Source organism: Seriola aureovittata, chromosome 15, assembly GCF_021018895.1.
Source record: "Seriola aureovittata isolate HTS-2021-v1 ecotype China chromosome 15, ASM2101889v1, whole genome shotgun sequence".
NCBI lineage: Eukaryota > Metazoa > Chordata > Actinopteri > Carangiformes > Carangidae > Seriola > Seriola aureovittata.
In genome coordinates, this window is record NC_079378.1 from 20,421,786 (window position 1) to 20,686,605 (window position 264,820).

At 40.4% G+C, this 264,820-nt stretch overlaps 9 protein-coding genes across 18 annotated transcripts; 8 read left to right on the forward strand and 1 right to left on the reverse strand.

Moving 5' to 3' along the window:
* Positions 1-14,867: 14,867 nt before the first annotated feature.
* jam3b (junctional adhesion molecule 3b) lies at positions 14,868-51,697 on the forward strand. The gene is made up of 10 exons (XM_056397981.1): positions 14,868-14,873; positions 15,824-15,974; positions 44,010-44,078; positions 44,176-44,289; positions 44,373-44,525; positions 45,147-45,349; positions 46,687-46,786; positions 46,919-47,048; positions 47,166-47,220; positions 48,613-51,697. The coding sequence occupies exons 1-10, from the start codon at positions 14,868-14,870 to the stop codon at positions 48,646-48,648; spliced, it is 1,017 nt and encodes a 338-aa protein (XP_056253956.1). The 3' UTR covers positions 48,649-51,697.
* A 3,553-nt stretch (positions 51,698-55,250) lies between these two features.
* Positions 55,251-64,367, forward strand: vps26bl (vacuolar protein sorting 26 homolog B, like). The gene is made up of 6 exons (XM_056397721.1): positions 55,251-55,943; positions 57,453-57,609; positions 58,592-58,756; positions 58,909-59,084; positions 59,183-59,325; positions 60,992-64,367. Exons 1-6 carry the CDS (start codon positions 55,721-55,723, stop codon positions 61,127-61,129), a joined length of 1,002 nt encoding a protein of 333 aa, XP_056253696.1. The 5' UTR covers positions 55,251-55,720; the 3' UTR covers positions 61,130-64,367.
* A 2,727-nt stretch (positions 64,368-67,094) lies between these two features.
* arhgap32b (Rho GTPase activating protein 32b) lies at positions 67,095-180,723 on the forward strand. 6 transcript variants are annotated; one of them, XM_056398146.1, is made up of 25 exons: positions 67,095-67,528; positions 100,500-100,833; positions 113,443-113,548; positions 117,424-117,518; positions 117,808-117,892; positions 142,939-143,025; positions 146,475-146,612; positions 147,619-147,711; positions 149,117-149,239; positions 149,615-149,692; positions 153,289-153,370; positions 155,482-155,532; positions 156,638-156,712; positions 167,137-167,286; positions 170,387-170,489; positions 171,328-171,472; positions 172,045-172,127; positions 172,478-172,585; positions 172,986-173,131; positions 173,241-173,442; positions 173,814-173,959; positions 174,066-174,140; positions 174,235-175,131; positions 175,473-176,143; positions 176,797-180,723. In XM_056398146.1, the coding sequence occupies exons 2-25, from the start codon at positions 100,739-100,741 to the stop codon at positions 179,104-179,106; spliced, it is 6,144 nt and encodes a 2,047-aa protein (XP_056254121.1). In that variant the 5' UTR covers positions 67,095-67,528; positions 100,500-100,738; the 3' UTR covers positions 179,107-180,723. The 6 variants fall into 6 exon arrangements, with proteins under 6 accessions (XP_056254121.1, XP_056254122.1, XP_056254123.1 ...); XM_056398147.1 differs by lacking the exon at positions 155,482-155,532; XM_056398148.1 differs by lacking the exons at positions 155,482-155,532; positions 156,638-156,712.
* Positions 180,724-183,714: 2,991 nt separating this feature from the next.
* Positions 183,715-187,723, forward strand: h3f3c (H3 histone, family 3C). Its single transcript, XM_056398154.1, has 4 exons — positions 183,715-183,862; positions 185,426-185,569; positions 185,955-186,108; positions 186,236-187,723. The coding sequence occupies exons 2-4, from the start codon at positions 185,442-185,444 to the stop codon at positions 186,362-186,364; spliced, it is 411 nt and encodes a 136-aa protein (XP_056254129.1). The 5' UTR covers positions 183,715-183,862; positions 185,426-185,441; the 3' UTR covers positions 186,365-187,723.
* Positions 187,724-191,338: 3,615 nt separating this feature from the next.
* crx (cone-rod homeobox) lies at positions 191,339-194,590 on the reverse strand. Its single transcript, XM_056397629.1, has 3 exons — positions 194,163-194,590; positions 192,908-193,059; positions 191,339-192,641 (listed from the first exon to the last, which is right to left on the reverse strand). The coding sequence occupies exons 1-3, from the start codon at positions 194,257-194,259 to the stop codon at positions 192,003-192,005; spliced, it is 888 nt and encodes a 295-aa protein (XP_056253604.1). The 5' UTR covers positions 194,260-194,590; the 3' UTR covers positions 191,339-192,002.
* A 9,036-nt stretch (positions 194,591-203,626) lies between these two features.
* On the forward strand, positions 203,627-215,050 carry kptn (kaptin (actin binding protein)). Its single transcript, XM_056398237.1, has 12 exons — positions 203,627-204,146; positions 206,026-206,108; positions 206,193-206,277; positions 206,366-206,420; positions 207,016-207,094; positions 207,993-208,066; positions 208,618-208,724; positions 211,321-211,425; positions 211,507-211,570; positions 211,665-211,800; positions 213,574-213,738; positions 214,622-215,050. The coding sequence occupies exons 1-12, from the start codon at positions 203,945-203,947 to the stop codon at positions 214,784-214,786; spliced, it is 1,320 nt and encodes a 439-aa protein (XP_056254212.1). The 5' UTR covers positions 203,627-203,944; the 3' UTR covers positions 214,787-215,050.
* A 1,427-nt stretch (positions 215,051-216,477) lies between these two features.
* Positions 216,478-236,287, forward strand: nova1 (NOVA alternative splicing regulator 1). Of its 2 annotated transcripts, none has more exons than XM_056398235.1 (4): positions 216,478-217,648; positions 224,944-225,087; positions 234,136-234,302; positions 234,667-236,287. In XM_056398235.1, the coding sequence occupies exons 1-4, from the start codon at positions 217,474-217,476 to the stop codon at positions 235,684-235,686; spliced, it is 1,506 nt and encodes a 501-aa protein (XP_056254210.1). In that variant the 5' UTR covers positions 216,478-217,473; the 3' UTR covers positions 235,687-236,287. The 2 variants fall into 2 exon arrangements, with proteins under 2 accessions (XP_056254210.1, XP_056254211.1); XM_056398236.1 differs by lacking the exon at positions 216,478-217,648 and adding an exon at positions 221,929-222,274.
* A 14,750-nt stretch (positions 236,288-251,037) lies between these two features.
* Positions 251,038-256,587, forward strand: capns1a (calpain, small subunit 1 a). The gene is made up of 11 exons (XM_056398244.1): positions 251,038-251,174; positions 252,135-252,189; positions 252,281-252,317; positions 252,423-252,515; positions 252,728-252,785; positions 252,964-253,028; positions 253,657-253,729; positions 254,195-254,269; positions 254,785-254,901; positions 255,025-255,083; positions 255,213-256,587. Exons 2-11 carry the CDS (start codon positions 252,143-252,145, stop codon positions 255,237-255,239), a joined length of 651 nt encoding a protein of 216 aa, XP_056254219.1. The 5' UTR covers positions 251,038-251,174; positions 252,135-252,142; the 3' UTR covers positions 255,240-256,587.
* Positions 256,588-257,522: 935 nt separating this feature from the next.
* zgc:153990 (uncharacterized protein LOC768125 homolog) lies at positions 257,523-261,878 on the forward strand. 4 transcript variants are annotated; one of them, XM_056398242.1, is made up of 6 exons: positions 257,676-257,875; positions 258,120-258,228; positions 258,324-258,526; positions 258,836-259,273; positions 259,596-259,649; positions 259,748-261,878. In XM_056398242.1, the coding sequence occupies exons 3-6, from the start codon at positions 258,400-258,402 to the stop codon at positions 260,188-260,190; spliced, it is 1,062 nt and encodes a 353-aa protein (XP_056254217.1). In that variant the 5' UTR covers positions 257,676-257,875; positions 258,120-258,228; positions 258,324-258,399; the 3' UTR covers positions 260,191-261,878. The 4 variants fall into 4 exon arrangements, with proteins under 4 accessions (XP_056254213.1, XP_056254217.1, XP_056254218.1 ...); XM_056398238.1 differs by lacking the exons at positions 257,676-257,875; positions 258,120-258,228 and adding an exon at positions 257,523-257,627; XM_056398243.1 differs by lacking the exon at positions 258,120-258,228.
* The last annotated feature ends 2,942 nt before the right edge of the window (positions 261,879-264,820 follow it).

Genomic DNA, 264,820 nt, shown 5'->3' on the forward strand with positions numbered 1-264,820 from the left:
TGGTCTGAGACAAGTAAAGGTCATGTAAAAGCAGATAGTTAGATCTTTCCACATCCTTGGAGAAGTGCTTCGAGTCATTTTTCTTAAAATAAAGAAGCCTAAAGTACTTTCACAAAGAACAAGCGTAATACAGCCAGCTTTAGCGAGATTTACAGCCTTGCCTTGAATACTGAAGGGTCTTTGGCTCTGAGAGTGATACACTGAGGGAGCGGAGAGGGATAGCAGATATCTAACTTTCATTTTCCCTGAGAACAAATGTGTAGCCCGTCTATGATGAGACCAAAAGACCAACATAATTTATCCGACACAAAAGGCATTCAATCGGGCCCTGAGAGGAGCTCAGTGTTTCACGGTTCACAGCAGCAGTGGCATGATTTTTGTGCTAATCTGAGATAATGCACATTAAAGCAGGACTAAGACACTGACGTACATCATCACTACCTCAGCAGGGCTGGATGAGTTTAAATGATGACTTTTAACAAAGTTGGAGTCAGTGTGTCGCACGAATGACATGTTTAGTTGCTGTTGCCGTCCTTGTTTGATGATGGCGTATGAGAAGCCCGCAGCTGATTTGGAGCCATGTAAAGCAGATTTCACAGGAGCACAGAGTTCCTAATGTTCTGTCAATTAATAACAAACCAAATTATTTGATATTCATAATCAATAACCTCTAAAAGTCACAACCACCAAGGCCAAAAGGTTACATTCAGCGATTCAAATGATCTGAGAAGACGCTGAGCAGCTAGCCAACTGTGATGGCACCCACGCCCTCAATTGTACAAAACATTAAGCTTTAATAAAATGTAAACAGGTGAATTATATTATAATTAACCCCTCTGTTCAGCTTTTTTACACCAGGCTGTAAACATGTTTATTTCTGCTGTAAAGTTGGTCATTTTAACATGGGAGTCTATGGGGATTGACTCGCTTTTGAAGCCAGACTCAAGTGGTCATTTGAGGAACTTCAGTTCTTTACTTTATTTTATATAAGTAGGTCTTAGCCAAAGAAAAAAAAAAAGTTGAGGAAAGTGAATGAGTCAAACTTCAGCTCAACTTGTGCAGGTTATTTTGAGATTCTCTCCACCTCTGGTTTGTGTCAGAGAAATCCATTTATCCAGAGCTGAGGTCTGAGTTTCCATTTTCTCACCCGTTATCACAGTAATGTGGACCGTTGAAGTCTGTGGACAGCAGTGGCTGTACATCATTACCTGATGCCTGGCTCAGTTACTGCGAGCTCTGTGTAAGATTTACGCAGCCTTGACTTTCCCTGTTTGTTGCAGGTGGCAGCACTTTGTTTGAAACACACATCTGATTAGAATGTGTGTGTGTGTGTGTGTGTGTGTGTGTGTGGTGTGTGTGTGTGTGTGTGTGTGTGTGTGTGTGTGTGAGTGTGTAGTGGATGCTCACAGCTTGATCACAACGTACACTGGAAAATTGGTCTGTCCATATTCTTTTTACATGTGTCATATACAATTTCCTGTACAGGTTACCATGGTAATATCGTGTTTTAAAAGTATGGTGAGTGGGGAAGGTATATGCAGATTGATAAGGAGTCATAGTTGATACTGTCTGCCTTTCCTCACTCACATGAACATTGTCCAGTCTCGTATGATGATCTCAGAAAATTAAACCTGATTAAAGACTTAACGATTTAAACACGGGGCATTTCCTGAAAAGGCAGCTGTGCTTCACTTTAGCACGCTCCTTGTTCTTCCTCTGTGGTAATGACTTGTCTTGTGCGAGAGGGTAAATGTGTGTGCACATGGATGAGCTCACGTAAGCTCACCGAGGGGGCTTCACCCGCTTCATCCTCGCTGACCACCTCCCACATTACCATCTGGCACCCTTTTTCAGATGTCGGAGGCCTACTCTCTGTCTGCTCGCTTGTTTATCTGAGTGTGTGTGAATGCGTGACTCTGCCTGTGTGTGCACTGAACCAAGCAGCAGTTCTATAGCAGTATTATATATGTAAACACTGCTACCCAGTGATTTATTGTTCGCACCTTTTATTTGACGGTGCGACCTGGACGCTACACCGATCCAGATTATACATTTTTCAAAACCCAGTATTTATTCTTTTGTTGATTTATTTTGACAGGTAAACAAATGTGGGAAAACCCTCCACCACGATGGAAGCAGCATTTCTATTTGTTTGTCATGTAAACAAATCATATACACACAGATGTGCGTTATTGAATATTTCATAGGGCTATAAATATTCACTGATGTTTATCTAGGATCACTCCTTAATGATAGATTTGAAAAATTCCCAACTATGTCTATTTTGCAGTAAATATTTCAAGCACTAACAACCCCTGATGTGCCTCGATTTGTGGGTGTAGTTTTAATCCAGCATGAAAATAACCTTTGCACAATACGGGCTACTTCACACTCAGAATGAAGGTCTAATTTTAGCCCTGACTTGCTTTTTTTCCCCTCGAGGATCAAGGTTTATGCCTTGGGGGTGATGGAGGTAAAAACAGCGCTAAAAATGATTAATCTTCTGTGTGATAACAACATGGCAGCATCAATCCTGACGTTTCCATGACTGCTTTCCTGAGCATTAGAAATGATTACTTGAGACATATTGTGCGCCCCCCCCCCCCCGAGAAAAACTGTCTTTGATCTGAACTTATTCTATACTTTCTATTTATTTTCTTGGCTTTTGATTCTCCTGGGCCTGAGTGGGAATTACTAAAACTATTATTAACCCAAAGCAATGCAAAAGTCCCCTCTATATGTCTCAGATTATTTTTTCAGTTTTTTACTCTGGGGGAAGGGGGCATGGGGCAAGATACTGCCATGGAGAATTTTGTGTGACAGAAGCTTTCAGTTTGCCTGTCTATCACTTTGTAAGATGTGAGACATGAGGGATATAAATACACTGCCTAGATACCCTTGTCTCCATCCTTCGCCAATCCTCTCTCACGTGGTCCCTCTGATTGCACACTGCTTGCCTCCCATGGCCCCTCATGGAGGCTGGATGTCCGTCTGAGTGCTGGGAGTGCTTCGCCCTCCATAACTCTGATAATGACCTCAAAATAGCAAAAGCATCCATCATTCTCAAATTGGCCAACCACTGCAAAGCAATGAGCAAAGCCACCGACAGGACAGATCCTGTGCTTTCATTGCATTAGTCTCGTCTTCTTTTCTGTCTTCATTTCTGCGTGGGGGACGTACTCCGAGACAACTGAGACGAATCTGTAAACCGACAGGCCGGCTGGCGCACCGGCAGATTAATTTGATTGATTATAGAAATTATACCTTTCAGGAGAGACGTGACCTTGCAGTACTGAGTTGTTCATCTCAGTCTCTGCATATATGTCTATGTTTGCTGGTCAAACAAATACCTTTATATGTGTAGACGGACGAGCTGAGCTGCACACGTATATGCAGTGACCCAGATCAAACACCTGGGGCCAGAGGGGAAAAGACTGCACAAACATTACCTCTTTTATCAAGAGTGGGGGTGCGGGGGGTGGGGGGGGTGTTAGTTATCATTTTGATTTTGAGAAACCAAAATTGACAAATGTGTTTTGAATCATACATGTTTTTGTAATAAGGCTCAATCCCACTCATTGTACAATCATCAGCTAATTCAGTTTTATTTGTGCCACTTGTTTAATGGCAAAATGAGCTGGATTTGAAACCAGAACAGTTCACTGTGGTGACATATAAAAATGCAAAGCTGATTGTAGGCGTATGCGTGTCATGAGGTGGGCTGTGTGACTGCAGTTCTCTCATACAGCTACTGGCAGCACATCCAGATAAATGCAGCAGAAATCAACACACATTGGACTGTTATTGGATCTGAAGCAGTAAAGTCTGTTTTCTCCATGTGATACAGACAGGTGAGTAAAGGGGAAACCCAGATGACTGAGACATATAAATGCTTTCAGACTGTGCGCCATCATTTGTGTGACCTACACAGTCACCTGATCACAGAAATGTCTCAACAACTACTGAAAGGATTGACATGAAATGTATTCATGATGCCCAGAGGGTAAATCCGAACAACACTGGTGATCCCCTGATGTTTCCTCAGCAGGCCAAAATTTTTAACTTATTAAATTAAATATTTCTTCAACTTCTACTCAATGTACTGGCACACAATCTTGTACCAACATCCATGGTCCCAGGACAATGAATCTCCACGCTTACTGGACGGACTACCGTGAGGAAATGTTGTTCAGGCATTCATGTTCCCCTCAGGAGGAATTGTAATAACTTTTCTTCTGGCATCATCATCGGGTCAAAAATGTAATTAGTCAAATACTATTAATACTAATTATTTCATTCTAATCAGAAAATGATAGCATGTTAACAAATTAAATGATGACCATGGTAAACATTATACCTACTAAACTTCAAAATGCTGGTATTGTCATCATGAGCATGTCAGGATGTTAGCATGCTACGTAAAACAGAATCTAAACTTGGCTCAACTTGCACATGATATCATCTGGCAGAGCTCTGTGTTGACCAGTCACCATAACTTTGTACAACCCTCCTGAAAATTACATTCATATACTTATAAACTGCTTTCCATATTATGTTGTTGTGGTAATCACTAATAAGGTTCAGATGCTTTTTTTTTTTTTCAATGAATGAGGCTCCCATCTGTGGTTCAAGCAACAAAAGCACTTTGGTTAAGGAAAGATGTTGGTTTCAGTTAAATGTAGATAAACATATTGTGTCTGAAGTCACAGAACTTTTCTGTATTAAACCAGACCAGGATCTTTCCCTTACCTGAATCTATCTATCTATCTATCTATCTATCTATCTATCTATCTATCTATCTATCTATCTATCTATCTATCTATACGACACATATTTGCTGTTGCAAATTAGTTGTATGATCATCTCTTGGAGACAGATTTCCTTTGTAGCATGAATGGTTTATTTCTATTGTGTAGGCATAAAATGGTTTTCCACAGTAATAAAATCCTGTATTTGCTCCTCGTTCCAACTGAAACTCCAGGATCGTATTTCATTGTCTAACTAAAAACACCTCCACCAACCCTGTGCCCTGCACTGTTTTTTATCACAGGACTGATTTTGGTCTGAATCCCTGTTTGGACTTGTTAAATTGTCACCAACTGTGATATAAATTATTAGAGCCTGGAAAGTTCTCCTCTGGTCTGAGCTGCAATTTTATAAGAAATGTGTACTGAAATCTGTGTCAAGTGTCTGGGGTGTTAGCAGGGTTCTTGGCTTAGTGTGTAATACTGGTTACACTGCATAGATTCAACACCTTTACACAATGCTTCATGCTTTTTGTTGGCATGTCATCCTGGTCTACAGGGCAGGTTAAGTAAAACCAAACCTGGTCACTGAAGCTTGTTTTATCCACAAAGTTAAATGTTTGCACTTGTCATGGTTCTCCCTCTGCTGTCTCAAGAGCTGTAAGCACTCAAGTGGCTCCCTTTGTCACATTATGCGCCTGTCTTTAGTCAAATTACTTTGAAACATCATGACACAACACAAGAAGGAAAAAGAGACACGTTATAATATGTAAAATTATCAATTTTTCAATACACCTTGCAACACGATCTCCAAAAAACCACAAGTGTAGCAATAAATGAAACTGAGATCTGGCAGACAAACGGCTGGAAGACTGACAACTTCACTCCCTCAGGCACAAACCTAGAGGAAAGGTTTCACTTTTCACTAAAATATGCTTGCTGAGTGCAAAAAAAGTCTTGAAGTATTAATGTGTGGTGAAAAAAATGAAGGTATGCTCTCAGAGTCACAGCAGTAAGCCAAATGTTTGGAAAATGAATCAGGCCAGCTCGCTCATTGACTGGCACATTCGGTGTAGGACTATGGAGTACATGCCTCATACACTATACCTCTGAGGACAGGAGACTGCACAGTGTGAAAGAGCATGTCATCCCGAGTTAACATATGACTGAATCACTCAGCTGCTGAGTCTTTATCAATCAGGGGCTCTCTGGCTGCATGAGGAGCTGGATCAGCAAAGTCCACAGGGCTTTGACAGCCGGCGCTGCTGTCTGCTCCTTTATTAGCACTGCAAAGGCTTCATAGTGGAGCCGATCAATAATAGCTAAACTTTAGATGCATGTATTATCCTCTGAGCCTGCTCCTCAGCTTCACTCATCTATGCAAGGTTGCTTATATCTATAGAAATACAATTATTAAATTCATTTATTTTGTGTTGCTTCTAGAGAGATGCTGGAGCTTAAACCATATAATCAGTTATTTTTATTTAAGTGCACATTCCAGAGAAATTAGTAGATGTGCCAAACTTTTCAACTTGTAGCTGTTGTGTTAGTAGATAATGTCCACATAAAATGAAAATAAAGATTACTTTAGATACTCCTGCTGGATTTCTTTGATATGAATGTGGGGAACTGTAAGTTATCAAAGTGAGTAAGACAAGTGCCAGATGTGTTTCAGATAAAAGTGAGCAGGGATTTACCGGCATGTACTGAACATCATAATGCCTGCACATGTCTGACCAGATGCTTAGTTACATACCTGCCATAGACTGTTGGTAAAAAAGAGACGCAAAAAGAAAACAAGAATCTACATCATTCGGAGGCTACATTTGAAGACCAATTGCTCCGGTTTCCCAACTTGTTTGATCGCCTGCCCAGTTTCACCTGTTCCCACTTACCCTCGCCTTCCTTGTGTATTTAGTCCATGTGTTTCCCTCACACTGTGTCAGTTTGTCTGTTTATTTTACTGAGTACCGTCCTGAGTGTCTTATTTTTTCATCTATATACATACCTGTATATGTGCTAAAGATATTCACAAGTTGTTTGTTCCTGTCATCTCAGCTGCCGGTTCATCTACACATCTCACTGTTTATTTTCATCATTAAAGTATCTTCTCTGCATCATCCTGCTTTCATGCATCTGTGTTTGTGTCCTCTCTGCCCGTGCAGTGACAATCAGATGGATCAGCACAAACTTTTATAGTTTCCTGATGATGTATCCTCATGACTTTGGTGATGATAACCTTTGTGGTTTTGAGAGGAATGTCTCAACAGCTATTGAGAATAGTCATATGATTCAGACGTCCATGTCCCCTCAGGATGAATTGGAATAATTTAAACTCTTTGCTTTATGAACAAATACCCGCAAAACTAATGACATTCCCATCAGTCATGCTAGCATGCTAACAAGGTAATGCTTGCTTAGATCATTAAAACAACACATTGATGGCTGTTTCCAGTGTTTGTTACTTATTATTAGGGTTACTGCTCATAAATAACTTTGAATGTAGGTTACTTTACGTGGAGTTAGCAAGTTAGCATTCATTGTATTAATTGACTGTAAAGGCCACATTTTCACAATTTCAGGCTGTAAATTTGTTTCTGAATGTAAGAATTCACTGGTTTTGAGGTACATAAAAGGCTATTTCATTGTGTAAGCTTAACAACTAAATGAAATATGTTCATGAGAGCACTCTCCACTGTGAACTAAGGATGTGTCTAAATTCCCTGTTGTTGTGGAAACGTACTGTAAATATTTGCTGTAGATACTAACGGTGCTGGAGAATGTTGACTCTCATTCAAGCCAAAAGCAGACGGGATATCTCCTTTTCTCCCTCCAGACGGACCAGCTCATACAGCTGGTGTTTGAAAAGCTGTACAACCAAATTATGGATCCAATCACAATATTGCAATGTGTTCGATGACTGTGGGAGCTTCCAAGTGGAGATGTGAGATGTAGGCTAGTATGAGGGGAGAAACAAATGGCTTGCCTGAGGTGAGAGAAAGCAGCAGAAGGGCTTTGCTTGTGAGCAGTCTGGTGGAACACGTGTCTGAGTTCGACTGTAATGAGGACAGAGTCACAGTTTGAAGTGTTTACAGAGGCTGGAGCACCTCAAGGTCGCTAAAGCAGACAACTGGAAGTTCCAGAGGTAAATATTTTTGTTTTTATCTGCTAACATTTACCCCGGTGAGGAAACAGTTGAATTTCTACATACAGTGATATAAACACCAAGTCATCAATTGTATAAGCAGCCTGTGCAGCATAATCACATTTTTTGATGCCAAACAAAATGGCCTGTTGATGTATGCTCCTCATCGACTTCCCATTTCAGGTGGTCATTTTCTCTGTTTCCCAGAGAACGGTTGTGTGTTGCTTTCAATTACAGGTAATAAAAATGGGCTGATAATCATAGATTATTGGCCAAGCAATCAATAGACTTGGTTGTTGATGTGACCATGGTCCATGCCCTTCAAGTATGAGTGTACAGCCATGTAGCAGATAGCAGCTCCGTGAGGCTGTACTTGGGCACAGTGTTGCTTTTGGAGGAATGCTACATTAGCATAATGCACCACTCACAATGACAATGCTAACATGCTAATATAAACAAGTGTAATGTTTTACTACGTTGTAACTTAATACAGCATGTTAACATGTTAGCATTTGTTTAATTAGCACTAAACACAAACAATAGCTGTGGCTGATGGGAATATCATTAGTTTTGCAGGTGTCAAATTTAAGATTTTGACCTGATGATGTTGCTAAATAAGCAAGTTTATACTGACAGGAACATGAATGTGACAAATTTCACAGAAATCCACCCGGCAGCTGTTGACATATTCCATTCATGGCGGTGCGAGAAGATGCATCATCTGGGAACTATGAATGTCTCTACTAAATTTTGTGCCAATCCATTTTGTAGATGTTGAGATATTTCTAAGTATGAATACATATTTGACCTGCTGATGCCACTCTATGAAAATACCATCCCTCTGGGACCATTAATGTCTTTCTCAAAAGAAAATTCAATTATCCAATAGTTTGTGGACAAAGTGGTGGACTAACCCACTGACATTGCTATCCATAAAACCATGCCAAAAACCAGACTCAAAGATGCCAAACATGTGTTTTAAAAGATAAATTCTTATGGTTTTTTGTTTTTGTACAAACTGTCCCTCAGTTAAGATATTTGCAATAACAACAGCAACACATCCAGAAACATTCTCTATCAAGAAACCTGAATATAAAAACTATAGATCTGGACACATACAGACTGGTGAATGTCATGTGAAATTAGTAAAATAGTATTATACTTGATATTTTACAACTTTCTCCCAGAATGCATTAAGGAAGCATAATATTACAGTATGATTGTTGAAAATATGCAGGTGATGATCATCAAATACCCTCACTATTGTTTTATTAATTTCTAGGTTGATGCGTCGCTTAACATGTCTTTCTTGCTCTGTCCATCCAATTCTCTGCGAGAGCGATAAAAGAGAAAGCTCAGATTGGTAAGAAGGGAAAAAATGATTTGTGAATACTATGAAGTCTCAACGCCAGCAGGTTGAGTTTTGACTGAATGGAGAAACAGGGAGATGTTGTTCTAAGTGCTGGAAGTAAATCTGAGAATTCAATAAGTCTCTGGCCACTTCTATTATTCAAAAGACACCAGACACACAATGAAAACAAAAGAAGCAATGTAGTGTGTGTGTGTGTGTGTGTGTGTGTGTGTGTGTGTGTGTGAGTGAGTGGAAATGTGTGTATGTTCCTTCCATCCACAACACTGGAAAACTTGATGCATTTGGTGCATAATTCAGTCATGTTGTATCTGTGTACACTCTCACTGTAAGGGGTAGCCTACATGTGCAGTTATGTTATTTACTGGCTACTTGTCTCATTATCCTCCTGTTCCTATGACTAGACTGTTAAAGTCCTCACTCAACTTTTGTCATACTTTATTTTTGCCATAAAATTAGCACAAAAGATCCTGGTTTAGAAATCATTTTCTGGTCACTGCAAAAAGATAAAAGTTATTTAAGATTGTTTGAATAATGATTTAGTTAATAGCGTTGTTTTGCAACAATATTTTAGTATTATTTATTTATTTAGTTTATTTAGTAGCAGCTACAATAACTTTGAAATTTACTTTTACTCGTCCAAAAATTAAATAAATGCAGCAGCGGATGTTGAATGTGTCTCTTCCTGGTGGGAGGGGCGTCTAACTGAGCTTGTGCAGAGTGTCATCACTCTAGCACGCTTCTGACTGGATGAAAAAGACTTGTTGTAACCGTCCCCAGTCTTCCCTGTTTGGTTTTTTACAGACATCCATGAATTATCTCAACATATATTTGATAGATTGATACAATATTTAGTGTGAATGCTGAGTCAGCACTCACACTATTGTTCGTTTGTTTTCTGCCATTTTTTGGCAACTAACTATTCCTTTGTGCTATAGAAACCATTTGAGTATCAAAATGTGCAGCTTTTTCAGGAGAAGTGTGCTTGTGTTCAACTTTTTGATATTATTTATAGTTTGTGAATTATTAACTTTTTGTGCAACTTTTTTTCCCAGTTCAAAAAAACAGGAAACATTCAGCAGTTCATTTCAGTTTGTAATTCTAACTGACTCTTCAAAAAAAGACAGACAGACTGATAATATGTCCCAGTTCTCAACTTTTGCAGCTAATGGACTTCACCTCCTATATCCTCTAGTTTAACATTTCGGCATCTACATTAATTTTTCAAAGCAGTGTACTTCAGTCAATATGAGCTGCTTTTTCAACCAATTTAGCATTGCTTAAGAGCTTCTAAGTTTTGCTTTTAAATTCTTCTTTAGTTATTTTTCAGCCATTCTAGGCCACTCAGCTTTCAATTTAAACATCGTGCTGTTTTGTACATTTTTCAACCATTTCATGCCATTCAACCTCCAGCTCACAAGTTCTGCTTTTAATCTTCAGCTATTGCTTCAGCTACTTCAGCATTCAGCTCTCAGCATTCACACAGGAAATGTATTTTCCAGTTTTTATAAATGCTCATAGGTCATAGATGATGTATCTCAATGGCCTTTGTTCCCCTGACCTTTACTGGAGCACCACCATGAGGTTAACATGTTTGGTTTTGAGTGATCAATAATGGATGGTCATGTTAATTTGTTGTACACATTCATGAACTGAACCTCCTGCATCACACCCACATCAGTACACATAGTTCACTTTACCTTGTGTGATGTTAGCATGCTTACACGCTAAGCTACAATGGTGAACATGGTAAACATTATACCTGTTAAACATTGGCTTGTCAGCTTTGTGAACATGTTACCATGCTCAAGCTACAATTTAAGTTTAAATTACCAATGTCCCTAAGGCTAATGTTTCCCATCCCCTTAACCATCCTCACCTTTTCCCTCCTTCCTCTGCTGTTTATATATACCAGCTTACTCCCCATTGTTCTCCACCAGATTGTCTTTGTATGTCTTCATGTCTACATTGCTTTGCTGCTTGTTCCTGTTTGCCCAAATGGTTTGCCACTTGGTTTCTGGATTTTTGCCTGCTTCAGTCTGCCTGCATCAGACTGCCTACCTGTGTAAGACTTTGAACTTTCTGAGTAAAGACTTTTTCCTCTGCCTCCTGTGTGGTTCTCTGCGCCTGAGTCCCAGTTATTCCCAGGGTTGTTACAATTAGATGGTAAGATGTAAATGTTCTCTCTCAGTTTCATACAGACAGTGAAGGGCAAATGCTGGAGAGTGTACTTCGCTACCATAACAGAATCAGTTCCAGGTGGGATTGTATGGCAGGCATATGACACATGAAATTTGTCACGCTGCTGCAGAATGTAACACACTACTACTACATTGCTGTTTTATTTTGCATGTACACTTTATTATCACCGTGTCCACCTCATTTTGTGAAACTTATGTTTTGATCAGTTTGCTACTTTTAGTCATTACTCATTGAAAGCAAAACATTCTTAGAGGGCTCAGTCAGCCCTGTGACTGTCTGACTTGATTGCAGTGTTTGTCAGTGTCAGTCTGCATCTGTCAGTGGTGATAGCAGCCACTCTGAATATCTGCACAAAGTCTCTTGACTCTTAGCCATATTTAATTTGCAGAACTACAACTTGGGGAAGATCAAACTGTTAGAAAATAGATGTTTTTTCCATATTCAGGGAACTCTGACTGACCTGCATGGCGCAATTTGAATGTATTTTTCATCAGTGCTTTAAAGACAAAACGTGCATGTAGTGTACATTGGTGCTGCCATGCCATGTTCATAATGCAGGATTAACTTAACATGACACAAATAAAAGACTAGGGCTGAAATTTCCGCTCCTTTGGGAAGCCATCAGATATTACCATCTGGCTGGTTGATCCATGGATGAGTGTGTAGAGAGATGCACCCACCATTGCAGGGGCTATGATTACCAAAGGAACTTATTACTGTTGAATGAAGAAATAAGAAGCAAAAATGGTCATCCTAAAAACACCCAAAGCAGGAAGTTTGATATATGACATTTCCTATTTGCTACTGCTACTACCATTAAATACGTCTAGATGGTAACACCTTCAGCCACTTTCTTATGACTGAAGCTTTCAGCCAGGAGAAGACGTCACCAGGTGGCATCCAACTTGTTTCAACCCTGAACCACAATGTCCTCAAGTCAGCGGGTCGGCAGTGATGGACAGTCACTCCCCATCTTCTCCTGGCTACCAGCTCAACTCCTCCCACCTGTTCTAGAGTCAACAAGAGGTTCTTTCCGCTGCCTCCCCCAACCTGCGAACAGCTGTCCTCCTCTCCCTTTCTGCTATTCCCAGAGCTGTGAGCATCTTCCGCACACATTGCGCCGGGAAATCCCTGCTACCAACCTGAACTGGAAATAGCCATTGCATTGTTGGACCAGGTCCTGGTACAGGACCCACGGGACTGTCAGTTCAAGCAGGATGACCTCTTCAGTATTTTATATTTTATCAAGTCATTTAATTTTGATTAAAAACTCTGCTCAGCCTTTTTGGCCAGACCACAACAGCAGGTCCAACCCTTATGCTTGAATGTAGCTAACTGATTGACTGACTGACTGAGTGATCAAGTTATACCATTGGTCAACTGAATGAGGTGTGGTTATTGGTTGGCTGGCTGAGTTTTGGAGAATCCCCGTAGGTTGTTGCTCTTTCAAAATGATTTAGTGCAAACAAGCAGTGTAGGCAACTTAGCGCCTTTGTTACTGGATTTACCAACTTTTCAGACATTTGAAAAAAAAAAAAAAGACCATAACAACTAAAATAGTTACTTTTTCGACAAACCTTTTTTTCATAGACAGTCACCAGTATTGCACCAACAGGGGCAAGGTTGGACTTTCCCTCAGAAGACACCTCTCTTAGCTGCCTACACAGCAGCTGACATGGTTGAGTTTCTAACTTTATCTGTGAGCAATCATTTTACAAGTGAATATAGCCAGAATGACTGGATTTTGGCAGCAGCAACATGAAAATGTCTTGGAAGTGACCTTTGGGTAACATGTAGTGTTAATCGGCCATATTTCAGTCACTATTTCATACTTGTTCCATTGTCTGACAACAGAAACAGAAATACATGTAAATGAGAACAGCTTTATTGGTAATTTTGCTGCATTAAGATACTGTATATGTGAGCACAGAGAGGAAGAGAGAAGCAAACACCAATTCTTGTTAACTTGACCAAGAAATAAGAATCATGACAGGCACCACACGCACTTAGCTTCATGTTGCTGAAGTAAGAATCTAAAATCATCTTCTTTATTTATTTTTTGTATTTGATAATAGTTTATAAAATGGCAGGTGCAGTTCATAACATTAATCTGTGCCTGCTAGCTCTACAAGGCCAGTGTCATTAGTTACATTTATGCTTCTCCTGCCATGACAAATTAAAATGTGTGCTATGATACAGAAGGATTATCATGCTTTACGGTCTGACACCTTATATAGAGGATGTATTTATACTCATAAATTCATCATACTAACCTAATATAAAATTACATTTCTATACAAGTGGATTATCAAAACTAGTGCAACTATCAGAATTGCAAATTAAAATTATTAAAAGCAAGGATGTGCAGGACTATGTTGCTATATGTTTAGATTGTTAAAATTTTATGTATTAGAGCTCGTTTTTGTTTTTTTAATGCTGTTACAAGTAACAGGATTAAGCTTTCAAAAAATAAATAAATAAAAAAAAGTTTAAAAAAAAACTGCACACTGTGGAACTGGAATAGCATAAGGTTAAACCCTGCTTTATCCTGCCAACTTCTAAAATGGCAGAGTAATTTGTGATTGATAGTGTTGCTCCATGAGACAAACTTTTTAAACCCATTTCATCCAAGGGTATACTTCAAGAACTGAGTGATCATTCTTTATCTGCTTTGGTATTCTTGCTTAGCTTTTATCAGGGTTACAAACATATAACATCTGCTTATACATATTGTGTGTCTATTGTTAAATGCATGAAGATAAGATATGTTGTTTAGTTTTATGTAACTGCAGTTGTGAGATGTTTTTAAAAAATGTACATCTTGAAGAATCACTGGATTCATATGTATTCATATGTAAATTCTAATTAATTATTTGTAATCATAGTGTTGTGAGGGTTTCTTGACATATCATCTCATGTTTCCTTCAGTAAATTTAATTTGCTTGTGGAAAATTGCCTGATTTCCGTTATTTTGAAAAACCTGGTTTTAAATTTTTTGGGGTTTTAATACTGTACCTATGGTTACCTTTAAATTATCCCCCTTTTTTCCAGGATCAAAGATACACTTTCATGATTTTAACACAACAGACTGCCACACACTGACTTCTAATACAAACCTGGAGAGCAGAGTCTCAAGGCAACACCGTACTTAAAATAACTACACCTGATTCACATTAGAATCTCTTGAATTACATTTACAAGTGTTATATAACACAATTCATACTCATGCTAGCATAATTAGACATACTTCTATATTTAGACATAATTACTGTATTAATCAAGTATGCAGTGAGTGCTGCAATCAAGTCGGATTAGACCTTTATAAACGCTTTAATGATGCAGTATTGATACACACTGTGTGATTGTGTCAAACAGTCACGGTATTAGGTTTTTCTGCATTACACAGATGCAGGTATATAACCATGTTTAGTCCGCTGTGGAACTGTTTGATACTGGTTGACCAGCATGTCACAGGCATGGTTTGAGTAACATTTATATTCTAGGCTGCGTTACTGTCATCACAGAGTTATAACAGGGCTCCAGAGGGAGAAAACTGCTTGATGTAAGCAATACATGTCACTGGAACTGGAGGCCTGCAGAGCAAACCATATCTGCCGTGACAAGGAAAGGACTCTACAAAATTACAGTTGTTCTATCATGTGAATAAGGTAAGAGAGCTCTGGGCTGACATGGTTGGAGCGCCTGTCACTGGGTTCCGACATATGAGCTGGCCTACAGTCCTCAACATGGCTATGATTTACAGCCAGTGAAAAATAGTAAGTGAATATTTTATTGAAAGCGTGCCATATGCTATTGGTCTCAGTACTGACAAGGTGCCAAGCTCAATTTATACCATATTACACATTCTATGGAAGTTCAAATGGCCTAACATGCATGACAAGAGCAGTAAGGGCTACGGCTTTTTTTATTTTGCTGTGCAAACCTATGCTGCAATTATTATTTAGGAGCTTACAATGTGTCATGAGTCGATTTATGGCTAAACTATTTCCTTAAAAGCTATCATCATATATGGTTTGCACTACAATACAGCTGAATGACTGTGATATTGCCTCTTGACAGTTTCCGTTCCCTCCATATTACTAAGGGAAACTGGAAATTTGGTCTGTTGAATAGGCTCTACTTTGTTGCTGACCTCACATCCCACAGCACACACAAGACTGGAGGCTGGTGGTTTCCTATCTCAGCTCCCAGCTGCTGCCCACCTATAGTATAAGGCCACAGTAGTAAAAAGCCTCCCACATCGTGTCAACTATAAATTCTTGTCTGTGTGAGTGATGCTTTCGGTAGCTATGGAAACCCAATATAATAGACACCCCCTCCCTCTCCCTCTCTCTCTCCCAGTCTCTGCCTACGTCTCTCTCCCTCTCTCCGTCGACACCAAAGCTCTTTAGGCTACTTTGCGCATGTACGGCCAGTCAAACCGAGCATTGCATCGACTCCAAGATGGCGAAAGCACGTCTGGCTTGCCTCCTGACTCTCCTCTCAACTCACTGTAAGTACAAAAATCATTCTAACTGGTTGCTTTTTTACCCGCTTTCTCCTCGAGGACCGTGGTCATCAAACATCATTTACTTCTGCATCTGTTTGGTCGAAATTTATCTAACGTTGGGTAAAACATTTACATAGTGCCTCGGAAGTAGCCCTATGTGGACGCAACTAACGTTAAACTCAAGACAGACTGACAGCAAGCACAGTCCTCCCGACGTAAAATAAATACGGTTAATAATTCTCTTTACAAAGTAAATAATACAGTCGCCATTTTTAATACAACTTACTGTCAACATGACTGGCAAATGTGCGGTCAAGCGATGGTTTTAAGCAGCTATTGTTAACCAAATTCATCGCTCCCTCGCTGATTTACCGGAATATTGCTGCTATATGTAAAATAAACTGTCGCATATTAGCAAAGCAAGACTCATTTTCGGCTCTTGCATCAGTTCAGTCAGCGGCAAATTTCAGAGTCTGGTGGGTAAGCCACCGCGTTTTTTCTGACCTCACTTTGGAAAAAAAGTTTCACCCTCGCAAGTTGAGAGAGGGAGAGACTTCGTGTGTGTGAATTAAATATGAATTAAGGCAGTTTTGAAGCCCGTACCGTTAACTATTTAACGTGGGCTTGGAGCCGCGGTCGTGGCAGAGATGTTGGAAGTAGTGATGCGAGATAACGGTTTTTTTTCTGCGGCGGAATAAAGCTGGCTGCCCGCGGGAGGAGCCAGCCAGGCCAGCGAGTGTCCTCTGCCCCCTCCTCCTCCTCCTCCTCCCGTTGTTGCTGGACCCTTTCAAACCGCTCCATAGCTGAGCTGGTAAACAGAAACAGCCGTCGGAAAATCAATTTGTTTCACTAGCCTCCCGAAAGACCCGATATCCTCAGTTTTTCAGTGCTATGGTTGGAAAAGATGAACGCACACCTGTAAGAGCCGAGCAGTCAACTTAGATATTCATCCACGACCCGGAAATCCCTTAGCATACCATTTATGTCAAGTCATTTTCATGTTTAGACTGAATTTGGTGGAAGAGCAAAGTTAAATCATTACTGTTATATGTGATTAAGAATTAAATATATATTGAATATATTCTCCAGGGGTTTTTAGATGGTAATTACATGTACGTGGTACCAGTTGTAGACTAGCAAAAAGCCACTGGTTGCTATTCCTTGCAGTGTTTTTTATTTTTGTTTTTGTTTTTTTGATAAATCTCGATTTTTTTTCACACAACTTTGGCTCTCAGCTGCTCCCAAAATATTACCACGTTTATTTAAAAATTCAGGACCATTTGAAGCTATAATTTACATTCTGTTAATTTTGATAGATTTGTTTGAGGCTTAAAAAGAAAGTGAGGTTTTTCATAAAATGAAGCAATAGCAGGGATTTAGCCTTCAATCCATTTCTAATACAGACGGTATCTTTTGCCTGGCCCTTGTGTAAGTTGCAATGGTCTGCTTTAATTCATTAAATCATTTTTAAAAATTGGTTTAGAAATTAAAGATAGTTTGATTTGTTTTAAGTGTAATAAATGTCTTTGAGAAACATTTTTAGTTTTTTTAAGTAGTTTTTTCTGTCCATGCATGACTAAGTGAGCTTTGGTTATAATGTCATCACAACAGCTTGGCATGAAATGTGGTGCGTGTTTTTCTCTCGTTTCCCCTTGGATGTATATTAAGAAAGGTGTGAGAGCATAGACGTACAGATCAAAGGGAGGTACACACATAAGAACCTCCTGTGATCTCTCAGGTGTGTGAATTGGGGTTTTTTTCTCTTTGCTTTAATTAGGAATAGCAGTGGAGCTTGTTTGAAATCTGTTGCTTTGCTCTCAACACCGTCTCTTGACATACCTCAAGGCTGTGTGCAGATTTTTTTTTTTTCCCAAGTGATACATTTCAAAGTCAGTACTCTTAATGATGTTCCCCTGAGTAAATTTGTGACAGGGAATGGTAGCAGCACAATTGACATTTTCAGGGGGGGGCAGTGAACTGGCGAAGATTTAAGAATTTCTTTTGTCTTGCCTGGACAGGGCTTAGCCATGTGGCCGACTGGCTCCCAGCCAGCACTGCCGCTGTCTTTAGAAACAGGACAAATCTGTCCTGACTGAAGCTCGCCACAAGCCGTGTTATGAATTACTAATTTGTGCTGATAGGCACTGATTACTAATAGGTACTGACTGTAATTTGAATATTTCTTGTATTTTGGAATAGCTCTGCTCCAATTCTCTTTCAAGTTTTGATGTTTCATAAAGCGAGTAAGAAATTCAATGAGGAATGAGTGTATCATTCGGCTTTGCTTTTTGTTCTGTAGGTCACACTCTGTTATTTCTGTGTCTGTGAGAGGTGCTTGTTATTTCCAATTCATGGCATTCTTTGGGTAGCTATCATCTTAATGGCCACGCGGCTCCAGCCATTCCAAGTGAAGGCTAAACCCAGCACAACTGAACTTAGCTGCAAATATAAGCCCAGTCATCTGTCAGTGCAGCGAAAGACGAGGGCCATTGTTATTTTAGGTACACATGCTTACAGCAGCCCTTCCAATCTGATCTAATGGAATGCATTGACATTTTCCATTGTTGGCTTCACCTGAGCCATTTCACATAAAATATTCCAGAGAAAGTGGTACGGATTTTAAGAGGACATCTGCCAGAACCCTCCTGCCAAAAGCACGGCGAAGATATGTGGGAGCTTGGAAGATGCTCAAAGTGGATTAGTACTGAGCAAATATAAACTTTGAGATCACCACTTTGACTCTTATGAGAAACACCTGCGGACATCTGCACATTTCAGACTTTATTGCTGCATTTTTTAAATTGTGTGGCTCAACAAGAGCAAATTTGACCATAGAGACATGTAATCGTAAAAACCTGATCTATCAAAATTACTGCCTCAAAAGGAGACTCATTTAATCAACTTTCACACTTGCTCAGGTGTTAAAACTGATTTCTCCTCCTCGACAACTGACATTTCTGTGACTTGACAGTGTCTTTGTTTTCACTCATGGCTGTCAGCCTAATCCAATTGCAGCCCTTGCTTTATCTGAATGGATAAGATAAGTGAGAAATCTGTCCACTGGCTTGTTGTTGAGCCTCCCCTGTGTTCTCTGCTGGTAAGTCATTTCATCACACAGAGTTTGAATATCCGCTAACTCACATAACTGCAGTGATCATTGGGTGATGTTACCCAGCCCATTCTTCAAACATTTGTTTAAATACAAGTCGAGCGCTGGCACTTTTCTCTTTGTTTGGCGTGTGTGGCACAGCCATGGTGGAATGGCAGGAGTCGGTGTGCCCCGAGATGACTGCTGATAGTGGCTCCCCTCGGAGGTGCATGTTGTCAGATGTTTCCCTACCCACCCAAAGCTTGTGAGCAAATGTTTGAAGCACTCTTTGAATGGCATGTACAACCCCCGTGGGCAAGTCATATGCAGTCTGACATTTTGCTGTGGAGACAGTAAATGGCAGAGTAAAACAGGGACAGACAAACAAAAAAGGAGTCTCTAGCTGCTCAGTGTTTGTTTGTTACAAGTCAGGACTTAGTCTCTGCAGACACCCCTGAGTGAGAGGTGTCAGTGGCATAACACATTTATCATAGCTGTCATTTTGGTCTCACCACAGATGTGACAGCAGGAAGGAATCCTGCAGTTACCATGGGCTGGCTCGTGCTTATTGCCTATCTGGGAGTTGTGTAATTTCACAAAATCACAATTTTGTAATCATTTCTAAATCACTGCAGTCATCCACGTGGATGTCTGTGCAACAACAGTCTCTCCATGGGATAAGTCAAAGTGGCACATGGCCCTCACTGTGGAATGATCCGAAACAGCTGAGCAGGAGTGGGTGGTGGTGTTTTGAGCAGCGTTGCAGGCGTAACCAGAAATATCTGCCGCGTCCCTCCCAAACCTGAGTGTGCACGTTAGCAAATGCAGCATTCCAAATAGAAAACACATGGAGGGAGAATCCTTCTCATCATATGCACTGACTAACAATCATAACCACCTGTTTTCCTGAGAGATAAAAGGGACCCCTGTTGATGAGTTGGCTGAAGTCAGAGGCGAAAGGGGGAGTTGTGAAGAAAGCTCAGCAGTGTTGCTAGTTGAAGGCGTTCAGAAAGCAAGCTGGGTGTGACGATACATCTCCTGAGACAGAAATCCATTTTAACTTGACACAGAGAAGGATTCAGCACCCGCTTTTATCATTTTTCACTCACAGGAACTCATGGCAGATGCTGAGGTTGAAAGGCAAACACTAACATGCTCACGTTCCAGAAATGGCAACGGCATGTGCATGCTTCAAATGTCAATAAGACTACCAAGTGCAAGAGTCATAAACTAGAACCAGCATGCAGGCAGTACACACTGGCCAGAAAATCCATATGAAAATATTATAATGTCCAGAAAAGGAATGCTTCCTGTAAGGCTGTGTCAATAAACTTTATCAGACTTGTAATCAGAGGTTCGGGCAAGAGAGTGATTCATGAGAAAAAGGAGTTAATTGTCATCCTGTTTAGTGTAATGAGCTTTTGGAAATAACGGCTCCTCACCAATAGTAGGCCAAAGTGGTTGTTTGTTTTGACAAGACATTATTATTCAGTGTTTAGACTACTCTAGATCAACAGGATAATCTCCAAGATACCTCTGTGGTGGCTGCCTGAGCTTAGGGCGGCGCAAGAGTGGCTTCCCGTTTGATGATCTTTATCTGTGGTCACATGGTCCCTTGAGGGAGGAAGCGCCACAGTGTTTTTTTTTTGCTCGTGTTCACTGGATACTGATGGAGTACATCAATAGGTCAAAAGAGACCGCCATCGATCAAACATCGGGATGCTGTCAGCTTAGCGAAATAATTAGGGGTTTCATTAATGACATGGCAGGGGCAATGAACTACATGTGGCTGAGCCGCTGTCGGTCAGAGAGGAAAAAGCTGGAGGCTGTTCTCCCACTGAGAGTCATAACCAGATAATCGCTCTGGATTCATCTTTTGTTTACCAGGCTGTAACAAAGGGGCAATTATCGTCTAAAAATAGCCACAAGGCAGAGGCATCTGACAACCTCAGGTGTTTGATCACAGTTCAGTCTAAACCATCGGCCCCACCATTAAAAACCTACCGTGATAATGATTGTGGACCAAACTTATATAGAGTAGCTCAACAGTATCTCAGGTTTTCTCTTTTCGGTTCGAGGAAACTTCTTTTTAATTTAGTAACAACAGCAATAGAAATAAAATAACATTACAGCTCAGCCTGATGATGTCAGGTCACATAGGGATTTCGAGGACTAATAATGGCAGGAACCAGACCCAGGTAAGCCCTAATATCAAACTAAAATATTAAAATCAACTCTAACTGTAGCCAGTGTCTGGATAAAAGCTTCCATTCCTCATTTTGAAAGCAGGCGGGCTTTTAAGTTTCTGTGGAGTTGACAGAGTTTCAGTAATGAAAAGAAATAAAGCAGGGAGACTAGAAGTTGTCAAAGGATAAAAAAAAACCAACAACATTAAAGATGATTCTAGGCAAGTGAAAATATGACTGCACAATCTTTCTGATCTGTTCATCAGAAATGAGATGTGGAGTTTTTTTTTTTTAAATCTCTGTCTTTAGTAAATCTCATTTTCTGGATTATATTGAAGAGCCAGTGAAGTGGAATTCAACTCATCTGATGACACACAGTCACGATAATAAGAAGATATTAGGGGGCGCTCCGGCGTGATCATAAACACAATTGTGTTTGTATGTGTGTTGCCTTGGAGACAATACGCCCGTTCTCACTACCTAGAGAAGTCGAACATTATGTCCTGCCTCTCAGAACAGGTTTAAGTAGCTGAAAAAAAATTACTTTTGGCCAGTGTGAGTGCAGATTTTTTGGCAGTTCCCTGGTCTGTATCATCCTCCTGGAACACGATGATAGGGGTTTATGAAAATATGGTGTTTGAAGATCTCATCTGAGCTGTGTGTGATAGACAAGAATACTGCAAATAAGCTATAGTTATGACCACGAGAATGGCCTCTGTTAATCAGAAGCAGTTGTGTTTGAAGATAATTTCATTTTCTTACATCTGGAGGCGTGTAATTATGAGGGAGGTTTCCACACCTCCATCTGCCCCCCTCCATGCTCATGCCAGGCCTCCATCATGCTAATGTGTGGAGGTAGTACGGATGTGTGGATGCAGCATGTAACATTTAGTTTGTTGAAAATTTTCAGGCAATGCTGTGATGTCCTTAACTAAAACAAAGCCGTTTGGCAGTTCATGCTGTTTGTGGTACATCCAGCCGTTTCTGAGGATGAGGACTAAATGTCAGATGGAGGACTTCATGTGAGTTAGTGCCATCCTCTGGGATGCAGTGTAAAATGGGTTCAAAACACAGCACAGCACAGAAATGATGGATGGGGCTCGATCAGGCAGCGAGACCTGGACCTTGAAAACTTAAAAATGAATAAAATTGGGAAATTATTTATTACATGCTGGTAAGCCGGGCATTTTTCAGACTCAACAAGAACTGAATGTAGCTTAGGGATGACTGCCAAGTTCTAACATATATCTATAACAGCCTTCTAATTGAAAAAAAAACAACAAATCATTTTCTTAGAGGTTAGAAATCCATGTCAAAGCATGATCGTAGTCTTCATTTCTTAAAAGAGGGACTCAGTAGCTCCATACTTGGCAGGACAGTATCTGGTTCTCTGCAGAGGGGATTTCAGAGAGCTTGGGGTAAGACATGACACAGAAATCTTGGTGCTCATCCAAATGAGTTATTAGTGATGATTAACTTTGTGTGTGTGTGTGTGTGTGTGTGTGTATAACAGTGGTGATGCAGCGGATTTCTCTGTAAAATGTTTCTTGTTGGTCACATTGGCTTTGCTGCTTTATCAGTTGAGTGTCACATTCACTATTGAGGTGCATTAAGGTGAAAGCTTCACATCAAATTATCTGCAGTCATTCTTCACGCCATCTCAAATTCATCTTAAAATAATATGGGAGGCTGACTGTGAAAATAAATCACAAATTAGATTCTGGTTCAAATTAGTTTGGGGACATTTGCTGCAACTGTCTTAGCTGGCTCTGGAGTTTGACCCTAATGGAAGTCCGACTACACTTAACAGCACAGGAAGCTTTCCCTATTGACCCAAAATATATATTGTTTTCAAATTAAAGCAATAGTTTGACATTTGATGAAATATGCTTCTTCACTTTCTGGCAAAACATTATAACTCTCACGTGTGTGTTAGCTTAGCTTAGCAAAAGACTGGAAACAAGCTAGGTAACAAAATCCACCAAAATAGCACCTCTAATTCAAGATCACTAATAGCGTGTTATAGCTAATTTCTTTAATCTTCACAAAAACCAAAGTGTTAAAACAACCATTTCCTTATTACTTTTAAAGGGGATGTTTCTTGTACTATTTTTGAATGGGAGCATTAACTTCCTGGAGTCTCTGCTGGATGCCTGGCAACCGCTCAAAGCCAAGAAATAGTTTGGCACACAACCTCCAGTAATATGGCATATTGTACATATTTAAGAAATGTGTTAATTAGTGAGCTTCAGAGGTGTTTTGATACCTTGTACAGTGACTTCCTGTCTTTATGCTAAGCTAAGCTGCCTCATATTTACCTACAGACAGTAAAGTGGTATTGTTCTTCTCATCTACTTCACCCAAAAGATAATTAAAACTAGTAAACAGGAGCAGACAGACATACAAGTAACATTTGTTTGTTGTATCTATGAGCTCTACTGCTGTAGAAAACCCACCAGTAGCATCAGACGTACAGTGTGCATTCAGCTGACTGGGCAGATAGAGTTGGCAGATTGTAACCAGACTATCTGGCCATATGGTGTGAGGGCTATCCCTCCTGGGCTACTTAGTGGTAAATATGTTGAGATTGAATTGGAATTGATAACACTTTTGGTAGAAAGTCATCCAAATGGTATTGATCTGAATGGTATTGATCTCTTACACCAGTGGCTTTTAGGCCTAAAAATAGGAAAAAATCCACAAAAGATGATCACGAAGACCTAACCGAGAGCTCTTCCTCTTCCTCACCAGCTGTGTGAGGTACTACCCTCATTCGAAGTGTTGTTTTAATGGAGCAGGAATAAATACTTAAAGAGAGTTGAAATGGTTGATATCCAGGAGCATTAATGGAATTTCCTGATTCTGTCAGAAAAGATCAGGAGTACCCGGATTGTCCATGCTTTTTAGGCTTTGCTGTGAATCAGGCCAGAGCAGAAGCTCAACATACACAGCACTGTTGCCACATGTGTGTGAGGGCATACTTTGGGTAAGTGAGTGCCTCAGATATTTGTCAGGATGCCACGCATAGGCGACGAGTTTGTAACATGGTGGCTGGCCCCTGTCTGAGCTCCAATTGGGTGCTGTACATGTGGGTCTGCTTGGTTTATGTGTCATAGAAAGCAACAGAGGGGAAAGAGGAGGAAGCAATTTGGGCGGATTTCACCGTGACTCAGTGGTTTGTCAGGCATTTGCCATAATTTTAACAGGTCACTCAAAATGGCCAGGCAGCAGCCTCAAAGCTGATCACAGACTTAAGAATTAAGTTGAGACTGTCCTATAATTTTAGCTACAGACCCTTAACGGAGGCTTAGTTGAATGGTTGACATTAACAAGCCTGTCCACCATACAGTATTTTAGATATATATATACAAATACTGTCCTCTGGACTGACCTGAACTAAATAGATAGATAGATAGATAGATAGATAGATAGATAGATAGATAGATAGATAGATAGATACTTTACTTATCCCCTAAGGGAAATTCATGTGTCCATTAGTTCATTGTTGATAATAATAATAATTATAACAGTAATAATAAAAACAGTTGATATAAATACACAATAATAATTAGATTAGTCCACTTCCTTTGGTTGAGGTGTTGTATAGCCTGATGGCAGTGCGAACAAAGGATCTCCTGAACCCCTGTTCTGTGAGATGAGACGTTTGCTGCACCTGTAGCTGCTTCTCTGTCCTGCCAGAATGTTGTGGAGAGGGTGGTTGGTATTGTCTAAGATGGCTTCCAACTTACATTGCACGCGTCTCTCCACAACAGTCTTGAGTGAGTCCAGACTCCTGGCAAGCACAGACCCAGCCTTTTTGACCAGCTTGTGCAGTCTCCTTGTGTTCATGTTTGACATGCTGCCGCCCCAGCAGACTGCAGCATAAAAGAATACACTGGCCACCACTGACTGATGAAACGTGCAGCATTTCACTGCGGACGTCAAAGGACCTGAGCTTCCTGAGGAAAAAGAGCTGGTTCTGCCCCTTCTGGTAGATGGAATCAGTGTTCAGGGACCAGTCCAGTTTCCTTTCCAGGTGCACACCTAGGTATTTATAAGTGTGCACCACCTCAATATCCTTCCCTCTAAATTTGACCGGCTGAAGGTTGGGCCTAGACCTCCAAAAGTCCATGACCATCTCCTTGGTCTTGGAGGTGTTCAGGAGAAGGCAGTTGTTGTCGCTCCATTCACTGAAGGCCATCATCAGATCCCTGTACTCCTCTTCCTGCCTGTTCCGGATACGCGCCACAATAGCTGTGTCATCCGAGTATTTCTGGATGTTGTATTTAAAGTCCGCCGTATACAGGGTGAACAGGAATGGAGCCAGAACAGTCCCCTGTGGAGCCCCAGTGCTGCTCATCACTGTCCCTGACACAGTTACCCAGCCTGACGTACTGTGATCGTCTTGTCAGGTAATCCACAATCCATGACGTGATCCACCCCCATCCCTTCCAGTTTGTCTTTAAGAATGGGGGGTTGGATGGTGTTAAATGCACTTGAGAAATCAAAGAACATAATCGTCATGTAACTACCTGGCTCATCCAAGTAAGAATTGGCCCAGTGGAGCATGTAAAGGACGGCATCATCCACTCCAATATGTTCTTTGTAGGTGAACTGTAGGGGGTCTAGTGCATGTTCAACCTGTGGTGGAAAAGCAGCCGCTCCAGGCGCATCATGATGTGTGATGTGAGGGCCACCGGTCTGTAGTCATTTCTCTCAGCCGGTCGCCCTACTTTAGGTACTGGAACAAGACATGATGTTTTCCACAGGATGATGGAAAACAAGAAGAGGGGAGTAAAATGAGTCAAAACAGGATGAGCCAGTGAGTATTCCACAGCCCATCTATGTTCAGGGATTTCCTGACTTTTTTCCGTTAAGGTTTTAATTAAACTAAATTGTCAGTTTCTCAAAATTAAACCTCAGAAAAAAAGAGAGAAAGAGAGCAGAGTCATCGCTAAAATGACCATGTTATCTACTCTGCCATTTCCTTTTACAAGACTGCTCCCAGTCCAAAATCAGATTAACATATTTATACAATGGTCATTAACGGACCATAAAAGGTAACCTTGTGAGGATTGTGAGGACGCCACATACAACCACAATTACCACATAGCATTATAAGGGATTTTCCAAGAAAAAAATCTGTCCTTGTTAAAATGAAAAAAACTCAAGCCATGAATACAGTTAGAGACATTTTAATGAACAGGGTTTACAACTGTATTTCTTGTAGCTTGAACATTAGCAAATATATACATGTTATATATATATATATAAGTTCACTGTATCACTGTGTGGCCACTTTTCTTGCATTTTTGTCTTTTGTGAAGGACAAAAAAGGAAAATAAAAAATCAATGAATTAAACAGTCCTTTTTTAACTCACTCTCATGTGCCACAAAGTTCATACCTGATCTTTTTTAAATGTTTAAAAACTACTGCACCAATTTATCATTGCACTCCTATAACATAATCAGACTTGTAATGGAAAAAAAAAAGATTCTCCATTTTCAAAATGCATATAAGTACAGATGAGGTAGTTGCACCTACAGCTGGACAAATTGTAGCTGTATGTAATCTTGGTTGAAACTTGAAAACGAATGAATGAACTTGGCAGCGATGTCTTGCCATGGACCACCAACAGGATGGCTGTAACACTTTGAAAATGGACATTGCTAAGATTGCTTGTTCTTCAGGTGTTTGACTAGTTTCTTTATTAGCTTCTGTCTGCTTCTCATGTGACTCAAATCTAAAAACAAAGTCGCATCTCAGAGTTATTCTCTTGAACTCAAGAATACACAGAGCGCAGATGTGCAGTTCCTAAAATATTCAACATACAAAAGCAAAGAGTCAACAAATAATTTATAGAGAAAATAAAAAAACAACAGCAGAAAACACGAGAACAAAAGCCTTTTAGTCAGCAGGGGTAAAGTTTATGGTGCACACACAAGGCCTGAGAATATGTGTATGCTTTTTGGGAGAGGTGAACGAGAGGAAAAACATACAAGAGGCCACCAACCTCTACACCCACCCCACCCCACCCCAAAGTTGAACCTGCAGCTCCCTCACAACCATTAATTCTGGCCTAATCTGGTCTGAGCTAGAACAATGATCTTATGGTTTTATGAGCTTTCCACCACACTTTCAGAGGGATTCTGTATCTTCGTGCTGATGAGTGTCTCTGAACAGCCTCCGTCCAGCCAGAGCTCGGTGTAATGAATCCCCCGCTCACCCACCCCCACCCCTCCTTCCTGCCCTTCCCTTGCTGAGAGTCACTCATGCAGAACTGAGCGACTGTACAGTTTTATCTGAGATCATCAACACTCAAGATCATCAGTGTTCACATCTGTGGGCGGCTTCCTTTGGGGCAATTGTGAGCGTGGTAACGTTGCTCAGTGAGAAGCTCAGTTCTGCAGTCAGGGATGAGCTCTGCTGTGATGTGCTGGTATTCAACTTAAAGGTCCCAGTCAGAGCTGAGTATAACAATCATTATGAATGCGATATAACCACTTGTGCCTGCTCCATTATACCGTTTTTCTTTCAGTGTTGAGACAGATGTATTTAAGCTGATTGAGCCTAATCGGTGGTAGTCACGGATTGTCAGGGCTGGGCCTGCTGAGCACACTTACAAGCAGTGGAGTACTTCTGAGTCTTACTTCTTGTCCACTATTTAGTTTTTTTAGTTCTGGATGTTCCTGGGAAAAATACTGACAAGTGAAGCTATTCTATAATTTATATAATACCCAGTGACATCAGTGTATGTGAATGAACGACACTAACGTCGAACAGACGCTAAATTTTGGAAATGAAAATTGGATGTCAAAAGCCAACAATGGCTAATTGTGACGTTTAGCAGATGATGTTTTTTTGCTTATGACCAGAATGTATTGTATGTAGATGGCATGAGAAGATGCTTGATTTTGTTTACTTAACAACATAACTTAAAACCAACAAACTATCAGCGTCAACTGTCAGTCTTCTATGCCAAATTAACATTGATATTAGTCGTTCTCCTGACATTGAATTTTGATCACCTGACGTCACAACTTACATTCAACCAAATATCAACATCTAACGACGTTGGTCGCCAGCTGAGTGCCTGCAGGGTCTATTCTGCTCACTGTGACTAATGTCCGCTTGTACTGAGCTAACAAGTTATTTTTTCCTATACGCAGCTGAATCATTGTATTTTTATGTCGCATGTGAAGTCTGCATCATTTGGGCAGTCAAAAGTAAGAAATTATGAACTCATAATTGCAGGTTTTAGTTTTTGTATAAACACCAGAGTGCTTCATATTCTTAAAATAAACATTCCTAGATTCTTAGCTGTTTGGAAAACATTCTATTGAAAATGATTCTTTCTCATTATTTTCGTGGCATTAAATTTTGTTTTCGATTGTTACAAAGGACAACGTTTTGTAGGTAATGAACTTAATATTGAACAGAGGAGCACATGTATGCCATAGCACACAGAACGCAGAGCAGTTATGTTTGACGCAAGCAGAGACAGCAGGTGACTGAGGTCGCCAGCTGTCTTCTATTCTTACCATGAAAGCTCTTTGGAACTTAGCCATTGTTTCCCGGACTAGTAGGTTTCACTGTAACTGGGCGGAGCGCACCTTTACTTCCTGTGTGACTGTACACATGATGGCACAGGTCACGTAACAGCCTGGAAACAAAATGGGTGGCGTGAAACGGCTGGTCGTTTGGCTGTCTGATGCCTTTGTCTGGTATTTCCCACGGAAACCCATCAAGGATTTTTCCCTGAGCAGGTGATGGCAGTGTGGCTTCAGCGGGGGGGGGGTCAGCAGCAGGAGTCTCAGATGGTTTCCTTCCTCAGCTGTTGTTGAAGTAACATTCCTGGTTCCACAGCTCAGCCAGCCTGTGCAAACTATTTGAGTCTAGAGTATGTCTTTATGCACATTTGTTGTCTGAGGGGGGTGCTTGTTGGCAAATTCCTGTTTGAAAACTGCACACTTTGATGTCTCAATATTTATTTTTCTTTATTTTTCTTTATTTTTTTGACATGCTAGGCTCAACATGTTCATAAAAAACTATCTCTATGAAATGAGTAACAGTCATGATTTATTTCCAGTCTCTGACAAAATGGAATTTGGAAGTCTGGTTTGGTTTATGAAACAAGCATCTCCACCCTTTTAATTAGGTTACTGTATTTCAGAGATTGAAATGAGCACGTATCAAAACAAAAACTTCTGAACCTCATCTTGGTTTAAATTCTCCAGACTAAAAGTAATTGCTTGTTTTCTAATGTATGTGTTCCACCAAGTTTGTACATCAACCAGAAAGAGCTCTCCAGTGGAGCTTCTAAACAAACACACAAGAGAAAGTTGTGTCTCTGATCATGCCCTTTACTTTCTCCATTTAAAGTCTTGTGTTGAAAACATGGGGGCATCAAGTGACCCCCAGTCCCCTCCACCCTGGCTGCCTGTCAAAGCTCAGGTCACCTGTGACCAGTCATCCCCACATACTCAAACGCTTTTGGCGACCTCACATTCTGCAATCCTCCTCGTGTACTTCACATTAGTGCTTACTAAGGAACAATGAAACAGCCAGAATTGCTTCCCACAGCATTATACAACATGCAGGCCAGTTGCCATAGTTTGTGAGGGGCTCGTTTAAAGGAAATCTTTGTCAAAGAGTAAATCTTTGCAGCAGCTTCGTGATTGACCTTTGACTCTTTGCCTGACCACACTGATTGACTTCTGCTTTTTTTCTCACAAAGTCAGCAGGCACACCCTTCAGTCTGTTACTGAAGATATTAAGTGCAAGCAACAATCAGATGAACTCTCCTTTACTGTATATTGTATTTTCTTAAACAGCATCTTTTTAGTTTGTGAGGGATTTAGAAGACTCACTGTGTAGTTATACTGTACATCAGCTTCCAGTGCTGCAGACTCTTACTGATCACTGTGCAGCCTACAGTTTGTGGAAAACAGTTAACTGGAATGGCATGTGGGCGGCTCTCACAACATAACAAGTCAGTTATGATTAATCTGTTGAAAAAACAAAAATTGTGTGAAGTGTTGTGAAATTTGGAGCCACTTTCTGAAGTCTTCAGTAATCAGATACACATCATGTCAATCCAACCGCCATGCTTTTCCAGTATTCAGGCCTCCGCTTACACAAGATGGTTTTTGTTCTAGAGTGAAAACAAAGGCCAATTAATAGGCCAGGCTGTGGGAAGCCACTGTTTTAAGAGTAGACTTTAGAGATACTGGGATTTGTCCTGTGCCTGCTGTTTAGATAGCATCTTGATGACTTCTGGGAAGCTCTATCATGAAGACTTCATAAACTTCCTGCTGCCATCTCACACATTATGCTCCTGAGTGCCACAAATGTGAAGCTACACAGTCCAAGACATGAGTGCATTTGGCTACACCCTTGTTGTGTGTGTTTAATGCACTGTTACATTTGTCTGTTGGCATTCATGCATAGTTGGTTAGTGTCATTTCATTACAATGAGCGTAGAGGAGACAACTCTTCATGGCAGAGGCATCAAAACACACTGAACTCCTGCCCATGCTGTAGACGCGTGCAGGGCAAAGTACAAAACTCATGAAAACAGCTAAAAATAAAAGTTAGCAGAGTTGTGTATAAAGATGGTGTGTCCCTAAAGGCTGCGTCGCAAAAAACACCCTTTCAGTTCAGCTCTTTTCACCCCACAGCGGGCATCCTTGGAGCATGCAGGAAGTGGGGCAGATTAAACCTTTTGGACCTGTTAAGTCAACATGTCTCTGCTGTGTGGTGTTGTGTTATTGTTCAGTTGTCAGTTGAGCCTTAGCTCATCGTGGTCAGCTACGCTCACCGTCCACGACCTCAACAATGAGCGCTTATCTCTGCAGGCTGTGGCTGAGTGGCTCAGCTGCCCCCCCATATCTCTCTGTCAGTGTGCCGGCCAAATGGGGCATTATTAGGTAAAGAAACTGCTGGCTGGTCAAAAAAATACCCACGTTAATATCCCAGCAGCCAGATTAGCCTGATATCTTCAGATGTGAGTATATATCTTTATATGTTGTAGAGGAATTATTGGTTAATCCTTTGTGGCATGCTAATGGGAAGAGTGAATATTTCTATTGAGAATCGAATGTGTGTGCATGTGCGTGTGTGGGTGTGCGTGTTGGTGTAAGTGCATTGGGTGGGGGAGGTTTCGGTGTGTGTGGTAGAGGGGACAGGCAGCAGAATGTTATCCAGGGATTTACCACCATGCATTATTATCTGACCAGTTCATTGTTGACCCACAGGGAGGATATAGGTTAGTGCACAGTAGCAATAGTCCTTTATAAATCCCTGCTCCAGTGATCAGTTTAAAATGGCGTCACAATCAGTGGACTCTCAGAATCATGAAATAATACTGCCCACAAGCCAGAGCTGAGGCCATGCAAATGTTTATTTTCATCATGTTTCAAAAAGGTCTGCGTGGAAATTGCATTCCTAATTAGGATTAAGGAAGGGGTCAGGCAGTCTGGACTAGAATGTGAAGCATTTGCAATGAGTGCCGCTGATGCCATCTGTGCAGAGTGTGGTGAGGAGCTAATTCTGGCACTGACTGTGGTGCGATTTAACACAGATTTTTGTGGTAGCAGCTCCAATTCAAGTATGGGATTTTACTCTTACTACATCCCAAAAAACTGTTGCTGTGAGTTGAATTAGCCCACCCCAACCTCATCCCCGCCTTCCTGTTAGATCTCCTTTAAGCTGACGCCATGGCGCTCCCCAATTCATCTGGACATCCAACATGTGTGGCATGTCAGATTGTTCGCATAACAGAGATGCTGCGCCAGGGGAGGCCAGCTCAGCCTCTTGGCCTTATGTTTCGATCTGTTTTGACAAGGCGTTCTCACTGTCTCCCTCAAGAGGCTGACCTGGGCTAGAAAAATGAGCAGCCAATTATTTCATCATGAAGTATGGTCAAGGATTCCCTGGCTGTCTGTGAAAGGCGAGGGAGAGCTACCGCTGCTTACACTTCTTACCTGGGAGGGATCCCAATTAGCAGACAGCGGGGGCTGTGGCTGGTGCTGACAGCCACTATAAATAGAGGCTGGACATTTGAATGCTAGCCTGTTCGCAGGATATTACCTGTGATGGTCCTTATCATCGCTGAAGTGCAGCTGAAATTTTAAGACTGGCACAGAAATCTGTCTTATATCACCACTTGTAGGTTTATTATCTCGCTCCCTGTGCTTGTTATTAATGTTGCCACTGACACAGTGAGTATTGCTTTTAATATTTAAAAGATAATAATTATGCAGCAAGTGTGTTTACAAAAGAGTTGTGAAGGCACCACTGGACACCACTGCACAGTTGACAGACATCGTCATGTTGCTAATAATTCACGTTCGGAGAGCGGCAAGGGAGGGGGCACAGTCTTTCAGCACAGAGTGCAATACTGGAATTACACTGCATCTCAAATATAACTCTGTGCTGTATCAAGTTTTCCATGAGGGTCTTGTGACTGGGTTTTTTTGGTCAATAGGCTTAGGTCTGCGTTTCCACATTGTGTGTGTTTGATGGTTATTGTGTCCTCAGTCACAATACCCATGGACTATTGGTCTGTTTAATTAAGCATTCATTCACTCCTACAGCCTGAAACTGTGTCACAAAACAAAGGTCTCCATTGGCATGCACGGCTGCTGGGACCATGTGAAGAGGCAGTGTGATACCAAACAACAGCACTATTTTTATACAGCAGCCAGGATCTGATTATCTGAGGGCTGAGATGCTTCACATGACTTGATGAATGAGTAATATTATCGTTGTAGATCATTCAGTGGATATCAGGTCTTTCTAAATGCCTTATTGTGGAGAACAACTTTGACAGCATGTGAGGAAGAACAAGAGCCCTGTGTTTAGAAGGTGTTTGCACACCAATTGTCCATTTGACACTTTTGGTATAGTATAAAATTTATGTGTAATGTGTCTGCATCAGTTATGGTGCAGCATGTGATATAATAATAAGTGGATTAAAGGAATTATGATTATATAACATCGTATAATATACAAAGATTATTTTATGCTGTGTTGTCCATCATGGTGAGGAAGATACTCTGCAATAATTTGGAGTCTATTGTATAGCCTGACACATATGACCCATCTGCTTTATGACTGATATAAATGAACATGCCTGTGGGGTTTGTATAGAAAGAAACATAATGCATTATTAATGCTGTATATATGTTTTTTATACATATATATATATATATATATTTGCCTGCAACAAATATCGCAAAATTAAAAGAAAATAAATGTATCATGTAATGATTTGTGATGATGCGCAAGGAAATGACAGGAAAATAATATAATTTACATTTTGACCTCCCTGTACTGTACAACTTAATAAGTCTTAAAGATGTTGTTTGTGCCAACAGCAATTTCTTGTTGTAGCAAGGTCTACAATACAACAAAAATAAAAGGTCTAAATGAGAAATATTTAAATATTTTTAAATGTGCATGTTTCCTAAACAGCCATTCAGTGAGTGTGGAGTCCACTGATGTGAAGTGATGGCTCAACACAGTGACTGGCATCGCGGCAAGTGGAGCTGCGTGTAAGGTGGAAGATTAAAAGTTGCTTTTCCTCCTCTGTGGTCCAGTCCTGTGAGCTAGTCGTACTTAGCTTGAGGTCAGAGTGAGAGCAGGCCAGATGTAGACGCTAACACTGACACAAAGTGACAGGTTCCCAGGCATTCAGTGACACCATCGGCTCCTCCGCTACCCTCCATCCTCCCATTGGCTCAGGCCGAGTCTTTGACCCTGCCTAGATCAGAGGGCTCACCAGCAGTAAGGCACATGGGTGGCCCTGGCCTTACCGGGCTCACAGATCAGGGCCTACAGCAGCCTCATATGTAAATGCAGAATAAATGAATACACAAGGAGGCCTTGTGGGGAAAGCTGAGTACACCTGGAAAAGATAGGACACATTTGAATTAACTCCTGAAACCAGGATACAACTTTGAGTCAGACAAAATTAGTTTATCATGAGTAGAATGGTTGTTGGGAAAATGCTTGTCTGGGACATCACCCTGAGTTCAGGATAAACGTGAATAGGATGACGTAATTCAACTGAAAATCTTCATAGTGTAATTTCATTTATATGCAGCCTTTAAAATCAATAAATTAGCTTTTTGTATTTAGACTTGTATTTTGTATGTTTTCATCCATTCTCAGGTGCTCTTACTGTGACATGCAGTATGTGTACACTGTGTGTGTGTGTGCAGATATATATACAGTATGTATCCTTTACCTCCCCCTCCTGCTGCTCATCTTCATCTCTTTACTCTTCTCCCGTGCTTGTTAAGGCTTATTGTATAATGACCACTTTGCATTCTGAGCACAACCTTAGCCTGACCACTTTCATCTCTGAAAATTATACTTCTGCCAGGTTAATGTTACATGGCCACAGGAAGAGTGACAGAGTTAATCCATCCTACATGCTGGAAGCAACAAAGTTAAAGGAGTTCAAGGAATAGTTCGACATTTCGGGATATATACACATTCGCTTTCTTGCTGAGAGATAGATGAATAGATTGATACCACTCTACTAAACAAGGCAGATATAATTTGTGAATTAGTTAGGTGCTGGTAGGCAGAGTCAGGCTTTCCTTCTGTTTCTTAAGTCTCAAGTCTAAGCTAAGCTAACCAGCTGCTGACCTTATATTTAGCATACAGACATGAGAGTGGTATCAATCTTCTCATCTAACTCTCCACCAGAAAGTGAATATGTGCATTTCTCAAAATGTTGAACTATTCCTTTATATTATTATTTAATAATCCTATTATATGACCAGTAGTTTTTAAAGTGATGTATGTTTACCATTCAACTCAGACAAAAATAGGAAGAAATAGGAAGCCCAGGGAGCTGTTAGCTCTCCTGCTCTTACAGGAAACAGATCAAACTATGACCCACATACCAACATAATGTATGTAGCAATCCATGAATTTAGTGAACAACTCCAGCCCTGATCAGCATGTGATACATTTATACGTAGGTTTAATATAGCTGCATATTTAACATAGACTTGCAGTTTGCTGCTCCTTCAGTGACATGCTCCAGGTCCAGCCATTGAGCTCAAATGTGGTGACATTTGCTCAGCAGCTGAGGAGCGTCTGATGCAGTATGCCTTATCTTTGTTTCAACCTGTCCACATGTACATTTTCCCAAAATTCATCCTTTTGAGTGTTCTCACCATGTTTGCCACTCAGACTGACAGCTCTCCCACAGGCTCTTTTAGTCATGTAACAAGTAAAGTGAATATAGACTGCTAACATGACCGCAGCAGAAGAAGAAGGGAAAAAATGCCTTATGTTTGTGGCTTAGATAAATTTGCAGTTCAGCTCAAGCTCAGAGCAACACAAAGTCTGTTGTTGAAAGCTTCAGTGTGTAATGAAAAATTGTTTTTCTCCTGCCAGTAGAAGGTGATTTCCCCAGTCAATCAAACAAAAAGATTACTCATCCACAAATCGAAACATGTTTGATGTTATGAGATCTCATGAGTAGTTCTTCTGTGGTAATCTCAAATCAAGGTCTGGAGAACGCTCATAACACACTGACAGCATGAAGGTAAAAGTAGGTGTGAGTGGGAAGAAGAAAGTTGAATATACACGTGGGGCTGGGGAGAGTCTGACACTGTTGGACGACCACAGCTGTGACAATACAACCTGGGGTCATTCTCCTGCCCGCTCAGCCCTAAAACCTCCCCCTCATTGTCATCATGTCAAGAGGTTACTATTTTCGTGGAAGAAGACTTCTGAGGTCTGCTCAGTCACTTTCTCCCACATCTAACAAAACAGGTGGGATCCTGTCTCGCTCTGGTCACCAGTGGGGGTGGAGGGGAAATAGCAAATAAGTCAGAAAAGAGAATCCAGTTACTATGGAAATATCACCAATATTGCTATGGGAACTGGAGCACCAGCATGCTTTGTCTAGGATCTAGCTGTAATCGTCTCTCAGAAAGAAGCTTATGGTAATATGTGATGCTCTTATGAATTAATTTGTCAGGCTTTGTGTCCCAGCTGACATCATAGACTTTTATCAAATGGAAATTAGCATCTCCTCGGGGTAAAGCATGCAAGACATGAGAGCGCTTCAGCAATACGCTGTTGAACTTTTCATTTGCCTCCAGTCAGTGCCCCAGTGTTACAGCACATGATTTAAAGATCTAAAATTAAAGGCCCATACCTCTAGAGATTTACTATCGTATTATTCTGTTTGTAACTTGGCTTGAAGTGATATTTAACTTTTACATAGGGGCTAGTAGACACCAGATTGTAATATATTTGTTTTACGCTGAATAATCATTTTATTGTCTCTGTGTAAAACAACAATCACCATTGACTATCAGCAGTAGTTATTTACGTTTTTTTTACTTTTATTTCCGTTGTCCTCACGACGACATCACTGTGACACAACTCTCTAAATCTCAAAGCACATTTTGTTTCTCCCGACACTTCCCTTAAAACACTTTGGAAAGCACCCTCTCTCTCTCTCTCTCTCTCTCTCTCTCTCTCTCTCTCTCTCTCTCTCTCTCTCTCCTGGCTCGGTCGGATTCTGCTCAGGGCTCACGTTGAACTTTTGTGCAACTTAGCTGTTGTGTGTGTAACTGCCAAAAACAGTAACCTAGTTTGTATGAGAACATAAACATTTACACCCTTTAAAAGCGCCTCTGTTTGCTTTCAGGAGAAAACGCAAGCGGAGACTCCATAAGGGGATGCACAAGTGACACCCCACAGGAGACCTGGCAACCTCTTCACACAGCATGAGTTGTGAAGGGCAGGTCTTTATCCAGCTATCAGGGCTGAGTCACATAGTCATTCATAGGGCTTTATTTGCAGGACTGATCTAATGATCTAAGGTCATTAAATGAGTGTGTCAGTTCCAGCCTTCTGCCAAAAGAAATTGTGCATAATTATCCAATTATTCCTTATTATTTTTGCCCTTGTTAATTGTCCTTAAATAGTTTAAAATGTATCTGAAAACATATTAAAGAAGAGCTGAAACAAAAGGCGTGGACACACATTACGACTGTTGAGTCAATTATAAACATGATTTGGAGGTTGGACCGGGTCTGTTCCACTCTGGTTCAGCTCTTGTTGACAGTCTTCAGATAAAATCATACAGTGTGATATGTAAAGTTCCTAATCTAAAGTCTTCAGATCCAGTCACTGACAGTGATTTTTTTCTGAACATATTTGATATTTGCAACTGACATCTGAGACTGATGATGTGACACTGGTAGATAAGCAGCTTCACCTAACCCAAAGTCGTTTTACACTCAGCTCCATTTCCCTCGGGAGGGCCTCCACACCTCTCCATCCAGAATCTCACCCAAACGCTGAGCTTTTTTCTTCCTTTTTTGGCCTTTTCAGCACAAGTGTCGCTGCATATCAACAGCATAAGCTGCTGGCTGCCGTCCATGTTTGTTTTGGTTCAAGAGCACGCGATAGTTGGTGCTCTCACAGAATTTGCAGGGTCATCTACCTTCAGAGCTCCAGAGGTTACTGAACAGTGTTTTAGTCTGTTGTCTAGTGTATTTAGTCAGTTGCGAGGTTTATGCTCCTTCCCAACCTTAAAAAGACTTTTTTTTAAATCAGTGCAAGTTGGTTGAAATAGTCTTTATACCTGGTTTGTCCCAGGCTTAATCAATTAGTCTATCCACAAACAGAAAACAAAACATTTATTTCAAAGCAAAATACCAAACACTGATTTCAGTTTGGAGAGGTTTGTAAATCCTCTGGATTTGGAATTAACTTGTACATGTCACCTTGGACACAATTTTCACTATATTCTGACATTTTTTTGGACTCAGGTCATAAATGTATTAATTGCCAAAACAATCTGATTGGGTATGAAATGATAAAAATAATTGTAAGTTTCAGTCCTATATCAAACTGAAGATAATGCACTCTCGTATTTGTAAAGAAGAAATGCATTCTGTCCTGTTGTAGCCCAACATGTATGTGTGAAATAAACTGTGAAAACTGGCTGTTTATCTAACCATAGCACATTTACAGTAATATTATTAAATGTCAGTAAATAGAAACAATCAGATTATGTTATCAAAAAGAACTAAAAAGTAATAACGTGTATTTGTAAAGATGTGCACGCTGACTCTTTGACACTGGTCTGGACCTTGTTGTGGACTTGTGAATAGTCCTCATTAGATTAGTGTGAGTCTCACAGATTTACATTGCTAATTACCTGTTTATTTGCTTGCTGGATGTTTTCCTGTTGACTTTTCTCAGCTTTTGATGTGATGATGAACATATTTGTTGTTTTTTTCTTACTCAAGTCGCTTTATTCAGAGGCGGTGGAGAGAACAAGCAGCACAGGGTGACGTGTTTATGTACTTGTGGGATAATTGGAGAATGATGAACCGGTGGGCCCAGTTGAGTCTCCCTTAGCACAGTGACAGAACCTGCCCTCGCTCCTCACCAGTCTCGTCATTGTTTGCTTCCTTGGTTTGCTTGTTTGCCGATGTTTAAATTGGAAACACTGTGCTGAATGCATATCAGGGGGTATCTAGGCCATGTTATTCATGTAACATTAGCTGCGTGTACTGTATGTTCTCATATTCATGCGCCTGACTCTACACGTGTGTTTGGATGCACATGTTCATTCTACATTGCCTGTGGAAAGGTGTTAAAGCTACTGCTGCTATTTGATGTCCTTAATGTAGCACAGGAAGCACGTGACACAAACAATGCGTTCCTGTCATTTTTATAGAAGAAATATATGGAAGATGGAGATGTCTGGGAGCAGATGTCAGATTTCTGCTAGACAAGGGAAGAAAATTAGTTTCCTACTCTGCACTTCATGAATCTAGCAGATCAAAATTAATAAGGTAATTCATTTTATAAAATATATAATAAAATAATATTAGCAGCCTAATGGTCATCCACATCAACATCTTGTTTATTTACAGACTCGGCTCAGAGGTTCTGTGCATCTCAAGCAGCACTTGGATATGTGAAGAGTTTCCAAACAGCAACTGTTTGATAGTTAGTGAAACTGGGTGTGTGTACTTTGATGTCTGAGCTTCCAAAGGGCGTGGGAATATTCTCCACAGGCACGAGGCAGAGATGATCCACAGGGAATATCACCGGTTGCTTAATTGAACCTTTCTATTTATGATACCAGCCTCACCTCTCTGGATTCACCGAGCAGCGGTAGAGGAAACAAGTGCGGCGTCCCAGGGGAAACAACAGAAAAAAAAGGAGGGATTCATTACACAGTGCAGGCATCAAGAAATACCCAGCTCCTCTGTGCTTATTGTATTATTCAGCGATGTAAAACCTGGGGGGTTTATGAGGGCATTACACTAAGATTACAGAGAAAACCCTGCTCCCATCATGGGGGCAGTAAGGAAGATTAAAAAAAAAAACTTTGATGCAGATTTGCAGATTGCCAGATCTCACACAGCTGTGTCCAACCAAGAAGGAAAAAAGAAACAGAGAAAAGAAAATGATGGAATATGTAGGTCACTGAGCACCTGCATGGTGCTAAGATTCTACATCACACATTTTACACACAGACCCGCTCGCGCTCTGCTTTGCTCTAGCGTGTGAGACACACTAATAAAAGTAATCACATGTAGTTATCACCGACTCCGTTGGTGCAGGAGATAAGGGCGAGACCTCTAAGGCTATTCAAGGAGACGGGAACGCAGACGGGATGAGTAGGACATGATCAGGGAAGGATGTGTCAGACGGACTGGAGGAGAGATGGGAAACACCGCTCTCATAACACACAGTCAGCACTTCCCGAGCTTTCACCAAGCTCAGATACTTGACACTGGACGGTCCAGCTGTTTCTTGTTGTTTCACAGACGCAACCTGTGCTGAAAGGAAACCCAGGAGGAAGCAGTTGTTAAATGGATTGCTGAAATATTTAGGAAGCCATTGGTTTTATCATGAACGCCCAAAGTTGTATCTTCTTTGTTTGGTTGTTGCTAAGTTCACACAAATTTAATTGAATGTAAGACTTCTTGAAAGACTGCAAATTACTTGGTCTGCAACTAACAATTGTTTTCATTAATTGATTGATCTGGCAGTTATTTTCTTAGTTAATCAGTTGATTGTTTTGTTTTTAAAGTGTCACAAAATCATGAAAAGTGCTTATCTCAATCTCATTCCTTGTTTTGTCCAGACAACAGATAATTAAACCATAAGAGGCAGCAAATATTCACATTTCAGAAGCTGGAACAAGCACATGTTATTTATTATATTTAAGCTTGAAAAAATTCTCAAACAATTAATTGATTATAAGAACACTTGTCCATTAATTTCCTTTGGTTTGCCTAATCAATAAATCGTATACTTGTAACAATAATAATAATAATCATAATAATAATGATAATATTAGCAATTTTATTAACAAAGTTACAAAGTATTTAGGAGAAAGCAAAAATGCGATTAAAACAACAATTAAAACAAAAGAAAAACAAATCATCATAAAACAGAGGAGAATAGAATGAAGTAACACAAACATAAATTGTTTGTATAGTTGGAAAATTAGTTCCACAAATGACTGAAGGCGTGTGTTAAACAGTGTAAAAAGACAATGAATGGTTCTTGAAAATGGACATTTTCAAAAATATTCACTTCATATGTGAGACAGGGTCAGTTAAACCGTACAGGTGTCTCCTGTAACACTGGAGTGCAGAGTTTGTGTGAAGTATATACAGTCTATTGTAATACTGTGCAGCATTCAATGTTTCTCTCTAAAATACTGAGTAGTTTTTCTGTAACATCACTGATGAACATTATTTTATTTCAGAAGTCATCACTGCTCTGTTCTTCCTGTTTATTAGCTTGAGGTAAAGTATAAAAGAACCTCACTGGCCAGTCCTTTTGAGTGGGGGTTTCATGTCTTTCCTGGACAGCTGTTTCCACGGAAGACCTCTCAAGCTTTTTATCTCTACGTCAAGCTCACTTAGGCACCTAATCTGCACTAATACTCTCGGAGTTAAGAAGGAGCACAGGGACGGCGGGTAAACTCTGTTTGCTCCGTCAGACCAAAGATGAAACTGAGGGCTTCATTTAATGGAAAGTTTTGGAACTAAATTAATCATGTGGAATAATTTATTATCAGTTTTAGATTCTATTTCAGCACAACATATTCTGATATTTTGGACTCTTGGCATACGTGGCCTAGTTAGATTTGGTATTAAGTTACACAGTACATGCAGTGCAATTGAAACTTAAACCCACAAGTAAGCAGTGAAATGCCTCACATACACAAACTTTTGTCAGAAACAGTAAAAATAGCATATTTGTACATGTGTGAATTAAGTGAACTTACAGGATTTTCACTGAAGATCAGGTAAACATGGATTCAGTCATATTCCTACATTTCACTGTAAAGATTGTCATTCAGCCTCTTTTCATCAGTAGACAGCTCACATTTGTACAAAACTGTCGCTACAATACGAGAAGCAAAAAGCATTTCTCCTCTACACAGCTTTTAAATCTGCCAGAACGACTGGCGAATGACTTTCAGCATGTAGTGCCGTGGAGAGGAAGCTAAAGAGGTGGCAGACAGTGCAGACTCTCCTCCCAGCTCCTCTGCAATTCTTTGTTAAAGTTCTCACTTAAAAAACACTATATTTCTAATTTTTTTTTTCTTTTTTTTTTACTTTTTTGTTTAGTGCTGTAAAACTAAACTTTATCCAAAAACGTGTCTCTGCTGCTGTAGCTCAGTGCAGAATAAATTTCTCCTTGAGATGCAAAGCTAAAATTGTTTAACATTTCACTGTCGTCCTCAGCTGTTGTGCTGCTGAGCTCTAAGTAGCTTCAAATATGGTGCTACAATACTCTTGATCCCTATAGGGAAAATATCTGTTGACTTATTTATTTATGTATTTATTTAGCCCCCCGCGAGGTCAGGGTCAGCCACAGAGCAGCACCCTGGAACTGTTCTGGATCCAGAGTCTTGCTCGCAGACTTTTCGGCAGGGAAGATGTCTGCATAGACGGCTGCTTGAAACAATGATTTTCTTCTATCTTTGTCAGTTTTATTTGTCAGCATTGGGAGTGGCGTCTGGTAAAACTTCATCTCTGGTTTAGTTTAAAATTGAACATGATGAGCATATGATGGAGGCCTGGCTCTGCAGATTTACTTAGTATTTCCACTGTACCACTAACAGTAGATCTCTTATTGTCAGATGTAATTATGACCTACTTTTGACCATGCATCGTTGTTACTCTCAGCAGCAGCAGCTAAAAACAAGCTGTCGTCTTGTCATGATCTCCAGAAAGACTGTGGGCTAATCAGCTTACCCTGTCTACTTTAGCAGGTGACCCTAGACACTGCTGTGGGTCCAGATGACAGTTGGTGGAGGTCAGGTTATCCCTGTTTCTTTGAATGAGAGCCGCCAACACCACCTCCACCACTTAATTAGTGAGCAGACCACGCCCACATACTGTACGCACCATTCAGGGGCTATTCAGAAACTTTTGAATAGGGGAACCAAATGGGGGCAGAATTTTTTTGTATGTCTTTGTTTTCAGTTTGTTTGTCTTTTTGGTAATTTATTGTCTCTTTGTGGTTGTTAATTGTTTCTGTTGTCATTTGATTGACTTTCCAACAAGAAGCGTTAGCATTTAGGATCTCTTTGTGCAGAGGATCTGCTCCGGGGGCCCTGGGCCTGCTACTTGTAGGCTCTTTCAGTAATCCATCTATGTTACTAATAAGCCAATATGTCACCATCTGATTGTGGTGACACCACAAAACTACTGCAAATATGGGAAAATACACTTTATCGTAGTCCAGGTAACCTTGATGTTAAAACAGCTTTCTAATGGACCACTGAGATGTATCATGACTTGTGAAATGTGAAAATAAACGTGTGTATAGTCAGTAAAAAAGAATACAGGACAACAGTTATAACTCATATGTTCATTTCCTGCTACTCCTTTTATTTTGAAGGTTCAGTTAGCAGCAGCAGAGGTTGTAGAAATGGAGATTAAGCCCTCCACAGATTTTCAGTCAGTGATCCTGAAACTGAAAGCCAGACCATCGCTTTATGTCTGTGGAAGTGTTCATCAGCCTGTTCCCTCGTTAACATTCATGTGGAAGTGACTTTGTGTGGATGTGTTTGTGGACCATAGGCTGTCAGGATGATTCAGCAGTGCCCCCTCCCAAGGCCCTATCCCTCCACCACATACCAACACAGATCTTTCCAGGGTGCTTTTGCACCATTAGTCCCACATGGGCAACAGCATCAGGCCCAGAGAAAGGGAGGGAGGGACAGAGAGAGAGAGAGAGAGAGAGAGGGAGAGAGAGAGAGAGAGAGAGAAGGGCTCGGCAGGCGGTTGAACTACTGGCATGGTGAGCTTGCCCTGAAAAGGGCACATGCCTCCCTGCGCAATTATCCACTGTGCATAGAAACAGCACCCCTACCCTCATCTCACACACACACACACACACACACACACACACACACACACACACACACACACACACACACAATGGTTTGACCAACACAACTAAAAATGGACACTAAGAGAACAAGGCTGGGATGCTAAGACCATCACACTGATGTGGGATTGACATTTGTGTTCACTTAAATTGTGTTTGTGAAATTAAAGACGAGTGAATGGGGTACAAACACCCCCAAGGAGGGTATTAAAACAAGCATAGCACATCAGAGGCTGTCAGTTGGTATTGTGCATTTAGCATGAGATCATCAGTGTATCATGGAAATGTATGCTCTGGAGAGTCTAATGTTGTACCGCCTCCTCTCTCTTGTTTTGCAGGCTACTTAAGTGTGTTGGCAGTGGTGCTGAAAACGAACAACAACTCACCGTGGACCGATGAGTTTGACAGTAAGAGCTGATGAACAAATACCCCACACTTTGTCTGTGTCACATCAGTCTTGAACAAATTTCTCGTCACCGCTCTGATCTTTTCTCCACCCTGCAGAAATCGAGTTATCGTGTATGATTGAGTCCATTACTACAACCAATCCCAGAATCGAATGGAAGAAGATAACTAACGACGGACCAAGTTATGTATACTTTGACAAGAAGATCTCAGGTAATGTTGAAGCTGCACACACATGTTACATGTCAATCTCTTCCACATGTATTACTGACCTTGTTGAACATGTGTTTCTTCAGGTGACCTCGAGAACAGAGCGGTGATCAGAGAACCTGCCACGTTACTGATTACCAATGCCACAAGATCGGACACAGCAAAATATCGTTGTGAGGTCACTGCTGCTGATGACCACAAGTCATTTGATGAGATTGTGATTGACCTTGTTGTAAGAGGTACTCTGACTTATTTACATCATCAGTTAATCTGTGTGTGTGTGTGTGTGTGTGTGTGTGTGTGTGTGTGTGTGTGTGTGTGTGCCTATGTTTCATGCAGAGTCAAATGGAGGATATCAAAATATGATAAAGGTCCATCTAAATGTGGAAAACAGGCTGTTATTGTGCCCTTAAAAGAGAGACCTTGCTTAGTGATTCACACTTTAGATGCTGTAAGATGAAACCGTGCTGTAGGTCGCACCAACCCTTTGGCATACATACGAGGATGCGTTATGACCAGACCTGCCCAGCTGCAAAGGCGTGTTCTGGGCTATAAGAGGAAACCTCTGAAACTGCATCTGCTCTGAATTGCAGTTCTAAAGAAAGCAGGCGCGTGTTTTGGTGGCGTTTTTTGGCACAGGTCAAAAATCGTGTACCCATTGGGTCCTGTCAATGCAGGCAGTCCAGTGAACCATACAGGGTCAGGGTGACATTGTTTTTTAAAGCATCAGAGTCAATGATAGGCCGAGCAGTATGGTGTCAGTTTGCTATCTCAGTGATGCTCGGCGAATATCAAAACTGTAAAGCTCTCCATGAAGACTCAGTACAGTGACTGTGATCATATGTTTTGTGTCAACCCAGTGAAGCCAGTGGTGCCAAAATGCAGCGTCCCGAAATCGGTGCCTTTTGGGAAGTCAGCTGAGCTGAGCTGCGTGGAAGAGGAGGGCTTCCCCAAGTCTGAGTACCAGTGGTTCAAGAACAGGGAGGAGGTTCCCGACGACCCCAAGACCAGCCTCAAGTTCTTCAACTCCTCGTACACGCTTGACGCAGAAACAGGGACGCTGGTTAGTATGTGTGCGCATGTCTTTCGACAAGGACACGCATGAGCGGCAAGGGTGGGGCAGGAGGGATGGTGGCCCAACGCCCAGGGGTGGGGGCGGATATTTTGGGGAGACAGTTGATGGTGCGAGAGGGCTTGAGCCACGAGGGGAATCTGCTGTCCTCGTTTGCACATTCCTCAATTCTCGCCTGCTTTCCAGCACGGCGCGATCTGCTCCGCCTGCAACACTCTGCTGTAAGCCTTCACGCTGCCCTCTAAGATGTTACAGCAAACTACAGTGTTGGTGTTTGTCTTACAAAGTTAGTTACAATGAGGTTTAGAGGATGTTTTTTTTCTCCTGTACTTTCTGGTTTCGGCTGTTAGGCCTATTTTTAGACTTATCACAGATAACTCAGTGATCACTCTGCTCTGAACAAAAATGACCAACAGCTGATGTAGACAGTGGAATTTGTAAAATGTATTATTATTTTGTATTAGATTAGTTTGCATTATTTTGGAAATTATGCAAAAGAATTTCTTGTTTATCAAGTTTTTTCTTGTTATTGTTTTATAAATCTTTCTTTCTTCCAAGATATGAAGAAGATAGAATTTGCAGGTTTAAAGGAGAAAAAAAATAAAAGAAATATATTTTAGCTTGAACATAAAAAAGCTACACTTTCTTATACATTACTGTATATACACATAAAAAATGAGGGAAAAGAAAAAGAAAATAACAACAAAAATAACAATTTCATTCATTAAAATATGACTTATTCAGTTAATGACTTATTACTATTTATTTTATGAATATTTCTGAAAGCCCACAAGAGTGAGTGCAGCAAGTTTGAATGCCATTGCACAGAGAAACAGAGTACCCACTGTTTTATGTAGTTTTTAAAAGGTTAGTGTAATATAGCACCACAAGCTGCTCTGGTATGTTGCCTCAAAGACTCACAGCACTACAACAGGGTTCATTTTTACATCCTGCGTCAAGTTAAGCTGTAGACAGTATGTACGTCCCGTCTTCCTTTAGCTCGTTTGTTCTCTATTTTATCAGGAACAGACAGCACTGATTTAATTCTTTTCAGTTCTTTATATTTAAATCCACTGACATTTTGTCTCTTATCACAATGAGTGTAAATCTGGTATGAATGTCACTCTGTCTCTACTCACAGTAACAGGACTCTAGTTTCCTTCCACGATGACACTCCAGTATTTAGCCTCTTTATACTGATTTAATATAATGTAGAATATAATTCATACAAATTGTAATAGATATAGATATCATAGATATAAACAACTGTTGATTAAACACAAACTGATGGTATAAGATTTAATTGGTTTGTGATTCCTCTCATGCAGAAGTTCAACGCAGTCAGAAAAGAAGATGCAGGGGACTATTTCTGTCGAGCGAAGAACGATGCAGGATACTCTGAGTGTGCACCCCAGAAGATGGAAGTGTGTAAGTGTGTAACAGATACAATGTTTGGATGAATATGTGATGATGAACTAGATAATCAGAGCTGAGTCAGTTTTGTGTCACAAAAAAAAAATGTCAGTGTTTAATTTCTACACTCTCACTTGGACTCCACAGATGATATTGATGTGGTGGGGATCATACTGGGAGTGCTGGTGGTGGTCGTGGTGCTCCTGTGTATAACAGTGGGCATCTGCTGTGCGTACAAGCGAGGCTACTTCTCCAGCCAAAAACAGACGGGGAACAAGTAAGACACCAAATCCCCCATTCTGTTCAAATAATCAACACATACATGTATCCTCATCTAACCTGCACCATTTCAACCTGTCATCCATAAAACCATGATGTGTTTTGTGTCCTTCAGTTACAAAGTTCCAGCTAAAGGAGACGGGGTGGACTACGTCAGGACGGAAGATGAGGTTTGTAGACGGATGCCTATAGTATTTATAAATGATACTATAAAAAGGTTTTAAAGCTTATTTTGAAACTGAAGGTGTTCAAGTCTCTCTGCTGGGAAATCAGCCTAAAAATATACATATGGTCAGAAGTAATACAAAGTATATATATTACAGTAAACAGGCCTTAAAGAAAACCACCTTTGATGAGCCTCACACGGTCCACATATACTGATGATTCACCCTTTTTTGTGAGTTTAAAATCTGTCTCTGATGTTGAAAACATGGGAGATTGAGTACATGACTAGTAGACAATAGACTGGAACTAAGTTTGATGAAATCGAAACATTAAATTATTCATGTTACCTGCAGTGGGGTCATGAAAGTCCAAACCACAATCTGGACTTTTATCATATTTTTCGCAATATATCTGCTAACTCTGTGGTTAGTCTTTAACACCCATGGACCTATTTTTAATAGAAAAAATGTTTCTTAATGTTAGTTCAAGTGCTCATGTAAATGACAATGAATTTCATGGTGTTTCTAAGCAGCTACAGATCTGCTCCCAGACTGTTCAAAATAAGATGGTGCAAATACATTTTTTATAAAAGTAAAATGACCAATTTTAGTTTCTAACAGGGTTCAGTATTTAGCAGCAGGTCATATGTATAAATTCCTGAATGGGCGAGATTCAGACTATTTACAGGCGTGTGTATATATACTACACACAGTCAAAGTTAGGGAGAGAGAGAGGGGATGACATGCAGCAAAGAGCCAGGGGTCAGACTCGAACCCATGGCCGCTGTGGTTAGGACTAAGCCCATGTGGTACGCACTCTACCAGGTGTCTCTAAAGACAGGTTCATAACTATATATCATACTATATATACTGTACATATGTACCGTTTGTAAAGTTAGTAATTACTACAACAATGAAATCTGTAACTTTCACTCAAGACTGTTAAACACTACTGTTATCAGGCCCTCCAGCACTTTTTACATGCTGTTTACAGTGTGTTTTATATTGTTTGTCTTTGCTTGTCCAGGTGCCATGTTGGATTGAATCTGTGTCTTTTAAGCAAAAGACACAGATTCAATGCTCTTCTTCTTCTGTTTAAATATTTGAACAAATGCTTTATCTGTGTGTTGTTTATGATGAAGTCAAATCAATCTTAGCCTACAGTGGAACTAAGACGATCTTTGCCTTAAGATGCTTTTGGGAAACAAAGTTCTACTCTGCATCTAAGTGTTGGCTCATCACTTACTTTAGTGCTTCAATTTTTCTATTCCTGGTTCCCAGATTAAAGTTTCTGCTAGAAAATGGAGTAAAACACTGTAACCGTGTCAATGTTGAACCACCTCTGTGAAATGATGAAGTCTCACATTTTGCTCCTGTCTGGATGCATGTCCTCTGCAGGGGGATTTCCGACACAAGTCGTCATTTGTGATCTGACAAGGGAGAGGAAGGCGAGGGGCGTCGTGCTGAGCGAACGACATGACGTGTGGGACTGCGCTCCATGCTGTCTGACCACGGAGCTGCCACAGTTCATGCTCTTGCTTCTCAGCACGACCGAAATCCAACTACTCAAAGTTTGCCAAAGGTGACAAGATTTCACAGGACAACAATATGTCAAACGATTACACACGTAGGGACGGAGGTGAACAGGTCAACTTTTATCTCCACCAGCTGAATTCTTTTGCTAAATTGCGGAGTTGTTACTTTACAGTTCTTGCACGATTTTAAACACTAATGGAGGTGGAGAGCAGGAAAGAGAAGGAGGAATCTCTCTCTCCTCCACAGTCAGTCAATCATGATACATTTCTACTGTAAACTGTCAGCTTCAAACCTTTTGTCATATGTATAACATTTCTTTTCTACTGTTGAAATTTGTCAGACTATTTTTGATGGAATATATTTTAAAATGCCTATAGATAAAGGTTTACTTTTTTAAATATTTGTAAAATACTAACATGTTTTTTTTATTATTATTATTTGGTTGTGGATGAAAAATATGTAATACTTTAACCACTTTGCATCAAGCTGTAAGCATTTACACCTCTGCAATCAGAAAAACAACAGATGATAATGACTTGTATTAGCATATCAAGATGTGGTTCTTGATCGGCGGTCTTACATATTTAATTTCTCCGCTGGGAAAGCCCAGTTTGTGTTGCGAGAGACTTCCATGTTGATGTTTGTAGATAGTCTTAGTAAGAGGCTTTGAAGAGTGCCAGTCAAATGCTGTGAAACACTGTCCACAATCAGTGCTGCGTTTTCTTGATTTTAAGTGTCCTTCTATGCTTGCTGTTGATCTTGTATATATTGAATTTACTGTCCAGGATAGAGTTTTGCTGTCATACATATGTTCAGTATTACACTATAGTAATAATAATAATAATAACAATAATAATAATAATAATAATAATAATAATAATAATAATGATAATGATTATGCAGGGTTTGCAGGTTAACCTTCCAGACCCAAACGAAGACAAAGTTGAACAGACGGTACCAACAAATCCCACAGTGTAAAAGCCTCAATTTGAATTCTAAATTGGACGATGTGACACACAGAACACGGACCTCTTTGTTCCTGTGAGTGACATTTACAGCCTGTTATCAAGACCAGGTTATTTTAACTACTGAGTCGCCTATGTTTAAGCTGTAATTACTCAAGGTACCACCAGCGTCAGTGCAAATGTTCCAGCTCCACAGCAGATACACAGTCAGGTGATATTTGCTGATGTCCAATTTGTTTACAAACTGTTTTTCTAATAATTAGTCTTGATCTCGTCTAACATTTCTAACATTTTTAGTTGTGACTAAAGGTTTTAGTTAGAAAGAAAAACGATTTTAGCTTTGACTGAAGCTCCATTTCTCTCAGAGAAGCTGAAGCAAACAGAACCGACCCTACACTGCAGTGTGACCGTAACATACAGCTGGGGTCTGGAGGGTTAACACTTGTACTGATTGTATATAGATTTTTCTCTCTCTCTTTCTCTCTCAAGATAATGTAAAGTGGTGGAAAATGTAAAAAAAAAAAAAAAAAAAAATCCTATTTGAGGCGATATGAAACTCTTTCCATTTGTAAGGCTGAGAAAAGGGAACATTTTATCATATCATTCATAACATGTAAAGATGAGCTTCTGAACAGCAGCATAGAAAAAAACGACTCGACCCTTTTGAAAAGTGATACAGAACAAACACCTTCAATATTCTGTTGTTTCTGGCTTCTTCTCGTCATCTTTTGGAGCTCCAACCTCATAAAACAGTCACAATATGCATGGGTGCTCATGGAAGTCCAATGCAGCTCATATGAATCTCTCGCTCCACTGTTATGAATGTTTTATACTGGAGCGTGGTAAAATGTTAACTGACTATCAGTCATGGTAGAGACGATCTGCCCAACATTTGCACATAGGAAGACACTGCTCAGTCTTTTTTCCAAGTTAACATGTTGCTCTAAGGAACCAAGAGAAACAATGTACTATTGTACCAGTAAACCCAGTGAAGTTGAAGAATGAATCCTGTTCCAGGTACATTACAGTCTATAGTGAGATACAAGTCACAGGTGCATAAGTTCCTCCTCATTTCTACAAATCTCATTCCTCTTAAGTGCCTTCTGAATTTACAGTAGTCCGTTTTCTCCCCGCTCTCTCTCCCTCTTGTTTGTGTCTACAGTACAGTCACGCTTCACGTTTCGCTTTCATTTAACTATGGCGTTTGAGAGGAATGATGTCACCGTGAATTTCCACCTCCCGTCTTTACATATCTGCAAATTTGTAAATAGCTTTTTTTTTCATAGATTTGAAGGTGTAGACATGTTGAAGTAGACATAGAAATATATTAGTGCCTAAATATAGTGGGAATTATTTTTGGTAAAGACACACGGCACTACTAGGCAAAAGAAAAATATGGACACCCAAAGCAGGGGCGTTTATATGGGCTCTGGTTTAGAACAGGTTTTAATTGGGGTATGTTTTTCATTTATAACACCAATACTGTGTGGAATTTTATTTTGAAACCCACTGCTGTGCCACTGCTTTTAGAAATGAACACAAAGTATTCATAGAAGTGTCATGCAGCTGTAATACAGCTGTAATGATTCAGGCATCATGAGTGTTTTATAATCCAGAGTTCATGCAAAGTGTCGACCGCATACAACAAACAGGAAGTCAAGTGCAGCAGCGACATTGACCCCCAGACAATCTGGATCTGGTTGGGTGTTGTGATAGAGATTATATTTGCATCGCACTGAGAGATGGTTTCCAAATTGTTGTGTGCAAGTTAACAGCTCTGTTAAACTATTATTGACTGAGGACTGGTACATGTATGAACATGATTTTCTGAACCAAACTCACACACAGTAGAATGTCCATTCAGGGCCTGCTGGGTTTGTTTTGTTTTTTTCTTTCTTTCTTTCTTTGTTTTTTTGTTTTTTTTTTGTTTTGTTTTTTTAGAACCACTCAATTTGTGATTAATAAACTCACTTCTAATATTACCGGAGACGCTTGTGTTTGCTTTTTCTGTGTGAAGCGAGGATTGCCGCCGCCAGTCGTGTCATTTCATAACTTCTCTGTGCCTCCTCCAATCCTCCTCAGCCTCTTCCACAGTCTCCCGCTGTTCACAGAAATCCTGTTCAGTGTGAAAGTCCATCAAATATCCCGCTGACAGCATCTTTGTTGATCTAAAGCCGTAATCTATTAGTGGGAGTTAAGCCATTTCCATTTCCTACACTGAAAACAACTTTCTTGTTCCTTTTTGGTAACTGTGCCAACTGGCAGCAAGCTCCTGGATAAAGAGCATTATAATCAATGAGCTCAGCAGGGATGATATATTGTAGTTTGCAGCAGAGCCAATGGACACTTCTATTTAAGTCACAGAAAAATCAAGTAAAGCTTGTGTCACCTATTTGGCTCACCACAGAATGAAAGAACACCTTTTTTTTTTTTAAAGGATTTTAGGAACCTGATGACTCACCTCAGCTTCTCATTAACTGAAGGACATTTACAAACATTTAGTCAGTTTTTTTTTTAGCGGTTAAACGGTTAAAGCTGCACTTCCTCTGGACCTTATCAAGTTTAAAGTATGTGTCCTGTGTTACATTTGCTTTTGAGTTAATGAGATCAAACAGATCTGTGGTCAGTTGTGTTGCTATGTACTGCCAGTAATTCACTATCTCCTCTGCATTATCTTATTGGCAGACAACAGACTGAATATGTTCAGTTAATTTCAGAAACGTTTCTGTAATGATGAATTAATTTCCTTTTCATACTTGTACTCTATTCGCAGCATTTAAGTGTTTGAAGCACTTCTCTACACATCAGCATATTTGTTTCAGTGAAGCGGCAAAAACATGACAGTAAATCAAAAGGGAGAACATATTTCACTGAGGTAGAATGCTACTGTACTGTGTCTGAAACATATGTAAACACATGAGAGCCTTAATGATGAGAATCTTATCAGCACCACTGAATTTATAGCATTGATAAAAGTTCATGTGATATTCTTCCTTTCGTAAATTTCCAGGTTATTTCAAGCAAAACAGTTTCAAAAAGTTTGTTTTTTTGGGAGTTCATAAGTTTAGAAAATTCAAATGTCCAGTATGTAAAAAAAATGTCAGGTCAGAGTAGATCAAAAGCTCAAGTTATTAAAATTGGAGCTGTGAAATTAAAAAGTCTAAATTCAAAATGAAAAATTCAAACCTGTTCCTCTGGTGTTTTTTAGTCAGACTACAAGTTAAAATCATGTGACTGGACAGCAGTCTGATCAATACCAGTCAAGCTTGATTGATTATCCTCAGTAGCCTGGATGTTTCAAATTTAGATTTTTCGGGTTAAGTTATTTAAAAAGTCGTGTCAGAGCTGAAGTATATTTAAATGTTAACATTATACTGAGTGACAACAAGATTAGAAATATTGCTTTTATTTGTTCCCATAGAGGAAACAGATCATCACAAGTTACCACATCACACTTGTGTAATCTAATCACTGGCCCACGGCTGGTTTACCTGATGTCATCAATCCTATTTACACGTGTTAAACTGAGATTTAAGGTTTGCTCAGAGAAACTTTTCCCCATCCTGCGGCAGATGAATGTGAAAAAATATTTTAGTGTCAGACTCTGAACATACATCAGTCTGCACACAGATGGTCAAACATCAATGTAAGGAGTAAAAAGCAAAACACTTTTTTGAGTGGTAGATGTTAATATCTCGGGTCTGGTTGATATTTTGATGTTACCTATTGTTATGTCTGTAAAATATTGATGGATTGGGTTTGATCAGTTCTGACACTTTGACACCAAAATGATGGTTTGTTATTCTGAAGGTGCTGATTTGCAGGACTCGTTGGACAGTTTCCTCCTCATGATGTTGAAGATGGATACAGAGCCGCTTATATTTTGTGGTGTTCTTGTTTGAAAAGCCAACAAAAGAGCAGTCACATTACATCACATCTGTAAAACTGCACATTTTGATGTTGGCTAATATCATTTTTAGAGCAAGTGCGTTGATCTTTTGAGTCTGCAACACTGGAACATCAGCTGATTTATCACTCTAATCCTAGTATCAATAGACACTAGATAGATTCCAGTCTTTTGGGCTGCGATGGACAAACACAAACAGTAGAGCGTTACAAACAGAGTGTGGGCCGAGCACAGATGGGAGAAAATCGTACTTGACAGAAGGATGTAGCCTGTTTAGAAAATATCACAGTGTGATGTGATGAACTGACATGTTGAGAAGACATTTGTCTGAGCTACAGCTGCACCTACTGCTGTCAGCCCTACACACTGTAAATAATTGGTTTCAGCCACGTCAGGACAGATAGAAGAGCTCTGCTGAGAAAGAGTCATGGAGTGTCACCATGTGACACTCAGACGTCCCAGCATGCTGTTGTGGGACAGTCTCTATAGTGAGTCAGTGTTATGAAAGAACATTGTTACAGTTTGATTCATGCAAACTAAAAGCCTGAGGGGAGTCATTTAACTGTTGCCAAATCTGATCATAAAACTACTCACAAAGGAGGATAAGTATCTTTTTTTTTCTCAAGTCACAAGAACTAATTACACAGTTAAAATAATCAGTTCCCAGAGGAACCTCATAATGAGCACACACACACACGCACACACATTTTGAGGTAACTGTTCCTTCCTCTATAAACATAATATCTATCATATCATCATATAATATATGAATTATATTTGCTTTTCATTAAAATATAATTTTGACCAGTCAGTTTTGTATAAAACATAAATCCTGCATTGGTTCTAAGTGAAAACCGTTTTAAATTTTCAGAAGCTTTCTGTCATATCAATAATATCGAAAATTAAAATCTGGCATAAAAAGAAAAAGGATGAGGTTTTATTCTGATATGGAAATTTAAAATACTGAATAAAGACTCAAACACCTTCTGAAGCGAAGGTTTGATCCATCTCCTGTTGTGATTCAATTCTGCCCTCTAGTGGAGCAGCGATGCCATCACAGCAGTGTCAACAGTCTTCACTCATTGTGTGAGTGAGTGAAAGCTTGAATATTAATATCGATACACAGATACATTTATTGTTACTGTGACAGTTCCAGACACCAAAATTAGTTGAACTGAGTTAGTATGATGCATTAAAATTGCACATTTGACATCTTGTGCTTAAAACTATTACATCATACCAAGACTGTTCTCATGGAGTACTGTAGACTATTTATGAGAAAGCCCTATAGGCAGACTACATTTGTTTTCTTTTGGACACAGGGGCTTTCATACTCAGAAACATTTGTGTCTCAGCTTGCATATACAAACTCAGAAACAGGAGACGTCTATACACCAAGAATAATTTTGTTGTATTTTATAGATCAAGAAGTATAGTACTCTCAAAAGGCAGAGGGATTAAAAGCGCAGTGGTTCCCAGCCTATTGGGGTCAGACTCCCCCATGAGGTCCCAAAATGAATTAGAGGCGTCTCAAGATAATAAAGGTAAATATTAATAATAATGTTAACTAAAACTTATTTTCACTTTTTACATGTCTCAGATTTTTTAATGTGAGATAGTAAATATAATTTAAGGACACGCGCCAAAAAGGGTGGGAAGCACATGACAATCTGAGCACCTGACAGTCTGCGTTCCGGGTAGCAAAGTCACAAAGGCTCAATGTTTCTGGTTTCTTCCGCCTGTTGATACTGCGTTAAGAAAGTGCAGACTATCGTACCGGGAAAAGCTACCATTATTTCAAATAGTCACATTCAACCACATATATTTGTGTTAGTTTAGGAGCGATGGTAAGTTTATATGAAAAATAAAAAAAGAAAAGAAAAAGAAAAATTCGTCAGATAAATACAGCTTTGCTTCACATGACTGTCGACGCATGCGCAGTCAGCCGGTTGTAACTCGAACTCCTGAGTAATCTGGGAAGCTGTTTGCACCGTACATCTCTCGGCAACACGACAGTACTCTACCGAGTGCTGTTCTACACAACAGGAGGCGTCTTTTCCAGCAGGATTCAGTGACTGAGCCTCACTGACCAGCAGCCATGAGCTTCTTCGGGTTTGGTCAAAGTGCGGACATCGACATAGTTCTGAATGACGCCGAAACGAGAAAGAAAGCTGAGCACAAAAGCGAAGATGGTAGGAAGGACAAATATTTTCTCTTCTACGACGGAGAAACGGTGTCGGGAAAAGTCAACGTTACGCTCAAATACCCCGGAAAGAGGCTGGAGCACAACGGCATCAAGATTGAGTTTATCGGCCAGATAGGTGAGCGGCTGGCGGGCCTGCGTTTCACAGCGAGCCCGCTGACAGAAGTAGCCAAAGTCTGACAGGAGGTGTTAGGTAGCTAGCTACAGGCACTGACCACACGACCAAACACTCACTCTGTGTAGTGTATTATATTTGTCTTAATAAGTCAAGAGTGAAGCACTTTAACTTCAATGTGATGTACTGTCATAACAACTGTCAGTGTGAACCGTCGGGTCTCGTGACAGACACAGATGTAAGCTAACGTCAGCTGACACAGCGGCCATTGGCTGGCTGTCTCATTGACCTTTGACCCTTGTTGTTTGAAATGTGGGTCGTTTAGGTCAGATTAGAGCTGTAACTTTATTATTAAGAAAGAGTTTCCATTTAAAGGTCCAGATTGCACATAATACACCTAGTTACAGGTTGAGAACGAATGTTGCTGTTGTGATTATAAAACTGAATCTGAACATTACAAAAAGTCATTAAATACCCACTACATTTTCTATGCAAAACATATTATGAGCATATTATACTATTTACTAAACTTTTAATGTTGATTGTATTTGTTGTTAGTTTACTTTCTCCCTTTTGTCTTTTATGTTACTTTACATTATTGTTATAAGTACTGACACTTAACAACATGACTCTGAGTTCAAGCCTGAAATGACTCTCAGCAGTTTGTTTTGTGTTTTTCACAGGGTCCCGTAACATCAACTAGCAGCATAGTCAAAATAACACTAGATCAGCAGGAGGCTGATATTTTCAGTCTGTCTTAAAAACCAATAAGAAGAAGAGATTGATGGTTTTCAGCTATTAAAGTGCAGTATATCACATGTTATGGATCTGAATGCTTGTACAGGTTGCACCATGTCAACTAATCCCTGATTTTTAAGTGACTGGATTCTAAAACAAAGTGAGGAAGTAAACATTTAATTTAAATCTGTAATTAATTACACAGCACACACTCCTCATTCAGTCCAGCTACATTTCTTTTGCATCCTTACCCATAAATACTCTTCTAGTTTACAGTCTTTCATAATTTATTAAAATGCAGTCCGTCATAGTTGAGCTTAGTTTGGGTTAAATGCACATTTTGCAGCAATGCTAAGAAGTTCCTCTTACGTGATACTTGCTAGACACATTTTACCATGAATGCATCTTGAATGCTTCCTTGGCTGCTGCACCCCTCCCGTTCCCCTTTTACTTCTCACCAACATCTGCCTCCAAATGGATGGATTTCTTACAGCATACATAATTTTCTGTCTCAAGTGAAATTGTAAAGTACTGCAGTGAGTGTAGTATGAATGCCCAGTTATCAAATAACTGATCACTATCTGAATGGTTTTTCAGTCTAGAACAGCTGAGAGACATTGAACATTAATAGTCAAGACAAAGCTTTTACAGTCATCAGATCAAATCTCGGCTGTTTGCAGCTGTCAGCTTGAAAAGAAAAGCACAAACTCTTAATCAGAACATGTAAAGCCACTCCATTGTAGCTGCCTGATGCTATTTGTGTGTCTTTTCCAGAGCTCTACTATGACAGAGGAAACCACCATGAGTTCGTGTCTCTGGTAAAAGACTTGGCTCGGCCCGGGGAGCTCACACAGTCACAGACGTTTGACTTCGAGTTCACACATGTGGAGAAACCCTACGAGTCTTACACTGGTCAAAATGTCAAATTACGGTGAGCTCGGCTGTGTGCTCTGTGTAGTGTGCATGAGTTATCTGCAATGTATATTTGAATATACCCGTTTTTTAATTTTTTATTTGCTCCATACATAGTAGTTCATAGCGACGTTAATGTTGACAGGCAAAGGATTTCTTACTTTAGTCAAACTCAAATGAGTCTTGAATTATACGTTTCAAAGAATTCCTCCGGCATGTTCCATGTGACTGAAACAATGTCATTTCTTTATTTTCTACTTTGCCAACATTTTAGATCATGACTCCACACATTAAACAGCAGTGACTGAAAGCTTATCATCATTGTATCTCTACACATATTAACGTCGTTATGCTACTGTTAGCATGTTAAAATGCCTGTGGTGAAGTTAGCATTTAACATGCTAAAATGCTAACGTTAACATGGTAAAGAAATATTTTGACATTTTGGGAAATACACCTTATTTGTTTTCTTGTGTAGAGGTAGATGAGACCAACACCACTCTCACATTTGTCTGTTATGTGGACCACCACCCATTAAACGTCAACTTCCTGTTTTAGTAATGATTAAAATTAGATGCCATTGGACAGAGCCAGGCTAGCTGTTTCCCACTGCTTCATGATAAGCGTTTTTTAGCTTCATATTTAGACAGATATGAGAGAGGATTCAATATTCTCTGTTAACACTCAGCAAGACAGCAAATAAGTGTCTGTCCCAAAATGTTAAAGTATTCCTCTAACATGATTTGGTAACACTCAACACTAATCCTAAATATAAACTGATGAAATCCAGCCAGCCTTTCTGGCAAAATGTGACAATTGTTTCCCCACTAGTGCAAAGAATCTCACAATATGAAGTTTGTTTTTCCATTCCAGATCAGCTATTTATTTTTTCTGGTGAATTTTGAGTAGTAAAACGTCACATATTGCGCACTGGCTTCAGTGTTATAGCCTTGTTTCATAGTCATATAAGGGCTTGTCAGCTAATTTGCATTTGCTTCCAGCTACTTTCTGAGGGCGACCGTGAGCCGGAGACTGAACGACATCAGCAAAGAGCTGGACATTGTGGTTCACACACTCAGCACCTACCCTGAGCTCAACTCCTCCATCAAGATGGAAGTGGGGATCGAGGACTGTCTACACATAGAGTTTGAGTACAATAAATCAAAGTATGAGTTGTTTATACAGTAAACCACAAAAATAACTCCTCTCAGATCAGAATTGTACCTGTTCATTTTAATTGTACCTGTTTCCTTCCTAAAGGCAAGAGAGAGTAGGGAAGGAGTGTTTGGTTTTGACAGATTGTGCCATTTGCTTGCAGGTATCACCTAAAAGATGTGATTGTCGGGAAGATTTACTTTCTGCTGGTGAGGATCAAGATCAGACATATGGAGATTGATATCATCAAGCGGGAGACTACTGGCACAGGACCCAACGTCTACCATGAGAACGACACCATAGCCAAGTACGAAATCATGGATGGTGCCCCAGTCAGAGGTAATGATGAGGGTTTTTACTGTCTGTAGTGTTTCTGTTGTGTATGAGTTCATTTGTTTCATGCTTCAAATTCTGTTCTCTGACCTCTTGTGCTGCAGGAGAGTCCATCCCCATCAGGCTGTTTCTGGCAGGATATGAGATGACACCCACCATGAGGGACATTAACAAGAAGTTCTCTGTGCGGTACTACCTCAACCTGGTCCTCATCGATGAGGAGGAAAGACGCTATTTCAAACAGCAGGTACACATACTGCACTACAGCCTCACTCACACTGTGACCATTCCACCTGTTGGTGGTTCATTTAGATTTCTTGATGCTCAGATATTAAGGCTTTAATTCTATGCTTAGTTATATAATATTATAATATATGTTCTTTGTTGATTTGTTCTTGCTAATTTGAAAACTTTAAAGATATGATACACACGTTTGAATATTAAAGGGGCATTCCACAAGGTTTACTCACAAAATCCAATTGACTTGTAACGAGGAGAGAGAAATAGTTGTGTAATGTCCTCTGTGCCTCTGGAAGGAGCTTTTTGGCCTCTGTTGACCTATCTGTTTAATATACTGTTTTCTATTAAAACTATTTTTTAAATTTGTTTAAATGCTATTTTTCATCAGTTCTGTTGTGATTTATAAATTCCTTAAAAGTTGGTATATTATCAGCCCTCTCTGCATATTATACAGTTCCAACTAGAGCTGCAACAATTAATTTAATTGATTAATCGATTAACCAATTCAATGATTTAATCAATTAAATGATTAACCAAAAGAAAATAAATTTTTCAACTATTTAATCAGTTAACAATTAGTGCCAAATATTCACTGGTTCCAGCTTCTCCAGTTATATCATTGTAAATTAAAAGTTTGACATTTCAAGAAATAAATGAATCTCCTGCACGCTGAGCGTTAGATGAGAACTCAATGCCACTCTTGTGTTTGTCAATTAAATATGACGCTACTTCCAGCATCTGGTTAGCTTAGCTTTGCACAAAGACTGGAAACAGATGGAAACATGTAGCCAGGTAACAAACTCTTCCTATCATCATCTCTAAACTTCACTAATTAACATGTTATAGCTCATTTGTTCAATATGTACAAAAATCAGAGTGTTAAATTGACTCCTGGAGGTTACTGGTCCCAAGCTAAGCTAACCGGATGCTGGTGGCAGTGCCCTGAGATAACTCCTGTTGTGGTTTTGTGCTATATAAATAAAAATTTACTTCACTTGACTAATTCTCCCTGTTTTCAGTCACTGCTGCTAACCCAGCTGCTGGTTGAATCTTCATATTTAATGTACAGACAACAGGGTGTGTTGATCTCTTCATCTAATTCCCAATATGTTAAACTTTTCCTTTTTAAAATATCAGTTTTGGAACTTTGTTTGGGCAAAGTAAAAGATTTGAAGACATCACCGGAGACTCTGAAACTTTGACAGCTTTTGGACATTTTATATACTAAACTAATATATAAGAGATGATGAAATTAATATTCATTAGTTGCTAGGTGAGCAAGCAGATACATAGGATATAGGGTGCCTTATTAACCATGCATACTGTTGACCAGTAAAGTAAAACATTTATTTAAGTACAGATGAACTTGGTTGGATCAGAAATGGGCTGAACAATCTAATTACGTTGACAGTAAGAGGATTTTCTATAAATTATAACAAATACGTCTTTACTGAAAAAAAATCACAAAAATAACGGATTGTTTAAATTTGACAGCTCTAGTGGGTTTAATTTTGTTAAAGAATTTCTCTTATTCAGAAATTGAATATTTGTTAATTTATAAATCCACATTTTCACCTTCACTAACTCCTACCAAGGTAGACGTGAGAGGCCACCACTGGTACGTTCCTTTACACCATCTTGTATATCATCAGTGTTTTACTGTGATGTTGCAGGAGATCACTCTGTGGAGGAAAGGCGACATAGTGAGGAAGAGTATGTCCCACCAAGCAGTCATCGCCGCCCAGCGCTTTGAAGGCTCCTGCAATCCGGAGAAGACCCAGTCCCAGAGCAACGAGGAGGACGACAGCTAAAGCACAGCATGCACTTCACCCCTGGGCAGTGAGTGCTTGAGTGAACACGCTGCAGAAATTGTCGGAAGTGTCTGAATTCACTGCAGTGTTTTTCAGAACGTGTGTGTCAGTGTGTGTGAGTGAGTGAGAGGCTTTGAAATATGACAGTGTGTTTTACAAGGGAACAAACAGACCAGGCGAAGACAGTAGTTGCAGGCAATTCTCAGTGTATGTTTTAACCACCTTGAAGTACCAGCCGGGTGGAGTTTACCACATTAAGACTGATTAGAACTTCTCTGTCATTAAAAATTGCACAAAATTAAATTGACTTTTAAGTGCTTAACTTAATTATTTTTACATTTATTATACAGTTTTTAGAGAGGGGCAAGCTTCACCTGTTAGCTGCACTTAAATATAATTTGCAAACACTGTTTTGGCCTTTACCTTGAATTCACGTGTGTATGAATGTAGAGTCAGTGGCAGAGAGCCACCTCGGGTGTTTTTCTAACACAAGCTTTCCTTCAAACTGCTTACTCGGCTGGACAATTGCACTGTGCAGAAACTGTAGTCGCACTCTTAAGTTCATAAAAGGTTGGTAAAACTAGATCTTACTGTACATTTCTGTTTGTCTCCTCACAAGAATGTGACATTAATTCATTTGAGATTATTTTGCTGCCCTGCCCCATGCTGAGAAATGGCTCCTCTTCTTTTATTTTAATTTAAAAGTTTTCAGTTTTCATTTAAAAAAAAAAAAAAAAAATTAAGCAGTGACTCTCTAAGATTTAAAAAAAATGCTCCAAATGAAACACATTTACAGATTTGTAAAGGACAATGCTTAGAATATTTTCATACATTCCAGGGCTCTCATCCGAAATAGACATGACTACAGAGCATTTATTTTTCAACAAATTTCCATTTTTAACCAGCATTTAATGTGTTTGATGCAACAGTTGGTTGTGCGTCGGTGACAAGTAATGCCACTGCTGCTGATAACAAACGTGGCGCTTGTGACTGGTGTGGGAGTTTTCTTCCATCGTCCTTACAGTCTCTGATCGTTTGAAGCTCTGCTTTCTTATTTGCACTATAATATCATCATGGCTTTTTCTGCTCTGAGTGCTGTTTATGACCTCACTGGACTCATGACAGGGTTCAACAGTCAGACTCCACTGTCCCCGGGCATCTCTTCAAATATCATATAGACAGTATTACACCTGTATCCAGTGACAAAGCTGACATAGATGCTTGTGATTGATGTCTGTCAGTAGTCTGTCGGCTGCTGGGACGAGCTGCCTGTTGGTTAGTGAGCTTTGTGCCTAAGGGTTTATTGCCAAAACATTTCAGTGCAATACAAGAGAAGAATTGTCGATGTGTACTGCTGTGCCCTTTCGTCCCACCATCAGTTCATTCACTACAGTCACTTTTAAAGTTTATTGTAAAGATGGTTTCAAATGATCTTAATGTAGAAAAAGTGAATGTATCAGTCAGGCTACTCACTCATATTGAGAACTTCATTAAAATTCAATAACTGAAGAATCCCACACTCACAATATTTTCCAAACAAGCATAATCAGGTTTTTTCTTGCTTCTGGTCAGGCAGAGTAGATCATGGAGTTTCTCTGCCATCACTTCCTTCCTTTTATTTAGATTTTTTTTCAGTACTGAAAAAAAGAGCACGAGCACGAGCAAGAGCACACTAGTGAGTACAAAGTGTACAGCACTGAAACTGAACCCCAGCACTTAGCTTGCTGTCCTGTTGCCCTAACCCCGCAGCCTTTCGCTTGACAAGCTTATGCTGTGCGACTTTGCAAAATATATCACTGAAGATTCAGATGTTTTTATATTTCATAGTTTTCTTGGCGAAGAGGTCAGATTTTTGGTTTGTTGTCGTTGTGCTAAAGCAACATGATTGCTGTTCAGGTAACTGTTAAATATGGGCAACACCAGCCAAAGGTGTGTTGATCTGAGCCAACAGGATGTTTTCATTTAGATTCATGTAGCTGACGGAAGAGGTGACGCATGGTTCTTTCTTCTGAGGTTTTTTTTTTTTTTGACATGTTATTGATGGTGGTAGAAATCACTGCCTTGTACATCACTCTACGGCCTGTAGTTAAACTTTATTTGTATTAAGGGACTTTATGAAAATTATTGGGGTGGGCAGTGAGTTTGACTAAAAATATTAATAACCTTTTTCAATTGCGACACCCTCCTCCCTAATCTGTCAATCTTAATGTGATACTGGTACAATCAGTTTACTAATACTGCTGCTCTCTGTTTTGACCCAAGAGTTTCTAATAAAAAGTTATTATCAATGCCACTGAATTAGGGACCAGGAAGCAGCAGCTCTGTGGCTGCTGAAGGGCCTCAGCATTGTGATATTTTCCCCTCACCCACTGGGCTGGCAGGTTAGGTTGTGCTAAATATGCATTATATTACAGGTGAACTCTACATGATACTGTGCATTTAACTTCACTGTAGATCTGTTAAAGTTCAGAGTAAAGTGACAGCGACCTTTGACTGTGTGTTTAGACAATTTGAGGCAGCAGAATTATATACAGATTAAATGGAAGGACACATTTGGATGCAGATTTGTCCAAACAGGCACAAACTGACTAACTCTCCTTCATAAAAGGAGAGACTGGAGGGAAATGAGAGGAAGAGCTGAGGTCACTGATTGTTTTCCTCTGCATGTGGCAAAATGCACATCCAATTATGATCCATGGTGCACACAAACTACTTCTCAGTCTATTGAAATAAAAATCTAATCTATAAAACTCTCCCAAAAATGTAAGACCACCTCTCTCTGACCCCACCTCTCAGCCTACTAATTTTCATAAAGTCTCTAACTTGTACAGAATCTATTCTCCATTACTTCCCTGCCTATATCAGTGTACTTTATTTTGGCGGTTATCTCCAATGATACAACACTTTATCTGTTGAAGAAAAACAAGCACCATTCAAGAAAATCAAAGCAGCTTTGGAATTATATACAATATCTTTTTTGTTTCATGTGGCTGTTATTTGACTTTTTGCTGGTACTGGTACAGTCATGCAGTAGCTAAACTAACCCAGTTTGTAATTGAGAGTAAACTAAGATTAAAATAGAAAAGAATGATGAAATGTACAGTATACTATAAATGCACAATGTAAATGCAAACTCCTCTTATGTTTATGTTCTTGTCATATTTGGTCTATAAATGTTGATTTTAATCATTTTATATTCCTGTTTTACTTTGCATTAAAAGGGAGTAACTGAACAACACATTTTCTCTCTGTGTGTTAACTGCCTGACGTTGATTTGTAATCCAGCGTTTGTATGGGTAGACACTATTTTGATGATTTTTTTATGCATATTTTTACTATGTATCTCAATGATAAGTATGGCTCAGTCTTACATTTTTTACTAGAATGAGTCAGATGTGTGCTGTAAAGGAGCTGTGGCTTCATGGGGAGCTAATGTATTTGATCACTGCGTGTTTGGTCCTCCTGGCAGTGACGTGGACCATCTTAAATTCTGTTTTTCAATTTTGTTGAAATTGTTGTTTTGGATATGGCTTTGGAATTTAAATGCATCATAATTGTCCTCAGTAAATACCCAGTATAATATTCACTGCATGGAGCACATGATGACACTAGGGGGCGTCTTTGGATCAAATTTCTATATGAACCAGATTTTCAGGCCAAATCACAAACTAATTTGTTTAAGTTCAGGTCTTAGTTAAATTACACTACTCAAAGGGTGGCAGATTATGAGTCAGGAGGGGTTGTCTACACATTTGTACCCAGTGATAACCTGCAGTTGATACATCTGCCACACCGCAGCTGTAATTTAAGTCTTAAAGAAAATCCGAGTGAGGAACAGCCCTGCAGAGATTGCAAGCAAAGCTTTTTTGCCTCGGAAATAAATAAACTTGTCACTCCCAAGGCAAATCTTTTGCTTCTTTTTTGCAGAGCACAGACAGCTATAAATGTTCCCAATGTAGCCCTTGCAGTTGAGTACAATCAGTAGGAATGATACTGTGGCATGTTATTAGGTGATGAATCTCGATATCCAGGAAAAATGTCTGTATGTGAAAGAAAACCTTGGTGTTAAAGAAAAAGATGTTCCTTGAATGAATACAGAGTGAAGGTCCTATTGTGTGGTGGCACATCTGTCACAGTAAGCTTCATTTGAAATTCCTTACGCTCAACAGACAGGACAATTGTATAGTGGTACGAGAAAAGACAGACATCAGCAGAGATGTTCAACCATGTTCACGACACAGACGCATCAACTGCCACTTCAGCCGTGTGGAAAGCGGCTGAAAAAGAATCTTTCCCATGTAACTTTTCATCCTCACATGGCTCATTGCAGTAATTACACACAACTGTCCAAAACTGAGTGCATATCTTCCAGAGTGCAGCATTTTCAGCACAAAATGATCTCCGTTAGTCTCTGTCCTTCTACTGCAGCTCAACAGAGAAATTTGCACTGAGACGACTGTAACTTTGGAAGATATCCATTTGATATGATTAACGCAGACTACAGCTTATTCAAATGAAAAGCATGATTCATGCCATCATGATGTGACTGACTTTATATATGTGTATGAACTGAAAAAAGTGCATATTGTAAGTGCAATACTGTGCTGTATTGTCCTGTCAGCTGATGTCTATGCGGCTAAGTAGCTGCTGTAGATGTATGTAACTGAAAGGTAACTTGTAACTCTTGTGACTGCAGTCAAGCATACAGATGCAGAGAAACCTTTGCTGGCTAATATTCGACTGGTGGCCTCAAGTCATAAAAGTTCTTCACTGACATCCCCAGGCTGAGGCTATCTGTCACTGAAGCCTGCGAGGTGGAAAGTGAATTATAACAGGCCTGGGATCGTCTGTCTGAGAAGAGCAGGAGCAAGGAGATGAGATTGGGTGACCAGGCCACTTGAACTGCCTTATCTGCCAAACACACTGCAGATTCACTTGACTAGCTGCATACTGCATTTCACAGCCAGTAAGTAGTCCCACAATTAGGTTATAATGCCTAAAAATGACAAATAACATATCTGTAAGTGATGACAAGACCTGCACAAAGATGTGTTTTGGACCAGGCCTGTGTGCATCACTGTTTCATATCATTGATAATCAGAAACATCTTGCATGACATGGTCTTGAAATGATTTTCTGTGTACGATACAGCCTCTGTTCAGTTTCTAGTGAGAGATATTTTAGAGAAAGACACCTTGTTCCAAACAGCACCGGTGCTGGCTAAAAGTAAGACACAAGGGCAGCTGTGTGCTGAACTCTGAGTCCTTCTCTGAAGTGAAGCACATTGCTCTCAGAGGTTATATGCCTTTTTGCAGCATCTGTGTGTGCATGTGACTGAAACAGCTCAAAATCCTCTCACTTCCCTCAAAAGATTTCATAACAAACTGACAGTGTTGACTCTGATGTCTCTAGGGTTAACTGACATTTTGTTTTGTGAGTTTTTAGTGTCAAAATGAATTGTTAAATACGTCGTCATGCAACAACAACACATTGTTCATATCTGTGCTGCATTTGGCTGGTTATTGACCATCATTGACCACCACATCTCATATGTTTATGCTCATACAACACTGCTTTTGATTTAGATTAAAAATAATTTTAAAGGTCCATTTGTTGGCCACACCGAAATCAATGGCTTGCCATTCACCATTGAATTTTTAAAAAGCCATTTGTTTATCTTGGTTTTAGTTAGCAATGTCAAAACACACCCTCATTAACAAAAAGTAATAATGTTGCGCTGAGAAAATGATCGTAAGATCTTTTATGTTGCAGCAGCACCATGAATGGAAGAAAATTGCTCTTCAGCTGAGTCATTGTGCGATTTTAAAAGTCTCAAATATCATAATTCATTGTTTTCTCAGTGTTTGACTCGGCCGTTTACGACATTTCCGACAGCACTTGAAGGCGGCACAGAGATAGCGCTGCTCCTCCGCTGTAGTCGTTATCCAGTCCGAGGTGTGCTCTCCATTGAGTCGCACACGGAGGAGCCTCTTTACAAGTTTAAACCTGGAAATCTCGCCCTGTGGCTCCAGAGAAAGACGACTTTAGTCAGACTTTTGTTTCGACAGAGAAGGAATCTTGTGTGAAGATGGTAGTTTTTATTTTTCCCACAGCAACTGACTGAACGCTGCCCGCGAGCGTTGTTGTCCCGGGGGAGCCTTTTTTGTTTGGGGTTAACCTAACTGTGAACACGACCACCGGCGCACTTTCCCTCCGTTTTGGACAGTAATTGAAAAATATCCTGAAATACTTTGAGCCTGACGTGTTTGAGTTCGCGGGGAGAAGCTGTGATGAGGAGGGAATGTAACAGCAGTGAAGCGCCAGACGGAGACAGCGAAAGCTAAGCTCATCTCGCGACCAACGGTGGTCAACAACCGCAGCCTCGACCACAAAACACAGGTACTTTAACTTTAACTTAGCGCGTTAATGCTCGTGGTTTGTGCTTTGTCTTCTTTCCTATTACTTTGCTTGATAACGATATGTGGAGCTCTTCTTGGTGTTTAGTGGCCAGACAGTGTGAATTGTCTAACGTTAGACGGCGCGCATGTGTGTATTGTGTGTGTGTGAAGGGGGTATTGACCAAAGCGAGAGTGGTGTCTCCCCAGCTAGTCTTGGCTTGCATGGAGTTGGCTAATCCCCCCATAGTGAGAAAGTGATATGCAGAACTCCATTCAAAAATGGGCCAATTTAACTCTGCTTTGATTTTAGCGACCCTCTTACAAAATACATATAGGCTAACAATAGTATTTCAATAATATCGAGTATTTTGTAATCGCCAAACATGAAAACTATCCTGCTGAATTATTCTGTCTGGTATTGAAAGTTTAATAAAAAAAAAAAGATTTTCTATTCATAATCCGCTTGATTAATCAGTTTAAATAAAAAAACAAAACAAAACATGAAACTGCTATATTTTTTTAACAGAGTCTGGTTTATGCTGTTCTTCACACATGACAAATGCATATGTGAGGGTACCCGGTTTTGTTTCAGATCTGGCTGCAAACGGTTATCTACTGAATGCCGTATTACTTAAAAAAAAAAAAAAAAAAAATCTCCAACATTAGCAGCTTCACTGACACTGGGCTCCACTGCCTCTGAGATAAGAAGTGGTCTAGTTTTTCCATTTGGCATTCTCTTTTTAAAATGATTATAATTGAACTGTTGAATCCTAAATTAGCTGCTCTGCATGAGGGAGTGTCTGAAAGCTGCCCACTCCCTCACATGTTATTTGATCTGCATCTCCAGTGCTCTTCTGATGCTTCATTCCCTGTATTAGATTACGATTTAATCAGATATGCATGGAGGCCTTTAATCCTTCTTTAACAAGGCAAACCAGCTGCACACAGGGAGGAATCAGCGTTACACTCATAATTCATATTCAAGCTACTACACTGCTACACAATTGAGCATCTCCAGTGAAACATTTGGGTGGTGTGCACCTTGCTCAGGGCCACTCTGAGCAGAGCACATTTTATTTTTGTCCCATGTGTGACATTTCTTGGTCAGCATGACTAATTGTACAGTAACACGCCTCTAAAACCGATTACACTGCAACATCACTTGGGTGGAACAGTTTACAAGTCATGGTTTGTTATGTAGTCTGCTGTCAGGGTCACAGTTCAGTGCAGCGGGAGAAAATATACCTGCACCAGGTGGCTTCTTTTTTTTTTTTAGGGTTAGTGTAGAGTGTGTGTGTATTTGTTAAAACAAACACTAACGTCTGCATTTGTACAACTGTACTAACATTCCTAGCATTTTGGTGGTTGATGTTACTCCTCTAGTTTGTTGTAGTTTCTTATATGAAGAAATTACACTCTACCGGCTTTCAATTTAACCAACTTAATCTCACCCGGGTGTTTACAAGATCTGTCATTTTGGACCAAAATATTTAAAAAGTAGTTATATTGAATTGATTTTTCACACATTTCACACAAAGAAACAGACAAGAACAGCAATAAGAATCAAACAAAAACAAAAAAAAAACATGCAAGCCTCAGTGCAAAGTGGTGCTGTGAATTTCCTTTTTTCTAAGAGTAATTTACTAATTAAGCCACATGGAGCAGTGGACTAACCTGTTCTTTAGCAGCAGCTGATTCTTTTAAATGAAATCGGATATTACAGTGTGGAGACCTTTTACCAAGTGGGACATCAATCATTATGAATCAGCACCAGTCTGTGTTGACCATATAAATTTCAGGCTGTGTGTCTTTGGGTTGCACAGTTATCATAACAACCAGTTTTGATGTAAATTATCCATAATTTCTTTTGCGTCAGTCTTGCATTTACACCTTCCAATGAGCACTTCTTTTGTTGCCGTTTGAGAATAATGGCCTTTATTTGGAGATTTAGACCACGATTCACCTACAATGATGCTGTAATTGCAATTCTAAGTATTGTGCTCTTAGCTGACACAGCATCAAAGCCAGATGATTCATTTTCTTTGTTCTTAGATATTTTTTTTTTATAGCTGAGGAGCGCAATAGATAAAATAGAGAAGTATGAGTTGCTCATCAAATGACACATTTTGGATTATTTTATCGAACTAAACAACTCCCCCTTTTCACCTGATATTTAAACGGTAGCATTTATATTTAAACCACTTAAAAAAAGAACTTTGAAGCTGCCTTGTCTTCAGGCTCATAGAGGCCAGTGAACCAGGTGATTAGTGCCAACAAAACAGCTCTTTACATCTCTGTGTATAGAAAATAACACTGGCCTATTTTTAAGGGCCAGTTCAGATCTGAACATAGAAGCAATATGAAGGAGCTGACCTCGTCTCAACAGCTCATTTACCTATAGTCTCTGACTGTATCAGCCATCTTTGTGAACACAGACATGAGTATAAATGCAAGTTTATTTGGCATTAAAATACTCGTTCATGTTCTTATAATGTGATGAATTTGCTCATCACAAATTCATCACATTATAAGAACATGAGTTTGTTGTTTGTTGATCAGTTCGACCAGGTCAACAAATCAGGTCTGTACAGGATGAGGAGGGGGCGCATTGGTACTTCATAAAATAGTGAAATACCAGAATATTTAAAAAGTAGTTATATTGAATTGATTTTCCACACATTTCACACAAAGAAACAGACAAGAACAGCAATAAGAATCAAACAAAAACAAAAAAAAACATGCAGCAATCATGACCAAAGGAAGAGAAACACAGCATTTAACAAAGAACCAGAACAAAAACACATTAGACAAAGAAATGAAAAAAATAAAACCACTCCGCAGCACACAGCAATAATGACGCACACAGCAACAGTGACTGTCCATCCTGATGTCCAAGAAAGATTCCTACACTTTTCCAGATTTGCCTGCCCTTCCTCATTGTTTGTGGCCACAGTTAGAACGAGAGATTTTCCTAACAAGACTGTAAATGTGACCAAGGTAAGGTACTAGATGGAAGCAAATGAGCAAAGCTATAATTCTGCTGTTACAAGTTCTGACAGCCAGCTGCAGCTGAGAAAACAACACGCTCTGTGGTGCAATAGATAAGACTCAAACCATTTCAGATTTACTGCGATGGAAACTTCAGGATTAGCCGTATCTTAACAGGCAGAGGCTACAACAAGTATTTGTGGTTGCTCGTGGCTGATGCAGATCTTGGAGACTGCAGCACATTTGTCAGTTTAGTTAAGCTTTTGTATTGGAGTCTGAGCTAAGGTTTTGTGTTAGTGGACAAGTTAATACACGATAAAGGAAGAGGCAGGAAAAGTAAAACAATTCAGGCTCTAGTAGTGAAAAAGATAAGCAGAGAAGCAGTCTGCATAAAGTGGTCTGGGTCACATCCACTTTGGCTATGTGTTTCAGTACGAAGTCAGTAGGGTAGTGAAAACCTATTGTATATATTAAAATTCTCCCACAGTAATTTTTTTGCCATGTTTTTTGAATTGGCTATACTGGTTGACAGACAGTCATGTTCCCCAGAGAATTTATATTTATGACTTTGGTGATCCCCTGATTTTTTTTTTTTCTTTTTTTCTAACTGGCAGATTAACATTTAATAACTTAAATAGTTATTATCTTGACTAATTATTTGGTCATTAAACGACAAAGAAATCCTCCATCCATCTGGAGTGGTATTTTGATTCATTGATTATCAAAATAGTTGAATCTTATCAAATTGTTTCAGCTCCGCTGTGGTTTACAGTAATAATAATAATAATAATAATGATGATGATGATAATATATAACACTTTTCCACTTTTTAAAAAAAATATAACGCATTGTGGGAAAGTAAAACACAACCACAAATTAAACATTTATAAAAAGCTTTTGGATAAAAGAATGTTTTAAGAAGAGTTTTGACAGACACTAATGATGCTCCCTGTCTGATCGCAGACTTCCACAGTTCTAACAGAAAAGGCCGATCACCCTCAGTCACCAACCAAGACCTAGGAATAACCAGCGGAGCTCCAACCACTGATCTAAGTGAATGCCCAGGCACATATGGGGTTAATAAGTTCTTGATATGATTATTAAATTGTGACCAAATACCTGCAAAACTAATGACAGTAACATGACATCTATAGTTTATGCTTAGTGCTCATTAGCAAATTGTTGCCTGCTAACATGCTAAGCTAAGATGGTGAACATGGTAAACATTATATCTGCTAAACATCAGCATGTTATGTTTGTCATTGTGAGTATGTTGAATGTCAGCATGCTTGTGTTAGTATTTAGTTCAAGGCACCACTGTGCCGTCAGGTGCGGTTATGCTAGAAAAGACCTTGTTTGTATAATGTGTTGTCTGACTGCATCAAGAGTAGTCTGAGAGGGTTGAAGAAGCTGTTCATGGCTAGCATGTGGTCTCACTCCAGTGATCTTGACCTTTTTTTTTTTTTAAACAATAGTCATCTGTCCTGGATGAAGCCTATTGCTTTACCTCTGGCAGAGATCAATAATTAGTGTCTTTTTGTTTGTGTTGTTGTATCTGGACACATTTATGAAGAAAAACTGATGCTGGATGCCAGTTTTTTTGTGTTGATGTGCTGTTTTGTGGTTGTTGCGTCAGGTGTGGGGCGAGTTCCTACTGGTAAATACTCTGTTGTCATTTTACTTTTGCAACCCGGATCCTACCTGAGCATCATATAATGATTAGTCATACTGTTGATACAGGTTACAGGTAACTTATGAAGGGCCTCAAATCACCCTATAATAAAGCTCAGTCTTGGTTTGTTTTCACATCAGTAGCTTTTTATATACAGTTATTTACATTAGAAAGGCAATAATAAAGGCACATCAGGTTTGTCCAAAATAAATGGTAAAACAAATCCTAAAAGAATGACCTCTTACAGACAGGACTGTCTATTTTGAGACTATAATTAATTCAGAAGCGTTCATTTAAATCAAATAAAATTCAGAACGGTGTGCAGACTGTCTGTCCTCTTTCTCCTGTTACGCAACCAACTGCTTTCCTTTGTTGTCTTCTTGTGTACATGAAACCTCCTGCGCTCTCAAAGGTCTCCTTGTTTGTCTCCATCCTCAGCGGCCACGCACAAAGCCAGACTTGACCTCTGACCCCAGACTTAGATACTGACGCATTGTACGGGCGCCAAGCATCCATTGTGATCCCTTTCCTCATGTTCATTAATTATGTATAATGCATACGCTCCGCTCCTCAGGCCTTGTCCCACGCATACACTGAGCCGCACACTTTCCGTTCTGGTGTGAAAAAGCATCTCGCTCCGAGCTTGGTGCGGAGTTGTAGCCCTCTGAGGATGCCGTGACATTCCCAAAGGAGATTCCATTCCCCCGTAAACAATCCTGGCATTGACATAGCCGCTGATTAGCGAGTTGCCAGGGTATTCCCACAATGGCCCAGCGGAGGATAATGAGATCAGATCGACAAAATGGAGCTCCCATTCAGGACGTTGTTGGCAGCAAGTTGTGTGAAACTATTTGGAAGGATTTAGAAGAGCCATGTAGCTGAGAGTTTAGCTTGCTGTCTTACTAAAAGTGTGGAAATTCACAGATTGTTGTGACAAGGTGCTGAAAGCATCCAGTAAGCACTGGGAGCTGCCAGAGCGACTTGTACCTGAGCTCAGAGATTTGTCTCCTATGTTTTCTGTCAGCATTTTTCTGGCTTTTTTTCTGGAGCTGTTGGGAGCAAGCTGATGCTGAAAATGTGGCGCCGCAGATGTGTTTAGCCTCAGTTTCCAGTCTTTGGCTGTGTTCATTCTCACAGAAATTCTGCTCTGCGTTAAAACTGTGAAATATGAGCCACAAAGTTCAGTTGGAGAAACAGATTTATGTCATCATCATGGCGTCAGCTGTATTGTCTCTCATCGTGACGACCTCGGGGTAAACCGCAGAAATACAGTGTTCACGTTACAGAGTAATCCACCAGGAATGTGTGACTGGCTAAAGCAACGCCTCGCTGGGTGACGTCATGTTGCATTGCAGAAAAAGTTGAACCAGAGTCAATGTTTTTGCTGCATCGTTTTGGACAATCCCCCCCTATGATGCCGCTCCTACTGCATCAGCACACTTTTCCCATTCTTCTGTCTGAGACTGGCTTTGTTATTTCACGCAGAGTGAAAGTCTGTTTGAACACCGCCAAGCTCTATTTTTCTGATGAACAGGATACATAAACAGAAATTGGATTGATCCTCAAGTGGAAATTGGGTCATTGCAGAGCAGAACGAAGCCAAAGGAAAAAAAAAAAAGAGTAAGAGACATAAATAAAATAGAATGAAGTGAAAGATGAAGAGATACAACAGAAAGAATAATAAATAAAACACACTTGGAAATCCTCAATTAAAAATTAAGTCTGTACGGTAATTTCTGGTCATTTTGATCAACATTTAAGCATGTCATGGCCCCTAATTTCACATAATGACAAATCAGGACGTAGCTCTTCTTTGTGGTCAAACTTATTATGAAGAATTATACTATTATCTTTCTAGTTTTTTAAGTACACATTCACAAATGTTTCTAATTGACTGTCTAAATCCTCATCCCAAAACAGCTTAGCAGCTGTAATGAGACCCAGCAGACCTGTCGAGCTTTGGATTTCCCTGCAGGTTGAAGCGATGCACATGGAGCTGTATAAACACACTCTCTTTATTAAGACTTTTTGAAATCGCTTTTTCAAAACAAAAGTGCAAAAAAACAAACATGTAAACAGTGGATGAAGCAGTGTGTTTATGAGCTCTAATGTCAACTGCAAACATTAGCATATCTGGCTAACTAGCTTAGTACACACAGTATTAACCTAACCCAGCATCACTGCCAAGAAGCATAAGCATCAGCCAACAACATTATTACATTACTACACTATTATTTGGGGCTGCAAGTAACACTTAACTTTATGCCCCCCTATTTAGCATTTATAGTTAATATATAAACATGTAGTCAACAAGAAACTACAATTTAGTTGGAAACAGATATGTGTTTTTGTTATTAATATATTTGTAAACAACTCTAACGCATCTTGTGGACACCCATTGGTGGAGGGTGCTGGAGGGTGAATGACGATAATAATATGAAATATGTGTTAATGAGAGATATTTGACAAATATTCTGCATTAATTAACAACATAAAATGTCCTTATATCTACTTATAACTACATTTTAGTATGTTACAAACCATTTATTCAAATGTTTTTAAAATGCTAAATAGGGGCAATAAAAGGAAAGTTTTACTGGTGTATGGGTTACATTACGAAAAGCTTTTATACAGTAAAAATATGAAACAAAGAACCTGTTGTTTCAAAAATGAATAATAATTTTGATGGTAAATCTGCCACCATCATCATTGTGTTGTATCTGGTGCAGTGTTTATGTCAGAGTCTCTGCTTATGAGTTCATGTGGTGATGCCACGGCTGTTAATTATTGTTACACTTGTTAAAATGTGTGTCTTAGCGGCCATGATGTCCTGGGTTCATGGCCAGCCAGTGATCTTTGTCACATTTGATCCATCCCCTCTCTCTTCAGTGTCTTTCTCTACCTACAGCTCTCTGAAGGAAGGCTATAATATAATATATATAGTCTAAAATGCATTTTTAAAGTCATGCCAGGATTTAAATGACATGACATATTTCTCATATATTTGTATGTAGATGCATTGTTTATAGTTTGTAATATATTATTTATGCCTGTAGCCTAATCCATGAATCTTTGCCAAACTGCTATAATCTATACACAGTGAAAAACAGGCATTCAGCTGTCACTGTGAGAAGTGGCATATTCATGCTGCCCCATTGTTCAATAATTAGTTGTCTATGTTGTGTTCTCCTGGATAAATCTCACACAAGTACATAACTTTATTTTTTATACACAGTCCCCACAGTAGACTATAGCCCATTTTCTTTCCCTCCTTTTACATTATCTGAGAGCATGACTTGACTTTTTAAGTCAGCACACCTATTCTGCAAATTTTCACAGTGGCCAAGATAAAGGTCAGAGAAATGGCTCCTGAGTTAAACTTTAAACCCTTTGTGTTTGGTCTGTGCAGTATCTTTTAGTGCTATAAAAATTGGCCAAAAATGAGCTTTGAAAAAAAAACACACAGGTTTGAACCATTCGAATATCTATTTATGTGAATTATAATGATTATGAAGAGGTCAAACCAGTACAATAAGAGACATAACTACTTGTACAGGCGCTCATATTTTTGTGATGTGTTGCCAGTGCTGGAATACTAGGCTAGGCTAACTGTAGCTGTTGTATTCATAGCTTGAATACAACTTTATCTTGAGGTTCCACAAATTTGTCATTTACTGATTTAAAAATGTGAGGTATTTCCAAACATGGGCTTTTTAGTTAGGTTGTGAACTCTCTACTGTCATTACTCCATGGTTGTTGCTGAATTATTTGCTTGTTTCAGCTTGACCTACATTTCATTTTTAATCGGTGGAAGTGACGTTGAGTGATTCCTGTCCATCATGCAGTGCATGCAATCGAATTTAGAGAATTTGTTGAAAGCGCTAGTACCTTTTATCCTGAATTTGAGTGTGTTGACAAGCTATTCTTCATTTTTTTTGTCTTATTTTGGCAATCAAATCCAAAGTTCATTTATTTAGTATTTTGGAAGAATGAGATATAGACCACGTTCGTTAAGAAGATTTAGTAGACAGTTTCACTCTTATCATGTGTCCTTGTCATGTCCTCTCTCCATGTGCTCTTCTTGTTTTGTTCATGCTGTAGCCTGATTTAATATTTTCCAGGACAAGCTCCTGTGCTCCAGGATGCTCTAAACCCCCGGGCCGTCACACACCAAAGGCCTAGTGGGGCAAAACATCCCCTAAAGCAGAGTTGTCTAGTGGGTCACAATTGTATGTTCACTGAGAGCGTTAGTTGGACACCCGCTTTCATCCTTTCTCATTCCACTAATTAGGTTGATGGGTGTCATGTTGTCTATGTGTATTAAGGTCAGATTCACCTATTGCATTGTAACAAGACGCTGGTCAATATCTTATTTGTAAATCCATGGTGTTTCCAAAGTCAATGAATAATCGTGTTAAATAATCGTGATCTCAATATTGATCAAAATAATGGTGATTATGATTTTTGCCATAATCGAGCAGCCCTAGATGAAGGGAAATTTAAGATGTCTGAATAGATACTTAGTTGTTGTGCTCTATTTAATACATTTGAAAAGTATTAACGGAAAAAATGTGTCTGTGAATATGTCCTGTTTATTTTTCTGTCAGAGCAGATTCAGATTCAATTTTGTCTTCGTAGAATGTCACAATGTGCTTGTCCTTGATATTGTATGTGCTGAGCTGCTAAATGAAAAGCTCTGTTCCTCCTCTTTGACACCTGGAAGGCTTTAAAAAATGTGTATTTGTTAAGAAGTTTGAGATTTATTCAGTGCAATTTAAGGAAAAGAGGCTCAGAAAGTTATGATGGATATATACAGGTTTTTTCTGACCATTATAAAACTCCAGCGCAGCTGAAGGAATGAAAAAAACCATGCTGAGTATTCTTCACTCTTTTCACTGTGCATATAAAGATTAAAGCATTAGTCTGACTATAAAATGGTATTTTTTGTGGAAATGAGATTTGAAAAGTGGGGATCATCTTATATTTAAGGACTAGAAAATTACATGTTCATTGCATCAGATATTATTTGCAAATGGAGTAGGACCCCCCCCCCCCCCCAGCAAAGATTTTCCTGGTCGATTGGTAACCGTTAGTTCAAATCATTACTCAGTATTGCCACAGCATCACAGCTTTTGTGGGATTATTCTCCTTTATCTCTGAGGAGAAAACTTTTTTTGCTGGTGCCTCACCCTCCTTTTTGAAGGTTGGCTTACTGCTTGTAAATGTCGCCACATCGCTTTTAATAAGCCTATTAGGTAGAAGCAGACTGGTGGCAAGTGAAGTTACCCGCATTCCGTGAAGACCCACCCCTACTCTGCCTCTGTTTGACTCTGATTGGTTAGATAGGTTCAGTTAGAAAATGTCAGGCTCAGACACAGGCAATTGGCAGAAGCAGAGTGTCTGTAAATCGAAATGTGGTAGACGCTCTCAAGATAGTGTTTAGAAAATCTACCCACATTTGGCGCTTGGCAGGTGTTAATTTCAGACCCTGGCGATCAGTCACGAATATGTGACTTCAGTTACTTCATCAGTGAGCATGGTTGTTTCACTCTCGCTAATGTCTGAGTGTTCTGTGAAAAACAAGCTGTTCTTTTGTTTTTTTATAAACAGGGAAATGATAATGGTTCAGTATGATTTGAACCTTTGATCATTTCAATAATTTTTCCAGAAACCCAGAGAAAACCCAGAGAAAACCCAGACATCTTTGAATGAGAGTGGGATAAATTGTATTCACATTATTGTGTTATTATAGTAAGGACAATAGAAATGGCAGGGTGAACTAAAGGTGTGTTGTTGGGGGGTAACTCTATACTGATCTTCTGATTTTAGTACTCAACACAAACAAGTGCTTCATCATGGCTTTGTAAGCTTCTTTGTTGTAACATGCACATTCAACCCTAGAATAGTTTTTTAGATTGCAGATGAACTCTTAACGATTATGAGTAGTTACAGCCATAACAGATGATCTGTTTTGTGATAAGAATACAGAAACACAGACCGTATGATTTGAAGGCCTTGTTATTGCCCCCCCCCATCATTTCATGTTACAGAATGAAATGAAACTGGCTGAAAGCCGCATAGAGCGGCAGACTGTGGTGTTGGTTCTCAGCTGGATCAGCTGTACTACCAATCCTTTCATATTGCTGTCTCTTCAAAATTGATATCAAGGTTTCATTGTTAGTAAAGAAATTGCTTTAGGGCATTTTAATGACTGAATGACACACAGAAACCCCAGCTTAGGTTTCACACTCAGACTCTGAGCTATAGAGCTGTTAAGTTGTGTATAAAGTGTGAGGTGGCCAGCTCTGATACTCAACACCATCCCTTGGCAGACAGACTTTGTATTCATCTTACAAAGGTGAATTGCATTAACAAGGTCACTCTCCTGACATCCAGTCTCCAGAGGCTGGAGGCAGGAGACTTTAGAGAAGGCATCAGATGACGAGCATAAGGAGGCGGATAAAAACGCAGTGTTGAGAAAGAATGGTAACGGCTGCGTCACACATTGATTTTTGCCTTGAATTTGTCCGGGGACAGCTAACTGCCGCCTGGCTGACTCCACTGGGGTGGGTCGGGGCGGACATGTGGTCATCAATATGGGATCCAGCCCTAATGACCACATCTGGATTGCCTTTCGGCAATTATTTGGGACTATGTTTCACTTACCAGATGTATAATAGCTAAGAAATTATTTGAGGGAATAATTAGACAAGCTCTGATTGTAGTTAATGTCTAATGTTGGCTACAGTTAACGTTTCCTTTGCATTTACCATAATGCAAAATGTGGCGCTTGTCTTCAGTTGCAGCTATAAGGGAGCAACAAAAGGTGCTAATGTCACTCATGGATGCTGAGCAGACTGCCTGGTCATGGCCTAATTCCTCTAAAGCTCCAAATTACCTCATGAATATGCACCACTAAAGGAATTAGGGTCATTGCCTGTCAGTACAGTCAATGTCATGCTGGTTTGGTTGTTATATTAGCATAGCAGCAGTTGGAAACCTTCAGAACAGCACTGCAGGGTTCTTCTGTATTTTAGGTGGCTTATCTAGAATGTGTAACCATGTGTACATTGACTAAGTAGGCTAACCTCCAGTTCTTACATCACCATAAGCACCAGTAATAAGATGTGTCAGTAAGTAATACTCCTATGATCATTAAATGATGAAAGGTAATTAATCTGACACTGGAAGTTCAGCTTTACTTGTCACAAGAAGGTACAACTCACCTGTAAACACAGGTGTATAAGGTGTTCTGTGACTCTACGGGGAACTGTCTATTATGTAACAGATAGCTCCCTCCTCTCCCATGTGGCCCTAAGCCCATTATAAAGTAATACAAAACGCCTCATAGAATAGATTGACAGACATTTCTCCAGCTGTTTGAAGTTACAGTTTCTCAACAGGAGATCTTTCAGGGTTGTCATTTAACATTGGGCTGTGCAACATATAATGCTTTATTTGCAAATACTGAAAGAGGCTCTCCCCGGGGGATCCCATACTCATCATTGTTTCATCATTTGTTCAAATATTATTAGAAAATAAGTCCTTCAATCTGCCAATGCCATGATTACCCCATTGTCTAATACCCAGGCTGGAAATCTGGGTTGTTCACTATAGGGCTCAAAACAGATGCATTTATTTTTTATATTTATTTTTATTAATATGATGCATTTCATTTTTTTACACTGTCGCGTTAATATCACAATTGATTATGCGTAAAAGTGAAGTCTGGTAAAGTCTGCAGAAAGTACACCTAGAGGACCCTTGTGCACTTGATGGATTGTGGATTCGGATCAGGCCTCTGCATTCACGGACATTTGGATTCAGACTTTTGAAAGTGGCTATTTCAGAGGCAGGAAGGATCTGATTTAAGACACTATCTTGGTCTGTGTTGCTTTGCTCTGTTCTTTTTTTTTTTTGATCTGTCTCTTGTGAATTCTCCAGTTCAGTGGAACTGACATACTAAATTGCTGGAGTAGCCTTTTAAATTTAAAGTGCTTGCATCATCAACGCATCACAGAACTACTTTTACTCTACAGTTTCCTGTAGGGGTGTGGCAGTTCTTCAGATCCACATTTCGGTTCCTTCGCTGGATTTCTGCAGCACGGTTTGGTTCTAGAGATGGGAGGAATCCATCCATTAAATTAGCATAACTTTTACCGCAGGTGCTATCGCTCGATCAACATCGCGACATGCAATTGTGGATGTTTGCATCACGTGTTTCGGGCTTGGTTTCAGATTTGTTACACCCCTCGATCCCTGACCAGCACCAAACTGCAGACAGACACAGTTAGCAACAAGCTGGTGAAGTTTTTAGCAGTTAAAGAGCCATAAATTTCCTGCAGGAGTTTGAAGAGACCAAAGGTGGACACCATCATGACTCCAGATGACTGAAAATGTTGCTCTGTGACCGCTGGATGTGTAAATAGACAACTGTTTGCCAACACATGCTGCCATATTAACTTAAACGTTAAGAATGTCAGTTATTTGGTATTGGCACACTCACTTCACTAGGGCACTATAATGACTGTTTCTACACATTAAATCCTGCATCACTTTGATTTAATTAGGCTAATTTTATAGTCTGTCTCTCTGCCAGCATATTTCACACTGCTCCCTCATTTGAAATTGCTGCTTGTCTAGAACTGGAAGTCACAACTCCTGTAGTCTCACTCTAGTGTTGCGGTCTTTTGAATAAGATGTGATCTTTATTTTGCTATTCAAAGTCTTTGCTTTTCACATTAATGTGTGTGTCTGCACAGTAAGATCTCAATATCTTTATGAGAGAACTTTCTTTTTCTTTCTGACATGGTCTGAGCTTTGGGTGGCCACGCTCAGTACTTGGATAAATTATTCAACTAGAAAAAACATACAGGGACTGTTAATGGAGCTCGTCCTTCACGCCTGTCAGACACAGCATTTATTAGAAGGAAGTTTTACTTATGCACTGAATCTGACAGACCCCCCGGTAATTATTTTGGAAACAGCTCAAAATCATTTGTTATTAAACGTCACTGTGTTTTCAAGTTTCATGTTTTAATTTGTCCAACTGAGAGATGCCATTGGAAGACCAATTATGCCAAAGGTAGTAGGTTTAGAAAATAAATTCATAATGGAAAACTATTTGGTCTATTGTCTCATGAAGGAACACTGAAGAAAGTATACCGTTTTTGACTTGGGTAGTTTCTTTTACTTCTATTATCCGTTGTTTAATTCACTCTGCCAGGTATCACTAATGAGATTAAAAACTCTTGCCTGATGCTGTTGTTGATTAGAAACATCTTTTCAGCTCTTTCCCCTGTTATAAGCCGGAAGCTGTAAAGTTAAGATGAGCTGCTTATTTTATCTGCTAGTTAGGAAAGGAAGTTCTTAACTGGCTGGTCATTAAAGTGCAGGTTGTCCTAATGTATCTCAAAAACACGAGTTGTTGTGTTCAAATAAATGGATATACTTTGCTTAATAAGCCCCTCTTGTAGCTCTGTTTCCGAGAACCTATCATGTCTGACCTGTTACATGCAAAAGCATTTCAGCAACTCACATCTGTCTCACACAGTCAACACATCCAGTACTTTAAATTAAATGTTGATATTCTCCTTTTAACTCCTAGTTTCATGGCGGAAAATGGACTTCCTTCTTTATTTTACTTCCACTTTAACTCGTTAAGTGTTGTGAAGAATGTCCAGCATCTCAAAGTAAACTGCAAATGACTGCAGTGGAGACAAGGTTTTGGTTAAACATGGAACAGTCTTTGTGCAGCATTCTGTTTCACAACGAATTTCATCCCCCCGAGAATGTTGCATTAGTGGCACTAGATAGAGGAAGACTTTCACTGCGCTGTCCTAAACTGCTTTGCAAGTGAGAGCAGCATGTACCACCTGCCAGGTTTATAGCCACAGTTCAACTTTGACCTGAAAGAAGGCCTGACCTCTATTGGGCGTGTCCAGTGTTAATCCACGCCAGTTGACAGCTAACGCTTGTTAAACTGTTATTGTTGTAACTAAACTGACAAAGTTCACAAGTTCTTCTGGTGGTGGTGCTTCAGGTGCACTACCACCACCCTCTGGACTAGAGTGATCTGGCAGACATGGATGCATATACAGTAGAATGTACAGTAGATGGACTGGCCATCGGGCTACTGGTCACAGTCAGAAAAGTTTTTACCGTGTGTGTCTCTTCACAATCCCTCTCCGTGTACCTGTCACACCCCTCACACTGAGCTAACATTAGCTTGAATAAATCTCACCTCAGCACAGGACAAGTTGTTGACATGTTGTCAAACCTGCACAGATTGGGGAATCATACTTTCCACACAGGTTTACCTTGCAATCTTTTATGTAACTGGTAGGTTGTTTTCTACTGTTACTGTTAGACTGACATTGACAGTTTCACACCCAGTCTGTCCAGTTAGAGACAGGGAAGATGTAGTGTTGGCAGGAGTAGAGGACAAGCCACAAGAGGCCGAGGAATGTGAGGGAGAGGGAGAGCAGCTGGAGCAGCAGCATTGATAGCTGAGCTGAGGAAAGAGTGGAGGAATGTCGCGGAGAGAGGACGGCTGCAACACAGGTTTATAACCTTCTCACAGTTACTACTTCTTCATCCTCATATGTTGGACTGAGGGCAGACTGGATGCTACAGTGACTCACTATCACCTCAAAGTGGTGCTGCGAGACAGGATGGTCTGAGGCTAACTGGTTAGCATGCTAACTTCAGTATATATCTATGCAACACAATACATAGACATCTTTGACATAACGGGAAAAACATAGACCGTATATAAAGATGGATGTAGCCTCCGTGACATCACTCATAGGTTTCTGAAGAGCGGTTTTGAAACTCAGAGTTGGCTGACTCCCAGCTAATCTAAAAATAGGCAAAGAGGAGGGGCGGGTGTGGAGGTGAGACTTCGATGCATGCCAGTTTGTGGCAAGCTATACGCTCACCCACCTGTCACTCAAAGTGATCATGCCAATTATACATAAATTTAATTAATTTAGTAAAATTTAAACAGATGACTTTTATAAAAATAAACCCCATGTACAGTTGTCATGAAGAAGGAAATTAGCTATAGAGACCAAAATAGATTTTTGTACCAGGCTGAAAACAATTTATTTCTGCTCTAAAGTAAGACATTTTAACATGAGAGTCTATTGGGATCGACTCACTTTTGGAGCCAGCCTCGAGTGGCCGTTTGAGGAACTGCAGTTTTTGCTACTTATGTGTTGGCTTCATTTTTGAGCCCTGGAGATGCTGCTTAGTGAAAACTTATTTCTAAACATTATGTTTATAATGTTAGTTAATTTTTGAAGGTTTTAAATTAAAATACTCACATTCGGCCCCTTTTAAATCTCATCTGGATGTGAGTAATTTCAAATGCAGCCTGTAGTTGATTGACTGAGCTGCTTTCTATGACGTTTATTGTTCATGTCATAGGTAAATCTGAAATGAACTGTATGTGATTAATGGACCAAAAAACTACACCTGGTACACGATGGATTTTATCGTTTCTGATGTGAAGGCTTGGTCAGTGATTCACTTTTACTGATGGAGAGTAGCACCATCAAGCCATCCTAGCCTCATTAATCAGAGTAGGAGGGGAGGTAATGAAGACAAGACATGCAGAGAAGCATTCAGTCAGTGAGCCGTGGGTTTGTGCTGGGCATGTCTTCCTGTTGTTGCAAAAGCCATCAAAGATAATTGACAGGGGAGATGCCACACTCGGTCAGAGGATTAGTTTCAGCTGAACCTGCCAGTGTTTTCGCTACAGATTTGCGAGAGATTTAGGTCGACGGATCTCTGATAAATCACTTATTTATTAGTGTTTGTCACAGTGAGTCAGCAAGCCATTGTGGGGGCAGGGTAACAACCTGCCCTCTCGTCCCTCTCCTCTACACGGTAATGGTGACAGACCTCAGCAGAAGCACTTCTTACCGAGGCAGTATTATTATTCCATGGCAGGCCATTGCACAGATGCACTGCAGAGGCCATTAAAAAAGCAAATATGAGGCTCCTGTCTCAGTGAAGTTTGTGCTCTTCTCTTTTTATCTGTTTTGTGCCAGGAGATTTGAATGTACAGCTGCTTCTAAGTCAACATTGCAATTAAAATAATAGTTTCCAGTTTCCAGTGGAGTGGATTTAGGACGATAAGTCTGCCTGAATATTAAAACTGCAAATAGAAAAGCAGCTCTGGTATTTTTACTATTCTACTTGATTAGGCTTACAACCTTGAAGTAGCATGCCTAAAAGCTGAATGATTTGTTAGCAGTGAGTTATAATATGTAGACATTTCATTCAATAGTTTGCTTTGCAAGATTCATAGAGCTGCTTTTGTTATTTTGTATGTTCTTAATCCATGTTTACAGTTTGGACAGATGTTTTAAGTTGTTGTGACTTTATGCTGTTTGCTCTGAGCTGTGTTGACTGCTGAGATCTAACTAACTTCCTCGTCTTGCCCCGAATAAGGCTGCACTACTACCACTGGGAGTTGAGGCTGATAAGACCCCATCAGGGTGTGACCGTGGGTGTCTACGTCTTCGTTTCCAAAGGTCTCTAGACTCCAATCTACAACGCAACCCCAGACTTCAAACTATAATGGGTCCAGCAGCATTTCCAAAAGTCTCTGTTTTGGGCTCTCGAACACTCCATAGTAGCGTGGACATCAGTTGTAAACGTAGCGCAAGTGATGCATTTTTATGCCTCCACGCTGGCCACAGCCAGAGCTGGAGGCATAATGTTTTCGGGTTGTCCGTCTGTCTGTTTTGGTGGTCAAAGGTCAAGGTCACTGTGACCTCATAAAATGTGGTTTTGGTCTTGTGGACACAATATCTCCGTAAAACCTTGAGGGAATTTCTTCAAATTTGGTACAAATGTCCGTGTAGACTCAAGGATAAACTGATTAGATTTTGGTGGTCAAAGGTCAAAGTCACAGTGACCTCACAAAACACTTTTTTAACCAATACTCAAGAGCTCAATTAGTAATTATTACAAGATTTCACACAAATGGTTAATATTTTCTATGACTCCGGATAAACATAGATGTAACCTAAAACTAGTCTGAGTGGAGGAGGCATACAATTCTAGTTTCAAATCATACAACTTGGAGGAGATGCTTATACAATCATACAAAGTGATAACCAAAGAGAAACCAAAACGTAGTAGTGTGGATCTAGCCTAAGGGGTCATGTGTGTTCACATATCCGGGTATTTCCCATTAAGCTTATTTGACTGGAGACCTGATGGTGGAGCAGGGACTGGGGACACATATTGGCTCGGCTCAGGGACCACATGTTAGATGTGTTTACTGTGCATATGTTTGTGTGGAAAATGCATTTACATTTTAAAAAATCTCTCAAGAGGATTGGCCAGAATGGCCCAAAAGTGGAACAGCACCAAGGAAATCCTCTTAGCTGTGCTGATGGACACTCTGCCTGTTTCAGTGACATTCACCATGTGGCAGCATCACAAGTACTGCAACAGTGTGGATTTTGCATATTAGTGTTGAGCTACAATGAAAATGAACAAAATGTAAGATTAGTAATTCTCAAATTTAATATTGAGGAACATTCTGCTCGAGTCTAAACCCTTTAGAACTAATTTTCATTTTATTTTCCCACACATCAAGAGGTTGTGTTTTCTACTACAAGAGCAGTTTACAGTAAACAGGATCCTCACTTAGTCAGCTGATAAACATAGACTGTCAGCAGATTTTGCTTGAAGCGTTGCTCTTTCGTTTGTCATACCTGAGATAGCCAGACTGTTCTCATGTGAAAGATGTGTGACATCAGTGCTTCATTGTAATCACTATCACAAAGTTTTAAGTTGTCTTGCACACACACACACACACACACACACACACACACACACACACACACACACACACACACACACACACACACACGCACGCGCGCCTGTGAATCCAGAAGTCAGTGAAATGGCTCAGTTAAAGTATTTCCATAGTTTGCAGTAACCTTGCATCCTGAGTAACCACAGTTGTTTATCTGCTCAAGTTAAGCTGTGGACGAATATGTGATAGTCTGCAGAATAACAGCTTTGTTGACCTTGTGTTTTTTGCTGATAGATTCACAGTCCGAGCTCATTTATGTCCTTTTACTTGTGGTATTTGTTTTAACACGAAGGAGGTTTTTTGCTGTTGCCTTGAAAACATGTTTCATTTTTCCACTGCCATTTGCCAAGCTGCTTTTCTTTCAGGCACACCACTTTGTATCCGCTTCATTGTGCGACTGTGTCCATGAGAAGAGCTGAAACAGAGAGAGCAGTGTACGTGGCAACAGTAATTTTAAAAGGCTGACGAGTAATCCAGTTGTGGTAAATTGAGTTGTGCTTAGTCTGATTAGATGAAGATGTTTGGATGAAAATTGAAGTAACCAAACTATTGCCTCACTATGGTTATAGGAGTGTATGTAAAAGTCATTTCTGTCTCTCCAACTAGCTCATTTTTAACTTGGTAATTTCACATCTCACCTTCAATTGTATTATCCTCTCTTCTAATTCACTAATCGTGTTTGCCCCGTGGTCTGCTGTTGTGAGTGGGTACCTTATCAGATTTTTTTTTGCCTGCTAATTATCAAGACAAGTTTAAGTCCCCAGCTCTACTAAGAGCTTCTAAATCGACTCCAAGGTCATTCATCTCCTGTCTATACTTTGCCTGTTTAGTGCATTAGATTGTCTTCACTTGGATGCATTTTCTAAAAGGCCAAGTGACTCATATCTTAATTTTCTTTGGGTTGTCTCTCTTGCCAGAGTCTCGTACTCACCCAGGCCAAGATAATCATTTAAAGCTAGCAGAAGGGATAGGGTCTGTTTTCAGGCTCCCATGCATACTTTTTTATGGGTTGTTGAGTAAGCACACAAAATTGTATTTTAATGAACTCATCTCCGGCCATGATTAAGCCACTAAGGTCAAAGTATGTCTCACAGGAATCTGACTACTGTTCAGATGAGGTCAGCTGCATTGGAGACAGAACTTAACCTTAATGATGTCATTTGATGTCACTGAAGGTTTCACCTCAGGTAACAAAAATAGATTTGGCTTCATTTATGTCAACCAATTATTCACAGGTTGATTAAATACCCCCAGTGACTCCTGTTGGTATTTTGATCACCCATGATGTGCTTCTCAGTAGATGATGACTGCCAGAGTGATGAGTGTGAATATTTGCCTCTGTTTGGATAAATACAGTATATTCCACACAAGCCTTTTCCTGCATTACTGCATCTCTTTCCCTTTCAATAATGTAAAATGTTATAATAGTCAAAGCCAAATGAATTCAGCCTCCGTCCTGTATAGCAGCACTGAGTGTTCTTCTGCTGGCGGCCTCACATGTTCTGACGCCTGTGAGATTAGCTTTCCTGATGCTAACACAAATGTAGTCTAGTTCATCAAATCCTCTGCTCCATCTCCTGGGACCCAACCACATGCCAGAGCATTAAACAGGCTTCTGTGACTAACAGGGCTTTCTAACCAAGCACACACAGGAGCATAGCATCACACAGGAAGGCGACTATTTTTAAAGCATTTCTAAACATCTGCGCGAGTTCATAGGTAGTTAAATTCAACATTACCTAACACAATCTGCTTTCTTGTTTCTGGTGTGAAAGTTTGGGGAGAGCGAAGTAATGAATGGTAGAGGGACAACATATAAAGGATCAGATTTCAGCTACCGATCTTTTCTTGGCTTCAAATCTGAGGTCAAATAAACGTGGAAACTTGTTTAGAGTGAAGTGCTGATGTAAGGAAACTGTGGTCAAACATTTGTCAGGCTTAAATCTCCTAAATCAGTTTTTAACTAATTCTTTGACACTCTTTTCTCAGATAATTTGAGAATAACGGTGGTTTTGCCTCAACATCAGCTTCTAAACTGATATGTAATGCTCCTGACTATTGAGAAAAAAAAAGGATGACTGGTAATGGGTGGGACATCCTGATATGGAAGCTGATCATTTGTATTGCTGTTTCCTAAATGTAGTTGATTCGGATCAGTTTTTTTTCCTTTTTTTTTTTGTTGCATCATTGTAATGCAGTGCAGAATGACAGCAAAGCTGTCTATGAGCCTTAACAGAGTCTTGTCTCAAAATGACTGAACTGTAAAGCTGTGGCTGAAATGGAGAAGTGTGATGGAGACAGAGGGCAGAGCAGCGAGACTCGACTGACACTCCTGCTAGGGAGCTGAATGATTGCGAAGTCAGCTAAACTATTTGTGACTCGGGCGCTGGGTCAGCCTCCTCTACTGGCGTCCAGTGTGACTGACTCGATGACAGCAAATCAGGAGAGACCCTTTTGAAATATGAAGTTTTTAAATTACAGATGAACAGGTAAAACATGAGACAACTCACAGTTGACAGATGATTCAGAACTGTTTGTAAATGGGTTGCAACTCATTATCAAAAGAATGTATTTATTATTTTTTGATACATTCTGATTTTGAGTTATTACTCTTATTTGTTGTTTCCTCTATGAAATGCACAAAAATAATTAACATAGCTGACATTGCTTACTCGGTCCCAGCCACCTACAGACAAAAGCAGCAGGTATATTGACAGGTGAGCAGCTGGATTTGGACAATGTTGGACATTTTTTTGTTTCTGTAGAAAGTTGCTAAGTTGTCAGTACTGCCCCGCAGTACTGTTAACATCCAGCAGCGACCTCCGAGGCTGAAAAATGAAGCCAACACGGATGTACCAAAAACTGCACTTCTTCAAATGGCTGCTTGAGGCCAAAAGTGAGTCAATCCCTATAGACTTCCATGTTAAAATGTCCAACTTTACAGCAGAAATAAACATGCCTACAGCCTAGTTCAAAAAACAGTTTTGGTCTCTATAGCTATTTTCCCCCTTCGTGACAACTGTTGTGTGTGTGTGTGGGGGGGGTCTTATATAACTCACCTGTTCACATTTTAAAGTTCTGCACAAATGAGGGTATGCTGCTTTGAGTGACAGGTGGGTGAGATTTGCACTGACACTTGCATATGACATTACACCTTTTTAAAGGTAGGACCTAACGTAATGAATGAAAACATTTTTTCTACATACTGTGGCCTGTACATTATTGCCGGAATCAGAAGAAGAGTTCAAGGTTTCAGAGAATTGGTTTTGATGCAATTAGAGGAACAGGAACACAGAGTGTCAAGTGAAAATGTCAAGGTCTGACAGAGACGATGCAAAGTTACAATGAAGAGTGAGAGAGTGCAGGTGATCTCAGAATAGGCACTGACGACGATTCCACACTGCTTAAAAAGGTATTTCAATCCAAAACTGTGTTTCTTAAAATGATTTCTGAAACAAAATGTGCAGGAAGGAGCTTGACATGACTCCTACAAATATGTAGCTTATGAGAGGTGCTGTGTCCTGGTTACTCCAGTGTGCTGCACACTACCACAGGAAGGATTTTCTCATGTTATTACAATGAAATGTTAATGTCAGTCAAGCTAATTTTCTGTCTGAATCATTGGTAGAGAGAGGAGTGTGTAGGAGAACATTTTAATTTTAAAATGTTCAAATAACTGCAGATATTTAAAACTATTTTACTGGCCACCTTTTGATGTGAAGAATGCAGCTTTGGGTTTGAGTGGTAACATAAAAAAAAACTACTAACTTAAATGTCTAAACAGTTTAACTTATTTTTACTTAATTTATTCCATGTGATGTAATTCCTGAAATGTTTTTTCACCATTTCAGATCTTTCTTTCAGTGGTTTCATCAATGTTGTCATACATGAAAACATCATTCTCCTTGATAACAAAACAATCCAATGTGTTTATGTTCTGGCCGTCGCTTTTAATTATTCCAACATCTCAGAGTATTAGGTTTTCTCTCCGTTGCCGCGGAGAAGTCAGAGGACGAATCATAGCAGCAGTGAATTCAAAAAGCTTCATCGTTGAATTTGTGAACAGAACATGGTGCCATAGTTGTGGAATTCATCCCAAATTGTCCCAGAATCCAAAATTATATTAATTTTTAAACAAGTTTGAGCTGCAGATTGCAGCATCAGTTTTGCCAGCAGTGTAATCTTTAACCTCTACCTGAAATTACAGGCTCACAAAACAGGATTTTAAGCTAGGTGACTGGATGTATCTTGTCCACAGACTTGTACTATTTTATCAAACAGACATATGGATTGTAGAGGAGCTGCAGCTGTGAGTCACCTAACAATGTCTATGGGAAAAATGAACGGGACTTTTACTTCTGGAAGCACAAGCAGCAGAAATAGCTCCTTCCTCTTTCCAACATCATTATTAAATACTCAGAGAAGATACTATTGAGGATTAAACGCTGATGAATGTGTCTCAATGTACTTACAATAATAATTTCAGTTATTTTAATCCTATTTTATCCATCATCATCCACTGATTGAGTCTTTCTTCACTGTGAAGTTCAGTCAGCCTTTTGCACAGTAACACTCACTCACTGCAGTGAGACCAACCGGCCCTCACTTCCTGATTATCTGCTTTAAACTTAATTTGAAATGCTGTAAAATGTTGCTTTAATTAGACAACTTTAAGTCCACTGATTACTGAAGAGTTTAGTATCAGATTGTCAGGCGTCAGTATGACATGTTGACCTGGAAAAAAGCTCACATCAGCAGATCTCAGCATTTCAAGGTATTACATGTAAGAATAAACATTAGTGCAATCAAGCATTCCTCAGAAAAGCAGGAAAGGCACAGTTAATGTTGTGATGATGAGACATGTAGGAATTTGCAGGTGTTCCAGTTTAGTCACACACATTAAAAATAGTTTTCAGCTGAGGCAGAGAAAGCATATTTTTTTCACTCCATCAGATGTCATATGAAAACACAGTCAATAAAGAAGCTTTTGCATTACGCTGCTATTTACATATACTGTATGTGCTACTGTGTTGTGAGTTTTAATCAGCTGACAATGAGAAGGTGATGGAGAGGGAGGGAGCTATGAAGAAGAAACCTCCTATCACAGCTACATTTCAGAGTCTTGCCACAGATGGAGTCTCAGGTTGACGTCCTCTCAGGAGGTAAATTAAGTTCGTAGTGGAGAGGCTCCTCGGTGATTTAATGCCCTCTTGATATTTTTGCAGAGCAAGCTTTACAACCTGCCTCTGTGCCGTCACTGCTGACATTCAGCTCGACACTCATACACACTTTGAGAACAGTGTCGCAAACTTCAGGGGAAGCTGACTGGTGATGCTGGGTGCTCCAACAACTGTCCCAGAAGGGTCTAGGTGACGCCATCGGCTAATTTGCACATCAATACGTTTGAATGGTCGGTGCTTTCAAAGCGGGGAGCAGGGGCTGCGGTCAACAGAAATTCTTTGCACGTTAGAGGTGGAGGGGGTCAGTGGTGTCACAACAGGAGTGACTGTGTTGGGTGCGATGTGTTGAGCATGTAAATTGCAAGCTCTGTACTGACTGTACATTTGTTTTCTGATGTATCCATCACCGCAACACAGACCAACAGTGTGTACAGAGCTGGGAAGCCAGAGATGCAACGGCCAGCTTTTGTTTGAAGTTCTTTACATAGTGTTGTGGGGTAGTAAACAACACGATTGGCTCTTGCTGGCCGTCACTCACTGCGTCAGAGGATATTTACATATTCAAGTTGAGCAGAGAGCCTATCTCAACTTTCCCCCTGTGGTTTAGCTGTTGAGTTCAGCAAGAGAAGTGGCGCTAGAGAGCCGGGTCTCACTCATAATGAATACCAGCTGTCGCTCTCCCTGTTTTTTTAATCTGTTTGTATGACTACACTGTTACAGTGTGGTCACATGTGGATTTAGATTCACGTTCAAAAAGCTGGGAAAGCTTGGTGTATGTGTTAGCACACCCCTAGACCTACAGTTTCATGAGAGGCCAGATGCTGCCAACCACTTTTGTATCTGTACGAGTGAAGGCCTAAATTCTGAGGGAAGATATTGCTGCGTGTCTCCCTTAAAGTTCATTTTTGTACATAAGATGCAGCACAAGTCCTTCTTGTTGTTTTGAGTTGCAGAAACAGCATTGTTCATGCTTTGTTTTAAACCACATGTATCAAAAAGAACAGTAGAAACTGCTTATATGGATCAAAAAGCTTGGGACAAAAACATTCCTATACAAATTAGGGTTGCACGGTATACCGGTACCAGTATAGTACCGCGATACTAGAGTTTTGAAAACGGTACTATACCAGCATTTAAAAACAAACGGTACTTTTATTTCATTTTATTGAATGCAAATGAATTGGTAAATTGGAGCCTGTCTCTTTAAGCACAGCGAGGCCAGCGAGTGTGACGTATGACTCGCATGTTTAGACTGAGGAGAAGAGAGAAACGACAAGTCGCGTCTTAGACAGATGGAGCGGGTTGAAGAAAATACAGTAGATAGAGATGGCAGCTGCAGAAAATCCCGTACTTGTGGTCAAAATGGGGACCCGAAGTTCGGTGTGGAAATATTTCAGGTTCAACCCGAACGATAAAGGCGAGCCACTGAACCCAGAAGCACCGCAGTGCAAGCGGTGCTACAAAGTGTGTCTCGCATAAGCAGGCAACACTTCAAACCTGTCGAAACATTTAAAGGACAAACCATGCGGACTTGTTCCGAGACTTCAGTCAAGAACGACAGGTGATAATGTTGTTCACCTGTTCACTGCACTGTAATGTCAATGAAAGAAGTACAAAGCCCCTCCCAGCCCAGTAGTAAACATACAGTAGCCTGCATACAGAGAGCTAAAACATGTCCATGGTTAATAAATACATTAAAAAATATATTTTTAAAAATTAAATGACATTCTTTAAATATTTAAATAACCCATTAAGGCAATACATAATATAATGAAATATTTTTTACAAAAAGTATCGAAAAGTATCGAAATACATATTGGTATCGGTATCGAAACAGAAATTTGGTATCGTGACAACCCTAATACAAATACTCTTTAAATAATTTGCCTATAGTCTGTGTACAGTGCGTTCAGTTTGGGTCTTTTCATACATGATAATGTATGGGGAAAAACTTCTAACTGTCTTAGCCTCCCACTGCAGCTGTCATATTCTGACACTCTCTTAGGACTTATTTGTATGAGGTTTTTGTAGTCACAGTGTGTAACAATTGGTAACAACCGTCCCTGCTTTCCAACATAAGTTCATTGTGCGTGTATGTGTGTATGTGAGTTTGCTGTGCACACTCACACGCCATGTGTTATCTTTGCCGTGGCTCAGTGAGTTATTTTTCTCGTGTGTTGGGACTTTTAATGGTGTGTTATTATCGTCCCTTCTCTCTCACAGCAGCAGGTGTATTACCTGGGTGGAGTGTAATGTTTTCACCCTGACCATTCAGACCAGGCTCTGAGCAGCAGAGGACCACAGCACAGTTTATGTAGTTTTTATCATTAAATTTATATTATGTCTTTTAATCAGTAAAGCGGAAAGCTGTATGTTTTATTACTTTATATTCATGTCATAAATATACAAATTTTAATTAGTAATCTGTATGAGAATTAAAGAAAAAGAAAAGTTTATAATAATCATCCACTTACAGTGATCAATTCAACCTGGACACATGTGATAACAATAAGTGATTTCCAATGTATTTTAAATATCAAAATCTGTGTCTGGAACATTTATTAGAGCCATAATAGCGTTTTGAGTACTTTGGCAGGCTTTTAGATTTAGTCTATTTGTCTATCACATTCATGTAAGACATAGTCGCTAAACAGGTCTTGACTGGGGTTGAGTTCAAAGATGTGTGTGGTTCAAGGGCGTAGGTTTGGTCTCAGCATTGGTAGGGACCAAACACCCCCCCCCCCCCCCAACAAAAAAGATTTTCTAATACTGTCAACAGAATGGTTTATTAACATATGATCTGTATTTACATTAACGTCCTTATTTACCTGTATCTACATTTAAATAAAAACTATACTCTGTAACAAATCAAGGATTAAAAGAAAGTAAACTTTAAAGAGAGAACAACTATTTTTGCATCCAACATCAACATTTTTATGTTCATTAGGTCTACCAGTGTTGCAGTTACCCCCTCCCCCCTTTATTTCACATTTATAACCACAGTAAAATGCTGCTAAGCTAGTGATGCTTCAGTATGTGCTAGTTAGTTATATACCTAATCCTGATGGTCTGGATGGTAAAAAAGCTCCTGATTTATTTTTTTTGGTGGCATGACATTTACAAATTACAAAACACGTTGGCATGGACAGAATGTTCACAATGTAGGAAAGGAAGTCATCTGAATTACAAAATTTTTGCTAATGCTTGAGTTCTGGACTGACACTGATAACTGACACACTGATCCGCTCTCACCCCATCTGTGTCTGGCAGTAAGTTCCATATTTGTATATGACGTGAACTTCCAGATAGTCCACGCCCTTTCAGACAATCCAATGCTAGCATCATGTCATTTGTTAATTCTAGCTGACCACGCTCTATTGGTCTGTCACTGCTGTGACATAAACCACATGTATTATGAATCATTGAGGAAGTGTTTATCAGTAGCTTCAACTTATTGCAGCAGATGAAGCTGAAAAAGACAAGAAACTGAATGACTGTTGCAGTATAGTGATAAATGGTACAGCATGAAGCACAGAGGACTGCTGGGCTGGCAGGCTGCCACAGCTGAATGAGTGCAGTAGACACGCTGCTTGATAAGCTAGTAGTACAAACTGCTAATAGCTGTATAGTTCAGGCAACCCATAAACTTATTGGATGGTTGATTGTTTTGCTATTGAGGTTTTTTAATGTGATGGTAAAAAATGACAGTAAACGCAGTAGAGCTGCAATGATTAGTTGATTAATCAATTAATCAATTGCCAGAAAGTTACCATTAATCATTTTAGACCCAAACATTCCAAGCATTCACTGGTTAAATGATTTGTGGCTTTTCTTTTTCATATCCGATCTGATCTTAACAGAGTATTTTTGAGTTTTTGGCTGTTGGTTGGTTGAATTAAGAAATCTGAATACATCAACTTGGGCTTTTGAAAATGATAGCACTCACTATTTCCCTATTTACTGACAAGTTATGGGCAAAATGGTTAATTGATGAACCGGGAAAGTAATTGGCAGATTAATCAATAATGAAAAAAAACATCAATTTACATTTTCTTCTGCGGGACCCTGCACTGCCACGTTGAATTAAATAAGTAAATGAATGTATGATGAATTATTAAATAGTAACTTGGGAGCCTTTTCGTTCTACCGCCTGATTACTTGATAATTTGGCCGGTATCAATAAAAGGCCAAACACTCATTGAGACTGATGGTGACGGTGGTGGGAGATAAGTCATTTACTGTTGAGACACACGCGCTGTTGTTTGGGTCGAGTGACATGTCTCAATCTCAAATTGCTTTTCCTTCAGTTATCAGGGAATTAAAACAAGCTGCAGGAGTAACTACTGCACGTAATCACAGCTGCAGTGTCTTCAACTGGAAGAGGTCATGGTGGTGAACTTTGCCCCCCTAGTACTGATTTCATGCTGATGAACCTGTGTGTGTTTACATGGCTTGCTGCAGTGCTTCAGGGCAGCTCTGTTAACTGAGAGAGTTCAGCATCAGACTGAATCTGCTTGAAGATAAAATGAGTTGATGGAATGTGAAGGAATATACACTTATTTTATGTTGGTATCTTATTTTATACAGTATCAGTTTTAGTCTTTTGATAAAAATGAATATTAAATTGGATCTTTGTGTTTTTTTTTTTAATCTAATGGTAGTTTAGTTTCTTGAAATTTTAGTCTCATTTTCATCATGTATTTTTAATTTTTATGTCTGCTGAGCATTATGGGCCGTGAGTGTCACCATCTTTGATGTGTACAGTTACCATGGTGACAGGTGTTGTTCTTGCCTATTGTAAGGTTAGCAGGAAAGGGACTGTTTACTTGATAGCAGTCTGTGAGGTTCACATAATAAATAAAGTTAAAGTAACATTAGCTTATCTCTTTCTGAATGTCAGTGTGTTGCCTGCATGTATTTTTAATTTATCTCAGCTGTTTTGTTGCTGCTTCACAACAGCCAGCTGTGTTAGCTATCATGTCTGAGTAAGAAATAGCATTAATGAAACACTAGGGCACCCAGTGTCGGTAGTTTTATGGACCGACCAAGTTGGTTTGATACTATCGAGGATCAAAAAATGCCTCGTCATTCGATATCTAAGGAGTAAATGAGTAAATCTCATCAATGTCAGTGAGCCAATAAGCTGGCAGCATGTTTGGACCAAGATTTAATAATGCTGGTGATTGGCTGTTTATCTACACAAAAATGTTTGAGTGTGTAAAGAGACCAAGCTTAAAAATAAAACTAAAATTTGTACCAAAATATATAGTGTCATTTCTTTTTAGTTAAAATGGATTTGATAAAATTAGTAAAAGTATTGGTAAGAATCTGTATCAAAGTCAAGGTATCAGTATCAATACCGATATTGAAAATTTTTGAACGATACTCAGCCCTATGAAATTGGAGAGACTGGTATCAGTTTCACTAAACAGGAGCTGTTGGCTGCAGTATGTGATTGCACAGATCCATGCAGGTCTTTGATTACAACTTCACTTCACAAGAATGATTAATTGATTTGTCCATTGATCTGTCTTTCACTTCATCTTTTCATTTTTAATCGCTGACAATAAATGTAGCACATTACATCATAGTTCGTGTTTTCAAAGGCTACTTTTTTGAAGTTTTAACACTTAACACTTCTTTATAGTAAAATCAAACCATTAACTGTGTGTGTGTGTGTGCGTGTGTGCGTGTGTGTGTGTGTGTGTGTTGTGTGTGTGTGTGTGTGTGTGTGCGCGCACTCTTTAGTTTTGCTAACTGGACATGTTGACGTTTGACTGGTTATCTCTTGTGGATAGTAAACACTGGCACATAAAATTGCATAATTTCCACGGATGCACACTGACATGACTCTTACAGGACAGACGAAAAAGCCAAACACGTCATTATATAAAACTAATTTAGATAGAAGTTTTTTTTCAAGCTTTAATTATGTCTAATATTTCCTGACTCAAACTTGTGGCCAACCACAGGTCTGGTTTTGGTTACGCTGCCACTCTGATGAGAACAGAAGACTTTTACTGTGCAGAGACTCTTAACTCTTGATTTTGAATCTCCTCTGAGCTGAAGGTCTGTCTTCTCTCAAGGTCGGCCATTTCATTGGTTTTCTGCTGCATCAGGTATTTGTGGGAAGCTCAGCCTGCTTTGCCCTGTCTGCCTGCCTGGCATACACAAACTCACTTCCTCTTTTACCTAATGCACACACTTCATTCCCTCTACACACAATAACCAATGAGATGTGTATTTCCATTCCCACAGCAAATACCCGCAGGCACTGATACACAAAAACACACTTGATGTCAGATGGGTTGAGCTCATGTCCTTCCTCTGTGTGTGTGTGTGTGTGTGTGTGTGTGTGTGTGTGTGTGTGTGTGTGTGTGTGTGTGTGTGTGTGTGTGTGTGTGTGTGTGTGTGTGTGTGTGTGTGTGTGTGTGTGTGTGTGTGTGTGTGTGTGTGTGCGCGATTTAAGAGCAGGAGTTTACAGTAGCCCAGGACATGAGATGAATTTCAACATGTAGCCTGTGCCTGTGTCCACGACTCTCCCTGCCTTGGCGCTCCTGTCACACCACTCACTTGTTCATAGCAGTCGATACCTCCACGTGCTGTCGCTGTCTGGTCGATATTGTGTTGGTTTAAATCGATCAACTCTAGCGCCGAACTCATATGGAGCCACAGAAGTTGATAATCTTTCCGTCCAGACTCTGGATGTTCTTGTGCCACGGACAATCTCAGGTCAGGAGAAGGTGACGCATTAGTTTCGGATTGGTCCACAGCGAAGCTTAATCACTCATGATTCATACTGTTGCCTTGTTATTTTGGGAACAAAGATCCCTGAATCACTTTGAATGCATTTTTTCTTAAAGATGTAGCATTACTTTAGCATTTCAGAGAAATTCCTGTTAAAAAAAAAATCGGAATAGATGCTATATCTGTTGTCTCCTTGTCTCTATGTCTATCATTATACATGATATGTGTGTTACGTGTGATGTTTTCTTGACTAAATTGCACACCACAGAGAGCCCTGGGGATTACGTTTTCCCACTAAGTCTGCCTCAGAGGCAAAAGCAGCTGCCTCAGTGTGGCCTGTGAGGATCCTCTCCTCCCACACTTTCCTCTCCTGTACCCCTCCTCCCCTCCCACCTTCCCTCCATCTCTCTTTAGGCGTCATCCTCATGGGATTACAGAGCATAGCCATTGACTGCCACAGAAAACTGGCTACATGGACTTTTCTCTCCTCTCCCTGTTTTATTGGGTTGTTCCTGCTGTGTCCCCGTCATCAATTTCCGTCTGCTCACAACGTGACATTTTGGATTTCATTGGGAGGTCGTCATGTGGGTCGTATTATAGCAATAATACCCGAGAGGGTGTTCTCTGCTGTGATTATGGGCACAGTGATGATTCAGTGGGTAGGAGATGATCACTGTTGTTAGTCCCAAAGTAACCTTAATCACAGTAAATGTGAGTTTTGAACAGCAGACAGAAAATTATGACAGATGAGAACTTGACATGCTAACTGAATTACCCCACAGTGTGGGAGAGCAACCCATGAAAGTAGTTAAACATGCACCTCGGGGCTAAAACGATTAGTTGATTGTATAGATTAACACAGAAATGACTGACTGCACTTTGGTATTTTATTGTCTTCTGTCATAGTGAATAGAAAATCGTCAAGTTTTTGATGGTCGATCAGACAAAACAAGCGATTTAAAAATGTCACTTTAGGCTTCAGGAAGTTGTTTATGGGCCTTTTTCACCATTTTGTGACATTTTACAGGCTAATTAACCAAGCAATCAAGAAAATAATCAGCAGATCAATCAGTAATGAAAGTAACCATTATCTTCAGCCCTAATGCACCTCAGGACACGCTGATGAAAATCAACAGTGTTCTACTGCTTGAGTTTTTGCATGATAAACTAAACACTCATAGTTAGATTTCTGAGAATGATGATGTAAAAGAGAAGAAACACAAAGTAATAAAGGTTTAGTAGGTTTTGTGCTGGTGTACTATATAATGGTGTAAAGTGATTTATATTATCAATGTATTTTCAGTAAATAATGTTATGGTAGAAGGCATTCAAACTTGAAATTGCCCTGGGTGTGTCACTGCAGCTGCTGCTGAGACAATGTTATACGATCCAGGAAGTCCAGTCTGAGTGGCAGGTGCCAAACAACACTTCAGAGTAATCCACCAGGAATGAGAACCCGTGCATATTTAATTGGCCAGCACAGTGTTCTGCAAGATGATGTCAGGTTGCATTGCGGCAAATGTTAAGCCAGGTTAAGCCACCTTTTTTTTTTTTCTTTTTCTTTTTTGCCAAAGCTCTGTGCTGGAACCCCCACTGGGTCAATGGACTAGCTCCATTCAAATGAATGAGGTTTTGTTTCTCACAGTCAGTCTGAACACAAATTTCAAACGTTCACATTATGTTTTGATCTTTTGCTTTTTGAAGGATGATGAATTACTGAAGAAGAGAAAAGTTATTGTTGAGCACAGAGATAACAATGATACTCTCAAAGGGTAAAAATAATTAATCTAATTGTTTGAGTTGGAATAAACACTCCTCCAGCTATGATGTACTTTTCTGTATTAAAGCATGTAACAACACAGAACTGTAATAGAATAAGCACAGTCTTCTCATGATGCATTCTTTCCAAAAGAGATGTGGTGATTTCATGGGTGTTTATATCAAATCTTACTGAGGTTTGTTGTGTGGATGAAGGAAAAAAATAAACTTGATTGCCAAGCATCAGAAATGAGTTCACAAACTCACTGCTAGTATAGTTTAAATACTTGGGTGTGGAATATCTAGAGAAATTGGATTGGACAGTCTATGTGCTTGAAATCGGCATTGAGCTCCTCCTTTTGAAAATGGGAGCTGCCAGTAAGTCAGTGAATGTCTGGACACAGTGCTGCTGTGGATGAGATAGAAAAAGTGGCATTTTAGTGGATCGGCTGGAAAAATTGATTTGACCATTGAATTTCTGGGTTGAGGATAGAGACCTCACAGAACACAGCCAGCGCAGGGTAGCAGGGCAGCCAATGTTGGTGTTTGACTGTTGATTCACACTGGTGTGTGTGTGCCAGAATCTCCATGTGTTAACACCGAAGTGACATCCTGCTTCGCAAAGCTCCATCAGCATGACTTATTTGATCTACAGACTAAACACACAATTAATGATTTTTTCTCTCTCTCTCTCTCTCTCCCCCCCCCCCCTTTTTTTTTCCTCTTATCCTGGTCCCATGCCAATCTCTCTGCTCATTTTCCTTTTCCACCACACATCTTTTCACAGTCTTGTCAGATCACTCATTATTCCCCACATTCCTTTCTCTCCCTCCCTCTCTCTCTCTCTCTGTGCTTTTTTCCCTCGTCATCCTTTTCTTCTCCTACATGTGATTTCTTTTAACTCATTCGTCTTTCTCCCTCTTGATCTACCTCTCCACATCCTCCCCCTCCCTCCCTCCCTCCCTCTCCCCCCGCACCCCCCTCTCCGCTTCTCTGGCAGGCTGCTCATTGCAGTGAGTCAGTATCATGGAGGCAGGCAGCGGGGCTGCCGCAGCGGTGGGGAGTGCAGCACTAGGACTGCTGGGAGCCACAACCACGTCCAGCCATGACATCTTAGACAGGTAAGCCCGGCGCACACCCTCAGGAGCGAACTGCCCCAAATGTTTTCCATCAGAGTGGAGAGGTGAGGAATAGTGTGTCCGTGTGGAAAGAGGGACCACACCTTAGGTAGTGGTTTGGTAAGCATGCTAGTTTGTTTATAGTTAGAGTAGTGGGCATGGAGAGTGTGTGAGTGAATGTTTGTGTGTGCGTGCACAGAAAGCCTGTCTTCTTATGCTCTCTTTGCATGCGTGTGTGTCCTCCTCTGCTTCACTACACTTACTGTATGTGAAGCTGATGCCGAGGTTTGACAGTTTGAAAATCTGGTTTGTGCTTGAAGCAGTGCCAGTGTAGAGAGAGAGAGAGAGGGTGTGTGTGTGTGTGTGTGTGTGCGTGTGTGTGCGTGTGTGTGCATGCATGCAAGTGCTGGAGTGTGTGTTGATGATAGAAGGGGGGGTGTTACTTGGCTTCCTCTATGCCTCAAGGAGAAATGACACCAGGGTATGCGCATGCAGAGAAGGAGAGGGAGGCATCAGCAGACGTGCATGAGCTATAGCTGAGCCGATAGGATGAGTTTGCAGAGTCACCACCCCACCCCCTATGTAACCCCCACCCACAGCCCCTCGTCCCATAGCAACTAGGTGACTGCCATCACTAACCATCACCGCTGGAAACCCCTCATTCAGATTTCCTTTTCTTACGGAGCCAGTCGACTCCTAGCTCCAGTGACCACTACCTTCACAGTTGGGCCAAGTGTATCAGCTTTCAACCAGTTACGTCATTGGTACAGTTGTACACCCACACCCACATGCCCGTGCACTGTCATCACACACACACACACACACACACACACACACCCACACCCATAAGCATGTGCATTCACAAAAACACATATGTGTATCCAGTACACATGCATGCTTCATGGGGATGTTTTTAGGGCAAACGGCGCTGTCGCACGTGCAGGTGGTGAACACACACATAACAAACACTCATTAATCTATGTTGGTGGGGGGGGGGCTTCTCGACACGTTTCCCCGTGCACGGCAAGCTCTCTCTCCAGCTAGCAGGTGCTGTTGGGATGTCACTAATCTCCTCTACATTACAGTTGTTGCACTCTCTGCCAATGAGGTATAACTAATCTCCAGCACGTTATGGGGATCTCCTTTGACACATAGTCATCTCCTTACTGTTTCTGTTAGTCACCACTCACATCATCTGCACATACAACCATGCTGTTCAACCAGGTAGCCATCGGCTTCTCTCCCCTACATTACTGCTATGACAGCATGGTGTGGGTTTTCCCTGCTGCTGGATTAGTGATGTGTGTGTGTGTGTGTGGCTGCATACTTGTGTACATCGGTCTGTGTTTTTGCAAATGTGTCCTGCTGAACGTTATCTTTTTTGGATGGTTGGTGGGGTGGGGTGGGGGATTACAGTTAAGGCTGCTCAGCCCCTCCACCTGCCCCCTCACACACCGCCCTTCCAGTCCTGAACTGGGTCGAAATCCTGCACCAGGGTTACCATGGCAGCAGCAGCTTAGCATACATTAGACAGCGGTCCAACATTACTATTGAGAGTGAGTGAGTGAAAAGAAGAGAGAGGAGGAAAAAAGATGATAAAGAAGAGAAGGGTAGAATGGAAAAAGGGAAAGAAAGAGATGTTTCTCTTCTGCTAAATTGCTTCTAGATGATGTCATGTACAGTATGTACAGGAGGGTGTGTGTGTGTGTGTGTGCTCAGGCTATGGCCCAATGCAGCAGATTATTTCTTTTATCAGAGAGGACACGGAGGGCGTTTGGCCAGGGCTGGTGCTTTATAAAAGTTGTCCGGTGAATCCTGGTGGACAGGGGTGGATCAGAGGATCAGCAGCCGGTATCGAGGAGGGCGGAGACGTTAGGCCCCCAGGAGGCGACACAGAAAGAGAATAAAAACGCTGTAAAGGTGTATATACTGTTTGCGATTCCCTAATCCAGTAAGACAGATGAGCACCCAACAGAACGGTACACTCTGCAGGAGGAGGCCCACGCCAGCAGACAAGCTCCCATCAATCTGTAACTACACAGATCACATAGCTGATGATTTAATGTATGCACAGTATGGTAGAGGTGTAGCATTTCATTAACTTATACAGGCAGATGATTTATTGTTGGTGATGTGTTGTTTTAGTATCTAAACTAGCACAATGCTAAACAAGCTGTCATATTTCGTTTTAATTTATGTTAGTGTTTTAGGACTACGAGCTGAGTTACATTGATATTTTTAATATTTTTTTTAGATAGATGTTGTTTTTGAGCTCGACCCATACTAGGAATGATAACTCGCCCTGTGCTGCTCCCCTACTTTATGAAAGTGCAGTTCCAAATCACTGGAGTGCTGCTTTATGCAGAATCTCCTTGCTGATAGAATAAAAGTCAACACCAAGGTCTGCACAGAGAGGAATTTAATTTGATGTGGGATAATGACATTTGTTGCCATCTTATTTGACTATGGAGGTGTAAAATCCTCTCTTTAGTGCTCCGTGGATTTTGTTGTTCATTGTTGCTCTGAGCTCTACAGCTTTTGCTAAAGCATAGTTGATATTTTAGAGGTTTTAATGTCACCACTTTGAATTTCAAACCCTCTGAAATAAGTCAATATATAATAGTTTTTTATCGTATCTTTGGTACACAAAGATTTATACAGTATTTTTCACTCCACAGAGTCATGGGTCACACATTTTATTCTCAATATCTTGTACCGTGTTGATAATTGAATGTGGGAGCAGGTTGTTTGAAGTCATTGTTTCTTCAGAGGCGTAGTTTGCAATTGGTAGTTTATGAAACTTGTTGAAGCAAGAATCACAAATTATTCATTCACTAATTCAACCTAATCACATGGATTTTTATATAAACTGTAGGGCTGGGTCATTGTGGCCAAAAATATTATAAATATAATATAAGTATAAATATATCATTTTCTTTCATATTGATCGATATAGATAATTATCAATATATAAATTTAATACCTTCAATGAGGAAGGAAACGCATTCAACGTGTTTGTTAAACCTCAAGGATACACACAATGTGTTACTGAATAAAACTGTATGTAAACATTGTTTACAGGAAAGCTCCACAAGGCACCTTTAATCTGAATTCAGTTTAGGATTGAATCTTATATAAATTCACAAGGTTTGTTATGGTTTGAAATAATCATGGTGTAACATTCATGCTTATTAATTTTATATAAGTCTCTGCTGTGTGGCTAGACAACATATCACTACGCGTGGCATATTGTGTAAAAATGCTCTTCCACTTTTCCTCTGCATGAAGCTGAGACAGCACTGTTTTTGAAAAATGCTTCCATCCAGGGATATATCATATCATCTCTTTCACTATAAAATATGAAATTACACTTCCTGTTTCTTTGCTTCTTTTCAAACTCCTATGGGGTAACGACTGAAAAGGCAGACAACGACTGCTGCTGGGGTTTAAACGTTGCCACAAGAGGCTTGTTTGTGCTGCAGTGTGTACTGGGAGGGTGCTATGGTAATGTTACTTGTTCAAATGGTGTTGTGTTTCCCATCGTTGTGGGCACAGGTTGTGTGCATGTTTTGCAACAGATATCACTGATGTTGTGTGACCTTCTTTGCTGCAAGTGCAGCCATTTGACTCTCCATTGGTGTTTCCTGTTAATTGTAAATGGATAAAATTGACATTTTTTCCCCATTAATCTACAACAACAGCAAAGGTTCTGAATACTTTTGTAAATGAGCAAGGGATCATTTTATCCCCTCAGCTCTAATATCCATATGTTCCCCAGATACATCATATACTGCAGTTGTGCAAGGGAGAGCAATTAGGTTGCTTTTATACAGCTCCTCTATGTTTTGGTTGCCTTGTAATTGATGCTATACGACAGCCATGCTGCTATTCAGAGAATGGTTTTTAACACAGCTATCCATCAGATCCATGCCTGAGCTGAGTGAAAATATCTATTATACACAGTGACCAGTTTCCCCCAACTCATTAGGTTACTGCTGTAAATATCTGAATGACAGAACTGAAGAGGAAAACCAGACAGACAGTGGACTCCTTGTCTTGTCTGCTGAGCCATATGTAGGACAGGGAAACAGCCTCGGTGGGATAGGAGCAAAACTGCTGGCCGAGTGGAGAGACTTGGAGCCAGTGGACGACATCCAGAACATGCATAAGGTTGAGATCCCGTGCATTGCCTACTAATAGCTTCCTCCATGTTTTTTCCTTCTCTTGCTCTCTCTCCTTATTGCTGCTTGTTACTTTCCAGAGCTTTTTTCTTTTGCGGTGGAAATGAACCGTGTTCAGGTTGCACAATAGATTTGATTTTTGATCATATATTCAGGGCGGGTTACAATCTCCTGTGATGAGTCATATCTTATTCACACTGCCTCAACATGTTTACTCTTAGGTTTAATGTAGGGCTGAATGATTTGACAAAATTACTTTTCTTTTTGTTTTAACTAGTCAGTCAGGGAAAAGTCAACTTCTAAATGAATTTGCCAAAGAATTACAAATTTAACTGACATTTATAAAGATATCACATTATTGGCAAACTGGACATTGCTCAGTAATATTCAAACATAATCACAAGATTCAAAAGTAGCATTAAATTTATAGTAGTTGCATGTGAGGTTAATAAACATTGTTAAATCCTATTTTTTTCAAACATCAAAACATCCCTCTATCCACAAAACTGTCTTTGACCAATTAGTAGACACCAGCAATCAGTCAGAGTCGAATTTGATAACTTCTTTTATGCTTGATCTTTGTTTGATCTCTGTCAGACTCCTCAACTGTACTTTGGCCAAACAGGTGCAGTGTAGACACCAACAGAGGTGTTGCTGTTTACAGAATAACAAGTTTCTGTCCTTCCTTTCTACTATCCCTCCCTCTTGGTCATAAAGCAGCAAAGAGAGACTATAAGACTTCAGACAGTTAAAGTCCTGAAGAGTCTCTACTCTGTACTTCAGGCTATTTGCAGATCCTGAATAGTCTTCAGAAGCACTGTATGTATTTTCCACAACAGTATTAATATACTTTTTATAACATTACTGCAGATGTCAGGCATTAGAAATATTTTTTGTCTGTTTCTGGGCGGAGACAGGAGACAATATACAACTATAAACTATAAGTGAGAGTTGTTGTGAGAGTGGATTGTGCAGCAGTCAGCACCATCACATTTGTAGCAAGCACTGTCACCACTGTGAGCTGCAGTAGCTAGGAAGATCAGCAGATCAGAATGGGTGGTGTTGATTTTAATAAAAACCTACATGAACTTAAATTAATTAATCATTTTTTAACTGGTTGATCCCTCGAAGCATTTTAATAATATAATTGATGTATGAGATAATTGACTATATGAGGAATTATTGTTATATACAGGTGGGAAGTACTGAAAAACATGATCTAGTAAAAAAAAAAAGGCAAGTTCAGTATCAACTTCATTCCTTCACTCTTCCGAGGTGGAAAGTAATGTCAATGTTAACTCTTTTCTTAACGTCTTATCTTCCACTGAAGTTAGCATGCTAACCAGCTATCCCATTTCTTCACTTTCTGATAGCGACTCACAGTAGCCTCCAGTCTGCCTTGTCTTGCCTGACTTGTTTTCTGTAGGAAAGCACAACCGTTCCCTGTCATTGATTCGATGTCTTCAGCAACCTCAAAACCAAGCTTGAATTTCACCCTCATAAATTCTGTCATAGTTTCACCCAGAGGCAGCAAGTAGACACTGGGTCGTATTACAGCAACATCCAACCTTAAATACAATTTACTGGTCATTCTTGTGAAATTGGATAGTTTGGCCTAGATTTGCTACTATTCAAGAAAAAAATGACTAACACTGTTATTAAGTGGTACTCTTTGGAACTGCTTTAATAAAGGTGAAACATAGATTGTTAATGGTTGTTGCTGGTTGCTTAGTACTTTTTTTCTGTGCTTTTTAAAGTACAAAACAGTCTGAAGTCAGAATTGTCAATAAATGTGAGTAGAGTGAAATCCTACAGAGTTTTGAAGATTGTCTTAACAATAATTTTTAAAGTTACAAGGTCGACGCAGGCAATCGCTGTTTCTCAAAGATAGAAAACACCATTGCTTCACTTGTCAAAAAGAGTGAAACTGTCAAAACTAAGACTGATTTGCACCATGTTGCTCCTCATACTTTGAAATCACAAGAAGAAAGAGAGTAAACTTTTGTAACACGCATGTGAGAAACAATTATCACTGTACAATATAATACACTTTTGATTTATTACAGATGAGAATTGCACTTGAAAATGTTGATAGCTTAATTCCTCAGATGGCCAGTTCAAAGAGAGAGAGAGCAATACACTAGTTTATTCCTTGAGAATAAATCATTGACTACAACAAACATTTTCTACTTGACCAAAATACTGTTTAATTCTTGTGCAGCCAAACATGAGGCACTTCACTTCCTCAGCCTTCAGCCTCCACTCACTGGATATCTCTTTCATCAGACCAGTGCCATGATATTCTCTGGTGGGTATTATTGGCAGGTCTATAAGTGGCATGTATCCATGTGTGTTCATTCCAGTACAGAAAACATGCTATGCTCTTAAGAGCTGCTCCTGTAAACATTGCTCACAGCCAATCAGACTGACGGTACTTGTTGCCTTTTTTTTGGCTGGTTTTATTCATGTCTTCTCTCCTAAATGGATTTGTGCTGTTTGTTAGATTTAAACTCAATAATTGAGAGCTGCAGATTGAAGCAGGAGATATTTCTGTCATTCACATATGATAATTTTAAGGGGAACAAAATAACATTTTCATTTAGCAGCCATTCTGGGCTCATTGCTTGTCTGCGGTTGTCAGATCAATGATCTTTCACCAGAAACACAAACAAGTTATAGATCAAGAGCACCCTTCCTAGTGCTGGAAAGGACCAGCGAACCAACCCTGAAGGTATATAGAATTGGTCATTATATTGAAATTAGATTTTCCTCATTAATTCTTTTTTTTTTTTCACTCAGTTGGCAGTTTATTAGGAACACCTAGCTAAAACTAATTCAGCCTAATACAACAGTCCCGCAGTAGCTCATCTTTCTTGATGGTTATGATGTCAAATTTTTTGTTGCATTTATTTTAGAGAAATGTTGTATCAACTGCTTGTTCATTTTGGAGGCAACAGAAAACTGACTTTAAATGCCAAACATTACCGAGTTCCAGCTTCAGTTTTTAGCATCAGCTGTTCTTCTTTGGCTACAGCCACACTACTACGTTTAACATTTTAAAACACATCACTTTTGCTATGTTTTCTCCAGCCATCAACATTACTGTGGAGTTTTCGAGCGCCTAAAACAGTGACATCTGGAAACGCTGTTTGTACAACATCTTTAGTTTGTGAACTCCGGAGTTGCATTGTAGCTTGGATGGGTAGAAACAGAGGACTTTGGAAACAATGACGCTGACACCCACGGTGTCTTTCTGAATGGGATCAGCCTCGACCACCAGTGGTGAAAGCAACATCAATAAGGAATTACAAGCGTCACCAACCTTGTTGTCTTTGCTAGCAGCTTTTGTGTAGTTAATTCTGCATTGTAACGCTACAACTGCCTTTGCTCCTCGTTAGTTGTATTTTTGTACAACTAATCTACTGCAGAGAAGACAGTCTGCATCCTGTTTGCCCAGTGTACGTGAATGGTCATGTGATGTGCGTTTTCAGGTGTGTTAGTCTGGACAGAGATTATTTCTAATATGGAGCCAGTACTTGCCCCTCAATGTATTGAAATTAGATTTTCAGTAGACTAGGGCTGAGCAGTTCACAGGAAAAGTATCAAAACCGACATTTAAGACTTCTCTCCGACTTCATCTTGCTCATGCCAGTTAATTCAGTTAATACTTTCCCTAATATGTGCGTTCATGAACTGTCCACTTAAAAAAATACTACCTCGCGTTTAGTCACATGTGTCCACCCTGTCCAGCTAACAATAGTCCATCCATTCAAAGTGAAGCTGGTGATACGGATGACACCGAGCGCAAACGCTGAGCCTCGAGCAATGAAGCTTCAGTGCAGACAACCCCACACAAAAAGAAGTCAAATTTAAACACTGCAGAAAAAACAATTTCACTGACAAAATATAACACCACCACTAAATCAACTATAACGTGACCTTTTTCACAAGATGTTTTCATTCCAAGTGATGTATGCTTTGATTTCAACTGTTCAAAACATTCAATGGTCAACAAATAGCCATAAATAGTTCATTTGTGTGTGTTTCCGTAAATTATTTTAAAATCACTCCTTCATAAGAAAAAATATCCAAGCTTTAATAGTTCAGCATATTTACAGTACAGACCTTGTTAGAGCACATAGTTAAAGATAAGTAATCGTTCTTGAATCGTAATTGAGGCAGAAGTTTGAAATAATCGTGATATTGATTTGAAGCCCTATTTAAGATGACACTTGTGACTCAGTGAAACTGTGATGAGCAATTTCACTAAATTTATGACATTTTTTGGACTAAACATTTAATCAGTTAAAGAAAATTATCAGTAGATTAAGTGATCATGAGAATAATCGTTGCACTCTCACGCAGCCCTATACTGTACATAAGTCTTTATCTGCACAACCTGGCTGTTACATGATTAGTCTGAAAAATTGTCAAAATCTTAAACTACTTCAACAACAGCTCACTGTGTTAATATAAAAAGTCATGTTTGATGGTTATTAACACTGGAAGTGACATTTTCAGTAGCTGGCAATCGTTCCACAGTGATAAACCCAGTCCACAGGCAGCACAAACTGAAGTGACTTAATGAAAGTAAGTGAAATTATTTATACGCAGGACTTGTGTTTAAATCACTGAAGTTCAGTATTAATATTATATCTTCTGCCAAATAAGCAGTTGTGTGAAAGCTGTGGTGTAGCTTTTTCTTTGAGTGTGTGAGCTGCCACTGTTGACCTTGTGACAGCAGTGTATGACCTCCACCCTCAGACCTGTTGGTCTGTGTGAGGGAAATATTCTGGTCTGGCATTGAGCATATGTTGAGTCAGACATTCAGTGGCGAGAAAGCTTAGACAAGAGAGTGACAACCAAGGCAAACGCAGTGAGACATTGATCACTTTCATTTTCAGAGCAAAATGGAGCTGCTTTTGCTTTTATGCACCAAAATTGAGAAGGTGTTGGAAAATAGTACAGATTGAAAAATTCACATCATTTTAAATTGAAAGATATGTTTCTTCCACAGTTCCCTCTTATCTGGTTTTGCAGAAGGGGGAGAGGGTGGATGGGCAGGGAGGCTGGGGAGAGAACTGCACAACACCATTTTCAGGCAGTTTTTCTTGCTGCGGTGCGTTTGGAGCAGGTGCTGGAAGGAGCAGCTCCCTTCTCCTCACATGCTTCCTCACCAAGGAATGCTGGGAATGCCGGAGTGCACTTCTAAACAGAGTAGGGTAACACTTGGCAAGTGAAATGCACTGTTGAAGCTTGATCTTTACACCCAGTGTCTGAAAGTGCTTTGCACTGACAGTGGCTCTCAAGTCTTCCCTGGTGATCGGTGCTTAAAGCATGCCATTCGGGTGATTGTGGCGAAGGATGGTCAGTGGCCTTGATTTCGCATCATGACGGACAATTTACATTTTTTGAAGATGGCTGCGATATCCTGTTATGGGATAAACAAGACGGCTATGAAATTTTTTAACATAAATTATATTTTGTAGAGAAACTATCATAAAGAATAATTAATTTGAACAAATAAAAATCTGTTTTTGTGTGTAAATATATTTGCATCCACATAAGCGCACACTAAAAAACTCAGTTTTACACATTTGCACTTGAACACATACTTCCTTCCACATACTCACTCAACTCAGTGTTTTCTGTTCAATTATAGAGCAAATCTTTAACTGAATTTGCAAAAACATTTGCAGGAGAAAATGCAAATTAAAAGCTGTTTCCATCCCCTACTTCTTCCGCTAACGCAAATGTTAGCTATAGCTAAGCTAGGTGGCTAACTAGATAACTGCCTGTTACACATCCAATTTTATACTAATCATTCATTTTTCCATTAGAAAAAACTGAAATCATCGAGTTAAACAATCATTAACCATTCTCTCAGCCCAATCCTGCTTCCCTAGTAACCAGTGACCCCCACCAGCAATCGGATTGAAGACAAAACAGCCAATCAGAAACCGTCTCATTTAATTTTCCAGTTGAACAGAAGGGATTTTTGTTTGCTCAAATTAGATTGTTGTTTTTTCTTTTTTTCTTTTTCTTTTTTTTTGTGCGGGTGTGTGTGTGATGATAATTTCTACACACCTTTTTTTGTGCTGAAAATGGGTTCAGAGACTGAGGCTGAAATATAATTGAATAAACAACATCTGTTGTAGTGAATCCTTGGTGATTAAAATAACAAAGAACTGAAAAATAGATGCTCACCAACATACTGTATCTATTGTCCTTTGGTTATGGTAGAATGGAAGAATTAATCCTACAGATAACAGACCTATTCAGTAACAAATAAGCACTTAATGAAGCAGTAATATATCAGCATCATGTTATATCTTTAAGTCTTGTTCTTTGAAACTCTGGTTGTACAGGTTTGCATGAAAATTGTTGAGTAAAAAAGACATAATTAGACCGACTGTTGAAGCGAGTTCAGTGAGAATTTGTGTAAGAGGGTTTGAGGGAGCAGGGAGTACAGAGAATCACTCATGACTAAACTTTATTTCCCTGCATTTTTTCGAGTTCCCGGCCCTTAAGTCCAATTATCTTAACGCAGGCGTTGTCTCTGTGTTTGCTGGAAGTCATCATCATGCAGCTGCTACAGACTGTTCCATCTTCTCTCTGCTGTCTGCTGGAGTTTATTAGACTCATGTCTCTGATGCATCACTGCTGCATTCAGACTGATGGTTAAAAATCATCCTCGTATTGTTCTCTGTGTGTGTGTGTGTGTGTGTGTGTGGTGTGTGGTGTGTGGCTGGAAGTATGTTGTATGTGCGCTCTGTGTGCGTCACTAGTCACTTTGTGAAATGCTGCTGTGCAAATCTATTTCATTTCCGACCCCGTTCTGTTTTTCTCTTGGACTCTCTGGAATAAAGAGCAGTCTTTGAAGTAGACAAGACAACTGTGTAGATAGACGTCTCATCTACAAGTTTTTTTGGAAGGCAGCGCTAACTCAAATGTATCTTCACAAAATTATCCAATGTCTGTGCCCTATTTCATTTCCTTTCTTGTTGTCTGAATGCTGAACACATTTAAAATGTCCTGAACTGGGTGCTGCAGCTACTAGACACAGACAACTTTTTCCTTTCAGGATTTTTATCATCTCTTCACCTGGACTACAACTCTAATGTTAAACTGGAAAGGTGTTGTGCTTTTCTTATGGATTAAGAACAGATATCAGCAAAATGCATGAATGTCTGTCTTGGTTAGATGTAAAAAGGACGGTTGTTTTACTTTACCAAAATCTAAAACCCACATCAATTCACGGTACAGTAACATACGGGGCAATGCAGGAATGGAATTCACTCCCAAATCATATTGTACAACAAAATAATATATGTGGTTTTTAAAAAAAACACTAAAAGAGCATTACCTAAGAACAAATTTTCATAATTAATGAGTATAATTTTGTGTATAGATTCCTGGGCATGCAATTTTGTAAGATGATAATTATCTGTTAAATAATGATAGATTCAGTCGCAGCTTGTTTATTTTTTTGTGTTTGTTGAATCACTTATTATTATGTGTCATATTGTGTTACGCGTATTATTGTGTTGTGATGAGTACTGTGAATATGTATAGTTGTACTGTTAACATCAAACCCGTATAGACCCCAGGAAGAATAGCTGCTGCAATGCAAAAGCTAATGTGGATCTAAATAATCAAACAAACAAACCTTCCCTCCCTGACCAGTCACACTGGCTGGATCAACTCAGATCATTTTTCATAGCAGGGCTGCAACTAAAGTTTATTGTCATTATCAATTAATCTGATTTATTGTTTTTTATTTTATTTTCCATTAATAGTGCGGTGTATAAAATGCAGCCCCAGGTGATGTCGACAAATAGCTTGTTTTGTCTGACCAGAGATACTCGGTTTACAATGAAATATGAGAGATTTAAACAATTATAGTGAGATAGTTGCAAATTAATTGCCTGTTGATGAACTTATCATTGCATCTCTATTTAAGAGGCTAAAATAATATCCATTAATGATTTGTAGAAAAATACCCAGTGCTCCTCATCGTCTTCGATTTTTTATAAATCAATAAAATATGAAAAATGGCTCGTGTGTTTAGTTTGTAAATACTCTATGCTTATTTACATTGCTGTTAATAGAGGATATGTTTGAGTTTCAAGCGCTGACATTGAATTTTTAACTTGTTAGAGTTGAACCAAAGATCAATTAGTCGATTGAAAGAAAATTAATTGGCAGGTATTTTGGTAATTGGTTAATTGTTTGAACATTTGATGGTTCCAGCTTCTCAAATGAGATTTTTCTGCTTTTCTGAGGTTGTGTATGACAGTTAATAAAGTTTGTATAAGTATCTGGGTTATGGTTTGGGTTGGTCGGACTGAAGTGAAGTTAAATATCACCCACGTGAAATTGTAATAAATTCAGTTCTAAGTTTGTGTATTTATGTGTGTGTTTGTTGTAGGGGTCTGAGGCCTGGGCGTCACCTGGAGGAGGACGATATTGTGCCTGAACTGGCTCACATCCATCCCCGAGAGAGACCTGACTGGGAGGAGACCATCAGTGCCATGGTGAGAGAAACACACACACACACACACACACACACACACACACACACATGCAGTGGTATGAGATGGTTACTGTTATTAAATACAAATGGTACATTAACTGTCCTGGGACAACTGCAGCTCATACTGAGTGTCGCTGGTTACACTTCAGATTCACTGATAACGCCACACCAATCAGCTTGTTTGCTGCGTGTCACACTCTTATCTGTGTCTGGTTTTAACCTGGTGGATTGATTAGTTGTGTCTTTCTTTCCTGTTGAAACCGTGTCTCCTCTGCTCCTGAAACACTACCACACATTCATGATTAATGCAGATGACTGTTGGTGTCCTGAAGCTACTCTACTCCAGATCCTTTTGCATAGATAGTCATCTACTTGCCATCTGCGTACTCCTGTGTCATCTACTCATCTCAGCCCACCTCCTCACCCTGGATTTCCATTCACCAGACACAATCATTCATTATTTCCTTTCCCTCCTATCTTCGGTGCGGGTGTTGCTTATTGCATCAACTGCACGCTGAAAATGAGGCCGTCTCCATGGTAACATGCCGAGCCACCCATGGTCGGCGCGTGGTTGGAGCCCCATCACGAGCGCTTACTTCGACCGAGCAACAGAAGAGAAAGAGAAACAACAACCTCACAAGGCTAATGAATATTGATATCAGAGGCGGGGCCTTTAATACTGCATGTTTGCTATTCTTTGTTCAATATTTGATACGAGAGGGACTCTATACTGGAGTAGCATGCATTATGTATGTCTCTGGTGGTTTGAGGAGGTGATGAGAAAGCGCTAAGCAACTTAGTGTAAGCTGTCACACCGACGCCCTGTTGCACTGTGTAGGATAGATTATATTCTGTGTCGACTGCAGAGCGAGGCATAATGGAACAAAACATTCCCAAATCCCTGCAATGTCGTGATAAAATGAACAGGAACGTCTTTGTCAATAATTATCAGTCACACTGTCAAAGAACACAGGAACAATCCAAATGCTGGTTTTGTTTTTCTGACTAACCTTTTTGACAAATGCATTCCTTAGCACCTAAATATAACCTTAACTGTCACATCTAAATAGCCACCCAACCATCATCCTGAGCCTCATCTAAAGCAAATTCTTACTTGAACAAGCTTTACCCTCTAAACAGTCCTTTGAAGACATAAGGTCTGGTCAAAATGTCCTCACAATGCAGAAATGCGACTACTATGGTTTAAAACTGAGATTGGTTCTCACAAAAGTACACACACACACACACACACACACACACACACACACACACACACACACACACACACACACACACACACACACACACACACACACATATATCAGCTTCTAAAACTCTATACATCAGTGCTGCAACTAACAATCATTTCATCATCAATTAATCTGCTGATTATTTTTTGATCAGTTAGTCGTTTGGTCTAAAACATGTCAGAAATAGGTGAAAAATGTGTCCAAGGTCCAGAACCCAAAGATTTAGTTTATGGTAATTTAAAAAAGAGTGAAGCAGCAAATCCTCACAAATGAGAAATTGAGAGCAGAGATTGTTGGTAGGAATCTCAGAGCCTCCTGTCTTCTGATTGGCTCACTGACCTGTTGTTGCTAGAGCTCCAGAGAGAAGCCTAAGAGAGGAGATGTAAAACTACATTTAGATGGTTTTAAGTTCTTAAAACCACAAATGTATCTACTTATGGATCAACATTTCAAGTAAAACACTGGACAAGTGTAAAATATGGGACTTTATTGATTAACAAGATAGTTGCCGATTTGTTTTTGTGCCGATCGGCACTTGATGAATCAGCTAATCATCGCAGCTCTAATACATATGAACAATTAAAATGACTTCCATGTCCAAACAGCATGGCTCAGTTAACACCTTGGATAGAGGTGGACTAGACTGTCTGAACTCATCTGCATACCACCTTAACTGCCACTGACCGTCTGGCTGCTGAATTCACAGAACCACACAGATACAGCTTAACTTGATGTTATTCTCTCACATGACCAGTGGCTCTTTGCTGCAGATTTTGTTTCCTTTTTGCTTCATAGGATTTTTCAATTGCCCTCCGATAGATGTGTTTTCCATCACTTCACATCACTTCCATCACAATCTTTTTTTTTTTTTTTTTTTCTTGCCTTCATTTTAATATAATTTTGTCTCTCAGGTGGCTTCCAATAACCTGCTGTCAGATTACTGAAATAAAAACCCCACAATAAACACGTCCGCTGATAAAAATCTGTTTGCACCAGAATAGATTCCCCAGGCTCTGTTAATGTTTTGTTGACCACAGCTGCATTTGATTTTCAGTCTAATTTAGGTCAAATGAAGCAAGTGAGTGGGTTTGTTAAGGAACACTCTATTGGTTTAATAGTGTGGCATGGAAAGACCATGAAATAGAGATGCACTGATACAATCAGCTGGCTCAGGCGTAAACGATTCACATTCACTGATCCGATCTACATCACAGCGTCCGCCTTGTCAGCGTTATTATTAAATCCATGGTTTCCGCTTCCTGTTTAGGCAGGCTGCCAACTCAGTTTTTAGAACCATGGCAATTCTGGTAAATTACATATTCACATTTACTCATCAAGTTCCACACAGTGAGGTGTGCAGATGTGAAGTTTGGGTAAAAGAGAGGACTGGTATCGGATCAGGAATCTGTCTCAGCAAATACCCTGGGAGCTGCTTTCATGTGAGAAAAGGTTGGATCACTGCATCTGTAGTTAACTTAAACTTAAATTTTGTGGTTAAGAAAAAGACAGTGTAGCTTCATTTATACTTGTGCGCTATGCTGTTGGATACTCTGTACCTAATGTGAGCCTCCTCAAAAGATGCTAAAATATTATGTCGGAACTGTGATTGGCCAACTTGTTACTGCTCCTACAAGTTTCTGACACTGGTGGAGGTTGTTGAGAATAAAGACAACATGAAGCAGGTTGACAAGAGCCTTTGTTTCAGATGTAGCAAAGCCATTACACTGCAAACCTGCGATTCACCACAGTCTCCGCTCATATCACAGAGAATGAAACAATGGTCTCATACTCAGCATTGAAACAAGTTGGACTTTCCCACCGTAACTTAGATTGAACAAAGCAATGTAAACACACCTGCTGTGAGGAATATAATAACATATATATGGCCCGATCAGGTTTCTGATCCACTAGTGTTACTGTAGCAATATCAAAAAGCGAAATCTGATGCTGAGCTGTAAATCCGAACCTACCTTACATGTATCTGTGGAGGTTATAGTCTCTGCCTGTGTGATACGTGCACCATGACTTCAGCCAGTCAGACACTGATCTGATTCGCCTTAGAAGTGAAAATAAGAAGAGCAATGTAGATGTAATGTGATGGAAAGAAAAAGAAAACATGGCCACTGACACTCAATATGCTATACTGAGAAAGGCAAAGCACATAAAGTATTAACTAGTTCAACTCACAAGCTTATGTGATCAAAATGAACGTGGCTATTAATGTTTCTTCCATGAAGCATCTTTAATTGAATGAAACAATGAATGAATGAATGAAACAACAGCTGATCTACATTTGTGCTGTCATTGCTATGTCATTAATTTAAATGCTGCACATGTTGTTTATGAAATTAATTTGTTCACTTGCTGGTCTGCCTGATGAAGTCAGTTCTGAATGAGGCTGCTTTACCATCAACATCTCATGTGCTGACATTCTGTAGGTCCTTCAACTTAAACACCAAAAAGACCAAGACAGGATTTTATAATACAATAATCAGTGCCTGTTGGTTTTCTTGAATGGTGCCTTGAAGCAAAACCTGAATGGAAAATTATCAAACAGTGTAACAGAGATTTATTTCTATATGCCACCTGCGTCGCTGATGTTTGTGTGTATGCTTGTGCGTTTTAGGCGAGGAGTGCAGAGATCCCCGAGCTGCGGACAGAGCCCCTCATGCGCTCATGCAGCAGCAGCACGGCCAGCATGAAAGTCAAGAATGTCAAGAAGTGAGTAGACACCCACACACACACACACACCTGCCTCTGCCTGTCTGCTCCCCCTCTCACATCTCTCCTTCCCTCCGTTCATCTCTATTTATCGCTTTTAACCGGCTCTGTTTCGCCTCTGTTTCCTGCATCCCTTCACCGAGTCTATTTCTGTGTCTTCCTCCTCCTTTCACTCCCCCTATTTGCACTGCACCCTCCGTCTTATACTAGTCATACACACTCCAAGGTGTTGTCATGAGCAGAGGATGAAGTGCTAACCGAACTGAGTGTACATGTATCATGTTTTCAGACTTTGCTTCACCAAGGGCCACTTCCCGAAACTGGCAGAGTGTGCTCACTTCCACTATGAAAACGTGGACTTCGGTACAATTCAGGTAAAGACATTTCTCCCTGATTCCTTTACAAGTTTAATGTCAAGTCAAATCACATATATCCCAAGTGATGAGGAATTCAACCTGGGGCTGGGCTGACGGCTCTCAGAGCAGGATGTGTCACAGAAGGTTTTATAATTTTGGTGAAACTGGCCACGGATGTCAAACGTGGTGTAGGCAAAGGCTTTGTACTTTACTGTTATTTATTTTTTCAAAAACAAATCCTCTCTCTCTCACCCCGGTGGTGCTGGGGAAGAAACTGAAAGATGATTTTCATACAGACACAACTATGACTCATGTATCCTCCAGTTGACATCAAGCAGAATTCCTTTGCTGTTGATACCAAGGAGATGGTTGATGATTTGCATTTGTGTGATATGTCATCATGGATGCCCCCCGTCGGCTACAACCATAGACTGTATATAAAGATGGATGTAGCTACCTCTGTGACATCACCAATAGGTTTCTGAAGAGCGGTTTTGAAGCTCGGTGTGAGCTGCCCTGCCGTCGCCATCTTGGCCCTCCATCTAACCGCCGGCTATTCAAAAAAATGGGCAAAGAGGTGGGGCGTGTGTGGAGCTGAGACTTTGGTGCAGGCCAGTTTGTGGCAAGCATACCCTCACCCACCTGTCACTCAAACGGGCCTCAGTTATGCAGAACTTTAAGCCTCAATAAAATCTAAACATTTGATTTATAAAAATATATGATATATAAAAATGAGGAGGAAATTATCTATAGAGACCAAAAACCATTTTAGTACCAGGTTGTAAACATGTTTATTTAAAGTTGACATTTTAACATAGGAGTCGATGGGGATTGACTCACTTTTCAAGCCAGACTCAAGTGGTCATTCCAAGAACTGCAGTTTGTTGCACTTCCTCTTGGCTCTTGGCTACAACACAACCTTATTCATTCCAGCTTCAGACAACTGGCCTGAGTAGGTGCTGGAGCCTGGCTGTTACAGACCGCCTGAATACAGGGAACACTCTCAGCTTTTCCTGCACTTGATCTTATTCACACCTCACTTCAGCCAGCAGCTCTTTTTGGAGCAGGTTTTATACAGATCCTTTTTGCATTACAGAGTATGTGTATCTCTTAATGTATCTTTTTTTTTTTCCTTACCATCAAAACGCATTTGTCTGGAAAGTTACAATAATCCAAATTTAATGCCTCAGTCATGGTGAGGAAAAGAAAAGCAAAAGAGAGGAAACTGATCTATGACTAATATTTCACTTGAGTCAAGTATTACTTAATCAGCACAGCTCTGCTGGTCCCATCTATTGGCACACACTTGACATCGGTTTGAGTGATTAATATTTCCCCTGTGCAGTTATTCTCCAGGTTTGTGCTATAAAAATAAAGATTTTCCGAGGAGGATGCTAGTGCTCATCACCACAACAGTCTGGGACTGAGGATCTTATCAACTCCAACACTAGCTAGGATGTGTGTTAGCATATAGATCACTGAAAACACTGGGGTATTATATTACAGTTTGTCTGCTCTCTGAGGTAATTAGAGTAATTAACTGTAGGACATTTTTGGAGAGAAAAAAAATCAAATCAGTTAAATGTGAAAGCTGTAACTCAAATCAGTACCAATTAGCATTTAAAAGGACCACGACCCTTATTATGTTGTTAAAGTTGTCTTGGCATGAGCTGATATTTATCAGGAACTCTCCTTTACAGACTGAAGGTGTGGGATTTGAAAGAAGTGAGTTTTTAAGGCCATCATAGCAATTGTAGGATCCAGTGCTTTTGGAGCGTGACCCTAACTAGGGTCTAAAATTTCAGTTTTGACCATTTAAAAAAAAAAAAAAAAAACTGTCACTAGTGAGTTTTCCCTCTGTCAGTAAGTGTAATACTAAACCACTGTGCTTTATCTGCTTAAAGACGAAATGGTATAGTTAGCGTTTGTTATGTAGCTTTCACTAAATGCATTCCTGTGTGGAAGTGAACAGGAATAACCAGGTATAGAGAATGAGAAATGGTCCTTTTGAAATTGCCAAAATCAAAAGTCAGAAAATGTGTATATGAGTGTGAATGAGGATTTTCTAGCTGTTTCATCGTTATAAAGACTTCACAGGAGATCCTTGCCTCTCCCACATATATGTCATTATGTTATGGGACCAGTAGAGGTCAGCAGTCAACTAACTTATTGCATGTTGCTGTTGAGAGAGCAGAATGAGAGAGTGTGTGCTGAAAAGCTTCCATCTACTTCACCTGCAGGTGATTTGTTGATATAACTCAGGTTACACCACAGACTCTTATCTGTCCATTCACTGCATGCATAAAGGAAACTCTTTCAGCTAATTTGAATTGTCTGTAGTCAGTAGGTTCTTTTGTTATCCCAGCTGTGTGTGCTGGCTGCTCGTGCTGGCACAGAGCAGCGTGACTGTCTCACCCTCTGTGGTTTTCATATTGCTTTCAAGTAGTCCTGCCTCTCTGTTTTGCTTGGGTGTTTGCTGCTGTTTAGTTTTGGTATTCAGCTTCGGCTCCTGCCTCTTCTCTTGAGCGAACAGAGCCCCAACGGTAACTCACATCTTCTTTGTTTGTTAAAGGATTCATTATTCTGTATTTGTTCCCTGTGTCAGTCAATATATTTTATGTATAATCTTGACTCAGCCAAACATGTTCTCCTTGTTTAATGACTTGGTCACAAGTGTATTCTGTTTATTTGGTCCAAATGATTCCGACATGATATAAATACTTGATGAGATGATGAATGAAAACGAGTTAAGCATTAAGCAGAGAGTGTTTCCTCGAATTAAAGTTTTATGTTCATCATGGTGGTTATTTGACAAAAGTGTCTGTCAAGTTGCAAAACTATGGTATCAGTTTTTGTTTTATTTTTTTTTATGTTACTGTAGTAGAGCCCTTTGCCATCTCTTGTAGCTGCACCGGTAAGGTTTAGGAATATTTCTATATTTAAAACCCACCTGAAGTTATTCCTCTGAGCTCTGCACTCCGCATCAAGCCTCACAGACTATGTGCAGTGTACTGAACTGAGACGGGGTCAGGACATGGGCTCAGATTGGCATTCGGCCTTCTGCTGGAAGACATATTCTTTCATTTCCATAATAAAAAACCTTGCCAAAGCAGAATTTAAGTCAGGCAAGGTTTTGTTGTGGAAACATCAGGATCTCATCGTCACAGAAGGCCAAGCAGTTGTGTGAATTCAGAGCAGTGGTTGCGTGGCAGTTGTTGTCCCATGACTCTGGTATGTTAGATAACATTAGACTTTTAACCAGCAAGTCCTTTTGTTTTTGTTCTGTCTTTCAGTCACTGACATTGACATGAACTGGATTCATTTACATAATTTCATTTTGTGTTATTATTATTATTTATTATCAAGTTTTGCCCATTCTCTGAATTGCTGGTGACCAAGCTGTTGATTCATTGGAATTTAATGTTTTGCTTGTGCAAACAACCAAAATTTGTTGTTGACGAGCAACTGTTGTTAATGTAATTTGATAAACTGGCTGTACTGATACTTTGAGACGGGTCTCTGAGCTCAGTGTGGACATTTTGACAGATTGTGTTTTTGACAGTCCAATTAAATTTGTTGTTGATGTGAAGAGTTAATTGGCAGCACTGAGGCTAATTGGAGTTTTTTTTTTTTTTCAGTCTCACTGAAACAGTGTCTTTAAACATTTACAGTATAATATGCAGGTGTACCTGTAGCAATAACACAAATAACACGCTGTGATCCTGTTATCTCAGTGGAGCATGCTGCTAAACCTGGCAGCAGTTCAGCTCCCTGTGAGCCCAGCAAACTAAATGCAGACATGTAATTTTATGGTGATTTGAGGTAAAGTGTCTGTAGATCACATATATTACATGACATTCACACACTCACTAGGAATGAGTCAGCACTGCCACATGCTTTTTTGTAAGTGTATGAGTATAATGGAGGGTCACTTTAGGGGAATACAGAGAGGCAAATTGGGATGTGACTGAGCTGGATGTCTAAATACATGGCTTTGGTCCACACTACAATATCTCATCAACCATCAGATGGATTTCCATGATATTTATTGGAGATATTCATGGTACCCAGAAAATGAATTGCGATAACTTTGGTAAATTTATGATATGAAATATCTCAACATCTACAAGATGGATTTGCCACCAGCAGCTTTTTTTTGTGAAATATCGAATGGATAGCAGTAAATTATTTTTCCCCTCAGGATGAATTGATGAATGATACCCTCTAACCATATACACGTTAGCGATGTTATTTTAAGCGTGTTGGCATTCTGATGTTATCCTTTAGCTCAAAGCACAATTGTGCCTAAGGACAGCCTTTATCTCAAGTTTTGGACTCTGCATTTCAACTAAGCTACCAGTGGGTTATTAATGGCTGCTATGTTTAATGCAATCAATTCCAAAGATAACATCATAGACCTTAGTGCAGTGGAAGTCTGAATGAATGAGCTCAGAGTCATTCAGGCCTCTTGTTACACTGAACCTCACAGCACCTTCCCAGAGCTCTGTTGATGTGTCGGTGAGAGCAGCCTGGAGAGGATCAGGGGAACCAACAGTTTCACAGAGGCTGCAGCTTCACAGCATTTGGTGATTCTATGAAAAGCAGGAATTTAACTTGAATAAACTTCCGGTATTTGCTTTGACATTAGAGACACGCTCTGCCTCGTATTTAAACAACTGTGTTTCCATATCAGGTTCATAATCGGTGAAGAGGATTTTGGGCCTCCTGCATGAAAATTATAAAAATGACAACAGCTGATGGTCCAGTGATTTCTGTTCTTTGTTTGCACCAATTGGTTAGAGCTTCTTGAAAGAATAACATAATTTATTGATAAAGCTGTGCCATCAGACACAATTGTAGAGTCAGGCTGTCAGCATAGTGTAAGAACAGTTAAGCTCATCTTTGTGCGTGTTGGAGACAACAAGCTACTTGTTATTCTGAATTCTGCAAGTCTCTGCAAGTTTCACCTGTTCTGCATCTACTGTATATGCCACGTGCATCATCATCATCAACCTTTATTTATTTTCTCAGGGATACATTGATGGGTGACCATCATTTTTAATGATGCCCAGATTACATATGCAGAAATAAAACGAACCAAACAATCAGAAATACAAAAATCAATTCCTAATAAAAGCAGTTACATTTAAAAACGCTAAAGACCCCCTCTGATGAAAATCAAGTGTTTGACCATGATATATATATATATATATATATATATATAATATATATATATATATATAAAATACAAGACTTATCAAGAGTGAAATAAGCTGTCAACGCCATGTCTGAGTGAGTATTTTAATCTTGGAACTGCAGTGAACCAATGATAGTCTCATAAAAATAAATTCAGGGTTTCATATGTCACAAACCTAAGGAACCAATCCTGATAACTTGTGGGGACAGGGGGCTGCAAAATAAACCCAAAACCTTGTCAGTACAGAGAGCGAGAGTTTGCTTTGGCACAACCACTAACACTTTGTCAGCCACTGCCGGTTACAAGCTAACAAACAACACAAACAAATAAAAGATGCTAGCTATGCTAACCGTTCTGATACGTCTGCCAGTCGCCGGCAGACTCCTCTTCCGAGTCTGGGTCTGACAGAGGCTCAAACATGTGGCTGAGTCTCTCTGATGTTTCCTCCATCTTGATATTCTCTGTTCTTTCACCTGTCAACCTGGAGCAAGCAGCGGTGGTGGGCAGGGCACAAGGCCTGATCCAGATTTCTTAATGAGGAAGTAATCGTAGATGTGCTTCCAGACCCACAAATTTTATTTTTCACTTTTTATTTGGGGAAAACCATGTTAAACAAAATATCAATCATAGCAGAGTATTTTTTACACAGTTTAAAAGATGGAACTTTAAAATATAAAAGTATATTTCTAAACTGTCCCAGTGTTACCAGGGAATCGATATCTAAAGTGCGTTGTAGGTTATTCCATGAGCCTGGAGCACAAAATCTAAAAGCAGCATGTACATGATCATTTACATGCGGGCAATGCCCCCAGAGTGCAATATATGGTGATCCTTTTGAAAGTCAAAAACATCAGAGACGATGAAGCCAAGATGCTGCAGCGCCCTGAGAACAGGCATGTGCCAAAGCTTCCCAGCAACAAAACCTAGGGACACAAGTCTCATGCGTTCTTCCAGCATTACTGGTCTGAACCTGGTTGTATTTTATTTGTGGTCAATGTTTCAACATCTGTCACATTTCATTTCATTTGTTGTAATACAATTAGTTATTACGAGCAAATGCAGAGCGGGAGTGACACGATGTGCACAAGTGCTCTCCCCACTGTGCAGGTAGTGGATATGCTACTCATACGTATACTGTGTAATGTTAACATTACTCTTTATTGACATTTTCATAGCTGGTAGTACATCACTACAACGCTCATTAAAACTCTGCCAACCCAAACTGTTTTATTGACACCTCCAGATGTGACTCGATCACTTTGATTTCTACAACTTATTTATCTCTTTACATGATGGTAAAGATAGCTGAATCAATTCAGATGAGTGTTCCTGAAACCTAAAAGTATTTTATTAATATAGATTGATGTCATTAACAGATCCTCTGGATGTGGAGCCACAGGTGCTAAATAAAGCAAAGAGACGAGATGAAATAATATTTATATTTTATTCATATCATTTTTCTCTGAAAGAAAAGATTCTCTAGTTTTCTTTACAAACCTGCACAGCTGCAGGAAAACAGCTGGCCAACTATTAATTATGCTTACATGGTGGACAGTAGAGGTAAGGTTGTTAGTGTTGTTAATTTAATGAGAGTGATGGCTCAAATGAGTATTGGCTCTTGTTTGTTTGTGTGCAGCGCTCGTCGTAGTGAGCTCGCCTGCTTTTCTTGCTGTTTTTTCTGTATCTTCTTCTATATCAAACTGAACAGGCTGCCCATCCAAAGCCAGAGGTCATTCTCTCATCAGTAACACACTGAAGACTGAACAATTACTAGAAAAATAGATCGCAACACAATATATACACTGCTTTTGAAACAGTTTTGTGTAGGTTTCAGGACCGCTCTGGAAGCCTCTTGATTTTAACACTGCTTTCTTAGAATCGATTGAATTAAAAAACTTTCTTTCTTTTCACATATTTCTACCATGCTTTTGAAAAGGTAGCCGGTTCATGAAGGGACAAGGATAATATAATAACTTTCTTAGAGCGCCATTCAAAACACAGTTACAAAGAGCTTTACGGTAAAGACAGAGATTAAAGATAAGATGGTCAGATGGTTATCAACAAAACCTAGGTACACTGTGGCATTGAGCAGCAATAAATGCACCAAAAGAAAGAAAAAAAAAAAAAAAACCCACACTGCTAGGCCACCACCAATCTGATCAGCCAGTCACACTGTACTGATACTTTTTCTACTTCTTTATCATCCATTTTTGATGATCACATGCACACTATAGACCTAAATCCTGAGAGTAGTGGAATCCAGTAGTGTTCACCTTAACCTTCTCTAAATTGTGCATTTACAAATACCTTTCTGCACATTACTGCTGTGCCAGGCTTTTATTAGCAGGACTCCTTTCCAACTTTGTCCTCTGACCTTGCATATTGACGAGACTCATAGAGCTGCACATTTTATTAATGTGTCTGTTTTTTGGTTTACTGGATGGTTCTCTCTACTGCATAGAAATTGCCAGAGGGCAGATATTTACAATGATAATATAAAGTCACTGAAGTTGTGAATTGTAGTGTGTACTGGAACAGTAACTGAACTTGTTGACCCTGTCCCACATGCTGTTTAGATTGAGCTGCAGTTTGTTGTTGAAATGAGATGCTGTTTGCTTTAACAAGCATGTGCATCTAATAAAGGAGCCACTTTCTTAGAACCTCGCTTATTCTTCCTGTTAACAGGAATATTTTGCTGTTTATCCTAGAGACAAGTTGAAGGCTCACTGTCCACCGCTTGTGTCCTCCTTGATGTCTCTTTTGAACGGCCTCCAGCTTCCCTCTTTTCCGCTCTGTTCCCCTCAGCCCTCTCCCAGCCCTGCAGGCCTGTGACTACATGATACAGTATGCAGCCAGACACCAGGAAAACAACTTTATTGACCTCAGCACTACTCTCCCACTGTGCCCGTCGGCCCTTCTCTTCCATATGGTTTATCTACAACCTGCCATTTTGTCCCATCTTGTCGCATATAGACCTCTCTGTGGTTCACACTCTTAGACATTTTACTATTAATGGAGAGTTCAAAACCACTCAAAATGGTCCTGTCCAAAATCTACGTCACCATTCTCTTTGGTGTATGATGAAAAAACGTGTTTTTGTTATTTTTACTTGGATGTATGCACATGCATCATCACAACCAGTTTGGAGCCAATCATGGTCCAGTATACAACTTAAACAAGTGTGATGATGAAACTTGAAGCCTATGGTGCACATACAGAGAGACATATAATCTCAGTGGTGTGCTCAGGGTTATTCTGGGGCCTCCTATCAGTTGAATGTGCCTCCAAAGGACAGCGCCCATTGTGCATCTGGTTAGATGCACAAACCACCTGAGCCGGCTCCTTTCGATGCGAAGGAGCAGCGGCTCTACTCCAAACTCACCCCCTGATGTCAGAGCTCCTTATGCAATGTCTAAGGCTGAGCCCAACCACCCTGTGGAGGAAACACTTTTCAACCGCTTGTATCCACAATCTCATTCTTTCGGTCACTACCCAGAGCTCATGACCATAGTTGGGAAATGAAGAACAACTGGTAAATCGAGAGCTTTTGCCTTCCAGCTCAGCTCCCTCTTCAAGAGGGAAGAAGGAACAGTATTTCCATATTTTATATATATACTGTATGTTCTGGATTATTCAGTAAGGGAGAAGGAGTCGTTGTAATCTTACGAATTTTGAAATGTATTAGACAAATTGTTATTCAGAGCATAGTATTTTTATATTTCTCAAAACATGTCTAAAAGGATTCTTCAAAGATGCAATACATTAGCCACATTATTTCCACCTCTGGAATTCATCATTGAGCCATTTATTAAAGGGGAACTTCACTGATTTTACAAAGTCCTTTTTAGGCGTGATACTGCATTTTGTATAAACTCTTTAGTATCTCCATAGAAAGCTGTGTAAAGTCTGATAAATGTCCTAAGCTGATGTCACTTGACTCAGCATTGGTTGGGTCTGAAGACTACAAGTTTGAAGAGTAAAAAAGTTTTGGAGGTGTGGAGTTAGACAGAAGCGATCTTAGCAGACCTCTATAGCCCAGCCCTCATCTCTGCTTAAGGCTAGAGGTGCCAGGCCACATTAACCGCTAATACCATAACACACTGTCCACAGTTCGTCAGAGAACTGTTAACGTGTTGCATTGTTGGAAATGTATGCACCGGGTGTTGACAAGGAAGTGGAATGTTTAGAACAGAAGATATCTCTGGATCTGCTGCATCGATTCGATCCTTTTGGTAAAACTTCCCATTGTGAGTCTGATACTTTTATAAAATTGTAACGCTACATTGGTAGACTACTCTTAATACTTGTGCAGATTGCAGATTGCTGTTCCTTGTTTATAACAAGCTGAAATGTTTCAGTCTCAACCATGACAGCTTTCTTAGTGTATGATCGACCTTATATCCACCATCTTTCTCACCATCTGTTTGTTTTCAGGGCTTGGTGAATTGGCTTTAGTTCTGTAAGGTCACAGGCAGATAGACAGCCTGTCAACACAAAAGCTTTCTCGCTCTCCTCACACACACAGCCAGAGGTCAGACATTTTGTGTCTGTGTAAGCAGGAAATGCAATGCACCAAAGAAACCGATATGTATAAACAATTTGAGGCAAGAAATTCACGTTATGCAAATAAGGTTTGGATGTTCTGGGACATAGATTAAGGACCGGTGTGCAGGATTTTGTGACATCAAGTGGTGATGTTGCCAATTTCAGCCCCTCACCCCTCTCTTCCTAAGCGTGAAGGAGATCCTAAGGTTGCCTTCAGGTCACATTAAAACGCAAAAGCTCCCCCCTAGAGCCAGTGTTTGGTTTGTCCATTCTGTGCTACTGTAGAAACATGGCGGAGCAACACGGCGATGAAGAGGACCCACTCCCTAAGTAGAATGAATGGCTCATTCTAAGCTATTGAGAACATAACATTTCTTAGTATCAGGTGATTATACACTCATGAAAACATAATTATGAGTATTATATTCAATTTCTGCCAAAAGATCCCTCTAAATCTTACACACACTGGTCCTTTAATAATAAACCTGGGGTGTGAGTTGTAAGTTGCCTGAGACTGTGTGTGTGTGTGTGTGTGTGTGAGAGAGAGAGAGAGAGAGAAAGACAAAGACAGAGAAGGGTGGTGTATCCAGCCTCCGACAGTAATTACAGCAATCAATCTGCGTTTAAGAGCCCCCCCCCCCTTCTCATTTCAACAACAGTGCATGCACTTAAAGAGGGTGTGATTTCTGTGTATGGGTGAATGGGAGCAGTAGGCTGCATGTATACGTGCGGCCATGCGTATGATATAGACTGACGCCCCTCTCAGCCATTCTTTGGGCCAGCTCGCTGCGTGTTGCTGTACGGCTGATGTGCCTCAGCTGTTTCTTCCTTCAGACACTGACGTGACAGAAACAGTCTGGAGGGGGGAGGGGTTGCACTTGTCATTTTGACTCTGCTCTCACTCATGCATCCATCCACCCTTCTATCCATCCCTCCATCACTCGCCTGCCTGCTTCCACCCTGCTAGCTGAGCATCGTGACACAATATGCTCCCACTGCCCACTCAACCCCCTCACTCACAAAGGACCAACAGAAATGCATAGAGATGAATTCCCTCCCCCAGTGGGACCCAATCCATCAACTGCAGCACTAAACTGAAGACAGCACCGGGCAGCACACAGCCAGCCAGGGGGTCCTTTTAAAGGCACAGCATTGACTAACAGCAGGATCCAGAGTATATTCATGACCCAATAATCAGCCAATGTTAGATTGGTTTTAACTCCATAATTGTTCACACTCTAATGTTACTGTGGACAAAGCAAACTGAGAGCCATGCCCTGCAAAGAGATGATGTCAAACCCTGCATCACATGTTCATTCACAGGACCTCTCTGCTCCTTGTAAGCAGAGGATGATGTAACGGTTAGACTCATTCTGCCCTTGTTAGAGCAAACAAAAGACCAGCCAGAGCGTGCACACGCGCACACACACACACACACACACACACACACACACACAAACACACACACAAACACACACAAAACCTCGCACTCTTTCTCTGTGTCTCTCATGGTCGTTGGAGGACAGCGCTGTTAAAGGGTTGGGTTAGAAATGCGGTTATTCGTAATATCAGTGGTAGACAGTCTGACGGCCACACATTATTAGTCCGTGATGATGCTGTTGAATTTGGATACAGACTTTGCTAAATGAAATCAACCGAGCATTAGGATGTGAGACCTTCAACATGATATCCAGTCATTTAGAAGATACTGTAAGTTTCATGTCATGTAAAGCTGTACACCTGAAAACCTTGCACCTTTTCCAGCCAGCTTGAACATGTTTGTGATCCTCTAAAACAAAGCAATGACTGGACAGGATATATGCAGGTATTGAAAAGTTTTTTGTTTTTAAAGTTTCCTCAAAAAAGCTTTAGAATGTATTACAGTGTGTTTAAAATTAATTGATAAAGCTCATGAATATTTTCTGTAGCTCACTGTAGAGAGCAACATTATAACTTTTTCATGACCATGTGGGCTGTTAGAAGACATCACATACCTCTACAGTGGTAAAAGTGAAAGTGTGACTGTTGTGTCAGTGGATTTTACTGCAGGATGCTTGTCTATCCTTTTTTGTGGAGTTTCAGTGAGCACCATCAGCTAGCTCGCTGCAATAGCTAGTGTCAAAAATGTCAATAAATCCATGTATTTAATAGATAATTGTAGGCCCTGTATTCTCTTACGGTTTTCTGACATTGTTTGGGTGGTGCCTAGGTATTAAAAACAGATAAAAGCCCCTTAAAACTTGGGTATTTCTTCCAAACAATACATATTCAAAACTAAGTAATCAACAATTTAGTTAGCTAGTATTCATTACACATCAGGACTGTGTGGGTGTGATTCGATCATATTTGATTGACAGTAGCTTAAATAAGCTATCCGTAAGTTTTGCTAAATGCTAATGTTAGCATTAATCCTTTACTCACTAGTCTAGAAGAAATGTTGTGACCTCAGCATCAAACTTCATTCATTTTGTCACCAAGAGCTATCCCTAGCAGTGACAGTCTTGACTCTTCTTTTTTTGTCATTACTTTTCTTCTACTGAAGTTAACATGTTAACCAGCTAGCTCCAATCCAGCCGGACCGTCAAGTCTCTTTCTGATAGTGAATATCCAGTCTGCCCTGAAGAAATAGCACTTTTCAGAGGGTGTATTATAACCTCTTGTAAACACAGTGGTGGCTGAAGCTCTTGGTGAGCGACCATCACTACCCCATTGACTTCAAACCAGTGAGGAAAAGCAAAGACTAAAACACCAGCACAGAACCCTCTCATGTCAAACAACCAAACTGTTCAGGCATAGAATAATTAGCAAATTTGTGTAACAGAAATATGTTTTCTTTTCCCCTGTCAGTCATTTTGCAACCTCTTAATCACTTAGTTGTGATGCTTTTGCACCTCCAGGAGATTACATATTGATTAATCAATGAGTTTAATACTGTAACTTTATATTTTAGAGATTTTCTGTTGAATTTTCTCTGTCCGATGGTGGTTCTTCTTTACACCTCCAACTGATGTGGAAATGTAAGTGCATTGCATCCTGTGCACTAAAGGCTTTTTCAGAGAATGCTCTGCCTAGCACCAACTATTTAGGTCAGCAAATGTGAAAACTGTCTGTGCAGCCGTGTACCAAACATGCATTTGTCTCAAGGCAAATGCATTAAGGTTGTGTACAGATGTACATTCACATTCCCACAGAGATATTCATGTTCCCCTTCACTGTTTGGGATTTATCCACTGAGCTGACATCCAGCCAGTCAGCAAAAAAAAACACTATGGACCCAAACTCTGTTCCATATAGTCTCTCTTATGTTATGGCACTTGCAGCTTGACTACACTGATTTATTTCCCTTTCCTCCTTCACACTTGACAAACTGTCCTCTCCTCTCCTACCTGACCTGTGTGTGTGTGTGTGTGGGGGGGGGGGGGGGGGGTAGCTGGGACATGGGAACATTTTAACTGCTGCACCGGCTGCTGGAGTAACTGCTTCACTCCAGAAGCACCGAAAGCATGTTTGGAACGTCTTACCCCTTCTCTGGCCTCATTAAAATGAAGTTGGAATAGAGAATACAAAATCGCAATATCCTGCCGACGAGGGGATGTTTCTGGTGTTTTCTGCATTCCACTCATTCTGTAAAACTGGATGGTTGAGATGCTTTGAAAGGATACAGTCCATGTAGCTCGTGCATCATGACCAGTGTTTGTGAATAGTGCCCTCTCTGCATTATCTAATCACCCTCACATTGCCATGTGATTGTAACAGGCCGGCAGCTAACAGAGAGGTGAGATAACAGAGTGGCCTGAATTAGTAGGATCCATGTATTGACATTATACTCTCTACACTAAGGTGCAAATCCATTTTTAGCCCCACTCAGTTCCCATTCATCTGTTAGGTCTCTGCTTGAATTCATATTTGGGTGTATATACAGTTGTGTGTGTGTGTGAATGCATGTACACTACAGCACATAAATCTTCCTCATAATGGGATTTGTTTTGTGAACCTCCTCCAAGCCATGATCTCATCCCCTTACAGCGATCTCTCTCTCTCTCTCTCTCTCTCTCTCTCTCTCTCTCTCTGTCTCTCTCTCTCTCTCTCTCTCTCTCTCTCTCTCTCTCTCTCTCTCTCTCTCTCTGTCTCTCTCTCTGTTTAAATCCCATTGCAGTCCTCAATCCCTCAGTAGATCCATTTTTATAGCTTTAGTAATGATTTTAGATGGAGCCCCTTCACACTTCTTCCCTCAGCCCCGAAACACAAAGCCCCACAGGCAGCCCTGCACTTGAAACCCCTCTAGTTCTGCAGTCTGATAAAAATACCACAGTGTGAAAATAATATCATGGGGGACCAGCCATTATTTTAATCGCATTACTCCCCTATTTTCGGCAAATTTACATCCCCACATTTTTGAAAATAACACATTAATGAGCGGCTTCGACCCATGTAGTGTTTGTTTATAAATAGTGTTGTATCACCATGAACAAGTGAGTCAAAGTCCTCAAGTTGGAGTCTGACTCACAAACTGAGTAGAAAGGCAAATGCAGATGTATATCACAGTTGGTTAAACATAGTAGTTTGACTGCCAGAGCTTGTTGTTGTTTTGTGTTACCAGGTTTCTCGTGAGACCAGAGTCTCTCTGTGCAGCAACTGCAGAAGTCTGGATTTTCTGTTGTCAAACACTGAGTCAGGAGGCTCTCTAGTGCTCCACCAATAACATACGGTTAGAAAAGTGGATATCGTAATACAGCTCTTGGTCTTTGGTGTAGAACTTAGTGGGTCTGACCAGCTCAGTTAGCAGTGAATGGGTAGACTCATGGGAAATGTATTAAAAGCACAGAGAAGCACTATGGGCCAACAAGCAGTGTTGCTGTTTTTAGAGTGTCTAAAATAATGTTGGTATTTTATTTAAAGGATGATACATTATTATTGAAAATATCAGAAATTCATTATGTTTACTATCATTTACTGACAAATCCTCTGTGATCTCAGCCTATAGATAATCATTGAGGATTATTTGAAAAATCCCAGGCTCATTAGCCACTGGTAGCTCCTGTAGCACTGTACTGTAGTTCACTGGGTTTATTTTTATCAGCCATTTTATTAGCCGGTAATATTGGTCCGTTGGTCAATCCACCACTTTGGTCCAGACTGAAATATCTCAATACCTGTTTGATGGTTTACTGCAAACTTTTCTACAGACGTTGATGTTTCGTAGACGGTGAATTCTACTGACTTTGATGATCCCCTAGTACCACCGTGACATTGATGATTTTGAAAAAAGCACTGTTGTCCCTTCGTGCAGATTTTTGTTTTTTTGCGTCAGTTTCTTGGACTTTGGCTGTGGTTATGTTTCCTGGACAACATCTGACCTCTCCACACGTAGCTGTGCAGTGAGCTGAATGAACTGGGTCATCATTGGATTATCATTTGATATCCATAAGCAGACTTGTAGTAGAAAGTGATTTGGTGCTCTGGTTCTAACCAGACATCCCAGCTTAGTAAGGGTAACGGCTCACAGCTCATCTTGAACTTGAAATCATGGAAAATTCAGCCCCAGTGACGACTGTTATTTGACTCTTAATGAATATTTGGCAGGTTTGGTGAGAAAAACCTTTTTATTCTTCTCAGTTTAGTTTTAGTTTTTATAACTGAGTCGGTTATGGAATAAAGGTTGCGGCAATGAAAGTAAGTAAATTAGTTTGCACTATTTAAAGCTGGAGTGGTGCATGTTTTTATATGGTTTGATTTTTTTTAATAGAGAAACACACAAACACACACACACACACGTATGCATGTTTTAAAGCAGCACCCAGAGGGTGAGCGCTGCAGTTCCCATGCAGTTCTGTGTCCTTGCAGCCTTTCTTGGCTGCCACATGTCCTCCAAAGTGAGGCTGGCTGTTTGCATGGATTTCCATTCTCTGCTGTAGCAGTAGGTCGTTTTAATCCATCTCATGTGTGGATGGCACATTTGAAGTCATCACAGATGATGCAACCTACACTTTTATTTCCTCGTTTTCTTTTTCCTTTTGTTTGAGATATTTGGCTGCAACCCGAGAGCGTGCTGTTTAGCAGAGGGGAGGTTAAAGTTGTATTTTGGGTGACTCTATTTCTACTTTGCAAGTGTGGTGGACTGTGAGCTACCACACCACATGGTTATTTATTGTGGAGTGAATTTTTAAATGCAGGGTTCAGTTGCTTAGAGCAGAAGTAGCTTTGCATTATTTGCTGCAAAATGTGAGTTATTGACATACTTCACCTCGATGTCCTTCTGCACTTTAATTGTCTACTTACTATTTATTGTCGACAAGAACTGCACATGTTCTCCATTGAAGGCTTTTAGTAGACTACCACTGTGCAGGAAGACTGCAGAGAGAGGACTGCACATGTGGAAGGAAAGAAAATTGCTTTCCTGCAAGTGCACCCCCTCCCCTTTTTTTCCTCTGTTGCCTCTTGCCCTCTCCTCTGCTTCTTTTTTTTTTGCTCTCTCTCTCTCTCTCTCTCTCTCTGTCCCTACCTCCCTCCATCCCCTTCTCTTTGTCCCAGGAACGTACCAACCAGAGAGAGAGAGAGGAGGAGGAGAGAAGGGGGAGGGGTGAGCCAGCATGTCAGACAGGGGAGAAGAGGAGAAAAGGGAGAGAATAGCATGTGGCTGAGGGACAGAGTAATCAGACAGTGAGGTCTGCAGAGGAACAAGACTGAAAGGAAACACTTTTGTTTGCTTTGTTTTTTAATCTGGTGATTCCTTCCCATTATTTCCTGTTGCTAATCAGATTGGGTGTTAAAGTTGTGTTGGGTGGCAGCCATCAGAGAAAGGAATCTAACAACAGAAAGAACGCAAGAAAATCAGGATGGGGCATCACAACGGTGGGATGGGAGAGAGGGCAAAATGGAGGAGATGAAAAGCTATCCCATTGAGGAATCCACCACCACCACCACCACCACCTCTCTTGCTCCAACACTACTCCTACTGCTGCTGGCGCTAATATTGTTGCCTCCCCCCCGTTGTCTCTGAGTCCCACACTAGGAGAGCTCACTCTGTCTGTGAAAGAAAGTGAGGAGCTGACATTTACGTCCCGCCGAGGGGAATTGTGTTCCGGACACGAAACAGGACTCTGCAAGACGGGATGTACATTCTCACGCTCTAGAAACACACACGCGCACTGAGAAATAGAGACTGGAGACAGGTGTTGGAGCGCTAAGGAGGGGGAAACTCTTGAGCATGAAGCTCCACGGCACGAAGGGAAGGAAAGTGTAGGAGCTAAAACAAGGGACGAGGGAAAAACCAGTGTAAAATTGCTGTGAGTAGTGTCTTTCTGTCTTTTCTGTCTTTTTGACTGTGCAATTTTGTTCTTTCATTTTTTTTTTCTGCTGCTGCTCAGCAGTTAACAGAGCAGTGCTTCACCCTCGTCTTTGTGTTCCTGCAGGACTCATCAAAAATGCTTGTGTCCAAGATATGGCTATTAGATTATGCTTTGTTCTTCCGCAGAAACCTTTGTTAGGACAGTGCAACTTCACCTCTGACATGCTCTCTTTGGAAAATGACCACCATGGATCATATTTCTCTTGCTGTTAGTTTTATGAGCCTGCTGTCACAATTATGTAAACAAGAGGAAAGCGCAGACCACCCATAGATTTGTGTGTTGTGTGTATCTGTTTCCAGCTTACAGCTTGAAGTTGTGATTTTATAATTCTGTCACAGTGGTCTGATCTTTTCATTGTTACCCTAATGTAGAGTAATAACTTGCACCCAGTACATTCAGAATAACTAATAACATTTAGTATTATATTCTGTGATAGACAACCTGTTCAAATTATTATTCTGGTGCTTATGGTAAAAAAAAATTTTTTTTTTAAATCGGGTTTGCTCAGGACTGGCAAGATCGCAGTCACCTTTGCTGTTGAGCTTTGCTGTGGCTACAGGGACAACGTGTGCTAGTGCAGTGCAGGTTGGATTGAAATCAAGTTATAATGTGGTGTGTTGCATGCATCACAGAAAACAGGCCAGGAATGGTAGACAAACCTGTGTAGCGTGCCGCTCAGTTGGGTGCAGAGGATCTGGCCCGGGCTCTGGATCTGGACTCTCTTGTCATAAGTTGTAATTTGGCTAAAAACAGACGAACGCTTGCTGAGATGGTGAAACCGTTGTGTTGAGCAGGAACTAGTCCTTGTATTTAGATGTTTTCTGCAAATACTGACTTTAAAGTAGTTTTAGAAATGTCTCTGTCATTATTCAGCTGGGAGCCATCCTGCAGCACACAGGCTTGTTTATTCAGTAAAAGCCATCTTGCATCTCTGAAAGCTCTGTCAGCAGATGCACACGTATGTCCAAACATATTGTTATGCTCACAACATGACAAGTGTCCTCCTGCAAAAGAGATGTACATGTTGGCAGTCTGTTCATACACTGTGTGAACTTGTGGTGGTTGTATTGAAGGATTATTCTGTGTATAGAATCGCAGAGAGAAGGGACTATACAGTACGCAGTGTTTACCTTAGAAATTCAACTCTTTTACAGTGTGTGTTCATATCCGTAAATATGTAGTTGGAAAGGAAGGAAGCTGTTTCCTGAGAAAGTAAAGCCTCTGGTTTAAATATCAGTCTGTGTTGACTGATATCTGATATACTTGATATGCTCCCAAAGTGCTGCTTTACCCACAAATCTCAAGGCCTGTAGTCTAGTTTATAATAGTTTTTTACTCATGTTTGCAGAACCTCTTTACCATAGCCGACATTATTTTGTTTATTTTGGTCTCTATAAGGGGAGTTTTAGCAATTTTATACATCAAAGTCTGTTTACAGGAGTTCGACTGCATTATGTGGAAAAAAAGTTGTATAAAGCCTGTTGTTGCTCCAGAGGGATCTGTGTGAAGTCTGATAAATGTCCTCAGCTGATCAGTGTCAGTTGACTACAGACCTAGCTACAGGCTACATCACCTGCACCTGTCAGCCTTTGGACAGCACAGGTGTCGGGTTGTCGAGAAAGAAGAATGTGTGGATGAGGGAAAGATGGAAAAAAAAAGATATATTAGTTTCTGCTGCATCGATTTGATGCATAGATATTCCTTATTGTCCCATTCTCTGCACATTGTCATCAAATGCACGTCAAATATAGTAAACATATGTACATATATACACATACTCATTCATTGCCTTTCCTGTCTCCATATATACTTTTTCATTTGATCTTTTTTTAACTGTCATTGCGGTTCTAAATCTGCAATAGTCTTTTTAAGTCCCTGTCATGTTATAAATCTTTGCAATTGCTGTGTTTTATTTCCAAGAGGCATTAGTGGTTTCTCCAATCATATTATTAGCTACTGTCTATTTTCAACATACCGGCCGTGGTGATCCAGCATGCTGAAGGGAAGCCAGATGTTATGCTCAAGGTGCCTGATTGATGTAGCTGCTTGTTAGTGTCATCCGTGAGGCTCTGAGGTGTTTTGTAGAACTGAACTTCAACACGGTTTATCAGTCCAACATGGCCAGAGAATCACAGAAAGAACGGTTTCAATCCCGGACTCTCTTGTTACTGTTTGCTGGAAAGTCCACATGAAAGTGTATTACAGAAACACTGCTGGGCCTTCTGTGTGCTGGACCCTGGAGTCCTGCCGCTTGCACACACAATGCAAGACTCAGTAATAGCACAAATATTGTTAAATTAGCTGTGCACAGTATTGACTTAATGCTGTTTTTGACACATGACCTCAACATGAAACAGTTCCAGAAGACTTCAGCTGTGTGTGTGAAGGCACCTTTGACATTTCCATCTAATGGAACAGTCGCACCGGCGCACATCAGAACTTATAAACACACATACACACCACCTGCCTATGAGCAGAGCAGAGTAAAGCCTTTATGCTTGGCTTACAGTAATAATAAATACAGCAGTGTGAATTAAAAACAACAATAAATAAAAGGAAGTACACAGGTGAACTCCAGTGTCACTGTCATGCCACAAAAACCATGGAGGGAAAGCTGAGAAAAGAAGAAACCAGCCAAATCACATTCTGTTTAAAAGCCAGTAGCTGCTGGAATAAAAGACCTCATATCTTTTTTTATTGTTGAGAAACAACATTACAGAACAGACAATAAGTCTCATAACTCTCACTAAAACAAAGGAATAGCTTGTGTTATAGAACTAGAAAAGATGAGGAATGACCTTAAAGATCTGTTAGTGCCACTTCTAGGGAGAGAAAACCTCCATCCTGCTGGAAGTGAATTAAACCCTCAGAATGAACGGTCCCTGGAGTCCAATAAGTAAACCTGAGCTTTCAATCACATCAGTGACTTTACAGTGCACATTCATCCTTTCTCCCAAATGGATTTTGGTTCTTCAGACTGAGAAACCAACAGATCATCACTTTCAACAAAGCCTTCATCAACACTGAAACCTCACAGCTTCCTTAAGAAATACATCCTTTGGTTTGTTTTTTAGCCATGCAAGTGACATAGCTCTAGTGGTGGCAGTGTCTGTCTGTTGGTTGGTCCAGACTGAAATATATAAATAAGTATTAAATCACTTAATTACTTACTTGACTTATTAAATGACGCATGAATCTAACTTTACCTCTAGCAGCACTATGAGGTTGAGGTCAATCCATCCATCCATCCATCTTAGCCGAGTTCCAGACATCTGGAGTAGTAGTCCAGACATCTCACTCCCCAGCAACGTTTTCCAGTTCCTACTGGGGGACCCCGAGGTGTTCCCAGGCCAGATGAGATATATAATCTACTCTGAGGCCTCCTACCAGTTGGAAGACCTCCAATTAGAAGGCACCCAGGAGACATCCTAACCAGATGTCCGAACCACCTCAACTGGCTGCTTTTGATGCGAAGGAGCAGTGGCTCCACTCTGAGCTCCCTCTGGTCGACTTTTGTGTTTTTGTGAAATTTCTCAGCAGCTATTGCGTGGATTGGCAGGAAATTCGGTTCAGCCATTCATGTTCCAGTCAGCATGAACTCATAACTTTGGTGATCCTCGGACATCAGGTCAGAATTTGAATGAGTCCAGCACTTTGCTTTAAACAAACACCTGTGAAACTAAAGACATTCCCATCAGCATCAGCTGGACTTGGTGTCCAAACATGAGGAAAATATTAAACACTATATCTGCTAAACATGAGGATGTTAACATTGTCAGTGTGATTATGTTAACATGCTGATGTTAGCATTCAGCCTAAAGCACCATTGTGCCTAAGTACAGATTTAAAAAATAGTGGACCTCCTGCAAAAGTCAATAAATACCTTTTTGGTCTATGTGTCATTGTGCAAAAGGCTGACTTTCACTGAGTCATCTGCAAGAACAGACCTATGTTTATTATTACTCTGACTTTCAAAGATGTGGGGACAGAACAAATCCCTCAAATAAATCAAAAAAATTAACCAACAAACAGTACCAACAAATTTGACTGCAGCTTATGTGCAAGGTCGTGCGGCTGAATGCAATTATAAGATGAAGAGGTAAAATGTTCCACTGCAAAAACATTACAGAGAATGAACATGAATCTGTTTCGCAGTCAGAGTTTGGACATTTGCTGCATCGTCTATTAGAACAACAATGTTTTGTTGATCCCAGTCGCTAAAAACAATCGCTGTTGGTCATTGGGCAGCTGAATACTGTAGGTCCAAACCCATAAACCAAAGCCTTTTTGCACTCCTGCTTGTAAAGTTTGTTTTTGTAGCTTTTGCTGGCTGCTCTGTCGAGAGCTTGTGCATCAAATGCAAAACAGTTCTGGGGTTCTCAGTGCTGATTCTGAACAACAGAGAGATAATTAGGTCATTTGATGTCATGCTAGTTTGTGTCTCTGCAAAGAGACAGTCACAGAAAAGATCCGTGTTGTTCTGTGAAGGCTCCAATCTACTGCTGCTCCTCCATTAACAACTGTGCTTAAATCAAGCTCGCTTTAATGGGAACAAAAACACTTCCATGTGCTTTACTCCACTCACTGGCACCGTGACATTGTTTCGACAATATCTGTTTAGTGGACCTTCAGAGCTCATAAATACCTTCAGTCCTTCTTTTTATGCTTGTTACAAAAGCAGATAATGTCTTCAGTCTGAACAAACAGATGCAGATTCAACCAAAGAAGAAGCAGCAGATAGAAAAGAAAATGAAAACGTTATTCCTCCAGATGTGGATGGGAGATGACTCGGATATAACGAACATGTAGAAGCAGGAGGAGCAGTGAAAAACGTGGAGAGAGAGAGAGAGAGAGACGCGTTCAGAGACGGACTCTGAGAAAACAGATCCTTTACAGCAGTTTCAGCCAGGCTGAGTTTCAGTGGCACTGAACAATATACTCACTTGTTTCTGATGGAATCACCCTCCAACCTGAAACCAACTGCATTCATGCAAAGACCTCAGCCCACCTGGCTGGGTGATGTGCCACATCATATCTTCATATCTTCCTCTTCCTCTGTCATTATGAATATGAGAGAGGCGTGTAACTCATAGGACTCATACCTAGAAGATAGATGGATAGATAGATAGATAGATAGATAGATAGATAGATAGATAGATAGATAGATAGATAATTTATTCTCTCCATAGGGGAAATTCAGGTGTCCAGCAGCTCAATAGTAATAATAATAGTTAATAATAAACAATAATAGTTAAGGTCCCATATGTTACACTTACCACAGTTTTATTTAAAATGTATGTATAAGATAAATTTTTGGTTTTAAGAACCAAAAACCATCTCAGTGTAGTTTTACATCTCAACTCTCAGGCTTCTCTCTGGAGCTCTAGTAACAACAGGTCAGTGAGCCAATCAGAAGAGAGGAGGCTCTGAGCCTCTCTTCTGATTGTGGTGGAATAGAAATATGGCAGATTTCAGGTAAACACTCAGGTTGGATGGTGGGTCAAGGTGGGCGGAGCTTGGGGTATGGCTCTGGGCAGTGACATTAGTTGTGACATCATAAAGTTACAGAAGTCCTGACAGCTTGTTTTAAAGCTGAGTTTCTGAATACAGGCTGTGTGCATTTCTCTGTGGACTGAGCGCTTTGATACTTTCACTGTATTAATATAGAACCTAGACCTGCTTTATAATCAAACAAGACACGGAAATCTCACATTATACAATATGGGACTTTGAAGGACCCTTGGTCTTGGTTCTAGGTTCCTACTGGCTTTTCCACCGTGTATTACAAGTTATAATGTTTTAGATATCTGCCATTGAAATGGCCGCGATGCTTTGCAGGACAAACATCTTCATTGTCATGCGCTGTATGGCACGCGAGTGTTGTTCAGCTGTGGGACAGACACAACAGAAAAAGTGATTGTCTTTCACATTTGCACGTGACCTCTTTTAAATGTCAGTACAAGTAAATTAATGAAAGGCCCCCACCTGCAGAATCGAGATTGACAGAATGGAGCAAAGAGAAACCAGAGGATAACTTCACTGACAAATGTAATTAAAGTAATATCATACTTGCCAACACTGTCCAAACAATTTACAGTTTTCATGCATAAATGCAACAAAACGCGCTGGATATTTAGTATCACCTCCTGAGCCGAGCTCAGTGGGCAGAGCAATGAGTGATATCTGCACACAAATGCGGCATATTAATGGTGGAAATGAAGAAACACCTGGGGCTCAATGACATTTGGAGACTGAGAAGTATTTTCTGCACCTGATACGACAGCATTAAAATGTTCCAAAATGCTGTGTGATTCAAGAAACTAAGGTTAATGTTGCTACTTTGGATGAAGATAGAGCTAAAGAAACAGAGGCATATATTATCATCAGTAATGGTCGTATATGAGAGAGGGCAGGGGGAAATAGGTGTTATGTAAGGTCATTTTGGGAGTTTACACCTGTATCATTAAAAACAGTGGAGATACGTGAGTATAGTGGGTGCTGGTGGTGGTCATGCTTTGTGGAAATGCTTGGTGACAAAAACGTTTTTGGCAAAAATATACAGAATTACATGGATCTGTATCCCAGAGTTCCCTGTGTTCAGTTTTAGTCATTTCTTTATTGCACCTGTGTTGAGTTAAAAACAGGCAAATATACTATTGTGCATATGGGATGTGATGTGGTTTAAAAACTGGTTAAATTTGTCAATTAGAATAATTGACACCAAGGAAAATCCGAATTAAAAAGGAATAATTAATTTATGTTGCATCTGCAGAAAACAAATAATTTAATCAGGTTTTATATTGTTGTGTTGGTCTCTGGATTGTGTGCATAAAATGATACATTAAAATAAAGAGTAATCATACCAAACCATACCATACCATAATGGAAATTACTGCTTTGTTATATTTTAGTTATTTTCCATGAAGGAGTTTAGCGTTTCCGCCAGACGACGGCACTTCATACTGAGATCTGTTTCTGTTTCAATATTTTAGGTTGTAAAGATAGAGCTTTTAAAGAGGACACCTGCCTTTACACAGCTGTTCATATTGTTTTCAAGCCTCTCTACTGAACACATGCCAGCTGTGTCAGCCCTCCCAGCTTCTTGCTTCATCTATATTTAATCAAAATGTGGGCGGTCAGCTCTGTGCACTTGAACATCATGAGTATAATCATCGTCTTATACGACATCCACGTATGTTCAAAAGCTTCCTGTCAGTGGGTCGAGTTTGAACGTGCACCCCTTTTCTTTCTTTGTGTTGTCCCGTCATGTAGAACAGATGAGTTGTGTGAATAAAAGCTGCCTCGCTTTAACTCTGAGGTCATCAATCAATCAATCAATCAATCAATCAATCAATCAATCAATCAATCAATCAGTCAATCAATCAGTCAGTCAGTCAGTCACTTTATTTGTCCCTAGTGGGGCAATTGCGTATGTATGTTAATAGACAGAAACAACAACATCTACCTTTTCCTCCTAGAATTTAGGAGGAAAATGACGGAGGTTGAAAAGGTCAAAAGAGTGTTTGAATCTGTTTGTTTTCTCTGAAGAGGGATCCAGATGGCAGACGCTGAAACTGTTGATGTAAAGGGTGGGAACAATCTGATGTGATGGATTCAGATTCCTTAAGTACCTGTAAAGATCCTGCAGATTTTCCTGTATGGAACCAGTCATTCTACTACAAACATTTACCACCTTATTTAGTATATAAATAGAATCTTTTTTTTCTTTTTTCCTAGTTTGCTTCGTTTTATGCCCATTTCCCTGCCTGACATGGTTTGGACAACATGAGATCATGAATGCGATTTTAAGTTTCATGCAGACTGTAGTATTGTCCAGCCATGAATTTGAAATAATGAAACCTGTTGAAGATATGGAGTTGTCCCTGCTGCACTACATTAGAGATTGTTGAAATGAACTGATTTCTTGGAAGATGCTTGTTTAACATTCTGACCCTTTTCTTTGTGTCTTTCAGTTGTCCCTCGGGGATGAACAGTGTGAAGTGACGCGGAACGGCTATGAGTCTAAGGAGCTGGTGTATTTAGTTCATATTTACTGCCAGGTAAGACTCCACTGAATTTGACGATGCAGTCACACAGAAATACAGATACATACCTAACCACCCACAAGCATCTATATACTTAAATGTAATTATATACAAACTCCCACACAGGCGCCACTTCATTTGAAAACACACACACACCCACGCATTTGTACAAATGTATTCATGCTTTCAACTTCTCTCTAAAAACTTGTCAGAAGTGATTTCCAACCCACAAATGATGGTTGAGTACAACCTGTCCAGATATCCAGCTCTGGCTCAAACTCAGACGTTTCTCAAACACCTAACTTATTGTTTCAAAAATCCAAGTTATGTGGGAATTTGGAGCTGAGCTGAAAAGAGCTCTGGAGGTGTGCCAGGATGGGTGAACGATCCTGAAGAATGATGGATAGACAAGGGGCTTCAGAATATGACTTTTTCAAACCATGAGTACTCTACATGTTTATGACGATTTAAGGATGTTGCCTTGACTGAATTTTTAGGATTTATTTGTTTTATGTTGATCTCTTTATATGTTTCTGTGTCATTATTGGACCATTTAGTTATTCATTGCGCCAGGCCTTATGGAGTGTTCCCTTTATTTGGCATCTCTGTCTCCATGTCCGTCTTCTTCTTACAGCTTGATGTGTGTTCCTTGTTTAGTTTTATTGCAGAGGTCTCGTCAAAGCAGAAAAATTTGGCTTAGTCATCTTCAAAATTCCTTTTAAAGGAGGGATGTCAGTGTAAAGTAGCAGCCAAATTATTTATGATTACATCATATAGATAGTTTTGCAAGAAATTTAATTAACCCAAACTTGGTGAAAGCCTTTAAGTAGAACACACACATGTCCACCAGCTGCTCTGAAGCTCTGCCCCGGCTTCCTCCAGTGACATTTTTGATTCTGGTTTCATGCATATCCCTCCACAGATCATATTGCATTTGCACAACCTTGGCAAAGCCACACAAGTATGCGGCTGCGTACTTGGAAATTCCAACTTCTCACAGCCATCGGAAAACTGCTAAATCTACACCAGTTCTATTTGAAAAGGGACAAAAAACTGGCCGAGAGTCTGCTTTGAGATCTGCACCCAGAACTTTAAACAGAGAAAGTAGCACAGTGCAGGTTCAGTTCCACCAACCCAGAAAGGAGGTAACCAGAAGCACCGTCTGAAAGTGGGACAGGAAAGGCATAAAGAGTTCCCCGAGCCCACAGAGCCCTCCCAGCGGCGTCTCCCCCAGCCAGCACTTTTCAAACAGCACTAGAATCAGTGGGCTGAGTGGTGCACTGCAGTCCCAGTCGCACAAGCCCTGGCCTCGGTACACACAGATCTTTCTAGGCCAAATCAAAGCAGACTTTTTCCACCGCTAGTTTCTCTCAGTGGGGTTTTGAGGTTTGGAGCCCGGTCTTACTGGATGAAAAAGAAACAACAAATCCATGGAATCACTCATAGATTTTTGTTTTTTAAATAGCTAAGTTACATTTAATGTGGTGGATCGAGGGCAAAATTCTCTTGGTTTGCACTTGCACTGTTGGCATTTCATCACTGTATTTTACTATGAAGGGCCCAGGAAGCCGTCAATGTTCTTTGTTTACGAAGACATTTCCAATATCAAAGTACACAAGGCCATGGGAGACTTGATTCTCTATTTCATTTTTCATTTCTTGAGATGGAGCCATTGCATAAAAAGAAGAGCGTCTGCGGGGACAAAAATAGAGACAGTACCAGAGAACAGTGACTGGTGATAAAGGTTTTGGTGTGACTGTCGTTGTAATAGAGAGGTTTGTGACCTTTTTTGTGGTGTTAAAGATCAAATCAAATCAATTTAATATGGAATCATTATCAAAGTTTTATCACTTTTTATTCAAAGTGTCCAGTGCAGGTATTCAGAAATAATATATGCGAATTAAGGGTCTTACAGTGAGATGGATCGGCTGTTAAGCAGCTCGATAGCCTGTGGGAGGAAGCTGTTTAACAGCCTTGTGGTTGCAGCTCTGATACTGCAGAACCTGCCTGATGTGGGAGGGGTCACTGACAATGTGGAGGCATTAGCTCTGGCGAAGCTGCAGAATAGAGGGTAGGGACACTTCTTAGCTCCCCTGACTACCCTCTTAGAGGGCTTCAGTGTCACGGTTATTGCAGCTCGAGCGGTGATGCAATATGTCAGTTTCCTAAGAAAGTGCAATCTCCGCTGGAGCCGTTTGGCAGTCCTGGTGGTGTTCATGGACCAGGTGAGAGTGTCCAAAATCTGCACTCTGAGGAACCTTATGCTCTCCACTCTCTCCACTGTGGAGCCACTTAGTCTCCCCTTAGTCTTGTCGACATTGAGAACCAGACTATTGTCCATACACCAGCCCTCTAGTACGCTGATTCATCATTTGTGCTGATGAGACCCACCACTGTGGTGTCATCCAAAAATATGAGGAACTTCTTTCCCCTGAATCTGGCGGTACAGTCGTGTCCAGAATCCAGAGAAAGGTGGAGGTATTGAGGCCGAGCAGAGAAAGTTTCCCCACTAGTCTCTGTGGGATAATAGTATTCATTGCTGAACATATGTGTGCAGCATTCTAGCACAGGTGCCTTTATTATCCAGGTGAGTCAGTGCTGTGTGCAGTGTGGAGGACATTGCATCCTCTGGAGATTGGTTGGGGCAGTGAGCAAACTGGAGTGGATCCCGTGATGTGGAGATGCCGGCTGTGATGTGTTCAAAGATTCAGAAACACCTTGCTGCTGAGATTATTGTGGTAGTTTGGAAGCATCTTGGGACAACGGCTTGACTCAGAGAGCTGTTAAAGATGTCTGTTAGAACATCTGCTAACAGTCATCCCTAACATCTCTCTGGTAACAAAATCTTTTGGTGACAGTGTTTGACCTTGAGCTTAGGATGAAATCAGAATGAATTTGTATTGCACTTGTTTTTTAAGTTACAAAGTGATTTCCAAGGAAAAGGAAAAAAGAATAATAATAGAACTAAATAAAATAAAACTGTATTAAAAGTACATGAAACCATAAAAAAGCTGTAGTAGAGAGGAAACAGATCACATATTCACAAAGACTTTCTAATGAAATTGTGGAATATTTTTCTGTGGAGCTCTGAACAGCTGCAGTTGCATGATCAGGTTTTTCTTCATTCTGATTGAAAATTTGGGTTGTGAGATAATCTCGTGTTTACATGCGCCAATGCATTAAATCAGAACAGCTGTTTGACCTGCACAAACATGATGAATCTGTTGTATTCTTTGGCTTTTTGGTTGTTGGATTCAAGATATGTTTTTTTATCAACTACTCCTTTTTTTGATTGTTGCCTCTGACCCAGTTTTATTTTCATTAAGAGTAGTTCAGGCTATGTGTGGCAATTCAAACTTTCTTTTGTGTGATTTCATATTTCTAGGCACCGGGGTGTGCATTAGACGGCATTTCAACATTGTTTCCTTGCTGGTTGCACTCAAATTTTTGTTGTGGTTGTGAAGGGTCGCAGCTGGATTGTGAAGCGCAGCTATGAGGATTTCCGTGTCCTGGACAAACACCTGCACCTCTGCATCTACGACCGACGCTTCTCACAGCTACCTGAGCTGCCTCGATTGGACAGTCTGACCGATCAGTCAGAGGTGAACACTCAAAACACACATCTGCACACACACATTTAAGGCCTGAAAGCAAAATGATCCAAAAGATTTAGATTGAATTATCTTCACATTTTAACTTGAAATGAATTAACTTTTAGCCTTCACCTGACCACAGGCAAAATTCATCTTTATTTTTAGGTTTGGGGAACCTCTCACACACTCTGTTTATGCTTCCACTGAACCCCCCAGTGTATACTCAGTCCCTGAATTAAATGAAAAATAACATTTGCTGCCTACACACCTTAAAATACAAGATAACAAGGTATCAGTTTTCTAGATAAAAGCTCCTCTAGTCGCTGCGCTTTGATATCCAATATGATCTACACGGCTTATTTCTTGGGAATGCACCATTTGATATTTTGCCAGTCATTTCCTCCTCAGTCTGCGAAAGGTTTTCTTAGCCAGTGAAAACGTTATGGTCAGATTGAGGCTCTAAAAAGAAAGCAGAGGCATCAAACCAAATTGGTAATTGTCTGTGGACACTTTCAGAGTAGTAGCTTTACAAAGCTGCATTTAGAGGATTCATTGTTGGGACCTGAGGTTTGGATTTTATTTACCTGCAGGTTTAGATGTCAGCCACAGGAGCTGAAGTTTACATCCCACCCCTTTTTCTCAGTAGAGTTTTAATGTCAGCGTCAGCTCAACTGAGATGTGTGGCACCAAAAACTATAAAAGTAAACTTCCCTTGTAATATGAAGTCATAGCCGCAAATGTCATTTCAAGTGGTTTACTGTAGCTGCCCAATTATCTGCCTCTGTCCCTCAACAAACACATAAAAAAAGGAGCCAGAGACTTTTATCTGTGATTACCAACACAGTTCACGTTCATCTTTAACTGAAGTTACTTGTTTTTAACAGCTAAGTTTACTATTCAGTGCATTAGTAATGATCATAGTACTAAATGCATAATAATGATATAATAATTGATATTAAATCTGAGGCCAGTATAATGAGTCTAACTGGCCTGTCTGTGTTTTGTTCCATGTTAGTCAGTTTCCCAGATGTTGTTAGCTTACCTCTCCCGGCTCTCAGCCATCGCTGACAACAAGATCAACTGTGGGCCCGCCCTCACATGGATGGAGGTAAGGCTGACATGTTCTCTGGCTTCAAGGTGTACACTGACACGTGCATATATTTCAGTTGTGAAGACGAAGCTTTAATGAGGGGATCTGCCAGCTTTTGTTTGCAAAAATTGCACAGTATCACTTTAAAGTTGTCAGGCTTCTGCCTTAGAAAGGTTTCATCTACAGATGAATTAAAGAAAAGACATATTCATTAATGCTCCTGCACAGTGTGTGAAAGGAAAAACAGTGAGGTCTGCTTTTCTAGTTAAAGAACTGCCGGAGCTGTGTTGTGAAACCCTGCCGAGTCACACAGAAAAGAGAAACGTCTATAAAATCCTGATGACATGTTGGAAACAGCAGAACTGGATCAACAAATAAGTTAACTTAGACAAACAATGACCGAAACAAAAAGACATACAGTGTTCTGCTTTGCTGTTAAAGATTAATAAGGGTTTCTATTTCTGCAGGATACCTAGAAATACAGTGCAATAATACCAAGTATTACTGTAGGATTAGCAGAACCCTGTAGTAGATATTGGTGGCAACTCCCAGCCATCCTATTAATTAATTCTTCTCCACTGCAGGAATACTTGAATAAGTAGGTAGAAAAAGAGTTGTGCTGAATTTTCTTTTCATGAAATGCTTAAAGAAATCCTGCAAGTGCTGCTTCTTCTGTGTAAACACTGCAGCAACCCATTCACAGCACATGGGTTTATATTATTCAGTAGTTTAACACTGATGTTTGTGCAGATGCAGACTAACTAGTTCTCATCCAGGTGTTTCTATCTGTGACCTGTGTCTTGTTTGAAAGACAGAGACAGACATGGGTCGACTTTTGTGTTTATTAGCTCGTGTCACTCAAACGTTTCTTTAACAGCACTTAAAACGACCTCAGGAATAAATGTCAGGTTTATTCAACATCTGACAACCTCAGTAAAAACAGAATATTATGCACTTTGACTTTTTTGTCAGCTTGTTTTGTTCTTTTGTTTTGCTCTTGTCGTCTGTTTTTTAAGACTGTACATCACAACCAATGGATTTCAGTACAGTAATTTATAGTGTATTTTAATTTTAATGATAATGAAAACTGACTATTTTAATTACACTGTACATGTAAAGCCCAACTAGAGACAGAAATTAACAATAGCTATAAACTCTGGCTCTGTATTGGAACCATGTTAAATTGCATTGTCTCAAACACTTCACCAAGATAGCTTTTTTCATTGCAGGATGATTTCACTCATTCATCCTCATGTCATTGTTCTGTATTTTGTCCAGCTCCCATAATAATTTGTGATCTGCCACTGATGAAATGACATGTAAGTCTTGTCTGTGTGTGTGTGTGTGTGTGTGTGTGTGTGTGTGTGTGTGTGTGTGTGTGTGTGTGTGTGTGTGTGTGTGTGTGTGTGTGTGTGTGTATCAGGTTGACAATAAGGGGAATCATCTGTTGGTCCATGAAGAATCGTCCATCAATGTGCCAGCTATTGCTGCCGCCCACGTCATCAAGCGCTACATCGCTCAGGCGTCTGACGAGCTGTCCTTCGAGGTGACAACAACAACATCAACACTCTCTCTGTGTCTCCAGCTGTTCTGGGAATCCATTAAGATTCCTCACAGATATTTCCTCATCTGTTGTTACTTGCTGCATAAAGATTTCATAACATTGAACTTGACAAACAATAAGACACGAAAGGAGACGAAGAACTGAAGGAGTAATAAAGCTGTCTTTTTCAATGCAAATATTCACCGTGAGTAAACGGGTAGCTGAATGCATTTTTAGACATCACAGTCCAAACAGATCAGCTCGCTCAGAACGATCCCTGCTGAATTTATGCTGTTGCGATTAGAAATCAAAGCCTTGCTGGCCATTCAGACACGTCTTTAATCTACTATCTTTCCCTCCATTTGTTGCTCTCTGCAGGTTGGAGATATTGTGTCAGTGATTGACATGCCCCCTAAAGAAGACACCACATGGTGGAGGGGCAAGCACGGCTTTCAGGTACACAGCTCACAAAAAAAAAAAGACACTTGCAGCCCCAGGGCAAAAACACACAGACACACACACACGTATGCACACACGTTTTCTCTCCCTCTGTTTTTTCCCCTGACTGTAAACTTTTGATCGAGCTGAACTTGAGGTATTTCAAGGACAAGGACAGAGCGCTGCTTTGTAGAGCAGTTTTCAAACACTCTCGAGTTTGCTGAAAGACAAAGCAAGTTACAAATCCTGTTTTATGTGAAGCCTTTGAGCAGATTACAGGGTGTGTGTGCCTCTCCCTGTGATGCTGAACTGATTTATATTCCTACAGGGTCTTCAGTGCCGTCCTGTAACACACTGAAACATGTGGCGTTCAGGACTTTAGGTTCTCCCAGTTTCAGCTCTCAGAATCATGTATTTGTTCACTTGTAACTGAAATAAATTATGAAAGTATTAATTCAATTAATTAGATGCCACAAGAAAGCTGTCAAAGTGAGCTGTAAAATTAATAGTCTGTCCATTGGAATAATAATGGATGAAAACATTATGTCCACTTTATGTTTCTGTGCGAAGGCTACACCCAAACAAATATGTTCAAAATACCAGGACCAGATTTACTGAGCGGGCACTCCGCATTAAAACAACACAGGGGGCTGCACCGGTGGAGCGTGTTGTTAAAGGTACCCGTGAGACAGTGAAATACAACCCAGAGAGTCCAGTTGGAGAAACAGATTAATGCTTTTAAAGGCTTATCAGACGCCAGCGTGGTGCACAGAGGTTTATAAGACTCACAGAAAGGATTTTACAGCCCTGGAAAGTTACCACAGCTGCAGCAATTTCTATCCTTCATCACAATGATCTCGGGGTAAATCTTTTATAGTGACGTTGTAGTGTTATTTAAGTCATATATAGTTTTTTTTCCACTGCATGAGCATGTGTTTTTTTGGGGGCTTTTTTGTTTTGTTTTGCTGGAGCCCTCCAGCCCCTTTGTTGGCACCCCCACTGCACCACCACCCTGGCTCCATAAAATGCTAGAGAGGACCATGTGTTTTTCACAGAGCTGAAGTTGGTCTGACCCTGACCTTCGGCTTTTGGTCCAGGTTTTCAGGCGCAGATTTGATGCACTCTGCCACACACACATGCAGTGCATTTAACACAAATCACAATTTGTGAGTGTTTGCAAGGTGCGCCTCTCTCCTCATTCCAAATGCATTTAAGAGACAACAAATGACAGGAGGACACCAAGCGTAAATACAGCGCAGATGGAAGTGACTGTACACAAGCCAGAAGCCTGTAGTAATGAAAAGAAACATAAATTCAAATTTGGCCTATATTCTGTATATAGTTAAAAACTGGAGCAATTATTAACGAACACAATATCTGATTACTGTAACAGCAACGGTGGACCCGGTCTTATGGTTTGTGTGCATTCAGTGACAGATTAGCAGTTTATCAAGTCTGTCTTAAAGCAGTACTCACATGCCCACAGTGGACAATGAAACAGTTTTTTCTTGTTGTAATCGGTCATCCTGTCACACTGACCATGAAGAAATCCCTTCTTGACGTGCCTCAAAGGTCCCATATTGTATAAAGGAAGATGTCCAATGTGAGATTTTTTGATTATAAAGCAGGTCTAGGTTTTATATTAATACTTTGAGAGTATCAAAGTGCTCACTGAGCTTTAAAATGAGCCGTCAGGACTTCTGTAACTTTGTGATGTCACAGAATATAGGCTCAGAGCTTCCTCTCTTCTAATTGGCTCACTGACCTGTTGTTACCAGAGCTCCAAACAGCAGCCTGAGAGAGGAGAAGTAAAACTATATTGAGATGGTTTTTGGTTCTTAAAACCAGAAATATATCTTCTTATGGATATCAAAACCTCATTTTGTGAAAGAAAATGATTCTTTAGTTTATCTGAAGGTTACTTGAGGTTACAGTAGTCTGAGTTGTGTGTATCTACCAAAATTATAGTGTCTTTAGTTTCATATACAAAGTCATCATGTGTTATTATCTGTCCACTTCAGCTCAAACATTGTCTGGGAGGACTGTACTGAAAAGACAAACTGTAGACGATTAACAATCCAATCCATCCTGTCAGGGCTCTCTCTATTGTTTCCTGTGAATCCTAATGAGTTAATAATTAGACGTAAAGATTATGATATTGCTCTTTTAGGAGTAATATTTTGTGAAATAGTGACAGTGAACACTATCATTTCTTTCCGGAGCTTGATGATGTCAGACAGATCCCAGCAGTCCCAGGAGCTGACAGCGTAATGAGCTGCTCCCTCACTAAATCAGGAGGTAAATACATGTAGATTAGGGCCACAAATGGAATGGAAACTGCAGCACACATTTGTGTTGCATCATTTTCTTAGTAAATCTGGCCCTGTGTGTACTGAGGCATAAAGCATGAGGGCGAATATTTACAGCTATGTAAATGCATGACTGTCTCAACTGTCATTAAACAAACAACAAACACAAAAACAACAGCAAAACCTAAACTTCACTGTAGAGGTTCCACAGTCAGAATCGTTTGCAGTGCCACAACAAATCCAGGTTTTTTAGCTGATGTCTGGCTGAATCTCCTCTGACCGGCTCCCCCTCTCCTCCTGTGTGTTTTGGCTCTGTTCCTCCAAGAAGCTGTCCTGCCATCCAGACTCACTGGCAGCATGGCAGCCGGCGGGCACTCACTGGTCAGATCAGTTGTAGCTCAGACACGTTCTCAGTGGCTGGAGACCACTGCCCTCCTCTGGATTTACAGAGCTTCTCCTGCTCATCACACAGAGACTCGGAGAGCCTGTTTTTCATGTCGACTGTGGGCCCATTGGTCGCCTGCAGCTTGGACACATGGCTGTTATTTATATCAGATCCGCACTTTTAAGATCGCACTAAATGCAGACTGAAGCTCAAACAGGGCATGTGCTTGGGAACAACAAATGAGCAGTGACACAAATACACCTGCAGTACCGCCTCTCTCCACTAGGAGGTGGTCAATCAGTGATGTCAAAGGTGGTGTGTGTTTGTGCCACTGGCCTGTACTCTACAATTTAAGTCTTTAAAGAAAAACCACAGCGGCACCAGAGTTTTTTTTTCACAAGAGGAGCAGGTACACAGATACTTATATTACACATATGCAGAGAAAACAAAGCATTGGTGTAGGAGTATCTGTAAACTTACTATAAAACTTTATTAAGCCAGAGCAAAGAAATTTAATTAATCTGAATTGGTGGCAAGGAAATATATGTAAAATAATAAAATGCTTAATAAAATAAAATTCTGAAAAATGTCAACAGATTCAGGCAGTTTGACATTTCCCAACTCCTCCACAGTCTAGCACAGCTGAACAGGCCCTGTCTGTGCTCTCTTTTAGCAGAGGATCCGAACACATACTCACATGACAGTGATGTGGTCATTTCCATAACGCCCGATCAGTAAATGTCCGAACCAAGTCCCAAAATGTCATCTTTGTCACAGTGCTTCTGATCCCAATATCACATGACTGATGTGACCTCCACAGATACCGTGTTGTCTGTTTTCTCAGTCTTCATTTTATTATCTGAATCTGATTGTACGTCCTCCAAACTCACCTGCCTGTCTCACTGCTGCTCTCTGTCCAGGTCGGCTTCTTTCCCAGCGAGTGCGTGGAGCTCATAAACGATAAAGTGCCGCAGTCCATGACCAACTCTGTGCCAAAACCAGGTACTCCTCCTCCTCCTCCTCCTCCTCCTCCTCTTCAAACCATTCACAGGAAATGTGTTGGAAGGAAGTTATCATTGATGGCAGCTAATCTCTCACTGATATGGCCGCCTTTTCAGATAGTGGTTAGGTCTGTGATGATGGTTTTGTGTGTGTGTGTGTGTGCGAGTGCGTGTGTAACTGGATCTTCTGTATAGTAGATTTCCAGTATAATATCCCTACACCATTTTTGCATTATGTCCAAAACTCTTGGTTCAACACACAAAGCCCTGTTAGAGGTCTGTACCTGTTTTATAATATATACACATCAGTACACAGATACAACTTCAACATATGAGCATGTTACAGTGAAATAAAACACATAATTCTAACACATCATCCCCTGAAATAGCCCACTAATCGTGTTATATTGACTCAGCACTATGCAAATCCACTGCAAATAACTGTGCTAATCTATAGCCGTCTAGAGCAAACAGATAAGCTCTTTAGCACGCTCCCAAGAGCGTCAAAGGCAAACGAATAACCTAAACTCCCTTTGAACCAAAAAATAGAGCATTTAACAACGTTCAGCAGCTGCGGTGTAGAACTTGAGGCTAAACTTAAACATCTCCCGCACCTTCACACACACTGAATCACACACTGCAGCTCACATCATGTTGCTCCGAGCAAATTCTTTTGATCAAACCTCGCAGTGCCGTATGAATCCATGTCACATCCTCCAATCCAAACACCGACTGCGAACCAGTGTGACTTACTGTCGCCGCTGTCCGACTGGACACCAGGGTTCCCGACCATTGAAAAGCCTCCGAGGCTCCAGGATCTGGATGAAGTGATGACACAGCGAAAAAGAAAAACAAAACACCAACCCCACAAGATCCACAATTATGGGCGAGGGGGGTGTCATTATATGTGCAGGGTTTCGGGTGCTGTTTGCACACCCATTTTATCTGACACGCCAGTCAAGTTTTTGAGCCTCTCAGACTGTGTGACTGATCAGAAATGCATCTTGCGGTATAGAGTTAACTCTTGCAGTGCACACACACACTCCACTGCCCAAGGCTTGACTTAATCTGCCTGTCCACTCCCCTGCTCCTCAGCAATGTTTTAATGCTTGTTGCTGTTTTTGTTTGTTTTTTTTGCATGTCTTCTTTTTTTTTTTTCTTTTTTTTTTTTGTCCCAGAGTATCCACAGGTCAGGTATGTTATCTAAACATCCTGAGTACAGCTAAAAGATATTGTCTTTCTCTTGAGCAGCCCATTTTTAGTCTTATATTCTACAAAGTAATAACCAAAGTCTAATATTTGGTTTTCAGATCCTGCAGATTCTCTGTTATCAGTAATATTAACATGTAACTCTGTGAATGAGCAGATCCTGGTTTTAGTTACGAACAAATAACTAGGGCCCTGTTTAGACCTGGTGTTAACATGCGTCGCATCACGTGTGAACGCACACAAGACGCATCGAGGACGCATTTGAGATCCGATCACTCAGACCACATTGGGAGGTGGTCTGGGACACAGTGAAGGACCGCCCACTCTACTGACGTCCTCCGCCACAGTCTGATTAGTCCCAACACAGTTTCATCATGAACCGGAAATATTTCACAATTTCAAATGAATAAAACCGTATTGAGCAATGATTCGCTCATCCCTTCCATGCCTTGCTCTCTCTCTCTCTGTCTCTCTCTCACTCTTACTCTCTCTCTCACACACAGACACACACACACACAAAAACACATTGACAACAGACCCATCTGTCGGATTGCTAAAAACAACAACACATACCTGTTGTTTTTTTATTTGTATATTTGTATATAAACTGAGGTTCAATCACAAGTGGTCTCTGGAGACGCATTTTAAAACCAGGTGTGAACTGACGTACTTAGAGCTGACCACTTGCGATTGGATCACTGAAGACGCATGTTAATTCCAGGTCTCAACAGGGTCTGAGGTGTAATGCTGTTACTGCCTGTTTCTGTGTCAGAACTGCGCTGCTCGTTCTCCACTGCCTGAGTGTATCTTTTAACACTGTTGTTGTCTAAATGCACAGGGATGTACAGTTGTGTTAGCATGTGTCTTGATTTGTTGCATTTGACTGTGACTCCTCTGCCTCAGCCTCCCCCTGCTCTGGCCTGCAGCCTGCTTCTTGGAGTCTCTTCCCCCCCTGTGCGTGTTGGTATACACACTTCATCCACCCCATCCACTCACCCCAGCTTCACCCAGTCACACACACACACACACACACACACACTTATCACATTTTGTACATCAGAGTTTTGGTGATTGTAGCTGAAATTATAATCCTTACAGATTTTAGTCCTGGTTGATTTGGCGACACTAGTGGCTGCTGCTAGTAACAGCAAGTGTGGTTTAATACTACAGCAAACACTCCTCGCATAACTTTTCCATCATGACATGAGGAACTACCGTCTGTTTTCATGCTGCACATAGTGCAAGTAGTTTTCCACACATCAGCAGAATACAGGAGTCTGTTATCATGCTGAGACGTTGGAGGTGTGCGGCCTGTCTCCTGCAGCACTTCATCTAATATAACAGCTCACTGTGGCTGCTCCTTCTTACCCCATTACTCCTTGATATAATTAAAACTGGCCAAAAAAGACCATCCTCCTGTTTTGTAGATGTTTTTTTGATGAGCAGTCACGGTCAGCGCTCACCACCCTGTGTTTGCCATTGGAAAGCCTTTAATGTGAACTAGCAGCAGTAGGAAATGTTGGCTTAGCATGGCTGGTGTTGGGAGAGTGAACAGTAAACAGTGAGGCTGATATCAGTGGGTGAAAATTAGAATCAGTAACACTGGATTAAAGGCTGTGTCATTTCCTGTCAGTCCCCCATGCTTACACAGGCAGTTTGACTTTCACAAGGGAACAACATAGTCAGCCACTAACAATAAAAACTGCTACATAGACTGTAAATGTCAGAACGTACCCATAAATAGTAAGAAAAATAGGGTTTTAAAATCTTAAGGATTATAACGTAAAGGTTAAATTAAGTTCTCACATTTAAAAAGACTTGTTTTACTGATGAATACAGTGTTTCTATTATTGGGTCCGCTTCATTTGCATATATTTTATCTGTACACTGTCTCACATACCAGTTTATATGCAAAGCTTCTGACCTCACGGTCCCAAAGTTCACAGTTGCTCTGTTCTCTAACTTGAAGTGCTTCTCTCCCTCTGCTGATTCTCTCATGTCTCCATCATCCATCCGCTCATCTGTCTCTTGGTCCATCTGTCCATCGGGCCGCATGCAGACTTGGAGATGGAGAGTGTAATACAGGACAATGCATGGGTGGCCGACCCGCTAAACCACTACAGCCTAAGTTCAGGTAGACAAAAGCCCCTCGGTGTGTTGCACTGCCACCCCCCCCCCCCCCTTTTAACCAAAAACTAACTCCACACCCCCGAGTGATGTAGTTGCACTGTGTGACTCTAACATGACTAGTCTGTAGCTTTAAATTGGGAATATAGCTTGGGATGTAGCTTCACTCTTTTCACACATTTCTGTTGTTGCATTAGAGAAGCTTTCACAAACTGAATAAACTGTCCTGTCTGTGACCTTTAACACACTAATCCACATTATCTCTACACTGGTGGTTCACCAGTGAGACTTTAGACACTGGTTGTGCAGTAATAGTAGAGCATGTGTGTCCAGTGTGTGTGTGTTTGTGTGTTAACTTTATATTACTTGAATTCCTATTAATTCCTATAAGAAAATGTCTGTGTTATGTTTCCTATTCCTTTTAAATTTGTCACTTATACGTTTTTTTTTTTCATTATATAATTCTTCTTATCAAACTGCTGTGTTGTGGACGTGTTTCAGATTTGTCAGAATGGATGTCCCTGAGTCCATTGTACATGGCATCTGTCTGTAAAAGAAAAAAAATACAGTATTCAAAAGTTTTGGGCGTGGTGAGGAAACAATGCTTTTCAAAGCTCCTTTTCAAAGTAGAACAATCACATCCCCTCAGCCGCCTGTTCTGCTTTTTGTCGTGGCCCCTTCAAGGTGTATGCAAATGACTTCAGGGGTGAGCCAGGTTACTACAGCATTTCTCAAAGCGGCAGAATGTACCCTGTGTCTAGATGAAGGCCAGTTGTGTTTGTGTGTGTCTGTTTGGTCAGAGCTGAAAGGCCACGGCAGGGGTGCCGTGGTGCTAGGTCTCGACCGGCCTTGATTTATTTAATCCTTTTACAATGAGGGGGCCTGTAAACCCATCCATTGAGCGCTAAGCTTTGTCCTGCAACAGTAAGAATCTCTGTCTCCCTCTCCATGGTTACTGAAAGAGCACATTCCTGCAGGGAGCCGCACAGCAGTGGAAAAATATTCCTGTTCTGCTCAGATCCACTCTGCTCACCACTAACCTTTGCTGCTTCCCAGTAAAACCATGGAAATTGTTACATGCTGCACTGCTCCTGTTAAAAAAGAAGGCCAGAGAAACTAGAAGTTATCAGTCCTTCGATCCCTGTTCTTGTGCTGTCTGGTAGTTGAAGCTGGGAAGAGAATCTGCTCTCTTCGCAGTAAAAATGCTCTTTTGTCAACATCAATATGAAAACAAAGAGCTGTGAGCTTTGAATAAAAAGTGTCAGTCAGTCTTCTTTCCTCCCCAGACGACCCAGTAGACCTACCAGTTACTAAGCCAGATGTAGAGCCCCCCTCCTCCTCCACCCTTCCATGCAGGCCTTCGTCATGTCTGGGGACCAGAGATTGGGGCAGCTGTAAGCACATATGAGCCAAGACAGCTGGTTATGTGAGGGAGAGGGGAAGGGAAATGGGGAGAGAATGTGTGAGACAGAGTAAGATTTGTCCTCCTGTTCCTCAGGATCTCCAGTCATTTCCTGGTGCTGTGAAACTATACGAGGTCCCTTGTGTAGCGTGTTGCTCTGGAGCTTCAATAAGAGGCTGTTATTGTAGACCACACCTTTGTTAGTGGGAGGCTGCATTTGATTGAGTGCGTAAAGCACAAAGATAATTTTTTAGACCTTTGCTCCCTGCAGCGGGCTCTCAACAGCTGCATTACACCTTTGCATCTTTATCGTGAGCCATGGCTTTAGTGTGTCATTACCTAAACAAGTTATCGCATCAAATGTTTTGTTGTAAAGTGTACAGGCCACGTTCATGCTTGAGACAGCACCGTGTTCTGCACTTATTACTACATTGAATTTAGCACGCAGCTGCAAAATACACCTTCTCATTATCTCCATATCGCAGCAGTGAAATAGATTATTCACATCCATGCAAACCAACAGCTGTATGATAAGTTAATCTAACATAAAGCTGTTCTCTGTTATGTTGTATGACATCAGGGCCGGAGCTCACTGTTTCCTGTATATCTGTGACTGGCGCTTTCCTTCTCCCAAAGGCAACCTCCACCTGCTGCTTCACTGTCTCTGCTGTGTCAGTGACAACCAGAACACATCCCACTGATCTTCTGCCACTAATGTTGAATTCATATGATTTCATTTACATATTACAGTGTACTTAAAATATAATATATAAATAGATAAATTAATTTGAAGTGAGAAAATACTCATAGTATCTTGTTTACCCAGTCCCATGTCATCTATTACAGATCCAACTCGTGGGATTAAATGGTTATACTGTAGGTTTCACTCTGTGCTTTCAGATGTTACCATTTCACCCTGTTTAATACTCCCAAGTGTCTCTGGTCTGTTGGTGATAGTGTAGGAGACATAATGTATGAGACATAGTTTAGGAGACATACGGTCTATGCTGAACAGAATAATCACAGTGGAGTTGAATTTAGTTTGATTTTCTTTGTAAATTTCCTCAGTGAACACATTTGGTGCAGATACTGTGGGGAAAAATAAGGCATTTTATTGAGCAAGGTATTACATACATGTGGGAGAAGTATTCAGGTCCTTTGCTTAAGTAAAAGCACCAATTAATGATGTAAAAATTCTCCTTTACAAGTTAAATTCCTGCATTTAAAGTCTTTTCTTAAGTAAAAGTACAAAAGTATTATCAGCAAAACTTAAAGTGTCATAAGTATAAAAAAAAATCAATCTGCAGAAAACATGTGTGGCATTATTGGATTGATACCACTGATGAATCAATGTGTAAGTACCATTTTACTGTTGTAGCTGCTTAAGCTGGACCTGATTGTAACTACTTCATAAACAGTTAGGTAGTTGGTTCCCAACCTACGGGCCTCCGAACATTTATCTGTGAGAGGTCAGGAGATGATTAATGTTAGAGGAACAAATTTCTGTTTATTATTTGGACTTTGATGACTCAAAGTTTGCACAAATTATGCCTCGGCCAGAGAATTTCTTCAGATTTGACAGAAACATTCACTTGGATGAACTGATTATAATTTGGTGATAAAAGGTCAAAGTCACTGTGACCTCATAAAACCCATTTTGGCCATAACCCAAGAATTCATATGCTACTTATGACAACATTTCACATAAATCTGTAATAGGATAAAGTGATGAAGTGATTACATGTTATATCCTAATGGTCACTGTAATGTCATGTTATGCAAAAACACTTTTCTGGCCATCACTCAGCGCTGTAACTCAAGAACAGAAGGGGTGGTTGTGACCGCTTTGAACCTGTGGTGCTGGGTTGAAGATGTGTGTGTGAAGCCTCCATGTTTTAGAATTGAAAAGAAGCAGCCTCCGTCTTTGAAGCAATGTCTAATATCATGGCTACAACTTTGTTCTCTATCAGAATCAGGTTTATTGCCTAAGGACACATACAAGGGAAATTGACTGTTTTTTGTTTCTCTCAATATAACCTCCAGTTACACATAATACCTTTTTATTAAATTCCTTCAACGTCTCAACTGACATGGATGTAAACTGCAAATTGACTGGTTGATGGAGGCAAACAACATCTTTGGACCTCGAAGTTGTCATCAACATCTGGGAAGTTTAAAGGGGAAATCACTCTTTGGATGAACTGCTAACAACTCATAGACATCTGAAACACAATAGTCTTTCTTCTGAGTGGTCAAATAGTAAAAACAATACAATATTTCCCTCTGAATTGTAGGAGTATAAAGTAGCATAAAATGGAAATATACACTACCATACAAGTACCTCAAAATTGTACTCAAGCACAGTAGTTAATGTACTGCAGGCCAAAGAAATGTCTTAAACGCTTGTCAGGTTGAACAGATTGGATGCAGTGGAAGAGTCTTACTGCAGTCTTGTGATTCTCGATCAACAGCAAATTAGTTTGACTTTATTTTGACTCAACATGTCTGCTTAGGGACAAATCTAGTTAAAGAAATAATAAGGTAATGTCTTCAGGGGGCCATAGGGCCCTTTAGAGGGGAGAGCTGAGTCACAGTCAACGCTAGGCCATCCATGCTATATGTCATATGCTGCTTGTTAGATGCCTGTGTGTGCACAATCTAAAAGAGCATTTTCCACTGTTAAACCACCAGGTCCCATCTTGGCTGCTTAATTCCTGTGCCTCCTTAAAATGCAGTTGGAAATGTTGAAATGTTATACATGGACAAGTCAGTAAATAGGAGGCAGGGGTGCACTGTGCTAAATTGAAGAGAACTTGAAAGCACATTAAAAACACTGAATCATTGGCATGTAATACTGCAGCACAAAGTAGCAGTGAAGTGTTTCATCTTTTGTTATTTCTGGTCAGAAGCACAACAATTTAACAAGGCTTTGCAGCACTTAACCTCACATCATGGACATGGGAGTTTATTGGAGCTAAACGTGAAAGTAAAATGAGTTTGTATTTATACTTTTTGTTTTTCAGAAATCAGATAGACAGGGCAGGCATTGCATCAAGTAATTTTTTTGTAATAGAAAACCACCCACTCCCTCATTTTGACTAAATGAAAAGAATTGCTGTAATAGCACCCACAGCTTTGTTAGAATCAGGTTGACAGCGCGTAATTATCATATTTCCGGAAGCACGTGAAGGCAGCACGCTGCTGGTTGTAAACCTATCCGTGGGAGCGGAGGTCTGTGTGGAGACTGGCTGACAGAGCAGAGAGGGAAGTCCGCCGCTGCTGTGCTGCGTCTGTCTAAACTTTACACTTTAGTCATCTTCGGTTAAACAGACTTCGTCGCTTTCAAATGAAGTTTCACCGCGGGTTTGTCTCTGTAAGTGTCCGTTCAGCCGAAGACATAACACAAGTGAACAGTTGTACTTTGGACTTTTTTTGAATTCCTGTCATAAAGCCTCCGGGCAGGTCCAGCGTTATGAAGCGAAGGTAAGAAAACACGTTTATTTATTGATTTTTGAATCAGTATCCCCTCATGAATTGCCTGTCTGTTTTTAATTACTCTGGACATATTTAAGAGTTAACCTTCAGTTACACGGATCGTGTTTCATGAGGCACAAACTGTGTGAAGAGGATCCTACGTAGCTCTTAAAGAAGTGGAAAATATTGCTCCTTCCCCATGTGACTCCAGATTTTTTTTCTCTTTACATAACTTTGTAATATATTTATGATATATTTATATGTCCCTGTATTACAGTATCATAGGCTGTTAAACAAAGCATAGATAGTTGAAAAGCCTCGAAATGCATTTAATAACTTGTCTATTTAACATGAAATATATTGTAAGATGATTTAAAGGTGTGAACCATCTGTATAAACATTTATAAGTAGCTCCTCACATTAAGAGTCCACAGTTAAGTTGCTCAGAAAATGAAGCCAAACCTTGCCTGACAGTCCCCTCTCTGTCCCCTCTTCCCTCTGCTGAAATTGTGTTCAGTGGTGCATTGACAGTTGGAACAATAAGGCATTTTGCTCGTACTATCTTTGCACACATAAGCTCTTATTTCCAAGCAGAGGTCACTGTCACTCATGGCTGCCTTTAAGGCAGAAGCTGCTTGTTGTTTACTCAGTGAACTTCCATCCAGAAACACCAACAGGAGATGTGTTTAATGGGCGTAAACACAGCGTCTCCCACGCAGTGTTATTGTTCTGTTAGTTTGATAAATGGAAACATTATCTCTGTGGTATCTGCCTCTCAATGGACAAATATTCTTTTTTCATTGGTAGCGATCTGGAAGTGATACCAATAACATGATGCTTGTTGAGTCCCTTAAGTGGATATAAAAGATCAGCTACTCAGAGAAACTCACTAAGATTTGTTAAGATTAATTGTGGTTAAAGCCATATTGAAAATATTGAAAGGATTTTGTACCTAGTCACTTGTCTTTTAAATGCAAAGTGAATGCAATAGTATTGATAAGTTGGCAGACAGCAAATTTGGAAAAACTGCAGACATTTTCAGACACAGTATTGGCAAAGAAAAACTCAACTTTAATTTGCAGGATCCACCCCAGCTAAAACACATTTAATCTGTTTAGAAAAAAACAAAAATCACATCCCAGACAAAACTCCTGTTCTCTCATCATGTGGATCTCTGAGACTGACGCTGAAATCATATCCAACCCGTCCATGTAGTGTTTTCCTGAAACTACAACAGCAAACAGGAGGGGGAGTTTGAATTTCCCGCTTTGTGTGTGTGTGTGTGTGTGTGTGTGTGTGTGTGTGTGTGTGTGTGGGAGGGGGGGGGGTCTAGCTGGAGAGAAAAGGCTGAGTCGAGCTGGGATGAGACCATTGTGAAGCCCTGAGGAGCCGCGGTCACGCCTAGATGTGCATGTGTATTCAGGGAACACTGACACACAGAGCAGTTGTATCAAATATCTCAGGATAAACTCTGCTGATTGGCTCTGTGGTGTCACCGCTCTTAATTTAGGACGTTGTTGTGTTGCTATGAAGTAATTTTCCTCCAATCTGTGTTAACTGAATTTAATGAGGTTTGGGGTTGGAGCGGGGAAAGAGAGCATGATGTTTGCCATTACATCTGTAATTGTTCCTGCTGTAATGCTTGGCCTCTTTTCTCCTCGCCCCCCGCAGCCTCTCACTGGGCTCTCTGAAGGAAAAGCCTCGTCATAGAAACATAGTGAAGGGCTGGAACTGAAACCTGTCAGTGTTCATCAGGCAGTAACCATCCTCTGTATTTAACTTTGCCCTGTCTGGATTTTATCGAGGCACTAACTACTGGCTCTTGTTCCCCAAGCTGTAAATATCTCAGCCCCCACCACCTTTTAGAGTGCCACATGCCAAAGATATGACATCAGATTTGACAATTTTTGGAAATATCCAATAATATTCTACACAACCATTGTCAGCTGTTTGTGTTAAAGGGGCACTCCACAGAAAATCAGTTTACTTGTCCTGGTTAGTCCTGCTCAGCCTGTGAAAACAGCTGTATAAAGTGTTTTGTGTGTCTGGAGCAAGTGTGAAATAATAACCCTGATGATGTCATAGTGATGTCATCAGGCTTATGGTTCTTGATACTAGAAAATGATAATAGAAAGCCTGTGTTACAGACTGTTGGTGTGGAGTTTGAAAGCTGTGGGCGTTTACCAGGCAGAGAGGGTCTAATGATTCACAGTATCCAGTTGCATCGTGGGAAATGTAGGATCCATTATTTTTGGAGTTTAAAGGTCAGGATATCTTGGCGAATGCTGCTTCAAATTTAACCATTTCTTTTCAAATGCATCGCGTGTAAGATTTCCAACTTTGTCAAAGTACAAAACTAAATCACTGCGCTCCAGAGCAATAAATCTTTTAATTATTGTCACAAGAAGCAGCCTCGATGTTCAGTTAAATGCCTTTTACCAGTGACTTTTTCAGTGCTTGAAGAGCTGCTAGCCCACAGGCTGTCATCTGCCTTATAGTAAGCAGATGGGAGAGACTGTCCATGCTCTGGAGAGTCATGCTTGTCACTGCGCTCCTCTTCCTCACGTCTTATTACAGCCAGTCTGGGTTCTTCAATGGAAGTGACGTGTCGGTGTAAGCCAACACAGTTGCACAGTCAGCTCCGCTCCGCTCCGCCCCCTCCCCTACATGATACTGATGGCCCTTTTTTTTTTTTTTTGATGCCTCAACAGTGAGTAAACAAAGCTGCCTCAGCGGTTTTGTCTCTGGATACAGCAGTGCAGGAGGAATTTCTCCCAGAGGGGTGAACTCTGGCTCCACATTTCCCTGACATGAAACGCTGGGTCCTGTTTACAGATGCTGGCTCAGAGCACGCCTGTTGATCCAGAGTTGATTGTGCTTCTTCATTAAAACGGCACACCATAGAGACTCTGGATTTAAAACTGTGTTTCAGACTTTATTTATTTACTTTGAGTAGTGAGGTGGTTATAAATCTATCTGAGTTCATTTACACTAGTGTGTGAGTTTTGAACAGACGCCAAGAGAATTTTACTGATGGATTAGATCTGTTGAACACACGGTGTGAGTAAAGGATCTCGCAGACTGGTTAGTGGGAAGATAGACATGCAAAGAATGGAAACAAGTGTGAACCATCTTACCCTGACACTTTGTTGCAGTTCAGTTTCTGCTGCTCCTTGGCTTGTGTTTGATTCAAAGGAGCAACTGAATGAAAAGTAATGAGCGCCACCGCCTCAGTTTTTCTGAAACATGTTCTCATGCACTCTCATTGTGTGCACATATTTTTATTAGTTAGTATTCTGCCAATACAATGAGCAGCTTAATTCAACTACAAAGTAACTTTCCATTCCCGTCAGCTTATTAGTTTTACAGCAGTCTTGATGTTTTTATCCAATATGTACTCGAACAGACTGTCAATTAAGTCTGCTGCACACACTTTACCTTCACAGTGTAAATGCAGCATGCAAAACAGGCAGCTTCTCATTAATTTTTACCTAATGGTCTTTGGGAGAGGGGGGCCGGGTCTCGCACAGCGTCTGTTCTTGGAATAATTCTTACTTAAATTCATCACTTCAGACAAATCATCACGCTCGACACTTTTTTATTCTTCTCAAACACACCGTGCAGCCGTATCTTTCTTTAACGCAGCTTTTTTTTGTTTCTGGAGAGCGGGGTTTGGTAAGCAGTGGCCTACTTTTAGAGCTCAGCTTGGCAGCAGACAGCATAGAGTAACCGTATCTCTCCAAAGACGAGTTATTTATTTGATTGAATGGTAAATGCTTTCTTCTTTTAAACTGCAGCCTCTTGTGTTTATTTTGGTCTGAAGGCCGGAGCAGGTAAAAATATATAGTCAAAGTCTGTGAAGCACATGAGAGAAGTGGAAGGGGAAGGGGAGGGACGGGCTGTGATCGTGACTGTATTTAAAATCAGTTAAAGCAATGTGCCCTGGAATATAAATAAAAACTGATGCGACGCAGCAGTTTTTCCACTTTAGCCCTGAGCACCTCAGACAGAAGATGTTGGTGCGAGCTCTCTGGTTTTAGAGATTTAGTGAAGTTCCAGATGTGTTGTGGCTGAAAGAGCACACTGATCTGAAGATAGGATAGGTAATGGACATTTTCAATAGTGTCCTCATTAATAAACCTTAAGCAAAGCAAAAACCTTTTGTCCAGAGTGGGACCATCTGCACATCTGTAATTTCCTACATTCCTGGATTCAGGAGCCGCGTGGCTGCTGAGAGCTCCACGTTCAGAAAGGGTAGTTGTGCTGTGGAAGACTGCAGAGTGACTGAATAGTAGGAAGAGTTGTTGGTCAAAGTCGGTGTGAAGGGCAGAACGATGTAAAGTGTCCACAGAGGATCAAAGGGAGACAGGTAGAAAAAAACAAAAGGTGAGATCCAAGACGAGACGAGTCTTCAGCGAAGCAGTGACAGAAGCTGAGGGCGGACCACTGATACACTGGTGAGAGAACAGAGACGGAGAGGACGAGAGAGGATTGTCGGAGGCGTTGATTCATTATTTGTGATGTCTTAGGTCCACATCAAAGGCTTTACGGTGGATTTCAGGTTTGAAGAACAGAGAGAACGGCAGATGACGATGCTTCAAGAGTTGATCTGGAGAAGATCCTGTAAATGTGGTGATTAGTAGCAACCTCAGCTTCACAGAGAGGGTTTTATTTAAAGATACTTAAATACTCAACTCAGTAAATGTAGGATTAAGACGGTGAAATAATTGGTTTTCAACCTTGTGATGAACCTGTTTTGTTCACTCATCTTCAGAGAGCAGCAGTGTTTCTACGTAACATCTAACCTGACATTAGATACATGACAATGCTTCTGCTTTTTCAGATCAGAAAATATTGGTCTGTTAACCAGAACTGATTTTAACTGTTCAGTTAAAGGAAAATTTAAGCTTTCATCATCACATTCACATCATCTGCAGAGCCCAGTCAAGTTAAAGGACTGAGTGGAAAAACACTGCTACTGTCATCTCACCAGTGGCTGACTGTGTGATTTTCAGGGAGGTTTCCTTTTTTTTTTTTTTCAAACAATTGTCTGGAGTGAAGGCTCCGACTCCATTGTTCCTCCCTCCAAAAAATGCATATTGTTTGATTCACTTCCACATCTCTCTAAAGCAGAGAAAATAACTGGTGTGTAGTTTAAGAAGCTTACGACCCTTTCCCAGGCAGAGTGTCTGATTAATGTGGGTCGAGTTTTTTAAGTAGGTCTACTCCTTTTTTTTGTCTTGTTTTGAAGAGGGACAGAGGATACTGGTGTTGGATGTGGAGAATTCCTTTGTAGTTGCCTGGGAGGTGGTATTTAAGAACGAAGCTTTCGCTTCAAGGAAACTAGACATGCATAAAGGAAGGGTTTGCATCAGAATGAAGCTGAAATGCACAATGGGACAACGTTGAGCACCTTGTATGGGGTTTCACTCTAGTGCATGGGTAAAGCTTGTGTGAAAGCTGAGCCAGTGTCAAACCCACACTTACTGTAGTGTAGTAAACATCTGTGTAAGGGTTCCTAAGATCTGTCCTTCCTTCCTTCCATGGTTCCTCAGTGTCTAAGAAGCACGGGAAGCTGATCACCTTCTTGCGCTCCTTCATGAAGTCCAGACCCACCAAGCAGAAGCTGAAGCAGAGGGGCATCCTCCGGGAGAGGGTGTTCGGCTGCGACCTGGGAGAACATCTCCTCAACTCAGGACACGATGGTGAGAAACACTCACATACACACGCCTGAGAGTAGTTACTTCCTGGATCAATTTATGCGTCTTACAGTCTTACATTATAGACAGGCTTTGATTCCTAATTCCCCCTGTTCCTTGCTTAATGCAAACTCAAAACTTCCTCCGTGTCTATCTTGATAAATTCATCATTATGGTAATTCCATAGCACCGGTTCCAGACATTGCCCTCTTTCTTCTTTAAAGATTTTTCACATTAAAAGTCTTTCTGGGTGCTTAGCAATTTGACATTTTGGGAAGTATAATAATTTTTCTCACTTGGAGAGAGTTGGATGTCCAGATTGATACCAATATGCCTGTCAATTAGCTTAGCTTAGCATAAAGACTGGAAACAGGGAAACAGCTAGCTTGGCTCTGTCCAAAGGTAGAAAAGTCTGCTTAGCAACACCTCTGAAGCTCACCGAATTAACATGTGATGTTTGTTAAATCCGTACATACGTGGTTTTATAGATGTGTTATATATAGTGACTTCCTGGAGTCTCCATTGTTTGCACAACAACACTCAAGGACATGGCTGTGTGCAGACAAGTAATAGTCCCCCTGACTATTAGCTGATGCGGTCTTTCTGTGAATACCAGCTGTTTAATGAAAGTTTACTGTATTATAATAAAATGCTGCAGTTTTTCAGGTTCAGTTAATCTTGATCTTTATCCTTCAGGCTCAAATTCAAATTATGAATTAAGAATGTTTAACATATTTCATTGGGAAACTTTTCCTCAAACACGCCTGCCTCCCTTCTTTATAACTCTAACGAGCTAATAATAATTTTCAGATGAAATTCATTATGGACCTTAAAACAAATATTCACCACATACTGTATATAAATAGAAGCACTTCCTGGTTGTAATTAAGTTCCAGGGGTGAAGTCTCCATTTATCTGCTGCAGACAATCTGATTTCCGGCTCTCTCAGCAGCTCGTCTGGCAGGTAAGCTGATGTGATGGTCTCAGTGACAGAGTGGGAGGATAATGGTGTCTCGATTACACTGTAGCATCAGCTACCAGCCAGTGTAATGATGTTACTCTGCTGTTAAGCTTTGATCAGTAACTTCATTTCACTTCATGTTGGCACTTACTTGAAAACCCATTTATTTATGTGGATGGATGTGAGTGGTTCTTATCTTAGCAGCACATTAGAGAGCAGGGATCAGACTGAATCCTGTCCATTTTGTGTCGGCCATCCTGCATCGCAGTCACGCCTTCAAGAGCCTCGACCTCTGTAAACCCTGCCTCACCTTTACAGGCAGAGATAAGCCACTCTTTCACACTGCGGGGTCAAACAGTCAAGGTTCTGACTCTTGCAGTATCTTATGAGAAATAAAAGATAACTGTAGAGTAAAAGAAACATGGTTAATAATTATGATTTATAGTTTATGAGCTAACCACAGAAACTCTGCTGCTGCATAGATGAATGAGGGTTGTAGGCGGACATGCTGTGACAATTCACTACAAAACTTGCATTTATCACTGTAAAGGATTTTCATTCATCCTGTAAAATTAGCTATAAGTTAAATCTCCAAAAACAGGCAGCCAGACTTTTTCTTGTGCTGTTATCAGATGCTTCAACAACAAACTGAGACTTTGGGGAGAAAACAGAAAGTAGAAGCCACAAACATCTGCTCCATGAAATAAATTGTACTTTAACAAATCTCCATTAAAACCTCATGTTTCAGTCGTGCTGATGAGGAAGCGCTAAAGATCAAGTGATCTGCCTACATGGGGCTGATGGTGAGCTGCCAACCCTTGCTGGCTGGAATTCCACCTTAACAATTTCATACGTTTCAGATTTTTATTAAATGATGCATTTCCTCTGAGTTTTGATTAATTTGATGCTTTAAATCATAAGTGGGCAATTCATGCTGTGTTTAATTAATGTAATTCCTCCGCACAGCTCTTTCACATGCAAACTCTGGAGGTCAGAAGCGCTTTGTAAACTCTTTTATTTCTCCTGAAAGCCTCTGTCATAACCAATTTCAGACTGCTGCCTTGAGACTGAATTACTTCCACGTCCTACCGTCATCTGTCAGAGGAGGCGACAGCCAACCATCAGTAACCTACACATCTCTGCTTTTGTTGTCAGTCTGCCAAAAGATTTTTATTTCCCTCTGCACTGAAGTCAGTCTGAACTTTTAAAAGGACATTTTAAGGTATTCAGATCATCACTGAAAGCAGCTGTTTGAATACTGTTGTTTTGACTAGAGTGTAAGAGGATGATTTTTTTATGTGTTGGAGACGTATTCCACACTCAGTATGTTGTGTATCTTTGTGGTGAGAGAATCTCATAACAAAAACTTGCTACGTGAAGAACTTGGAGAGGATTTATCCATCCTGAATGTCCTCGCCTCAGCTGGAGAATGCCAACTCGTTTCCTCAGATCTGACCTCCTTTTCTCTTTGGCTATGTGAGGAATTCATCTGAACAGCTGCTTCGGCGAGTGTCCCACTCTCTGTCATCATCTGAATGATGTGTGAGCTGTGGGAGGCCTGGGAACCTCCTTAGACACACCGTCTTTATCTCCCACACACACACACACAGACACACACACACACACACACACACACACACACACACAGATAAATAACATGCCTCTTATGATTCATGGTTGGTGAAGGAGAATGAAGCAGCTCTGTGTTGTGAGTTTTTTTTTTTTATTTGGTCTAAACACACAATCACTGGCATTGTGCTTTGAAGGCGATCGTACATGATTGGCTGCCTCACTCACAAACAGCATGGTATCTCACTGTTTACTTCAGCCAGTAAAGAAATGTAATATTTTTTGAAAGTCTTCAGGATTCATTTCTTTCCACTTTACACGGTTCAAATGTTTCCACCCTCAGAAAAGTGTTTTTCCTTCCAGAAGCACAGAAAGGTTTTGTGATTCACAGTCAATATTCTTCCTGAGTCTGCAGCCTCGTGTCCAAAAAGCCCCTGAACTGTAGCCTGACCGCACTGCGCACACACTTCAGAGAGGAAAGCCACCCTGTTCTTGACCCCGGGCGCTCAGTGAAGACTGGACCAATATTGACTGAGAGAGATGTGTTATGTGATGACACGCTGTTTGTGTTCACAGTGCCCCAGGTCCTCAAGAGCTGCACCGAGTTCATCGAGAAACACGGTGTGGTGGACGGCATCTACCGCCTCTCTGGAATCGCCTCAAATATCCAGAAATTGCGGTAGGAGACACAAACACACACACACACACACACACACACACACACACACACTGCCCAGAAAATACAGCTCAGCACACAACTTGATTCAAGTGTTTATCAGGAAATGTCATTTGCTACAGGAGGAGCTCACAAATATTATCCCACTGTAGCCTTCATCCAATGGTTGATAACATGAGCTCCATGTGAGATTACTGCATCTGTAAAAAAAGAAAAAGAAAAAAAAAACAGTTGTTCCTCATCATCAGTGTTTTTTGTTTAATGTTGTCATACCAGCATAAGTGCTTAGGTAACTGGAGCTTTTACAGCCGTTGTGCCTTGTAAAATGCAGCATGTGCTGGGTACATGTGAGGAGCTGTTGTTTTTCTTCTGTGCTGTGAAGATTATAAAGGTAATTTAGTGTTTATGTGTAAATGTGGGATGGGGAGGGTTTTTATGTGGAGATGACCACATGCGTCGGGTGTTTCGATTTCACTGATCCTCACTAAAATCTCTCTAAATGGTGTCTCCTGATTGTCCAGCTGTGAGAATAGTTCATAGAGATGTTGAAAAGTCACCTACAATTAATAGAGTAAGCTCACACCAATGGGCTCTACAAGAGTCTAATTACAGTCTCAGTTCAATGAAAGTAAATGTCATTTTCAGGACATGTGGAGATGTTTTTGAAAGAACGTCTCTTTATATATCAATATTTTTTTCTTCTACAAAACCAGTGAAATGCAGCTTGACCCTTCTCCTGTCTTGTATCCCTCCATCAAATCACACCGGCCCTTACAATGATGTTTTTCTTCAGAGATGGTTAAAGTTTGTTGCCTCTGCCTTCGCCTTCTTTCTTTCTCAGGCACGAGTTTGACTCTGAGCAGATCCCCGACCTGACCAAAGATGTTTACATCCAGGACATCCACTGTGTTGGCTCGCTGTGTAAGCTCTACTTCAGAGAGCTGCCCAACCCCCTGCTCACCTACCAGCTCTACGAGAAATTCTCTGTAAGCAAAGCAGCAAGCACTTCTCACACACTTCTCACACTCCAATTTAATGTGTTGAAACACGTCTGTTGACTATTGCGACACATGACTCTTTCGGTTTTGCATACAGATGCCCCAAAGGAGACTGATTGGGCGTGACTGATTATTGATTTGCAAAATTGTGCTCTGTAGGAAAGAAAGTAAATTCCTCCAATTTATCTTGTAGGAATTCTTTTAGTTTATCTCAGCTGTGAGTCAGTGACACCCCTAAAATAATAGCATTGTACCCGACACACCCTGTCATTACAAATGCAGCAAACCACCCTCTGTGTGACTTGGAATAAAAACTTTCTCCAAACAGAGCTGTCTCTGAGGATGAAGTAAATGTTTGCTGGTTGTTATGGCAGCTGGGGAGGGGAGAGGAGAGGAGGGGTGGGTGGGTGGGGGGACTGGTGTCCCCCGCCATGTTCCATGTAGCAGTATGAACCTGGGATGACAAGTGAAGTAGCTTATGTTGATGCAGTGATACATCCCATTATTTACCCCCCCTTCCCTATCTCATCCCCATCCTCTGCTGTGTTTTGACTCTGAAGGAGGCCGTATCAGCGGCGACGGATGAAGAACGACTCATCAAAATCCATGATGTCATCCAGCAGCTTCCTCCGCCGCATTACAGGTCAGTGTGGAGGCGCACTGCCCCCATTGGCAGGCCTGCTAACTGACAGATTACAGATGTATTGTGCATTCAACTCAGTTAAGATCAAGGGGTTTTAAAGAGCCACACTGCAGAGAAGAGAATAATTTAACAGGTCCCAGGTGACTTTTAAATTGGTGATGATGAACCAGTTTTTTTTCTCATCCTATGTTAAAGCACATAAATGCAAATTTCTAAGTGACAGTCAATGTGGATTTGAGCACAGAGTGAAATATTGATGCTCTGAAGAAGCAGCTCCGGTCATTACTCACACACTGCACATCACTAGTGGGAACCAATTAAATCTGAATAAATTAATTTTTGATTCCTAGGACCCTGGAGTTCCTCATGAGACACCTTTCCCGCCTGGCAACGTTCAGCTACATCACCAACATGCACAGCAAGAACCTGGCCATCGTCTGGGCCCCCAACCTGTTGAGGTGAGACACCGTCCTGCTGTGTATACACTTGTTCTGTGTATGCTTGTTTTTCAGTTTGTAAATCGTCATCTCAAAGTCAGCTGTCATTTTTTGTAGTAACTTTTTTTTATAAAAGAGTAATTCAGATGATTTTCTCAGTGTGACATATAGTTAAGTTTCTTTGGTTTCTTCTATACTACTCACATTAGCTGCTTTAAATGAGTCATTCTGTCTGAGTGGAAGGATTAAAGCACAACACAACACACATCTAATGCTGGAAACGCATCGTAAAGTGATTTATATAAATGTTGTAACTTTAAATCTAACCACTTAAACATAATCCGGTGGACAGGATTTGATTCAGTGCTTTTTAAGCTAATTCCATTATTAAGTCAAACTTGTCTTTCCGTGGTTGTCTCAGGTCAAAACAGATCGAATCTGCGTGCTTCAGCGGCACAGCAGCTTTCATGGAAGTCAGAATCCAGTCCGTGGTGGTGGAGTTCATCCTCAACCACGTGGACGTTCTCTTTAGTGCTAAACTCAGCTCACTAATACGAGAGGGAGCAGGTACGTATGGGTATTAAATACATGAATAGATAAGTGGCCATTCCGCTCCCCACAGCTGTGTCTACTTTACCATTTATTGCTGTACTCCTGCCTGATTCCACATCACCAGGTCACAACTCGTTGTCACGGCCCAAGTCCCTGCTGGTTTCGTCACCCTCCACAAAACTTCTGAGTCTGGAGGAGGCCCAGGCCAGGACCCAGGCTCAGATCAACTCTCCGGTCACCGAAGACAGCAAGTACATCGAGGTGGGCGAAGGTCCAGCCGCCCTGCAGGGCAAGTTCCACACCGTCATCGAGTTTCCCACCGAGAGGTTCGTTAAGACCTTTTACCGATGACAGAACATTTTCATAAGACCAATAAATATGAAATGTAAATTAGACACATAGATGGAGACAGACATTTATATGCATAATAACATTTGTTGGAAAGCGTAATGCTGGAATGGGTCTCCCTCTGCTGGTTGCTTGTAAGACTGCAGGCAGACTCACTCTGCTCCTGCACTAGGTTGCCAGTACAGGCTGGACCCTGACTGTCTCTGGTCTAGTATATTTTAGAAATGAAAATGATCTGATTTTTCACATGAAGAGTTTTTAAAAGCAGGTAAAACACATTAATGTAGCTGATTATTATGTTTGTAAGACAGTGAAATTAATTGTTCCCTGTCTGCTTGTCACCCACCAGGAAGAGGCCTCCTATTAAATCCAAGAAGTCTCCTGTGGGGAGTTGGCGTTCTTTCTTCAACCTGGGCAAGTCTTCCTCCATGTCCAAGCGAAAGCTGCACCGCAATCCCAGTGAGCCTAACGAGCTAAAGGCTATGGCTCTCGCTGGTGAGTTGAAAATGAAGATTTTTCTTAAACAACTTATAACTGTGCACTGAGATGAGCTAAATTGACTAAACAGGAATACTGATACCTGTTAACCTTCATGTTTCAGGAGGCAGAGGAGACACAGCAACATTAAGATCAGCCAAAAGTGAAGAGTCACTGAGTTCCCTGCACAATGTTGAAGGTAATCATTTGAGTCTTCAAGTTACAGACAACTTACTGTCACAGCCTTTTAAAGGGAATTTTTCCTGATAATACTTTTTTTTTTCCTTCCACAGGAGAGTCCAAGGTGTACCGTCCCCGGCGGCCACGCTCCAGCAGCGATGCCCTGTCCGCCTCCTTTAACGGTGAGCTGCTGGACAGCCGGCAACACTGCAACTCCTACGACAACCTGAACGCCACAGAGGACAGTGACGGAGATGATGGTCCCATCTGCGTGCCTGCTCTCATCTCACCTCCCCGCTCAGCAGGTGAAGATGTGGACCTCAGCCCGCCGGACATCGGCATGGCCTCCTTGGACTTTGACCCTATGTCTTTCCAGTGCAGCCTCCCCGACACCTCCTACGCCTTCCCCCTAGATGACTCACTGGCCGGGGCCGGGGCCGGGGCCGGGGCCGGGGCCGGGGCCGGAGCCGGGGCCGGAGCCGGGGCTGGAGCCGGGGCCGAGGCCTCCACGTTAAAGAGGAGCCCCGGCAGCATCTGTGGCAAAACCAACGGTTCTGACATTTCTGCCTCCTTCCTGGGCAGCTTGACCACTCCCTTGTTGTCCACAGACTTCAGTCCAGCTGCTGGAGAAAACATGGAAAGCAAGAAATTGACCACTTCCTATTCTTACACTGATAAACCCACACAGGCTGTGACACCTATTAAATTTGGAAAGGCCACTAGTATGTTACCTTTTGCCACTTCAGAGTTTTTCTCTACAGAGTTGCCTGACAAAAATACAACTGGACAGGCTGTCCCTCCACAGCCATTATCTCCTCTCGTAATACCCAAGGACTCTCCTCCCCTGATGGGCAGTGTGCTGCTGAGGGCAGCCGAGCCGTCGCTGACTGAAGCTTTCCAAATGGAGCTGCACTCGAAGCTGGCAGCGTTTGACAGCGCGGACAGTCGAGAGCTGAGGGGAGAGGACAGCGAACAGCAGGCACCAGCTGCCAGCAGCCACGAGCTCCAAGGTGAGGGGCAGAGAATGACCTGTCTTTTTTTGCAGTGCAGTTTTTGCCATGAATCTGACTTGTAACTGTTTATTTACACAATGTTGCTTAAAAAGAATGTGATAAGTGATACAATCAGTTATATAATGCATTTTTTCTCAGTTTAGTTTTTCAGGTTTTCATGGATTTCATCTTTGAATAAATGTTTTTATGATTGCTGAGGTCCACACTTAACGTGCCCCCTCTTTCCCACTGTTCAAGCACCTTAAAACCTGCCTGCCTGTTGTCATGTCTTCACTTCACCTATACTCTCTTATTCATTCTTCAACTATAGATCCCTTGTGTTTTTGTGTCCCTGATAGGAGTTGTAGCTCTGGACTCTTCAAAGGACCTCACCCTTCATTCCCTCAGCTCGACAGCTCCCACTTCTGCCCCTCCTCCTCTTCCCCCTCCTAAAAATGCTGCCCGCATGTTGGCCCTGGCCCTCGCTGAGTCTGCCCAGCAGGTCTCCATGCAGTCTCAGTCACGTTCCTCTGAGCCCCCGACACCGGTGTCCTCTCTGCAGTCACAGGAGGCCTCTAACTTCCAGGACTTGCCGCATCCGCTTCTCCCACATTTCCAGACTTCCTCCGAAGACAAGGCCAAACGAGGAAGTTCCCCGCCACCAAACAGCACTGCTCCGACTGTCGTCACAGCCCCTACTTGTCCCTCAACTTTCAGTCCTTCAGTCAAAATGCAGCCGCTGGAGTTAACCAGCACAGTTACCAAGTCCCCAGACAGTCCCAGGTCCTCTAGAAGTCCACCTGGAGCACAGCCACATGCAGACTCCACCCCTCCAGATACTCCGCTTTACAAGTGCGCCCCACTTTCTAGTTCAGTCAGCCTGACTTCTCCAACAAGGAAAAGTCCAGAGAGGCAGCAGCCTGTTGCAAGACAGGTCTCAGTCAATACCAGCTCGTCCAGTTCCACTCCAGCCACCACCCCCAGTGGCAGCTGTAAAGACACTGGATTCTTACCGCAGCCTGTTCCTGAGGTAAGTGTCATATCCTACATGACTTAACAGTCATTATATGTTGACATTGTTCTGCAATAAGCATGAATTGACTGATAATTAACATATGTAGCATAAAGTCAGTGATGATCTTTAAAGGAAGTAATTAACAGTTTGGAAAATGATTGATGCTTATTCACTCTCTTGCTGAGAGTCACATGACAGGATTGATACCACTCTCACATCTGCAGCCAGGAGCTTAGCTTATCTTAGCATATAGACTGGAAACACCAAGTGTATCCATGCATTTACCACAGAGTTAAAGGTGTAGGTTACTTGTTTTGATTTTTTTCTGTATGTTTTACACCCTCCATAGGTAATAGAATTTTGTGCTATCGGTTAGTGTCACTAATGTGTTGAGTTGCAGGTTTTAGTTCTCTTAACTATTTTTAATGGTCAATGCTTGTTGTATTTTAAATCCAACAAAAGTCAAATATGCCTTGAACAAAAGGAGCATAAAAAACTAAAACATGTTAAACAACATAAATTAAGTATAATACCACGCTGAAACATCCCAGCAACCAGACTGGTGGCACTGCCCAGCACCTAACTGAGGTGTGCTGCAGCAACGCTCAACTTTTTATAGTAGTTTTTCCTCAGTAAATAAGAATCTGTTTTGTTGTTCTTTTACTCAGGTCAAATCGGAGGACACTGCAACTCCCCCGATCCTTCTAAAACCATCAGAACCGCCGCCACCGATAGTTCAGAAGCCCAAAAAGCAGGCGGTCTCACTTCCCCAGCATCAAACACAAGTTCAGATACAGCCTCATCCTCCAGCACAGCCTCAACCTCAGTCACAGCCTCATCTGCAGCCCCAGCCTCATCTGCAGCCCCATCCACAGCCACATCCACAGCCACAGCCACATCCCCAGCCACAGCCCCATACACAGTCTCAGACACAAGTCCAATCCCAACCTCAGACACTCTCAAAGGCCAGCGCAAGAGTGGCCCCCACCTCTGCTGAGCCTCTTGAGAAGCCTTGGGAGGCCATTAAGCCAGTACAGCCCTGTACAGAGTCTACAAAGTACCACGACCCCTACGGACCCAAACCTCCAGCCCCTCCTGTACGCACCATTGAGAGCAAACTGGCCACTGCAGCGCTCAGCCAAAGTGAAACCTCTTATCACCTCCTGGATGAGGGCCCTGTGCCTGGCCATCAGGAGGATGCTCTGCCTCACCATCCTGTCTCTCCTCGTAAATCTTCCATGCACCAGCCTGCCTACCTGTACCACGCTAAAGGAGAACCAGTTTTAATTGAACCTCCAGGAGCTGCATACTACCACCAGAGGCCTGTTGCTCTGGGCCCACAGTCCTTGCCACACCACTACCGGCCAGACAGTGTCCCCACACACCTCTCCTATGTGTCCAAGTCTGAGCCTCAGATACCTTACAGTGCCAGAGTGGACAACAGATACAGCACTTTAGGCCCGAGGTCTTACCACCACTCCATAAAGTCCAGAGGAAACCCCCGCAATGTGTTCATGGCTCCGGGGCCAGGGCATCCGGGTTATAGCCATGATAGAACCCACGGCTATCCCACCATCCGCAGAGTACACTCACTCCATGTTCCTTCCACTGTCCGCTCAGTGCCCATCCAGAGGACTGAGGTTCCTCCAGATGATGACATGTTCTTCTACCACCGGCCCATCTATCAGTGCAAAGCCTACCAGCAGCCCCCGCAGCAGTCCTCACAGACCGACTACCACGTCACTCAGCTGCAGCCTTACTTTGAGAACGGGCGGGTCCAGTATCGCTATAGCCCCTACTCCGGTTCAAGCCCTTTGGAGGCACCTTACTATGACATCGACCCTTACGGCACCATCCGAATCCGGCACTTCCACTCCCACGGCAACCGAGATCCGGGGGCTGCTGCCGGTCGACAGGGTGGAAAAGCGACTGGGTACCACTTCCTTGCTCGCCATGTTATCCCACCTGGGAAGGAGCACAGCTTTGTGAGCAGGGACATGCCCCCTAGCCACGGGACCAAGGAAGCTGCTGCTTACCTCTCATGGGACCCCGAGGAGTCAGAAAGGCTCCGCGTGCACTCCATCCGCAGAGAGAGCAGGGCCAGACAGAGGATTAAAGGCCCTGTCCTCTCTCAGTACGACAACGTCGGCTTGTTCACACCAGCAGATATATCAGGCTATGAGACCCTGCACCTGCGCAGTAAATCTGACCCAGGTAAAGGCGTGCTGATTGCAGCCGAGAGCAAAGATGGCCGCTACCTCCCCAGACACATGGTGTCAGACCCTGACGTCCTTATGTACATGGAGACTGACAAGCATGTCCAGGGCAGTGTAGTGGGTGACAAGTCTGATGGACTTGCCAAGCAAAGCAGTTCAAAAAAATGCCAATCCTCTCACTCCCTTCCTGCTACTCTGAGCCACAGTCTCTCCCATCAGCAGGAGAGCGGCCGACACGAGGCCAAGTACGAGACTGGAGACGATAAGCTGGGTGGAGACGGCAGCAGGTCCAAACACTGGCAGCAGGAGTATCTCAACAAGAGGAACTTCCAACCATGGTACGAGTGCTCTGATTCTGACCACCACCAGAGTAAAGTGAAAACAGCAAGCAGCTACCACAGTACAGACGACCAGCCATCAGCTCCCAGGGAACAACTCACCCGCTCCAAACCAGAGCGATCACACAGCGTCCGAGAGCAGCAGCACTACAACCAGGGCAAACCTGAGCTGGACAGAGACTACTCGTATCAGAAACACAGCAGTAAAACGGTGCAGTCCCACTATGATAACTTGGACGATTACCACCCAGTACCTCAACCTCAGGCCCCTGTTCAAAAACGTGGAGGCTCCGGCTCCTATCCCGCCCCAGGATTCTCAGTGAGCCACAGCAACAGAGCGTACTCCACAGCACTGGGCCAGGGAGCCTTTATCCAGACTGACCTGGCCCTGCAGAGGCCAGAGACAGAAATACGTACTGAGTGAAGTGTTTAAGGGGAGAAACGTGTGAAATTATCTTTAGCTGTGTTGAAGAAAGACTCTAGTGAGCTCTAGTGAGCAGCCTCTGCAGGACAGTGGACTGTCGTATCACCAATATTTTTGCTCCTCTGTATTTTTAATGAATTGTAAAGAAAATTGTAAGACTTTTTACAGAAAGTCCTGAATGTACCTGAATTTACTGTCCAAGAGGTCATATTATTGTGATTGATTGAGACGGTAGTCATAAATGTATATGATATGAAAGACGTAAGGTACTTTCAGCAGGCACCACAAAAATGTAAAATATATATATACAATATATATATATATATATATATATAAGAATAGAATCTGTAGTGAAAAGGGATTTTTAGTTGTATTTTGTTGTTTTGTTTTTTTTAGGTGTGGCGCTGGGTATAAGCATCAACTTGGATTAAGGTTTGCATTTTAGAAATGCATGCGGTCTTTATCTCTTGCAGAACAGTTCTGTGTAGTTCACTATCCATTGCGTTCTTTCTGGATGTAACAGCACAAGCTTTTGAAGGAGTAAACATGTAGGTCATCACGCCCTCCCTCAACCAATATGTACACAAGTAGGCGGCACAGTGTGTCCATGTTTGTCTTGAAGAATCCAACAGAGCGTGAGGTTTGACAAGGAGCTGCAATGGGTTACTTTCAGTTAATATAGTGGTTGTCAATGTCTTATTTTGTCTGTGACTGTGCCATTTTTACGTAACTTTGCTATAAACAGATTTCAATGACTTCTAATGGAATGTTTTGGTACTTGTCTGTTCTTCAGTGGAAGAGGGACCAAATGACTTGGCGCAGTTGTTGCACATAATGGGATAAAGAGGGTGAGGTGGATGTATGCGTGCTGTAGCTTTAGATGTGTAAGAGGTTATTTTTCTTTTTTCTTTTTTTTTTCATCACATTCAAGGTACTTTCATGAACTGGACTAACTGAACAAAGCTGAAAACAAATGTCCTCTCAAACGACGGGGTGAGGAACATGTTGCCGCTGCTTTGTGACAAAAACAACAACAACAACAACTTAGTGACGAGCCTTAAATTCTGTTCCTACAGACCTTATTTTGTTTACTGTCATTGTCATACAAGCCTGTTTTCATACTGCACAAACATTGTGATAGTTACATTTAATATCACTTTTGATGATTCTTGACAGTTCAGGGGTGGCAGGTGACCTGCTGGGGTTATTAAGTTTTGTATCGCCTCACTGGTTCTGAATTCAAAACAATGAGGGATGGGAATGTTTTTTTGTTTTTGTTTTTGTTTTTTTTTTAAAGATATCCGGGGCATTTTTTTTTTCAGGCTGGAAATCAATGTGTAGTAAATTCATCTGGCATTATACTACACGCCCTTTTTTGTTCACCATAATTTAAGGATTACAATATGTTTCAAATATGTCTAAATCCAGGTTGTACTCTGTAACTGTTTGACTTCTATATCGCTTGCAGGTTTTGCTCCTCTTGCCTTATCTAAAGCCTCTACCTTTTCAGATGGGGTGTTGAAGTAAGGCACTGTGTACTTGAATGTGAAAACACTCTTGTCTCAAACTAGAGGTATCTAAAGTTAGATATGAAACAAATAAAACTGTTCAGGAATAGCTATAATCCACGTCTTTTAATATGTGTATGATGTTTCTAATACATCTCTGTTTGGTTCTGTCTGACAGTTTCTTGAAGGATAGAATTAAGAATTGACAACAAAATTTACTTCAGTAGACACAAATGAGTAATTGTCATTAAGCCTAACTTCAGGAGGTTAAAAAGTAATTTCTTTAAAATATCTTTGATTCAGAGGAAAGAGTTTATCCTCAATAATTTTTGGTTACAGTAGCGTGACATGATCCCTGAGTGCTGCTTTGAGAAAATTAAGTGCTCTGTGAACTGTCATTCCTTCCTCTTCCCAGACTGTCTATTTTTCAATATCAGTGGAAAGCTATGCTGACACATTTTTCTGTGCATTAACAAGAATTATTGATAACCGGGATCACGGGACCAGACGACCTATATGAACCATTCCAAACTGGATTCTGCCCCAAAACACAGTACTGAAGCAGTCCTCATTGAAGTCAATAATGACCACCATCTCTCCGGTTTTGCAAGACTCTACTGGCTCCCAGTCAAATTCTGGGTAAAACATATAATGCTCCTTAGTGCCTACAATGCCCTCGATAGCTTTACTCCTCCCTACCTTGCTAATCTCATCCAAAACTCACCTGTTTCAACTTGCTTTCCCTGCCTAACTTCCACCTTATTCATTCTGGTGGAAGGAAGAAAACCATTTGCAAGCATAGACGTTATTATGGTGAAGATAGAGTATTTACGCCAAGAGATGAGCGTAGCCATATTTCAGCTGAACAGCTCTAAACCTCCCTGCGACCAGTGAGAATAAACTGAAAACATTTTACCAGCACAATTTTTTTTTTTTTCTTTTACTAAATTACTAACAAAATGAATTGGTTCCGACACCTCGTTACACATGGCATCCTGCAGGTTGAATCATACGTGTACCTGTGCTGTTAGGTGATGATGTGAGTCCACATGACTAAACAGAATTCCACATGTATTTTCAAAAAGAGAGTAGGAGGAGATAGGATTTAAAAAAAAAAAAAAAAAAAGAGGCCGATCCGGGGCTTTATGACTGTTCAAAGGGTCAAACATTCATCAAACTATGAAGGTTGGTTATGAATCAGAGCAGCTTGTCAACATCGGTGTGGAGCTTGCGGCATAACCTTCACGTCAGAATGACTGATTACAGCATGTAGCTCCTCTACATGAACTGGAATATGTAGAAATGATGATGCCATCACAAGAACATTACCTTTGATCGTGGTTTTGACCTGAGCTCATGCTGAGCTCATGCATTGCAGCTAAATGTTCTTACCTTCCTTGCTGTTTCATATCATGGTGATCAGAAAATCGTATTTCATTTCATTTATTTATCATTCTCGTGATACATCTATGACTCCTGTAATAATGTAGATACAGAAATTCAAATGTTTGTTTTCATCTCTACACACTTACAGGCTTAAGTAAAACCTCCAATTTTGTTAACAATTTTCCACACTAATTGTTTGTTCTTTTCTTTTGTCACTTAATCCATCCGTTATTCTGACATAGCTGGCATGACAATGGACACTGAGTAGTGACTACAATCAAAAAATGGATCCATATAATAACTGTTTTTAGCACATTAATGTGTCCTGATGTAAAGGGTTTTAAGAAAAAAAAAAAACTTTTAAAACTTTTTTTATTTAAATCAAATCAAATTCTGTAAATAAGGCAAGTGACAATATTTTTAGTAATTCAGTTCAAACCAACAATACTAAAAACAAAGGCATGTGCTCTAGTTCTATTAATTCAAACAACACAATACAGAAAAACAAGGCATGTAACAAAGAGGAAGCAATCAATTAAAAATAGTTGCTCCAAAGGTAGAGGAGACCCAATGTAATATTTTATATATATATATATATATATATATATATATATATATATATACACACATACACACATACACACACACATACAGTGATTCCTGTTTTGCATCAAAAATATAAATTTGAGATGGATCTTTGTGTTTCCCGTTCTTCTTTGTTGGAAAATTGTACTTTGTTCTTTATTTTCTTTCTTTCCTCTATTTACACATTTTGACATAATCTGTTTAAAAAAAATTAGCTGGTAACCCAGTTGCAGGATCTTGTTAACTTGATCACGTTTATAATTTACTATTACATTCTACTATTTTGTATTTATTAATATTGAACAGTAAACTAAAAAAGTGCTCAGGTCTTCTACTTAACTAAAGGTAGCAATACCACAGTAAAAACGTCCTATGTTATAATTATTGATGCATTAATGTAGACATCACTTAAATGTGGAGCTAATACCCACTCTATACATACTGCCGGGTAGTTTAATTTATAATAATACATCATAATATATTTGTTGAAAATAATATGCATTAATAATATTCGTCTGCTACGTAACTAATAACTATAACTTTAAAATGAATATAGTTCAAACGGGAAGGAAACGACTGTGAGTGTGCAAGAACATTTTTGAAATTGCGACCAAAATGTAGCAGAGTAAAAGCAGCATATTTGCCTCTAAACAGTAAATAAAATAAAAATGCTCAAGTAAAGTGCAAGTGCCTCCAACTACTCCAACTGTACTCAAGTACAATAGTGCTTACCACCATTGGTCAAAATATATTGTATTTTCATTGTATGTCGTATGTATAAGTAATTTGGCTAATCACTTTATTTTTAATTTGCTCCCGTTCATTTTCTTTTATTGTTTCTACAGCATATCGTATGCCAATATATTGCGCCTGCGTTTCTTAATATTAAGTTTTGTGCTTGTTCGTGTAATTTGTATTTTGTATAGATGGTGAAAGAAATTAACGCGGTCGTCAAAAAGAGCCAACAGATATGGCTAACATCAAATAATGACATAATAGTAATAATAATATTATACTTTTTTGCATTAGGACAATAATATCATACTGTATTGAAAAGCATCAACGTCTTCTACTAAAAAGTTCCAGCTGAAGAAATGAAGTTTCAATGTTTACAAATGTTGGCAGTTGCATTATGGGAGACAGATGATTGACACGGCCGCCATTTTGCTCCTGCTCTCGCTGCTTCCATTGTGTGAGAGATAGTAAATAACTGACACTGCCAGACAAGCACAACACACTTGTATCCTTGCGAAGAAAAGGCGTTAAATTCACCCCCGGTAAGTTAAATTTTTCTCACACTTTTTGAACCACGGTATATTATTCATTGTTTAGAGAAGAAAATCACCCAGATGAAGTTGTTTTTGTGCTGAAATCGCGTGTTATTTCGACGCTGTGTTGAGGGACAAAAAGCAGCTGCCCCGATACTCAGGCAGAGAGAAGAACGGCTCAGTACTTCCACCGCTCAAATATCTGCTCCACTTTCAGTGACGGTTTCTATGTCGCCTCTTCGCTTTAATACAACATCGCTTCATACGCCTGTGACGGTTTTTTGATAACTACACTCGTCTACTACATTTTATTGGTAGTCTTGTGTTCACACGTTTTGAGTTTTTGTGGGAAAATGTCAAAGTTTACGTCCCAGTCAATGCCAGTATGTTTGTAGCTCCATTCGGGTCTGCGGCCATAATCTTGCGGTATGGGGCGGAGCTAAGGTTACTGGTCCCGCCCCAAGATCCTGCAGAATAAAATCCCATTGGTTCTTAGATACGACAGGGTTGCAGCGGATTGGTGTATTTCCGAGTGATGACCTGTTCAGCGGTGTGATTGGTGTGGTTGCGAGTACCCGGTGTCTGGATTGGCTCGGTGCGCTTGTTTGTGCAGCTGCCAAAGCGGAGGAAAAGTTTTCCCTGGCAGCTCTGTCTGACTAATATTACAGACTTTCAGCTGGAGGGGGGGAAACAAAACACTCAACCTGCTGAGTAAAGGAAGACAGAAAATTGACAAGAGACCGAACCTCATGTCGATATTTGGGTCATTGGCAGGAAGAAATAATGATAACAAGCAGCAGACAAAGTTCTTTAAACCCTGCGTTTAATATCATAACATCATAATATTACCAAAATCCCCAAACCCGCTAATGGCAATAAAATGTGACCAGATGAGTCAAAAATGCAACCATAATGTATCATTAAAATGGATTGTAAAAGAAATATAAACCTTTACTCTGGGCTGGGCCAGTCAGACATACTTTATGAGGAAAAGTGTTGCTTGGCAGAAATTAGGGAATAAAGCATTAAATGTGTGCTCTGGCCAAAAAAAGACCACTTATTAATTGGAAAATACAATGAGGTGGTCAAAGATAAATAGAAGAGTCTAATTTTGGAAGCTGTCATTTTTGTTTATCAACTATTTGGAAGAAAAGGTAAAAGTATAAACTTGATATTTGTTTTTACACTTCATTTTTTTATTTATCAGTATTAGTAATTGAAGTATTAATTTATATTTTTGACTTGTCTAAAAACTTTTTAATGCTTTTCGCTAGTTTCTGGGTTGTAAACAAGTGTTCACATTTAGCTATACAAGGGTTATTTTTAAAGGGAGGTCAGTTGACTGTTAGCTTAGAAGGAACATTTGACAACAGTTATAGTGCCTATGATAACATCATTGTGCCCATGATAATAGCATGGAAATGTATGAATAACTGAACAGTTCTTAAAGCATGTAATGGCATAATCAGAGCGTAATCATAACTGCAGCTCTAAGGCCAGGGAAAAAAAAAAAAAAAAACTATAGTATGAACATGGTGATGTATGTTTTTCTTCTTTCAATGTTCTCTTCAGGTGATACCTTGTTGTAATGGCTCGTACCAAGCAGACTGCTCGTAAGTCCACTGGAGGAAAAGCTCCTCGTAAGCAGCTGGCCACCAAGGCTGCACGAAAGAGCGCCCCCTCCACCGGTGGTGTGAAGAAGCCCCATCGTTACAGGTACGTAACATTTATCTCACTTATTTTTAGTCGAGGTAGTGATTTGAAAATCTACAACAAAATTAAACACTTAATTGGCAGCATTAAACTTGTCTACATTCACATCTCTACTGTGCAATTATGAGGTTCTATGTTGGGTTATATGAACAGATTTTTAGTCAAACGTCAAATGGAAGCAATATTTATTTCGGAGGATGATTTCTGACCCGTTCAGCTTATTTCCAGCAGTTTAAATTCATCTTGTGCAAATTGTTTTTTTTTGTTGTCATTTATCAGACACATGATTAAATTAGTTATCATTAGTTATCATCTTCTTGTAAAGTTAGAGTTATTTAACTATCAAAAGTGGTGTATTGAACTAAAGCTTGGTTGTGTTGTGTTTTAGGCCCGGTACCGTGGCTTTGAGAGAGATCCGTCGGTACCAGAAGTCCACTGAGCTGCTGATCCGTAAGCTGCCGTTCCAGCGTCTGGTGAGGGAGATAGCTCAGGACTTCAAGACTGACCTGCGTTTCCAGAGTGCCGCCATTGGAGCCCTGCAGGTGTGTGTGTGTGTGTGTGTGTGTGTGTGTGTGTGTGTGTGTGTGTGTGTATGCTTGCGTGTGCACAATATATTAATAAATACACAATAGTGTCACTGACACAATTCTCTTGCAATTGTCCCTGCAGGAGGCCAGTGAGGCGTACCTGGTGGGTCTCTTCGAGGACACTAACCTGTGTGCCATCCATGCCAAGCGTGTCACCATCATGCCCAAAGACATCCAGCTGGCACGCCGCATCCGCGGAGAGCGCGCTTAAACAGCCTCCCTAATGTTTCACCTCTGTCCTGTTTTTCTTTACCTGTCCCTGCCCTCCTCCCTTGATTCTACCCCCCCACCCACCTCCACCCATCCCAGTCACACTCTCTCCCCAGCCTGCCCAGCTTCTCAGTAGACTTTAGAGTAATCCTGATTATGAAGCGATAGAAATATGTTGAAGTCTGGTCTCTCATAGGTTTTTTGTCTTCACCAAATGTTTTAGGGTACCTTTTTCGTGCATGTAAAAGGTTTAGTAGATCAGACACACATGTGCACACATGCTCAAACAGGCATCACTTGGTTTGGGTGGCACTTCAAAACACGAAGCCCATCCTTGAGCTCACCTGGATTTTTCTAGTGTGGGAGGTCGGCAGGTGCAGTTTGTGTGGCAAACAGAGCCAAAGCAGACGGATGTGGCCGAGGGGCTAGTCTGCTTAAGGGGAGCTGCAACTTCCACAGCAGGGTGCTATTAAAACTAGTCCTGAGGCCTCGGCCCATTTGAACACCCTCCTCCCTTCCCACCCAGTCCGTCCCTCTACACCGCAGCCACCCTCTCACTCTGCAGCTGCAGCGTGACGGCTCGCTGTACCATTTTGGTTCACCTCCTTCACCCCTTAGATCTGCACTGGGAGGGGACGCTGATCTGTTGGTCCGTTTGTGTGGATGTGTGAGCTCTGATCTTCCAAACCACTTGTACTCAACAAACAAGAATCTCTTGGTTGCTTAAGAATATTGATTATCGTTGTGGATATGGTGTCTATTTTTTTTACGCATATGAGTCATGGATGAGCATCTCTTCCTTTACCACTTCCAAAATTATCAAAACAAGAGAAAAAAACAATTGAAATTGTCAACATGGTTGTCAGGTTGTTTTTTTACAGTGATCTGATTTGTTATAGAAAATCAGGAAGGGCTTCTTTGTTTTCCAAGGCAACTTCTGTTCTAATGGCAGCCACACCGGTGCGATGGTGTACCATCTCCTCGTCTCTTCAATTTAATTGTTCACTGTAGATCAGTCATCAAATATTATACTTCTGTCTCTCTCTCTATCCCTCTCTCTCTCTCTCTCGCTCTCGCTCTCTCACCACAGATAGGCATTAGACTTGTCACAACAGTATGAATGACATTATAGTGAAAGTTACACTCTGCATGTTATGGGTCTGTGTCTCCTGTACTCTCTGTAGATCTGAGCATATAATCTGTTCCCTTCCTCAAAATTTGTGATACACAATATAACCTCATATTTGTTTTCTTTTATATTTTTCTTATTCCTCAAGATTTTCAGACGTATAAATAAGCTGATCTTTGTATTTTCCAAATTTCTCATATTATGGTGGTAATAAATAGGTGTTAAAACAAAGTAATGCGAGTTGGTGGGATTTATTTACAAAGTTTCTTTGAGGCGTTAATGCCACAGTGGCTTTCCAAAAGAAAGGCTGGATGTGAGTGACTGCAATGTGCTGCAGTTTTTATCAATGTATGAGAACTAAACAGCCACATGGGGGAAACCTTGAACAAGGTCTTAAACCACAGCCGCTGCACATACTCCAGCTGTCTGTCTTCTATGTAATAAATCACTGGAATCTAATGTGGAAAATAACAATAGCTTGGCACATTTGCAAATAGGATTTATAGTGTATTTGTTTCATTGTGTCAGTGCTGACTGAAAGATAATCTAAACCTACCCTATTGTGTAGACCACATGCTCTCCCAACACATTTCCTTTATCAGTACACTGTATCTATAGCTGGGTATGTCAGAGTATTGTAACACAAATTAACACACTGAAAGACAGTTTTCTATGAGAATAATTCAGTTTCACACAGTTTAACTAAAGTATTAAAGACATCATGTTAACATCATTGATCATTTGGCTCACATCAGAGGCCAACTTGAGTCAGAATAGCTGGAGCTGGGAAATATTTACAAATCGATAAATAAATGAAATAAAGCTTATAATATGTCCTTGTGGTCTCCAGCATATCTTTTAAGACTATCTTGTTATTGTTAGAATGTGTACTAGCAGAGCACAACAACAGGATGGATCTGATTTTTGGTGAAATGTCTCAAAGGCAATGCTGTAGATTCTATCTTAAAATCTCTCATTTTTAAAAGTATAACTGAAATGTATTTCTGCATTGATAAGTGGCAACTTCTAGGAGCAAAGGAATATAAAGTAAAACACCGTCAGTGTCTTCTTTACTTACACTGACGCTGAAATTCCTTCAGAGGAAACTCAGACGGGGAGAGGATAGTCACTGCCCTCTGGTGGACACATTTCTGCCAGAGCAGACTCTACACACACCCGGGCAGAAAAATGATTACACACTCACATTGCTTTGTTTTCTCTGAATAGGAAAAAATGAACTGTTTCCACTATTACTTATTATACTATTATTTATCTTTTGTCAATGACAGCAACCACTGGTGAAAAGTAAAGACATTTGCTCAGGCACTGGACTTCAGTACAGTTTACTTCTATACAACTTTATACTTCTACTCCACCACATTTCAGAGGGAATTATTGTACTTTCTATTCCAGCAGCAGCTGTAGTATAAAATAAATAATAATTTGCATCTCCAGGTTGGGAATAATATATAAAATATATATAATGAACATTTTTAAAAGTTGTACTGCATTGTTACAGTAAATTAAACCACCTAATAATGTATAAAATGAAATGAGCAATTATTAATAAAAATCCAATAGTATTATATATAATAACATAAGACTGACAGAGAGTTGTGAGTACTTTTACTTTTATAGTTTTGCCGATTATACCCCTGTACTGTTCCTGCAGAAAATACTTGAGTGCAAGACTTTTATTAGTAAGGAGGTGTTGTTACATTTTGGTGCTGGTACTTCTGTTTAAATAAAGCATCCAAATATTTCTTGCACAGCTGAGTGCAACAATCATTAAATCAGTCATTGAAAAATGCTAAAAGCTGTCAGGAAAACATGAAGAGAGAAAGAGCAGGTTGTCAGGCAGGTATTATAAAGCCTTTGGATAATAATTAGTATACTGTTTATTGTAATTTCTTCAGAGAAGTTTGTTTGAACAACAGCATCAACAATAAAATGTTCACAATTTTAATACATTTAGCACTTTGTTGCTAATGACAGCTAATAGTTTAGAGACTAAAGCTGCTTCATGGGTCAGTCCTGTAGTAGTAAGGGAACTTTCGAGTGTGTTAAATATTTTTTCATCACTTCCCGTACACGTGGAGGAGTCGGTGTACCTGGTGAATGAAAATGTAAAACATCTGTTGCTCTTCTCTGTTACAGCTGCTGGGTTTCTACAGCTTTGAAATAAAATCAAGCTGTTGCTGTTACTGACCTGTAGCTTACTTTTACCCAATGTTTGGGTTTTTTGAAGACATTTCTCTTTTTTCATTTTCAATGATTGTTAGTTCAAGGAAACCAGGAGCGGAATCTTTTTCCTTCTCAGATTGTGCTGTGTTTTTGTTTTTGCTGCGTTCACCTTCCTCAAGGTCTGCTCAGCGCTGTCCATCCCCCATCACATCTGCTCCTCCCCGGGATTACAGCGCAAATGTCTGTCTGAAACTCTCAGTGCTGAGGGAGAAGATTACAAGTGCACTGCACCCTCCAAGAGAGGTTAACCAACCAGGGCACACGGATGCAAGGATTAACCAATCACACCACAGAGAGGGAGGGCAGAGGGATTAAAGCGGGCACAGAGTGGGATTAGGTCAGTGTTGAGTGCAGAAAAATGCTTTGAAATGTCTCTCGGTTCCCGTTTACTCCTTTCAGTGCAGCAGATCTGAAGTTACAATAAAAAACGTTTGGACACGGTGAGATATGATTTACATAGCAACAAAAACAAAACTATTTTTTCTTTTTATATATATCACAATTACATCAGGAATTTCTCAGGAGTAATTCTTCTTCTTCTTCAAGTCTTTCATATTAATTTAGCTGTTAAGAAGTATTTATATCACTTGTAAAAATGTAATCTGATCAAGACAATCAACACTTTAGGTTAGATTTATTGATGATTTTATGATAACTGAGCTAAAATTACAAATTTACAATTCAACTTATCTTTAAAAACAAAATATGTTGTGGATTCATGAGAGGGCTGTGAAATATATTTGTTGTGTTGGCAGCATTTGTTTGGTAACTGAGAATCAATCCTATCTGACCGTCCTTCCACACAAACTCCCACAACAAACAAAACGAACACACGTCAGCAAAATATTTTCACATATTTGATGTCATAGTTAAGTTTGCGTGGCAGTAATTAGGTCATGTGAGGATTACCAAGTAGTCAGAGGAGTTGGGGAGATTGGTGGAGTGGTGGGGGCGGCTGGGGTGGAAAAATGGGAACCACTGAGCTGATAACATATCTGAGAAACTGAACAATTAATGAAAACAACTGTAGTAAAAAGGCTTTAATGAACTTCATTGTTGTCAGTGATTCAGATGTTATGGATGTTATTCTGGGCCGACGGCCTCACATCCTGAGGAGGTAGAGAGAAGAGATACTGCAGAGTTGGAGAGATGGAGTGAGGAAAGATGGATGGACAAAGATAGAAAAGATGGAGGAGAAGAGCGAGGAGAGAGCCAGGAAAGGTAGGGGAGGAAGAGGCCGAGGTGGGTGAGATGGGTGAGACACAGAGGGAGACAGAGGGGGATAGGGCAATAATCCTAACTAATTCACTTAGGGCATTGCTGAAGGGAGGCTAAGAGGATTGGGACACTCCCAGAATCAGATAAGCTAAAATAACCAAGATGGGCCAGTGAGGGCCATGCAGGCCGTATGACGAACATGACGGCTCGGGTCCAGACATGACCACAACATGGCCACTTTACATCCATTGTGTCCAGTCTTCACACTGACCTCTCCACTGTGGGTCAGTCTGTAACTGCTATGAACCAGCTATCAACTCGCAAACACAAACTAGAATTCATTTCAAAGCACAGAATCTCAATGATTATCACTACACAACAGTGTAAAGAATAAATCACTTTAATAAATCACACAACTAAAACAGAAGATCTAATTTTTTCCATGAACAGATCAGAATGATAACACTAAGGGCTAACACTGTAATACGCAACACAAACGCTCAAAAAGATCTAAACGCAACCAAATTACATATTTAAGTGTAGAATAAAATAATAATAAATAGCTTACAATAAATCAACCCTGAAAGAAGGAGTGACCTACAGGACTTGAAAGCCCCTTCAAATTAAAGCAGTTCTCCTTTCACTATATGGTAATGCAGGTTTAAAACAAAATGAACAAGTGTTGTGTTCATGTGGCTGATGTCAGAAGGAGAGATGGCTCAGTGTGTTTCCAGACGTAGGACTCCAGTCTTCTCCTACAAGCTCTTTAAAGGCGTTTGTTCTCTTAGATAACGTAGCATGAAGAGGACAACAGACATGATGTGCAGTCAGGCAGCACTGTCACTCACAGTCCTCACATCCCCAAAGTCTTTCAAATAAAATGCGTTGCTACAGAGGTCACCTTTAGAAAATAAAACAAAATCTTACAAACATGAAACTGAGAATCAAAGACGACAAGTCCTCCGGCAGAACTGCCTCACACTACCTCACATGGGACTCACTGACACACGACATGTTGACACACATCAACGCCACAATTTCTCACTTTCTAGAGCACCTGGAACTTCCAGGAGTTTTGGTCTTTGTGGTCCAGGCAGTCCATTGTGGTGAAGCCCAGTTTCCAGGCCTGCTGGTCCTTGTAGTCCAGGCAGTCAACAGAGGTGAAGCCCAGGGAGGAGGCTGTGCTGTAGCCCTGTGAGGACAGTGAGGCCGGAGACTGACTTAAGGAGCCCCCCATTGAGGGCACAGTGATCGGGCTGAGAGCGCCCCCGGTGCCTGACAGCTGCGAGTGCATGGGGGACAGGTAGGCACTGCAGTCCAAGCCGGTGAAGTAGGAGGTGGTGCTGGCGTAGCCTTGGGTGTAAGCTGATGGCTGGCCGTAGCTCATGGGGTAAGGTGAGGGCCGCTGCATGCAAGGGGCCGAGGAGGAGGCCAGGGGGTCGGGCAGGGGCGAGATGGCTGGGCTCCAGATGGACACGGCAGTGTTTCCAGCGCTGGAGCTTGGCGCCAGGCTGGGGCCTGACTGGGCAGAGGATGGGCTGTAGGAGCTAGATGGGTTAGGAACAGGATCAGGGGCGCTGGGCTCCTGCACTGGAGAGGCCTTCTTTTTGGGAGGGCGGGGCTTGGACTGGCCACTGCTCTGCTGCTGTTGCTGACGGCACTTGGCGCGACGGTTTTTAAACCAAACCTGAAGATGCAAAGAAAAACATGAAACATGTTAGCATGTTATGTGTCAGGAGATGCAAATAAAAGGACAATTGTGACTTATGTAACTGAAGTGATACTTGACATATGATAGGATAGAATGGAAGAAATACACTGCTGTACTTCCTCTGCTGAATAAGTTTGTTCCCTTGTTGAAGAAGATCTTATCATGTCTAGTTTTACAGTATGTAACCTACAAACACTGAACAATACGGCCTCCATCATGACTGTAGCCTACTTCGCCAGTACCTGCACACGTGACTCAGGCAGGTTGATCTTGAGGGCCACCTCCTCCCTCATGAAGATGTCTGGGTAGCGGGTCTTGGAGAACAGCGCCTCCAGGATGTCCAGCTGTGTCCGCGTGAAGGTTGTGCGTTCCCTACGCTGCTTCCGGGGTGTGGCTGCAAACCCAAAAAGACACAGCGAGGGGATTATTTCACTGGCAGCAACAGGGAGATGACATGATCTATGAGCACAGCTCACAGTGAATGTGGATGATATGTCTCTTATTTTAATAGGGAGTTATTGAAGAGAACATGTTGTTGTTTTCCAGCCGTATGTATGTGAGGATGACCACAAACAAAAATATTGATGAAAACCTCACATTACTTTATAATACAGTGTTATCCCGCCAGCTGCTTCTCACCAAGATGGAGACAAAAATCACTTTCTCATAAAATGATCATAATAGTCACTACATTTTATTCGCCTATAGTTTGTACACACAGAGGCATGATTCTACCTTCTGCCTTCCATGGCACACAGCCCAGTCAAACACCAAGTTGTATTTGTGCAGAACAAGTATAGTGACAAAATGGATGGATTTTGTCACGAGAATTTAGCATTTAGCCAGTCAGTGACTCCATCTACAGTCATATTTATCTGGGTGTCATCATTGTGACAACATTTCAGATCCCTTGAGGGAAAAATTGAAAAACATAAAAAGAAAAAAGAACATGTCAAAGCTCATTCCTGACACTGAAGCGAGGAGGGAGCTCAGATAATCTGCGCTTTAACATCAATGTAGGTTGAATGTATCTGCGTATTAACAAACGTGTCTGTACTAAAAACATCTTCGACAGCAGAGTAATGTGTAAATAAAGAGATACAATTTTCATCACATCATCTCCTATAACGAAACTTACCCTGAAATAGTTTTTTTTGGCTCAAATCAATGTAACAGTCACAATTATATAATAGGTTATATTTTTCCATCTCATCATTATTAACCAACCTTTTTGTTAATCATTACACGGGCTCTCACTAAACAAAGTGATCCTATTCTAACTTATTTTTCGTTTGGTTACAGCATTACGCGTCTGTCTGCGCGTTTTTACGCATCATATAGGATGGATTTTATTCTTTAAAGAACATGGAGACAAATGCGTAAAAGTATAAATCACAAACTAAAAGAAGAACAAACAAATAGGCTATGCATATATACATACATTATATCTGTACAATACAAATGTATATATATATATATGTACCAGTTTGTACTTACATGGATAAGCGACGGTTGTATGAAGCACATCCATTCCGGGGCCAGGCAAATTTAACCCGTTCATGGTGTAATGGGGTTGCTTTATGTAGGACATCATCCTTACAGCAGGCTTTTAAGTCCTGTCGCTGACTTGTAGGTCGGACACGCAACACAACAGCCGAGGGCCCCTCACAGCTGAGCTGGGGCAACAAGTCGGTGCGTCGGATACACCACCACCCCGCTGCAGAGAGAAGCGGGACTTCACCAGAGAAACCTGAAGTGTTTTTTTCTTTCTTTCTTTTTTTTTAAACTGCACTTTCAGCTCGTTCTCTCTGTCAGCGTAGCAGCAGAGCACAATGCAGCGCGCTGAGCATCCAAACTGCTTCTCCAAGTCGGATATCACACAGTCAAGTCATCACAAAGGTGAAGTGGCCCCCGAGTGCCTTTGCGCCTTGGTGAAGTCGCTCTACTGAGTTTCTTTACCGGCACACGCTGCTAATTAGAGGGAGCAAGTGGCTCCAGCAAAGCCCCTCCCACCCCACACACACACACATACACACACGTACTCGCACACACACGCACACACACACACACACACACACACACACCCACACACACGCACACACAAATATCCAAAGCAACAGGCTATATAATGATACAACCCCTATTCACACAAAGTTTCTTATTATATTGTCTGACGTCCCAGATATAAATAATTCCATGTTTTCATGAACAACAAAAATATAATTTACATTATGTGTCTAAAAAATAGTTTTTTGGATGTTGATTTTTTATCCGCCTTATTTTAAGTATTGTAAACCTTCCACAAAACATTTTCGAAATTTCTCAAATAGCTGTTTGAGTAGAGACAACAAAGGCAATAACAAGAATTTCTATTTCACACAAGTGATAAGATTTTTGAAAACAATAATTTCTATTCAGTTCTTATTACGTCCTCAAATCTCTCTCTCCCTTTTTCCTTCCGATGATCAGTTCACCTGCTGCACATCTGCCGTACTTCATACATTCACATGTAATTGACAGATTACATTTATCTCCAAAACAGCTGCATACACACATGCTGCGATCACACACACGTTCACACACATGTTCACACACACACACACACACACATGCACACAAACACCCAGATGCACAAAACCGACAAAGCTCATTTGATTTATCATAATATGCTTTATCTGAAAAGTAAGTATCTTATCTCCAGATAAAGGGAGGAAAGACAGAGCAATCCTTTCAGTGGTGGAGCAGGAAAGGAGGCTGGAGAGACACACGAAATGGAAATGGATGAGTCTGTCTGTGGACAGGGAAAAAAGAAAGACAAGAAAAAATCAGAAGGTAGAAAATGTGGTGACAGGAAGACTCTAAGGTGCAAGGAGGAAAGGAGAGCGCAACCTGGACAGAGGATTGAGAGTGAGAGCTGCTACACCTGATGAAAACCTACAGCTGGAAGCAGGAATCAGTTTTACATATGGTAAACATGCAGTTCCTGTAGTCCCACTTTGTTTTCCTGGACTACAGTTCTGTCAGAGCTAAGGAGAGACTGAGATACATCCAGGCGTGCAGAGAGCTCTATAAACCTCCACGTTCTGTTGTGCACAGTCTGGCTTGAGATCATGCTCTGACAAACCTTTTAAAACTAATTTAATTGGACAGACTTTAAATCATGACTGATTCAAAATGTGTTCTTGACTTTTTTTATTCTTCTATTATTGAGTTGTATTTAAAATGGACTTTTTCATTGTTTTAAGACAATCTGTTATATTGAAGTATTGCAGTAATATTCAGATGATCATAGGCCAAAATGTGGATTGGGAGGTGGGATCTTTTACAAAATCATGCCAAGGACTGTCTTTTTGTGACTTGTATTTTTCTAATAAAAAAGATCTCACGTGTTGTACAAACACTGTGCACTTGATTTTGACGCTGGTGATTCAATCTTCACCCAACAGTGGAACAGCTCGTCCTGCAGCTGCAACAGTAAATAGGGAAGTAGGGAAGAGGACTGAGCTCACATAATCCCTGCCCGACTGCCCTTCCCCCCCCTTAAAGCTGGACTCATAGAAACACATCCACAATGATGCAAGCAAGTGCTTTATTTTAAGACTGAACAGAGTCAGTGTCCGACTCACTGTGGGATGACAGACGCCTGGAAACTCAGGAAGATGGGAAATAAGAAAGAGAACAAGTGGATGTAAGTCAGGTGGATGGAGGGGGAGGAAGAGAGGAGGGGGAGCAGGTACGCAGAGGCAAGGGACGGGACATAAGAGGGATGGGGGAGGGTGGGGGAGGCTGTGCTCATCGTCCCCACTGACACACTACTGCTGTTAATCCAGATTACAGTGTCTAAAACAGGTCGGCTAAATCTGCAGGCCAGCCAGCAGTACAGAGGCTGCTGTCAACCCCAATCACTCACACACACACACACGCACACACACACACACATGCACACACGCACACACGCACGCACGGACACACACACACACACACACACGTAATAATCTCCTCTGAGCAAACCAGGTGCCACCAGCAGCTCAGTATAGACCGGCACTAACCACCCCACCAACCCCCCTCACAGTCCAGTTAGGATCACCAGTTGAAGCTCCATACTGTCACACTCCACATACACACAAACACACACACACACACACACACACACACACACACACACACAAACAAGTCTATTACACCAAGCACCATATTCAGTTATATTGTGGTTTTAAGATCAATCTACAGACACAGAGAGAGACTAACAGGCATGACACTGTGTGGTCACTCCTTCATCTTGCTTAGTCATCGTAAAGCCCAATATGACCTTCAGATTTACAGTAACAGCAATATATGTCAAAACAGAAAGAAAGATATAAAGAATGAATGGATAATAATCATAAACATGAAGATTTGGAGAGTCCAGGAAGTCACTGCTCCAGGCCAAGAATTTGCTGGGCAAAAAGCAACTTATAAAGCCATAAATTGTTGTTTTTACACTTTGGTTATGCAAAGATGACAGACATGAGATACAGTGTTAAAAAGGGAACTTTAAATGTGCTGGTCGGTGGATTTTGTTACCTTTGAAGAGAGCCAGGCTAACTGTTTCCATCTGCTTCCAGTCTTTATACTAAACTAGGCTAGCTATCTCCTGGCTCCAGCTTGATATTTAAAGGGACGCTCCACTCAAAATAATTTTATTTAGGCCTATTGTTACTTCAGTGGGGAGAATAGAAAAGATGTTTAGAGGAGATCCGAGAAGATCTTATCTGTAGTCTTCGAAAGAAATTCAATGCCATCTGGATTATTATTTTTTTAAACACAATGAGGAAATGTTGTTTATTATCAAGTCACAAAATGTTAATGTTGAACAAAACATTTTACAAACAGTATGTAACTTCTGCTGCTAGGGGTCTTTCAATCAAAACAATAACAAAAGATGGTGAGAAGTTGGGGATCACAGGAGTTGTTGTCTTCAGCACCATTGCTGTCAGCTTCCACTGGTCTGGAGTCAATTTTTCAGGAGGTTTTTTACCGGCAGCCGAATTATCCACAGAGGTGTCCTCTCCAAAACACACAGACCAGGGAATGAATAAATGGACTGAATAAAGCAGTTTCACATTAAAGATAGGTGTTTCTCCGATGCTGTCCGATGGATAGGATGTCAGGGAGGGGCTGGGAGCTGAGCTGTCTAACATTTGCCTGGCTTTTTTTCTCTGATAATTTAAGATCCAGTCGTCCAATGACTGAAATCCTTCATCTGGTTAAAATACAGATGAAAACAATCAAGATTTTTAAAAGTGTATCTTATAAATGTGACTTAAAACTGGATAAAAAGTACATTTTGATCTTCTATCAGACAACCACAGGCGACCAAATGACACAGATATTACTATGATTAAAATCATGGATTTCCTTCTCTCTGTCCTTCCCTTAAATCCTTCCCTGAGTCTAAAATGAATACGTATGAATATGATTTTGAGTGAGTGTGATGTGCAAACTTGAAGCCTCCGGCGCACAGACACTTAGAACCGACTTAATGACAACATAAAAAGCATCTTGTATCCAGTAATTAAACTTTTGAAATAAACAATAGTTGCATTTTCACAGATTCTGGATTTTTCAATCAACGAGAAGGAGGAGATGTTTTTCCTGAGTTGAGAGTTACCATTTAGCTTGAGGTGGAGTTGTCTGTCAGTATGAGAAGTAAAGAGGTGACCGTGCAAGTGATGATGACAATGACTCAAAAACGCAGTAATCTATCAGAGAGATATCAGAGTTAGTTGGTTTGCCAAAGTCAGTTGGCGACTTTCTAAAAAAAAAAAGCAGGAAACAGGACAGAACAGGAACCTGTGTTTAAGTCTGTTACCCTGTTATAGGTGTTTCCCATTTACCTTAACCTGAACCTAACCTAAGCCTAACTCTAACCACTGAGGGAGTGGTCAAGGTTAGGGTAAGGTTGTAGGTCATACGCCACCTATAGGTGTTCGCCTGTGCCACCAGCTGGATGGGTGCCAAAGAGGAGGAAGACATATATTGTAGTTGCTCCCGATCTTCTTTTAAAAGCCTGTCACAGTATCAGTTTCAGGTATATAACAGCAACAGTGAAAGACTGGTTGTTTCAGTGCAAATTAGCAGGTGAACTCACCTCTACAGTGCTGCTGGTAGTTTGGTATTTTGTTAACACTGAGGTTAATTCATGTTTGTCTAAATCCTGTCCAGACCTTCCTGCCAAGAGAGATCCTGTCGGTCTGAAGTCGGCACTGAAAGTTGTATAAGTAAGGAAAAAATAAACAGAATTACAATAAAGATTGTATTATGAAATATGGTCAGTACAGCCATAGGTGAAATAACAACTGCTCATCAGTACAATAATAATAATAATAGTGATAATAACTTTATTTATACATCACCTAGTTACAAAAACATGGATCTAAAACAAGATAAATAATTAAAACAATTACAACAAATACCATCAGTTAAGAAAAAAAAACCAAAGGACAGAAGTGACCTTTAAGAGTTTTCCAGTGTGAGATCCTCAGGGAGTCAGTCGCACAGCTCAGGGGCCTGAACTGCAAAGGCTCCGTCACCTCTAACCACCAATGATATTGTAATGTGGAGGCATCAGAGACGAACAATAACCTGAGATGATCAGGTTATGTTCTATATCATATCCTGGATATGGTTAAACCCAGCATAAACATATCAGGGTTCACTGTGCATGTAAAGATACTAATGGACAGATAATGTTGATGGTGTGGCGCAGAACAGACGTTTTAAAGTTTCATTTGGAATAAAGTGTGATACAATTATAATAATTGACATAAAACATTCTACTGAACAAATCAGACACATCATCAATACATCAACACATCATTCAGCAGGAAAATGATCCTGAACATGCGGCCAAAACAACCAAAGAGGTGGAATATCTCTGACTGGCTGAGTCAGTCACCCGATCTGATTGAGCTGCACTTCACCTGCTGAAGACCAGACTGAAGACAGAGACTCCGCAAAAATGAAGAGCTGCAGGAGGATGCGATGAATGTCAAACTATTCCTTTAAGCCATTTTTAGTTATATTTTTTTCTTATTTGAATTAATTGATGTTTTCTCTCATCCTTTCCAGTCTCATAATATCTTCTTATATCTTCTTGGAGCTTCAGTGTTTTGTCTCTGTGATACAGAGTAAAAAGTTATAACAGTGAAAGTAACCAGGAGATCCATGACCAAAACACTTGGCCTGTTTATGCTAGATAATATATTTTCTTTCTACAAGCTCTATACAAATTTATCAGTCATCATAGTGTCAGATACAACTGCACAACTTTACATTTCTGTGTCATCAGACAACCAAGCCACTGTCTTTGAGGGCTCTTAAACTTAACTTTCATTTTTATTCCATCATGTGTCCATGCTGATACACGCATGTCTCTATTACTGCAGGGCTCCTTATATCAAGCAATTACAAAAGTCTCACGGAAAATTACAGTTAATTTGGGCGAAAAAGAAGAATCACATTACCACAGAGCTCAGGTCACAGCACCATGGCTAACAGAACTTTTTATAAAGTACTACTCCTTTTACTTATATATATATATCAAATTCACTTCTAATGTATGGATGTAAAAGTTCTGGATTTGCAGGAAAAGAACCCCTGCAGTATGATTACAGATCACATTATTACTGATGCATCAGTGTGTAAAAAGCATTTTAATCTTGGTTGAGTTGGAGCTTGTGAGAACTACTATATACAGTTAGCTCCTCTACCAGATGCTGCTCTTTTTTGTAAGGGGTCACAAACCATACTGAAGAAAATGGGTTGTATTCTATAAACTCATAATGTTTCTTTATATAAAATCTTAATCTGTGTGGAAAAAAAAAAAAATCTCCCTCTGGAAGCTGGTGGAGTAAAAGTATAAGGTAGAGCATATATTGCAAAATCCCTGATAAAGTAAAGTAGTCCTTAAGAATAATACTTGAGTAAATATACTTACTGAAATTTAAGACCTACATTCAAAAAATAGGTCATCAAGTATTTCACTTATTGTTATGGTTTATTGTCACTTTGTATTTCTTCTTAGCTAACAGTAGCTAATGTTGTTTTTGTAAAGCACTTTAGCCACTGTACGGCTGCACAACGGCATTAGGTCGTTATTATAGTTATAATATCAGTGACGGGAAGGTCTCAGCAGAGGTGATGACTGATAAATGGAAAACCTGCACAAAGAATAAACCTGATTTCACCTCCATATAAAACTACAGCCACAATAAACTTCTTATGAAAGATACCTTTGTGTGTGTGTGTGTGCGTGTGTGTGTGTGTGTGTGTGTGTGTGTGTGTGTGTGTGTGTGTGTGTGTAATGAGTCAGGAGTTGCAGTGTGAGGTGAGGTGTGTCAGTGTGGAGGATGAGTGATTACAGTGGACAGTAATCCTGCAGATGGATTAGCAGATGGTATTAGGAGAAGTGGGGGTGTAGCACACTGCCACCTCTGAACTGTCACAATATGCAACAGCAGCTCTCAGGGCCTCACCTCCTTCTGTCTCACCCCAGCAACTCACAGTGGACATAGTGACACACACTGTGGAGTGGTCAGACAACAACATTGGTGAATAGTTTATGAAGCCAGACCAAGTGCTGCTTTAAGTTTTATGATGATCTTCTTGATTCATGGTTTTAAAAATGTTTGAAGTTATAGTATACAAAAGAAAAACTTCCACCTGCTGGCAGTGATGTCCTTGTGCCTCAGTCACTCTGCTTTCACTTCTGCAGTGAAGGGACAATAACTAATTCAACTGCCTCACATTAAACTTGACCTTATGACAACCTATTGAGATGTCACTTATCTATATTCAGCTACTGTGAACTATGACTTTGTAATAGATGTTGATAAATCTGCTCTTCGTCAAAACTGAATATGAAAACATTTGTTTTGATAGTCATATAAGGACTTAGTTACTAATCTTATGCAACAGCCTTTTCTGACTCTAAACAACCACTTACATTATTCATCTACTCCCATAATACGATAGGAACACCTCCCCTTCAGTATTTATCATAAGTGGATGTGCAAATATTTGATTTTATATATTATGTTGAGCTCAGTTTAGTCAATGTCTAAGCCATTTTAACTCAAGAACTGACGGGAATACCTGTTGTCTCTAATCAGGTCCTGCTCAGAGAATGGAAGCAGCATCAAAGCTTTGTTTTTTGTTCTGGCATCTTTGCTGACTTTCCCACCTTTTCTATGCTACATGAAGGAATGTGGTGAGTAGTTCCTACAAAGCAGCTCTGTTATTTGTTGCTGTTGTTTTTATGGGGATGCAGCTCACACATCTGAATATTCTAGTTTTATGTTTTCTGAGTATAAAGTAAACGGCAATCACCTCAGATGTCAGAGTATGTAATCTGTGATATTTCACTGCAGTTTATTGATGTGGCAGCAAAATAAACCAAGCATACTACAGTCAACTATGGGCCCCCAAACATTGCCATATTTTTTTTTTGTCCTTAATGTTAAATGTCAAATAAAGATTAGGGACAACAAAAAAATTAAATCATTTATTAGTTAATTCTGCTAAAGGTCAGTGATAGATCAGATGGAATGAAGATATGTTTGCATTTCTTTACCTTGTTTGCAGTTTAATCCATGTGGTGTTTCTCTGTGGTTGTCAGTCTTGTATGTTACACAGTCTTATTCTTCCTGTGAATCATGAACTGTTCTGACTGTGGTGAGGATGAGGATGTGAGAGTCCTGTGAGCAAAGATTTACACACTCACTGTAGCAGAGGAGGAAAGGCCGTGGCCGGTAAGATGTGTATCAGATAAAGTTTAAACTGAGCTGAAGATGACTCTCATCCGACCATGACAATAGACTGACTTGGAGTGAAGGTTTCTCCCAAAATCATCAGTGACACAATTTGCTTATCTACAGAGCTGCCTCTCATGCAACGATACTAAAGGAGTTTGCAGATGCAGCTTGGACCAACCTGCATTTCCTCAGGAGTGAAGCTGACCAGCAGGAGGGTGAGTTTCCCCTGAGTGAGTTTCCACTGACATCTGGTGGACAAATGTTTTCATGTGGCAGACTGCATTGTGTGAGCATAAATGTTACTATAGGTGAATAGGCAACCCTAATGAAAACAGATATTTTTTTCTAATCATACTTCCTAATGTATACGAGTGTGTCTATGGTATGATGAGTTTATACACACGTGATGGTTTGTTTTATTCACTTAAATACACTGTTATATCACATGTATTGTTGCAGTTTTGTAATATTATCTGTTTTGTTAAGTCTGACTCTTTCTGACTGTGAATAGTTGCTGTAGTAGGCTATAGAATTAATTTTCATTGCTGTATACTGAATATAATGTTCTTTATTTGGATAAAGCTTGACAGGGTTATGACTGTAAATAAAATGCATGAAAGAGAATAAGTGAACAGAGACAGATGCAACCAGAAAATGTTAATAGCATCAACTTATCAGACAGAATCACTTTCATGTATACTATTTAAAAAGAACGAAAAGAAAGACAGTAACCACTGGGTGGCAGGAGTGTACATGTGATGCATTGAATCTTGAATCTTTTGAATCATGAAGGAGAAAAACCGTGTGTTGCCTTCCAGACCCTCGGGTGTCTGTGTATTTAACAGTAAGAAATCCAAAAACTATTTAATGTCACGACATCAAATTGTTTTTATCTTAAAAATAGGGACCAAAGTTACTGTGACTGGGCGTTTTGCTTAAAATAAGTTAGAAATAAGCTATAATAAGAATGAATATATCAGCCGTGCAAATTATGCTTTTACTGTTTATTCAAAACAAAACTAAAGAAAAAAATACAAAGTACAAAAAGGTAAAGGATCAAATAGGAAATGCATTCCTCAATCTGAACGCACTTCCTGTTCTGAAAAGCCTAATTTTTTGCCTCGTTGGATCCTTCAGGACCACTGATTATAATATTTCCGATGACCTGGAACGCCGCTCTGCTCGAACCCGGATGTTTTGCTCCCACTGTGGATAGTTCAAGTTATTTAGAACCAGTTAGAAAAATATAGGAGATAAGACTTTATGTCTCCCAAATAAAATTGTCGTTCTTACTGCCGTCAGCCGTTACAGCAAAACCAGAGGTTTATCGTGTGGGTTAGCTGTAATTTTAATAAATGGCTGCAAGTTTCTTTTTTCACTAGTGCTAGCTTGATGCTGTCGTGAAGCAGGACAGACACGAAATCATGAACTCCTTTAATTCTTGACATTTCTGATAAACTTAGCGAGTTATTGTCGCCCAGCAGGATGCTCCGTGAGTTGTATCCCTTCGTGGAGGACAGCTTCAGCCGCTTCCCCTCACAGAGCAACATTTACGGGCTGTGTCAGGCCGGGCAGCAGGAGCTGTTAGCGGCCACTCTCAAAGGGAAGGTGGTGTGTTTCAGGTACCAGGAGCTGCAGCAGAAAATCAGACCTGTGGCCAAGGAGATCCAGTTCACCTACATACCAGGTACCAGACAGGAAGCTCTGCTCAAAGCACAGGAAGAACATGGAGTTCACTAAATCTTTTCATAACAACAGGATGTGTTTCTACACACTCACTGTGGACTGATACAAACACATGTAGACCTAATGTCATTTTTTAAATATCAGTTTTTATTGTTTTTTTTTTTTTTTAAAATAGAACAAAATTGAACATCTCCTATTGATCTAGTTTAGTGTATACTCATAATATAGACCTATATATAGTATTATACTCAATACCTATGTTCATTCATACACAGTACATTAGTACAAATTTGAGGTATTTCCATTTGATGCCTCTTTAAACTTCTACTCTACAATTCACATTGTCTTTTCAAATCAACAACATCATTTGACATCAAACTTATTACTTTGCAAATTACTTACAAAGCACATGAGGAGCTTAGAAAAGATGCTGTGATGCTATAGATAAAACTATCCAGTAGTTTCAATATTTTAATTGCATTTTGCTGATAATATTTTGGATACTTTTGTTATATTTGGACCTTTAATTGTATTGGACTATTTTTTACACTGTTCTATTTTCTACTTTTTTAAGGGTCCTTTCATAGATGTTTCAAGACATATAAAAGTAGAAAATAATGAAAAATAATTTGTGTCATATAGTTTTTCAACACATACTCACAAATTATTTAAAGTACCTGTATTCATTTTCACTATACATAATCTATGAGTATGCAAATATTCTTCATTTCAAAAGACACAAGATGTCTCCTATTTCATTGACGGGTCCATTCTGCACGGACACTGAAGTTCTCAAGTTTTCACTTCACGTTTGTGTAATTTGCATACTGAACCCTGATTGGTTCCAAGCTACTAGTGATGTCACAAAATCCTGCTCGTATTTCCACATGTTAAACTGAGATTTAAGGTTTCACTCTGAGAAACTTTCCCCTGTCACAGATAAACTAACTATACACTTTCACTACACTCCTTTAACTGATCTCCTTGCACTTATTGAATATATGCAGTACTTAGTACTTACATCAAGGTGTCTACTGCACTGAAGCAATAGTGATGTCCCTCAATTGTAAGTCGCTTTGGATAAAAGCATCTGCCAAATGAGTAAATATAATGTCAAACTCTGCACATACATCATTCTGCACAGTGAAGCTCCAACATCACAGTGACAAAAAAAATAAGTAAAATTCATTTTTGACTGGTGGGGGACTTACAGTGAAGAATCTGAATGTTTCCCCACACAACTTACATTTTGAATTAAGTGAAAGATCCACAAATAAACAAAAATAAATATATATCAAATAAGTTCAAAATTCCCATAAGTACATAAGAACATCATTCTTTAACAAAATTAAAATGAATAGTGAGTTATAATTTGTTTCATTACGGTTAAAAGTATTGGTTATATACAGCTGTATTGTAGGCCACACTATAACCAAAACTAAGTGATCAATACAGCTGTTGTTTTAAATGGAGAACCCTTATAAGGCTTCATTTATTATTGGTACTGTGTCAAGACAGTTTCTCTAATGACAAACCAAAATGAAACCAATCACAACGATAAATGAGACCATCCATCAGAGCCTTAGTTCACGGAGCTATTTTACATAATGGGATGCAAATGGGAAGCTCAACAATTCACAAGCAGCCAATATTTTAATTTAGCCCTCATTAATTTCAGTGAAAATATATTTTCTGCCTCAAATAATCAGACAAAACCAACAATATAACAGTGTAATCATCACTTTGAAACTGTTATAAAGTATGTTAATCAGATTTTCTTTTAGTAATGCAGTTTTTGTAACTTGGAGTTGTGTTTCCTGAAGCTTGTGCTGCAGCAGTGTTGTCTTCTGCAAATGTTTGATCCTGTTTTCTTTATCTAGTTGATGCAGAAATTGTATCAATTGATGCCTTCAACAAGTCTTCACCCAACAGAGGCCTGGTGGTGGGCATCACATTCATAAAGGTATTTTCATGTTAATAACATGAGTATACTGTAGTTTACTCTAAGTGTTACAATGACAGCAGCACTGTTACTGATCTCCTGCAGGACTCTGGTGACAAAGCTACTCCGTTCCTGAATATCTACTGTGACTATGAGCCCGGCTCAGAGTTCAACCTGGAGTCTATTGCACGTGAGTGAAGCAGCGTCCAGATGTGCACGGTCCTCCTCACTCTAACAGATGTCTCACGTTCTCATGTTAAGTGTGTCTCTTTGAACAGAAAGTTGTCTGAATCTGGAGCTGCAGTTCACACCCTTCCAGCTCTACCACACAGAGTAAGTTTGCTGTGGAAGAACTGTGACACACTGTGAACCTATAAACAACATGTGCTAAATGTGGAAGCATTTCACACTTAGCTTTGTTGTTAACACTAGCTTTTCACTTTCACAAAGATAGCTGTTCCTGCAGGATCCTGGAATGGACAAAATACTGCTAGTGTTAGTGACAAGACTCAATTTTGTGATTATTGATTATAATAGATTAAAAAAACAAAAACAAACACTCAATCCAGCAGCAGCTACCTTTCAATTCAACTTTTATCCACTTTGAGCATTTCATTTTAATTTGTTATACTGCTAGTTAACTTTTACTGTACTGAATCATTATTATTTTATTGTTGTTATGAATTGATTTCCCAGTAAGAATCAATAATTTGATCTCATCTTAGTTGTTCCTGCTTTTATCACCCAGTGTCTCATCTTATATAAAATCTCTGCTCCTGAGCTAAACTATGACATTTTAATGAGATTTTCCAAGTATTCCTGAATGAGTATTACTGCCACCAGTGGGGAAGAAGCATGAAAACATGACAGAGTGTGACATGAGTGTGTCTGGATAACAAATATCAGAAACCTTTTCTGTCTCTGTCAGAGTTCAGTGTGATGATGGAGGCAGTGAGACTGTGTTTCTACTCAGTGGCCACGACCAGAGGATCCACCTGTACAAGGAGGTCAGCCCAGAGACTGGATTAACTTCTCTGTGTGTGTGTGTGTGTATGTGTTTGTATGTGTGTGTGAGATGAGACTTCGATCAAAACATTAATTTTTTAAAAACCTTCACTACCTGTTTTCAGAAGTATAAAAATGTATTTCATTTAAATAAACCTTTATATTGTATTTATTTTTTACATTTATTTTTATAACATATTTCAAAAGTATTTTTTTTATTATTTATTTAAATAGATATTATTTTTATAATTATTTTATAACATGTTTATTAATTTTGTTATAATATATTTAAATTAAAAAAAACATTTATTATTTATTTATTATTATTTTATTATTAAATATTTATTGTTTTATTATAGTATTTTTTTTATCATGGTTGGTTTTCAAATTATCATCTGTTTTTTCACTGAAGATTTGGAGTGAAAATTGAAACATAAAATAAAATTATAGACTATCATTAATGCTACATTTTTAAGGCATTTTACTATTGAACTCACCAAAAGACCAGTACATTAGTACGTAGTATATGTGTGTGTAAAAACTTTCAATCAAAGCTTATAAAGTAAAAAAAACAAAACAAGACTCTTCTATGAAAACAATCAGACCTGACTTTAGAATCTTCTCTGGAGCTTTCGATCACATCACATGATTTTGTTCAAGTTTGTTCAGTTGTTATGAAAATGTAGATGTTCATCTTAAGGACTCCTTGTCCACATTGAAATTCATCCTTGACTGTGGAAACAGCAGCTGACAACAAGATTCATGGTTATGTCAAACAGAAGATTTGTGGATTAACAGAGACGAAAACTTCAGGAAGGATTTTTTTTCTTGGCAAGAAAGATAAAACATGGTAGTCAAACATCAGAGCCTCATTCAGCCTGACTCACTTGTTTCCAACAGAACGCCTCCCTGCACCAGTTTGAGGAGCAGCCAGTGGAGAGACTGTTCCCTGAGCTACAACAACTGCCCAGCAAGTGAGTCTGTGTGCACTTCAGCTCTGTGTGTGTTGATTGAGACCATCAGAAACTTGTAAGTCACTCTTTATTTCTGTGTGTTAATCTGACGCATGAAATTTTCCTTTAATTGCGTTTTCTAAACATTAACAATTCTGTTACAATTAGAAAAATAGAAGAGGTCAGCAGCAATATAAAATTCAACAGACGAAGAAAAAAGACATAAGCCTGCAATATTCAGTCTGATTCCCACTTCCACAATCAGCCACAACACGGCCGATAAACCAGATCTTTTATTTATAAAACCACGTTAACCTATTTTATGACATACTGACAAAAATATTGTGACATAACAAGCTAAAGTCATATATTCTTTTAACAAAATGGAATAATTTTGTATGTAGTAATAATTGGAAAACTAGGTGTAAAGGATCTTGTTAAAACAAACACTTCTCATTTTTGACAAAAAAGCCAATATTTTTTGTCAACACATTGTCAGTCCATGATCAAACATATAATTAACTGTATGTATTAGTCCTAACCCTCCATGCTGCGTTCCTCCTCCCATGCAGTGTGCTGTGGTTGGATATGTTGACTGTAGCTGGCGGGCGGCGGATCTCAGCGTTCGGCTGTCAGAGCGGCTGTGTCGGCCTCGCTCTGGTAAACCAGACTGGACCAGGTGAGTGAGACAAACGCAGAATAATGTCTCTCTGAGATTTAGAGATGTTCCACTCTGTGTTGATTAGACTGCTGTGTTGATATACATTATTTATGTTGTGTTGAAAGTCCAGTATGCACATACCTTAAAAGCCATTCATGCCCAAACAGGTGACGTTATTTTTCATTGTCTTTATTCTGACTGATTACACCTCCGCTCAAGCTGAACAGCTGCAGAGCTATCTTGGGAATTACATGAGGTCACAGGACTCATATGCAAATAAGGATGACAAAGGTGTAATTTGTCCTGCCCTAACAGGTGCAACAAAAAACATCTGTCCATACCACAGATCTAAGAAGAGGGTTGTTCCTGTGTTCATGTCATATCAATCTCACCAGAATTATGGACAAAAAAACAGAAAAAGAAACATTTATGTCATCCTCCTAGTTGTGATTTCAGTCATTTCTGATAGCTGCAGTATCTTCCACTTGGTTATATAAACAAAACATGATATGAACACTAATATAATCCATTTAGCAAATTTAATTTCGAATTGTATATTTGATTTGTATAAAGTGAGATTTCCATGTCTTGTTTGATCATAAAGCAGGTCTAGGTTCTATATTAATACTATGAAAGTATCTAAGCCCTCAGTCCACAGAGAAATGCACACAGCCTGTATTCAGAAACTGAGCTTTAAAACGAGCTGGCACAACCTCTGGAACTTTGTGATGCCACAACAAAGCAGACACCGCTCTCAGCCACACCCCAAGCCCCCCCGCCCCCCCACTTGGACCCACCATCCAGCCTCGGAGGATTTGGTTTCTCAGAGTGTTTACCTGAAATGTACCTGAAGTCAGCCAATCAGAAGAGGCTCAGAGCCTCCTCTCTTCTGATTGGCTCACGACCTGTTGTTACTAGAGCTCCAGAGAGAAGCCTGAGAGAGGAGATGTAAAACTACAGTGAGATGGTTTTTGGTTCTTAAAACCACAAATATATCTTCTTATGGATCAACACTTTAAATAAAAAATTTAAAAGGAGATATACATTATTTGTTTGGGTCTGGTTACACTGATAAATGAATATAGCAACAATAACAATTAAGGTTTGCAGTGGGCATACCAACATGAAATAATTCATAAACACCCCCAAGTCACAATAACAAGAGGTTTTCCTGTTCTTCCTATTCTGCTGACATTGTGTGAGTGTAGTGTGTTTCTGAAATCACTTCCTGTTTTCACTCATTCACTGTGGACCTTTTCCACAGCAGATACTTTCACTTGTCATAGTTGGAAAAGCACAGGTGTTACTAATAACACTAATGATGGGTCTGTTCTATTCAGGTGTCCCAGTAAGACAGTGTGACGGTGAGGCAGCATGAACAGCACCAGTACCCAGTTTTATCATCCACACCTGTGCGTTTCCTGCTGTGACATGTCAACATGTCTATAATGAAGAAGACCAACATTCAAGCTCTGTCCCAAAATATTCCCTGTTTACTACATAATGCACTATATTTAAAATCTCTACATTGGCACAAAAACAATCCCACACACCTGTCCTTCTGACGCAAAATGATCCTGCATTCATGCAATGTTGGCAGAATGGGAAGAGGAGGAAAAAAATCCCTTACTCTGTGTTCACACATTATTTTGAGGTGCTTAGCCCTGGTGTCAACCTTGTTGTCGCACCAGATAAACAGCCTGAAGTAGCTTCTTCTGTTGTGTATATTTGTAGCAGTTCACTACGAAGTGAAAGCAGATACTAACAGTGTATAGCTCCTGTAAAGTGAGTTGAATCAGTTGTATTAGATTAGCTGTAGCTGTAGCATTGGCATTTTATTTTGATGTAACTGCCAGTTGTGGTGCAGCCAACATGTCTGTAGTAGTTTTCACTAAGTGGGTGATACCATCCGTGACAAAGGCTCTCGATGTCTCAGACTGGACGTGAATGGGTGTTTCCCACTCAGCTGCTCATAATTGTGGTTTATGTGATGTGAATGCGGCAGGACAATGACTAATATAGAGTATAGGACCACTAATATAGGGAGTAGTGAAGGAGAGAATGAAGGACTGATTTCAGACACTGCCTCCATAGAACCTGACCCATTTGAATGGTGGGATCTTTGGTAGAAAGTAATGTAGAAGTCCTGAGCTCTACTGGTTTAATTACAGGAAGTTCACACATTCGAACTGTCACACTATACAGTAAATAGAGAATGATTTCGGACACAGCTGTGGTCTAATCAGCCAGAATAATCAGAATCAGCTGTGTTTGTGGATGAGCAGGGTTAGTGTGTATCACAGAGCTGCATTCATTTCATTAAGATCACAATCAGACCTCATCTGTACATTAATCAACAATGGGGTTAATTAAGATTACAGTATTGCACCTGTGCTATATGAACTTTTCATAAACAGTCAACAGCATTGTCGCATCTGACACTGCAGTGAGCAGTATTTTCTTGTCATTAAAATGTGTATGAAGATTGGTTATAAATGGCATTTTTCTCCATCTTGTTTCTGTGTTTTATACAAGATGCAAAAATCATACTCCAGGACTATTCCTCAGTGTGTGTTAAAGATATTTTGTGTGTGTTTTTTTTTTTTTTAATCAGAGGTGCTGCAGAGCTGGCGGGTCCAGTTCGACAGTCCAATCTCTACAGTGCTGCTGTTCCCTCTGAGCTGCCAGACGGAGCCCAACCAGTCCAGCAGAGAGACAGGTACTGTTACTGGTCTGTTGTAGTTTGTCTCTTCTGCATCACCTGCAGTGTATCTCAAGATTGTTGGTTTGTCTTTTTCAGGTTCGGAAATGAAAAGCTACAACCTCCTGGTAACCAGTACCATTGAGATGGCAGTTGTCTACAGGTCAGAACCAGAGAAAGGTTTCAGTGGAATGATCTTTGTTGTATAAGGCAGTGTGTGAATTCACTGTTTTATTTGTGGGTCTGTGCTCTCTCAGAGATGTCCAGGAAAGTGGTTTGTCCCGCTCCGTGTGCCTCTCAGAGAGTGACCAGTGGGATGCAGTGCTTTGTGCTCTAGTCATTGACCTGGATTTTGACGGACAGAAGGAGGTGCTGTTGGGAACATATGGACAGGTGAGCGTGTCTCTTTACTAATGGACTTTATTACAGTTTTTCTCAATTGCTTTAGTTAATTCAGAAACATCATTCTCACAACTCTTAATGCAGTTCTCAAAACAGTTAATCATTTCCCCGCACACATTAGAAATATTTCATTGTGATTCTCAAGTGTTTCCTTTGTATCCACACATAGTTCACTACTAAAGACGTTTTCTCATTGTGCTGATGCATTTCTGATCTGACTAACAACTCATGAGAACAGTTTGTACCTTCGTCAGATAGAATGACAGACCTCACACTCACTTTGGTACAATCCTGCATTGCATTAGTGTTTTCAATCAAATCACTTTAAACTTTCTTCAAATATGTTTGTATTTCCTGTATTATAATTTTTGTTTCTTTTTGTCTATTTTTCAATGCGTAGTTCCATGTTTATCATTTTTGCTTTCCTCTGTAACACCAATTACATTGTGTGAATTTACAGATACAGTTTTGCAAAATGAAACACTGCATTGAAAATATCATGAACACATCTAAAAATCAAGTATTTGCATCAAAGTCATCAAACACTTTTTTTCATTTATTGTGATTTTTTGGATATATTATGTACACACTGTTGTATAGGCTTGTATATACATTCCCATACAGTGTTGAAACACAGTACAGTAAACACCAATGCAGTGTTGAAAGAGAATGTAGTTATTTTTCCAAAGTGTTACTGTTCTAACCATGTTTTGCAATTCTCTTTTTCTAAAGTCAGTCAGGTTTTTATCAAAATATCAAAACATTTTGTGTCTAAGTCTTGAAGCACTGGTGAAAAGCTTTAATTCATTGGTGTCAATGTTGAAGTGATTGACTGACTTTACATGTTTCAGCACATGTGAACAAGGTTTTGATTGTTTTAGAGGCTTTTGCACAGGTGATTTCATGTTATGAAAAATGCATTAACTGTTTTGAGAACTGCATTAAGAGCTGTGAGAATGACATTTCTGATCTGTGAATTGCATCAAAGCAATTGAGAAAAACTGTAATAGTACTTTATAGGATAAAGCTGGTGATATTCTATTTTTAGTGCCATTAAAACTCATTACAGAGCAAAAACAAAAATGTGCTTGTCCATCTCTCTCTCCATGCTTTGGCTTTGTATGTGTCTCTTTGGCTCTCAGCTTGAAGCCCACTGGTTCCAGTGACACAAATCTTTCTTTTCTCATTTTTAAGAAAAAGCTGAGTCATTTATAAAAAAGCATCTGGTCATTTTAGCTTTTAAAGAAATGTTATTCAAACAGGAGGAAATGTGCATTTATTGGAGACTATTTGCAGACATGGATTAATATAGTTTTGTTACATTAGTGAATGTTTCCTGCAGCAGGATGGTGCATGTGGGATAAAGTCAAAATAAACTACAATGCTCATGTTCATCATTATGAAGAAACTTGTCACCCAGTGAAACAATATGGCTCACTGAAGTATTTTTAAAAGTTTTTGGAATCAATGGAGGTCTATGGCTCAGAGGAATAAGATATACCAGGCTTTGGATACACACAGTAGTTGTTATTTGGAGACATTCATTGTTTGTTATGGTCTTTTCATGGGATTTGTTGACAATAAGAAAAATACAGAATATCACCAGATTTACCCCTGAGGTAAAATGACATGTGCAGTAAGAATTAAAAATGGTGGGAAGTGACAGAATAGGACACGTGTGTTGTCTCTTCACAGGCGTCATCGCTGACTGCTGTGGTGAGGTGCTAATGATAACATTGTTTTTTACCTGTCTCTGCCACACAGGAACTTCTGTGTTACAAGTTCCATCCGGCAGGTGGCGGACAGTTTCAGCTGCAGTGGAGGCGGAGCTTCAAGAGTCCTTTGCTATCCGTCATCTACTTAGACTTGACCGGGGACGGTTTGAAAGAGCTGGCTGTCCTCACACTGAAGGGCTTGCATATATTACAGGTGTGTAGCAGGAACATCCATGGTGCTAATCAAAGCTACAGTGTTCATTGTTTCTTTATTTATTTGTTTGATAGGGACAATGCAATTTAACATAGTTTCAAAACAGGGCATGAAACTAATTTGTTGCAGAAGGAGTTTATAGCTATTGCTAATTCTCGATGCCTGTCTGTAGCTGGGCTTTTAGATGTACAATGTAATTAAAACAGTCAGGAGCAAAAACAACACAATAAGATAACACAATTGATAATATCCTACATTTAGCTAAAAGTATAAAAGGCCAGTGCCTCTCTGATGTTCTGCATTTCAGCAGAACAGATAGCTCACACACGTACTTCAGTAAACACAAAGGCTTAGTCTTGAATGGAGAAAAATATTATTTCTAGTGGAGAAGTAAATTAAAACAAATATCAAATCATTGCTGACCTCTACTGGCCACCAGCAGAAACTGCAGCAGAATTGATTGAACTGACTTTACCGGCGTGTACTTCCAGGTCTCGTCTAATCTGTTTCCTTGATCTCTGAAGGCCTGTAATTGATATAAAAGTGAATTTCAATTTTCATTTTCTTTTATCCATTAAAAATGAGGTTTTCCAGCCGTTGTTTGATGCACCTTGTAGCATCATTCATCATCACTGAGCAGCTTAAATGGTCCGACAAAACTAACAAAACCCTGAGAAAAATTATTACAGTGATCTCACTTAATGGACCTTTTCAGCTTTTCACCTTCATGCATTCAAAAGCACCATATCGCAACACAAAACAACTGTTGCACCATTTCTAAAGCAGCACTCAGAGCCTATTATTTCTTTTTTGAATAAACTCAACACATCTCCTCAAATCTAATTTGAATGTTGTGTTATTTTGCTCCTCTCTGTCTATTCAGCATAGTCTCACCAGCACTGCTGATCTGGTCCTGGAGCGGCTCGCCCAGAGGGTGTCAGCACTGACAGCTGGATCTGAGCTGGAGTCAGCCAAAGCTCCAGACACTGAGGGCAAAGATGCTCCAGCAAAGAAAGAAGAGCGCGCAGCTCACACAACATCACATTAAGCAAAACAGTGCATTTTGTTAAGATGTGCAAGTCTCAATGGTTCAGACTGAAGCGTTTGCATTATTTAAAGGTGCAGTGTTTTCTCAGGGACGTGTGTTCCTAAAGAGTTCAATGACATTTGCCATTCAAAACAGGAACACTCTGCTTCGTGGTTTCATACTCAATGTAGGTGACAGTTAAAAAAAACTGATGGACGCGGTTAGACTATAAGCTGATTTGCTGTAGATAGTGTGCAAATAATAAATGACACATCTGGGTCTGTACAGCTGTTTTTGTATTTTGTATTTCACTCCTTTCATCTTTCTGAGACTCGACTGTTACTTACACCTGTTACAAAAAAAATCTAAAGTGAACAGCTTAACTCATTTTATGGGGCTGCAACAATTACGTGTAATCACAGTTACAGTCCAGGCGTAAGTATTTGGAATTTTTGGTTCTTTGGAAAGTTTTGTTTTTGTTCTCCACAATATTCAATTTGAAATGAATGAATGGATACTACATTGAAGTGCCAAGTCTCAGCTTTAATTTGAGGTTTAAAACAGTACTGAAGGAAGTGTGGGAGATATAACCCTATTAATACATGGAGCCCACAGATTAGGGATTGAAAAGTAGCTGGACAGATACACATGAAGTCAAACAAAATCAAACAAGTCACTGCAGCTCTTCATTGTTGTGGACTCTCTCTGTCTCCAGTCTGGTCTTCAGCAGGTGAACTGCAGCTCAGTCAGATCAGGTGACTTACTCGGCCAGTCAGAGATATTCCACCTCCCTCACTCTGAAAAGCTCTGTGGTTGCTTTGGCTGAGGTTTGGGATTGTTGTCCCGCTGAAAGAGGAAATGTCCACACTTCGTCTGAACGCAGCACAGACCGCTCTGGTATATATATAGAAGATCAGAAGCAATTACAAAATATTTCTTCATCCTCTTTAGCGCCCCTCCAGCTGGTGGCACAGGCAACCGCCTAGGTGGCCTGTGACCTATAACCTTATCCTAACCCCGACCACCCCCCCAGTGGTTAGGTTAGGTTCAGGTTAAAGTAAAGGGGAAACACATATTGACAGGGAAACAGATTCAAACACAGCGATTAGTCCATAAATCTTTGTTCCCGAACTCTACTGGTTTCTTTTTGTGTGTTTTAATGAACTGCAGTCTGGTCTTTCTGTTTTTGAGTCTTACCGGGTTTTGCTCATGAAGTCTTCTCTTGATCATAGACAAGGAAACATGTCCACCTACACAGCATTCTTGACTTGCTGTCAAGTCTTTTTTTTTTTTTTAAATGAACCCTGTTCCTCTTTACTTATCAACTTGACTAAATTAAACTAAATTTACTAAACTCTCAACTGTCTGTCAGCCCTGAGTCACACACAACTCTTTTGTGCATGAACTAGCAACACACAGCTGATCGTCCAATTACTTATGAACCCTTTTAGTTTGGGCATTGTGTGTTCTCTGCTATTTTATTAATTATTTGTTTGTTCTATAAAATGTCAGGAAATAGTGATAAATGCCTGCCACTATTTCTTCAAGGTAACTGCAAATGTTTTTTCTCTGACCAGTTAAAACACATAGTCAATTTACAGCGATGGTAATTAGAGAAAGGCACAGAATCTTAACAATTAAAAAACTAGAGTCATTCAACTTTTCCTAGAAAAGAAATGATTTAAACACTTACTTGATTATTAAAATGGTTCCCAGTTCATTTTCCCATACTTCTATATTTATTTGGTAGCCTATAAGTAGCACTAAGAAATCATAAAATACATTTTAAGACTGAACATGAGACCAGAGACTTAACAGACATTTACTGCAGTGTTACTATTAAATACTATTACATAATCATAAAGGTCCCACAGCTCTTATCATTTTACCTCAGGTGTTCTATTTTCAGACTCAGAAGAAGCAAAAGAAAAATAAAAGACTAGAAAGACTAAACCAACAAAGAAGTACAGTGTGTGAAACATTCAGTTCAACTATAAGAGGAAGTAAACCATTTTTATTGGGAGAGTCACATGAGTCCATAATGTGGTTTCTTCACATCAGATGGATCTTTGCTGTGCTGGCCTCGTCTTTTGGCCGGTCAGTGGCACTGTAGTCCTCTCTGGAGCTCTCAAAGTATATTTCCCCCTCTCGCACTACAAAAGCAACAATAACAACAGCTGCACTTATCACACTGAGGACTTCACAGAGGAACATGGCGTGAAGATGACTTGAGAGAGCTGGGTTTTTTTTTCAGCGCCTTGCCCCCGCGGAGCTGTTGCACTTGTCTCAATGGCAGATCCGCTCTCAGACTGTTGTGCAGCTTTATTTTAAGGCGCGGGGTTGTTTTGCGCGTCAACAATAAGGACCATGCTGCTGGAGCGACGGTGAGCGCGTTAAATGAGCGCATTTCACTCAATGGCATTTTATATTTAGCTCAGTGAGGGACGAGCTGGAATAGCGGCGGAGCAGCGTGGAGAGGAGACCCTCGCCTTTTGATCCTTTTTAGACCGTTTCGAGCCCCCAAAACTTGTTCATATCGCGGTGTGCGTTATCGGGCTATGTGGTGGTGAGGGCGCTGCTTGTGTGTGTGTGAGAGAGAGTGTGTGTGTGTGTGTGAGAAGGAGAGAGAGAGAGAGAGAGAGGGAGAGAGAGAAGGAGAGAGAGAGAGGGAATAGCGCTAATTTATCTACAGCTCCGGGGGAAAGAAGATGATGATGGCCGGTGGTGGCGGAGCAACCGTGGACCATAACGGGATATACTCCAACCCGAACCTCCACAGCCTGCAGCAGCCCCTTATGGAGGCTGACAGCCCGGACTCCCGCAAACGACCGCTGGAAACTCCGACGGAGGAGGCCGGCTGTACCAAGCGTACCAACACGGGAGGTAAGAGAGATACATAACAATTAAGAACCAGCTCCTCAACCGTGTCTCCTCCACATGAAGTCGTTGTTGCACAAATCTTTGCATACACCGGTAGAAGTGAAACAGCAAAAAAAAAACAAAAAACAAAAAACAAATAAAAACATACACACTGGCTTCAGTTTCACCTTAGTGAATGGGAAAGAAACCGCATGCAGCATGGAAGCGGATCTGGGCCGCATATCAGGGTATAACATGCAGCACCTGTGCACTTGGCACTTGGACCGTGTTTGTGGCTGTTACTTCACGCGCTGAATATCCCAGCAGGCAGAGCAGGCAGCCCGGCGGAGTGACTGACCTCCTCAGCTCAGGGCAGCTTTGAATTTGAACCCAATCACCTCATTCCTCCACATCTGGAGGGTTTTGCTGTGAAGTCTTCTCATTCAGTGGGAAAGTGATGGTTTGTGTGTAAGGGGCTTTAGTATTCACAATAACCCTGCTTTCATCAGTGTTGTGGTTGTCCTCTCAGACAGGGATTCCCTCACGCTTTCTTGTGCATCCTACCTGGATGTAGTCTCCTATAAAGTCCAGTAAAAATGTGTCTCCCCTTAGCTTTGTGGTACCTTAACAACTTAATAACCCTGATACAAGGTGGACAGCGGCTGTTCCATCTACCCTCTGATCCTGGACATTTCACTGTTGATTTATGAACACTGACAAGAAACAGCACAGCCTGAGACGTTAGTATGATGGACTTTGTAGATTTAGTGTCAGTGATCAGGGAGGCTTTAGTGGGATATCTCTTATTCTTCTTCAAGGTTGGAATTATGCAGGTTTAGAGCTGGCAAATGAACAGTGTCAGGAGTGTGATGTGGATTTTAAAGTGTGCTCAGCAGGAAAAACCAACAGGTGAAAATCTTACAACCCTAAACAGCTAGTAGGGAACACACTCATCACCACTAGAAGCCCAGATTCCCATCAAACGCATGTTATTTATAGGTAGCAGGGCACGCCAGATCCTCACATCTGTTTGGTATTTTTATTAGCCTCTCATGATGTTTGCCGTACAATCTTTTAGAAAGTCTCTGATCTTAACACACTGAATGATGGTAAAGTTATGACTCTGAAATGCTAATCAAAAACATGTAAGTGCTCGACAAGCAGAGCTGGGTGGTGCGGCTGTTGGTTTCATTTATCCCTGCATGAAGATTTAACACACATTAGAATTAAAGGATAATAACAGTGAGAATAGTGAGATCTACCCTGATTTCTCTCTGTGCAGGGGAAATGGTGGCGGTGGCAAATGAAGAATCAGGATCGAGGTGTGTGCACGCTTGCTTTATTAGTCATCAGTGACAGCAGTGAGGATGACGGCTGATTCAGTGCATGCCAGCCTCTGTACATCTTATTTCAGCTCCTGATTGTTATGGTTTGCACAGCTCACAGGGACCACTTATTTAATAACTTAACGTTAATTAGACGTCCACAGAGAGAAGGCAGTTTATTTGCCATATGTTACTGAAATTTGTCCATCTTTGTGTCCCCGTCATTCACTGACAGCAGCTTTACGTCCTGTTTCTTACAGCAACTTTTCTGCACCTCACTGCATATCAGAACTGTCATTTCAGCATGGCACAGAAAGACCACCAGAAAGTATTTTAGAGCAGATTCAGACCCCATATGTCGTCCATTGGCCACTGTAAAACCACTGTAGAACAGAGAAACCGCGTGGTGTTCTTCCCATCCAATACCAAGGTGATATGGTGTGAAACTGCATTTGGAAAATCTTAATAGATACTAAAAATGCATAATTAACACAGGCAATTCCCGCATTTTACTGCTGTCATTTCTATAATGTCACTACAAACCATTTTACCAGCCTGACTCCATCGTCCTCTCAGGCGTCTCTATATCACAGTCTGAATCTTGAGCTGCATGATTAACAGTGAGGTGATGAAAAAGCAGTATTTGAAAACAGCAGTGTGCAACTCTGAAGAGGCTGCCTTGTTTTTTTCAGAAGTGTTTCACATTTCTTCCTTAACAACATACCTCACATAATGAAGGAAAACAATGAGCACATCCCATTTGTAAGTATGAATATCTGCTGCTATTTTTTTAGAAAAACAGATGGACATGTGCACTTCATATTGCAAATAATAATGTAGTATATAGTATGCTGCCACAAATCACCAGGAATGACACTTTAAAATAAATGTTAAGAGCCAGGAGTTGATTGAACTCAACATTTAACAGCAAAGCTAGTTTTGTAGGGGCTTGGCCTTGTAATGATTTGTAATGCTGACCTGAAAGTGTCAAAAATGAATAGAACTGCTGCCTTATTTCCCCATCAAATTTTAGTGAAGTAATACTCTAAAGTCCATGGTAGCTGGTATGCTAAACTGCTCTGAGAACCACTACTAAAATGTCTATTTCTCACATGTACATCTTTATTTAACGTATGGCCATTGAGAGAAGCAGCATCTACACACGGTCACTCGTGTCGTGTAATGAGAATCTCCAGGCTCTGTATTGCTCTCCAAAATGACTGTAAATACATTTAAGGCATTTTATTCTAAAGTAATTGACATTTCAATTGCTCAGGTTAGCTTAGCATTCTCTCATTCTCTCTGTTAGCATGTGCAGTAGCTCACCAGAATTAGATTTACAGAGGAGAAATGGCAGCTGATCTACCGGTCATCCCGATAAGTATCTGAAAGGGGAGATGTTTGAGGCTCATTCAGTCCTACAGCCTGAGCTTAGGAGCAGAGGCTCCCTGTTAATGTTCACGTGAAATTCCCGTTTTGATCATTTGTAATGACTCCTACACAAAACAGATGTTTCATAAATATCTTGGCAGCCAAGAGCTTTATGTAACGTGCGTTAGCATCGCCTCCCGTTTCATGTGATCTACATGCATCATGTGTAACGTTGCAAACCCACAGCCTGTCTGGCAATAGTGGTAGACAGCCTGATAATCCTTACCCGTCCCTGTAATCACCAACCCCTTGACTACGTCTGATATTGATCACGTTATTCCTACCGAACTGATCATTAACATGACTGGCAGTTACAACAAAGAGAAGAAAGCCTGTGCTCTTTCAAAGCTGAGCCCCTCATTGTGCATTAAGAGCTGTGGACACTGAATGAGGGAAATTACTCCTCTTTTATCAGCATCGCCCCTCTCTCCTCATAATAAGCATCTTTCATTCATTTCTCTTTCTAATTACCCATACTCTGAGCCCATGTTGCTGGCAAGCATGCGTCTTCCAAAAGGTTGTGTGGCTGAGGGATTAGGTATGATCTCGTAATGTTGCTAATGGAAAGGTTGGCACAGGAATGTGAGCTGTATTTTTTTTAATTTTTGGTGGGAAGGACACAGGTGCCCTTGCAGAGTGATGTGACGTGAGCGGACTGTGAATTTGCCAGGTGGCAGTGAAAGAGAGAATGAGAAGCATGGAGAGAAAAGGAGAGATAGATAGACCGTGAGAGGGAGTGGAGTCTACAGGGAGGCTGTGTCTATATACCAGAGCATCTCTCAGTGAATGAGACTGGTAGAATTTTCTGGAAGGCATTCGCTCCAAAACAAAATGGGCCATGGTGTTAGGATTTGATTTGTGGATGAAAGTAATCAGCAGCCGGGGGAAAAAAGGAGTTCCTTTTTTACAGGTTCCCTGAAAGGTACTGGTAAACGAAGTTGAACCCCCCCGTGTCCATGCACAGACACTGACACACATGCACATTGCAGTTTTTACACACATTCAGCCACTTAAGATACCTCTCGGTGTAAGATTTATAGGCGTAGTGATTGGCTTCATCACCCCCCTCCACCATTCTGCGGCACTGCCATTTGCAATGGTTGATGAGCCCCTCCGCCCTCTCAAACATGGCCGTCTAAGGGATTGGGGGTGGGGGAAAAGAGGAGAGGAGGGTGGGTAGCGTAAGGCACGCTGTCTCAGATCACTCCTCCTCCACCTCCTTCATCATCTGCTTATGTTATCCATACATCTCTCCTGCCACTGTTGAAGGTCACTCTACATGCTTCCCCATTCACCGCTGAAGCCCGCTCACTCAGCCACTTCACCTTTGTCACTTTCCACGAAAAAAAAGTGAGTGAATGGACTGCCATACTTTATAGTGCTGCGTCAAAAGAGGCGGAGTGGGAGAGAAAATTCAATTTTTTGGGACCGGCGTCGGGAGGTGGGGACATGACGTGGTGGAGGGAGGAGGCTACCCATTGGCTGAGCGAGGTGTCAGTCCTGCGTGCTGCTGCAGACGGACAGGCCACTCGATGAATATGGATGAGAGCAGTGAAAAGGGTGATGCGGCAGGGAAGACCCCCCCCTTCAAACCGATGCAGGCTTGAACAATGCGTGCCGTCTTTCACTGAAAACACTGAGAGCCTGCATTAGCATTTTCTCAGACAATTGAGGCTCTGGCCAGCTGCAGGCATGGCTCGGATGCTGCGGTGAAATCTCTTTTTCTGCACCCACTGATGAATTAAACCTCGGTGAAAAAGGTCGACTGGCCGCATTCCTCAACACTACCATTGCACCTATGCCTAGGCTAATGTTAAGATCCCCTTTAGAGATTGTGCCCCGGCATTGATGGCGATCTGACAGAGGACTTGAGAAGCAGCAGATCTCAGAATGGGTAAGCCTGAAACTATTTTTGTCTGACTTGTTGAATTTATCCATCATGCTAGACTACGTGAAATTTCATACACCTAAAGCTCATTTGTCCATTATTGCTCATTTTTGTTCCATCGTCCTTGCTGCCTGTCAGCAGCAGGTTAGTCCATTGAAATGCAGAATGGGTACTTGGAAGGGTAGTGAGAAGGAGGGAGGACGGTCACAAGGCATTTCCTCCTGACCCACCCCCCTTGAGTGACTTAACTAAACACATTTGGCTCAGCGTCTGTGTCTCTCCTCCAAGCCACCCTTCCAGTATTGGAGGCAGGGGTTTGAACTAACACCCCACTGGCTCAGCTTCCCAATGTGCCCCACTGCTCCCGTTCCCTGGCGGATTGCAGCAACAGATTGCCATGTTTACTCTACCACATGACGCCATTAAAACCTGTTACTGTGATCTCAGACACTAGGACAGAATTAATTATTGAGTAATGACAGCAAACGTGGCTGCGAGGGCGATGGAGGGAATCTTAGTGGCTTCCTCCCCTGCTGGGTTTACTCTGGTTGAAGATGAGCAGAAAGTTACGCAGTGGGTTTGGGCTTGTCTGTCAACAACAGGTCTTTGGATGTTTGGATCCTGCAATCAGCATCATTCAAATTAAAATCCCTGTGTGGCTACGCTATCAGATATCTTGTGATAGGAGGGAGGGCTCAGAAGCTTTATGGCGACCGTGTCAGTCATGCATGATCTTTATTTTTTCACCAAGGTCATTTTATTGTTATTCGTTGAGAGAAAAGCGGAGAGCTGACTGCAATATAGCATGAAAATCCAAAGACCAGACAATGGCCAGAGATGATTAGAGTTGGTTCTGTGGTGTCCATTTAAAGGTTTATGTCTTATTTCTTTTGTCAGGATGTTCACAGACAAATGACATATTGACCAGCACCTGACATATATACTGTATACTAGCTTTCGATTGGTCGAGTAAGTCTTGTGCTTTCACGTAATGTGGGAATAATATGTTCCAGGATTTGAGATTGTTTCCACAACCACAGCCAATTAATCTAAATGAAAAGTGAAATTGCATTAACAATCATGTCATTGTCTGTATATTTGTCAGAGCCATTGGTTGTGGGAGATGTGCACGAAACCAAGGCTGTGTCTGAATGGAACATGAAGGGCATATTAATGCAATAAGGAAAAGAGCTAACTTGTAGGCTGTGAAATTTCCTAATGTCACAGTGCCATGTTCATTCACATCTGAATGTAATGAGTGCATTACAGAGGCAACAGGTTGGTTTCAATGCAGGGTGGTCCGCCTCCATCCATCCATCCATCCATCCGTCTTTCCTCCCCACCATCCCGGTCAAGCCCCCAAAATCGGTTACCCCCCGCAAAACATAGGATGCAGTGACACAGTGACAGACCCTGTGGCTTCAGCATCCGCAATCAAAACCTGAATCTTTCCACACTCTGAAACGTGTTGGAAATCTCGTCACACAAAGGTGGACAGTGCCTTTTTACATCTCTGCCCGCTCCAGTGACGTCACCCTTGAGGCAGCTGAAATGGATCGAACATGACGTCATTGCCTCGAAAACAGCATGCAGAGGAGATGATTTGTATCAGTGCTTTAGTGTAGTAAGTATGCACCTGTACCAAGTGTTTACCATGACGTCATTGATGCAATAGTTGGAATTCATTGGGGAATCACAGCCGTCCCACATCTATAAATATAATATTTTTGACGCCTTCTTGGCAGGTTCTTTGATTGTTTTCGGGTCTAAGCTCAATATGTGGTTGATTGCTTTTTACTAGATTAGTGCACTCAATGTGATCAGGGCTTTCTTGGACAGATACTTCACCCACTTTGATGCTGATTAATTCTTAATCAGAATTGTAGGAGAGGGAACTTTCCCTGCTGAAAGGGAGAAACATGCTTGGCTGCAAAATCGTCAAACTGACGTGCTGTCAATCACTTCCTTCCACAAGCCATGGTAAGCCACAGAAGCCCCTTCCAAAATGGAGGAGATTTAGACCATCTTGGCAGTGTACCCTATGAACAAATCTGGGGGATTGGTTCCCATATGTTCTTCTCACGTCCGTTAATTACGAGGGATCACTTTTGTATTGGTATTCGTGAACTGCATGGATAATGACTGCATGTGTTTGCATCAGTCCTCTGTGTGTAACTTTGTTTCTCAAAAAACACAGGATACATTTCACATTCAGACTGAACTGTTAATTCCACATTCCTTTTATTCATGTGTGAACAGTGATTAGTAACGCTGGACTTTGTATCTAGTCAGAGGTTGCTAAAACTCCTTGAAAACAGTTAAAATTAGACCTCTGCAAGCTGGAAAGGAGGTCATCATTTACTCTACGAGAAATCTGGGACAGGACACAGAACATGTCACCAATCTCCAATAAATGTGAATGCACTGGAAACTACAAAGAACTCAAAGGGCAAAATCTCCTACCAGATACCAGAGGAACACAGACACCCACCCCCAACCCCACCCCCCCACCCACAACCCCCCAACCCCCCATGTATGCCAAAGCTGTTTGTTCCCTTTGTGAGTTTTTTGCTTGTTCAGAGGTTTGGGGGTTGGGTGCCAGTGTGGTGTACATGATGATGTTCAGCTACTTTACAAGATGTGACCCTTTCCCACTTTATGTGTCTCCCCCCCAGAGGAGGGTGAGTACTTCCTGAAGGTGCTGATCCCCAGCTATGCAGCCGGCTCTATAATTGGCAAGGGCGGCCAGACCATCGTACAACTGCAGAAAGAGACGGGTGCCACCATTAAGCTGTCCAAATCCAAAGACTTCTACCCAGGTAAGAATGATCACTCAGTAATTAAAATCGATGAGTGTAAATGACGTTTATATACATATACATATATATATATATTATATATATATATATATATATATATATATACATATATATGTATATAAAGGAGAGGAGGGGTCTGACTCATCATCCAGCTGAAGCAGTGGTGGTTTGATGAGAGCGAGCATCTGATATTTCCTCTTCATTTGGCTTTCCATGAATAATTGCATTACGTTTTAATCACATACCAATCATGAACACTGAACTTGATTATCCTTATGTCCTTGTGGGACTGAACATACATGTAGATGTTACTCCTCTCAGATGCTGCAATCAAGCCCCTAGGCAGTTACAGTTTCAATTAAGTTGCTGGCTAGCAGGTTGCACCGTTCAGTACAGGGTTCATGCTCCCATCTCTCACTTTTTCGAAGTGAAGTCTGCAGAGTTGCGCACGGCTGCCATTTTATTCCCACCAAAACACGAGTGCAAATTCTGTGATGCAGAGGCAACGCTGCGTACATGAAAAGCATTAATTGTGTCGGAGAGTTTCACTCAAAAACGGCAACATTAGAAGGATGCCCTCTCAGCTCGATGACCCTTATCACATGGAGGTCAAAGCTGAACCATCTTATGCTCCGTACACAAGTGTCTGATTGGTAGAGGACTCTGTGTGTTTGTCCTTCATGCCTCAGAGGATTCTTCAACCTGCTGAAAAATAACAGGTGCTGAGTGTCTCGCTGCTTATTAGGTCCAGATGTTTTCTGTGATAACTCATGCAAATAATCCCTGTGTAGTAGTATACTTTTTACTGTCTACATATTTAGAATATATTAATACCTCTTTAGATAGGAAATAGTAGTGCAGTGCACATGACCTATGAAACATGATGACCGCTAAATGTGTATGTGAGAAATACTACAGTTGTTTTTAAATTATAAGGTTCACAGTCAGTGCTCTCAATACTTTGAGCAACTCCCAGTATAAAATCGGAGAGACAGAGACAGGTTCTTAGAAAAGAGAGTTCTTAGCTTATTTTTATGTAGAAAACGATAATATTCGGTACAACAGGCAGGAAAAATGCCCTTCATTTTTCATTTTGACCTGTTCAGTCGGGAGTTACAAGTGATATATAATCGTGGCAAAGAATTACTGAGCACTGGGGGAGAGGAAAAGAAGGATGTGCAAGGCAAATATTTTTTCCCGTACTTTTTCTTCCACCATGTTTCTTTTAGCCACGATTAAAGCGCGCCTCTCCACACATGAGGCCAGCTCCGTTTGAGGGAATGGATTATGGATACTTCGCTGGTGTAGAAACAAATGAAGGGAGTGATATGTATCTTTATTTCTCTCTTTGGATTGTGGATGTGTTCATAGGCCACCACCTGCTCTGCCCATCCCCCTACTCATTATCGTGATGAGTGAGAAGAGGAGTTCAGGGAGAGGGTGCTGGCAAGGATTTGATTGGGTGGTTGTTCTGGCCCACACAAGTAAAATGAAACGACTGCTACTGTACACTGCACAATAGCTGAGAGTGCGGCTTTCTGAGAAGTCAACAGAAGCTAAACCTTTAAAAAAAAAAACTACAGCTTTTTTAAGTCTGACCAAGTTGGTGAAGTTTATAACAGAAACATATATACAGCAATGAAAAATATGGTCCTGAATTTTAGAGGCTGTTTTAGATCAGCTATGTCTGGATCAGGTGTGATCCGGGCCATTACAGCATGCTACCACTGTTACACACAGTTCACACCCCCATCTCTCATCCTGCGGCAGCAAGAGCACACTCCAACCACAGCAAAATCACACACTAGAGAAAAAAAAATCAAGGGACAACAACCGATGCAGCCATTTTCTTCTGCAGTCCTCTCTTTGAAGGCTCAGTCTGAGGCTCCCACCCACCTCACATCTCCCATCTGTCAGTGTAAGACATGAAACCATGAATTCAAAGGTCTTGATGGGAACTATACAACTGGGCCCTGCTGTGGCGGACTGAGATGGATGAGCGGCGATAGTGAAGGGTGTGGATGATGCATGATTGTATGTGAGCGAGGGGACAGGGGGGCAGGCCCAGAAATAGCCTGTTTCAATCTCTCTCTGTGGACATGACCCCTCTCCCAGCTGTACTCAAGCTGCTCCAACACACGCCAAGTTTCCTCTTTCCTGCTCCCCGCTCACTGTTTCTCTCAGATTTGGTTCCTGGTAGTTGGGAGAGCTCTGGCCAGATAAGATTACATCACACTTCTCTTAAAATTGTGTTTGCATGCTTCACTCCTAACACATGGGCGCTGGCTTTTCTTTTGGTTTTATTATTTAGTTTGAACCCATGTGAACTTTTGCATGGCTGAATGTCTTGAGCCTTCATAAGTGCAGCATGCTATGCATTCACCCACTCGTACCATGCATTCAGCACACACACACACCTCCACACACCTACTTACACACATCCGCATATTTAAGCAGCTGCAACGAGAGCCGTGGGAGTTCACGATTTGAACATAAACTTAGAAACAAAACTTTAAACCCTTTGCTTTGTGCAGCTGGCCTCTGGCCATGTACATGTATTGAGTTACTTTGTACAGCACAAACAGATGAGGTTGTTGTGATGTCATAGAAACACTGGGAGTATGTTTTCCATTATCTGATCATTAAAACATCAATCACATTGTGTAACCTCACACTGGAAAACACCACTATTCCATAGAGTATAGGTTGAGGTGTTTCTTTCAAAAAATAGCAGACAAAGGAACTACAGCAAAACTTTGTTGTTTTTCCAAATGTATCTCTATATGCAGTATATACTCACTCATTCACGCTCCCTATAGGACAGCACCAGATCCTCCAGATTCACGTCTGTGTCTCCAGTGAACAACAACTCATTTCAGGTGACTCTTCCCAGCTTCAACCAGGAGCAGTTGTCGCACTGTAGTAAGATCCTGTTCTACTTTATGGTGCCAACACAGTGTTAGAGAGCAAGAGAGCATCTGCACCACAACCAAATAACTGCTGCAATATTTGTGATTGGAAAAGGTCAAATAATTAAAGGGGCACGCCACCAATTTTATACATGAAGTTTACTCGTCATAAGGAGTACGTGTCAGTCGGTGGAAACAGTTGAATGATCTCCTCTGTGGCTTTAGAGGGAGCTTTCCAAAGTCTGACAAAACAACTGTGATGATTGTTATATTGATTGATTGAGTGTGATATCGGCTTAGGAGGTGCTGATTTTGAAAGATGAGGGCATTTAGCAGGCAGGGAGGGTGTAATGAAAGATGCTATCCGGAGTTTTTGGAGCTTGAGTAAAAGTAGGAATGTCTTGTCCTGTGCTGCTTTAAACGTGACAGTTCTGTTTTAAATCTGTCCCCCATGTTTATAAAAGTTACTAGTAACTAGTTACCATTAGCAGCTATTCTAATCACTTTTAGCGCAAACAACTCTGGAAATGATAGCCTACATTTAATTGTTGGCTATATCCAAATCTTTATCCTCCAACACCTTAATTCATCTTGAGGAATCTTAGAGTGTAAAATAAAGAAAAACCTAAAATGGATGGGAACGCTGTTTGATTCAAAGCATCATTTTCAGAGCTCAAAGAGAAAATGCAACAAGTGAGGCAGAGTCCCAGGCTTCTATTGCCTGCCAGGGTCCAACCAGGGCAACAAGTCCTCAGACCTGATTACAATAATAAACATGCAGGGTGTACCAGCACTGTACCAGACTTTCGTCATCATGGTTACAATAATAAACAAGAGTCAAAGTTTGGTTAGGTTTAGGAACAAAAACTACTTGGTTAGGTTTAGGAAAAAAGTTCTTCCTCAAGGTTAGATGAGCTTTGTCGTCATGGTTACAATAATAAAAACACAGTTAAGGATGTGGAACATTTTAAAGAAACAATTGGTTTCACATGGGAAAACAGCAGCTTCCTCCTGTCTCAAAGTCCAGTGTTTTCTGGGCCTATCCATCCACCCCTGCCTCTGCCTGATATGGACGTTTTTTGCTCACTATTCTTTGTCAAAAAATAATAAAGAATTGCTCCTGTAATAATCATTACGGCCACTAGAGGCTGTCAATAAAAGGTAGCTATGGGTCGTACTAAGCTGGTGCACAGATGACCTATGGGCCCAGGGGAGTCTCAACCTGGGACAAGTTATCAGCAGTCAGTAGGTTGAGATGACCTTTTTGTGCTTACCTGCTAATTATTCTTAGTCACTATGCAATGTATTTTTGAGTAATGCAGTACACTAGTACACTGCACATTAAATCAAATTTTCACATGGCTTATCGTTTGAAAAAGAAAAACCTTTCTGGGTTTTAATTACTGCAAGCTGTGTTTCAATTCCATACTACATAAAGCTACTAAATTAATGCATGACTTTAACATTTTGCACTAACATCAATAACTGTGACCTCAGAACATTACATTCAACGCCACATTGCAGAAGTTCACCATTAGCAAGAAGTTTTATCTCTGCCAAGGAATCTATGTTTTCACCCGTGTCTGTTTATGTGTCAGCAGGATTACACAAAAAGTATTGAACCGATTTGCTTTGTAATTGGTGGAGGGATGAGTCATGGGCCAAGGAGGAACCTGTTACTTTTTGGGGCAGATCTGGATCATTTATTATGAATTTGAATTTTTTTCTATCAAGTCTTGGTGTATGGTGTTTGACACTGGCCATGGCAGAGGTCCTCGCTCTCTGAATGCCCTTCTAGTTTAATTTGTTTCTGTTTTTGTTTGTCCCTGGAGCCATCACAGCACCCTCCATCATTTGTAATAATTGTATTAATTTTGTGCAACCCCTCGATTTATGTTGTGTCCATGATCACCACACTGCAAAATGTTGCAAAATTAGCATGGATATGAACTTGCTGAAATTATTGCATGGTCTCAGTCACTGTACATACACCAAGATATCCCCTCATGCATCCGTATGAGTCAGTGTCACATGACCTGTTGTTTTCTAGTTCACATCTTTTTTACTCAACTCATCACAACTCTGTCTGTATACCATTTCAGACATAACTTTCTGATACTCGCCTCATTTGTTATAGAGGACGTCTGGTGATATTCGATATGTCAGCAAATGAAAAGGCCAAAACCAACAATGAATGAATCCTACTAAAAAGTATTGTCTGTGTATTCAGAGCCCGATTTATCTTATTCCTCTGTGCCACAGAGCCCCATTGTTGTCCAGAAACTATTAAAAACACATCAGTGAGCCACACTGTTGCACTGGGTGACAGGTTACTTCATTACCATAAACATGGGCACTGTAATTTATTATGAGTCAGTACCACATTGGGAACACCAACACTATCCTGCTGCTGTAAATACTCACCAGGCCACCAAATGTGTATTAATCCATTGGTAAAATAGTCCCCAGTAAATGCACTATTCCCCCCTGATTGAGTAATGCTCTTTAAAAACTACAGTGGCCACCTGTTTTGGGATATTTAAAAAGTGAAACTATGTATTTGTGATGGGTTTTCAAAGATGTGTGTCTTCAGCAGGAACTAATGGGCTTGAGGCTGAGAGCCACAGACAGATAAGGAACTGAGAGCAATTCACTAATGCTTTGTCAGTTTTGGTCCTTTCATGAGATTTGTTGACAAAAAAAAAAATATCACCGCCAGCCTTAACCTTTAACCCCCCCTTAAAATTAGCAAAGATTACATATAACTTCAAAGAGCTCCAGTCTTTAAGATCTCATCTAAGCGTGCACTTTGTGTCTGTGTTCCTTCTAGTAGTAAAATCCCTGGTGTATTTTAATGTGACACAGACATCAGATCCTACATTACTACTGACATTACTAGTACTCCATTATGTCCCACACAAAGACTGTATATTAAGATGGATGTAGCCTCCGTGACATCACCCATAGGTTTCTGAAGAACAGTTTTGCAGCTCAGATTGAGCTGCTCCACTGTTGCCATCTTGGCAGTGACTGACTCCCACACTTAATTCCCTGCTAATCCAAAACTGGGCAAAGAGGTGGGGCGTATGTGGAGCAGAGACTTCGGTGCATACCGGTTTGTGGAAAACATACACCCACTCACCTGTCACTCAAAGCAGCACGCTTCAATTATACATAAATTTAAACCTTAATATAATTTAAACAGGTGAGTTATATAAAATCTCACCCCATGTACAGTTGTCATGATGGAGGAAATTAGCTATAGAGACCAAAACTGTTATTTGTACCAGGCAGTAAACATGTTTATTTCTGCTTTAAAGTTGGGCATTTTAACATGAGAGTCTAGGGGGATTGACTCACTTTTGGAGCCAGTCACAAGTGGTCATTTGAGGAACTGCAGCTTTTATGTGTTGCCTTCATTTCTCAGCCATAGAGGTTGGTGCTTGGTCCCACAGTATTATGTTTCTGCCTTCATTTACAATTTACTGTTAAGAAACATAATTTGTGTGTCTTACAGTTTATTAGAACCAGGTACATGAAACAAACCAGTCTGTAATTACTGGCTTATTTCTCTGTGTGTTTACTGTCTTTTTTTTTTTTTAATATGGCAACAGTGATTGTTGGGAACTTTAGGATGTGATATAATGTAAAATTTTTCCAAGAGACAGTTTCTGATTTGCAGTATAAAATGGCATGCTTAAAAAGGATCCCCATGTTTAAAAACAGTGTTTCCATTTTAGAGAAGCATGCCATATGGTAACAGTGTGGCATGATGAATATATTCAGCAGTGGGAATTTCCAACAGAAATATTCCAGCTCAATTTGCAGTGTGAATAATTAGTTCAAAAATCTGCTGATGTGATGACAGTAATTATGGGTGATACTCTATGTGTCTGAATGAATGTGACAAAAGATTTGGCCAAGCTAAGGCAGATTTTAATCACGGAGAAGCTCAATCGACTAGACAAAAGTGTTGAAACTTTCTTACCTCAAGATCAAGATAGAAGACCTGAGAGTCACTGGTGTCTTGGGGGAAGCTGAAGGCTGAGATGTGTGCTCTGTGGGGCACTGACACATTTCTCTCCCCTCCTGCCAACAAGAGGACGAGCTAACTCTTACAGCGACTCAAAGCCCAGAGGTTATATTATGAAATTCATCACCCTCGAAGAAAGACAGTAAGCAAAAGCTGATGCAAGCAATTCAGGAAGTGAAAAGGGTAAAAGACTAAAAAATCTAAAACTCAGATAGTTTCATGTCCTCTTTGCAGAGTCTCATCAGTGACAAAAGTTGTAGTTATACATCAAGTTTTCTGCCTCAGGATAAACGATCCTACTGATGTGAGAGCTGCACCGTCACTGTTTGAAGACCATTCAAGATGCAGAGATGTTTAACTTTCTGTGCCAGAGGGGGGAGAGGGATCTCCTCATCCATAGATGAAAGCTGAAAAAGCATTTTAAGGATGTGTTGCGTCACTCGAGACGGCCAAGTTTATAATTCGTTGCACCTGCAGAGGGCGAGCAAAGAGGCAGCTCTAGTCGAAGAAGTCATTACTGTCTGAAAGTCCAATCTTTTTTTTTTTGTGTGTGTAATTCATTTTTGTTCACATATCAGTTCTAACTTCCTCCTAGTTTATATTTTGTCTGTGTGTTTTATGTATTACACAATTAATATCCTTTTATAATTTCCTCTAGCACACTCAATATTAATAGAAACAATTGAAAATAAGAGTAAATAGGCTTCATAGGAGATAACACCCATTGTTTATCTTGTCTGATTAATTTTCAAACAACTGCCCCTGAATTTGGGACATTTTTAAAAATGGCCATTGTATCCAGTGCCTTGAAAGCTGCATGCATGTGATTAAAGTAATGAGTTGTATTGTCATTTTGAAATGTTAGTAATAAGTGTGCTGTCATTACAAACCCACAACAGGTCAAGTGCCTGCACTCGCAGGCTTCGGTCTATCACTTTGTCACTTCAGTGAATGGCAGGCAGGTGCAGCACAAAAACACCAACAGGCGCCAACTGTGCTTCTGTCCGGAGCTCTGCAAGCCTTCATTTATGTTTGTTATTTCAGTAGACATTTTATTTTTGTTTGTTTTAGCCACACAAGTTGACAGTCAGAAATATGGTAAGATGTGCAGGTTTATTTAAAGCTATTATCGAGTACTTAAGGAAACAAAGGAAAGAAGGTCAGACGCCCTTTCCCCCACTTTTCCCAATTAAGAAATTTTCTACTGCTTTTCCTGATGTGCTTGAACTGACCTATTGATTACTTAAATCCATTCTTAGACATGTGTATAGTGGCATGAAGCCAATCCGCTCTGACTTTGACTAATTTCACTGAATTCATGCAGATACAAATGTGTGTCTCACCCATATCATTTGAGATTTAACCGAATTACAGATGGAAATGCCAATGATGAAGAAGAGCAGCGCTGCTCAGACACAAGTTCACCCCATTATCTGTTCTGTTTTACCCAATTAGTAGGGAAGATGTGACACTTTCCCTCTGTAAATGATCTGCCTCATTCAGATTTATGTCGTCTGTTAAGTCATTTAAGAAAATCAGCCAAAGAGCAGTCAGATGTTGAAGTGAGCAAAGGCAGGAAGGAGGGGGGGTGTTTTAAAAATCTTGCAAGGAAGTATAAAAGACTCGCTGTTGCATCACCTGTTTCCATGGCTCGGCCCCTTCACCATGGCAACGGAATGCCGGTTGGGTCGTCAATGTGGGTGTAGAAAGAAGCCCAGAGGAGGAACAAGTGTGTGTCTGGTCTGTTAGAGCTGCTAGGCAAGGACAGGCTCAGCATTACAGCAGTGAAAGAGTTACATCATTGAGGAGGAATGCCCCTCACCACCACCCCCACCCCCATGGCTCACTAACCAAGCACGGTTCTTTTCTTTCAGCTGTTTCTCTGTTGATTGTTTAAATGGAAGAAGCGAGGAATAGCTTAGTAATTGGGTCTCTTTGTGAAATGTCAAGGAACAATTTTCATTGCCAAGACATCTTAATATAAATGTAGATTCAGGTCCAGCCATGAGCAATTCCCTCAAATCTGTTCGCCAAGTACGCACTCAGAGCGCATTAGAGTAACCAATCACTTGTGTGTTTGTCCTCTTCCCCCTCTTGTCATCACAGGAACAACAGAACGCGTCTGTCTGATACAGGGTACAGTCGAAGCCCTCAATGGTGTTCACAACTTCATCGCGGAGAAAGTCCGCGAGATGCCCCAGAGCGCCCAGAAACCCGAGCCAGTCAGCATACTGCAGCCACAGACCACTGTCAACCCCGACCGTGTCAAACAGGTGAGTTACTGAAGAGTCAGTGGGTCTGAGGGGTCACTGTGTGGTAGGGGCAGTTCACTTCCAGGACACCTTGTTTATTAGTTGCTCGTCTTATTTGTTCTCTGGGCCATGACCCCCACAGTGTGGTAGGGTCAGGAAAATGTGAGGGTATGTGGTTATTTTTACCTACAGTCTTTCATAGCTAGACAGAGCCGTGTGGCAGCTGCAGCCTAAACCCCTGGGATTAACAAATCGCTGAGTAAAGCAGGGGCTGGTATAGTACTCTGACTCTGAGAGATATTCCTCTTTCTGTCGAACGTTTATGCTATTAAATCTGTCTCTAGTTACCTTTTATTGCTACTTCAATCTTTCTATTTCTCTACAGGCCAAATTGATCGTGCCCAATAGCACAGCTGGGCTGATCATTGGCAAGGGCGGAGCCACAGTGAAGGCAGTGATGGAGCAGTCAGGGGCTTGGGTACAGCTCTCCCAGAAGCCAGAGGGCATCAACCTGCAGGAGCGAGTGGTAACCATCAGTGGGGAGCCTGAGCAGAACCGCAAGGCTGTGGAAATCATAGTGCAGAAGATCCAGGAGGACCCTCAGAGCAGCAGCTGTCTCAACATCAGCTATTCTAACGTCTCGGGCCCAGTGGCAAACTCCAACCCCACCGGCTCCCCCTACGCCAACACCGCTGAGGTGCTGCCCAACGCCGCCGCAGCAGCCGCCACTGCCTCCAGCCTTCTGGGTCAGGCCGGCTTGACAGGAATGGGCGCCTTCCCCGCAGCCATGTCCAGCTTCTCTGGCAATGATCTGCTGGCCATCACCTCAGCCCTCAATACACTGGCCAGCTATGGCTACAACACTAACACCCTCGGGCTGGGCCTCAACCCTGCAGCTGCTTCTGGGGTCCTTGCTGCAGTAGCAGCTAGTGCTAACCCGGCTGCTGCTGCTGCAGCTAACCTGCTGGCCTCCTATGCCAGCGACGCCTCCAGCAGTGCTGGCCACCCTGCTACAGGCCTTGGTGGGTTCTCCCTGGGTTCTCTAGCAGCTGCCACAGGGGCTTCTAATGGTTACCTAAATGCTTCATCCCCACTGATGGCCTCCTCCCTATTGGCAACAGAGAAGCTGGCAGATGGGGCCAAGGACGTGGTTGAGATAGCTGTTCCCGAGAATCTGGTTGGCGCCATTTTGGGGAAAGGAGGGAAAACGCTGGTTGAGTACCAGGAGCTAACAGGAGCCCGCATCCAGATCTCCAAAAAGGGAGAGTTCATTCCTGGTACTCGGAACCGTAAAGTTACCATAACAGGGTCGCCAGCCGCTACACAAGCAGCGCAGTATCTGATCAGCCAGCGGATCACTTACGAGCAGGGTGTGCGAGCTACCAACCCACAAAAGGTGGGCTAAAAGGAAAAAGAAGAGGAAAGAAGGAAAGGATGAAGACAGAGATAGAAGGGAATTGAGAGGGTCACGATGAATAGAAAAAAGAAATGTCCAAATATCTGTTCAATATTTCAGTATCAAATGAGAGAATCACAAAGGAGGAGGTGGGGGAGACAACCAAGATAAGTGTGTGTGATATGTGAATGTGTTTTTAGGACTGACGTCCTGATGTTTTTTAAAAGTTTGTGTCGAGTCCTTTTGACGATGGTGATCAGAGTAAGCTGAACTGGTCCACTGCCAAGCTGCAGATTCAGGGGTGAAGCCGCAGGGTTTCACCCTCCTCCAAAACCTCATAGTTGTTTTATTTTTTCCTTTTTTTTTTTTTTTTTTCTTTTCTTTTTTGGTTTGGTTTGTTGGTTTTCATTTCGGTTGCAAACCTCAGCTCCCGGTGAGTTGAGCGTGTCAGATGAAGTTCCAGCCAGCTAACAGAGCTGTTCTACAAACCTTGCTCTTTGTATACAATGCAGACGGCATTGTTGACAGGGGACAGGTTTTATGACAAGCACCTGAGGTCATCTCAGTCTATGGGGAAGCAATCTGAGTATAATTTCTTTAAAGAAATGGCATCTATTTTGACATATGTTGAATTCTGGCTCATATCATAATTGAAGTTTCTAAATTTGGGTATTTTATATTTTCATCCTTTATTTATTGACATGGTCTCATTCAAACACAAATAGATTATTTAAACCTGTGAACGCAGGTTGATCTGAATGTAAAAACAATATTAGCCTATTGCTATTTTTTATTTACAGGGATCAAATATTGTGTTGCAGTGAAAGAAATGTATAACTCAAACCCAGTCTGAACTTCGCTGTTGCTGTCTGCAAGAATAGTTCAGGGGGTAAATAATCAATGTGAGAGGATAGAGGAGACACACAGGAATGTATAAATATATTTTACATGAACACACATAGATAATGCTCCCACAAATGCACAAACACTGAAACATATTTGCATATTCAGTCACAGCTACAAACACACAGAAATATGTTTGTTGTTTAACCCTTTCTTGGTGCTATAGGATTAGGTTTATATCTCCTTTACCATGAAATCAGAATCTCTCTGGCGACTAATCTCTTTACTTGATTTAAAAAAAAAAAAGAAAAAAAAGATGATGTGTCATCCAGCCATTAGTAGCCCATTGGATCTGACCCAGCCTCTCACCTAATGAAAAAGGACTGATTTCAGCATTTCATGATGAAAAGCAGCCCAGTCTTAATATTTCAAGTCCATCATCGCTCCCAAGGCAGGTTTTTTTGTTTTGTTTTGTTTTCTCCAGAAATTGGCCACACTCTAGATTTTACCTGACAATATTTTTGCCTTAGTCACACGTAAGTAACACCCAAGAATTAACGTAAAAGCTCAGACTACCTTGAAGCAGTGTCCAACCAGTTCAGTTCGCAAAGGGAACAAAGCACTACAAACGCATTTTGATAAGAAAAGCTGTATGAACCAATATCTGTGAACAAAGCAACTATTGCCTTTACATTAAGGGTACCAAATAGTCGAGAGACATACACTAATGAAAGGGAAGTAGACTGACACTTGAAAAGAAGGGTTGGACTCACTTTTTCTTTGAGCCATCCTTCCCAATTTGCATCAAGACGAAAAGAAAAAAAAAAAATTCTGTAGTTCATCCAGGCAACATGTTAATGCTCACTAACTCTGAGTGGAGCACGTAATAAAACATAACGAAATGTTTTGGCATCATTGTCTTTTATGGGCAATTGTTTGTCTAATGCTGGGAGGCTAATTGTGTAGAGCATTTACAAGCACTTGAAGATTACCTTGGCTTCCTCCTGTGCTGCTATCCATGGTGTTCATCCTGAGTACACTGGGTCTCTGAAGACTGCACTGTGAGACATTAAGAACACAATGTAAAGCGTGTCTGTCCCTGCTTGGGATGTGAGTATATTTTAATGTGCACATCTATGTCACACACACACACACAAGACCCACCAATACTGACAGAAGGGACATCTCCACGGGAGCATTTATACTCCAGCGTCTTGTGATGTTTCTGTTTACCAGTACCAATGCACTGCACTTAAAGTAGCGGGCGTTTTTTCTGATCAGCGAAAAACCACAAATTATTCCCACCACATTCTTCCTGCACTGTATTCTCCTACGCTCCTATTACGTCCCCAACTCTAGAGACATCTTTCAATTGTCCCCCCCCATCAACCCGAGCTCGATGACCAGCTTCCTGAATACACGGCTGTGAGGGTTGGTGCTGAGTATAGCGTCCAAGAAAATCAGAACCGCTCCCGTTTTTTGGAAAATTTGATGAATACCCTTTTTTCTCTTTTCATTTTCATAATTCATGTTTGAAAGTAAATGGATTTGAACATGTTTGAAACAACTCTTTGTGTCTGAACATTATGCGTGACAAATGCAACAGTGAGCCTTTCTTCCTATCTGAAATCTTTCCTTTCACTACGTGTCTGGAAGGCTTCATCCATAAACTCCAATCTGGCCACTAGTGAAATCATAGCGTTAAGATAAACTTTTACTGCCCAAGATTTTAGCATATAATAAGATACAAGCACAAAACAAGGGGATGTTTTATCAATGCAACTGGACTGCTTGCCTGCAGAGAGCTCTCCTTCAAAGCTCTCTGATCAATACATTGTGCCAAATACTATTTCTCTCTGCCCCTCATTAACTTTCCTCTTTCTCTCAACATTTTATTCCCCTGCATGTTGCTGTTTCTCACCGTTACTGGAAGTTCCTCCTCCTGTGTCCCAATCCCTGTCTGTGCTTCTTCCTACACTGTGCTCTCCCCCTCTTTCTCCTTCCTCCTGTCTTGTCTCGTCATGGGCGGTGTGCCGGGTGTGCTGCTGGTGGGAGTTATGCACTATAGGTCATAAGGGTATGAAAATATTTTCCCCAGGCCGTAGAGTTCACAAGGCTAAAATGCACAGAAAACACCTGCCTCCAAAAACTGTGACACCCACAAGACCAACCAGCAACATTAGCTCAAAGTATCAAATTCCCTCTATAAGAAGAACAAGTAGGATTTAGAAAGGTTTAGACGGTGAACTATGGCCTTTTAAGGGAAGAGAAAGTGTTGTTTTTTTCTCCAGAAGAAGGCAAATCTTGGTTGAATAAATATTCATACGAAGGCTGAACAAACTGAGCTCAAGTTTCGGCCTCTAAACAAAGCATAGTAAGGACAGAACGCATAAGATACAGCGAGAGTAAGGTGGGAACTTGTTTGTGACCTCAAGCCGAAACAATGACATCCTTTATGCATATCCTCTTATCTGAAAATGACTAGAATTCATTTCTGTGGAATACAATATGTCATGTCATATGATCTATATGTACTTTATTGTAGCTATTCTAGTTTGTAGTCCAAATGCAGTCCAGCGTTGTCGATACAATGTGAACTATGTTATATTTGTGTGGATGATGAGAGTGCCAACTAAGCCTGATTAAGATTAGCTTCGCGATTTGTTTGTGCATTATGATGACTCATCATCAACCGGTGGTGTCCATATTTCTGTCATTGATGATTTAGTTTGACAGTAAGAAAATGTAAAGAATATTGGAAGCAATATAGTAGCATGTTGTCCTGTTTTGTGTTTTATGTCTGTTGTATGAACCTTTGAAATTACTAAGATTTTGAATGAATAGGTTTACATGTACTTTTTGTAAGTTATGAAAATGCTGCTATTTGATAAGTAAACTATACAAAATATTTTAGTTGAAAAGATGTCTGGTCTGTTGATTAGAAACATGCTCTGAAAGGCTGGAGCATAAAACGAGGTGTATAGAATACTATACAGTATTGGTAAGATAGTAAAAGTAATAATAGACTCCATAGTACAACCTGTGCCAAACTAGACCTCTGCAGCTTCTGAAATTGTAGATGTGCGATCAAATGTTAGATATCAATAACTTGTTTAGAAGTGCTGATCAAGTGCCAATCAAACACTGTCTTTTAAGTTAAGAAAAGATAATCAAATACATTACTTAAGAAAACAAAGGACAAAGAACTTTTGTGCATTGTTTTATCCCATAGGTACATAGAATAAGAGTTAAAGATTGTGATTTTTATGGATCCATGTTGTTTTACACTCCATGCATCCCTTGTGTGTTTGTTTGACCTGTGGCTTAAGTACTGCTGTTTTCTCATAAATGTCTCTATAGGCCAGCATGGACTAAGCATAACATGTTATAAGCATTCATAACATAGCCATTAACAATCAAAAATGTGTTTGTGGAGTTAGGTGTTATCTTTTTGCACGTCTTCTATTGCATGGTATCAAAGTAAATTATGGAGGAAAAAAAAATTACAAAAATTTGCGAGGTGTCTCGCAACATTCAGAGACATAACACTGCATGCAGTCAAATGTAAAGCACTTAAGTTTACTCGCCTCATGTCAAAAAAAAAAAAACTTTTTTTTTTTTTTATGTTGTGAGTTGGGAGGGAGCTCATTATTGTCATGTTGGCCCAAAAAAAAAAAAAAAGACACAGACACACACACACACGCATCTCAGATCAAATTCTCATCGGTCAAATTCATCTCTCTACACATCATCAGAGAAGATATTTTGATTTTTAGGTACAGTGAGGAGTATTAAAAATGTGAAACAAGCAAACGTGAAAATGTTATTCAGTGCATTGGCTCCTTGTGTTTTTTATTTTTTTTAATTTTTTTTAGGATAACCGGCATGCATTTCTTTTACAAACAGGTTGAACCTCATATAACCTGTCCCATGATTTTTTTATGTCACAGCTTGAAAGCCCAGATCTAATCTATGAATGTACCCATTTACTCTCTTTTTTTTCTTTTTTCTTTTTTTAAATTTCTGTCGAATGTTATCGGTCTTTAATGTAAATTCAGGGCAGGATTGTCAAATACATGTAGACTTAATATCTATCTCAATAACAGATTTCAGCTATAGTCAGGTAGGCCTCACACGGCCACAGTCATGAACCAGATATGTTTTAACACAACTTCCGATTCGCTGTCAACATTATCTTGTTTGTTTGGTGTTGCATAAATGCACTTTACTGATCATATTGGGTGTGAAATGAAGCAAACCATGTTGGCTTTCAACAGCTGATTTTATTGTTTTTTTTTTTTTTCTACCATTCTTTTACTGTTACACTAATGTTACTTTAATTTATTTATTCCCTGATCCTGTTGGGTCTCATGAATGATGGAAAGGGCTGGAGTCTCAGACAAAATAGGAAAGTAGCAACTGGTTCCCCACTCGAAGGCTTCTCCTTCACATTCCTTTCAGCAGAGGTTTGTGTCAATCACTGAGTGCTTTGTTTTTAACTAACAGGAGGGATATGTACACTTTTCTCATTTTTTTTGCATTGTCTTTTGCTTTAAATTACAAATTAGAGAATTTTTTTTTTTTTTTCTCCAGCTAATTTGTATCGAAGCACCAGGGTGAAAGTACTGGGGGGGGATGCAAAGCTCAAGGTCTGGCTGATATTAACGGTCAGATCCAAGAGACATAATCGGCACCAGCAAAATGAAGATCGCCTCTGCCACCTCAACATATTGAAAATCACAGAGGAAAACCTATTAGACTTTGAAAGGCCTAGTAACAAGAATTATATTTCTGTCTCATTATTTTATGTTACAAACCCCTGTTGTTGCATTTACTGCTTCACATCTGAATGCCAAACGAACTACAAATATCATTCCAAAAGTTGTCATGTTTGTATTTATTTTCACTCCAAATGTTTTCTGGATGTTCATCCGCCCCCACGGAGCCCGTTCACGAGAAGGCTGGGACTGGTTTTAAACGCCACAAACTGGCTCAGGCTGCTCGCTCCTCTCTTAAAACCTCTTCTACCTGAGTCTCACGCTCTCTCAGCCTACACGATATCACAATTTGTGTTTCATTGCAATGAGCACCTGCTACTGTGTCCGCCCTTTAAACGGATTAAGGTATTTCTGAGCCCTTTTCGTCTTGAGAAAATACAGGATTCTTGCCAACCAGACATGAGGCCATTTTTGTCTTTGACCCTCTGAACCTCCCATGAACATAGTTGACCTTCTCCATCCCCAAGAACTCATGTATGTGTTGGATTTTACACTACTTTTACTGTCAAAGTCTGTTAGGCTGTTCTTTTGTGTTCTGGTTACCTGGACTTTTCTGCAGGGTTGAACGCTTGCTTAAGTGTAAACTGAAGAAAGCATGCCAGTACCTTGCAAACATTTTCATGTCATTGTAAATTTTCTTTGGGGTTCGATTTTACTTCGTTTAACCTCTGTTCGTTCCATCTCAGAAAAAAAAATGGACTGACAGCATAAGATCATAAACTCCAACCTAAGCAAAGTGATGTTTTGTTGATTGGGTACATCTCTCTTGGATATTACTGACAGTGGTTCTGTCGTTCTGTCATTTGTTACGAGGAGAATCTGTGAAAGTCCACAGTGTTAACTACCTAAAGGGCTTTCTGGGACAGCATTTATATGTCTTTTAAAATGAAAAAGTCCTCTGAATATGTCTAAAAATTCGAGGAAAATGCCTTCTTGTGCCATTTTAGCAAAAGTCTGAAAGCTTTTAATGGCAAATATTTGTCAGCAAGAGTGCCAAATAATTCCACACTGAGCCAAAAGGCAGCCAGCCTACATAACTAAATGTTAGATCACAGGAATGGTTACGTCCCATTTCCACTCCCCTTGAAAAACATCACCCTAATTGTATGACGTTTGAGCTCATGTACCATTATTGTTATGCTGCCAGTCTGTTTTCTGCTTTTGTCAGAGAAACATCTCAGAAGCAGTATATTTTCTAAACGAATACACTGTTGATAAAAAAAGACAACAGCTACTATGGTGAGGGAATGAGAGGATTTTAAAAGTGTCATTGTTTTTATTATTAGTTTATTTGAACATTATTCATTAATAGATTTAACGGTAATGACTATTTAATGTAACTGTAGTACTGTGTTTGTAAAAGAAATTCAGTGAGTTGTGTTTTATGACTCGTGGACTACCAGTGAAGTCAGCATTTCAGTGTTAATAATTGAATTGTTTTTTAAAGATTATTTTTGCGACGGCAACAAAGAGTCATTATAAATGTTCATTTTAACATCACTTGTCTTCTGTTCCTTTTATTCTCCACCTCATCCCTCGACTCTATCACTTGAGCGAAAGGCTGAGAGTTTATATAATTGCTACCAACACGTTCTATGAATAGATCGATTTCTGAGGTGATGAATCTGAGCACATATTAAACAGGAACAATACTGTGTTTACAATGAGGAATCCAATAGAGGTACAACAACTTCGTGGTGACAAGCAGCATAAAATTCACACATGGTTCACATGGATTGATTTGGTAGTGAGGTTTGTTTACTGGGGGCAGGGTGTTAGACAATGGATACTACATGTAGTAGCTCATTATGCCGTTCAGCTTGAAAAGCTTGTTTTTGTTGCTTCAGAGTTGCAGTGACTTTGGTCAGAGCCAATCGACAAACATGAACATTTTGTTCGTGTTTGTAAAGCATTGAAGTGATAGCTTCAAATGTTTGTCTTCTCTGTGATCACATTTTGAATGTAGACAGTGCTCAGCAAAATAAACTGGAAGATTATGGGATTTTACAGGCTGAGGCCAATCCACTATTTTAGCACATCCACACAGGTTTTTTCAGTTATTGAGGCTGATTAAAGGGTATAGCTATGATGGGAGTTACCTGACCAAACTAATCAGACTGATAAAGGTGTTGTTTCACCTGAATAGAACTGGTGGAGGATGTCCACACACATACACATCCTGAGAGGAGGCTAAGTCAGGTAACATGAGTGAGAACACCTGTCTGAGTGTATATCATGAGAGTGGTGATATTAAGTTAAGCCTACTTTAAATTTAGCCAAATGAGAAAAGATACAAGACTGTAGCCGTGCTAGCAGCCGTGCTAACATGCTCACAATGACAATGCACCATCTTAGTTTAGTGTGTTTGCAATAAGGCTGAGTATCGTTCATCAGTTTCTATATACATACAGATAAAGATACCTAGACTTCGATACAATTGATTATCAATTTTTTCAATACCAATTTTATCAAATCTATTTTAACAAAAATAAAGTTACGACACAGTGGTATAAATTTTAGTTTTACTTGGTCTCAGCCAAACAGCCAATCACAAGCATTATTAGATCTTGGTCCAAGCATGCTGCATGCTGATTGGCTTACTGACGCTGATGAGAGTTTCGTTTACTCCTTAGATGTTGAATGACAAGGTAATTTTCGATCCTTGATAGTATCAAACCAATTCACTTCGTCCATAAAAGTATGTAAGTTCAACAGCCAGCTAAAACTTGTTCATTAGCTAATTAGCATGGCGTTCCTTTGATCTTAAAGCTAATATCAGCATGGTAACATACTCACATTGTTTAATGTTTACTACGTTCATCATCTTGTTTTAGGGTGTTAGCATGCAAACATTTGCTCATTAGCGATAGCATTAGAGGTTAATTTAAGAGTGATGTGAATGTCATTAGTTTTGCAGGTATTTGGTCTTAAACAGAATTGGAGATATTTTAATTTTAACCTGGTGATGGCACCAGGTGAGAGGTTCAGTGGGATATGAATGCCTGTGCCAAATTTAATGCTTATCTGTCCAGTAGTTGTTGGGACGTTGTACTCAAAACCAGAAATGTAAACCTCATGGGGGGACTGGTGGAAAAATCAGGGGATCAACAAAGTCATTTTCTGGGAAAAATTAACGTTTGTACAGAATTTTGTGCCAATCCATCCAGTAGCTGTTTCACTGGATAATGAAAACTTTGACCTGCTGGTGGCACTAGTGGAAAAGTCGGGGGATCATCAATGTTAGTAGAAATAATGGGGTCTGTGGATATCTCTACTAAACTTAATGGAAACCATTTCAGTAGTTGTTGAGATATTTTAGTGTTGACCAAAGCAGTGGATCACCTGCCACTAGCATGACAAAAAAAAAGAATTATTGTTTGCCCCTGCATTTTCCTCTGATTGAGCATTTCGACCACATTCAAACTCTCTGACAAAACCCAGCAGGGTCAGTGGAAACCTCTCAGTGTTAAAACCTCCTTATGGCAGGATGACGCACTACTCTATTCACAGCACAGCAACTCTGGGACTGATTATACTAAATATATTTTTTTTAAAAATCAGATTTAATTTGAGAATTTTTTGTCGCTGTGGCCAGGGAAGAACCTCTGTTATGTCAAAGGTGGATAATATGACTGACCGACATGTGATATTCAGTGTGAGCCAAGTCTAACACATGTAGAGCCGGGTTGTACGAAGTAATTATCACTTTAATGTGAATGAGATGATCAGCACGTCTTCTTGAACCAAGTTGACACTATAGTAGTATATGTGCACAAGTAAATGTAATCAATGAAAAATCATACAATATTTTATGAGCTACAATTAAGTTAGCACCTAAAAATAGAGATAAAAAAAAATAATCATAATACAAAGTTATTGGGTACATTTCAGTTCTGCAACATGTGAGACTGTCATGACTTTTATATAATGACTAACACGAGCCACCCAGCACACAGCCATTCTTCCTACACTGATCGACCTTGTTCATTATCCAACAAATACATTCTTAATCTTCTGAGCTCAGCCACACAAGCAAGGAAGGTGACATCACAAATACAGGGCTGTAGCTATACTGAGATCATGGACACGGTATTTCTCCTGGGAATTTGTGTTCCCACTTTGCAGCCTCAGATGCAGTTCATATTCTGCGATTGAAATAATATGCACTGGTGGATTATTTCATGGTCTCTTCAGTTTTAGGATTAGTATGTTTAAATTTGACATTTAGACCAAGAGACAGAGATAAAATAAAGGTGTTTGGTGCTTCCCAACGAGAATGTTATTTCTGGCAGTTTTGTTTGAACTTGTGAAGAGAGCTCTTGCATTTAGACCATCAGTACATGCAGGGAACTGATGCCTTCAAATGAAAACGGGGAGCCCTGCGTTTATATACAATATGAACATTCAGTCACATCTGAGTATCCACTTCTGATGAGAGCACAGGTGCAGTGTTTTCCCTCTCCCCTGTCTGACTGCTCTGACTTCCCAGAGCTCAGAGATGATGGTATATTGCTAATTTGATTTAGATACCTTTGGAAAAATCATTAAATTCCTTCCTGCATACTTGTGGAATTCAGTGAAAGAGACACAACAGTAAATGGACTTGCCTCTTGTAAAGCTTGCAAACTGTAGCTTGCATAACAATCACCAGGATGACTGACTAACTCCAAATATTAGGCATATAACTGCATGAGTAAGGCATTGGAAATAGTAACAATCCTAAGGTCTCTGGTATTTGGGGAATTACTTGTTGCTAATTTGAATTGATAAAGTCTCCCGTCTAATCCTCCCCAGTTTATCCCTTCTAATGCCATGCCATAACAAAAATATTTGGAATGCTGATCCTAAAACTGCATCTTTCAATATCTGCCTCACTGTCCAATCTGTTTTTTGTTAAACGCCGTCCTGACATTGTAAGGGCAATAAAATCATCTCACACTGTCCATTGTGCAGTGACAGAGTGAAATCAAAACTCAAAATTTTATGCACATCCTCAGCCCATCCCATGTCTCATTTCTACCTTGAACTGAGGTGTAAAACCCTGCAGCAGTATACATTTAAGGCACATTTGATTCCTGCTGTGAGAGAAGGTAGCAATGGGCTTGAATGATAAAATTGCGTTGTCAAGGTAACAGGTTGTTCTGAAGACTGCAAATATGTCGTATTGGGGATGCTGCTATACAATATTTCAACCTGCAGCCTCTGCATGAGCTCTGCGTTTCGCTCCCTCAAAGTGGAGCAGGTATAACTGCAGATGTAATATGGTTTGCATTCATAATTCAGAGATATTTAATAGCCAGTCTATCTTCATCAATATTATTGAAATTATTCACTGCAAATCTCATTTGCAAAAGCAAATCATGGCTGTCGGATACCTTGAGGTGGCACAGTGATTTCTTTCAAGTGATGAATGAGGAAAAAGGTGGGGACTGCTCTAGAATAGAGATACACTGAGGCACCCTTTAACATGGCTCCTGATGTAACCATGGATACCTCTATTTCATGGATGGAGTAATTTTAGCTGGAGTGGGATCTGAAGGATAGATATCACTGTTTCTGCACTGCACGTCATATGTTATCACACATCTTAAATATCAGGTTACAGATATGTATATATCATATATATATATCATATATATATTGATAATATTTTTCATGTGCAGTATGCCATGTGATGATACTAAGACATCCCTGAGTATAATGCCCTGTTCAGTGATCCACTGACATATGGGATGTTTTGTTTGCAGAAACAATGGTGCATTCACAGAATCCAGGCAGGTGTCAGTGATGCAGTGGCTGACCGAACTGTATAATTTAGTAACCCAGCAAACTGCAGTTCCGACAATCAAGCCTATAGTTTGGAAGATTGTATGGATGAAAATGAAAAACATTCAATTTTAAGAAAATTGCACAGCTGACAACAAAAAAATCTAAATCATAATGATGAACGCTGTCATAGTTGGGACTTTTCCGAGAAATGCTGACATGTTTTTTATGATTCTACACCAGGTATTTAGGGGCAGAAACTAGAGAGATGATTTTAAAATTAACATTATTGCGAGTATAGCAGAAGCCATGAATTATGTTGTAAATTGACATGTTGCCATTGTATTTTTGAGTCCTGTTTTCCTGTGTGTGGTGAGAGAGCAGGACAGTAGAACTGAGACTTTTCTGTTGCAGAGGGAGCAGGCGAAGTGTCTGCAGTGTCAAGGCAACCACGATAGTCCTGCCCACAGGGGATTAAGAGGAGATGTAGCTATGATAAAAACTGAGCAGCAGTGAGACGAACTGAACAGTAGTTCTTTAAAGTCAAGAAAACAAGAGACTCGATTGTTGGGGGGTCAGAGAGTCACAACAGTAGCCTGGATAACTACATGTATTTGCCCATATTACTGTCATAAATGAAGGAAAAACCAATGAAAATAGACAGAGATAAATGTTTCCAGGGTGATTTTTTTCATTACACTTACTCCACCTACAGTCAGTTTACAGAGTTTTTGTTAACATTTCACTAACTGTTGTTGAACTTTCTAATGCTGAGCTGATATTCAACGTTTATACAAATATTCAGCAGTTACTCATATAATGTTAAGGTTAGTGAAACAGTTGAATTGTTCAAGCAATAACTAGTTGAAATGTTACAAATACTATGTACTCTGTCTCTCTGTATACAGACTATTCAAATAAAGTCTAACTGTTTTTTTCCCCCCTGAATTTAATGGGAAAGAATTAAATCATATTTTAAAGGTTAAGAAGTGGCATGTGGTTGTTTAGGTTTGAGGACTTGTTGCTCTGTAATGTATACCAGCTTGTTTGTTGAGGTGATCTTTTTTTATCCCAAAGGGGAAATTTGTTGCACAGCCAGCAGTAAAAACAATCATCAATAGGAGTCAAAACACACCAGTCCACATGCAACCAATTTACACAGTAAACATAGAATTACATAATATTATTCAAAAGGCCAATAGCAGCGGACAGAAATGAGTTTTTGCAGAATATGTCTGTGACCAGATGGAAGCAACCTGAACTCACTGTGCTCGCTGTGTCGAGGTTTGTGCAATTTTACTGCACATTCTTACAATTCCCTGTAAACTCTTCTTGTTTTTCAGGCTAAGTCACCCAAATCGGCCAATAAAAGATAAGGTTAAAAGAGAGTTGATGAAGCAAAAAAAAAAAAACATTCTCATAAAGCTGGTGTCAACATCATGACCTCCTGAGCTTCTGATAAAATCATATGCGCTGATGAGCCTTTGCACAAACATCAGTATTTGGTTCAAAAGTCAACTTGTCATCAGTTATTGGCTCCAGATACTGGTCAGTTACATCATCACTGAGCAGGTACACAATGATGGAATCATCCATGTACTTAATGATATGTCTGTCCCCATTGACTTTCACCTCTCAGTTAAAAAGATAACCAGACAACATATTAATCCTGGCTGAATGTTGTAGATGATGGAAAGTCCATCTGCTAAAATGTGAGGTTGGATACAGTTAAAATCTGAGGACAAAACAAACATACAAAATTCTTGCCACCATATATATATATATATATATATATATATATATATATATATAAAAGAGAAAAACAGGCAGAGAAAGCTTTATAAGTCTGACATCAGCCATGAAAAAGTGATAATATTCCTACAATTGTTGTGCAAATGTGCATTTTTCTAAAAGACTTACCTGGCGTATTTGCATGGTAAATGCGGAGGATGCTGTTTTCTCTCAGCTCTGTCAAATGCTCTCTAGCTCCACCTGCTGGACAGCACTGACATGCACTGTCATATTAAAGTCAACTGATATCTCTGAATGGCTGAAGTACCGTTCAGTCCCATGTTGAGCCAGATGACCCTGAGGGGGGAGCTGTTCTGTCTCTGACACCTCTGGCCTGTGCAGAGCAGTGGCAGGAAAGGCAGATGATTAAAGCCGACATTTAATCTTTCTGCCAATATTCAGATGATTAGTGTTCACCCATTTTCATGCCAATTAGAGAGGAATTTTAGTTGTATGTTCTGTAAAGCTGAAAGATTTAGCTTCCTATATTCTGATATAGCATCCTGCAAGAGTGCAAAGTAATCAACTGTAGCCAATTCACTGATTTAGATTCCTGTAAAGTAAAACTGTAGGATTTTATGGCTTTTTTTAAAGTATTTTTTGGCATTTTTGTCCCAGGAAATGACGGGACAGAGAGAACAATGAAAAACAAACGTTCCCAGACAGGCTCGAACAAAGTATGTTGTGGTTCATTGTCTGCACCTTACACCCCAAGGCCCTCAGCGCAGACATGGATGAACTGTAGCATTTGACTTTGCCTTTGCATCTTTGAACACATCAGGCTCTTCTCCATTTGTAGAAAAGCAGTTTATCTTGATATTATTCTACATGGTCCTGATCACTGAACAACAACAGGAAAAAAGTTCTCTTGGCGGTTTAGCACAATCACTTCAGAGTCTGGGGTAATCGCTGCTTATATGATCCAATTATCAGAGAATAGGATTTTGTCAAAATAAATGACAAGACAATTTTCTCTCCCTTCTCATTAAGCTGTGTTTAATTATTCAATGTGGTGTGCTATCATTTTTAAACATGCCCCAAGTCCACTGGCAAATCTTCTGAGGGAAGATGGGCTTTTTTAACAGTGCTCCAGTTTTTCTATGAAATTGTCCAACTGCCATAAAATATGCCTCTCCAAAGGAATCTTTCATTTATAGATATAGCAAAGAAAAACGGAGTGATTCTGGCAATGAAATAGCAATATGCCAGGAAATAATGCCCTGCTGTGGAGCCCAAGCAGTCAGACGCAGAGGTTCTCAAACTAGGATCCACCTGGGTCCTTGAAGGGGGTCCAAGGAGGTCTCCAGCTAAATTCAGATCAGTGTAATTGTGCTATTGTAGCACTGAGTGATGTTGGAGGAGTGAGAATATGACCTATATGACCAGAGGACTCACTCTCTGTTATACACCTGCAGTAGACACAGGCAGTACAGTTCAGGTGGAAGTGCCTGATACAGACCTGTTTCCAGGCATAAAACTAAAAAAAAATATATAATGCCAATATATGAATTTAATTGGCGATTGTCTGCTTATATTCAACTTTTCTTTTGTTGACCAGCTTTTCATTCCTCTGTTCTATTGATATTTACAGCATAATAATTTTGTTAATATACTGCACTTAATTTAGCTGTGTTCACACTGAGCACACTATGCTATGTTGACTTACAGCTTCTGTAAACAGGCTATCGTGACAAACACTTTGTAATAAAGAATGGTTTGACATAGTATCCTCAGAGGAACAAAAAACAACCCAAAGCATCCTTTCTCCTGAAGATCTATTAATACATAAAACATGTTAGACCGGACATCTTAACACTATACAGGTGCAGGATATTTCATAAAATTGTTACCTCGGTTCACACTCCAGACCAGACGGTGGCACATACTTTAAACGAGTTCACACACAAAAAGAAAGAAAAAATACAACAAATATGATATACAGCAATAAAGAGGAACTGGATTAAAGCATGCCTGACCACACATACTGAAACACACAATACTGTATAACCTGTGCGGTGTCTCCTCGGGGTTATCACACTGCGCCTGTCCAAAACAAACATCTGTACATGTTCGATATTTATGATTTGAAGGCATTAGACACCAGACTAATAGAAAAAAAAAAAAGAAAAAAGAAAAAAAGACTAAGAAAAGACTTGGGTAAACTGTGAGACCTCTTTGGCATCCCACTTCCTCCCTGCAGCGGCAGTGGGTCGGGGCGTGTTGACGGACCGCCCTGACAGCTGAGTTGAATTTAGTGAGTCTCACGCAAGCTCAGTCAGACATCCTGCTACCAACTTCACCGAGTGCTGTTGCCTTACGGTAAATATATATATATATGTATATCTATATATGTCAAGTTTTAAAAGAACAAAGTATCGTTTACCTGAAACCCACTGTAGGATTAGATAGTTACGGTAATTCCGAGTTTTGCAGAATTTGACAGATAGCGGAGCTAGCCGTGAACGTTAGCTGAGTGTTAGCTTATCTGACGCTAAAGTTAGTTAGCTGCTTTAACGTAAACGCTACCGCCAGTACGTGCTAGTGTAGATACGTGCTGTTAAGAGGTTGCACGGTTTGACAGGTTTTTAACTGCATTAGGCAGCTGCATGTGAGTAGGTCAGTAACATCGTGAGCTAACCTGATATAATGTTAATCTTCTACCGTAATGTTAGAATTGCAACGTTAGCTCTGTCGTGTGAGGAGTTAGAGACGCTACTGAACTTAGCTTACCCAGTCTAAGTAGTAGTGTTGAAATGGGACATTTTACTCACTGGTGGGAGTTTTTAAAATTTCATAGTTGTCATTATAAACATGCGATGCATTAACACACAGCCTTTAAATGTAGTCTACTTTTCGCAGTCTTTTAGTGGCACTTAATGTTTTCCATAACAGGAAACATTTTAAGAGGGGCTAGTGGGTGTGCCGCTAACATGACTGTAACTGAAGAAAACTCAAGACATGTCATCGCTTGATCTATTGCAAGTCTAATCAGGGCTGTTAGCTATTGAAGCACTTAACCGCTTAACGTAGCATAACCATGAAAGGGCCATGAAAACCAGTTCATGTTTGTAGTGGCAGACATTCAAGTTGCATTGTAGCTGTATGGCATGTTTATTTTTTCATACTATCTATTCCTACTTCCTGCTTTATATTTCCATGAGAAAGTGGAATCTGGTTTTGGTTTTTGTTTTTGGGGAATTTCAGGGAGCGTTTTCAAGAATCTGGGCTCAGGTGGTGTATGTGGTCTTTTCCCTGACTCATTGCATTTTGCATTCACAGTTGACAAGATGTTTTTTGCCAAGAAATTTATCGGCGGCATCATTGATGTTGTAAGGTAAGAATCTGCACAGAGTACCTGCTCAAGCAAAACAAAAATTTAGTTTGTGGTTTAAGTTGTCATTTCATCTGCTGTCCTGTCTTTGTAGCAACATCGACCCAGCCCAGTTTGTGCCCTCTGAACCTGTGAGTGACAGTCATTACTTCACCAGCTCTATCTGCCTGTCACTGTACTGCTAACTCTAGGTGATTACACAGTTTGTAATTTCTGCTGCTGCCTTTTTCCCACAGCCTCCACCACGCAGGCCACTTGCATATGCAGAGCAGCATGAGAGTGACGAAGAGAAACAGTTCCGCAGAGTCTTTCAGCAACTTGCTGGAGATGTGAGTCTTATGTCTGCCTGTATTTCTCTTTGAATGTCTGGTGCTCTCTGCCGTAACCACACTATTTATTCCATTTCATTGACATAAGAAAATTTAAGTCAACAGACAGATTTCACTGTTTAAAGACTGTTTCTCTGTCATCCATCGTGTTACACCGTACAGTTGTGTGCCTGTGAAGCTTTCCTTAACACTGTTTAATATTTGTCATATAGGACATGGAAGTGAGCCCAACTGAGCTGATGAACATCCTAAATAAAATCATTTCAAAGCGTAAGACATGCTTGCATTTGTCATATTGAGAGTCTATCTCTTACACATCCTTGTATGTAGTTCTGCCATTTCTTGTTTTGATTCAGTCCTTTGTAGTGTTTACACATTCCTAATTAGTGTATGTTTGTATTTTGCGTATATACAAACTGCTCAATGACTGTTTCCTCTTATATTTCAGGTGGAGATCTGAAGACCGATGGTTTCAGCATTGAGTCTTGCAGGAGCATGGTGGCAGTCATGGATGTATCCTGTCTATTATTAGCAGGCTGTGTTGTGTAGCTGACAGTGACTACACAGTAAAAATACACAGGACAGAACAAATACATAGGCAGTTCACTATAGAAAGAGACGTGTTGGCTCACCACACTCCATCACACCCACAGCTCATTAAGGTTGAGGACATACATTGTAATATTGAGGCAAATAACTGCCATGATTTGGCCATTGAAACAGATTTTCACAGATGGACCAAGCCTGCGTTCATTTTTTCCTGTGGCACTGGATAGTCAGGTTTAATGACCTTGAAACTGGGCATGTATCAGATTCCCTCAGGCATGCTAAAAAACCAAGGGGCCCTGTTCAATCAAAAGGTCAATCTTTATATATTTTTTATTTGTAAGCAACTTTAATTGCATATTTGTCTAGAAAACTGTGTGAATGTAGCTACATGGGAGTCATGTGATCCTTGGCTGCGGTGTCAGACTAAAGTTGGCATTAGTTCCCCACAGCTCTGAACCACACAAATGAGGAAAGCACGTACAGTAAAAGTACACCTTGGGCAAATACAGCGTGCCCATAAGTAATGCAACTGTGTATCTAAGCTGGAGTTAAAGAAGAAGACTGTTGCCTGTTGTCCTTAATGCAGTTTCAGAGTGACAGCACTGGAAAACTCGGCTTTCATGAATTCAAACATCTCTGGAACAATATAAAGAAATGGCAGGCAAGTACAGCAGGCCCATTTCACTTTTCCTGCACATCTGTGTCTTGTTGCACTTACATTCCTGTGGTCGGTGTTAATGTCTCCAGTATTAGTTAACACAGAAGAAACTGTAGTCCCAGGTGTGTACGGTATCAGCTGTTGAATTGAGTTTACAAAGGACAAACTCAACTTTGAATTTTTTGTATTCTGTCAGCGGCGACACATGGAGTTGGTGCTTGTTGATTTACGCTTACCAGGACGTGAAAAGCACCAACATTGTTTAATGTTTTTTTTTTTTTTTTTTTTTCTCAATTTTTCTCAGAGATGAATTCAGTTGATGCAACTATTTTGGCAGCTGTGTTGTTGGAGAGAAAATGTTTGCTTTGTGTTTTTTTTCTTTTAGTCTTTCTAGCTTGTGAATCTGCTTTTGAGGAAACAGTTTCAGATGCCAAACATGTTTTAAATACTTGTGTTGTCGTGATTTAGGGAGTGTACAAGTCCTACGACACAGATGGCTCTGGTGTCATTGGTGCAGATGAGCTTCCAAATGCTTTCAGAGCTGCAGGTGAGTGAGTTTTTAAAAATTGTTTAAATGTTTGCACAGACAATGAAACGATGCAAGCAAAACTAACTTTACACATTACATTAATAACAGCCTCACAGATGGATTTGATTAACAATCAAAAATGTCTCTATGCCTGTTATGAACAAATAAAATATTGGATTTGGATCATTGATTCACCAGCTAGAAACTTATTATTCTATCAAATGTGGAGTTAGTGAGATTAGATCTGGTTTATTGCCTGCTGGCATCATTTTGTTTTCTCATCATGACCTTTGAGCACTAGTTAAATAGAGAAACTCCTTGATCAGTATTTCAGCAACTTGATAGACACGGGCAGCCAGTGAAATGTTTTTGAACTGAAAACAAAGCTTCACCTGTGAACAGCTGGATAGAGCGTTAGTGATTTGAATATCATACCGGTTGTTTGAATATATTTGTGTTAAGGACACATAACCTCTCTGTAATTGCTATTTAATAGTAAAATGACCAGTTTCATCCGCTCATCTGTTTGTCAGGCTTCCCTCTCAACGACCAGCTGTTCGAGATGATAATTCGCAGATACAGTGATGAAAGTGGGAACATGGATTTTGATAACTACATCGGTTGCCTTGTGAGGCTGGATGCCATGTGCCGTAAGTTTCAAAGACCACTCCTGAAATAAATTGATTCCTTTATCAGTGTGACAAGAATGATTAACTTGGAATTTAATCTCCAAAACTGAAGGTATGGTAGGCTGACTATCTGTTCTGATTCAGGTGCCTTCAAAACCCTGGATAAGGATAACAATGGGACTATCAAAGTCAATGTTCAGGAGGTAAAGTCATCTCAGATATTATAAATTATCAGTGGGTTTCAACTGGAGTTCAGTTTTTCTAAAAGCATTGATTCAGTTTATGTCAAATGTTTTCAAAAAGTCATCTTCTCTGCCCTTGTGTCTTTTCAGTGGCTTCAGTTGACCATGTACTCTTGAGTCCAGACGATGTCTCCTGCTTGTTATACGGAACCACTTTGTTTGTCCACGCAGTCCAAAATATTTTATCAACCATCACAATGTACTCCACTTATCAATGTAAAAAAAAAAAATCTCCCACAAGGCACAGTTCGAATGGCTCCCACCTTTTTTCAATAGACTGCATGATTGACATGTCTACCTTTGTGCTAGTTTTTACACCTGTTGGGGCAGGTCAGTGTATACCTTTTAACAATCACATAAGTAATTCTCAGAAAAGGCTCCACCCAGCATCAGCCTAAGGACTAACCAGAGGGTTGATTTAACTTCAGGGGAAACAGTTAATCAGTCCAAAAAGTTTAAAGGCTCTGCACACCCACAAGTGTTTTCAGGTATTAATGCTGAGTAGAGCTCTGCACAGGCTGAAGCTGGGTTGTAGCTATTCACAGAATTGCATGATGTGACGAAATTCCATTTAATCCTAAGAGTCATGAGGATGTTAGTTGTACCACCCCGACAGTTGCAACAAAGTTTACAGGAGTGTTGGGAAAATGGCTGTCAGCCAATCATAACACACCCACACAGCCCTTAGAAAAGGTCACATTGGGTAAAATAGGGAAGCAAATTCTTCTGTCTTTGCAGAGACTTTGAGATGGCTGTTGTAAAACTATAGATAAATCTTACTATTTGTTAGACCACAGTTATACTCAGTGTCTTTGTGAAACCGGGCCCACGGCCACTGATGAAAGATTCTTGTTCACTAAAACATGTGAAACAGCTTATTATTTTGAGTGTTGGGGGGATGTATAAGTTATGGATCACCTGCACCAAAACCTATCACAAGCAGATAGTGGTTTAATGATTTACACACTCCAATATTCTGCATCAGAGTTGCACTGTATATGCACAACAGTCAGGAATGCTCATGCTGACTACAGCCACTAGAAGCTCTAAATAATGAATAAATCTAAAATCCCAAACTGTCTTTTAAGTGACCTGATATTAAAGTTAGTTTATTAATGTATATATTCAATATATCAGCTTTATATCTCCTCTGTAATAGTAATGTACATTAACATCCCAAGAGATAATGTCTTTGCCATAGCATTCTGTATGTCTCAGTTAACTGATCACTTTATCACTGTGTGCTTATTCAAAATGCCTGCGCCAGATAATTGCCAGCACAATGTGTGAATTTATCGTATATAATAGATGTGTATGCCACTAATGCAAGCAGCCAATAGAAAAGATGCATTAATAAGGGTTTTTAACCATGTAGTTGTAGCCACTGTCATTAAACTGTTACTGAAAATCTTTGGTAAAATAAATACCTGTGCCATATTTGGAATAAAAGGGTATCAGAAATGAATCATTGGTATCTGCTGACAATCTGTGGTGTGCTCCTTTGAGTCATTAGTCAGTAGCCTAACTAAATTCTTGCTCAGGTTGAACGGGCATCGGTCTCTGGACCATTCATAATGGCAAGAAAAGTTATTTGAAATGGAACAATGAGTATGATGAACTTAAAATAGGAACCGATGTACAACAGTTTCTTAACTTAAATGGGGTACGGTATTTGTTTCTGTTAAAAACATTTTTTTAAATGACAATTGAAATTACTGTATATGGCCGTAATAAAGATTCACCAATCTCATCTCTTGTGTATAGAGTACATGTGTATTCACAGGCCTTAAATTAATAGACTCTTCGTTGGTATTTATCAATCAAAAATATATTTGATGGGATATCTGCCAAAGAAAGCCGAACGTCAAACCTCTTCCTCTGCACAAGGAAACTTTGATTTATATATTCAAAAAGAGACAATAGTGCCCTCCACAGACAGGAAATCTGACCCACCGAGATAAAAACAGTATTTTTTTATATTTTGCATGACTTGTAAACCACCAGCAAACTCACTGTAAATGCATGAGGTGACAAATACGAACACCCCGTTTGTCAAGAAGTAAACGCTTCCCGAGTGACGGAGACCCTGGAGGTAGAGTGGTGCCAGAGGGCACCTGAGCCAGACACCCATATTTCCTCTGTGGTAGCAAAGATGAAGCCTGCAAACGATATAAGAGGTCAGATGTGCTCCTTCAAAATAAAACCACACAGTGTTACGACAGTAAAAAATTAGGAAATAAAGAAAGAACTTAGTTACCGAAATCACCAGATTATTGTGGTTATTTTTAAAAGTCACACGTGAAACCGGTGATAACCAATATGTAGTGACAACTCTCAAACTAATGTCACGTTCATCAGCAGTGTTTTAGCTACCAGCTGACGTTAACCGGATATCTTTTGTGTAACATTAGCTTCACACTGGCTAGCTTGACTAGTAGCTACCTTGGCGATAAGGAAGTTTATCTTTACGTTTTTGGACTAAACCCCGGCTTCTTTGACTTGGGGGTATGTTCACCATCTCATTAGCCGTTTTTGCCATTAACGTACACCTCGACAAGTGAGATTTGGTGAACTAAGTGCTTCATTAGCCTTTTCAGACTGCAACGCAGCGTTAGCTAACGTCCTGCTGCAAAGACAGCTAACCTACTGTGTGATGTTGTGTAACATTTGGCTAAACATAGCTAACTAAGTGTATGTAGCATTGTATAAGTGAAACGAAATAAGTGTTATCCGTTAACAATAATTAGGGAGATGTAAGTAAAGGTTGCGTTTGACTGTAACTACGGTTTGTATACATAGCTAGCTAATAAGGCTATCGTATGTGTACAGTGAGTATAGCATCGTCCATTGTTCATTCACTCAGCCAGTGCTAACGCAGACTGTTAACATCACGCTAAACCTGCACTATTTCTCTGCTGAACTGTATGAGAACAGTTAAATCTATGTATGTAACTACCTTACAGATAAAATGTTGATAGTATTTATTTATCTATTCAGCTAATCACCTAACTAGACTTGTACACGGTCATTGCTCAGCTGTTGAGCCTGTGTATCACTGCATCAATACTACTCTCCCTAGCTCTCAGTTTCAAAGATCAACTGCAAAGTATGTATGAAAAAATACACATGTGAAGCTTTTACGCTTAACACTTGCAGTCTCCCTTTAACTTTGTTGTAATCAGACCCTTGACCCTCTTACAGACAGCTGCAGAGGTAGAAGCAGAGCACAGAAGAGACTATAAAGCAGCTGAACCTCTGCTGACACTGTGTGTGGAGGATGTCTTCATCAATATACTACAACCAAGACAGTGTTACTCGCTTCAAGAAAAGAAAAGCTCGTTTCTCTTTCAGTGAAGTCCACATACTGTTGGATGAAGTGAGGAAGCATCGTATGGTTGTTGTGGGTATGTGTCTTCGACTCCTTATCGGAATGATTTCATTCACCTACTTTAAGAAGAGATGGTGCTTTCAAGTTTTGTGTCTGAGTTCCTAGAAAGTGAATGAGTGATTGTGATGTACGTGGTTAATCAAAAGCTTAAAATAAACACAGCTAAGCTGAGGGAACAAAGATATTGAGAACACAAGAGTATACAAGAAATTACAGTAAATTTGTGAATGATAAAATCTTGAATATGGCCCGACCACTGACACAATGATTTTTGAATGCAGGTGCTTATATAGTTTTTTTGATTTTTTTTTTTTTCTCCCCAAAGGCAAATTCAATCGTGGTGTGCCAACAGACATGAAGAAGCGGACATGGGCAGAGATTACCGCACGTGTCAATGAGATTGGGGAGTGCCAACGCGAGGTCATCGAGGTCATCAAGAAATGGTCTGACCTTAAGTGCGACACCAAGCGGAAAGTGGCTGCCATGCGGTCAGGGACAGTCCCCAATAGGGGCCTCAATTCACGTCTCTCCCGAGACCTTAATCAGACAGAGAAAATAGTTCTTCAGATCCTGGAGATGGACGAGGAAGACCAGAGCATAGGTGACTTTGGCCCACTGGGAGATGACGATGATGTGCCAGAGGAGGAAGAAGAAATGGAAGAGGAGGATATGATTGGAATGCAGAGTTCTCCGAATGGCGGGTTGGACATGACAGCTATGCCCCCACCAACCTCTTACACCATGAGTGGACTTGCACAGTCAGGTAGCAAAAAGGATCAAATACTGTCTGTCTAAAGTAGTTCTTCTCATAGGTGCTTAAAATAATAGTTGAAAATTTTGTCAATATTTTCTCAACCTTATTTCAGTATAAACACTGTTGTTTATATGTGTACATAACACATGTAAGGTTGGAACTACTCCATGTCATCTTCCTCTGGAAGTATTCATTTTTGCTATAAGTATAATGAATGGCATGTAGACGACTGATGTTTCAGAATAACATATTCATTTTAAAATCTAAGTTAAAAGCTAATTGAGGAGATATGCACTCATATAGTTTAATTTAGATACTTTGAACGTTGCAGGGGACTCATCGCAACCTGCCTTTGATGTGCAGTATGAAGTACCTGCGACAGAAGGTGAGTTGTCAAGTTTTGGATACAGAAAAAGATTTAGAATTTTTTAAAAATGTTTTAGTAATAAGAAAACGCTGATAAACTTTTTTCTTTGACTCAACATACTGAAACTGCATTTGGAGACTCAGACGAAGACCAAAGGGATGACGTGCTCCCTTCCACTCAAGCTGCAAAACCAACAGAGGATCATCAAGGAAACAACGGCATCCAAAAACAAGGACCACCTCAGATGTCCTCTGGACCTTCAACGTCAACATCCACGCCTTTGATGCCCGGTCAGCCCTCACAGAACACGAGGGACAGCATGTTACATAATGCATCACTGAGCCTTCAAGAGCAGCATGCCACCAACATCCTGCTGGAGACGGTTTCACGCTCCCTGGAGCTGCTGTCCGAGTCGGTGCAGCAGCTGGCAGAGACTCAACAGGAGTTTGTTCGGGAGTCGCTGCAACTCCAGCGGGAGACAGTGCAGGTTCTCAGAGACTTCACAGGTGGAGCCATTGCACTCATGCATGACAAACTGAATGGACGGCCAGCATTATAGCAACAAAACATCAGAGTTGTTAAGTTGTATCACTGACTTCATACACAGCCTTCAGGTGCAGGAACATTTATGTTCCTTTGGACTCCACTGCTGGTTACTGTACTTTTTCATAGTACTCAAAAGATTTTCTGTGGCTATATTTTAAAACTGTATTCGTATTGATGGAATTACTGTCTGCGTGGTTACATGAAAGGGGATTGAGAAAATAACCAATGTTAGCCATAAAGAAAGTAAATGTGGAGGGTGTTTTTTTTGCTACTGAACGTGAGATTCCTACCACTTGCATTGTAGAGCATTTTTTATTGAGCATACACCACTTTGAAAGCCTTTACATTCTTTTAATGTTGAAATGCAAAGAATGAGTCTTTAATTTTGAAAAGTCAGTCAAATCCATTTGTGTGTCCTTGTATAAGTTGTAGCTTTCTCTTGCATCAGTGTCTAGAGGTTATCAAATGTACTGTAATGGTAAGTGGATTTCTGCACCTGACCATTATATGGTCCATATGTCTGAAAGCTGGTGTTTTACATAATTTGAAAAATACCTGTAACTGAATAATTTGTGATTGTCTGATTTAGTTTTTTTTTACATTGCAAACAACACTTGAATATGAAAGTTTCAGTAATTTCTTTTAAAACATGAAATAAACCCCTCATGTATTTAAATGGAACAAAAGTCATCTTCCAAGCTATGAGTCTGAAAAGAGCTGTAGTGGACATAATTCAGATATCCACCAGGGAGGCCACGGTGTGGACATTTTCCCACTGGGTAATAAACTTGTGACAACACCGGTGTTACCAATTACATTGGACATTTCACAAGAAAAGATGTGTCGGCTCATTAGAAGTGTTTCCTCCAGATGCTGCCACCTTCATCAGACAAAGTTTGCAGATTGCCTCATTAATGGTATCAGGTTCCTTTTTGACTTTGGGTTCTTTGATATTGCCTAATAGGTGTTTTTTTCGCTTTGACACAGAATACTGCACCCCTGTCTTGTTAGTCATCTCCCCTCTCATCACATAATAAGACTCTGCTACTCTATGATGTGACTGCTCTGCTGCCACGCAGAGAAGAAACATTTTTTATAATAGTAGCGCCCAACTAAGTGTTGATTACAAGTATTTTATAAAATAGAGTTTTTTAATATATGACGTGAAAATGAACCGACTGGGTTTTATGTCTAAAAAAATGAAAAAAGTGCGGCTTATGGAAAAGTTATGTAATCGTATGCCTGAACGCAGTGTAACACCGCTAGCACCAAGCACCGTGGTAACTCTAATATCCACTTATTAGAAAGTGCAAATCCATCTGGATTCCGGGGCTCTGTTTTATAAATATATCTTGACATCTTTAGACTGGTTCTATTACAAATGCCCTTATATTGTTGATTTCAAATAATCGGATTTCACTGAAGATAGGTTAGTGGTATCAAATCATGAGTTTGAAAACATGAACTGTTTCATAGACTGATTGTCCTAATATCTAGAGAAACGTGTTAAAGATTAACATTAAATACAAATTACAGATAGACCTTAAAGGATAAAGCTGATCCCATTCAGTGTTTTCACATTGTCATCAAAAGACCAAAACCAAACTATGCCAAAGTATTGTCTGTGTCCTGTATTCTCTGTGATGTAGAGTCCTATCCATTGTTGTCTGAAAACTATTAAAAACACATTAATGAGCCACACTGTTGCAGTGGGTGACATGTTCCTTCATAACAATGAACATGAGTTATGTAGATTTAGTTTAATTTGATCTCCTGTACCATGTCCTGCAGCTGTAAATATTCAGCAGAGCAACAAATGTGTATTAATCCGCTGCTGAAAATAGTCCCCAACAAGTGTGCAATTCACTCCAGCTTGAGAGGTAGTTTCTAAAAACGACACCGCCCAGCTGATTTAGGAAATTACTAAAGCTTCAAAACAAGATAAAACTACATATATATATGTGTGTGTGTGTGTGTGTGTGTGTGTGTGTATGTGTGTGTGTATGTGTGTGTGTGTGTGTGTGTATATATATGTACATTTTCAGTAGGAATTAATGGGCTAGGAGCTGAGAGCTACAGGATGGATTGGGAGGTCAGAAAGTTAGAGGCAAAAAAATAGTTTTGGTCTTTTTTTGGGATGTGTGGACATTAAGAAAAACAGACACCACATTTGTCGTTTAAATAAGTCCTTTATGAGGTGAGGACATGCGATATTGTAGTGTCTTTAACTATAACACCTCTTGACACTGTCCCTAGGGATACTGGTGATGTTCAGCCAGTGTTGCAGGTTCACTGAATTAGCAGAAGGGGGCTCTGCAGCACAGTCAGTCTCAGAGGTCAGACTGCGCTGACTGGGAGCTGATAAACGAGATGAAGCATTTCTCAGCGTGTCCTTTAAGGCGGCTCTACAATGTATTATGCAGTAATGCAATATACAATCAAAACCATTTTAACAGGTGGCATAGGAAGTTATTTGTAGAGTCTATAAGTGGAATGAATCATGAATTCATTATGTTCATTTCAGAACATGCCTTATGCAGACATATTACATGTCAAGCAGGGTGACGGCAGTTTTACTACATGTTGTTGTGTAATATTTGTCCTTACTACCACATACTGAAACACCTATCTCACAGTGTATTTATTTGAGACTGCTCCAGAAACTGCTGATGGTCTAAGCCTCAGATGAGGAGAAGGGAGGACCATTAATCTGTTTGGGGTTTACTGTACTCCCTGTGCTGCTTGGATTGACCACAACAACTCTCAAAAACTGTGGTTTTAACGGACTGTACACAAATTACTGGGTTTGGGATGGTAGCTAAATCTTGGAGCTGGTTTCACAGGGATAGACTTTGACTATGGCCTAGATATAACAAATAGTCAGACTTCAGATAAACATTTAGATTCATCCGTTCTTTCTTGACTATCTTAAGTCAGACTGTGGTACAGTGAATTCTGGGTAAATTAAGACTTTTTTTCAAAGTAAAAAAAATGGCTGACTGAGGAACTGCATCCAACTGCTGAGCTCCATTCACCTTAGCAAAAAATGTTTATCTTTTGGAAGAATAAACAGTTACAAGGACATTTTACTTGAAGAGTCTAACGATAAAAAGAAAATCTGATTTGGAAAGAATCAGTGCGGCCTCTAAAACCTCTCTCCCTTCTCTTTGCTCTCTCCATAACAAAGTTAGCAAACCACAAATTATGAGCTGTGATTTCCTGTTTTTTTGCTGTCGGGTACTACTGGTCAGCACAAGTGTCATTGATTGTTACCATGGTAACATCAGTCTTCGGCATGAGTAAGGTGTCTGTGGGTAAGGTGTCTACCCCCCCCCCAATACCTCAAAGTACAGTCTAGTTCTTATGTGGTACAACTCCTTCAAACATTAGTAAATAAAACAAGGCCAAGCATAAAGAACTTAAAGTGGCCTAATCAAATTTAAACCTTAAAAAATTTATAAAATGATGATTTTGACAATAGCAATTTTCAAGTTCATGGCAAATAGGAGAAAGAGAAGGAGAAATGGCTTTTGGCAGGGATAACATTTAGTTTTATGGGAATGATAAATCCCTGAAAGAGAGAGGGCATTGTTGTCCTTTGCACCTTTATGGCCGCCACCATTTACAGTTTCTGCCTTTTCTGTTAATCCCACAAAGGAATCCTGAAGTATAAATTTGAGGTGTTAAAAAATAAAAAAGACCCTGCTCTGACTTCTCTCCTGCAGCAGAAAGACTACATACATAATGCTCCCCCTTTTTTTGATCTCCCCTTAATAATTTGTCCCTAACGTCATGACGACAATGTTTCTTACTGAACAATGATGGGATGATAAATTCTCCTTGAGGCCACGTCTACGGCAATGTAACTAGACTCAGGTGTGAGTCTCACATCAATATTTAATTAAGGAAGAATGATAGTGAGATTCAATTCTGTTAAATGTGTTATAGGTGTTTAACAAATGCTTGTTATTTTAAACATGTAGTTCCAGCTTTGACCATAAATGTTGCTGATCTGTAGAGCTCCATTATTAATTAAATACTGATGCTAGAGCACACACACACACACACACACACACACACACACACACACACACACACACACACACACACACACACACACACACACACACACACACACACACACACACACACATACACACACACACACACACAGAGCGAGAGAGAGAGAGAGAGAGAGAAGGAGAGTTAACTCATACTGCATTGTTCCCCTGCCTCCGTTGGTTAAGCAGCTGCTGGGGCTGGCCTGGCATGCCGCAGCAGAGAGGGGTGGAGGGCGGGATGCAGCAGGAGTTCAACAGTCTGCTGCTGGGGGCTTCCTCTGTGGCTGGAAGGCAGGGGGCAGCATTAGCGTCTGGCTGGGGGGGCTGGGGTTCTGAATAGGCAGCTGTATTCACATTGTGGCTCGGTCTTATACCTTCAGTTCTTTTACGGAGCCCTTAAACCTGAGACTTAAGCCTTTCTGAAAGGGCATTATTCACTTTGAATGCCTATAAAACTGTTTTCTACTCGACCCTAACTCTCCTCCATCTCGAGAATAGAATACAACTTTGTCTATTGTACTTAGAAAGTGAATATTTACACTACAACTGCTCCTGGTGAATTCAATTAATAAATGCCTTTAT

What these genes read in the sequence shown, in the direction of transcription:
- jam3b (XM_056397981.1), top strand. An exon ending in CTTTGACAAGAAGATCTCAG is followed by an intron (nt 44,290 to 44,372) that starts GTAATGTTGAAG and finishes GTGTTTCTTCAG; the next exon opens with GTGACCTCGAGAACAGAGCG. An exon ending in CAAAAACAGACGGGGAACAA is followed by an intron (nt 47,049 to 47,165) that starts GTAAGACACCAA and finishes TGTGTCCTTCAG; the next exon opens with TTACAAAGTTCCAGCTAAAG.
- zgc:153990 (XM_056398238.1), top strand. Translation starts at nt 258,400, where the DNA reads ATGTCTTCATCAATATACTACAACCAAGACAGTGTTACTCGCTTCAAG. An exon ending in GAGTGGACTTGCACAGTCAG is followed by an intron (nt 259,274 to 259,595) that starts GTAGCAAAAAGG and finishes TGAACGTTGCAG; the next exon opens with GGGACTCATCGCAACCTGCC. An exon ending in TGAAGTACCTGCGACAGAAG is followed by an intron (nt 259,650 to 259,747) that starts GTGAGTTGTCAA and finishes CTTTGACTCAAC; the next exon opens with ATACTGAAACTGCATTTGGA.
- h3f3c (XM_056398154.1), top strand. Translation starts at nt 185,442, where the DNA reads ATGGCTCGTACCAAGCAGACTGCTCGTAAGTCCACTGGAGGAAAAGCT. An exon ending in AAGAAGCCCCATCGTTACAG is followed by an intron (nt 185,570 to 185,954) that starts GTACGTAACATT and finishes GTTGTGTTTTAG; the next exon opens with GCCCGGTACCGTGGCTTTGA. An exon ending in CCGCCATTGGAGCCCTGCAG is followed by an intron (nt 186,109 to 186,235) that starts GTGTGTGTGTGT and finishes TTGTCCCTGCAG; the next exon opens with GAGGCCAGTGAGGCGTACCT.
- vps26bl (XM_056397721.1), top strand. Translation starts at nt 55,721, where the DNA reads ATGAGCTTCTTCGGGTTTGGTCAAAGTGCGGACATCGACATAGTTCTG. An exon ending in TTTGAGTACAATAAATCAAA is followed by an intron (nt 58,757 to 58,908) that starts GTATGAGTTGTT and finishes ATTTGCTTGCAG; the next exon opens with GTATCACCTAAAAGATGTGA. An exon ending in GACGCTATTTCAAACAGCAG is followed by an intron (nt 59,326 to 60,991) that starts GTACACATACTG and finishes GTGATGTTGCAG; the next exon opens with GAGATCACTCTGTGGAGGAA.
- crx (XM_056397629.1), bottom strand. Translation starts at nt 194,259, where the DNA reads ATGATGTCCTACATAAAGCAACCCCATTACACCATGAACGGGTTAAAT. An exon ending in TACAACCGTCGCTTATCCAT is followed by an intron (nt 193,060 to 194,162) that starts GTAAGTACAAAC and finishes TTGGGTTTGCAG; the next exon opens with CCACACCCCGGAAGCAGCGT. An exon ending in TGCCTGAGTCACGTGTGCAG is followed by an intron (nt 192,642 to 192,907) that starts GTACTGGCGAAG and finishes TTGCATCTTCAG; the next exon opens with GTTTGGTTTAAAAACCGTCG.
- capns1a (XM_056398244.1), top strand. Translation starts at nt 252,143, where the DNA reads ATGTTTTTTGCCAAGAAATTTATCGGCGGCATCATTGATGTTGTAAG. An exon ending in AGTTTGTGCCCTCTGAACCT is followed by an intron (nt 252,318 to 252,422) that starts GTGAGTGACAGT and finishes TTTTTCCCACAG; the next exon opens with CCTCCACCACGCAGGCCACT. An exon ending in GCATGGTGGCAGTCATGGAT is followed by an intron (nt 253,029 to 253,656) that starts GTATCCTGTCTA and finishes ATGCAGTTTCAG; the next exon opens with AGTGACAGCACTGGAAAACT.
- arhgap32b (XM_056398146.1), top strand. Translation starts at nt 100,739, where the DNA reads ATGGAGGCAGGCAGCGGGGCTGCCGCAGCGGTGGGGAGTGCAGCACTA. An exon ending in AAAGTCAAGAATGTCAAGAA is followed by an intron (nt 117,519 to 117,807) that starts GTGAGTAGACAC and finishes TCATGTTTTCAG; the next exon opens with ACTTTGCTTCACCAAGGGCC. An exon ending in TCAAATATCCAGAAATTGCG is followed by an intron (nt 170,490 to 171,327) that starts GTAGGAGACACA and finishes TTTCTTTCTCAG; the next exon opens with GCACGAGTTTGACTCTGAGC.
- nova1 (XM_056398235.1), top strand. Translation starts at nt 217,474, where the DNA reads ATGATGATGGCCGGTGGTGGCGGAGCAACCGTGGACCATAACGGGATA. An exon ending in ATCCAAAGACTTCTACCCAG is followed by an intron (nt 225,088 to 234,135) that starts GTAAGAATGATC and finishes TTGTCATCACAG; the next exon opens with GAACAACAGAACGCGTCTGT. An exon ending in ACCCCGACCGTGTCAAACAG is followed by an intron (nt 234,303 to 234,666) that starts GTGAGTTACTGA and finishes ATTTCTCTACAG; the next exon opens with GCCAAATTGATCGTGCCCAA.
- kptn (XM_056398237.1), top strand. Translation starts at nt 203,945, where the DNA reads ATGCTCCGTGAGTTGTATCCCTTCGTGGAGGACAGCTTCAGCCGCTTC. An exon ending in CTACAACAACTGCCCAGCAA is followed by an intron (nt 208,067 to 208,617) that starts GTGAGTCTGTGT and finishes CCTCCCATGCAG; the next exon opens with TGTGCTGTGGTTGGATATGT. An exon ending in TGTTGGGAACATATGGACAG is followed by an intron (nt 211,801 to 213,573) that starts GTGAGCGTGTCT and finishes TCTGCCACACAG; the next exon opens with GAACTTCTGTGTTACAAGTT.